This window comes from Temnothorax longispinosus, chromosome 11 (genome assembly GCF_030848805.1).
Source record: "Temnothorax longispinosus isolate EJ_2023e chromosome 11, Tlon_JGU_v1, whole genome shotgun sequence".
Lineage (NCBI taxonomy): Eukaryota > Metazoa > Arthropoda > Insecta > Hymenoptera > Formicidae > Temnothorax > Temnothorax longispinosus.
The window spans coordinates 6857104-7065745 of NC_092368.1; the positions used below are offsets into that span (position 1 = coordinate 6857104).

The window sequence follows — 208642 nt, forward strand, 5'->3', positions numbered from 1 at the left end:
CAGATAATGCGCTCCGTAGTTTTCGGTGTCTAGGTGTATTAATATTTTTAATTTGATGTCTACGTGTCCCAGGTTGCCGACGACGAGGTCCAGATAGTGCGCTCCGTAGTTTTCAGTGTCCAGGTGTATTCATACTTTGAATTCGATGTCTACGTGTCCCAGGTTGCCGATGACAACGTCCAGATAATGCGCTCCGTAGTTTTCGGGGTCTAGGTGTATTGATACCTTGAATTTGATGTCTATGTGTCCCAAGTTCCCGACGACGAGGTTCAGATAGTGCGCTCCGTAGTTTTCGGTGTCTATGTGGCACTATCTGGACCTCGTCGTCGGCAACCTGGGACACGTAGACATCGAATTCAAGGTATTAATACACCTAGACACTGAAAACTACGGAGCGCACTATCTGGATCTCGTCGTCGGCAACCTGGGACACGCAGACATCGAATTCAAGGTATTAATACACCTAGACACCGAAAACTACGGAGCGCATTATTTGGACGTCGTCATCGGAAACCTGGGACACGTAGGCATCGAATTCAAAGTATGAATACACCTAGACACCGAAAACTACGGAGCGCATTATCTGGACGTCGTCATCGGCAACCTGGGACACGTAGACATCGAATTCAAGGTATTAATACACCTAGACACCGAAAACTACGGAGCGCACTATCTGGACCTCGTCGTCGGCAACCTGGGACACGCAGACATCGAATTCCATGTATTAATACACCTAGATACCGAAAACTACGCAGCGCACTATCTGGACGTCGTCATCGCCGACCTGGGACACGTAGACATCGATTTCAAGCTGTAAGAAGCTGTAAGAAGCTGTTGGCGCTACTTACACAATGCTGCCAATATTGTGGGATGAAAATCACCAGCTCCGGAATTAAAATTATGTCGCGACATCATAAAAATTGAGACATCATAAAAATTGAGACATCATAAAAATTTAAACATCATAAAAATTTGGACACCATAAAAATTGAGACATCATAAAAATTGAGACATCATAAAAATTCAGACATCATAAAAATTCAGACATCATAAAAATTGAATGAATTAAAATTATGTCGAGACATCATAAAAATTGTATGAATTAAAATTATGTCGACATCATAAAAATTGTATGAATTAAAATGATGTCGACATCATAAAAATTGAATGAATTAAAATTATGTCGAGACATCATAAAAATTGAATGAATTAAAATTATGTCGAGATGTCATAAAAATTGAAACATCATAAAAATTGAATGAATTAAAATTATGTCGACACATCATAAAAATTCGGAATTATTTTTACGTATCGACATAATTTTAATTCATACAATTCTTATGATGTCGACATAATTTTAATTCATACAATTTTTATGATGTCTCGACATAATTTTAATTCATTCAATTTTTATTATGTCTCGACATAATTTTAATTCATCAAATTAAAATTATGTCAAACATAATAAAAATTGGATGTATTAAAATTATGTCGGGACGTGATAAAAATTTGAAATTAAATTATATTTTATATATGTCCAAACATAATTTTAATTCGTGAAATTAAAATTATGTTAGGACACAAAAATAATTCCGAATTTTTATTATGTCCTGACATAATTTTAATTTATCCAATTTTTATTATGTTTGACATAAATTTAATTCATTAGTACGAATAGCTATTTTTCTCAAGACATTATTTTTTGAAACTTTTATATTATGTAGAATATTATTTATGCTATTAAAAAGTAAAACGGCGTTCCATAGTTTTAAGGCATCGAAAAATCATCAATTTAATGTTATCCGAAAGTATCTTCATAAAAGTTGTCCAAAAGGTATCTATCGGTAGCGCTGTTTCTGCCTTTTGTTGTAGTTCAAAAGATGTCATCAGGTAGATATCCATGTTGTAGTGGCGTTATTGATGTCATTAAAACGATGTAGGAGAGTTATAATTTTTACGACATCTTCTTGATTATGGAAATATCTAGAAGTCGAGATTTTATTGCGCCGCACGTATTAGCACGTATTTTATTCCAAAGCGACAAATTGTTTGACAAAAAATGCGTAAATATATAAGTGTAATTAATACACGTGTAAGTATATACTTTCGCTTTTTCTATATTTTTAATATATATATATATATATATATATATATATATATATATATATATATATATATACATATGCATATATCATAAAGCGTAAATGACTATAATACACAGTGTACTTTTCAGGTTATACTAGAGCTCTAAAAAAGTAGGTATTCTCGTCCGCCATTTTTCTTCCAACCATATGTGAAAACATAACCTTTTCGTAAATGTCAATACACATTTCGGTCTCGTATTTTCTGCTTCCAAAATGCCTGGCTGCGTTGCAATTAACTGCACTAATAGACATGAAAAAGGGTTTCGACTTTTTTTCAATCCCAACAAATGTGGAGCGACGAAAAAAGTGGCTTCAAAATCTTGGCCGTGAACAGTGGATACCAACCAAGTCAGCTTGTGTCTGTGAAGTATGTACATACAATGCTGTAAAAGCGGAGCATTATTTGTGCGTCATTAAATTGAAAATTAATTGTTTTTCTTATTACAGGTACACTTTGAGAATTCATAGTTCGAAAGTAGACGTGTCGACGGTGTTAGGAAGTTGAAGCCAAATGCGGTTCCTACTTTATTTCATGTTCCTAATTTACCTCGCAGGATTGATTCACCTCCAAGGAAAGTCTCCATACGATGAATAGACTGATTATGACTGATTTTTAATTTTATTGTATAATATGTCAGCCAATACGATGCAAAGAATGCATTCTATTTGGCTGGAAGTACGACGAATGCAGTTGTAAAGCATATTTGCGAAGAATGTGTTGCATTTTCGTTGAAGAAAAATTTACCACAGAATGATTTTATAAAAAAGGCGAAACTATACACGACAGCATTGAATTTGGGTGGCTTGAAAGAGCCTTGTTTTGAAACGTTCAACTTAGTTTTATACATTCTGACCATTACTATAAAATCTACAAGGATTTCATTTTGAGAAATGGAAACTCCAGGCTCATCGAATGCATTCATAAAAATGTAGAAATAATTTTTCCCACGTGCTGTGATTTAAAGAAAAAAATTATTAAGCATTTTTTCACTGTTTGTTCGTTTTGTACCAAAAATTTTTCTGAGAACAGCAAACAACGGAAGAACGTTTTTGGGTCTGCATGCTTGAAAAAAGCTTAACCAAAAAGTGCTTAAACATATAAGTAAACCCTTTGAAACTGCTTGTTACTTTGTAATAAATATTATATATGGTCTATAAATATGTATTTTATGAAATAAAGTATCGTTTTTAAAAATTAATTCCTCTGGAGATATTGTGAGCATGAGTTTTTATTAGTCAATGTACATTATTATTATTATTATTATTATTATTATTATGCAGTTTCAGTGTTATTTATGGAGTAACAATCTTTTGGAAAATGAAATTTATTTCATACAGTTCAAAATCATTTTATTTGATACAAAGTATAATTTTTTATTTGTACACTAGTTTTATTTGATACAAAGTAATCAAAAAAGGCGAATAAATTATTTGACATTGTGCTGTTGTAAATATTCAGCAACTTTCGGATTATGAAAGAACATTTTCAAAATAAGATGTAACCGTTTCAGCTTACTCTTCAGGTAGAAATTTTCGACCAACAAGCTTTCAATTTTTTCATCTGTGTAATACTCTTGAAGCTTAGAGTCCTGAAATGAGTGGAAGTATATTAAATAAGATAAATGGAGCATTACATTAGTAAACGAAAGAAAAATTAGGAATTTATGCGGCAATTACCTCAACATTTGGTCCAGAATGCGACGTACTTGGATTTTTTTGATTGTCGTCAGTTGACATTTTAGGATGTAACCGTTTCAGCTGACTCTTCAGGTAGAGATTTTCGACCAACAAACTTTCAATTTTTTTATCTGTGTAATACTCTTGAAGCTTAGGGTCCTGAAATGAGTGGAAGTATATTAAATATGATAAATGAAGCATTAAATTAGTAAACGAAAGAAAAAATTAAGAATTTATGCGGCAATTACCTCAACATTTGGCCCAGGATGCGACGTACTTGGATTTTTTTCATTGTCCTCAGTTGACATTTTACAAACAGCCAAATACTTAATCTAAAAACACAAATATGTCAAAATGTGACAAAACTGCAACATGAAAACAATTTTTCGCGATGAGTATTATTTAAATAATATACCTTCTGCCCTTGAAATTACTGCTCCAAATACGTACAATGAAACAGAGTCACGATGTGTCGATTTACGATAAATACGACACTTATAAAACAAATTATACTGTCGCGCGTTTAAGAACACACGTCTAATCAATTAAGAATCAATTAATACTTATTTTCAATTTTACAGAATCGATATTTCAGCTAAATTTTTACATTAATCGCGAGACCGAAAAGCGTATTGACGTTTACGAAAAGGTTATGTTTTCACAGATGATTGGAAGAAAAATGGCGGACGAGAATACTCATATTTATAGAGCCTTAGTTATACCGAGTTATACACGCAGTAATAAATAATATAAATAAAGTATTTTCTCTACATCGGAAAAAGTTGAGAGTAGAAAAAGTAATATTACTGATCTATTCCGTGTTTTAATTCCATTTAATAGTTGAAGGGTTAATTGATACATTATTAGATTATGCCATGGGACCTTCGTTGAGACGGTGGAAACCGTTCCTTGAGCTCTCGCGAAGACAGCAAAGGCGACGAATCCGCACCCTTGTGCAAGCGGATCTCGATTATTTTGAAAATGCAGCGAATAATGCTGCGTCTAGTCCTTCATGCTCACCGCCAACAGCTCGTGCTTCTAATATTCCTAATGACGTTTGTCATCAAATTGATGATTTCTTTGATAATCTTGAACGCTTTGATGACGCAGATGATCTCAATTTACTAATCAATGAAAGACCGACACTGACTAATACAGATATCCAGATGGAGAATCAGTCTTAATCGATTATCACTTGTCCCACTAGTATAACTGATCTTCAAAATTTTCTTGCTCATTGGGCAATCCAAAACAAAATACCTAAATTCCTTGTAAACGATCTTTTGAGAGGATTAAAGAAATTTGGTCATCCTGAACTTCCGTTTGATGCCAGGACATTATGTGACACCCCAAACAGAATTGATATACAGGCTCTCGCTGGAAGTATGTACTTATATATGTTCATTATATGGCTTAGAGAGAGCACTGAAGGAGCAGTTGAGATACAGAAACTATAATGTATTGCTGCAGCGTAATGCTGACACGGAAATTTCTGTGATTCTCCAAATTAACATTAACATCGATGGACTACCTCTATCAAAGAGTTCTAAGAATCAGTTGTGGCCCATATTAGGTAAAGTTGTTGGAACTCAGTTTGTCGAACCATTCGTTATTGGAGCGTTTCATGGAAGTAAAAAGCCTTCATCCGCTGCTGAATTTCTACAAGCATTTCTCACAGAGTACATGAAATTGTACAATGAGGGTTTTATTTACGAAAATTGAAGCTATGTTTTCCGATGAGACATTAGGCACTTACTGACAGAAAATAAAAGCTGAAATGTTTAAAATAATATACAATAAGCACGTATTGAAATAATATGTATTTTTATTTCTGCACCATTTCTGAACGTTTTAATGTTTCAGCAATATGATATGTGAGCATATGTCGAGTGGGTATTAATTATATTATTTTTCAGATAATTGTAGAGAGGATCGAAAGCGTTTTAAGGATTTAATTCTACAAAAAGTAAATGAGTTGCTGGAAGTAGTGCAAAAAAATGATAACCCAGTGGAGCGTATAGATCGTCATTATGCACTTCTGCCCCATCAGATGCCATTCAATGATATTAACGAATTACAAAGATTCGATCGTGATCTCAAAGACAATGGACAAATGCGAGATCAATTTGTACATATGCGAGTACTGTGAAACTGGTGCTGATACATCAGATCATTTCGTCAATATTTTAATTAAGTTGTTTAAATTGTTGACATTTTCTAGATGAAAAAAATTCCAGACATCGGCGGAAAATCGGTTCAAAAAACCGTTAAATATGCAATGGAAATAGTTATGACGGATGATTTAACTCAACAAGTCGTTTGAACCCTCGGAGCTGAGAACAAACAAAAAATCTCCAAGTTTACGTTTCCATATGTCATAATTGGTATGTACATACATGGCATATAACACTTTTGTTAAGTTCTTCGCCGTGAAAAAGCTACCACGTCTCATAGTCTACTTTTTCAGATGTTGTACGTAACACATTTGAAGGGACAAAAATCAAAGCTGTCGAAGATCGAATTGCCGAGTGGCTTCACCGTGGGGGCGACCGGAAAAAAGCTGAGAATAAACGTCGAGAACGTCTAAATCTTCAGTAGTGATTCATCATTGTACTTGGTAGATATGTATATTACACTGTATCTGCGTCTGTATATGTATTACGCGTGCTTTTTTTTAATAAGATAAATATAGCTGTCAAGATATTGGTATAGGTATCATTTAATAAGATCAATATAGGTATAGGTGTTTTTTTTTTCAATAAGATAAATATTACAGGTATAAGTTCCTAATATATAAGTAGATTTTTGATAATGTTGTTTACATACAAGACTATGTTTTGCTTATGTAAGATCTACTGTTTCTTTATGTACAAGTCTTATGAATAATACTTTCATTATATTGTAAATAATGTGAAATATGGATTTATATTAATTATATTATATACTATATGATAAAAGTTTATTGTTATCTGAAATATGGATGTACACAATATAAATTTAATAATTGTATTATCTAAAATTATTTAGTACACGCAGGTAACAATCAACTAGTATATTTTATAATATAAAGTTGATATAATATATATTATATTAATTATAATTATGTCAACTTTATATTATAAAATATACTAGTTGATTGTTAACTGTGTACTCATAATTTTAGATAACACAATTAACTTTATATTGTGTACATACATATTTCAGATAACAATAAACTTTTATCATTTATTGTTCACCTATCCCTGTCCTATATATTCCATAAATAAGATATCTTTTGGACATCATTTATTCGTGCCATTTAGATGCCATTTTGTTAATCTTTTGGACATCTATAAGACATCTGTTGAATGACGGCCATTTCTGTAAAGCATTTTGGTATAGCAATTCGGTAACTTTACGTTGACCTATTGGCAGCTGATACAGGTTAACCATGTGTTGCCAATTTGGTAAACGCTATAAGTTGCCTTACAGTTAGCGTACGGACATCGACAGTTAGCGTATAGACATCCATACGTGCCGTTTATGTAGACATGAGACACAATTTTGTTGTCAAAGAGGAATCTTTTTAGCCAACTAAAAAATCATCCCAGTCCTTTTTTGGTTAGCTTTTCGATATCTTTGGCGTATCATTTTGCTACCTGGGTCAGGAGGGTGACCTTGACAACATGTGTCAAGATCAAGGTCATTAGCGAGTGGGGTCTTTTTGTAAATAATTACTGGAACCGCCGCGCCGCTTTCCATGCTTATATTATGGTTTAAGAACAAAACTAAGTACATACATCGGTTGCAATTATTTGTGCTACTGCTGTTTTGCATAATATATGTATTTACCATAGATTCAAGGAAATTGAACAAGAACATATGTACAGAATGAAGTATTCAAGGCTGTTTTCAATTGAGAAGAAGATGGCATTGGACTTACATATAGAAGAGCTTTTATACTAATTGTAAGGCATTTTTCTTAGAACATATGTGTGTGTTATTTTGAAAATGTAAATGCTGTAACTTTATACAGACAAAGAAATAATGTAATTTTTAATTGTATATGGGGAGGGGTGAAAGCCATAGTAGTGTGAGTCAAATATTTTAAAATATTGACTCGTGTATGTACATAGATGCAATTTATATATTGTATAGATTGCATCTATATTACTATAACTTTTACTTCTCCATATATATGTATATACCCAAATAGCCAAGTCTGTTCGAACAAATAATGCCAAATACTTGCTACAAATTTTGGTTTCAGAAATGGTACAAATGCATCAAAATTTGTTTTATCAAATGTTGTCGACAAACTGCTAGCAAATACGTAGCAAAACATGATGCGTACACAATTGACGCCAAATATCGAGCAAAGCTTAGTAGTACCTGATAACAAATTGGCATCAAATTGCCGCTAAAATTATTTGACAAAACCTAACACCAAATTAATGCCAAATATTGAGCAAATTTTGGTGACAAAGCTTGAGAACAAATTGACGCCAAATACCGAGCAAAGCTTAGCAACTACCTGATAACAAATTGGCACCAAATTGCTGTTAAAGTTTGTTGACTAAACCTAACACCAAATTGATGCCAAATATTGAGCAAATTTTGGTAACAAAACTTAAGAACAAATTGACGCGCTCGAATTCCTTCGCGTTTTGCAAACGCCCGATCGTTTCATTCAGATGGCGCGACGCATAAGTCGCCACTTTCAAAGCGCCCCCACCTCCTTCCTCGCTCTCGTTCAGTGTCATGGCCGCTCTTGCTGCGTTTCTTCGGATGAGAAGAGTACGTTTTCTTTCTTTCGTAACTGATTGAGCTAAGCGGCACGTATTTTGGAGACCAACCGAGCGAGATTCGACTTCCCAAGGAGAGCTCACCGCCAGGAAAAGGAGAGCTGCGGCAGCTTGCGTCCAAGAGGGAGGATTGAGGCAAGGAGTCCGGTCCAGCGAGCAGGGCTCTTCCGATATTCTCATTTGGGACGCCATATTGGAAGATCGACATTGATCGTAGTAGTACATACAAGGGGCGCTGTAAGGTTAATTCTCGTCTTGAGATCTTGGAATTGCTCTCATACTTGTGACTCTGGTTTATATTCTAGCCTTAATGTAATTTTGATATATGCATTACAATTTTACACTGTCAAATAATAAATAATATTGTTTAATAATAATAACAACAGTATAGATAATAGTAACAGTTTTATTACTTGACTTATTTTATTTTATTTTTGACAACTCGTATATACATTAATTGTGGCTAAGGTCTATACTATGTCATAGTGTAGATCTTAGCTACGTTTCTGGCAAGTTAGTCCAAAGTATGCGGCTTTATTCTTTATCCTTTTTATCTATAGCAATTTTATTTTATTTTTTATTTTTTTTAAATTATTTTTTATGTATTATCTCTTTATGTATCAGGTTTCTGAAGAAGACTAAGTATATAAAGTCAAAACGTAAAACGTTAATTGTATTTAAAATTTGTTTAATTAAACGAGATTTTGTTTTTAAAGAGTGAAAACAAGATCGGCTCCATTTTTTTCGCATTCGATTTTGGTCATGAAGTAGGTACCAAACGAAAGGTCTCGTCAATCTGATTACGGATATGTCAGTCTCAGAGTATACCTATTTACCGTTCCAGAGATATCGGGCTCCAAAAATTCCAAAACTAATAGATGATGCCTGTTATGAACGTTCTCGGTAATGTCAATCTCGGGGTAGGATATACGACTCGGGACTCGGGTCAGAGAGAATAATCTTTATTGTCTTTTTGAGGAGACCGATAGCTTTCGTGGTCTCTGCGCTACTGGTTTCGCCGGTTTTGGAATTTTTGGAGCCCGATATCTCTGAAACGGTAAATAGGTACGCTCTGAAACTGACATATCTGTAATCAGATTGACGAGACCTTTCGTTTGGTACTTATTTTATGACCAAAATCAAGTGCGAAAAAAATGGGGCCATATATGCCTATGAACACTTGTTCTCACTCTTTAAGTTGATGACCTTTTTATAACTCGAAAATCAGCTAGCCTTCTATCCTATAGTTTATTTTGTACTGTTAGTTTTTTTAATTTAGTTAATATTTTTTTCCATTAACACATTTGTTATAGTGCTCGAAACGTCGACGTTGTTTTTCATATTGCGAACACATTCGTTATTAAAGTGGTTTTAATAAACACCTATTAATAGCTCGTAATTTGGCCGTTTCTATTATTTAGCTTTTGTTATAGTGATTGTGCGGTAGAAAATCTGAAAAAATAAATGTTTTATAAAAACTCAATTCAACAGATTCTTTAATTGAATTCGATCAATAGCATATTCAGCAAGCACATGTTTCCGTTAAAAAAGCCAAAGTTCCGTATACCAGATTTTCTTCATAATCAAAAAGAATCTGAACTTTCTCATTATTCTTAACTTTTTCATCATTCTGAACTTCCTCACCATTCTGAATTTTCTAATAATTCTGATCATTTTGAGTAGGGGAAACCGGGGCTAACTCGACATCGGGGCAAACTTGACACTAGACTTTTTGCTAATTTAAATCTATCGCAGAAACTTCTTTTTTCTACTGTAAATGCGTCTTTATGTGCTGGTATTATCAACGGGATTTGATGACATTCTAAGTTATGGTGTAATTTTTAGCGCGACATAAGCGTTTTTGATGGTGAAAAGTAATTTTTCTGATCTCTCGAAAATTCCTACTCTTTCATCGAGCTTTACTCTTGCAAATCTATATGTAAGTGATGTTCATGGGAAATTTGATGCTCTATATGAATCCGATAATCGTTTTTTGATATTTTCAAAATTTTCATGTTTTTAAAGTGACAAAAGTGAAAAACGACATCCGGGGCAAAGTCAACACCACGCCGTTTCGTCGGCTCTCAGTAACAAACGATGCTTGTCATGCAGCCGTATGGCTCATGACAAATGTATGCGCGCACGTCCGATCGCGAGTTTATGTACTCACAATCAGTCCTATTACTCGTGCCCGAGCGTGGTGACTTCTCTTCATATACATACATGTGTTGCGCACGTGGATTATACACATTGTATATAGAACCTACAGTTTAACGCCGATTTCGAACGGCAATTTTTAGAGAAGTTTTCGTGGCAAGGACATACTCTCGGTGGTTTGCCATTGCCTTCCGAGAGGAGAACGAGCGAATAAAATTTTCTAGCTCTACCGGGAATCGAACCTGGGACCTTTGGCTCAATAGACCAGTGCGCTGTCTACTAAGCCACGCTCGTTTTAATCGCGAGTTTACCTGCATTAATTGTTTTTCAGACATGAGTTTAGATGAAGATAATTGAAAGTTCAACAATTTTTGATCTCATTATTTTAAATAATTGTTCTAGCTATTTATTCCGCATTTTTGTACTTTTTAAGTACACAATAAACAATGTATTTTCATTTTCAGACAGCAAAAAATAAGTTCCAGATCAAATTGTGTCGATCAGACAAAGTGTTGAGTTTGTCCCGGCGGGGTGTCGAGTTTACCCCGGCATTTTTCAATTCGAAAATTTGTCTTTGCGTCACTTTTCCTTTCCTAGCGGCAAAACAAAGCGACGTACAGCAAAACTTTCTGAATCAATTTTGTACCTGAAGGAACACTCTTTAAATATATACCATTGAATTTGCCTAAAAATTTTAATTAAATATTAAAAATTGCCTTTAAAAAAATAGTGTTGAGTTAACCCCGGTCTCCTCTACTCTGAACACTTTAATTTCGAGAATAACGATAATTATAGAGATATATTTAACATTAACAGACACACCGGCAAACGAGGCTCATTCAGATGACAACGATAATAACTCTGAAAGTTGCGAGAATAGTGATAAGAACAATAAGAACCAAAAGAACGATGAGGAAAAAAATTTCCCATAAAGATATAATATAAATTTATAAATTCACATTGTATATATATATATAACATTTACTGTAATTAATATATAATTAATTATTTTATTGCCACCGTTAGATTTTATAAATGTCTTATAATGTTTTATAAATATAAAGATTTCTTTTAACATATGTATAAAATAATTTATCAATATAAATCAATAAAATTGTAAATCAATAAAAAATTATAGGTATGTTTTTTATAATTTAATGCTTTTAATTTTCCCTAAAAAAATATACTTTAGTATTTATTAATGGCTACGTAACAAAGCTTGCTGCAATTTGGCGTCAACCTGTGTCATCAAGATTTGCTCTGTATTTGGTGCCAATTTGCTGTTAAGTATTGTTCTCAAATCTTGTTTGATATTTGATATCAATTTGGCGGGTTTTGTCAACAAACTTTAATAGCAATTTGTCAACAATTTGCTATTAAATTGCTGACAAGCTTTGTTCGGTATTTGGCGTCAAGTTCTTTCGTCAAGGTTTGCTCGCAATTTGGCACAAATTTGCTGTCGAGCTTTTGTTGGCAAGCCTTGTTCACAATATGGCGCAAAGGGTACCCCACGGTAAGACAGGCAAAATGCCACTGTTAATGAAACGGAAAAATGACTTTGGATCTGCATAAGTACACTAAAAAAAGAATTTTCTACGATTTTTCCGACTATCCATTCCCCCTCCTTTTCCTAGTGGCACAAAAAAAACCGCTTTTTTCAAAAATTATTTTTTTTCTTTGGTTCCTTCATGTTAAAAAATTTGAGAATATAGCTTATAAAAAGTACTTAGCACACAATTTTTTTGAGCTTTAGGCGCGTTAAATATCTAACCTAAAAAAATAAAATAAGTATTTAAATCAATTTTTTTCTAATTTCTTTGATAGTTGCAGGTCTAATTACTTTAGAAAATTGTATATTTTAGTGTTTTACATGTATTAGAATTTTTCAGATTTTTCGGAATGGTGGGCCGTACTCAAAAATGCGAAAAACCCTATTTTTAGCCACTTTTGGGCCACTTTTATGGTCCTCAAATGATTGATAGTGCATTAACTGACTCTAAAATTAACATAATATATTACTTTTGGATATATGTTGTCAAAATTTGATACATTCCGATACGTCTTATATGTTTTTGAGCATGAAATCAGTCATAACTCAACGAGAAAACCCTAATTTTTGTATAAAAGTGCCTATTTTTCGTCGATTTCTGGATTTTTGGTTATTTTATCTAAGTTTTTTTTGCATATGATTGGTAAATATACAAATTTTTGTACAATATTATGTTTATTTTAGAGTCAGTTAAGGCACTATCAATCATTTGAGGACCATAACAGGCTCAAAAGTGGCTAAAAATAGGGTTTTTCGCATTTTTGAGTACGGCCCACCATTCCGAAAAATCTGAAAAAATTCTAATACATCTAGAACACTAAAATATACAATTTTCTAGAGTAATTAGACCTGCAACTATCAAAGAAATTAGAAAAAAAATTGATTCAAATACTTATTTTATTTTTTTAGGTTAGATATTCAACGCGCCTAAAGCTCAAAAAAATTGTGTGCTAAGTACTTTTTATAAGCTATATTCTCAAATTTTTTCAAAATTTTTAACCCGAAGAAACCGGAGAAAAAAAATAATTTTTGAAAAAAGCGGTTTTGTGGTGCCACTAAGAAAAGGAGGGGGGATGGATAGTCGGAAAAATCGTAGAAAATTCTTTTTTTAGTGTACTTATGCAGATCCAAAGTCATTTTTTCGTTTCATTGACAGTGGCATTTTGCCTATCTTACCCCTTTGCCGTTGAACTTTTGGCTGCCCTGTTTTGCTCGATATTTGGCGTCAATTTGGTGTCAAGTCATGTACACAAGCTTTGCTAGCAAAACACAAGCGTATTGCAGACACAGATCGCACCGGATTTGTCGACAAGTTTTGCGCGTATTTGGTGTCAATTTGGTTACAATTTGCTGACAAATTGTTTACTGGGTATATATGTATATATGTATATAGGTATATAAACACATACGCTGTAAGAGTAATAAAACTGTTTGTATAATCTGTATAATAAAAAAATTTGTAAAACAAAAAAGGTTTTAAATATAATAAAAATAAAGTACATGCAATTAAGCAGTATTCATATTGTGTAAATTCTGCAAAAGCAATACTATGTACTTAACAGTCTTTACAAATTAAAAGTAATAAATAATATTGCATTGGAAGATAATTGTTTAAGTAAAAAAATCGAGTGTGTGTGTGTGTGCGTGCGTGTGTGTGTGTGTGTGTGTGTGTGTGTTGTGTGCGTGTGTGTGTGTGTGTGTGTGTGTGTGTGTGTGTGTGTGTGTGTGTGTGTGTGTGTGTGTGTGTGTGTGTGTGTGTGTGTGTGTGTGTGTGTGTGTGTGTAAACATTTGTAAATATTTCAAACAAAACATACATTCTTTCTCTAATTTGTGTTAAATAATATATCTTTATTAACAATAAGTAAGGGATCCTTAATGTAAAAAAAATTACGGTTTTCTTGATTGTTAAGCAAACAGTTTTAAGAGAAGAACTGATGCTTATTTATCGAAATCTCATCTGTCCCAATTAACGGCATAAGTACTCAGCGAATATAAAAATATATTTCTTACACTGGCAGTAGCAAAATTTTTGAGACATTTAACACTAATTAAGTAACATTATTTAACACTTTAATGACACACAATTACATATTACGTAAAAATACTGTTTATTATTGTAAAATGTAATACAACTGCGTACAAAATTACTGTTATTAACAAAAAGCCATTGAAAATAAAATAATAGGAGCAGTAAATCTAAAAGATAAGGCTGAAGCTTGAGAAAGGATTGCTGCAAAAAGTTTATAATAATGAATGCAGATAAAATGGCTAAGCTACCTGATTACCTTATTACTCTGTTGGCACATATTAATAAAACTATTTAATTCTATATCAACATATCTTTGAACACATTATGAAAGACAGATAGAAAAAGAACATCTATGTAGCACCAAACATATTCTTTGGTATAAATTTATATGACTTATACGATATACGTATAAAATCAATGTACATATATTTTAATAAAATAGAATATACGATCTTATAAGAAGCTTTCACAGCGGGAATTATCAACAAATATCTTAAATTATAGTGAGAATTCGGACTGCATTTGTACTTTCTCTTCAATCATTGAAAGCTTGAGCAATGCGATTTTGACTTCCGCTTCAGCAACTTTCATTTTTATCGAATGAAATTCCCGCTGCCCACCATTTTTTTAATTGCTTGCTAGTACGAGGTGGAAAGCCTTGGCTGCAGTATTTCGTAGTTACCCTCTCCCAAGCTTCAGCCTTATCTTTTAGATCCGCTGCTCCTGTTTTTTTTATTTTCGATTGCTTTTTCTTGCAATATAATTGAGCAAGGATCATCCGCTCCGTTTCAGTATAATGAACGTTTTTGGATTCGCAGTCCATAATTATGCTACTCTCGTCCGGATGGATAAAATGTAGTAGCATTCCTATGCGTTATCCACAACAGGTTACTTTAAAGCTGAAAATCAAGCGCTTTAGCGGCCCTTGCGCCGCAAGCTGTATCCCTCCGCCGCGCCTGCGCACTAAGGATTCACATTGGATTTCTGTTGCGATTCCACAGAGGTTACACCGGTGTAATACGCAACCTGTTTTAACAGTTTTTAACAGTTTTTACAGTATGGGAAGGTCCCATAAGAAGCACAAATCAAGGAAGAGGAGTGCCTCTCCCGAGATTGATCGTCTGGCGAGGATTGAAGCGAAGGTAGCTCTCCTAATGAACGTAATGCAAGGTAGGGTTAGGGCACCTCGTGCCGGCCAACCTTCACCGAGGGCCTCATCTCCAGAACACTACGAAAATAGCGGTAGCTCTAGCCCGCGTTCTGTCAAGAACTCGCAATCGGTGCCTTCGGGGCCGAACAACGACTCAGGTGTGTTTGTCCTGACCGGATCTGTGTTTGTAGAACACAGGCGGGAAGCACGACACGACCTTGTCCAGACCATTTAATGTTCTGTGTTTGCAGTGATGGTGAGTGACCTACCGGACAACGGGGGGGCATCCTCGATGCCTCCGCCTCCTAAGGCTGTGCAATTCGTCGAGACGAGCGGCTCGACACCGGTAGAAAGCGAGGTCCAGGAATTCGCAAGAGAGCTGTTTGGTCCCGAGATTGCGGAGGCGGACACCGTCCCGTGGAACGAATTAATTTCGCAGAGGTGGCTGGACATTACGCGAAAGGGCCTTCCTGCAGAGCGAAGAGATCAGCTGCTAAAAAGATACGTGCCGTCGGAGACACTGAGTTTCCTGCAATCGCCGAAATTAAATTCGGAGATTAAGTCTGCACTAAAAAGCAACTCGATCATTAAACGTGACGAGTTCTGCGCCAAGGACCAGGGCCAAGCAGGTATAGCGCTTTGTGCCTTTGGTGAGGCCCTATCGGACCTGTTGAAGCCGCAGGTACAACAGTCTCTAAGCCCCGAAATACGCCTGGCGATAGCAAAGGCGAGCGATGGCGCTAAGATCTTAGCGGACCTTTTCTACCGGCTGTCGTTGTCGAGAAGGGCTCAAATTCTACCAGCTCTTAACCTGGTGGCTAAGAACGTGGCTGAGGCCTGTCCGGCCGACCATCTGTTATTTGGCGCAACCTTCGGAGAGGAATTCAAGAAGGCGACCGCCATGGAAAAATCTGCTAAAGATATTGCCAGGTCATCTTTGACAATCGCGGGAAACGTGCAGCAACCTATCAAACAACCTGTTCGCAGAGCCCCCGCGAAAGCAGGAAACTACCGAGCCCCTGCCCCGAAGACGAGGCCGACGACGAGGACAGGGAGATCGAGCAGCAGCCGTCGGTCGACGTATCGCCCCAGATCGAGTTCGAGGAGACGGTAAATAAGGAGGTAAAGATCGCCGGCAGGCTTTCTTACTTTCTCGCTCAGTGGAGACAAGTTACCTCGGACGTAAAGATTTTACAAACAATTACCGGGTATAGACTGCCTTTTAGATCACGCCCTCCCAGTCAAATTAGAGAACCTTCGGTTCATCTCTCAGAGGAGGAGGAGCAGGTCTGCCATCACGAGATCACTAGACTCTGCGAAAAGGGCCCGATCGAGCCAGCCTCGGACTCCGAGGACCAATTTCTGTCATCCTATTTTGTGATCAAAAAATCTTCAGGCGGTTGGAGATTTATATTAAATTTAAAGCCATTTAACAAATTCATTGTAGCTCCTCACTTTAAAATGGAGAATTGGAAGACGGTTGTAGGACTTATTTCCCCAGGAGATTTTCTAGCCACGTTAGATTTGGAGGACGCCTATTTACTACTACCGGTCCATCAGGATGACAGAAAGTTCCTCCGGTTCCGCTTTCGAAATAAGCTCTTTCAATTTAAGGTCCTGCCTTTTGGATTAGCATCAGCGCCATTTATTTTTACAAAAATTTTAAAACCGGTAATTTCCACTCTTAGGGAAAAAGGATATTTGTCAGTAAACTATCTGGACGATTTTCTCCTTATTGCAAAGTCATACGACCAGTGCCTGGATAATGTCTCGACAACAATAAACTTATTATCATCTTTAGGTTTTGTCATCAATAAGAGAAAGAGCGTTGTCACACCGTCCAAATCCCGTCGTTTTTTAGGTTTCATCTTCGACACAGACTACTTCTCAATCTCAATCCCAGCGGACAAGAGGGAAAAGCTCCTTAGAATTACGCTTGATATTTTAAACAGAAGGAATTGTAAAATTCGAGTTTTGGCTAGTTATATTGGCTCACTAGTTTCGGTTTGCCCAGGAGTACAATACGGTATACTACACACTAAGGTACTAGAAAGAGAAAAGTTTTTGGCACTTACAGAAGCAGATAATAATTTTGAGGCAAATATGTCACTACCCTCTACAATTAGAGAGGACCTCCTATGGTGGAGATCGATATTTTCTGATGCAGATCAACGAAACGTGATTAGATCGGGGATCTTCAAACTCGAAATATTTACGGACGCCTCGTTGTCAGGTTGGGGGGCGGTCTGTGCCAATAATCGAACTCATGGGTTTTGGTCGCCAGAAGAGAAACGCAATCATATTAACTATTTGGAATTGTTAGCGGTTTTTCACGCTCTGAGATGTTTTGCAACACATTTGAAGAATTGCGACATTCTCCTAAGAGTAGATAATTCTACAGCTCTCGCATATATCAACCGCATGGGTTCGATTAAATTTCCACACTTGTCAAATCTGGCAAGAGAGATCTGGTCTTGGTGCGCGGATCGGGACATCTTTATTTATGCCTCTTATATTCCCTCAGCCCAGAACATAGAGGCCGACGCTGAATCTCGCGTCGTATCTATTGAGACAGAATGGTCTCTAGATCAATCATATTTCGAGATAATTAATACGGGACTCGGCCCTTTTGACATAGATCTATTCGCCTCGTCAATTAATTCGAAGTGCCCCTGTTTCGTTTCGTGGTTTCCGGACCCTTTAGCTGCTTTCGTGGATGCATTTTCTCTAGATTGGAGAAAATATTATTTTTATGCATTTCCACCGTTTGCACTGATCCTTAGAGTACTGCGTAAGATGATCTCAGACAGGGCAGAGGGAGTAGTTGTCGTTCCATGGTGGCCAGCTCAGCCTTGGTTCCCGTTATTTAATCGTCTCGTGGTCCAGGGACCCATCCATCTTGAACCAAATATTAAGATGTTGTCATCCCCTTTCAGAGAGGTACATCCGGCGTGGAACAGAATTTCCCTGGCAGCCGCGCACTTATCCGCCAGGCATTCTTAAGCAAGGGGACGCCACCAGCGGCATTGGAAGCAACGATTGCATCAATTTCGGAGGCCACAATCGCGCAATATAGCAAGCCGTTACGCCTGTGGTGGAGTTTTTGCAAGCAGAAAAACATAGATTGTTTCTCGCCACCAGTCACATCATTCTTGGAATTCTTATCGTCCCTGCTAGAACAGATGGGCTCCTACTCCACCCTAAATACGTACCGGTCGGCGATTTCTCTTCTCTCTCTCGATGAGGTTGGCTCGCACGCGCTAGTCAAGAGGTTCTTTAGAGGGGTAGCGGCACTAAAACCCCAACGTCCGAAATATGATTTTATTTGGGACCCATCGCCCGTACTCGCTCATCTAGCCTCTCTGTATCCTCATGAAAACCTTACGTTAGAGGCTATTTCATGTAAGTTAGTGACGCTTTTAGCTCTGACAACTGCTCAGAGAATGCAAACGTTGGCCGCCATATAGCTCTCAAATATGGTCGTTGCCGACACTTTACTTATTAAGATTACAGCTAGACTTAAGACTTCGGGTATCGGAAGACCTCAGCCTCTGCTCTCATTCCGACCCTTTGCAAACAAACCGGAGCTCTGCGTTTATTCTTTAATAAAACTCTATCTCGAAATCACACGTGAACTACGACAAGAAAACTGCGATGCCTTGTTTATTTCGTTTCGCTCTCCACACAGACCTGTGTCTGCTCAAACGTTAGGACGTTGGGTCAAGCTAAGCCTAAACGCTGCGGGGATAGATACATCTGTTTTTTCGGCTCACTCGACTCGCCACGCTTCCACCTCTCTCGCCGCGAGTAGAGGCGTTAACGTTGACGAGATTCGGCGTACAGCGGGCTGGAGCAGATCGTCTGAGGTCTTCGCCCGTTTTTACAACCGTCCGATAGTGCAGAGCAACTCATTTCAATCCGTTATTTTAAACGACGTTTAATGATATAAAGAATATAGAGAGATTTTATTTTGTCAAATTTATATTATATATGTAGATATATATAATAGACAAGCGTGTGATATTTTATATTATATCTAGAGACTGACTTCCGTATGCGGAAGAAACCTTTTGTTTGAGTCGAGCCACTGATAATATTGCTATGTGCCTTATATTGTACTATAAGCGTTTCCTGATTTATGCTAATACAAGTATCATAGTTGCACAAATCTGTGCGTTAAAAATCTACATTTTATCCATCCGGACGAGAGTAGCATAATTAACAAATTGAACGAACTTACCTTAAGTGAAGTTCGATTATAATTATGCATACTCGTCCGGATGGATCATCCCTCCCTCCCTTTCCGTTGAGGACAGATTTGTGTCTTTAAAGAAAAATGAGAATCCTTAGTGCGCAGGCGCGGCGGAGGGATACAGCTCGCGGCGCAAGGGCCGCTAAAGCGCTTGATTTTCAGCTTTAAAGTAACCTGTTGTGGATAACGCATAGGAATGCTACTACATTTTATCCATCCGGACGAGTATGCATAATTATAATCGAACTTCACTTAAGGTAAGTTCGTTCAATTTGTTAATTATACTAGCTAATATATTGTATTTATAACCTTGTATAAAAAAATGTTTTTAGGCAATGACAGTCAAAGTCAGTTCAAGGTTAGGTTATTTATTCGCGCTCTTGGTTTAAATTGTACTCTGAACAGTGGCATAAATCATAAAATACACAAAATTCCTAGAGAACAAGCTTTTTCTGGAAGGAGACATAAAGGTTTTATTATGAAACAAGGAGGTCTTGATAAAATAAGGAATCCTCCAATAAGGCTTCTTCAGTCGTTAAGATAAGAACTATCTATGAATACGGGCATATATTTATTATTTTGTCATATATCACCGGAAGGTTGTCAGTATCCTTCTGTAATTTGACAACAGACGGAAACAACGTCGAACCCTTTGTTTCTCAGGGTCTTACAAATGTTCTCGCTACAATCCTTATAATGTACGGGATGGTAATAGGATGTCTCACAATGTGTACTTTATCGTTTACCGAATCTCCGCGTTTTAAGAGCCTTAAGTCTTCATTTTATATGTTTGTTACATCCCGTACATTAAGGATTGTAGCAAGAACATTTGTAAGGCCCTGAGAAACAAAGCGTTCGACGTTGTTTATACGGTTCCTAAAAAACTCGACCGCATTATTAAAAGAGGAAAAGATAGGCTGGAAAATGTTAAACGTATGGAGCTTGTAATGCTTGTATATGAGATCGATTGCCTTAATTGTGACGCATGTTACATCGGACAGACCATGGTGTAAATAGACAGGTGAAGCATTCCCGATGCTGCGCACTCGTTCAGTTTTTGAACCAATCAGCGCGCGACCTTTTTTGCGAGAAAAGCAATATGGCTGCTTCCATCAATTCGTAGTCCGTCACGTCCGTTATCCGTCGCGTGCGTCTGTTGTGCGGGAAATATTTTGTGTTCAACTTTTGCGACTTTAATAAAACATACGCAGTAAGTAGTAAATATAATTAATGTTGAGAGGCATTTATATTGGTTGATATTTGCTAAATAACCCAAGTAGCAAAAAAATATTTTTCAACGTTTTTAAAAACATTTTTAGTAATAAAAAAAATATTTAAAAAACGTTTAAATTAATAGAACAGATCCTTTTTTTCTTATTAAAAAAGTATGTATTTTATTGATTTTTTCATTATTCACTGGCAATTTAAATTTTTATTTTTGCTGTATTTATTTTAACATTGTAAAAAAACGTTTTTTTAACATTCAAAAAAATGTGTTTTTAATTATTTTAAAAAATTAAAGAATTTATTGCGAAAAATATTACCTCAGACGCTCTTCACGAAATGAGGGAGGTTCCAGGTTCGAATCCTGGCTGAGGTAATATTTTTCGCAATAAATTCTTTACAGTTTTTTAAAATAATTAATTCGCGTCGTATTATGTATTATGTATTATGTATCAGTACAAAATTACCTTTTTCAAAAAAGGTAAAAAAAGGCGCCAAGTACACGCGCAATGTATGTTGTAAATCTAAAAATCTAAAATGGTAGTAGCTTTATTTCTTTCTAACAAAATAATTCACAAAATTTCGTTACCTAACTCAACCCAAGTGATGATATATGTATAGTAGCTTTATTTCTCCCTAACAAAATAATTCACAAAATTGCGTTACCTAATTCAACCTAAGTGATACGTATTTCAAAAAAAGATGTGAAATCTTTAAATTGCGCCAATTGCAAAGAGAATATATACACTTTGAAAAATAATTTTGCAACTACTTTTAAAAAATGAAACAAAATTGTGTTACCTAACTCAGCCCAAGTGGTATGTATCTTTGTATTCCTGAGAGTCTTTCTATCAACCCAAGTGGTAGTAGTTTTAATTCTCCTTGATAAAATTATAATATTACAAAGAATTATTTTAATCACAAAGAATTAAAGAGGTAACATTATAAAATAAAAATATTTAATTAAAATAAAATAAATAAATTTTTCTTGTAAAAAACTTGGCGCTGCTTTTTTAAGGTTTAGAACCTTTGCACAAGACTTTCGTATGGCAACGTAGTGTAACGAGACGTGGGTCAACGCACAAGAAACGTATCGGTTACGGCGTTAAGCGTCATCTACAATGGCAGCAGGAGTATGCAGTAAGACGTAAACAGTAAGCTATTCTATTGACCAATCACAGTCGATTATTCTTGAATTGTAAAAATCCCATTAGTCAATAACTTACTGCTTACGTCTTACTGTATACTCCTGCTGCCATTGTAGATGACGCTTTATACGTCAATACGTTTCTTGTGCGTTGATCTACGTTACGTTACCATACGAAAATTTTATGCGGAGGCTCTAACCGATACGTTTCTTGTGCGTTAATCCACGTTACGTTACGCTACGCTATCATACGAGAGTCTTGTGCGGAGGCTCTTATCCAGACAAATTTGCATAGCGCATAAACATAAGCGTAAGAAATTGATTGGTTTACATGTATATGTGCAAAAGGAAATAGACCAATCCATCTCTTTATGCATATGCTTATGCACCTATGCAAGTTTGTCTGGGTTGACCTTAAAAAAGCAGCGCCAAGTTTTTTACAAGAAAAATTTATTTATTTTATTTTAATTAAATATTTTTATTTTATAATGTTACCTCTTTAATTCTTTGTGATTAAAATAATTCTTTGTAATATTATAATTTTATCAAGGAGAATTAAAACTACTACCACTTGGGTTGATAGAAAGACTCTCAGGAATACAAAGATACATACCACTTGGGCTGAGTTAGGTAACACAATTTTGTTTCATTTTTTAAAAGTAGTTGCAAAATTATTTTTCAAAGTGTATATATTCTCTTTGCAATTGGCGCAATTTAAAGATTTCACATCTTTTTTTGAAATACGTATCACTTAGGTTGAATTAGGTAACGCAATTTTGTAAATTATTTTGTTAGGGAGAAATAAAGCTACTATACATATATCATCACTTGGGTTGAGTTAGGTAACGAAATTTTGTGAATTATTTTGTTAGAAAGAAATAAAGCTACTACCATTTTAGATTTTTAGATTTACAACATACATTGCGCGTGTACTTGGCGCCTTTTTTTACCTTTTTTGAAAAAGGTAATTTTGTACTGACATCATGCATTTTGTAGTGATAAGCAAGTATCGGCAAAAAATTTCCATTTTTTATTTTTTAATTATTTACAAATTGACAATAACTAATTAAATTTTTATTAAATTTATATATATATATATATATATATATATATAAAACCTCTTATTTTTTACAAATATACATATATGTGTATTTATATTCGTATTATATAGAGAATCGCTATAACATTAAATGTAATAATAGTTATAATATAGAACTATTGTCTCCTATTTTTGAAATTTATTAAATATGTATTGATTAAATACGTATTTATTATATTTAATGTTATTCTTGCAATTCTCTATGTTAAGTGGATATAAATACACATATATATCGTATATATACATATATATAACATTAACATGTTTTTTAAATCATGTTTATCTGCAATAATTAAATTATTTATATTAAACTAATTATTTTTTAAATAAAAAATTTACCTGACAATGTGATTATTCCTTATCCACTAATTATTAAATTTTCAAATAAGTAATTATTTATGTATTAAAAACACATGAAGAATATAAAACGGTGCAAAACTGGAAACTACTAGAACAGATTCGGGTCTGGACTAGTTATTTATTGGTTCGGATTCCTTGATTGCTTGAACAGATCGACTAAGAAAAAGTTTATTATAATGGACCATTTTCCCGAAAATATTACATACATGGATCCAACTTGTATCAAACCTATGAATATTAATACGTGATTATAATCGATATAATTGTATATATTTATTTTTGTACAGTTATGTTCAAGAAATGACAAGAGATGATACATCTAATATTTGTAAATAGATTTCTGTTAGAGGATCTGATCATGGATTAATATTTTAATACTGTTTCTGATTGTTATCGGAATGAATTAAAGTATGGTTTTGTATTTTCATATTGTAATTATTATATTCAAGTCATTAAACTATTCATGTATTTTTATTTTTCCTCCAAATGTTTGCGAAAACTTAACTATTTAGTAGAGCTACATAATCGAGTAAATGAATTAAATATTATCACATAACTGAATGAATTAAAATCACAGTCCTTAAAAATACAATGTAGCTAATATATATTAATTATAAAATAGATTATAATATATATATAATCAGCTGTTTTATAATGAATCAATTGTACGATGAAACAAAGTTATTTATCTGGTTATAATATTTACAGTCCTTGAATCTGAATCCTTTAAACAAAATTGGACAATTCGTTGAATCTAAGATCAGATTTTAGCTTTCTTCCTATTTTTATCCGACACTGTATACTTGTCGTAACTTTTCGTTGGATCAAAAGGTTCCCATCTACTCGCTGGAAAAATGTGTTTGTTCCTCTCGTACCATGATCTAATGAGAAAAACATAAAAGAGAATTATACAAAGTATTCTTTTAATAATAAATACCTAAGTAAAACTTTTCCGACATGTGATTCCTCGGTTTCGACAGAAGCATCGTGCTTAATACGAATATCATCGTGAACGTCAAATGTGAACAGAGGCCCGCTCTTTCCTCGTGCCTAATCGCAATATTACATACATTAAAATAACATGCCAACATTGTGATATTGCTTCATAAGTTTTATCATTTAGTATATTTACCTTAGTTACAATAAAATTAGTTATAGTTGCAGTAAAACGTATAATGGTGCGGTAATATAAGATTCTCCTTGACATACATTAACTGATTTGCCATTACTGTTTTAAGCTCGCTGAATTCACGCCTCAGAACTTCTAAACATCTCTGAAGAACCTAATAGATAGAATTACCTGTGTGTAAAAATTTAATTTATGCAGCAGAACATTATATATCATGCCAATGTTACTCCAAAAGTGGCACTGGAGTATTTTAATAACTTAAACGTTCTCTAAACCACTGAGACATTCACCTTTCTTCATTATAACACTCCGACGATGGTCAGATCCATCCCAATAACTGAATGTGATCTCAATTTCTTCTTCCTTCAACGCGTTCTGCTTTCTACCCCATTCTTGTCTCAATTCTTCCCTAAGTTTATTTTCCTCCTCGTCCCTTTCGATAATTCCTTCGCGTGTAAACGGGATTGATCTCCTCGGCATCAGCTCCCTGCCGTCAATATATACCTGTGAACAGGCTCCTTGATCTCCTCGGTATCAGCTCTCTGCTGTCAATATGTAATACCTCTACAAAGTAAAAATGTATTGTATAATCAGAATACTAGCAACGTGCACAACTTCATTTGACGTTATAATTGGGTACAACATTCATCGCACGATACTGTTATAATTGCAAATCGGAAACGTACCTCGAGTCCAGCTCTTCTGCGATCAACGAAGTCGGGATCGAACGTGTCAGTCGTCACTTTCTGCCAAGCGTAGAGAACCTTCTTTTCCGGCAGCGGTGATAACACGATGTAGGGATACGAAATCTCGGGATAAGCACGAAGCAATTCAATTTTCAATTCAGTATATCGCCGGCACGATTACGGTGTTACTGCCGTTTCGCGTACGCGCGTATGCGCGCGTTGTCGCACCTTATACCTCGCGACAGCGTGCGGCTCGTGCAAATGTTAACGCGCGGCCGCAATCGCGCGGCAGAAACGCCTCGTGTGAACAGGCTCCTTGATCTCAGTATCAGAGCTCCCTGCTGTCAATATAAAAAATAATATAATAGGTTATTAACCTGTATGTATAAACACTCACGTAAACGTAGTATAAACAGTAAATAAAATAGTACAAGTATAACAGTATATATAGAATAAGATAATTATAGGATAATTACATAAAACAATTACCTTGAATTAATCGTCGCGTCGCGTAAAGAGTCACGGTCGGTCTCGCTCCGCGCGTACTACCATGTCTCTCTCGAGATAGGTTATAACTGATGAACTGACTGACACTCTGACAGCGCGTTAAACGAACGCACTGTCTGCACTGCACTGCACTGCACTGCACTGCGATACTAACGCTGCTAGCCGCCAGTGTCGAAAAAGTGAAAGTGACGTTCTCTGTTTGTTACATGTATGTTATAATGAATGAGAGCGGTTGACGTAGAAAGTATCTTAAAAAAAATTTTTGACATTTGGACTTTGCGTTGCAATATCTCCGCTCGTAGGGCACGTAGCGGAATATTATAAAAGAAACTTCCCCCTAATTGGACCCCAAGCTATCGATCAAGCCTAATTAGAACTTGATCCGTTCACTCGTTATCGAGATCTCAACATCTCGTATACCCGCAACCCGTCGCGTCGCGTAAAAGAGTCACGGTGCGGTCTCGCTTCGCGTGTACTTGGCGCGAGACACTACCGTGTCTCTTGATTATGTATTATGCGTCGTATTATGTGCGTTGTATTATGATCATCTAGGAATCATGCCGACTTGTTGCGTGAGAAATTGCAAAAGTCGTTCCGGTGGAGCTACGAAAACGAAAGACATCAAGTTCTTTCCATTTCCGCAAAATCGCGAATTAAAAGAAAAATGGCTCGAAGCTTGCCACCGAGAAGAAGAAAATTTAAACATAAACAGCGGTAAATTTCAAGAATCATTTGAATTCGTATACAGTATAAAAACGTTACCTAATTTTATTCTGTTTGAATAAAATATTTATTTTTTTCGTTACATGTCTTTTTATTATTATTTAAGTAAATTGCGTTTCAACCGAGGTTTCAACCCTTCTTCCTCACACTATAATTCAGAATCTACACTGTGGACGTGCGGTTAATTGACTCTAATCAAATTACGTAACCAAACTAGAACAGAATTAAAACAGAAGTTTAATAAATAAACTAATAAATGTAAGTTTAATTGTCATTAGTTTATTTATTTATTTAAGGTTTTATCTAAAATTTTACATGATTCACACATTTTTATTTCTTATAAGCGAACTTCACCTTAAAGTGAGCGCAACAAAATGGGTCGCCTCCTGATTGGTTCAACCGCCAAAGCTGCCGCCATTATGCGCAATGCTTCACCTTGTTTTTTACACCATGGGACAGACTAAACGAAATTTGGAGACTAGAATCAAAGAACATAGTGCTGATATTAAAAAGCATCCAAGCAATCATTCTGTCGTTAGCAAGCATAAGACCTCTTGCAATCATGATTTTAATTGGTCTAGTCCCAAAGTTCTACACAGTGAGACACATTTCAAAAAGAGAGAGATCGCCAAAATAGTGTTTATAAAAAAAGATAACAACACTATTAATTTACAGAAGGACACTGACAACCTTCCGGTGATATATTAGGCCAGTCAAATTAGACATTTGAGGTCGAAAGTGATGCGAACTTTTTTATTCCTTTTTAGGCGTGTAAAGGGTGTTTAGAAAATCTTATTTCTGAGTTGTCGTGTTATTTGACCCAGAGCTTTTTGAGGGGGGAGGGAAAACCAAAATTTTCGCGGTTTTTTGCATTTATCTCGTTTCGATTAATAGATAGCACTTTTTCGCTCCTGAGAAAGTTGTAGGGCTTGAAAAAACGAAAAAAATGAGCGGTGACTCGTTCCGATTCGTCAAAAATTGAGCCCAGGGGAGCCTCCGGAAGTCGCGCGTGTCGAGCCGAGCGTTCGGAACTCGGCGCGTTTTTCGCTTCTGTCTCTTTTCTGATAAATGCAATCGAAAAATGACTAATATGCAATAATTAATGTAACTGAACAATTTCTTAAATTAAAATGACTTTCGTGCCGATCACATGACTTTCAGGCTCTCTACTGTATGCAATTTTCAATGAATTTCGATGTAATGTGCGGCTAATGGTAGGTATTTTTATCCTCTACAAGTTTCATATTAATCATTTTTCGATTGCATTTATCAGAAAAGAGACAAAAGCGAAAAACGCGCCGAGTTCCGGAGACTCCCCTAGGCTCAATTTTTGACAAATCGGAACGAGTCACCGCTCATTTTCTTCGTTTTTTCAAGCCCTATACAACTTTCTCACGAACGAAAAAGTGCTATCTATTAATCGAAACGAGATAAATGCAAAAAACCGCGAAAATTTTGGTTTTTCCTCCCCCCCCCCCTCAAAAAGCTCTGGGTCAAATAACACGACAACTCAGAAATAAGCTTTTCTAAACACCCCCAACACGCCTAAAAAGGAATAAAAAAGTTAGCATTACTTTCGAGCAAAAGCCTTTTTTTTTGTTTAATTTGACTGGCCTATATGATAAAATAATAAATTTAATGTAAGCGCTTTCGGTTACCTCTGCCTTTGTTTTTCACTCAGTCGTCCGTTGTCATCTGAGGTGATCGCACTACCGAACACCACACGATTATGACTCTTCAATCGTTTATTACCATTCGACACACAAAACACGTAAGCGGTGCTCTCTTTGCTCCTTTATTATAATTCTTTTTATCATTTCCTTTCCGTATTATACTTTAGTTCGTAAACTCTTTATTATACTCTTTTTGTCGTTTAGTTCGTAGACTCATTGCTGCCACACTGTGTACATACAATGAAGTGTTTTGCAAGCGCTTAAATGTAATATACGCACTTGATAAGGACCGGAATCTCGGTTGAAACGCGTTGTGCTTTTTAAATAAAGACTGCCAGTTTGGTTGAAGTAAAGGATTTTGTTCGATTTATTACTCACTGGCGAAGAAAAAGTATCTTATCTGATAAAAATAAGTAAAAATGCAATTAAAAAATAGAAAATATTCGAATTTCCTCTTTATCTATAGATCAAAATTTCAGGATTGCTGTCTATAAAATCAAATTTTTTGATAACCATCGGTAGAGTCTATCTTATTTAAAAAAGTTATTTTCGAAAAAATTAAAGAAAAAATCCCTTAAAAAATCGATCTTTATATCCTTGGCTATACAAGGACAGATATAGACCGGTAACATAGAAAACAATCGAAATTATCGACATCACGCGAGTTCAGCCTTTGGTGTATGGCAGCTCCATAAATCTTAAAAAAAAAAAACAATCATATTGTCTATTAAAAATTTTTTCGATATTTTCTTCGAAAAGTACAGTACAAAACGAAAAAAAAAATTACCTTATTTTTTACAATATTTTTTTATTTTACTTTTTTCTTCTTAGTTCCAAACATTTAAAATTTTAAACTGCATTTTTTTTTAATCCATAATTAAGTATGGGTAGAGATAAAAATCTAAAAAAAAAATCATGGAAGCTACTTTCATTTAGTATAAAAACACAAAGAAATTTCCGCCAAATCAAAAATGGTCGAGGAAAATCCTCGGTGATTTGGCATGGAATGCCCTATATATGTATATTGCTTAAAAAGATAATTACAGTACAACAATTTAAAAAAAATAAAACCCAAGTGATATATATCTTCGTGTTCCCATTCAAGCAGGGTCCTATTTCAACCCAAGTGGTAGTAGCATTACCCATACAGCACATGTAGATACTGTTCTCAGTATCTACTAGATACTGAGAACGTTCGAAAGATATCGCAGCAGTATATTGCATATATTCTCGAAACATTTGAGATACGTACTACGATTTACTGCGGACATACTGAGAAGATTTCTATGTTTGCTTTTTTCCAGTTCGTAGTATATACTGAGAATATTTTGCAGTAAATACCAAGAACATCACAAGTACTAATATAGAACTAAGGATAGAATGTACACGGTGTACTTATTATGTTAGATTAAATTAATAAAATTATAAACAAAATAATAAATTTCTTTCGCCAGTATAGAATAACAATTCAAGTAATTTCTTTAAATTGACCGTGACTGGCAATATATAACGTTTTTCCGATATGATAATAAAATTATGTTCGTTGCCTTCTGCACTGTGCTACGTGAGATATAAGGATCACTTATTGAAGTATTTCAAAGAGAAACGCGCGGTTTAAATTCAAAGAAACCTGCACCTGCCAATTTGCTATTTTCTGTTTTGTAGCTGATGAGTACGTACTTATGTACTTATTATGCTCAATAAAAGTAACAAAACCTGTCGGAAAATAATTATTTTTAATTTTTATTTCTGATGTTCTTCCAAAATGTCTGTATTTATAAAATTACATTTTCTACTTGTGATCCCTATCTGCGTAACTACGCCCAATTATATTATAATTAAAACAAACAAAATCTCATTAAACGAGTTAAATCTCATCGAGATATAAATTTACACGCCGACAATCGTCAGGGAAAGCGGATTGATAGAAGAGATCTGATCGGGCCGGACGTACAATAGACACCGCGACACAATAGCATGATCACGACTAAATTAGATCGGTCTATCGATTGGTTCGTTGACTCGCAACAAACTTGCCACAATGCTGGAGTTAGATACGGCCGTGACTTATTTCTGATAAAAGCGCGTGACGTCAGTATCTTTACGCGACAAAATCTGAGGAGTTCAACGCGAAAACGAGATGAGACGAAAGCAATCCGCAGAATCCGTTTTTGAGACCTGCAAGTCCCAGACTTGCGATATTTCTGCGTCTCTCTCCCTCTCTCTCTCTCTCTCTCTCTCTCTCTCTCTCTCTCTCTCTCTCTCTCTCTCTCTCTCTCTCTCTCTCTCCCTCTCTCTCCAGTCTTCGAATTATTCGTCCGTGAAAGCTTTGGTTGCACGAAACTCCAAATACAAATTTTATGCTATAAAATATTCTTATTCTATCCTAAGAAGATTCTACAAAATTTAAAAAAATGCTATTCTGAAATATATAAATTAATATATATTTTTGTATTATTGCTCCTTTTCTTTTAACTGCGTTTTAAAGTTATCTATTCGACAGTGACGAACACTGCTGGAGCAATAATGAGACCGAGAGATTTGAAACAATTAAGATGTTTCGTAAATCACATAAAGGAGCTTACGGAAGGTTACGACCTCGCAACGTGACGCCGAAAACGAAGAGCTCAATGGCTATTCAGCTAGTAGGTCAACCAGGCGCTCAACGAACAATCGCTCGTTGCTTCGTGACATCCCAGTCATTGCCAGAGGAACAGAGACGGTCGAACATATTGATACAGGGCAAGTTTTTTCGGCCCAGCTATACCGTGCCGAGCCGAGCCGAGAAGGAAAAACCCCCGTATCTTCCATTAATCCTCATCCTCTTCGTCTCTCTCGCTCATGTACATCCTCCGCGTATATCAAGCACCTACCTACCTACCTATCTACCTACCTACCTACCTACCTACCTATCTACCTATCTACCTATCTACCTACCTAGTACCTACCTACAAACCTACCAACCTACTTACCCTGCAACCCAGACCTATAATTTCCAGGCAACGCAGAGGCCTACACCCTGAGCCCGGAGCCGGGCGAGGACCTGCCAGGCGCCGGCGGAGAGTCAGGAGGCAGAGGGCGAGCGCGCACGCGCGTGTCCTTCGCCGCCGCCGCCGCCGTCGACGGCGACGTCGACGTCGACGTTGACGACGACGGTGATACGCCACCGCCGCTGGAGCGGGGAGAAGGGACCTGTTTACAGGATAACAGGATCCTCTTCTCCTACAGTCGCTCCAGTCCATCGTCGCGATACACCATCGGCGCATCCGTCACGGCACGGCGGCCGTACGACCGCGCACACATACACGTACGCACCCACATACACGCAACCCTCGGGCGCGTGCTACCCGCGCAAGAGCTCTATCCATATTGCTGTGCATCGCGCGCGCGCCACACGCCTATCACTATCCGCTTTATTCCGCTTCACTCGTATGAACCCGCGCGATTATTGCTCTCTTTTTCACAGCCGCCGCCGCCGCCGCCGCCGCCGCTGCTGCCGCTGCCGCCACCGCCGCCGCCGCAGCCGCAGCTGCAGCCGCAACAGCAGCCGTAGCCGCAGCCGCAGCCGCAGCCGCAGCCGCAGCTGCCGATATCACCGCCGCCGTAGTGTCTCTTCTTTTTATTTCCTCTTCCTCTTTTCGGCACAGAAAGAGAGTCTATGTGCGGTGGTGGTGCTATCGCGCGTTTCCCGATATCGTTCGGCAACAGGTGAGTCACGCACTCTCCGCGCTCCCTGTTCATCTATCCGCCCATACGGTCTATATTACCTTTCGTTCGTTCTCCCACGTCTCCGTAACGCGTTCCGTATGTTCATGTGATGCACGCGTGAATTGCGTGTGCTGTTTATCGCTACCTCGCGGCATCGCATTCTTCGTCCTCGGCGACGACTATATCCCGCGCGAAGAATATGGCCTCGTTCGCAATTTCACGGGGCGCGTAGTCGCGATAACTGCGTCTCCACCAACGAGTATTCTTTCCTGCGCTACTGTGGTGATTTTCTAATCGTATTTGCACGAGATGCGTTACATGAACGAACGACGAAGAAGGCGCGACGAAAGCGGCGCGCGAGAAAAAAAAATTATGGACGAAAATAGGAGCAAGATTGGAAATTTACCAAGAAATCCGGCGAGATAACATCGCCGCGGGACATCAAGCCGAAAATCGGGGATGCTATTAGAAGGTTGCGCTCGCGCGTACGCTACTAACGCTAACAGGTCGCGCGCTAATATCGATTTACTGGAGCGGATAACGCCCGTTAACGTCAATTTAACTAGAACTTATGGCGATTAAGATTTCATGGAGCGATATTAATTTTACGGGAGAACGTGGGCGAGAGAGGAATGTCTCTACCTCACAACGGGAGGAACAATTAGCTGACGGGAGGAAAGAAAGAAACAAACGCAGTTCAAAAAAGCGCTTATCAGAAATCATATTTCCTGCACGGGAAGTCCTTCAAGAAAGAAGCAAGAGTTCGAGGGATGAGAAATACCCCTTTCGCCCTTGTTTAACTTCCATTATTTGACTGTTTCTTGTGTCCTATCTCGCTCTTTCTCTCTTTCTCTTTCTAATCGCGACCTTTATACGCTATTACAAAAGCAGATGTTATCTTTATTGTTAATCACTATCTTTATTGTTAATCTTTTAACAAATAAAGGCATATTTGTGTAAGGTATACGTGTGTAAAGATCGTGTAGCTAACAATGAATGTGCACTCGCGCAACTAGTTACGTTTTCTAACGAACCAACTAAATAATTAACAACAATTCGGGTCAGTCGTGTATTGTGTTCGCCGAGCATCCGGAAAAAATTTCAGAGTCTTTCAGTAAGTTCATATTTTTGTATTAAGAATACGCAAAAACAATCTTTACTCCTGCATCTGGCTATAGGCCAGTCATATTAGACTAATTTAGGGGGTTAACCTTCCAATTATTCTTCCCAGGTTGCAACCACTATAAATCGCTTTGATTTGAGGTACTGTAAGTGGGATTTATTTTGCTTCGCAAAATTAATGCGCATTAAAAAGTTATTAACAATATTATCAACAAAAAACGCGATTTTTTTTATTTTTTCTCAAATATCTCAAAAACTGAGCAAAATAGGGTAACGGGTAACTAACTATACGTACCTTTTTTGTAGAGCGTAAAATTATCTACAATAATGATCTGAACAACATTTATCGTCAAGTCAGTCGTTTAGCTTGTATGCGCCGTCAAAGTCCGAGACTCGGATCCCGAAAACCCTCGATTTCATCGTTTTTTTGATGTTGCGTCGGTGATTTTTTTCCGTCATTTAAAATGGAATTAAAAATTCCCCAAAAATCACACATCATCTGAGAACTACAAAGAATACTTTTCAGGGTGTAACCGATTTTTTAGACCCTTTTTCTTTAGTTTGTAGCTATGTAAGCAAAAAATTTTGATTTTTTGGAATAGTCTTAGTTTTTCGCTGTTTTCAGGCCTTAGAATTTATTTGAGACGAATTTTATCGTATGCATCTTGTTGTGGATGAAATTTGCAACAAAAAAGGACCCTTGTATTTTTTTCGTACGACAAACGCTGATTTTTTTATTGACGCGCAAAGTTATCCAATATTGCGTACAGGTCGGGTAACGCTTGTTTTACACTAAAATAATTATTTTTTATTAAAATTTACGTAATTTTTTGCATTATTATTGAACCATATTGCAAAGCCGTTTTCAACACATTCTCTCATTTTTACTTATTTATTAACAAATTGTTTATTTAAAAATTATTATAAACAATTAGAAAAACATGTTATATTCGTGTACTCGTCGTCTTATTTCAACTCGAAAAATGTTTTTAAAAAATTTATTCATGTTATTTATAACATTTATTCAAACATACAATGCATCTTTTGAAAAAAATACAAGGGTCCTTTTTTGTTGCAAATTTCGTCCACAACAAGACGCATATGATAAAGTTCGTCTCAAATAAATTCTAAGGCCTGAAAACAGCGAAAAACTAAGACTATTCCAAAAAATCAAAATTTTTTGCTTACATAGCTACAAACTAAAGAAAAAGGGTCTAAAAAATCGGTTACACCCTGAAAAGTATTCTTTGTAGTTCTCAGATGATGTGTGATTTTTGGGGAATTTTTAATTCCATTTTAAATGACGGAAAAAAATCACCGACGCAACATCAAAAAAACGATGAAATCGAGGGTTTTCGGGATCCGAGTCTCGGACTTTGACGGCGCATACAAGCTAAACGACTGACTTGACGATAAATGTTGTTCAGATCATTATTGTAGATAATTTTACGCTCTACAAAAAAGGTACGCATAGTTAGTTACCATATCTTACTTAGTTTTTAAGATATTTGATAAAAAATAAAAAAAATTGCGTTTTTGTTGATAATGTTGTTAATAACTTTTTAATGCGCATTAATTTTGCGAAGCAAAATAAATCCCACTTACAGCACCTCGAATCAAAGTGATTCATGGTGGTTGCAACCTGGGAAGAGTAATTGGAAGGTTCGATGTCTAATATGACTGGCTTACTATGGAAGTGCGAAAAAACGATATCTTCCCTCATGAAGATTGGTACATTTCAAATGCCAAAGTATTTACAGAGAAAAACAAAATATTCTGATTTCTCTATAGTTTAAAAGAATTCATTTGTAAATGGTCGCTCATTGAAATGTTATGATACAAATACATATGATACAAATTGAGAGTGTTTTCTCTCTCTCTCTCTCTCTCTCTCTCTCTCTCTCTCTCTCTCTCTCTCTCTCTCTCTCTCTCCCCTTCTCTCCCTCTTTCTCCCTCTCTCCCTCTTTCTCCCTCTCCCTATCTCTCATTCTTTCGTATTTAGTTGCCCCTTTAAAAGAATCCTGTAGCGAAGGCCGAACTTTCTCGATGTTGATAATCTTAACATTTCTAATTCCGTTCAAATTAATTTTCTATGTTACTGGCCTATATCTGTCCTTGTCTAACGAGATATTTATACGATATATCTGTCCTTGTCTGATTGCTGCACCATCTCTCGCTACACGTAATACTGCTTATCCTATCAACCTGCATGTGCCTCTGCTTAATAAAACTTTATTAGAAAAAAATCTTTTTTTCTAGGCTTTGAATCTTAGTTTTATTTGCACGATATTGTTCCTACATGTTGTCCGTAGTGCAATTGGGTATTATTTTGTATATATAAACTGAAGTATTTTTGTTTAAGCAAAGAATATTGTCGTCAGGTGACAGCAGTAAATTTTTAATTTTTTTTTGTTTCTGATATGAAATCGTGTGTCCTGCACTAGATTTTTGTGCGTACTTTAATTCTGTAAAAGAGTTTTGCAATTCTGTAAAGCCAATTCAAAGATTTCTTTTAATAAAGAAATGTCGGTATAACTACTGCCACTATAGGATCCCCTTGATTATGTATACATTTGTATGTAAGGGAACTCATTTTACATACACATATATAGGATTTAGGAACACGATTTCATTTATTCTAGTCACAACATATCCGCAAATTTTAAACGAAACATTCAAAGATTTTCTCCTTCATAAAAATATTATTTGCTCCGTTTTTCACAAGCTCTTCTCCTGAATGTTTAACCCATGGTTGAAAACGGCAACTGTAAACAGTCAGTTTTTCTATTTTATAGCAAATCGATATCGATATCGAGAGAGAGAGAGAGAGAGAAAAAGAGAGAGAGAGGTTCAATATTTATACAGGATTACTTAACGTACTGGGATGAAAAAGCGAGTTTCCAAATTAAGCCGCAGATCAGCAAATCAGTAACGAAACCTCATTTCCGCTTAATTTCATCTTCCAATGTCGATAATCAAAAAGTTGCTGATGATAGCAATGCCTCAGAGAGACTCAATCTCCGATTCAAAGAATTTTATGATTTGGACATTTCGTACAACATAAAAGCACGGAGATAAAATTCAATTGATCATGAAATACGGGAATTTTAAATTAAATCTTTACAAAGAAAAAAGACCAATAGATCACATAGACATATAGAGCATCTTTTAAAAAATAAAATAAAATAAAATAAAATAAAATAAATTTTGTTTTTATGAAATAAAACACGAATGAAAGTGTTATTTATACTGTATCAAAAATAAGTTTATTAAAGCATATTACAGAACTTCAATTTTATAAAATCAAACAGTCTATATTGAAATTCAGGGATTATTTACAAAGGCCTATCTGCCTTTGTATTACTAATAAATTATACACTAATATTAAGCACGTTCAACATATTTGTTTCATTCTGCTTATTTGTAAGAACGGAAATGGATATGTAAAATTAAATCAAACAATTTAAAAATTACAAAAATTTGCCATAATATAATTGTGCAGTATAAATTTATATCTCTTTTTCTACTCTCTCTCTCTCTCTCTCTCTCTCTCTCTCTCTCTCTCTCTCTCTCTCTCTCTCTCTCTCTCTCTCTCTCTCTCTCCCTCTCCCTCTCCTTCTCTCTCTCTCTCTCTCTCTCCCTCTCCCTCTCCTTCTCCATTTCTTTAAATTTGCCGACCAATCCCTGTAATCCTTCAATTCTTAATAAAACTTATTTTAATTATCGTCATTTATCTTGTCAGAGAACAATATGAATAGAGGAAAGAACAAAATAAAAAACAATTTAAATTTCTGCTCTTGCGATGATCGGAGCAATTTCGCGGAGCGAATTTCTCTCAATTCGTCTATTTTTCGTATGGTCGCGCAAATTTACAAAAATTTGTGCGTAACAATGGCAGCGATAAAAGTGATGTTTAAAATCGATGTAATTTGGACAAATCCGATTTTCACGTGTTACACAGGTACGGGAAAACGAACCTCACATCGCAGTGTATTCCATTGTCACGAACGAATATAGAAATCGTTTTCCCGATATTACACTTATATTTCGCCATTCTCCTTCACATAACCCCTCTTTCCCTAAAACGATAGAATAACGTGGCCAACGTGATTTTGGTTTGGCAGATAATAAACGGGCGAGGTCAACGCTGATTCTCTGAAGGGCCTTTGGCTGGCTGGCCATCATCATGTTCGCGAAGTCCAGAGGCAGCAGCACGGCGCCGTGCGACTTGCTTCCCGATTCGATACGTAACACATATGAAATCGGAAAGCAGTCCGCTACGGCCGGACCAGAGAACGTCTGGCGCATATACGACGGCTATCGGAAAAAGGATGGGATGGTAAATTAGTCGCGGGAGAACTCCCTTTTGCCCCTTTTATTTTTTTATTTCCTTTTTCTTAGCGTTTCTTAAACGATATCAATAAACGGATTAGTTATCGCTAACGACCGATTCCTATCAACGTCGATATCTTTAACCGTGATTTATTATAGTTTCCTATTTTTTTAACGATACAATGCGACTCTAATAATATCCGGATAAAGAAATAGAAAGAGAAGTGGATCAAATCGCAGATTAGATTTGAATTAATTCGGATTCGGAAGTTTGGATTCTGAAAGATTCAAGTGCGAGAATGATTCGTTCGATCTCGAATCTAATATACTTGGCCGAGAGAAGATTGATTTTCGCGTTTGAATTTTCTAAACTCGCGATTCATAGAGCTCGACGACAGTGGATAGAAAAAGAGTGCAAGTGTTTGGCTCGGTTGCAGGAGGTCTCGATTTTTCTGTTCGACAAACGGTCCGTGGAGAAGCTGCACAAACCGAAACGCCGGGAAACAGTCACGGATATCCTGCGCAGGGGCGCTGCTCAGATGGAGCGGTACTCGCATCCGAAGCTTCTTCAGGTACGTGCATACGCAAGGTATTCGCGGCACGCGAATTCACTCGAGCTCTTTCAGCCGATAAACATATATTGCCGTTCGAGCGTTTTCGCGAGCCACTCCGTAAATCAATACGCGATATATTTGACCGGCGATTTAGGCGTATAAAGTGGAGGAGTGTGCGGACACCTTGGCCTTCGCGTCGGAGCCAGTCCTCGCAAGCCTGGCGAACGTCTTGGCGTACAAGGAACAATTGGCAAACGCGCTCACGGCGCAATCCTCGGGGCTGATGGGCAAGCAGAACCACCCGCCGACCACCAGCCACTACCGGTCGACCCTCGTCAAAGAGTACGAGCTGCACGAGTTGGAGGTCAAGTACGGGCTTCTACAGGTGAAAATATTTTAAAATATTTGAAAATGTTTTATAATTTTTATCTCTATAACCCATGGAATTTAAATTCATCTCCATAAAAATCATAAAATCTAAATTCTTCTCTCGACAAAAATTTGATATACGAAAAATGACGTTACAAGAAAAATATTTTTAAAAACCCCAAATTAAGAATTAAAATTGGATAAATACAATTGTTACTTTCTTCTTTGTAAAGTATACTCCGATAAACCAATTTTTAAAAGTCTCACTTCCCTTGTTTGTCTACTCTCGTGGACACCCTTTGGAGCTCCAGGGGCACCGATAATAGGATTCGTCCATTAGCAGTTAAGTCGCGTAAAACAAAATCACGGAAGAAAGTTACAGAGTGATGTGTTTTTAAACGCTTATACTCACGTTATTATAATATTGCTAGTACTTTTTCACACACACACACACACACACACAGACGCGAGCGAACGCGCGCACTGCGCAGCAACACAGAGAGAGAGAGAGAGAGAGAGAGAGAGAGACACGCGAGCGAGCGCGCGCAGCAACACACACACACACACACACACACATATCAGTGTTGTACATTAATCGAATAAAAATTTATTCGATTACAAATAACGAATAATTTTTTATTTATTACTTTTTATTTGTTGATTGAATTATTTATTATTAAAATTATTCGTTATATTCACAATAAAACATGTTTGTTCGTTATTTTTTATTCGAAAATAAAATAAAATAAAATATATGTATAAAAATTTTTGTCAACAAATGATAATATTTCGTGAACGTAAAGTTATAATTTATTAATTAGTATTTTTAATCTATATATATATATAAAAACAAATGTCCTAACTGACTGACTGACTGACTTATCAACTGATTGACTTATCAACGTCTAGCCCAAACCTAGAACCCCTGAAAACCTATAGAAACATAAAATTCGGGGAGTACATTTCTTTCACGTAAGCACCCATAAGAAATGATTTTTAGAAATTCGACCCTTAAGGAGATAAAAAGAGATAAATGTGTGTTACAGTAGCAAAGCATGGGTATCAAGCTAAGTGTTAAATAAATTAAAACAAGAAATTAAATACAATCAAAATAAAATTGGTTTTTATTTTGTTTTTTATTTTATTAATTAAAACTAATGACACAGGTTTTTAGTAAAATAAAAATAAAAAATTATTTTACTTAAAACCTGTGTCACTAGTTTTAATTAATAAAATAAAAAAAGAACAAAATAAAACCCAATTGTATTTATAAATAGAGAAAAAGAAATGTAATGAAAAAAGTACATGATCAACTTTAGTTCCCAAAAGTTTAGATTTCAGAATGTTATTAGTTGGTTTATAAAAAATTACTTAAAGATGTATGTCGCTTATGTCAAAATAAAGGGATAAAGCTGAAATTTACAGAGATTGTGCACTTACATATCCCAAAAATTTGTGTTAAATTTGCGATCGATTGTCCGACCTGTTTCTGAGATATTTGTTTTAAAAGTTACAGAAATTGTATGTATATATATATATATATATATATATATATATATATATATATATTCCCATGTAAATATCATAATATGTATCTCATCTGCTCATGTACGGTAAAAATGAATTAAATTTTTATGTTACACTTCTATGACATCGAGAATTGCAATTACGGTTTTTTAAGATTTTCTGTTTATATATATATTTTTTTTCAATTTTTTAATAATTTATTTAAACAATATCAAGTACAAAAATAGGACAAAATTGCTATTTTTACGCTTTTTCTGTTCCAATGATATATGAATAATTTCTGAGATTAACTCTACACTGTTTAATCAAGAAAACAAAATTATACTACATATAGCTATAGCGACATACATCTTTAAAAGTAATCAAAATTTATTTTTATTTGATACATTTTCATACGTTTTTCGAACATAATATCTGATATAATCGATGAGATTTGATTGTATTAAACAACCTACAAAATAAAATTATAAACTTAAAGTGATGCTGGAGCCGTCTGTATAACCGACAAAATTACCATTTTCTATGTTATCGACTATATCTGTCCTTGTATAGACAAAGATATAGACAAGGATAGCACGCTACATTGCACGCACATCGACATTATACTTTTATATTACGCTTCAAAATCTTGATTTCGAGGGTTTGTTTGATGTTTGTTTGATGTTTTTCTTGTTGTGCAATTCGGGGGAACTTGTTTTCGCGTTCGTACCAATGGTATATCTCTTATATGAAATACATCTTGTGACGAGCTGACAGCTCGCCGCAACTTGAGACGCCATATTGGGATAAAAGTAGGATAAGGAAATCTGTACTTCCGTAATTTTTTCTCGTTTTCTATATAAAATTGGAGTTCCCTCGAATTATTAATGTATGTACTGCAATTCTGGAGAAGGATTTTTAATTCTGTCAAATTAATACGACGCTACGTGCCGACAAAAAATGCCGGTAAAACAAACATAAACCAACTAACATTCTGAAATTTACACTTTTAAGAATCTAAAGTTGATTATGTACTTTTTTCATTATATTTATTTTTTTCTATTTATAAATAAAATTGATTTTTATTTTGTTTTTTATTTTATTAATTAAAACTAATGACACAATCAGTTTTTATTAAAATCAATTTTTATTTTTATTTTATTGATTGTAAATTTATTTTATTTCTTTGTTTTAATTTATTTAATATTAAAAATACTAATTAATAAATTATAACTTTACGTTCACGAGTAAAGTGAACTTTAAATTTCCATTGGTGCATCATTCTTCGTAATCAATTATTTTTTTTATTCATTACATTTTTGAATAAATATTATGAATTACGAATAAATTATTCATGATTCGTCTTGTTCGAATAATGAATAATCGAATTATTAGTTATTCATGAATAACGAATAAATTTATTTTATTCGTTATTCGGAATAAATTTTGCTCAACACTGACACTGACACACACACACACACACACACACACACACTCTCTCTCTCTCTCTCTCTCTCTCTCTCTCTCTCTCTCTCTCTCTTTCCTTCCTCTGATATAATATTCAATAGACGCACGATCGAAGGTTTCGATAAAAACTATCCCCTTGTGTTATATTACATTGTTACGATACAACGCGGATGTTAAGGTCGTTCTACATTAGTAGTCATCCATATTGTCGCAAGTCGCAAGAGACTTGCAATTAGAGCTTTTACATTGCAGTCGTAAGTCACAGCCAATCAAAAAAATAATTGTAAAAATGGGTTAGATTTCGATAACTCTGGCGCCTTAATTTGACGATGGTTTCTGGTAGTACTTTTAATGCTGAACAAAAAATTATATAGGTCTTATAGGGCTAACTGCTCTGGTTTTTGAGATATACAGTGTTAAACTGTATGTTACAGGTAAAGAATGTACACAAGAACACGCATACCTTTTCCACTCGAGACAAAAACGTAAACAACGTAAAATATTTCGAGATCTACCCTCTCTCGTCTGACTTGAATATAAGGCGAAACAAGATTTATCATTATCACGGTTCGTGTTTTCAATTTTTCACGCGAACCGAGGTTCACCCCCACCTCCCCCCTGCTTTCAGAGGAAGTACGGTAGCCCCTCCCTCGCTTACGTGTATACTGTTTATACACACACAATTAAAGTATTATTTAAAAATTCATATTAACTTTCCACGCATGAAAAGTTCACGCATACACTTTTCATGCGAACCGTGGTTCACCCCCACCTCCCCCCTGCTTTCGGGGGAAGTGCGGTAGCCCCTCCCTCGCTTACGTGTATACTGTTTATACACACACAATTAAAGTATTATTTAAAAATTCATATTAACTTTCCACGCATGAAAAGTTCACGCATATACTTTTTATGCAAACCGAGGTTCACCCCCACCTCCCCCCTGCTTTCGGGGAAAGTGCGGTAACCCCTCCCTCGCTTACGTGTGTACTGTTTATACACACACAATTGAAGTATTGGTAATTCTATAGAATAGGGCCTTTTCCAAATTTTGATATTTTCTTGCGGTTTTTTTGGTAAAAACCTTTGTTGTGATTCCGACAGTGATAATCAATCGGGGGAGCCCGAAAAATATGCACCCTATTTATTTTTTTACCTATTTTTATTTTATTTTTTTGTAATTGTATGAGAGGACCACCTTGGATGACCTTGATATTTTAGTACGTTGTAAGGTCACCCTCCTGAGTGACCTTCAGAAGGTTTCAGCCCGGTCCTGTAAACTTGGCACACCATACCTAAAAATCTAAAAGTTTTTTTAAAATTCTGACTTTCTTTTGAATAGTTCTAGAGTTCTAGATAAGCATTTTAAATAGTTCCGATGATTAATTACAAAAAAATCGAATTTGAAAATATGGTGCGCTAATTTCACGCAGCGCACCAAATCATGAAAATTAATTATTTCTTCGGAGTTTTAGTTTGTTTTTCAATAGTTCTACAGTTCTGTATCAAATATATCAATAGTTCTAGCAATTAGAGGCAAAAAATCGATTTCTGAAAATTTAGTGCCCAAACTGTAACACCTATCTAAGAAAGGTAACAGTTCCGATTGGATCGTATTTTTGCGATCTTTCCACATGGTTTTGCAAGAAATTTTAATCACTTTCCAGTAATGCAATTATTTTAAAAATAAAAACCATATTTAACACATAAGAAGAAATTTTTATTTGAGAATAATTTTTTTGACACGTGTTAGCCGATCTGATAAGAGTTCTGCGTAGCGTTCCCAAAATTCTACAAAAAAGTCATATAAGTTTTGTATGTGAAATAATTATTTTTTAAGTTTTCGCCGTTTTTAACATTTAAAAATTAACTTTTCGACAATTTTTGATAATTCTGTGTTTTATTATAATTTTCCTACAGTTCTAAACGTGTCTTAACGTTCCGAAGAGTTCTGGCAATAAGCATTATTTCTTTATTGTTTAAATAATTTTTTCTACCGGAAAAGCCGCATTTACGGGTATATGGGTGAGGCGCTGGCCGATTTTCGACAGTTCTGTGGGTTTTATTATAATTATCTTGTAGTTCTGAACGTGTTTAACGTTTTCCGAAGAGTTCTGGCGATAAGCATTATTTATTTGTTAAATAATTTTTTCTCCCGGGAAAACCGCTTTTACGGGTATATGGGTGAGGGCTGGCCGATTTTCGACAGTTTTGTGAATTTTATTATAATTATCTTGTAGTTTTTAACGTATTCTAACATTCCAAAGAGTTCTAGTGATAAAAATTATGTGATTATTTTTTTCTTTTAAGAAAGTTGCATTTACGGGTTTGTGGGTGAGGCACTGACCTATTTTTGACAGTTCTGTGAGTTCTATTATAATTATCCTGTAGTTCTGAACGTGTCTTAACGTTTTCCGAAGAGTTCTATCGATAAGCATTATTTATTCATTTTTTAAATATTTTTTTTTTAAGAAGGCCGCATTTACGGGTTTGTAGATAAGGCGCTGTCCAATTTTCGACAGTTCTGTGAGTGCTATTATAATTATCCTGTAGTTCTGAACGTGTTCTAACATTTTCCAAAAAGTTCCCGTAAAAGTATTTAAGTGTTTAAAGCGCGTCAACTAACCTATATATGCACCTATGCTATATTTTCTAATCTTTTTTTGTTAAGAAATAATTGGCTATGAGAGCCGACGCAGGATCGAATATGCGGAAAAATTATATTTGCAGTCAAAACATTAAAACATTAAGATCAATCAAACGTTTCGGCCCTAAATCGGGCCCTCTTCAGTGACTCATATAAAAGTTAATGTGAACGCAACGACGCGGTATCGCAATGGGCTGATTACAATATCGGATATGCACGCGTACAATGGTATCGCAATCGGTTAATGCGATACCATTGTACGCGTGCATATCCGATATTGTAATCAGCCCATTGCGATACCGCGTCGTTGCGTTCACATTAACTTTTATATGAGTCACTGAAGAGGGCCCGATTTAGGGCCGAAACGTTTGATTGATCTTAATGTTTTAATGTTTTGACTGCAAATATAATTTTTCCGCATATTCGATCCTGCGTCGGCTATCATAGCCAATTATTTCTTAACTTGTTTTACTCAGAGCCTACCATATACGTTTGTTTTTTTGTTAATAACTTTTTAAGAAACAATGACCGAGGGTAAAACCTTCTGAAGGTCACTCAGGAGAGTGACCTTCACAACATATGTCAAGGTCAAGGTCATGGTCACGGAAGGTATACTTGTGATTCCCGGGGCCTCCCCAAAAAAAGCGCCTTGAGGGACATTCGAGAAGGTTTTTAGTGAATTAAAGGGTAAAAGTTTACAATAACTTACACAGCTCGGATTACTTTGACCTTGACATATGTTGTCAAGGACATAATACTGAGTAACTTTTCCTTATAACTTAATCGGCGGTCGCTGCTTATTAAAAAGTTATAAACAAAAAAAGTTTGAAAAATATAGCAGCTATTTTGAGTATTGGAAGGCATAAATGACTAATATATATGTCGAAATAGTTCACGCATACACTTTTCACGCAAACCGAGGTTCACCCACACCCCCCTGCTTTCGGGGGAGGTGCGGTAGCTCCGAAATAGTTCACGCATACACTTTTCACGCGAACCGAGGTTCAACCACATCCCCCCTGCTTTCGGGGGAGGTGCGGTAGCCCCGAAATAGTTCACGCATATACTTTTCACGCGAACCGAGGTTCACCCACACCCCCCCTGCTTTCGGGGGAGGTGCGGTAACCCCGAAATAGTTTACGCATGGGTTAGTTGACGCGCTTTAAACAATTAAATACTGTTAAAGCGCGTCATCTAACCTATGTAGATTAGTGACGCGCTTTAAACAGTTAAATACTTGTAAAGCGCGTCATCTAACCTACGTATTTTCCAAACTTTTTTTGTTAATAACTTTTTAACAAATAACGAGCAACGCGGCTAAAACCTTCTGAAGGTCACTCGGGGTCATGACCTTGACAACATATATCAAGGTCATTGAAATCGGTGAGGTCGCCAAACTTTTTTTTGTTAATAACTTTTTAATAAACAACGACCGCCGATTAAGTTATAAGGAAAAGTTACTCAGTATTATGTCCTTAACAACATATGTCAAGGTCAAAGTAATCCGAGCTGTGTAAGTTATTGTAAACTTTTACCAAAAAAAAGGTCAAGGTCATGGGAGGGTGGTCCCCTATACTACATAATTACCAAAAATAAAGTAAAAATAGGTAAAAAAATAGGTAGGGTGCATATTTTTCGGGCGCCCCCGATTGATTATCACTGGCGGAGTCACAACAAAGGTTTTTACCAAGAAAACCGCAAGAAAATATCAAAATTCGGAAAAGGCCCTATTCTATAGAATTACCGAAGTATTATTTAAAAATTCATATTATTTATTTTTAACTTTAACACTGTACATATATCTCGAAAACCAGAGCAGTTAGCCCTATAAGACGTATATAATTTTTTGTTCAGCATTAAAAGTACTACCAGAAACCATCGTCAAATTAAGGCGCCAGAGTTATCGAAATCTTGCCAAAAAATGTCGTTATCACATATCTTAAGCAAGTAGAACTGCCAGTAATACAAGCAAGTAGTATTGCTTTCTTCGCAAGCAGTATTACTTCCGGTCGTAACATAGTGGCAAATAGCAATCACAAGGTTTGATCAAATCCAAAGTCTTTGCGATTTGTGACAGGCAATATGAGCGTCAAGGTCCGTTGTCATCGCATCGAGCTCCGTTGTCTATTTGGCTTGCTCGTTCGTAAATTAGAAAATTTTATTTTAATAATGAATGATTTAAAATGGAATAAAGATGAATTTCTGGACGCGAACGTTCATGAAGGTGATGGCAGAGACGCAAATTTTGGATTTGATGATCAAAACCTTACAATTGCTATTTGCGACCGGAAGTAGTACTGCTTGCGTTCATGCGATTGGCTGCTTGTGACTAATGCAGAGTGACTTTACAGCACGAAATTAGATATAGGGAGTAGTGGCAAATAGAGGAGAGGCAATTTCGATACACGGGTACGCATGTATGACCGTGACATTGTGCGTATGCACGGAATCGTAGCGTAGACGCGATAACAGGGTCGCGTTGCGGAAAATTAAGTCAAATTCGAGCGCATGCGTGCAGCAATGAGGAATGGAGAGAGAGAGAGAGAGAGAGAGAGAGAGAGAGAGAGAGAAGAGGAGAGGAGAGGAGAAAGGGTGGCCAAAGTGAATTTTCTCAAAAACGAGTTTCTGGTTGTAACCACGCGAAATCAACTCCATCATAACGGTGCCGCTCTTCGATGTAGCTCACATAATAGAATGTATTACGAGGGGCGTAATAGAATGCTTAATGCTGTCAACCCTTTCAAACCACGAGCCAGACTTGCGCCGCCGCGTCAAGTAACAGCGATCGCGTTCCGCAACGCAGTTTTTATGACTCAAATTCGAAATTATGATTTTCGCGAAAAGTAATATCTAAATCTATTAAATTTTAAACAAATCTATTTGCTTATCTATTACGCAAAATAAACAGAAATTATTAGGAGCGTTACAAAAAAAAACAAAATTATTAAAGTTGCGAGACATAACATCGAAACTGTATGAGACGTTGCTAAAAATAATATTGGCATGAAAATGCAGGGGTGCGGTCCGAATAATTGCTCCAGTTAACATTACAAATCCTTTATTACTCCTTGCAGATCACCGAAGCCCTATTATTTCTTCATGGCAACACTAAAGTTCTCCATAGAAACGTTTGCCCGACGAGCATTATTATCACAAAAAGGGGCACGTGGAAGTTGTCGGGGTTCGAGTTTATCGGTGAGTCTAATCTCATCATCCTTCGTTCTAAAGATAGGAACAGTAATCAAAGTTTATCCATTTTTAGTCAGTATTAGCCATTTTTCATCAACTAAAGTAGATATAATTATATTACGTTTCGCTTCAAATAGCCCAAAGCTAAGTACGACGAAGCGATTCGTCGATAAATAAATATACAATATGTCAAAACTATATTATAGCAAATTCGAAGTATATAAGAATCGTTAAATTAAAATTGAAATTATTTCGATGTATATTGCAACTGTATACTAATATATTATAAAATGTAAATATAAATATAAATATACCTAAATCGATTAAAGGTAAATGACGTATCGACTAAACGTGATATCGAAGGCTAAGAAAGACAGATGCGCGCGATGCTTTTACGCTGCGGTTTTAGTCAGAATGTGTTTCGCTTGTTAGAGAATGCTAAGGAGATACCGATAACCGTGCACTCATGGACGAAGCACGTGCCGAAAATGACTCAGCCAAATCTCGATTACATAGGTGAGACACCGCAAAAGTCCGTCGTCAGCACACGCCCACGCTGGGAAAGCTGCTTCCAGTAACGATGTGTTTTACGAGGCCATACAATTTTGATAGTAAATTCACCTTTCGTTAGCAATTAACATGGTTAAACACACACACTCACACACACACACACACACACACACACACACACACGCGCGCGCGCGCGCGCGCGCACGCACACGCACACGCACACGCACACGCACACGCACACGCACACGCACACGCACACGCACACACACATGTTCTCGATCCCTTACCAGAAGAGTAATAAATAGTAATAAATCTCGGTCCTATACATAAAAATAGCTTCTCTATAATAAACGAAAATCTCGTGTTATAGTACATCTTTATATAAATAGAGATTCTCTTTAGAGATAGAGATAAAAAATCAATCTCCGCACAATCGCGAGATGCAAACCTGTATTTAATATTTAACCCGACAATTTGTTTATCCTTCCGCGTTTTTCCGTTGCGATCCTCGTATTGAATAAAACAACCTTGTATTTAACACTATACACGCAACAAAAATAGAAATCTAATTATACAGTTGTCACAACAACGTAACACGAATTCTTTTTTATAATCGAAAACACTTGATCAACTCCGATCGAACATAAAATGGTTGCCAACCAGCTTGCCAACCAAGTTCTATGTGTAAAAAAAATAGACTCGCTCACAAGAAAAAAATTAATTCGGTAGCGTCAACGGGATCGGGTTTATGCGAAAAACTTTATTAACTCCCAACTATAGCGATAAAACGGACGGCTGCTTTGCATCCCGCGGTTTCAATTGAACCATATCGAACTCTACGAAAATTATCTGGAATAGCTTTCCGCACGTGGCCGTGCGAAACAATTTTCTATTTGCATTGTTGATGATCCTTCTCTCGCCCCGTCAACGAGGGATGATTTGTTTGTAACGCGGCCGCGCAACATGTTACAGCGCCAGAGATGCAGCAGAAAAAACTTGCAAGCTTCTCCAGCGACATGTACAGCCTAGGCATGACGATATGCGCGATTTATAATCAGGGCCGGCCGCTGATACTGGCGAATCACAGCTGCTCGGATTATTTCAAGCAACTCGAGACCGTAAGTTAATCCGGCCGCGAGACGCGGATGAGACAGTTCTCTTCGAAAGCGCGCGAAGAAATCACGAATGATTTTTAAAAACACTTAACTCTCGAGAGACACGGAATCTCTCTTCGATTTCTCATCCCTCTCATCTTGGAAAATAAACTCCGACCCTTTCAGTCGCACTTTCTCAAGTTACAACTTCCTTTTGCATCGCTGTGTATAGAACTTGGATCACAATTACGTCGAAATTGAATGTCTGATCGAAAAGTAAAAAAGCGCAACGCTGAAAAGATTGTCGCTTTTTTTACCAGCTTGACGATCAAGTCGCCGTTATTTTGCCGCTGATACCGATACCACTTCGGGAAGCTGTGACGCGACTCTTGCACAAGGACCCGAAGCAGAGGCCGACCGCGCAAGTTTTAACTATGATCAAGTTCTTTCAAGACCCGTTTGTGCACGCTCTGCAATTTCTCGATGTCAGTAAGATGAAGGACGTGCATCAGAAGGAGCACTTTTATACAACAACTTTGAGAGAACTCTTACCATATATGCCAAAGGTATGCGCGAACATAATGCGTCATGATATGCGCCGTATATGCTCAGAATTGAGCTTAGAGTGAATTAGAATCGAAGAATTAAAAGGAAAAAATATATCTAAATAATGCTAGCCTTAATTCTGATATAAATCATAATTGATTATAGATAGACATTCTTTCGAGATCGATATTATGCTTATTGAAGATGCCTATGAATCACAATTTTCCCCATTTTAATAACGGTAATCCGCTTTCTGCTGCTAATTATTCTACTATAATACTTCGTTTTCCGTGTTTTAATGCACTGAGAACACCGAATAAATCCAATTCCGAAAAAATCCAATAGATTTCTGATAGATCAAGAGACACGGTAGTGTCTCGCGCCAAGTATACGCGAAGCGAGACCGCACCGTGGATCTTTTACGCGACGCAACGAGTTGCGAGTACCCGAGATTTTCAGATCGCGATAATTATAGAGACGCGAAGAAGAAATGTTAGTATAAAACGTTAGTATAAATGTGAATGTAAATGAAATCTTTGGAGTGGAATAATGCAATGAATTTTCCAAGATAAGAAAAAGTTGATTAGCTGTGCTCTTTTTTTCAACACGTTTAATTCGTCGCATTATTTTATATTTATATTATACACATGTTACGATGTGTTCGCTCTGTGATTCGATTCACCCTAATCGTACGCAGCCGCGAAATGTCGCGTGTCACGCGAGCGTTTTCCGTTTGTGCAGAAACTGTGGTATCAGCACATCTGGACATATCTTCACGCGGAGCTACAGACGCAGGAAGTGCTGTCGGCCGTGCTGCAGCCCATGCTGTACATCGTCCAGAGCAGCACGAAGGAGGAATACGAACGGATCGTATTTCCCACGCTTAAGTACGTATTACACAGAACGACAGCGGAAATGAGCGCGAGACTGTGCGAAATAGATCATGTCTTATTTCACCCTTTCTTAGAAGATCTCTAGAGAGAGAGAGAGAGCGAGAGAGAGATGAGAGATTGGCGAGAGAGAGAGAGAGAGAGATAGAGAGAGAGAGAGAGAGAGAGCGAGATAGAGAGCGAGAGAGAGAGAGAGCGAGAGAGAGAGAGAGCGAGAGATCGAGGAGAGAGAGAGACAAAGAGAAGAGAGCGAGAGAGCAGAGAGAAAGAGAAGAGCCGAAAGAAAGAAAGAAGAAAGAAAGAGAACGCAGATAAGAGACAGAGAAAGAGTGAACAGATGCCCTGATAACAAGAACAGTCAAGAGGAATGATAAATATCAAGAGATAATATCCCGAAAGCGAAATATCACGATACGCATCTCCATCGATCGCTCTATATCTCGACTCTCCTCTCTCTAGCGTCTCTCTCCCTCGCCGCTCTCTCTCTCTATCTCTCTCTCTCTCTCTCTGCTCCCACAGACCTCTCTTCACCAATCGAAAGTCGATTCAGGGAACCGTGACCCTGCTGGAGAATCTGCACATCATCCTCGAGAAAACGCCTCAGGAATACGAGCGAGAAGTACTCTCAATGCTATACATGTCTTTCGAAAACTCGACCGTTCAAGTGCGAGTAAGTAAATGATCGATCTTAATGAGATATAGTAGATGATGACCATCGTGAATACACAGAGAGAAATATTTCTTTACATTCGTATTTCCATTTGTTTGGATTATATTTATTTCATAGAAACAAATTTACTTTAAGTAAAACATTATTTTGTTGAATAGAAATTTTGTAGTTTTATTACATTAAACCATATTGTTTAATAGAACAAACACGATTGTTTGAAAGAATATGTTTCGATGAAAAAACATTTTCTTTGGTTACAATAAATGTAATTAGCGTTTTCACCGCTAGGCGGCTGCTAAACTCGTAAGTCAAATTCGACCAGAGACCGTATATAAGGCCCCACAGTAAAAGCGTCTATCACTCGCAGTTGTACACATCAGTGTACAACTTGGAATCTAATATCACACCGGTCACTCGAGTGATGGAGATATGACAATTATTTATTATTTATTTATTTATTTATATACGTAGCAGTCAACCGACTACTACATATATCATATATAAATAAATAAATAATAAATAAATGTTTAAGACATTTTTTATAAAACATTGATATTTAAATAAAACAATAGTATTATTAAAGCAAAGAGAATATGTTTTTCGTTTCAAAACAATTTTTTATTTAAGACAAAGATATATATTCTTTGAAAAATCAAACAATTGCATTTTTTAGTTTAAACACTGATTCGGTTGGACTATTCCAATGCATAAATTTCTTTAGATTTAAGAAAATTTATTAAATCTAAAGAAACATTTCTCTCTGTGTATGCAAAATACCATAAATATGCAAAGCCATTAAAAAATTTTGTCGTACCAACAATTGATTCGTTTGTCCGCCAGACGGCCGCGTTTGTGGCCGTGGCGCATGTAACGAATTATCTCGAGGACGACGCCATACGTAACGTGGTGCTACCAAAACTGTTGGACGCCTTCGAGAACAATTCAGCAAATGCTCGGGTATTGATGGATGTGGTTCCGTGCATCCTGTGCCGTCTTGAGAAGCAGAAGATCATCGATTGCATTCTACCGCTGCTCTGTAAAGTCAAATTGCAAGAACCCGAAATCGTCGTGCGGGTTGTAAGTAAGTGAAGTAAGGCGGTTACACATGAATTCACGAACACACTTAACAGAATACGTTTGTTTATTTCGGCGTCAAATCGCGACCACCTGTTTGCTTTACCCAGCTGGAAAAAACGATTAAGTGTTTGCTATAATTTAAATATAAAATCATGTTTTTTCTGTAAAATAACGCGTTTTGACGTTTCAAAATGCAATTTTGTTCTTATATTTCTATCTGTAGAAGCAAGCAGTCAACTCTAGTCACTATAATTCAGACATTGCATGTCTCGGTCTAGAGACAAATGTATTTCGACAAATTTCAAGAACTTTTTAGTCGAATATTCTTATTGCCTGTCAGTAAGAGGATATAAATCGGCCAGGGACAATATATCTTTGTCGTTTTAATACGTAATGAAGCGCGAGATAATATTCTAGCCTCAAGACAGAAAAATAAAGAATATGAGAAAAGTGAAAAAGAAAGAAGAAAGAGGATTGCCCCATAGGAACAGATATGTATTCTAAGAAGAAAGAAAAGCGGCCGCTGCCAGACTCGCGCCTAATTATTCTTGCCCATTCGCGTATTTTAGATATTTACAGGCTGATGCTGACCGACAAGAAATATGGATTATCGGTTAATTGGATGGCGACGCATGCAATGCCTTCTCTATTACCGCAAACCGTGAACCCGAAGCTGAATCTCGAGCAATTCATACTACTCCTCGAGGTGCTGCAGGATATGCTAAACAATATTGAGAGGCAAGTGCAATTAGCACTAAGATCGGACGGAGTAATATATGCGTCAAGTACCTAAACAAACGAAACGGGAGTAGGTACAACGTAATGATTCCCTTGGCAGCCTAATTATTAATAATTGTTGTGAAACTAAACGAGTATTTGCGCGCGCTTAATGACGCGTAAAATCATTAAAGAGTTTTTCAACTGTCAAGTACTAATGGCTATTCGCTCGAATATATTCAAAAGTTTTCCAACGAAAAAGTATAACAATCTTTTATATTACAATTAATTCTTGTTATTGATAATCCTTGTTATCATTGTTCTGGCCGAACGAAGATCCTATTTGCGCGACTTAACGCAATTTTAAGTAGTGCACTCTATAATTAACGAATATTGCGGCTGCTAATTAATTAATCTCGTGATGCAAGTATCGTCCGACATGTAACGCATCTTGAAAATTTTCATAACGCTCATCGCGTGCGAGCTCTGTCCCATTTTTCAAATTGCAGAAATCAAAGGAACAAGCTGACGCTCGATAATCTTTCTTTACCGAGCCCCGACAAGTCTCGACCTCTGCGACATCAGTACAGCACTGACAACGTACACGTGCCGGCCTTTAACATCCCGAATTTGCGCATCGAGCAACGCAAGACTTCTTCTGCCGAGGATATGGCCAGAAAGAATAGCTTCGGTGCGAGCACTGATAGAAATATCAAACAGATCCTGGGGTCTTTTCCAATGTCATCATTTTCCAAACAATTTAACATTCTTTGCGTCATTCAGTTGAATTTTCTCAAGTTTTGTTACGGTCTCGAATTAATTTGCAATAGGTTCTAATGTTCCCTTTTTAACACACCCATAACAATTAAAAGGGTTACGACACTTTTCCTCTAGTCAAATAGCACTCTGATTGACGGTTCCCATAAATATTAACGAAACTAAGCGACGGTTTAATAAATATTCAGATTCCTTCGAGCGACACGACTGGAAGAGGAAAATAACGGTTCAATTAAGTTTATTCAATATTTATGGAAACGGTCCTTCCGGGAATTAAGTCCGAATTAAGATCCGAGTTTACGGATACTAAAACGATGTTTTCCTGCATGCAGGATCCTTATCGACGGCATCCGCGGAAAATATGGTGCGGAAGAGTTCGATGGCTGGTAAGTAGAGGATGACTTCCCTTTTCCCCTATATGAAATATAATATTTATGCGATCCTCGATAAAGGACGCAATGTTTCGTTTGTACGAAACCGATTTAATTGAACCGTGACACGTTTGTCGGTGTTTAGCGATGTTCGGCGGATGGTTCAACTCACCGTCGGCCAACGACAGTAATTTCCTGCGAGTTGCCAACACGTTCACCAGTAGACGACTATCGGACAATACCCTGATGACACCAAAGATACGGATAGCGCCGTCCTGCGCGAGTTCGCCGGGCGGGACGCCCGGTACCGGCGGCGGCGGCGGCCTGCCGATCCGTCGACACTCCAGCACCGGTCCCCAGGAACGACGCGGGTCCAATATTAATTTATCCCCGCCTACGGTATATATATATATATATATATATATATGCATAATATATATCTATATATATATGCATTATATATATATATACAGAATCATTGATGAACGGCTGCTCGCGACATTCGCAATCGTGAAACGCGGAAGTGCCATACTCTTCAAACGAGTCTCATCGGGAATTTGTAACGTCTCCGTTTCGAGAATTAAATATTCAACGAGAATTAAATATTCTATGCACAATATCAAGTAATGTTCGCGGGGCGCATCGAAGTTCAAACTAGCATGACCTACTGACATTCTTCGGAACAATCGGAAAACTACCTGCCATCTATAAAAGCGAATCCCTTCTATTGATCATACGGGTAAAACAGAAATAAATCGGAGTCGTTAATTGATCCGCCGTGCGGAGTATTAACAAAGCGCTAGTGAAATCGCAGATTCGTGATTTATGCGTGAAATCTTAATGGACGAGAAATTAGTTTTCCAAACATTTGTTCTCTGTTTCTCGCACGTAAATTTTGGCAGAATAGCGATTACCCGGTGAAACCCAACCAATCCGAATAAAATCGGATCTGTTCGCAGGGGGGCGGAATGCCGATCACGAGTAGCAGCGTGCCCTATCTGCTCAGTTCGAGCCTGAACAGTATTCGCGGCTCGAGACGGCCGTCCGTGTCCTCGACGTCGTCGCAGCAGGGACTCGGACTACTGCAGCAGGTTGGCTCCAGCATGGTAAGACAACTACCCCCCATCTGCCTGAACCTGAATGGACCATCACCACCACCAACACTCTCTCCATCACTCCAGCTACCGGGACAGCATTCCCACTGACCCTCCGTTACAGTGTAAGGATATTCACGTAAGCATAGACGGTAGCGCCGATGCGGTCTGAGCGCACCTAGACGCGCTAGTATCGCTGCTATCTCTAGACTATTGCGCAGATCGAGATCTCATCAGAGACGAGTCGAGCAGCTAGATAGAGAGAGCGAGAGAGCGAGCTGCGAGAGCGAGCGCAGAGTCGATCGAGCTGCTCGCCTCGACTAGCGACTCTCGAGATCATCTCTATCCCTCTACATCCACCTACCTCCCTACCCTCCACTCCACTCCCTCTCTCCCCCCTCCCTCCCTCCTTTCCTCCCTCCCTCTCCCCTACCCCTCTCGATTAATTCAGAGAGACCGTCGCGAAGGCGCAATATCGAAATATTGATCAGAGCGGTCCTCTTTTGACGTTCTGATGATAAATAGACGGAGAGCTGGCTACATAAAAATGCAAAGTATAAGGTACATGAAATATTTATAGCTAGAGAGGTTCCATTAGCACTCCCGAACACTGAGTGACCAGTCTGCCTGCGCGCTTAGGAAGATTAAGGCGGGGGTGGACGGTCAAAAATGACAAATTTTACAAGGAAAAAAATAATAAAGCTCAGGGATAAAAATTATAGGAATGTTAAGTATTTGTTGCTACGAAACGCGGAAAATTATTGGCAGACGATTTCGTGGAAGAGAAAGGGCCGGCAGACTGCAACAAAGCGGCGTTAACTTTTGTGAAAAAAAAATAATAAGGTACATGATTAAAAATTATTGGTAATAATTACTAAACTGTTAACGAAGCTATGTGCTAAATGGCAGACGAAAAACTGAAGACAACAATCGAGGCAGATTGTAATGAAGAGCGCAGTTTTGATCGCGCTTAATGAGGTAGTTTCGTACGATGCGCTACTATGATATGTTATTTTGTTATTTATATGAATATATTACGTGTTTCTTTTTTCCATTAATGGATTTAGTTTGTATTTATTCTTTTATTGTTAAAAATAAAATAATTAATATTTATTTATTATATTGAATCTAATAGCGAATTCGGGCGCTTGCACTGGTGCACACTGCGCACTAAAGCTTGTTTATAATCTATTCTTATATTTAAAGTTGCTTAAATACACATTTAAAAACTTTTTAGCCAATAAACAATCTGTAATATCTATGTGGATCCTGTACAAATCATTTTATAGGCTAAGAAGTATTTAAGATGATCTGTAATATAACAATTGATTAAGAATAAGCCTTAGTGCACACTCAGTGTGCACTAGTGCAAGTGCCTGAATTCGCTATAAATTGTTACTAATTAATCTCATAACATTTTTGATCTGCAGTTGAAAACTATATATAAACATTTTTCTACAAGTTTTAAAATAATATATTGAGGTTTTAATAGATTGAAAGATTCGAAAATTATATTCGAAAATTCAACGCAGGTATAAAAACCGTTTGAAACGGTTCAGAGGGACCAAGCGGCCGAGAAACAGCTGTATAGTAGAGGCTGGAGAAAGTCATTTATGATAATAAAGATAATAAATATAAGAGAGTTCAGTATACACGTATACACGTATACAGTATACGTATACGAAAACGCCAGTGAACAGATGTCCAACGTGTATTGTGCCAAATTTTATTTTTCTTTAGTGGCTTTTAGAATCTTTATTTATTGTTCATTTATTATTTATTTATTATTTATTATTTATATAATCTTTATTTATTATTTATATTTTGCAAATGTCAGTGAACTATTCGCAAAATGAGTTCGGAGCAAAAGTGTGTATTTTGTAACAACAGCAGTGAAACTAAAATCACACTTTTTAACGATAAAATTTTGGAAAAATGCAGGAAGATTTTAAAAATTTGCGTGACCTATAAGCTAAAGTATGATGAACTTATTTTACCCACAACTGCAGATAAAATCAATGGGTACCATGAAAATTGTTATAGTAATTTCACGGCTATTAAAAAAAAGTATGTTGACAATTATAGTGAATTGGTGAAATTACAGCAGTCTGGAAATACAATACCGGAGCCTGATCCTAGTAAGTACATAAATTCTTATATGACTTTTTCAATACATTGTTGATAAATAATAAAACTAATTTATTGTTTATTTATGTAACTAATAACGAATCGATTGCCTCATCTAATGTCGTTTTTCAGCAGATATCAACAAAATCGAATCTGAGGATAATATCGATTGCGAAAGCGAAGAAGATATGCAGTACGATGAATCCGATGCAAACAGCGAAATAGAATAAGTCTACAATTTTTAATAGTATTTTTTTGTTAATGGAAAAATTATTCTAATGTTAAACATATCTTTTAGCACTTATTATATATATAATATAGAAATTGTTATCTTATTGTCGACATAATATATATATAAACAAAATAACATATCGTAGTAACGCATCGTACGGAACTAACTCGTTAAGCGCAATCGAAACCGCGCTCTTCATTACAATCTGCCTCGATGTTGTCTTCAGTTTTTTCGTCTGCCATTTAGCATAATAGCTTCGTTAACAGTTTAGTAATTATTACCAATAATTTTTAATCATGTACCTTATCATTTTTTTTTCACAAAAGTTAACGCCGCTTTGTTGCAGTCTGCCGGCCCTTTCTCTTCCACGAAATCGTCTGCCAATAATTTTCCGCGTTTTGTAGCAATAAATACTTAACATTCCTATAATTTTTATCCCTGAGCTTTATCATTTTTTTCCTTGTAAAATTTGTCATTTTTGACCGTCCACCCCCGCCTTAATCTTCCTAAGCGCGCAGGCAGACTAGTCACTCAGTGTTCGGGAGTGATAATAGAACCTCTCTAGCTATAAATATTTCATGTACCTTATACCTTGCATTTTTATGTAGCCAGCTCTTAGACTAAATGAAACACGGTTATAAACAGAATGATAATTTCGAACAGGGCTTTATTTCTGAGCTGAGAACATTGCACAGATTGGAATGGATTTTAAATCGCGCGTTTTTTTTTATATAAATTAAATTTGATAGATAATCTAACATCTAAGGTTTGGATTCGATGAAGAATAAAAATTATGCAGTAACGCACTTTCTGATGTTACTAATACATCAGTAGGTAAAAATTATTTTTTCAACATGAACGTAACGAGAGACAGAACGCAAGGATATCTCCTCAAGTTCGAGAAAGATTCGGTTTTACAATCACAAAGGGGATATAAATTCAGAGATTTTAAATTATAACCTGTAAATTTTTCTCTCTAAATAAATCTCCTGTATTAAAAGAGTTCCCACCGAGATATTCGCGCTCTTCCAAGACCGATTGTTAGCGCGGTTCCTCTCTATTGTCGCGAGAAACGTCTCGCATACACCGCTCGAGAAAACGGCAAAGCATAAAAGATGACCCTTTCTTTCCCATGTTGCAGTATCAGTTCTTCAATAGACAACCCGAAGCGTGAAGTGCCAACGATCGTCATGGAACGAAGTTCGGACAAGATCGCGGTGATTCGAGTATTTAACTAGCGCGCACAGATCCCCTTTCACGCTCGGTCAATCGTAAAGAAACAAGAAGGAAGTGACGATGAATCGCGCGGAGGTTCTTATCCAAGAACACGGCGAACGAGACGTAATGCCGATTCTCCCTTAACTGGCCTCGGGATCCCGAGTAGACGTCAAAATCTTTCTCCGGAGATCGACGATTCGACCTATGCCCTGGTAATGGATCGCAAGTCGAAGGGAAATGGAAAGCAGCTCTCGCTGCAAATTATTCTGATCAGATCCGGACCAAGCGAGCAAACAAGCGTGAACTAGCGCAAACTTGCTTCGGTGAGTACTTCCGATTCCATTTGCGCTCGTCGAGGCATGTCGCTCATTCGCGGCATTCGCGCTCGTTCGCGCTTGCTGGCTCGGTCTGGACCCGACTTAACGCGAATACAATCTGACCTAATAATATAGACGTATACATATAGTTGTACACACAAGTATACTCTTCGCGGCCGACAGGATCGCGAATCTATGGCCGCAAATTAGCCCGGGAAAACGCCTCACCCCCTTCCAAGCCGGGCTAATACTCGCACCACGTGCATTTCCGCATATATCACCCTCGTCGCTATGTAGTGGCGAAGGATTCAGGGATAGATGGTCCGAAGTACGTGTATTACGGGCGTAAATAGCCGGGATGTATCAGAAGACGCCGACCGACTCCATAAATCCGACTGATCGTTACAACGGTTGATCACAAAGGCCGTAGCCGGATAAGAAGGATCAATGTGCTACCACACGAATCATGCTCATTTTTTTTGCTTTGATTGCTATCAGTGTCGCTTACAATTTAGTCAAATATTAGCCCTTAATATTGAATCGTTTTGATGTAACATAAAAAATAAAAATTTCAAAAATAATTCATATATTTTGATCGGCTTAACCGATTTTGATGAAATTTTAATATGTTGTAGATATCATTGAAACACATTTGTGGAAAATTTGTATAAGGTTTCTGATGACAGAAACATTGATAAAAAGTATATATAAATGTTCTTGCTTTTTTTTAGTCCCGATATTTTTCTGGCACAATTACGAAAAAATTTTTGTAAAACCTTGGAGTAGTTTTCTATCAGACATAATTTTTTGGAAGCAATAAAATGGGTAGGCCCAAAATTCTACATAAAATATATGACGATCGTACCAAAAGCATATCATATTTTTAAAAAATGAAAAAAATACTTTATTTTTTAAAAGTACCGCCTAGCAATTGCTTCCAAAAAATTATGTTTGATAGGAAACTACTCCATGGTTCTACAAAAATTTTTTCGTAATTGTGCCAGAAAGATATTGGAACTAAAAAAAAGCAAGAACATTTATTTATTTTTTTTATCAATGTTTCTGTCATCAGAAACCTTTCCCGAATTTTCCACAAATGTGTCTCAATGATATCTACAACATATTAAAATTTCATCAAAATTGGTTAAGCCGATCAAAAGATATGAATTATTTTCGAAATTTTTATTTTTATTTTTTACACTAAAACGGTTCAATATTAAGGGCTAATATTTGATTAAATTGTAATACTGATACCAATCAAAGAAAAAAAATAAGATGATCCGTGTGGGAGCACATTGATCCTTCTTATCCGGCTACGGCCTTTGTTAAAATGAAATTAATTACTGATATCGATTACCAGTCAGTGCAATCCGATTTGTCGCTTCCTTTCTTATGTCATTAGTAATTAGGAATAAAATTCGGCTCGCGTATCCTTGTCGCGCGTTTAAAACTACAACTACATCTATTGTAATGTTCACCGTAAGCGATCGTAACGCTCGTCGTAATAGCTATCGTAAGCTCATCGTATGAATTGATTCAGCTTGAACTCTTATGACCAGTCTACAATGAATCGTTAGTCGTTAGTCAGACGTCGGAAGAAAGTCGGAAAAAGTCATAAGCATATCATAAGGCGATCGGAAGTCTGTAATCCCGGTCTGCAATGAGTTGTATCGTAAGTCGTAAGTCATAAGTGAATTGACCAATCAACGTAGAGCGTTGGTAAGATGACAACTCAGCAGTCGTTCTACTGAACGCGTCCGTGGTCACAACCGCGTATCCCTGTCGTAAGTCGGTGTCATAAATGCCAATATTGTGCGGTTGTGACCACGGTCGCGTTCAGTAGAACGACTGCTGAGTTGTCATCTTACCAACACTCTACGTTGATTGGTCGATTCACTTATGATTTACGACTTACGATACAACTCATTGTAGGCCGGGCTTAACGCTCAATGTGACCGTCCAAACTTGACTTCTTTCAGCGATCGTTTGCTGTAAACTCGAGAACATCCGGGTTTCCGATTTTCGACAGTCAAACTGAAAATATTCGGAGGGTCACGATTTCTGATCTATCTCGTAAATCAAGCAAACAAGTCGTAAGAGTAAATACACGCAAATTCGGAAAAAGAAAAAGCAAAGTTAAAGGCTCGGGCACATAGAAAAACTCAAGCAGTAAGGAAATCAACAGTAGGGCCTTGGCACATAGAAAAACTTAAGCAGTAAAACTTAAGCAGTAAGACATCAACGGTATGGATTCGCTACCGCTTAGGGCCGTGCCTTAAGTTCTTGACTTTAATTGGCTGATTTACTTACTGCTTGAGTTTACTGGTTAAGTTTTTTTATGTGCCACGGCCTTTTGGATTCGCTACCTTACGTTATGTCTTAAGTGCTTAACTGTGATTGGCTGATTTGCTTACTGCTTAAGTCTTACTGCTTAAGTTTTTCTATGTGTCCGGGCCATACACACACACACACACACACACCTATATATATATACATACATATACACATCTCATTTAGCCACGTACGGACAAAGAATGAATATTTTTCTCGTCGATATATATTTGTCTATGTAATAATCTATAAATAAGTAATAACAGCGTGCGCGCATACACGTCCAGCATGTGTCATGTGTTTAGCCACGCCGCCAGTCGTCAATTGTTGCACTACACAATCACTAAATCTTAAGGTAGCTTTTATAAACTCAGGCGACGTCGCTGTGCGAAGGTGGGTAACGCACACTTCCTACACATACACGCTCGCATGCATACACGCGCGATCGTGGTTGAGTTTCCCCGCGGAGCACAGAGTACGGTATTGTCGTTCTCGCAAATAATGACATCGATAAAAACCAAGAAATAACTTATGAATCGTTCGATGTATTTTGTCCGTCTGCCCGCATACGTATAATTGTATGTACATCGAACATTTTTCGCGCAAGAAATTTGTACATATAGTTCCTGCTCTACGAGATATATTTCTCAATACAATCAATTATATAACAAATATTTAACAATTCATAAAATACTTTGTTTCTAAAATTCCTTATCAAAGAGATCTCGATATCGCGAACAGGCGTTTGAAAGATTTACAAATTATAATTATAGGCCTAGTTTCACAAACGTCGATTAACTTTTAACCTTAGCCCAGATAACATGCATGTTGCATAAGATATCTTAAAGATATCTTTACGACGTCTTATGCAACATGCATGTTATCTGGGAGGTTAACTCACTCTTCGTCTCTTTCTAAAGTTGAAATCACACGAAGCACGACTTCTTAAATGATTAACTTGAATGATGCTGCTCTGATGATACATGCATATAGACGCACGTTACGTTTATGCATTGAGCGAGACAGGCTGCGTGGAATGCATTATTGCATGCACTAATTAAAACATTGAAAGTAGTCACGATCGAGCAGACACTCGCGACAGCATCTTCAGCAGAAAAGAAATTTTAATTGTGCTAATTTCGTAGTACACGTCAAACGTCAGATTCGAAAATGTCGTGGCATAAAAAGAACAAATAACAATATTAATAGAGGCATATAAAAATGAACCTGCACTGTATGTTAAACACCCAAATTACCATAATAAACATTTACGTAATAAAGTTCTACAAAGAATAAATAATGAAGTGCAAAAAGTACGTCCAAATACAGAAATTAAAGAATGTATGAACAAATATTAACATGCAGTGTGGGTTCATTTTTATACGCCTCTATTAATATATTGTTATTTATTTCACTACATTTTAGAATCTGAGGTTTGACGTGTACTACAAAATTAGCACAATTAAAATTTCTTTTCCGAAGATGCTGTCGATCATCTGCTCGATCGTGACGACTATTTTCAATGTCTTAATTGGTGCATGCAATGATGCATGCCAAATGCCAAGTACCTCACTCAATGCATGAACGTGTCTATATGCATACATCAGAGCAGGCGTAGCAGCATGCTAATCATTCATCATCATCATACTCAATCATAATCAAGAAATCGGGCTTCGTGTGATTTCGGCTTAAGGAGAGAGTTAGAAAGAGACAAAGAGTGAGATAACTTGAGGTTAAAAATTAAGCGACATTTGTGGGACTGGGCCTAAAAGACACGATTACAATCGTGAGGCCAAACTGCGAATGTCCACATATACGTAAAAAATATATCAAATATAAAAATACGTAACGGAAAAACCGATAATTCTAAAGTTGTCACAAAAAAAGAAGCGGATTTTCGAATTGCCAGAGTATTTTCGTAAAATAATAATTAATTAGTAAAATAATTATAATTAATCAATTCCTTCGTACGTTTGAGGAAAGGAGAGAGACAGAGACAGAATATTCGGTACAAACGTTTAAAATTCAATTCATTTACCTTTTGTTTATCCTAAAGATAGACGTAATACATATATCAACCTGCTCAACGTATGGCGTCACGAAAACACGAAGTTTCCAAGGCAAGACAAATGCAAAACGTTTCTTTCATTGAGCTGTGCAACCATATTAATTCAATCCATACGTAATCCCCAGAATTCTCCTACTCTCGATCTCAATCGAGCCTTCTTAAATGCAGCTTCACGGGGTGCCTTCCTCGGATGCTTTTCTCCATTATTTGACGCACATCAATTTTTACGCGTATTTTTACGAGAAAGAAAAACGAAAGACAGAAAAATAATTTTTAAACGTTTTTCCGCCCGCGACGTTGATTGATTCTCGACGATGAGAAAATTCAACCCGCGGCGCGGATGTGCGTGTATGCGCGCGTGTATGTGCGCGTTGAAGAACAACGCAGTAATAATAAGGTTTTTGAACTTTCCGCATCGTAAACTCCGCGGATTTCCTCTCTCGGTATGACTGTTCCGATTTCCTCCGCAACATATGTGTCGCATACACGTACGCGTACATGCGACACACACACACATAAACACCCCCCCCTCTCTCTCTCTCTTTCTCTCTCTCCCTCTCCCCCCCACTCACCCACCTGCTCACTCACTTACTCACTCGCTCTTCCCTTTTCTTATTCTTAAAATATTCTTACCTACTCGCCCTTAAGTATCGGAAAGGACCCTGCACACATCGACATATGCTACTGGACTGCGCATACCACGTGAAAATTGGTCCGCGTCATAGAAAAGGATAGAACGCATGTGCGGCCAATATCTATCTCTTTCTATTCAACACTGTAATATTAGTTGAAAAGAGACAGAGACAGAAATGGTCGCACATGCGCTCTATCCTTTTCTATGACGCGGATCATTTTGGTACACTGTTACGGATTGCGCAGTCTAGTAGTATATGTCGATGCCTGCACACATCTTATGGAAAAATAGCCACCCGTCGAATTTGCTGAAACTGTAGTATGATGTAGTTAATGGCTAGGTTTACACCCTGAATTTAGGCCGCGGCCTATACCTCAAATCCGACCTAAATTATTTAGGCCGCCTGCTGTAAACATTTGATAGACGGCCGAAACTAGCTTCAGATCAGACTTTAGGTTGAATTTGAGGTATAGGCCGCGGCCTAAATGTTTCGGTGTACCCGTGTTCATTAACGTCTTGATCAAAAGTCCCAATGAACCCGAGGTCAAAAAATGGACAGTTTCCGAGATACGGGGGGTCAAAGGTCGATAATAGTGGCTACGTTTACACCCTGAAATTAGGCCGCGGCCTGTACCTCAAATTCGACCTAAATTATTTAGCCCGCCTGCTGTAAACAGTTGATAGGCGGCCGGACCTGGCTTCAGGTCAGGCCGCGTATTTTAGTGACCCAACCTGAAATAGGCCGTTATCATTTGCGATGTAAACGCGCGATCAAGCGCGACGCGTCCTAAAAGCTTCATTTGCTTATTCGGATTCGCTGCAATTCAGGGCGATCCCAAATACGATCCCGTCAATTTTTAGGTTTCTTTCGGTGTAAACGAATGATGACTAGACCTATTTCGGGTCACAATATAGGTCAGGCCGCGATCAGGTCGCTGGGTGTAAACGTAGCCATTGTCTCATTCGAAAATTCTACTTTTGTGTAGAGTCCTAAATAACAGAGAAGACATTGAAATCGATAGGTGCGATATCGTGCAATACATCGAAAAGTCGTCATCTTATTTCTCCACATCTGACAGCAGAATCTGGGTAGAAGACGTGAAAACAGGTTAGAGCAAGATAACGTGTGAAGCATATTTTCGGTGTTCACAGCCATATATTGAAATTATATAGCAGAGCTTGTGTCTATTTCTAATGTATGTACGTGTTTGCAAGAAACACACACCATCTATATCTGTATATTTATAAACACTAAATTTTATTTATTTTACTATAGTAAGAAACAATATGTCGCTGAACCACGTGATTTTTGGTTAGCCAATCAGACCATGTGTGTAAGCATAGCCTTGGTGTGATAACATAGCAATAAATATGGTCAGGTTCGCAATGTGGCCACCTACGAAACTAGTGCACGGATCGAGATAAAACTTGGCCCGATCCAGCCAATGAAAGTAAGATCGGTTGATGATCCAGCCAATGAAGGCAAGATCGGTTAATGATCCAGCCAATGAAAGCAAGATCGGTTGGTGATCCAGTCAATGAAAATTAAACACTTTTTCGACGGTGAACACACTGGCCAAGTTTTATCTCGATCAGTGCACTAGTTTCGCGGCCATATTGCGCGAACCTGGTCATATTACTATTGCTATATTATCACACCAAGGTTATGCTCACACACAAAAATACACACATACGCAGAATCGCACACAAAAGCACTGCTCACATACGAATATACACAAAGGGTAGAATTTTCGAATGAGACACTATTATTGACCTTTAACCCCCCATATCTCGGAAACTGTCTATTTTTTACCTTGGGCCTATTGGACTTTTGATCAGGACGTCATGAACTACATCATACTACAGCTTCAACAAATTTGACGGATGGCCATTTTTTTCCATAAGATGTGTGCGGGGTCCTTTTTGTATTCATTCTCCAAACTCTCCAAAGAAACGTGTGGCATTCGCTGATACGTTCCTCCAAAAGCTTTGGATCTAGCGCGCTCCATTGACACGGAACAATCACGTACGAAATACACACGTATAAAGAGCGCACATTCGAGTGGACCGATTGTGTCGCTGAGCAATGTCGATGACCAAGTGATTATTGGATCAATACGGGTTGATGTGAATTTCGGCGGAGTGAGCTCGCGCCTGCCGCGTTTACATACCCTCACATACACACACACACACACACACACACACACACACACACACACACACACACACACACACTAGTGCGCCCTACGCCGAATTTCTAACAAAATTTTATTTCTTTCGTAGTCGTATTTACGTTACTTTGAACGTTGGATGACTTGCGGGACGATGTATCAGGCCGTCGGGAAAACGAAGAAAAAGAAATGAAAAGTGCAGAAAATTCGACCACGGAAAACAATCGCGAATCACAGATGCATATGTGTCAGATCGCGTTGAAAGTTTGAAACTGAAGCCCAGGTGTCAATCCGATCTTTCCGCGATCGTAAATGATCGACAAGACTGAATCGCGTTATTGTTCTCGTCCGAATTGGAAACGTTTGCAATTCGAGGAATACTTACGACGCGCTGCCGTAATTTCATCGAAGTTCGGGATATCAGGAGCCCAAACTCGCACGATTCTTCGTTTCATAAATTCGAATCGTAAGCATTTATGTAAAAATTTTCGCTTGACTTTCGCGCCGCGTGCGTGCGTGCGTGCGTGCATGTGTGTGTGTGTGTGTGTGTGTGTGTGTGTGTGTGTGTGTGTGTGTGTGTGTGTGTGTGTGTGTGTGTTGTATATACATACCATAGACCTTATCCTAGGTCTAGGTCTATGATACATACATGTATGTAGTGTCTTCACGTCGCTATCTTCATGTCGCAGACCAGATAAGCGCAACGGCCGTCGTCTACACGCGGTAATATAGGAAAAAAGGGACTCGCTTTTCAAATCGTCGAACACATTGATTTCAACAGGTTAGAGCCTAGCCGAACATACAAGGGCAGATTCGATGGAGGACTCGCACGGTTCTGCGATAAGAATTTTCGTCCGACTACGCGCCGCATAGCATTATCGTCGCATAAAACGCGAATACGCGAATAAAGCCGCGATTCATTGTCAGATCTTATATTTAAGATCATCTTAAGTTTATTTTTATATGCGTACCTCTCGTTTCATTGAGTATCTAAAGATATTTTTAAATAAAAAGGATTCTCTATCAATTAGCAAACTGCAGTACCTAGGACTCAGCCAAACATATAGCTTGCACATATAACATCTGATTTAATTCTACTAATAACATGACATAAAGCGTATTGGAAAGAGATTTAGTTTCAGAATGATAAATATGGGAAAAACTTGCAAAAACCCATTTTACATGACAATGTAGAATCATTCAAAAGAGATGCAAATATGCACTCAAATTTTAATCAATATCCACTCCTTAATCGGGGGATCCTTCTTTATTGTAATCTCGAGTTTTTAGAACTCTTAGAATTCTTCTTTCTTTTTCCCTTAAACAGGGATACCTTCTCTTAAAAGAAGATTTTATGGGATAATCCGGGATCGAACTCATGACCCTTAGAATACTAATCTATATCGCACTCATATTGAGCTACGAGATATCCCCTAGTATCTAAAGATAAACTTAAGATGATCTTATATATAAGATCTGATGTATGAATACCAGCCTACGAAAAAGATGGCCATCGTTTACATAGCGCTCCATGTATGAAAGAAAGTATGTTTCTTAGACATTCCCCGATTCGACGACACGACAACTAGTCGTTTAATTTCTTCACCCTTCGCTATCCGCGGGACCGTGGATCGGAAAATCGGACTCGCGCGCCGAACTCACGTCGATTACGGGGTCCCCGCCTACAATTCTACAACTAAAAAGAAAAAAGCGAAAAAAACCTTTGTGTATAATTATTATTATTCTAATGGCGTGAGATTATACAAAGTTAAGTGTCCTTAACGTTAAGCACTCCCCGACACACACACACATACACACACACACGCACACACACACACACATCATACTTGAAAGTATGACAAGGCGGTTTTAGGAGACATCGAGGCCTCCACATGCCTCTCTCTCTTCCCCCCCCCCTCCAACTCCTTTTTCTCGCGTAAGATAAGCATACGGAAAGATTCGCGGAGGAGAGATGTCAAAGTGTGATTATTCTACGTACAATTACGGACAATCACAGACAATCATTTACACGTATCAAGAAATATCGAAAGTAGATTGTATTACGCACGACACGCATTTCGTTTAAGAGCTGCGTTGGACGAGCTGCATTTGGACTTTTTCGCAACACGATAGTCAGAGGTGAGAGGAATGATCGATCGCGATAATGATTCGGCAATATCTGCCGAATGATCGTCAAACCAAGCGAGCATTCGAGGAGAGAAGGCAATTATTATTTATTATAGTATTTTATATTATTACACGCGCGCGCGCGCGCGCACGCACGCGCGCACACACAAGCACACACACACGCACGCGCACACACACACACACACACACACACACACACACACACACACACACACACACACACACACATATATATATACATGGTGAGGAAAAAGTATGGAAACCCCAAAAATTTTGTAGTAATCACATTGTAGTGAAACCCTCCACATTGCAGTATATTGTTTGAAAGGGCATAAAATAAAAAAAATTTTGACGCAAACTTTCAAACTAGAGGTCGATCCGTTCGGGAGTTATTTAAAGTCTCAAACTTTGAAAAACCCAATTTTATATAACTCCCAAACTGGTAACGACCTCTGGTTTGCGCCAAAATGTTTCTTATTTTATGTCCTTTCAAACGATATTACTACAATATAAGGGGTCCATTTCAAAAATTCGAGATGACCTTGTCCTTATCTTGACGACGCCATCCAAATATAAACTGATAAAATCAGTAAATCGGTAAATATATCTTTTTAAACCGCACAACTTTTATCCGAAACAATTTTCTGTAAAACTTATATTTTTCGAAATTTTAAATAATGAATACATATGTATATATACATATATACATATATATATATATATATATATATATATATATATATTTATTTATTCATTTATTTATTATTACTTAAGATATAAAATATAAATTTATAATATTTTTTACAATAAGTTATTATATATTTCGAGTATTTGTGGTAATTTTACCTCATAAATATACATATAATATATGTGTGCTATATATTTATGGTATAATGTAAAGTATAATATTATATATTTATATCAATTATATCATTGTATGTACATTGTACATATCTTTTTATTGCTACCGTTGCTTCGTCATTATTTTCACGTTGCATTGTTATTCAAATCAGATTCGTACAATTGAGATGATTTATTTGAAGAAAATAAGAAATTGATGCCAGAGAGATGGTATATATATATCCTTCTTCTAACCGCACGATCAGGGGCTCTATTCTTGAATCGTTTTCATGAAACTCGCATGCGAAATTCAATGCTTTTCAAATAAAAAGTCGCATACGAAAATCATTAGGGCAGGCTCGAGAATACGGTCCCAGGATAGCACCCAGATTGTTTTCACTTCTAAACTTTTAATAAATTACATATTTGATTGAGTTAATTCTATTTTATAGTTTTATTTTCCGTTTCTCGACTCGACTGCTCCATCCGTCTTGCTCCACATTACCGGGAATATATAAATGCCGGAGTCGGTCAACATTGCACCAGGCGACATACAATCAAATTAGTACACATTCTGATGTTGATCGGCGTTTATAGCTCGTCCAAACGCGCGCATTTCGACTAGAGAGGCAGCCACGTACCTATCGATTTTATCGATCACAAGTATCACAACGCACAAACTGCTCCCGTACCGTGTAGGAGCGCGTTTATTTATCTAATCGTATAAAACGGCCAAGTCGATCCAGATGAATATTCAGGAGTGATAGAACATGCGATTCAAAATGCTATTTTAAGAAAACGAAAATCAATCCTCACAAGGCCTAAAAGAGCGACCTAAAAATTGGATGACGCTTCTCATGCACGTAAATTCCGTATATATACGATTCTCATTCATGGATTCCAAAAAACTTAATTCGCTTCTGCCGTGGCAGACAGACTTCTCATCTGTCAAAGCTCATTAAATCTTCTCTCGATCCGCGTCTCCTCATGCTTGCGAGGCAAAAAGTTTCTCTTCTATCTATTATTTCAATTACTTTAATTATACAATGCTACGCGAGTCAATGATCGAGTAATTTTGAGCGTGTTGATTAAATCGATGATAGAAAAGACACTTTCAAGACAGATTTTGAAATTTTTAATTTTAATCGAATTTAAGTTGATTCTCCCTTTTTTCTCTATATGTATATTAGTAGGCAAGATTCCGATAACTTTGGCGCCTTAATTTGACAATGGTTTCTATTGACTCGTCTCGAAGTCAATATTTTTTTTACTTAGCGCACAAAATTGTAAATTGAAAAACCCCGGAAAATATTCTGTAGGTAATAATTACGCAACTTAAGGGAAAGTATTTCTAAATCACGAACGACGAACACGAACTCTTTGAGATCGGTCGTAGAATCGAGCATGTTCTGGATTGTAATTTCGTAATTAGTGAACGTAGATAAAAAAAAAGAGTAAAGAACCATACCTTAAAAAAGCAATGCACTGAATATCCAGCACCTCCAGAATAAATCAATAAGATGTATAGAAATTAATGTAAATGTGTTAAATGAAAATATTTTTCAACGTAATTTATCAGATTTTGGATGTATGTTACGCTCGAGAACACTTCGCACAGATCAACCGATCCTAAAGAGTATAACTTTCGCTGTGTACTTCTGTTTTGTACCAATTCGATCGGCTATTTTCCCCCTTCCCCTTCACTTCTCTGTTTGAAATTGGTCGCACGGATATTAATATTTATCACCATTTATTGTCAGTATAGAGAGTCTCTCGCGTAATAAAAGTATTCGTCACCGGCGAGTAAAGTGCTCAACCAAATAATCCCCGTCAAGATTATGTGTTCAGAAAGGATACGTTATACTCTCTGTGACGTCGTTAGCGGTAAGATAGCATTCAGAGATCTATTCAGAGAATAATATAATCCTTCTACCAATTATACATACATATAATTATAAATGTATATTTCATGTATTTGTTTTTAAAAATACAGTAAAACTACCGTTGTATCGACATAATATTAGAATTTTGCACCCAACATTACCGTTGAATCTTTTTCGTATAGTAGCCAAACTGGTGTCCTGGAATCACGGCAATTACCGATATTTCAGTTGGACCAATTTTCTTCGAATTGGCTTAAAACATGGAGAATGGAAAACCCATTTACACGTTTAAAGTATGTACAGAAATCATGTGCAGGATGGTAAAGACTAAAAACCTAAGAAAAATATATTTAATACTAGTTGGTGTAGCACCTTTTGTACCTAGAGCTGCCACTTCAAGAAAACGTTCACTTATATACAAAATATATCGCAAATATCTCGTTAGAAAAGGACAGATATAGGCCGGAACATAGAAAACGGTCAAAATTATCGACCCCGTCGGAGTTCGGTGAGTTGACGTCCCGCTGCGGGGCAGGCGGCGCGGCAGAGGAAAAGCATATAGGTTAGATTATCATCGCGTGAAATAAACGAATTTTAGCTAATAAATATGTGGAATGCATTCAATTGCTGTTTCTTAAGGTTTAAAAAGAGTTGTTTGTACAATTGAAACCCAAATACGTTATTTATCCACGTTAAAATGTGGAAAAAATAAATGTAGTCCTGTTTTATTTTTACAATTTCTTGATAACTATGTAGATAAATAATTTCAGTCTTCGAAAAAGTTTTTCCTAAATATGTAAAGAATTATTTGCACCTATTTTCATTAAATTCTTATCATTTTTAATATGCTTTCGAGAGTTACATTACAGGTTAGGTAAAATTTTTGCTATGTCGCCCATATATAAAAGAGAGACAAGAGTATAATTTCATTGTCGACGGTTAATTTTCAAAATAACCAATTTCTATTCGCTATTCTGAAAAGTTAACCGTCTGTTAACGTCGGTTAACCATGCAGACAATTGTCTTCAACTTTGGCATGGACGACAGATTCCCATAGACAAATATCTTCCATAAATTTCAACCAATTCTTATCATATTGATTTGAGCAACCAATCTCCTTAATTCAATATACGCAGAGGAAGATTCTATCTAAAGCATTTTTTATTATCTAAAAAAATAAAAGTTAAATAATATCTTGTGTATACAACAGAAATTGCAGTAATATATATGTATATACAGTTAGTATAATTAGTATTTTTTTTTTTAAATAATGATTATAATTAGAGATAATACATGATACCGTATGAGAGCGAAAATTATCTTGTTGTGAAGATACAACATTATTTTACATTACTATTTTACATTATTTTACATTATTATTTTACATTGTTATACATTATTATTATGATATTATTATGATAAAACTTGTGCATTGTTAATATGCACTTATTATGATGAAATTAACTCTTTCTTGCCAATTTAAGTAACACGATTGGCTTCTTATTATGATATTCCAAAAATAGAAGACAATAAGTTTCGCGTTGTGATTTTTTATTCTCAACTTTGAGACTTACGATAAATTAGATTTCATAACTGACCAAGGGCCCTCCTTTTTGCAATATCGTGATACACTCTTACATATATCTTTGGGGAATATCTTGACTTTCGTATTTTGGTTTTAATAGAAGCAATTTCAGTAGACGTGAGACAAGATAATAGCTTTTGTATCGTAGGTGTCTTTTCGTATTGTTTGGCTTGTTGCTTACATCGAAATAGAGATAAGTGCACCGTGGTTAATTTTATTTGTTTTTTTCTTGATATCTTTTCTCTATGTTCTAATTTAAATGTTTCTGCCGTTGAATTAGTTAGGTCAGTATGTTTGCCCGGTAAAGTTTGTGGCTGATTGAATAAGTAGGAATCATCTTCTTCCGGAGTATCTTGGAACAACGCAATTTGAGTCATTTCTGGTACACTGGTCATTCTTTGACTTTCCGTCATCGCTATCACGTCTTTCACAGCGAACATGCTCGTGCTGGCAGTCGATCTTTGCGATTCTATTTCAATCACATTAGATATGCTAGAAGTTGGATTGTTTGGCAAGTTTAAAGAAGGTGCAATACCGCGTTTCAACTTCCTTACTCGGAAGGTTACTAGATAGTCATCGTCGGCAAAATGCCGATAGCATACGGCACATTTGCTTATCTGCTCGTCGGTAAGATGTTGAATTTTCTCAGAGTAAATCATGCTTTTCCACTTCTGGAAGAGAGCAGGGTTCTTGGGAATCTGATGAGACGGGGCGTCTCCTCCCGAGGGACATCCCAAGACACAGCATGCCCTGCCCATAGCCTAACGACAAGATATACATTCTTATCATTTAATTTTTGTACTATATTTATAATCCCAAACAGCCAAGTCTATTGAAAGCAGACTTTGCTAAGTATCTGCTACAAATTTTGTCGGCAGAAACATTACAGATTTAAAGGTCACTATTTCCAATATCTGTTAACCTCTAACCAACGGTTAACTTTTCAGAATAACGAATAGAAATTGGCTATTTCGATAAATAATTGTCATAAGTCACTATTTCCAACGTCTGTTAACCTCTAACTGACGGTTAATTTTCAAAATAACCAATTTCTATTCGCTATTCTGAAAAGTTAACCGTCTGTTAACGTCGGTTAACATCGGTAGAGGTTAACAGACGTTGGAAATAGTGACCCTTAATACTAGTTCTGATATATCACATGATGTCAGCAGAACGCTAACAGAAGCATAAAAAAATCTGTTAATATAATCAAACAGCAGATTGCAGCTGTAGAAATCGAGCAGACCCTGCTAAAACCGTTCAGTAGTGCGATTTTTCTTCTTCTTATATTATGGCCTACAAGCAATATACTGCTCAAAAGATGGCCAGGGCGAACCTCTTGTCGTAGTAGCCGTAATCGGCGTGTCTCGGCAAAGTCGTAAGCCACGAATGGCGCTGTTACAAAAATGCGATTTAATTATTCTTCAAACTCGGGGATGTGTATATGTATGTGCGTATGCGTAATTGTATGTGTATATCCGCAGTGTCTTGAACTCGGGTTGATGCCGTAGATTCGTTAGGCCCAAGGAACTGCGCGGATCACTTCCCCCTGCTGCCACAGTAGTGCGATTCTGTAACTCGTTATGCGTCATTGTGCTCATAATGACAGTTGCGCAGCTTTTTTTCCATATAGTATACTTGCGTAAAGGTGCCTTTTCACGTTGACGCTCGACGCTCATTTTCAGCAAGCAAAAATCTTCAGAAATAATATATTTTATTTATATATATGTATCTATAAAATATTATTACTTGAAAATATTACTTCAAGAAAATAATTAATATTTTACGTATTTCGAAATTTAATGTTTGATTGTACTCTGGGACGATTAACGACGATTCATCGACGACGATGAATATTACACAAATTCAACTTTCATTTCTTTGACGCCCAAAGCAAAACCACCACGTTCACCTTGTTGACGCTCATTTTCGGCGTCTCATGAATTGGCACCTTAAAAGGTGCGATTTCATTGACGCTAGAAACCAGCGGCAGCGTTAAGAAAATGTAGTGGGGGAAGAAGTTCAGACCGTCTCAACTTTTTAGCGTAAAGCAAAATTCAACGGAACTTCTACCCCCACTACATTTTCTTGACGCTGCCGCTGGTTTCTAGCGTCAATGAAATCGCACCTTAAGAGTTACAGAATTAGAGGTACAGGCTCTGCGCGGTTTCTGCCGCCAATCTGCTGTCTGATTATGGGTGCATTCCATTTCATACATGATGCGCATTATGCGTGAAACAGAATGCGCCCTGTTAGCAGATTCTGCTGGCAGAACATGAATACGAACGCAATTGATGTCAGTCTGCTGAGTGCTGACATGTCTGATCAAATCTATTATACCAATCTGCCGACAAACTGCTATCATTTTGCTTACTGGGATATTAACGATCGCTTATCGACATCTCTTTAAACACTCACCTACAATAATCTCCAAACAACCTCAAATTACCATCACGCTTATGGTTTCTCCGACGGTTTCTCTGGTTCGAAACAGTGAACTATATAGGCGTTCGGAAACTTCACTCAGGGAGTCGATTCTGGGGGTCGATTACGGTTCTTGAAACGAAGTGAAAATTACAAAAGTGAACAGATTTACTAGATTTTGACCAATAAAATCATAGATACCCTAGTGAATTTCCTCACTTTTGTAACTTTCACCTCGTTTCAAGAACCGTAATAAGCCCCCTGAAGTGAAATCGTCCGCCACGATGTTGAGTGTGGAAATCGTATGTGTCTCCTTCTCCATCGCTCGCGGAGAAGGACAGACATACGATGATACGATCTTTCTCCTTTTCCATCTTATTGTTGAGTGTGCAAACCATTTCACGGGTTTTGGCCTGAGTGAACATATTGTATCTATTTATAAGTGACCGGTATTCATAGTCGGTTCTTATTTTAAGACCATCTTAAGGGGATCCTGCAGCCGTATGATTTACCGACATTATCGTTAATCAATGGATCTTTTAATTGGCTTTACAGAATTGCAAGTTCTTGGTCTAGAATTAAAGTCCGCACAAAAATCTAGGGTGGAAAACGCGATTTTATATCAAAAGCACCAAAAAATTAAAAATATTACTTATTGGGGGCACATACACAGCTGTCACCTGACGACAATATTTGCTTAAAACAAAAATTCTACAGTTTATACGTACATAATGTTTATCATCCACCCTTGGAAAAACATTAGGAATAATTTAATATCGTGTAAGTAGAAGTAAGATTCAATGCGTACAAAAAAAGATCCATCTAATAATTATTTTAGTAATGTAAATACGGATGCAGGATGACAAGAAGAGCAGCAACAGTAGTTGCCGGATCTTGCGTAAGATGGCGAGCAATCGAAAAAAGGACAGATGTCATTTCGTTAGACAAAGACAGATATAGGGAAAACAAAATTAGAAAGGTTGACATTATCGACATTGAGGAAGTTCGCCAGTCACTGCAGGATCCCCTTAATGTCGTAAGTAATGTCTTAGGGCCAAAGCACATAACATGGCGTAGCGATATGCGACGGTCGTAGTCCCCGACCTGACAGATCAGGATACGCCAAAGCTTGTGCGTTACTTACGTCCACGACTACGACTGTCATATGTGCTTTAGCCCTTAAGATGCTAATACGGCTTTATGATTGGTTAATGACATCTTAAAATTGTACTTAAGCCGGTTCATAATCAGATCTTATTTCAAAACCGTCTTAAGAAAATCTTATACCCGTCTGTAATACTGACTTCTTAATTGTTTTAACCTCAACTTGCGAAAACATTCGCTTTATATAAAAATTCTACAATGTATTGTTACAAAAAGACTGTGGCGTGAGAGAGCATAGTAAAGAAGCTAGCTTTCGAGAATTTGAACGCATAATACTTTGTTATAATACTATGAGCGAATTAGTTTACGTCACTCTGTCAAGTTTTAATATTAAATTACTAATAATATATCGATATCGGTAGTTTAATAATAATACATTTAAAAGCGTTCAATTTAAAAGTAGGGCAATCCTAATAAACGACTGTAAAAAAAATTCAAGGTGGAACGCAATGGACAATCCGGTTGCTCTGACATGCTAACTTAAATGGCAAGAAGTACTTCTCAGCGGTAATGACATTTGAGTCTCTTTTAATTGGGTTTTGGCAGGGCGTTTGAGATAACCTGCTCTTCACCCTGCACAGCTGGTACATCTTTACAAACTTAATTAGCAACTATCGCTTATAGCTACAGGCTCATTAGCCTGTATATATATTTATTTATTTCAGTATAAAATAATTTTTAAAACGTTCATATTAATTCTGATTGCAGACGGACCTTCGGGAACACTAGCGCCTTCTTCTTTTAACATGAATAACTAAAAATCTATATTTCGGCTAATTTTACCGAGTTTATAAATATTTAATTAAAATTATCTGGGTGACTCACAAACCTTTCTAATCACACTTCATAACTCTTCATACAAAATACAAACGATTCCGTATAAAAACTTTTATTAATTTATCTATTTCGGCTAAATGCATGGTGTAAAAATAATTAATTAATTACAATTAAACGAATGACTCACAAACCTTTTCAATTGCACTTCAAAAGTCTTCATACAAAATACAAACGATTTCATATGGTAGATTTTTTTCCGGACATTCATTTCCGGTCAAGTACATACAAATCCGTTTCGCTAATTCCTTCTCCATCGGGATGCACCCTAAAAAGTCAACTTGCCGTCGACTTTCCGTCAACTGTGCTGTTATGCTAAAGGTGAAATTTCATGGGCAGTAAAAAGTAGCAGCAGATCGTACTGATTGGCTACAAAATAGAGAAGTTCTAGGAACTCGAGAACTTCTCTATTTTATAGCCAATCAGTACAATCTGCTGCTACTTTTCACTGCCCATGAAATTTCACAGACTCCATAGACGCGGAAACGCCGTGCGGTAGAGTGCGTTGACCAATCAGAAGGCTGCCGCAAGTCACCTGCGGCAAAATCAAAATTTGTGATTGGTCAACGCACTCTGCCGCATGGCGTTTCCGCGTCTATGGAATCTTAGCATTAGGGTAGACTCACATTAAAAATGAGGCTATCGTATTGTTGTGCGATAGCTTTGTTACCAAAATAAGCAGGTAAGTGCAAAATGACATATCTTACCTGAGTATAAAATATTCACATAAGTGACTCAGATCACTTGAGAGTAAATGGAAAGCAACTTGATCCTGCAGTGACTGGCGAACTTCCTCGATGTCGATAATGTCAGCCTTTCTAATTTTGTTTTCCCTATATCTGTTTTTGTCTAACGAAATGACATCTGTCCTTTTTTCGATTGCTCGCCATCTCTCGCAAGATCCGACAACTACTGTTGTTGCTCTTCTTGTCATTCTGCATCCGTATTTGCATTACTAAAATAATTTTTCGATGGATCTTTTTTTGTACGCATTGAATCTTACTTCTACTTGCACGATATTATTCCTACATGTTTTCCCAAGGGCAGATGATAAACATTATGTATGTATAAACTGCAGAATTTTTGTTTTAAGCAAATATTGTCGTCAGGTGACAGCTGTGTATGTACCCAAATAAGTAATATTTTTAATTTTTTGACGTTTTTGATATAAAATCGCGTTTGTTACCCTAGATTTTTGTGCGTACTTTAATTCTGTAAAAGATTTTTGCAATTCTATAAAGCCAATTAAAAGATCCATCGAAAAACAATAATGTCGGTAAATCATACGGCTGCAGGATCTCCCCTGCAGTGACTGGCAAACTTCCTCGATGTCGATAATGTCAACCTTTCTAATTTTGTTTTCTCTATATCTGTCTTTGTCTAACGAAATGACATCTGTCCTTTTTTCGATTGCTCGCCATCTCTCGTAAGATCCAACAACTACTGTTGCTGCTCTTCTTGTCATTCTGCATCCGTATCTGCATAAAATAATTTTTCGATGGATCTTTTTTTGTACGCATTGAATCTTACTTCTACTTGCACGATATTATTTCTACATGTTTTCTCAAGGGCAGATGATAAACATTATGTATGTATAAACTGCAGAATTTTTGTTTTAAGCAAATATTGTCGTCAGGTGACAGCTGTGTATGTATGTGCCCAAATAAGTAATATTTTTAATTTTTTGGTGTTTTTGATATAAAATCGCGTTTGTTACCCTAGATTTTTGTGCGGACTTTAATTCTGTAAAAGATTTTTGCAATTCTATAAAGCCAATTAAAAGATCCATCGAAAAACGATAATATCGGTAAATTATACGGTTGCAGGATCCCCTTAAAGGGTCATCTACAATGAGTCGCAGTCGTAAGAGTTGTAAGAAATTGACCAATCACAGTCTATTATTCTCCTTGCGGTCAAAGCATAATGATTGTGATTGGTCAATTTCTTACGACTCTTGCGACTGCGACTCATTGTAGATGGCCCTTAATGCTAGGTCTACAATGCGAGTCGTAAAGTCGTGAGTCGTAAGAATTGACCAATCACAGTCGATTATTCTCCTCAAATTCGATTGTGATTGGTCAATTCTTACGACTCGCGACTTTACGATTCGCATTGTAGATCTAGCATAACACTTTTCAACTAGCAGTTGCCATCGTTTGCGACGTATTATAGATGCTTTCACTAGATGTTGAAAAGAGACAGAATGACGCTTGTGTCGACTTGAGTCGCTAAATGAAAAGCACACATCAGCACACATTGTAGAACCGGCTTAAAGTGGGGAGCACACACTTCTGCACAACGCATAATGTGTAAACATAAGAAAACTGATTGGTCTATTTCCTTATGCACATGTGTATGGACCAATCAATTTTCTTATGCTTACGCATTATGCGTTGTGCAGAAGTGTGTGCTCCCCGCTTAAGTGCTGTGGCATCACACCGACTATGCACTACCACACATACAAAAATCCTCTGATTGGTTCCGCCCAAAATAATAATGATGCGCAGTACGGATCGGCGCAAACCACAAAAAGAGGTTGAGCGAACATATTGGTTTACACCCACACACCTCAAATCGTCGTGCGAGAGATTGGCCACGCGAATATTTGAAAAGTGTGGTTGTATCGCGTGCCGGAGCGGAGCGTCTGCATTCTCGCGCTCGCGTCGCGTCCGATTCGATCGCCTGGTAGCCGCGTCTCGTTGTATCTCGTTGCCTTGCATTGCTTCGCGTTGTCGCGTCTCGCGAGTGTGTAGTATGTGAGGAAACGCACTGGTGACTGATGGCTGTTTATCCGCATCATCCACGAACGAAGGATTATGCTCGATGAGTCGCTGTAACGCTCCAGCCGAACGACGATGCAGCGAAGTGGTAAGTGAGAAGCAAGAGGCGTCATTCTCTATAAAGTTTTTTTTCTCTCTTTCTCTCACTATCTCTCTGTGTCTCTCCTCACTATCTCTCCTTCCCGCCGTCTTCCTCTTACCTGTCGGGAGACGGTAGTGACCATTTTGGGAGCCGCCTTTCAATACGACACGACCGGTCGATACGACACGGACCGACCTAACCTACCAATTAAATAATAGTATCATAAAGGCCGGAACACAAAACGGTAATTCTTCAGTTTAGCTACTCCAGCAAAGAAATCGATGAAATTATGCTTATTCACAAAACAAAGGTAATAGGAACAGGGAATAGCAACAGAATGCATTTGATATACGACTTCTGATTGGTTGAAAATCTATATTCTGTTGCTCTTCCCTATTCCTGTTGCCTGTACCTTCGTATTGTGTTGCAGCCTTAAGGGGACTTCCTGCAGTGACTGGCGAACTTCCTCGATGTCGATAATGTCAACCTTTCTAATTTTGTTTTCCCTATATCTGTCTTTGTCTAACGAAATGACATCTGTCCTTTTTTCGATTGCTCGCCATCTTACGCAAGATCCGGCAACTACTGTTGCTGCTCTTCTTGTCATCCTGCATCCGTATTTACATTACTACAAAATAATTATTAGATGGATCTTTTTTTGTACGCATTGAATCTTACTTCTACTTACACGATATTATTCCTACATGTTTTCCCAAGGGTGGATGATAAACATTATGTACGTATAAACTGTAGAATTTTTGTTTTAAGCAAATATTGTCGTCAGGTGACAGCTGTGTATGTGCCCCAATAAGTAATATTTTTAATTTTTTGGTGCTTTTGATATAAAATCGCGTTTTCCACCCTAGATTTTTGTGCGGACTTTAATTCTAGACCAAGAACTTGCAATTCTGTAAAGCCAATTAAAAGATCCATTGATTAACGATAATGTCGGTAAATCATACGGCTGCAGGATCCCCTTAAGGGGATTCTATAGTGGCAGTAATTACCGACTAGTTAAAAGCAAACCACTTAAGGGGTTAAGGGGATTGCACATATAAAAGTTAAAAGCATGACACTTTTTTTCTAGACTTCTATTGTAGTTGTAATTGCACGATATTGTTTTTCAATGTTTTCCCTAGAGGGCTAGTATCTCATTTTGTATATATAAACTGCAGTATTTTTGTATAAGAAAATATTGTCGTCAGTGACAGCTCTATGTGCCCAAATTTTTAATTTTTTTTTGTTTTTGATGTAAAACCGACACTAGCCCTCTACATTTTTGTACGTACTTTAATTCTGCACAAGAATTTTGCAATTCCGTAAAGCCAATTAAAAGTGGTTTGCTTTTAACTAAATGTCGGGATTACTGCTACTATATAGGATCCCCTTAATGGTCACTCGCTCTTCTTCCTTCCTCTCTTGACAGCTCGGATTAATTAGATCTTGTCAACGCTATTTTATTTTTTCGTCCCCTTTTTGCATGTGGGCTGCAAGCTGTAACTTCACGAATTAAGGAGAAAGGTTGGGCAATTTGGAGTTTAATCTGGTGCCGTCAGTCCGCCCGTGTATCTTTCGTCCCTGTTGCAAAGAACCGATAGAAACTGATAAAAAAAATATATTCTATCTGAAAATAGTGTGTTTTTGTTTTTGGAATCTCTTATAACTTCTGATAGAATTGATGATTTATGGGATTTTTTTATTCAATTAGATTTTATACGTATCTATCACAACTTAAGCAAACAGATAGAACTCCAAAGAGACTCGGCGCAGGTCAATCTGAGATTGCAGATATTCTCCAAACATCGGTCGTCTTTTATCTGCAATTGCAAATAATTTTAATGACTCGATCGTCTTTAATCAGCAATTGCACATACCTTATTTGAATTTTTTATGAGACTCAATCAGAATAAACTTGCACTTGCAAGCTAGGATTTTATCAGGACTTACAACACGATCAATATATAGAGATTATAGAGGAACGTATATGTTTTAATCAGATTTCGGCAGCAATTATTCTGTATATGGACTGTCAAATTCAAAAAGTATCTTTGTTTCGAAGAGCGTGAATCCGTATCTGCAAAGTACTTTTTATATGCACATATTCGTATTGCGAAAAGTTCGACCTCAATACAAGGCTTCGGTTCTTATCAGTAAATACGGGTTAAATAAGTATCTGTTTACTATAGGATTTTTCCAATGCAGCCACTTTTCTAGATGAGACTGTCTTCAATCGGTCGCTATATGGATTCTCGGGTCGAAAATTAGTCATTCGACGATTTATCCGTATTTACAAACAATTTTTTATCTGCACCTATCGGTATGCATTTGTGCTTTGTGAAAACCTCACTCTAGTTTGTATCAGTAAATACGAGTTAAATAAGTATTAGTTTACATTGAATTTTCAAATGTAGCCACTTTTCTAGATGAGACTGCCTTCAATCGGTTGCTACATGGATTCTCGGGTCGAAAATTAGTTATTCGACGATTTATCCGTACTTGCAAACAATTTTTTATCTGCACCTATTGGTATGCATTTGTGTTTTGTTAAAACCTCACTCTAGTTTGTATCAGTAACCGGTATCTCAATAACCGGTGGATATCCAGTGGATATTTAATATCCGGTGGATATCCAGCGGATGCACAAATGTCCTTCAAAATATCCTGTGCGGTGTGGGTACGGGTTAAATAAGTATCAATAAACACAAGACAAGATATTTTTTCACTCAATCGGAATTATCTCATAGATTCCAATAAAAAGAAATTATTGGATCATCCTATTGAATACAATGAATAGTATACTTAGAGAATGCATATAAAATCTAATAAGAACAATTTGTTACAAAATGATATGTTAAAGTCAAAATTTGTATCAGCAAATGCTTTTAATAACACCTAAAGGTACATCATAAACTTATCAGAAATGACCGATATATCCAACGTCATACTTAAAAATCTCATTTGAAAATCCCGATAAAATCTTATAAATATTTTATATTGTATCTGCAATGCCACATTAAATATCAATTAGTAAATGCCAATTGCTGTAGACCTATCTGGAAAATCTGCTTAATTCATATTAAAAGAATAAATTTCTATCAGAAAACTGTGTTTTTATCCTAGGATTGCCAGATTCACTTTTATAAAAAATTAGTCCTTACAGATCTGTATTTACTCATAAAACGATATAAATTGACTTTCATCATGGATAAGCTTTTGCCACTAAGATCTGATAGAAACAAATTGTGGACTTTTCGTATTAATGCGCATTTGCTTCCAAACAGTCAAGTATGTTCAAAACCTATCAATTTACAACATGTGTAAATACGTATAGAAAAATATTCAAATAAAATTGATAACTGCATATAAGTATACACAGCCGTCGATCAGTGTGTCGATGCTGTTTGGATCCAATAAATCGCACATTCATAAATCTTAATATAATCCATCATGCACATGAAAACAATAGAATCGGATACATTCCGTAACAGATTATCCTCATAGTGATTATCATCACAGATTATCCGCGTGCTCATAGATTCCGATAAATCCAAATCAATTGTCAAAGTCTCAATTTTGTTGTACTGATAAACCAGATGGAATCAGATGACTTTCTATCGTTGTCTAGAAGTTTCTATCGGTCTTTTGCAACAGGGGTGTTTCTTTACAAAAAGAAAGGGGGTGTGGGTGAGTGAGAGAGAGAATGTGTGTGTGTGTGTGTGTGTGTGTGTGCGTGTGCGTGTGCGTGTGCGTGTGCGTGTGTGTGTGTGTGTGTGTGTGTGTGTGTGTGTGAGAGAGAGAGAGCTAATTTCCATTAACTGTTAGCATTTATTAATATATAGTAATGACTTAAATCTAACGAGGTTGCATATGATAAACAAATTTTAGTAGGCGTTCTAACTTTTTTAAAAGGTGTACGTGAAGCTAGCATCTCATTTTGCGAAAACTCACAAACTATTGAGAGTTCTTCCTTTTCAATAGTTTTAGAGTTCCTGATATGTAGGTTAAACAAATGGTTCTGGCCATTAAAGCCAAAAAACGCGTCAGGTTCACGCAGCGTCTCACTTTGTTCTACACGAGTTCCGCCACTATATCTTATCAGATTTTGCGAGATCTATAATTCCATAACAGTTCTATAAAGAGTTCTGCCATATAAATGCAAAAAAATTAATTACACAGGACTACAAAAAAAATTTTTCGGAGAGCAACTGGGACCGCAGTAGACGATTTTTATAGATTTTGGGTAGCTAAAATCGAAACAAGGCCCCATTTTGCTCTAACACGTCAGGATTTTCAAGAAAGTAAGGTTATGTAGGTAAAAAACAGCGATTTTTGACGGTGTAATAGCAATGTTGTATGATTATTAAATAAATTAATACTACCCAAGAGCCGAGTACTTAGAGAGAATAGAGTAAGACGCTATGCGAAATCTTGGAGTTCCGGTTTATGTAAAATATTTTTTGAATAGTTCTGAGCATACTGAAACATTTTCTAAAGAGTTCCGAGTATTAGCACCATTGTATAATTTAAAAAAAATTAATATTGCCCGAAAAATGATGATTATGACGGAAGAAGATGAGATGCTGATTGAAATATCGGAGTTTTGGCTCTTCTAAAATTATTCTCGTATAGTTCTTAACATATTTATGCATTTTCTAAAGAATTCCAAACGTTAGCACTATTGTATAGATACATTTAGAAGAATCAGAACTCCGATATTTCGATCAGCGTCTCATCTTATTCCGTCATAATGATTACTTTTCGGATGATATTAAGGCTCCTGGTCCATGAGCCGAGAACTCTGCGTTGACGGTGGCGACGTACCGTCGCGGCAGAAATAAGGACTCTCTCCAATGGAGAATTCTGTCCTTTGCGACATGTTGACAACCTATTTTGCGTTGCGTTATATTTCTTTATTATTCGTTCTGTACTTGTGCTATAACGTTTAACGTATTCGTGAAACTCGTGAAATTTAACGTATGGTAAGATTTGCAAGAAATACATATGCGGAAGGAACATTCTCCACTCCTTTCGATAGTCGTCAAATGGCTTGTTTTTCCGTATGTTTAGGCTTTGTTTTATGGTTGTTTGTTTATTGTCGAGGGAAAAGGATAGTATCCGTTAAATTTTAGAAGTGTGCTGAAACGATCTATAGTGATTTTTTATTGAAATGTCTTTTTATTTCGAAAAATACCGTAACATAAAATAGGGTAATTTCTCGCCTCGATAGCAAGAAATTCAATATGGCCGTGGTGACTACCCAGGAGGCTTAATTTTTTAAAATATAACACAAAGGTTCTAACGCTCTTCAGAAAATGTTTCAATATGCTCACCATCAGAACTATATAAAAAATATTTTATATAAGCCGGAACTCCGAGATTTCAACTGATGTCTCAACTCGGTATGCTTGTTACATTATAATTTTATCTATATTGCCTTATAATTAATTTTTTGCTTTTATATGGCAGAATTCTTTATAGAACTCTTATAAAACTATAGATCTCGCAAAATCTGACAAGATATAGTGACGGAACTCGTGTAGGACAAAGTGAGACGCTGTGTGAACCTGGCGTGTTTGTCAGTTTGTCCGGACCCATTGTTTGTGCTTTAATGGACATAACTATTTGTTTAACTTATCGAGAACTCTCTAGAACTATTGAAAAAAAAGCCAGAACTATCAATAGTTTGTAAGTTTTCGCAAAATGAAACGCCAGCTTTACACGCACACGCGCTATGCAGAAGTCTGTGTTCCTCGCTTAAAACATACAATAATACATGGACGATATCGGCGCATGCATATTGCAGACGAATAAAGACTCTGTTACCTTGCGTGCGTGCGTGCGAGCGTTGTACGTGTTTGTACGTGTGTGCGTGTTTGTGCGCGCGTGGATAGTAACAATTGGTGTTTAAAATGTGTATATTTTTGACAAAGATATATATGAATGCATTTACATATGATGAGTGCACATATGAGCAATTGTGAACGCGCTCGTATTATATGTACAGCATTCCTATACAATTTCGTGGTGTAGAATTCATTAAATGGAAATGTTGTGCTTGTTTTAAAACTTTTCATCTTTTATTAAATCGCTCAAACGCAGCTATTTTGACAGACGTTTTAAAAATATTCATTACAGCTTCTAAAATATTTCCCGCAGTTTCCTGGTTAAATAAACATTGTTTCCTTCTTATTTCAACCTCAAATAAGATGGCAAAACATGTTTTACACTATTTTACAGGTATGTTTTTTTTAGGAAAAATGATGGCTCTTACACTCCCTCCTTTCGGGAACCATCTTTGTTCACTCGCGTGCTCGCGCGTTGCCGATAATTATTTTATTATATTATCTATTGTGAACGTATTATCTATATTGTTTTCTATCGAGAACGTCAATGATTTAGCATAGAAATATTGTATTTCTAATCGCAGTGTAAGATGGATATTTATTTAGTTATTTCGTTATTTTTAGTTATTATATTTAATAATTTTTATTTACCGAAGAATGTCTAAAAATCTCAGAATTGATTCCAAAAGTGCTTCTGAAGATTTGGAAAAAACACTACGGGAATAATAAATATCTAAATCCGTAAAATTCTTAAATCCTAGTATAACATATATCAAAGTTTGTCTTTTAATTGAAAGTAGCCAGGTTATTTTAAGTATCTAAATATCTCAACATTGTCTTGAAATTGAGCTTTGTAGGTCGTTTTGCAGGTTCTGTCCTCGCTCGATGGTGTTCGTAGTTATTCATATTACTTGCATACTACGTCACCCGATTAGTTTCCTATTAAGATAAGATTGTATAGTCATTGTCATGTCTGTGAAGTTGGCCCCCCTTTTTCAAAATTCGGAACATTTTATTAGAGTTCTGGATTCCCCAGAAAGAGTTCTAGAGTTCTCTGTAGTTTTTAGAAAGAGTTCCGTCATTTAAAGTGGTGAAAACACCATTTTAAAAATAAGGGGGCTAACTTCACGGCGCCCCCCATTTTTGAAAAAATGAATTTTTTATGGTAGTTTCGGATAGATTTCGATGATGAGTTCTAGAGTTTCCTATAGGTTTTAAAAAGAGTTCCGTTCAAATAAGCCCAAAAATCGATGTCAAAGTTGAACAAAAAATGTCGACTTTTTTTTAAATCAATTTTTTATAGTAGATTCAGAAAGATTTCGACGAGTTCTAGAGTTCTCTATAGGTTTTATAACGCTACGACCAATATTTCAAAAGTTACAGCCCTTCGAAGTGCCACACCTTGAAAATTTTCTAAGTCCTGAAGGGTAATTTTTTTTCGGAAATCGGGAATATTCTCTTTCTCTTTTTGGGAATAAGCAATTATTCTAGAGGTATAAAATGTATGGTAAAAATACACATTAGGTCAGCCAGCTCCGATGATCTTGATCTTGACATATGTTGTCAAGGACATGACCCTGAGTAACTTTTTCTTATGTCTTATTCGTTACTCATTGCTTTTTTAAAAGTTATAAAGAAAAGAAGTTTGAGAATTTTGCAAGTTTGTGTCAATGCTACGGGAAGTAATTTGCTGGTTCAAAAAAGATAAAAAAAGGCGCCAAGTACACGCAATGTATTTTGCAAATTCAAAAATCCAACCTGAGTGGTAGCCGTCATTTTGGAAAAAATATTAACTTGAAAAATTTTTTATATACTTTGAAATATGTATAATAAAGTGTATAAATTGGATTTTGCAGTTATTTCATGGTTTCTCCAAAAAAAATTTCTAACAACCACGCGATTTTTGAAGCCTTAAGGTGGCCTAACCCCTTAAAACATTAGCAATTACAGTATGAGAAAATATCAATGTAAATGCGTACACGCAACTGGTGAGTTATTTTCATTTTATTGATACATTGAAAATATTTAATCGGAATAAATTGTAATAAAATATATGCCTTCAAAATAATAGCGACAAACATGTCCTGATAAAAAGAGACAGAATATATATTTTAGTACGGAAATAGATAATTCTAACAACACGTTTCTCTTCCTCTCCTTCCTCGCGTCCCGAACAATCCTTGCTCCTTATCGTTCTTACTTCTTATCATTATCCTTATCGCTTAAAACCCTGCCTCTCCCTGTATCCTACGTTCTATCCACTTCTCTGGTTTATTTCCGATGCTGTACGTATGCTGGACGACCGCATGGGCGACTCCGACGACGATGACAACTGCAACGACGTCACCCGCGTCACGATCACCACGGACACTACGGCAGCGGTGAGTCTCTGTCTCTCTTTTTTTTATAAGACTAGTCACATTCCGATCATTGAGGTCGACTTCGTGTCCGCAATATTAATATCGCGTTATCTAACTCAGCGATTGCAATTGGCGGTCAGTTAAAAGAGTTGTCGGCGCGAGAAAGAGATTTTACGTTAATTTTCACGAGGACACGGAACTAGGGTATTAATTCACAGTATTGGTGAAAGCATTTGTAGAAAGATCATATGTGTATGTATTATATATATGTATATGTATGTATATATATGTATGTATTATATATACTGGGCAACAAAATTATCGCAACAAAAATTTACGTAAAAAATTTGCCCAACTTCAAATAAGCATAACTCCTCGAAAAATTGTCATATCTGAAAGATTTTTTTTTTTTTTTTTTTTATTTTAAAGGGTGAAGTCTGTACTTTAAGGAACCATTGTTATTATAGATTTTGAATTTAGTCTCCCCAACTCCCGCCGTTCTTCCAAAAGTAAGGACGTGTTACGTCTCTAAAAAATTGCATACTTTGACACATTCTACGGAGTAGAATGAATTTTTTTCGTAACTATCATGGCAACCATCGTAAAATATGGACTTTTCCCTGCAAATTAAAAAAAAATTAAGTCTGTACGATTTTTTTCGCCGAGTTATGGCTTATCAAAGTTACCTATGCATTTTTATATATGTATATATGTCGTAGGCTTATAGAAAAATGAGCCCGTAAGCTAAAATCCTAGGAACTTAGCTAAACGCCGGCCAATAGAGTAATGAACCGTGAATTAGTGTAATAGCCTAGTAAATTCAGCTTCTTAGGCTAATAGCCGGCTGTTAGCCTAACGGCCTGACACGCTTTGGGCAGTTAGAAAAATGATTATTGGACAGCATTGCGAATGTGAACAAAACATTTTAAAAGATACGGAGAGTTCAAACATAATATACAACAAGGTCATAACATAACGGCTATACCTATATGTAATTATAATTTTAATATTTGTTATGACTTACATGTCCTTGTTTTTAATATCGACTCTTTAGATCAGTTCACTTTGAATTCAAGTGGCAGAAGGAGCTCGCTTCTCATTCTTAATTATTTCTCGAATTTCTGCATGACTACCAATTATTATTTTATATCACCATTGACGAACATGTAAGCATACTAAATCAATTTCATTTAATTTACTTATTAATTTGTTATTTATCTGCCTTTTTATGTAACAAAAATGTATCTAGCTTTTAGATCACTGAATGTCTAGGATTTATTTCACTTTTTTTTGACAAAACATTTAACTAGGAATCAGAAATATTGAGTGCAAGTTGTTAGTTTCGTAGCAGTCGCAACCATGGCAAGTTACACGCCAGTAGTGGTAATGGATTTTAAGAATGACGTGTACCAAATTGGTACAAAAGATGGTTTGCTGAGAGGTTGGTTTTCTCGTTCTGATATAGCTAAATCAGGCACCAGCTCTACTTGCATTAATAAATAATAACGTATGTAATAATGTGTAATTAAATGTTTTGTTTACATTTGCAATGATATCCAATAGTCATTTTTTTAACTGCCCAAAGCGTGTCAGGCCGTTAGGCTAACAGCTGGCTTTTAGCCTAAGAGGCTGAATTTACTAGGCTATTACACTAATTCACGGTTCATTACTCTATTGGCCGGCGTTTAGCTAAGTTCCTAGGATTTTAGCTAACGGGCTGATTTTTCTATAAGCCTACGACATATATATATATATATATATATATATATATACATATATATATATATAATATTATTGCTTAGTCAACAATTTAACTTCGGAGAAAAATTTTCAAAGATGCATTTGTGAAAATGTATGATCTATGCTTTGTCTCTTAGAACTTCTACTCAATGCTGCGTGATATTTTTGTTTTTAAATACAAAATATCTGCTTAAAGCAGGGCATACACACGTGTGTGTACCCTGTTTTAACGAAAATCACAACTCCTATTTCGCTGCGCGTGCGGCCACGGAGCATGCGCATGTGGCCGCGGGGCATATTCAGTGTTGCTACATCTTGTCAGTATGATAGGAATCATAACCTGATTCCAGTTAACTTTAACGCTTAATATCTCGCGTCGCGGGGCAGAGCGACGCTTTTTCTGCCAGATTCGGTCGTTTTGAGCAAAAACGCATCAATTGAGCCTAATTTCATCGAAATCGGAGTCCCTTCAGATTTACCAAATATCTACTATAGCATGACACACGCCAGAAACGAATTAATCAAAATGTCTTGTCGATGATTTACTTAAGTTTATTTCTACTTATGAAATACAGTTTGGAAGAAATTTATTACATCAGAAAGATAAAAAATGAAACTTACCTCATAGTTTCAATGCTGTTCAACTGTCATTACATATGACGCCACTCAGTCATATAAATTAACTTTAGTATCGCCAACCTAACTTACACGAAATAGTATATTGTGCACCAAGGGGAGAAAGTAGCGTAAAATTGGCCACTCTCGCCCCTCTCTAGGCATGGAAGTCGAACATTTCCGTAAAGGTATTGTGAAAAATATCGTGTGCATCTTGGGTTGAAAGCTTTTTCAGACTCGTGTGATTTGCCGCCCGAGCCTTCGGCTGGGGCGGCCAACTTCACACTCGTCTGAAAAACGCTACTTTCTTCCCTTGGTGCACAATATACTATTTACTCTAATTTGATTGTATATCGTAACGGTCTTATTTCTCTTATTATTAAATATTCTTGTTTGAAGTACTATAGACTTGCTAAGATCCAGAATGTTTTGAGTAAAATAGTAAATTATTCTTGTGATGACTTTATGGTAGATTTGCGGATATATAAACTTAAATACTTGGAACAAGTAGTATTTACTTGCAGGTAGTACCTTTCTGTGGAATTGATCAATTTAATCACTTTTTAGAGAGGCTCGAATAACATCTAGAAAAATTAAATTGCACTGTTATTTTATAACAATTATATGTGGATTTTGGCATTCTACAACAATAGAAAATTATAAATCTCTATGCGTTAATAGTGTTGTGACGATTTGATTAATGTAAGAGTTAATGCCGGATGCATGACTCGAAGAGATTGTCGAAGGAATTATTCTCAAGAAGTAGAGTTTCCATATCCGACTCCGCGAACCGACGACGCATTGTCGCGAGTTGCATTCCGTTCGAAACGTTCTTTTATTCTCGTTTCGTTCTTTTACGCAGGCACGCGCGGCGCAATGTCTCGACAGTTCGATGCTCTTATTAACTCACTATCCAATTAAGGCCGCAAAACGAGTACGATTGCCGTTATACTTCCTAGTGGACACGCTCGAATAACAAGCACTGCGTTATTCGAGGCGAAGACAATTATGATTGCAAGAGCATTGACATCATGAAATCGAGAATGCGCCGCATGTACGTGCTCGAATCACTTAAGGTCTATCCAGACAAACTTGGAGACTGCATGAACATAAGCATAAGAAAATTGATTGGTCCATGTATACATGTGTATAAGGAAATAGACCAATCCATATTTCTTTATGAATATGCTTATGCAAGTTTGTCTGGATTGACTTTAGGACTGGTGGTTGTTTAAAAATATCCGTTATCGCGATATGTTGACACGTAAAATCTTCGGTCGCTAGAAAAATCGACTCTATCACTATAATCTTTCCACGTACAGCATCTAACGAGGGGTACGGAATTACAGTATACGGGGCTGCCGCATATTTTCGAAACTATATGGGATAAATATAATAGGTATTCAATTATTATCTACGCACATTCTTCTTCTGATTAACCAATTATTTAATCTGTTGAAAAATTGCGAACGTCTCATTTCTGAAAATGTTGTTACAAATCCTCTCGTAATTAGTAATACCTATATTATCCATAGCATGATTGATTCTTTACATTCAAGCTACGCGTTTAATCTATGAAAAAAGTAACATTGCTATAATTTGCCAGACATTTATTGCAAAGTCGATTTTTCTATATCTTTTTACACCTTCCATTTTCTATTACTGCTGTATTGAACATCATACTTATAAAACTGATATTTTTTTAATAACAAATAAGGAGCTCTGAGAGCCAACGCAAGATTTTCGTGCTTATCTCTATTTCATAATTGTCTTATATTTATACATTCCAAATGTTTTGATCCTAACATTGGATCATCTTCAGTGTTACAGCAAGTCAGTATTCTCCGTTAATTTCCATCCATATTATCGTCAGTATTTGAGATGTATTTCGTACTTCAACTAGTGTCGTCTCGTGTCGCTATTTTACGTTAATTCGACAAATTAGTACAATGATTAAGATCATACATTTAACTTACAAAACTTATTATTTGAGATGTTTTATGTATTATAACTCGTGTTATATCGTGGTTCGAATTTCTGATATTTTTCTGCTTTTTGAAAGTAGAATGAAAATCATTAAGTATTCAGTAAATTTAAATTTGTGCGTATAGGTACTACATGTATTCTCATGTGAAATTAGTAATTAAACTTAATGCGCAATAAGTAATTACTTTACGAGCTTGTTAAATAAATACGTTTCCTGCGATTTTTCGATGATAATTGCATCGCATACAATATGCATTAACATCTCGTGATAGACCAGTAGAAATAGACATTATAATTCCAAAAATTAACAATAATTTTAAATGTATTTAAACATTTTTTATCGCTTAGTTTTGTTACCAACATAATATATCTCATTTTGCTAACCTCCTCGAGGTCCGCAAAATGTTTAAAAAAACGATTGCAAAATTTGTTGCCATTTTACGTAGAAAATTGTAAATATTTAGCAAACTTGGGGAAATGTTTAATCGATGGTTTTCTGCTGTTTATTAAATTTGGTAACCTTTCCAGGGTCGGCAACATTGAAAATTGTTAAAAATTAACATTTTTGTTAGTAAATATTCCGCAAAAATATCTAATGTTTTGCAAAAGTGTTAGAATTTTCTTAAAAATATGCGAAAAGACTTGTGAAAATTTGCGAATTTATAAGTTGCACGCAACACGTATATATATATATATATTAGGGTCCGAAACGATCCGACCGATATTTCAAAAGTTACAGTCCTTCAAATGGTCACCCCTAAAATTAAAAAATGGTTTGACCGGAGTTCTGGCGGGAGTTCTGGTCGCCCCCCGAAGAGTTCTATCGAAAAACGACCAAAACTTCCGCGAGAACTGCCGATTTCTGAAAAAAAATTACCCCTCGGGACTTAGAAAATTTTCAAGGTGTAGCACTTCGAAGGGCTGTAACTTTTGAAATATTAGTCGTAGCGTTATAAAACCTATAGGGAACTCTAGAACTCGTCGAAATCTTTCTGAATCTACCATAAAAAATTGATTTTAAAAAAGTCGATATTTTTTGTTCAACTTTGACATCGATTTTTGGGCTTATTTGAACGGAACTCTTTTTAAAACCTATAGGGAACTCTAGAACTCATCGAAATCTATCCGAAACTACCATAAAAAATTCATTTTTTCAAAAATGGAGGGCGCCCCATTTTGAAAATGAAGTTAGCCCCCCCATTTTTAAAATGGTGTTTTCACCACTTTAAGTGACGGAACTCTCTTTAAAAACTACAGAGAACTCTAGAACTCTTTCTAGGGAATCCAGAACTCTAATAAAAATTTCCGAATTTTGAAAAAGGGAGGCCAACTTTACAGACATTAATGCAATTAAGTTAGAGTGAGACAAGTATATTTTGTTTCACTTTAACTTATTGCACGAATGTGCACCAGTTCAGGAATTTCTTCGAAAAAGAATAGACGTCATAGATGGTATATGCATAAAGCTTCTAGAACATTCTCCACGCATGTCTCAAAGACGTCATAAACACGTTTAAAAGACGTGAAAAGTAGAAATTTAAAATGTTTTTATCTAAAATGTCTTTATCATTAAAACAAAACGTTTCTATAATAGTTTTTTAAACGTTATTTTATTGGAAAAGAAACAAACGTTCTATCAAACGTTTTTCGAATGGGCATTTTTACTCATGAGAAACGTTTCTAGAAATCGGTTATAAAACGTTTCGGAAAACCGCTTATAAAACATTTCTGAAATGTGTATGTGCTACCTGGGTTTAATTTGAGTTAACTGTCGCACAGCAAATTTTTCGACCGTCGAAAAATGTGAATAATTGTTTTCGCTTTTCTTTTAACGTATATAGCGTCTGCGAGAGACATCACAAGAAAACAAACAACATTTAAATCTCTTACGTAGGGCATTTTTCAACTACTTGTTACAATGATAGAGACATCTATCTCTTAAAACTTGAGATAGCAATGCTGATGTGGATACAGCCCCCGTAGACAGATAGGCTCAGTCTCCCCTATCTATTAACAAAAATGTTAATTTTTAATCATCTTCACCGTTGCAGATTTCTCAATGGTTAACAAGTTTAATAAATTACAAAAAACCATTGATTAAACATTTCTTCGAGTTTGCTAAATGTTTGCAATTATACCGATGAATTTTGCAATCGTGCATCGGAAAAGTTGGCAAATGCAAATTCCTTGTTAGAATGTCATTTCCAACCAAATGTCGAATTTGCAAAATGTTTGTAGCTTTTGGCAAGTACAAAAAAAACCCAATTATTTTATATTGTTAATTTAATAATGTTGTCGGACTCGAAGAAGTTAGCAAATTTAAAAATACAAGACATAAAATGCTTTAAGCATTTGCTATACTGATATTCATAACGTTTGCAATTTTTTGGCGGAAAACAGTCAAATAAACAATTTAAATAACGTTTATATACATATATATATATATATATATATATATATATATATAAGACGCATTTACAGTAGGAAAGGCAAGTTTATTATATATATATATATTAGGGGAGACCGGGGTTAACTCGACATCGGGGCAAACTTGACACTAGACTTTTTGCTAATTTAAATCTATCGTAGAAACTTGCCTTTCCTACTGTAAATGCGTCTTTATGTGCTATATTATCAACGGGATTTGATGACATTTTAAGTTATTGTGTTGTGTAATTTTTAGCGCGACATAAGCGTTTTTGATGATGAAAAGTAATTTTTCTGATCTCTCGAAAATTTCTACTCTTTAATCGAGCTTTTACTCTTGCTAACCTATATGTAAGTGATTTTCATGGGAAATTTGATGCTCTATACGAATCCGATAATCGTTTTTGGATATTTTCAAAGTTTTCATGTTTTTGAGGTGACAAAAGTGAAAAACGACGTCCGGGGCAAAGTCAACACCACGCCGTTTCGTCGGCTCCCAGTAACAAACGATGCTTGTCATGCAGCCGTACGGCTCATGACAAATGTATGCGCACGTCGCGAGTTTACCTGTATTAATTGTTTTTCAGACATGAGTTTAGATGAAGATAATTAAAAGTTTAACAATTTTTGTTCTCATTATTTTAAATGATTGTTCTAGCTACTTTATTCCGAATTTTTGTATTTTTTAAGTACACAATAAACAATGTATTTTTATTTTCAGACAGTAAAAAATAAGTTCCAGATCAAATTGTGTCGATCAGACAAAGTGTTGAGTTTGCCCCGGCGGGGTGTCGAGTTTACCCTGGCATTTTTCAATTCGAAAATTTGTCTTCGCGTCACTTTTCCTTTCCTGGCGGCAAAACAAAGCGACGTACAGCAAAACTTTTTGAATCAATTTTGTACCTGAAGGAACACTCTTTAAATATATACTATTAAATTTGCCTAAAAATTTTAATCAAATATTAAAAATTGCCTTTGAAAAAATAGTGTCGAGTTAGCCCCGGTCTCCCCTACGTGTTGCGTGCAACTTATGAGTTCGCAAATTTTCACAAGTCTTTTCGCATATTTTTAAGAAAATTCTAACACTTTTGCAAAACATTAGATATTTTTGCGGAATATTTATTAACAAAAATGTTCGAATAGTTTAAGAGTGTATAAAGAACATACATACATACATACATACACTGAGAAAAAAATTTATTAAGATTAAAAAAATTGTGTTTGAGACAAAAAAGTTATTTCCTTGAATACTCCTAACTAAACATTTATTTAAAGGAAGTTAATGAATTTTATTATTCTAAAGAAATGATTTTTACTTGGAAAAAAATAAATATTTAAAAAAGAAACTCAGCAATTACAATCAAAAAAACAAATGTTACAAGTAAAGAAATAGTTAATTTACGTAAAATTTTTATTATTAAACTTGAAGAATGGATATCTAAAATAAAGGAATTATTTACTCAACTTAAATAAATATTTCTTTTAAATCGAACAAGTTGTTTGTGAAAATATTGTATACAAAAAATTAATTTTTTTAACTGAAGAAAATAATTTAATGTAAATAAATTAATCTTTAACGTAACAAAAGGAGGTATTAAGGGAAGTAAATATTTCATAATATAAAAAAAATAATTTATTTGGAACTAGTTTCATATTTATGGGAAGTATTTGAAGTAAGAAAATATTTTTCTACAACAAACAATTACGAATATCATATATGTGGTAGTCGGTTGACTGCTACATATACATATAAATAAATAAATAATAAATAATTGTCATATCTCCATCACTCGAGTGACCGGTGTGATGGATTCCAATGATGTACAACTGCAAGTGATAGACGCTTTCGCCGGGGGTCCTTATATGTATACGGTCTCTGGTCGAATTTGACTTACGAGTTTAGCAGCCGCCTAGCGGTGAAAACGCTTATTACATTTATTGTAACCAAATAATATATTATTTGTTTGGGAGATATTACTTCAAATAAATAAATGATTTGTTCCAATTTACAAAATAATTTTTTGTATCTTGCTTATTTTTAAAAGAAACAAATATTATTTTAAATATAATTTTTATATTTAAAAAAATGCAGTTTTTATTTAACAAATTTTTTTATTTTAAATAAACAAATAAATACTTTTAATAAATAAATAATTTGTTCCAATTTACAAAATAGTTTTTTTGTATTTTATTTGCTTATTTTTAAAAGAAACAAATATTATTTTAAATAGAATTTTTACATTTAAAAAAATGCACTTTTTTTTTTTTAAACAAATCACTTATTAGTTTCTATGTTACAACCTATTAAATCAAATAAATCTTTTTTTGAATAACAAAAATGCTTGATTTAATAAATCACTTTATGTATTTTAAAAAATGTGTCTTTGAATTTAAAACCATCTTTTTAATCATAATAAATATTTCTTAGAATTAAATCAACCACATTTAAAGAAATGTATCTCTTTTGTGTTTAATAAATTTTTTTCTCAGTGTACAGACATTCTGTTTTATATATATAGATAGATTATATATAAAAAGAACTGTTTAACTTCGATAATAAAGCATTGATAAATTAAGTGTATATTTTTTCAAAAACTACCCGGGAAAAAAAGATTATATATAATTATATATAATCAACAACTTGCGCTCTGATTGGTCGACGCACGACATCAACAGCAACAGCGACCGCAACCGCCAACAGCAATCGCTAGTGTGATACGGCCTTCACGACAGGGCTACGACGCGATTGTGACCACGGTCGCGTTCAGTAGAACGACTGCTGAGTTGTCATCTTACCAACACTACGTTGATTTGTCGATTCACTTATAACTTACAATTAGAGCCACTGCACAAGACTCGTACAATCACGTAGCGCAACGTAACGTGAGCCAACGCACAAGAAACGTATTGGTTACGGCCGTTACGGCGTTATACATTTCTTGTGCCTTGATCTACGTTACGTTACCATGCGAGAGCTTGATATGCGGAGGCTCTAACCGATACGTTTCTTGTGCGTTGACTCACGTTACGTTACGCTACGTGACCATATGAGAGTCTTGTGCGGTGGCTCTTACGACTTAGAGCCACCGCACAAGACTCTCGTATGGTCACGTAGCGTAACGTAACGTGAATCAACGCACAAGAAACGTATCGGTTAGAGCCTCCGCACAAGCTCTCGTATGGTAACGTAACGTAGATCAACGCACAAGAAACGTATAACGCCGTAACGGCCGTAACCAATACGTTTCTTGTGCGTTGGCTCACGTTATGTTACGCTACGTGACCATACGAGAGTCTTGTGCGGTGGCTCTTACGATACAACTCATTGTAGGCCGGGCTTGAAGCACATCTTGTGATGAGCTGACAGCAATCGCTGTAACTTGAGACGCCATATTAAGATAAAAGTAGGTAAGGAAATCTGTAATTCCGTAATTTTTTCTCGTTTTCTATATCAAATCGGAGTTTCCCTGAATCATTGATGTATGTACTGCAATTCTGGAAAACTATTTTTAATTCTGTCAAATTAATACGACGCTACATGACGACAAAGAAATGTCGGTAAACCAGACGACTCCAGCATCACAGCTCTTTTGCAAAGGGTTGAAGGTATAAGCGGTAGTCCGGCACGGCGTTGCAGTATCGACGCTTGATACCATTTGGTTTCGTGTTGCCGTGGCGGACGCTCCGATTAGTTCACGCGATTAGTCGACGGCGCTCGCGTCGTAGCGATCGACGATTGTGATTGGCGTCCGTACGAAGTTTATCTCCTTCTCTCGGTCTCTCTCTTTCTCGCACCCCCCTTGCGTCTGCGGCAGGCGGCAGCTGCATCAGGCCATCAGGCGTGGTCGTCGGCGTCGTCGCAGTTTATCCGAGTCGGGCGCGGTGATAGTTTCGCTCGTCTATTGTGGCTCATCTCGAGAACCCGATACTGTGAACTGTGGCGTCTTGTTCGGTGCGTTGTGGACAGGTATACGCGCGTTCGCGCAGCGCGTTCTCCTCTCTCTTCTCTCTCTCTCTCTCTCTCTCTCTCTCTCTCTCTCTCTCTCTCTCTCTCTCTCTCTCTCTCTCTCTCTCTCTCTCTCTCTCTCTTTTTCTCTCTCTCTTTTTCTTCATTCTCGCGTCAATAGCGCGCAATGAACCACGTCAAATGAGAGTGAAAACGCGGTCACGCTCGACCGGCTCAGCGATGGTGTGAATCATCTACAACGCCGGCTTCTCAGGTCTCAAGAAGCCCACGCAGTTCGACGCGTCCCCGTTTTCCTTCTCGCTCTATCTCGCGCGCGCGTACTCCCGTTCATTCTCTGATCTATTCCGTTTCGTTCCTCGTCTTTTTCATCTTTCTCTCTCCCCTGAAGAACAACCCTCGGATTCCGCGCGCGCACCACCTACGCAGTGAGCGTTGACAGTGTGGAAGGACGGTTAGTATCATGCCGCGATATCACGATCTTATTGTTAGAGACGAACGAATGCGACGTTCGACAGTGTTCTCGCTAGAACACATTCTGGAGCGATGCTCGAGGCACGCTCTTGAGCGAGTCTGAATGGGAAGCCCTCGCTCCGGACGCTACGATCGTTTGGAAGCTCCACTGTCACTCCCTTGGGGGCGAGATACGCTCGGGCGGACGCGCAAACCCAACGACTCCGGTTAACGAAATACTCGTCTCTTTTTACACGAGGATGATGAAACCGGTATGATTTCGGCGAGCGGAAAGTGACCTCTATGTTTATTCGCGACGATCGTTTCGGGATGCTTACTGCTTTTCCCTCCTTATTTACACGCGTCGAAAATTTTATTCAAGGAGAAAGTACCGGTTCGAATCCCTTCTTATACCCAGCGAGAATAATATAAGTAATCCTGCTTGCAGGACACAGAAAGGAATTCGAGTTTTGTTACATCGACATGCACAAATCCGAATGAAATAATTATATTTATTTATTTATGTTTATACGGATTGATGTTTCGGAGAAAGAATTTCCTTAATTGTTCAGCTGGGAAAATTGCATTGCGATTTTCGTTAACCGGAAAAAGGATATGATCGGCGTGATTTAAGGGCAGCTCGGATCTCTCGTCGAACGCTCCTTCCGCATCCTCCACCGATCGCGAAGTTACGCGGAAGTGAAGCGAGCTAGCTTTTCACGGGATTTGCTTTACGCGCAATTATACTTTTACTACGATGCATACCCCGATATCGAAATCATACGCGAGTCGAAACGCAGACTGCCGCTAGTGAGTCAACGCCAAGTGATCATGCGTAAACAATTCGTAACGTTGTATATCAGATGTCTACAAGTGAAACTGACATTCCTCAATCTCCTCCGACATCGAGTTAGAAAGAGCGATCGTATTCTGCATAAAATATGTATATAACAATTCAGTTTGAATTGTATATAACAATTGCAATACTTGAAAAAAAATCGTGTCTCCACTGCAATAAATGTCATTTTTGAATGTATTATCCCGTTGCCGAACTTTTTATTGGCTTTTTGTTAATATTTTACTAGCTTTTCATTACTAAAGAAGAAATAGTAGATAAAATATGAAATGATGAATTAGATAGGGCTAAAGGATAGTTGTTATCGAAATAAATATGGAAAGAAAAAAGGGCTAGAATTATAGGAAAAGTAGATAGGGTTAAGTAGTATGGTTACATGGAAGGTATGAGTGAATTAAGTTACTTTGTAAACTTCTTGCTGCTAAACCATAAGCTAAAATTAATAAAGATTGATTGATATTAGCTTTTATTGACATTCTTTTCAATTATCCAGAGGCGGCAGAATAGAAAATCCTCACGTATAGTGAGGTAAGCAGGCGAGTTTCAATTTTTTGCCGTAAACACGGTAAAAATAACAATTTTATTTATGCAAACTTTTCAAATATATAATATATATTTAAATGCATTTTTATATATTATTATATATTATATATTTATATATATATTTATTTAACGTTTCAAATTAATAAACTTTAGTTAAAGACGAGGTGAAATACTTAAAGATTTAATATTTGGAATTAGTACAAAAGTGCAAACGTTGCAGTACGTTCTGAATTCTTCGAAATTCACCAACCAACTGATCTAAATCCAGTTTTTTTGTCATAACATGATGAAGATGTAGAATTGCAATGTTATTAAGATGATCTTGCAACATTGTAGAACGTAGATAATTCTTCAGTCGTCTTAAACTGGAAAAACTTTGTTCATTAGTGCAAGTGGAACCTGGTACAGTCAGGAAAAGCTGAAATATTCTAGAACGAGCACACCAGGCATTTTTCTCGAAGAATGTTACTACATCTTTCACATGTCTCAGTTAAACATTTTTCGCTGTTAAATTTCTTACTAAAAAAAATGTCAAGCTAAAATTCACACTAAAAAATGTCACGTATGGTATGTACCATACTGACCATACTGGTGCTGCTACCTCTGCAATTATCTGCGTTTCACATATAAATCGTGATACATGGAATTTATTTGACATTTAATTCATTATTAATAAATGTAATAGGTGTAACCTTTATAATTATGAAGCTTTTTTAATTTTAACATCGAATTTTCTGAAATATAGATTAATATAGATTATCGTCCAAAGTGACTATTTAAATGCAGGACAACGCTGCATTTTTATCCGAATATTGGAAGAGAGATCGCAGAGTGCGAATATTGATTTTACAGTCCTCACATTTAAATTCGCTTCCCTGGTTTGCCGATCGATCCCGAGAAATGCTACCGGTCCATACGTTCGTGAGATACGAAAGATACTGAAGCGAGAACACTGTCTTTTGTCGACGTCGTCGTTCGGTTATCCTCGTGACGCGTAAGACGAGTCGGGTGACTCTTATCTCGTAGAGCACCACTCTCGCGACGATAAACAAAATCCACGCCATCGCGTATCGGCTTTCGACATGTTTCCACCAGCGCCCCGATCGAGAGGCTTCTTCTTTTATCTCTCCCCGCGACTATTTTGCCAACGTCAACTGTCGATCGCCATCGCGCGTATTGAAACCCTTGATGCACAAAAATATCACCGGGAATGTTGGAAATTGTCATAACGGCTAGTATTTTTATTTAAAAAACTTGATAAAATATTACATTTGCTGTTTTTACTAGATTTATTACTTGTATTGTCTGTATTAATCTAATTTCAGTTTAAAAGTAAACTAAGCGTGTCCGTTTGATTACAACGAAAATTGTTTCTTTCGTTATCGGACAGACGAGGATAAAAACGTTATGTGTTAAGCTTGCTTAATGAGTGAGATGGTACTGTCGAACGAGTTCCAAATAAAGTTTCGCGGGGTCAATCAGCCTTATGTCGGTGAAGTTGGCATATCAATTTCCAGCAAATCAAAAATAAAAGGGAATTTTTGTCGCATGCAGTCAAGTTCTATAGTTCCTGATATTTTTTAGTAATAATTCTGGTGATTTTATCCAAAAGCAGTCGATTGAAAAAATGATCTGCTAACTTTTCGTAGCAGATCATTTTCTAGCAAATCAAAAATAAAATGGAATTTTCGCGCACAGTCGAGTTCTATAGTTCCTGATACTTTTTAGTGATAGTTCTGGTAATTTTGCCAAAAAAAGTTCATTGAAAAAATGATCTGCTAGTTTTTCGTAGCAAATGTCTACTATACGATTGTGATATGCTGGTGCTCTTTTCGAGGTCTACGTTATAGTTCTAGTACTTCTCCATGTATTTCAGAATTCTTCTGGAATACTTACATGAAGGAGTACTAGATCTATAATGTAGAATTCAAAAAAAGAGTCCCGAACTTAAGTAATGTACTATCACGATTATATGGGTGAAGTATTGATAAAAATTGTTAATAATTATTCGAAAATTGCTAAAACTTTTCTGAAATACATGGAAGAGCACTTGAACTACAACGTAGGCCTCGAAAAGGGCCCAGAACTCACATTGATGCATCAGCATGTTACAATCGTATAGTAGAGACGTTGATAAAAATTGTTAATAATTATTCAAAAATTGCTAGAAACTAGAACTTTTCTGAAATACATGGAGGAATACTAGATCTATAACGCAGGACTCGAAAATAGCCCCCAACTTACAGTAATGTATTAGCATATCACGATTATATGGATGAAGTATTGATAAAAATTGTTAACAATTATTCGAAAATTGCTAGAAGTTGAAACTCTTCTGAACTACATGGAGGCACTAGAATTGTAACGTAAGCCTCGAAAAGAACTCACGTCAATGCATTAGTATATTGCAATCGTATAATAGACGTTTGCTACAGAAAACTAACAGATCATTTTTTCAATGGACTTTTTTGGCATAATTACCAGAACTATTACTAAAAAGTATCAGGAACTATAGAACTTGACTGTATGCGAGAAGAACTCCCTTTTATTTTTGATCTGCTAGAAAATGATCTGCTACGGAAAGTATTAACAGATCATTTTTTCGACTGTTTTTTGTATAAAATTACCAGAACTATTACTGAAAAGCATCAGGAACTATAGAACTCGACTGCATGCAACAAGAACTCCCTTTTATTTTTGATCTGCTGGAAAATTATATGCCAACTTCACGGACACGTCAGTCTTTCGATCGGTCGCTTCGAGATACATACACAGTCGATGTACAGTTACGCGCACTGCGTGCGTTTTGCATATCGTTTTACCATATTCACGATTTTTTTCACAGCTCTAGACTCTATTTCATAAAACTGCATAGGTACTGGTAATAAGAGACGGACGATATTGCAGGTGATAATACTAGGCAATTACGTCTAGAAATTGATGTTGCTTTACCAAATTCTAAGAGTCGCAGTTTTATAAAACAAAAATCCAGTAGGTGTCATATTCTATAATTTTAACACTTAAATCGAAGTCGATTCCTGAGATTCATTGTCAGTGACAATAAATCTTGCTCTTTCTTATTTATACTATCCTTCGTATGTGTTTTAATAGACTATAAATTAATAAAATCAATTTTTTATTATATATTTTAAAGTGCAACCAGAATATCTCAAATCCCAATCAGTCTCAAAGACACGTTTTTGTTTAACACGTCTCGTTTCGCTCCGAGTCATTACCGTGGACAATCATAATGATCTTTATATATATATATATATATATATATATATATATATACACACACATATATATATATATATATGCATATGTATATGTATATATACATATGCGACACGAATACATGATCCTAGCGTGTCGAATGACATGAGAAACATGAGCGAACTCGTTAAGCGTCTGTCAGTTTTCGGTTTAAGGGTTAAATCCCCTGTCGAATTCCCGCGGTGATCTGCGGGAGGAGCGAGCGAGAGAAAGAGAGGCTGTTTCGTGTAGTGAGAACATGTCGACGACGGAGAACGGTACCACTGGCGGCGCGCAGAGCAACGGCATCAAGACTCTATCGTCGTCATCGTCCTCGTCATCCACGGTGTCGTCCACGACATCGTCGGGCATTTCTCCATCATCTGGCGGACGTGTCGGCCTATCCAACAACAGCAACTCGTCCTTCCTCTACAGCAGTAGCACGCTGCTGAACCGGGAGAAGGCGCGGCAAGTGCCGCCGCCGACTCTGCCCAGGTCGAGCTTTAACGCCGGCTCGAACGGCGGCAGCTACAAATTCAGCCTGGAGAAACTCGCCCTGAGGCAGAAGATACTGGATGGGGAAAAGGCGAACGGCGAGTCTAGCTCGGTAAGCGAGACAACGTGACGATCATTGCGACATAAAATCCCGCGAGTCGATACTACTTCGCCGCGCCATAGGTCTTCGACAATCATTACACATTTCTCTTTATGAAGCTACTCTTCTGTGTCTTATTTGTTCTTTTTTTTTTGTTCCCCGTTACGCTGGGCGAATATTGTATGAAGTAACTCTGCGTTAACGCCATTCAAAGGATGGTGGGTAAAATAGGCTGATTTCTGCCTAAAAAGTATAACGTTAGTTATACATGTAATCTTATGTTTTTTGGGTCGTTGAATACAATGGTAGCATTTTTATCTATTTAAGAGTCAAAATAAGTCAAAAGTTTTAATAGTACAATAATTTACTTACAATTAGTGACGATTTTGTTCCAATTATTTAATTACTTGTATTATAGTTTAGTTTTATAACTTTTTTTTACTGAAGACTAAGAAAATACTTCAAAATAAAACACTTCAGAAATGCTAAAATACTTAAAAAGATAGTTTTTATCCTATTTTTATATATCTTGTTATCTCAGCCCAATTTTTTCGCGATTTCCACCATTTATAATTTAAGAAACTGATCTTTATTGTACATAAAATTAAAAATTAGCTTCCGAATTTGGTTCTAGAAAATATCGATTAATTTTTACATGTTCTGATCTGGAATTTGCACACGTGTATATTTATACAGGGTGTTCGGAAATTTAACCGACAAACCTTCAGAGATTGTCAGAGGCACTATAAGGATCATTCTTTGCAAATGAACCTGGGGTCGGAAACGTGTCGTTACATCGCTACTGTTTATGAGCGATGTCATGCAGGAGGGTGTCTTAGAGCAAGTGCTCGAAGTGTCGTCCCCCATGATCTTTGCACAGACGATAGCTCCGAACTATGGACCGGCGGACTCTGGCGAACACGCTAGGATCGTCTTTGATTTTACCTTGCTCAGAGCATTTGCCGCTGACATTTCCGACGTCGTAGAGATGTAATAACGCGTCCTCAGGTTTATTTGCAAAAAAATGATTCTTATGGTGCCTCCGACAATCTCTGAAAATTTGAATTTCCGAACACCCTGTATTCTAGCGCTCTGTGTGGATTGACATTTATAATAGTTTAATTACTATAGTAGTTTACTATAAGAAACGTATTCTCATAGAACATAACACCAAAGAATACTACGAGTTAAAGCTAATTTAAATATAAATAGTGTCCGTACCTATCTAAATCATTTGCGAGGGAAAGACGCAAGTTTTTATCGCCCAAGCTTTAATCCTTGATCCATATAAAATTGTGTGTTAAGTTCATTGAACTTATGTTGTGACTTTTATGCACTGCATCTCGCTTCAATTGATGATGGCAGATTCTTCAAAGTTTAATTTGTAAAAAGACGGAATAGATTTTTACTGTTTAAAACTTATAGATGCAAATCAAATTTGTTAAAATAGTGGGAATATCTTTCAGAAGTTTAGATAAATATTCATAGTGAGTCACGATATAGTTTTATTCTAGAAAACAAAGCTCGTGAAATAGTTACTTAACGAGCATTATCCTAATTTATGACCTTTAGTACCAACTTTTCGTTTTAAAAGTTTTCAAGAGGACTGATTTCCGCCAGAAAATTTCCATTTTCAAGGAAATATATATTGACGAATTTTAAACTATTTTATCGGAATTTTGCTGTCAAATTCTTATCGAATACTTCGAATGTTATATTATGACTGCGACATTCTTGAATAAAGTAGCAAATTAGAACTTATTAGTTTTATAATAAACCAAAGTTAAAACCGAAATCTTATGAATTATAATTTCCTACAATATGGTAATAATTGAAGACTCACTTTTTTCAAATACTTATCGCGCACGTGAGATAATCTCGATTTGAGAAATTACTCACTGTCGAGCACCACATGACCAAAGGTCTCTCTTGCTTTTCGGGCCGAGGGATAGTTCAGGTTCAGGGATGCTAAATCGAGGATTTCACCCTCAATGAAAATACACTGTAATTCATGAGTCATACAAAGCGCAGACCGTGTGCACTCCGTATTCAAATCGCGAGAAAGAGTATTTCTTTGCTCTTATTGCGTTTGTTGATGTCGCCATTCAAAGTGTTAAAATTTTAAAGATTATTTTTTGAATTTAACCTGGAGCTTAGACAAAAAAGATATACAACTGAAATTAATTTGTATGTGTAGTTGAAATTGGTTGAAAATTTAAAAGATACAAGTCACATATATAATAGAAGTCAGATAAACAGTCAACGACAACTTGTTTCGATATTAAAATATATACAATCATGTAAACAAGTATATAATACTTGAATACTTTCAAGAGTTCATGAGAATTATCAGTCACGAAAATGGCTCGTTGTAAAAAGGAAGTAGGCAGGAAGAATAGAGAAAAGGGGAAATGTAATAAGGCGCGAGGGCACGCACGATAGTAAAATGATAAAAGTATCGTTCAATCGTCTCAGCCCTGAAGAGAAGGGTCGACGAGCTCTCGCCAAGTCTAATCGATCTGACACATTTTTACGAATGAAAGAACGGCGATATCCTCTGGCGATAAACTGTCAGTCTGTGCCAAAAGAGAGAGAAACTTGCGGAGAGAGCTCGAACAATTCTGCCATTCAAGCCTGCCGGAGATATCCAGAGAAGTTATAAATTTTTTTTCTTTCTATTGCGACACAATTCGACTTTGTTCTCCGCGGTGAAACGATGTTTTCTCGTTCGACATCAAATACATTTCACGTCAATATATTTCGTGCTGCGATTTTTCGTCTTGCACACGTACGAAACATTAATTTAATTACTATATAATTTATGATATAAATAACTTATTATTCGAGATTAAAGGAACTGAGTTTTATTAGCGAGAAACTCTCTTTTCTACTTGTTCTTAAATAGACTTTTTTTACATTAATATATAACATTAAGTTTTCACAATTTTATTTAGCCAAATCGTAAAGCTTTTTAATTTTAAATATTAGAGGTAGAACGAAAACTAGGACATACATTTCAAAATGACATTTGTTATTTACGAGCGCTTCTTGTACACGTAATTTTTGTTCTCCGGACGTGGTAGCTAATTACGAAGCAACGCAATTAAAAGTTGATACGACGCAATTAAGAGATAATTCAATGACATTTATAAAACGATCCAGCAATTCTCGTTACTACCGAAATAACGCAAAATAATGTCGCGGTTAAAAAATAGTGAAATTAGACGGAATTACATCGACAGCACGTGGGCGGCAAAGTCGATAATAAATTCGCGTCATGCGCCATCCTTTTTCGAAAGGGCGCGCTAATTAAGGAAAAGTTCGTCCCCTCGATGTCCAGGTCGAGGACACGTGCACGGCGTACGACGCATTAACGACTGTCTTAAAGGCCAACAAACGCGCGAACTAGTGCGTTATTGCGAGCTGCGTTGCGCAATTGGTATTGTATGTCATTCACCGAAGCGGCATTGTCGCAGCGCATTGTCCGGCGATTCGCAAACTACTTTCAGCCTCAAGCGCATTCCGCGCGGCTCACCCAACTCTGAATCTTATAAAAGCGAACTCGTCTGAAATTCGGACGCTCGTCTTCTTGATAATTAGCCGATTTGATGTATTTATATCGAGCCCGTGCCGGGTTTTTTATTCCAGTCACCCTCGAGCTGCCTTTTACTCCTTTCTGTATTTCTTTTATTCCTAGTTTTTATATGTCATTTTTCCTATCTATTATTTCGTCACTTTGATTGTCTTAAAATAGCAAGATGCTTTCTACGTTCTTTTCTTGATGCAATATTGCTTACCATAATTAAGGTATCCTTTTGACATGCATGTAATCGAATCGTCGCGATTCGATAAGGACTGTCGTCGGCTGCTTTTATTGTGGGATACGCGCTCCCTCGTCCGTCAACGGTGTCGCATAATGAATCGAATCACGACTATTGGTCGCGGTAACCCAGATTTACGGCATTGAGCATTTATTCTCGTACGGAACTGGGCGTTGAATTTTTCATGAGCGCCATCGCGCTGCATCTCCGATAGATAAAGAGAGGAATAGACGGAGACGATAATTGATGCAAATGAACTCTTAGGTGTAATGGGGACTAAGTTGCCGCCAATGAGGACGTAAATCTATCTCTTCCGCTTCCGCATCGTCGCGCGTTCTCTCGTGTCTCGCGAACCGGAAGATTCAAATGAGATGTTTTTGCGAACGGACTCGCGCGGATCTGATCACGTTGCAATTTGTACGCTATCGCTTAGGTATCCGAATATGTCTGATCGCTAATCATAAATTATAATACTTTCAAGATTGTCTATAAAACCATGAACTTTAACAAACATTATTGACGCAAAATACGACAGTCCGAATAAGTTCTTTTTTTAATTCTAGAGATCCCCTTTTACGAAAAACAATCTGTTTTTCGCGAAAAAGATACTGTTTGCTCTGGATAGCGACTATTAAGTTTGTTGAGAACTTTTGGGACAAATTTGTCTAATTTTGAAGAATACGCGACTCTCCAAATGCCACACGATCGCAAAACCAAAACGGCTTTCTTTATAAAGGTTGCAAGATTGATTTACAACCCTAGGAGTCCGATCGATACCGCGAAAGTCGACGCAATAATTCTGCGGTTAATAAAAGGGCGTTTGAAAAAGAGACTCCTCGTGATCGAATCATCAGCTTGCCTCATTAATATTAAAATGAGCGGCGAACTCGGCAGATAGAGAGAAGAAAGAAGTCGTTCGCTGAAATTTTATGAGTGCGCTTATTATGCAAGCGTTGGACGGACCTACATTAATTTCACCGCGTTGCAGTAATCTCTGTAACGCGGTGTTTAAAAAGCTTTTTTAACACGCACCAACATGTTATTCGAGAAGAGGATTATACGAGGGTTGTTTGATAGGTTTGGTAAAAAAGCAAGTAAAACACTTTTTTTTTTAATTGCGTTTACTTCTCAACATACTCTCCATCGAAGACTATACACTTGGTCTAGCGAGTTTTCAATTTTTTAATACCGTCAGAAAAGATGGCTTTCTCAAAGCCTGCAAAATACTCATTGACGGCGACGATGAGTTCCTCATTTAACGAGAATTTTTTCCCAGATTTTGGGATCAAAAAGAAGTCGCACGGGGTCAGAAGAATAGGGTGGATGAGGAATCAATTTGAAGCTCAATTCGTGTAATTTTGCCATTGCGACGGTCGACTTGTTGACCGGCGCGTTGTCTTGGTGAAAGAGCACTTTTTTGCGCACCAATCTTGGCCGTTTTTCTTTAGTTCTTCTTTCAAACGGTCCAATAATGTTGCATAGTACTCTCTTGTTATTGTCTTATTCTTCTGCAAGTAGTCAATCAGAATAATTCCTTGGGAATCTCAAAAAACAGTGGTCATCACCTTTTCAACCGACAAAACAGTTTTCGCCTTTTTCGGTGCACTTTCACCAGGTATTATCTACTGCTTTGACTGCTCCTTTGACTCAGGAGTGTATATTTTGATAATTTCCATTCAGTTAATGTATTTCTAATGAATTCTCGATCGTCAGTATCGTCACTCATTTTTGGGTCGATTTCACAATCTCCGATTAACTTAACCCTTCGATTAAACTCACTCTTTGTCTCTTTCTAAGGGGGACAGAAAGATGGTTAGAAAGAGATGCAGAGTGAGTTTAATCGGAGGATCAAATTAATCGGAAACTGTGAAATCGGCTCAAAGCACTAATTTACAAGAAAAGCAATCACTTGGCTAACACTTGTCGTTTCCGTAAGAAAAATGTGCGTCGAAAGTGGAAGCCTGCCCGCTGCTGTGCGAAGAAAAAAAGAGAGAATTTTGCGCACACGACACACCACACACACGCGTGCGCGCGCGCTCCGGCTACGTAAATTTGTTCAACGAATTTTTATTCTTCAATTTTCTACGCGGAAACCCGAACTATTGACGCAGGACGCTGCGTATATCGAGCACCGACTTGCACGCGGACTAGATGAGTTGCCACTGTTGCCAGCCGGGCTTATACGTAAACAACTGAGAATCGCGCGGTAGCTGTGTCGTCCCGGTCGTCCGTTTCGCGGGAAACGCCATCCGCCGTAAACAGTAATTCACTCTGCGTAGACGAGTGAATTATCATAAGATAAAAGTATTCTATTACTATACAGAAGTAACGCTTAATTTCAGAGAGCATTTCGCTTCAAGTAAACATATTTCTCTTAATACAAGAGGAAAACCGTTAGAATAATATGTAATAGATTTTTGATGAATAGTCTACTTATTGACAGAGGAATACTCTTTCTGTAAAACTTTCCGCTTAGAATATGAGATTACAGGATATTTCACTTTGTAGATAGAATACTTTTTTTTTGGTGTATAGCTGGTGGATCCAAGTTTTGTCCACAGTCACGAATTGACGCCAAAAATCCTATGGATTGCACTTCAACATCGCCAAACACTGAATTGAAACGTCCTTTCGAGTGCGTTTTTTATCAAGAGTTAGCAATCGCGGCACCCATCGTGCACACAGTTTTTTCACATGCAGTTTTTCATGCGGGATGTTTATGCACTCGTTCCGTGGAAATGCCTACGGCCTTAGCGATCTCACGCACCTTCATCGGCGATCTTCCATAACCATACCATTTTTTCCACGATGCCCAACGTGGTGACCTCAACTGGACGCGCTTCGTCTTCAGTGCAGGTTCGACCACGTTTGAATTCATTTATCCAGAAATAAATTATTCTCAACGCAGGAGCAGAGTCCCTATGAACTTCATCTAACTCGGCTTTGATCTCTGTGCTGCTTTCCACTTCTTTAAATAAAAGTGTTTTATTACTGCACAAATTTTTTTTGCAACTGCTAAACCACTCGCTTTAAACGACTACCAAATGTGAATAACGCGTCACTACTGGCTGAAATTTGTCTTGGGGAAGTTGAGTGGAACTTTCCAGGCATCACGTCACCAAATAGGTTGTGACGCTATCTCATACAAATTTACCAAACTTATCAAACAACCCTCGTATATAAGCGAAATTGCAAAAATTTCGCTTGTTTGTCGAATATTTTAACATATCGTTACCTATCAAAACATATTGTTTTATATAGTTATTTATTTGTCATGCCATGGGATAAATGGCGAATTCGAGATTATAATATTGGGACTACGACTTGGTTGCGATATAATTTAGCCTGACGATCTCGCGTATCAGTATAGGCGTTAAATATAGGTGTTATCATTTATCAACCTCGCTCGAGTACGCTCACGTTTGTTCTCGTTTAACAATTAACATGACTTACGTGTTCTCGTGCGTATAATAGCAACCTCGCTATTAAGAAAATAGCTTAGCGAATATCCGTCGTAGGATGTTGTCATAATTCCCTTTTCTCCCGACGATTAATTAACTCCAAATGATGTTGAGCGTTTAATGAAAGCGTAATTACTTGAAATATACAAATGGTACTTAATGAATGATTCACTAGACTCGTGTCGTAAAATACGGTAAATCGCATAAATACATTTTATATTTGTATCAACTTATTGAAAATTGTAACGAGTGTACTTATTAGATCCCCCGCTGCAACTTTCATCAAAAGAAATTCGTTAATAAAAGCCTTGCTCATTGCCGTGCCTGCTTTCTTTTCCATAGCGCTTTGCGCGAAAAAAATCTTGATTTGGATCTCACCCCGTCGTCCCTTTCGTCCGTCGAAAACGGAACGAGCACGTGCCGCAGTGCAAACGCGGTCTTTAAGGTGAAAGTTCATTCGCCGGCGGACATCATCGAAAGCGACGGCGCCGGCGCGGCGCGGCAATCCAGCCAACAGAGACTTGGAAGAAGATGAAAGGCGGCAGCAGACTCCGTTCCGTACGAGGGGGCTCGATTGCTCGCACTCGAGAAGAACTTTGTTGAGACAAAAGCATCGTCCGTACGCGCTCGCAATGCATTTTCCACGGAATCGATTTAATCGAGTCACCACGACGACGATGACTCGCGCCACCCGGTGGTGGTGCCTAGTAGTGGTAGCGAACCTTGCCGAGAGAGAGTATTGACCTACGGCAGGGGTTCCCAAGCCTGGGAACCAAAGTTAGTCCTTGAAAGGAGAGGGGGGAGACGCTCTGTAGGTCGTGAGTTCGAAGATAATAAGGCCGAGGATAATGACGATCGAAAATGTAGCGCTGAAAAGCCGGAGAAAGTACATATATTTTTATGTGAGACGTGCACGTATATTTTTTTTTTTATAGAGAAGATAGATATCTCTCATTTGATAGAATTAACAAATTAACCCCTTGACTGTCAATGATAAAAATATCCAAAAATTTTGTTTCTCTAAATATATTTGGATTGATATATATCTAACAATAAGTGTTTATTATAGAGGTGGACCTCTCTTTTTGTTCAAAGTATGTTTAAAGCTTCCGTCTTGCTTTGTGGAGTATGTGAAGAAACTAAAATTCCTCAGCGGTTGCCTTTACTTACATTATTCTGTACACAGAAAAAAAAGAAGTTTTAAATCAACTCTGATATATTTGTATATATACAGGAATATATAATCTTATAAAAATTTCAAAATTTTTTTTTGATTGAACTATATAAAACTTCGTTTAACTATATAAATGACTTTATTCAAGCAAATTTTCTTTGTTTAACGTAATACAATCTCATTTCAAGATATATTTTTGCATACAAGTATATATAATCTTGAAATGAGATTAGACGTTGTTGATTTGACACTTTTTTTCTGTGTAAGGTTTTTATATTTACTCGTTGAATTATATTTACTCTTTGTGTGCTCTTATAACTTCCTCAATTTTAGAAATATTGATTTATCAAGACTTTTATTTCACTCTATGCACCTCGTACGTGTGAAGCTGGCGTCTTATTTTGCGGAAACTCAAACTATTAAGAATTCTGGCTTTTTTTAAATAGTTCTAGAGTTCCTGATAGGTTAAACAAATAGTTTAATAAGTAATTCTGGCCATTAAAGCCAAAAAACGCGTTAGTACAAACTGAAATGCTAGGTTAGGTTAGGTTAGGTCTCACTTTGTCCTGCAAAAGTCCTGCGAAAGGTACAGTATTTGTCAGATTTTAAAAGATCTATAGTTCTATATGAGTTCTAGGAAGAGTTCTGGCGATAAACATTAGTCGAGCGAGATCATATTGTTGTTTGATAAACTTTTTTTTTTTTTTTTTCCCAATATAATTTTCATCGCCCGAGAATATATAGTTTTTTTATTATTATTTATTATGCTTACCGTCAGAACTCTTTGGAAAACGATTTAATAGAACTACACGAGAATTATAATAGAACTAACACAATTGTCGAGAATTGGCCAGCATCTCATCCATATACTCGTAAATGCGGCTTTCTCGGAAGAAAAAATTCTTTAAAAAATAATCAAATATTTTTTTATCGTTAAAATTCTGGTGTCTTTGGAAAGACACGTTAAAAACTGCATGAGAATTATAATAAAACTAACACAATTGTCGAAAATCGGCCAGCGTCTCACTCATATACCCGTAAATGGCGGCTTTCTCGGGCGATACAAATTATTTAAAAATAAATGTATCGCCAGAACTCTTCGGCCGGTTCTACAATCAGTCATATGTCGAAGTCGGATGTCGGAACGTAATCCATGGTCCAATGAGGAAAATACGTTTTTGAAAAAGAAATTCTCATTGGACCATCGGCTGCGTTCCGACATACGACTACGATATACGACTGATTGTAGAACCGGCCTTTAAAACTCATATAGAACTGTAGATCTTTTAAAATCTGACAAATATACCGGACTTTCACAGGACAAAGTGAGACGCTGATGCGTGAAATTTCTGATAACGATTTCCAAAAAGATCGGTAACGAAAAATTATACACTTTATACACTCACTCCCCGGAAAATTCTACCCCTGTTTCATATATAATACTTTGAGATTCGGTAAATTATTTCCCGTAAGAATTAAAAAATTAGAAAAACCGGTTTCCAGAAGATCGGTAACGAAAAACTATACACTCTATAGCACTCCACGGAAAATTCTACCTCTATTTTATATGGTTTAAATACAAATTCGATCCAATAGTTTTTAAGTTAAAAACGTCCAAACATACACCACCCGTAAGAATTAAAGAAATTAAAAAAATCGGTTTCCAGAAAATAGATAACGAAAAACTATACACTCTATAGCACTCCCCGGAAAATTCTACCTCTATTTTATATGGTTTTAATACAAATTCGATCCAATAGTTTTTAAGTTAAAACGCGTCGAATAAGCCTAATTTCATTGATTTCTGTGCTGGGGTAGCTAAACTGAAGAATTACCTTCAGCCCGATTTTGCAATTTTGCTCTTAAAAATTTATAATAAATAAAATACGAGTTAAAGTGCAGTTTAACGTGCACTTAGTGCATACCACTATAGGACGCCTTTAACGGTTTGACAGGTTATGTCGGGTTAAAGTCGAGTAAAAAATTAATTAATTAACTTTGGGCGCGCTATTCTTTAAGGTTATGCAAAATACATAAGTGACTCATTAACCTATCACATTAATCTTTGGGTTAAAAGTTTAAAAATTAACTTTTTACCCGACTTTAACCCGACATAACCTGTCAAACCGTTAAACTCTAACTTATTTGAATATCCCTATTGAGGTCTACTAACATTATTACTTAATTTAAATAAAATACCGTAAAAAATGTCATTTTGTTTTCTCATAGAGGAAGCTTTGTTTTCGTAAAAAAAAATTTTTTTTTTGTTTTTCTGAATGTGTTCAGAATGTTCTAAAACGTCGAAAAATTGCAATTTTTAAAAATGTCTATGTGTATGTGTGTATGTGTGTGTGTATGTGCCAAATTTACCGAAATTTCTATAACTCCAGAACTAATCAACCAAATCTTAACGAATTATATGAAATGGGGGTAGAAAAAACTGAAAAATATAATAGAATTAATAAAAATTGCTAATAATAAAGGGGTAACCGATTTCTCTTTAAAAAACAGCCAAATTTACCAAAATTTCTATAAATCAAGAACTGATTAACTAAATTTTAAAGAATTATATATGAAATAGGGATAGAAAAAGCTGAAAAATATAATAGAATTAATAAAAATTGCTAATAATCAAGGGGTTCTTTTTTAATAAAATTTTGAATTTTTGCAGAAATGTTTGTTTATGCTTTAACTTTCGCAAATTTGGAGATATTGATCTATTTCTAATTTTATTATATTTTTCAGTCTTTTCTACCCCTATTTCATATATAATTTTTTAAGATTTAGTTGATTAGACCCAGCTTTATACGCGATCAAAGGACCATAATTTTGATCGCATATAAAGCTAAGTCTAATTAACCGAATTTAAAAGAATTATATTTTTTAATCGATAGAGTATCATGTAAGGAAGGTTGGGATTGAATTTGGCAATGATCGGTAAAGCGGTTCTTTTTTAATAAAATTTTGAGTTTTTATAGAAATGTTCGTTTATGCTTTAACTTCCGCAAATTTGGAGATATCGATCTATTTCTAATTTTATTATATTTCTCAATTTTTTCTACTCCTATTTTATATATAATTTTTTAAGATTTAGTTGATTAGACCCAGCTTTATACGCGATCAAAGGTCCATAATTTTGATCGCATATAAAGCTATAAGTCTAATTAACCGAATTTAAAAGAATTATATATGAAATAGGGGTAGAAAAGACTGAAAAATATAATAAAATTAGAAATAGAACGATATCTCCAAATTTGCGAAAGTTAAAGCTTCCTCTATGAGGAAGCCATGTGCAAATTTCTAATTTGCACAATTTTACATTTATAATAATTGTATGATTTTTAATAATTGCAAGTAGACATCTATATGATGGAACAAGTTGCAACTTTTATGAAGGAGCAAAATTACCTAATCTTTTTAACTAATACCTGATTTCTCGAGAATCGATAAACCGCTTAAAACCTGCAGAAAATTTAGGTTATATCTCAAGATAAACTTTATTTGATCTCCTCAGTTAAATCTCGATTGCAAATATGACATGGTGAATATCAAATTGATTGTCAAGTTCTATTTATTAGATCACAAATAAGTCACGATTAATATGGAAAAAAATATATTCGCCAACGTGCATGATTAATTTTCTCGATGCTGGTTCTGGAACAGTTCTTCAGCAGAAACACGACTATAAATACGGGCCTAAGTGTTCTTTTCTGTTCTCGCGTGATAGAGTTGATCATTTTCGCAAGCAGCTCGCCGAGTCTTATAATTCTTCGTATATAAGATAAACGAACATTTTATAGACGTGGTAATTTTCATACGAGAACTGTGTAGAGAGCCGAAGACCGTGCAGCCAAGTTTAACAACCGCGCTCGTAAAATAACAACGCCTACGTGTAATGCAAATTCAATGAAATTATATATATATATATATATATATATAATAATGAGATAATGAAATAACAAGTAATGGATAGAATTTTAATAGAAATGCGAATGTAATTCCAGCTGTTGTGTTTGCCGAGATTAATTTGTAATTTGATTGCGCGAACCGCGCATATTTTTATCAATATCTGTCAACGAACTACAACGGTAGTGACGCTAGTTGCATTGTTTCCCAAATAATAAATATGGAAAAAAACATATTCGCCCACGCGCGTGATTAATTTTCCGGGCGGCGCGGCGCAACGCGCAACACGGCAGCTGTACCATTTTCGCGATACGAAGCTCGCAGCGGAACAATAAACTAGTTTACATGATTTGCGAGACGATACTGCAATAACAGGAAAAACTCGACATGTTTTGAAAAATTAGTATATGATGCTCCATAAAAATAGAAATAATATGCAATTAAGTGTCAATACCCTTGCGGTACTCTTTTTCGAGAAATACTTGTGTAAAGTACGCGATTTGATGAATTTTTCGCTCAGTTCAGAGTGACAGAAGAGGAGAGGCGTCAATTACTTGGCAACGCCGCATGAGTTCTCAAGCGTGAAGTTAACTTCTTATTTTTTAGATGTTTATTATATGTATTTTTTACTCGTTTAAGCAGAAAATAATAATAACTTTCTAGTCACTTGATGACCATCATCTGGTATCTATCCCACGGTCACAACAATCCATTTACAATTCCTGCTGAAAATCTGTCTAATATTGCTATCGATCTTAATAATTAGTTAATAAAGACGTGATTTGTTGCTTATTTCCCGCATAATTTTCAATTGACTAGCCAGTGGCATTATTTATTGGTTTTGGAATTTTTGGAGCCCGATATCTCTGGAACGGTAAATAGGTACACTCTGAGACTGACATATCTGTAATCAGATTGACAAGACCTTTCGTTTGGTACCTACTTTATGACCAAAATCGAATGCAAAAAAATGGGGCCATTTGCCTATGGACACTTGTGATTACTCTTTAAGATTTATTTTCCTTGTATCGTTAAGTGGCCAGTTATTGATACATTTACATTGCGTTTTTGGAAATATCAGAATCAGATATTGCTGTTTTGAAATGTTTGCAACGCTTTTTATATTGATAAATAGCTTTATAATTAGAATAACAACGATTACAATCCTTGAAATTACAAGTATATTTTACACAAGCAATACTTGTACTATGCTCAAAACGTGTATGTAGTTTTAAATACTTGTTCAGAAAAGTTTTATTTTCAGACAATATTCGCATTTTATCATCTTTTGGAATGCTTATTACACTTCCATAAACGAGTTAGCACTGCTATAAATTATTATTGACATGACTTACCTACGAGTAAGCACAAGTTGTTCTGCTTCGTGCCAAGTGGCATCAACAGAAGTAAAATTTTGATGATATTTTTTGTTAGTAATGCCATAAACATATTGTTGTCAAAAATACCACACTATTTCAGAATTTGTTGCATCTAGCGCAAAGAAGATTTGCAAGCATAAATTGATTGCATTCATCAAACTTGTTGTATACTTAACATCGTTAATAATAACGTAAAAAGATGTAAAGTTTAAAATGGAACCACCTGCAACTATTGGCTGAAGTGTCAATCTATAAGCTTCAAGTTTTTGTTTTTGTTTATGGAGTTTAGGTTCCAAGTCTGCTATATTCTGCTATAATCTGAAAAAATAATCTAATTATAAATATGTTTTGCGAATGACTTGATTTTCCAAAGACATGTAAAAAATTGCTTACAGAAACTCGAAAAATAAAACTTAGCAATTTCTATTTTGGACGGTTTCCACCTCTTCTTATTGCCTGTTTTCACATTACTTGATGTTAATAAATAAGGTAATATGAGAAGGCTTAATGTTTCAACAGGTAGGGTATGGTGGGACAGGTTTGAGACGGATTTTTTGTTTGGACTCATATTTCCTGAACTAAGAGAGGTAAATTAAAGATCGGGGTATCTATAGATAGAGAGACCCTTTGTGTACATGAAAGTAATTTTTAATTTTTAATAAGTTAAACCATTCGAGTGTGATTAATTATCTTCCAAACTCCTGCATTTGTCTCAATGTGCCTTAACCTATAATAATGACTTAAACACCATTTTTTGAACATATAACTATCTTTATTCAGAACAAAAAAAATTATACAAAGAAGCCAACCTAAATATTCATAAAAAATAATAAAATATCATTAAAAAAATATTGTTTTTACTTCTCTTATTTTATAGCACCGCCATAACTTTATGCATTAATATGCACCTAAACTAGATAGACAGTGATGTAATAGTTATTTGACACGTTTACGAGACAATGACTTACTTATAATGTGCTAAAAAGGAAACTTACACGGAAGTGTCCCTCCAGATTTTGATGAGTTTTTAGTATGTTCTTCTCTAGTCTAGATGAAAATAAGAGACACGTATTTTTTTATACGTGCCCATACGTGTGTTTGGGGGATGAAATGAAACACTCCTTTGAAGAAAATTGGTTTTTCTTTTTCGAGCCGAATACCTCCAAAACTATAAAAGATAGAAAAAAATTTTTAAACAAAAATTAAATGGTTTAAAGAACACTTTAGAATAATGACAAGATTATTTTTTTTTTTTAATTTTAATTTTTTTTATTTTTATTAAAAAATAAAAATTTAAAAAAAATTTTTTTGTCATTGTTTTAAAGTACTCTTTAAATCATTCAACTTTTGTTTAAAAATTTTTTTTCCATTTTTTATAATTTCGGAAATATTCAGCCCGAAAGAGAAAAGCCGATTTTTTCAAAGGAGTGTTTCACCTCCTAAACACGCGTATAGGCGCGTATAAAAAAATATGTGTCCCTTATTTTCATCTAGAAAACAACATTCTAGGAGCTCATCAAAATCTGAGGGGGACACCCGTGGATTTTCTTGTTAAGTTATGTTTCCTTGACTTTGACATTGACTATAGCAAACAGTAAGGCTGATGGCATGATTCCTATAAGAGGATGTAATGATTACATTAATAACCTTAAACCATAAAAAAACAATGTTAAATTACTTAATATATGACAGGAAAAAAATTACGGTGTCGCAACCTGCCCCACGAAAATTCGTCTCAACCCATTATACAAAAATTTATAAAATTATTCAATACCGCTGTAACCTGTACTTAAGTGCGGATCTCCAAGGCCTAAAATATGCAGAAATATCCTGCCTTTTAAATAAAATTTAAATTTTCACCGAAATGATAAGAATTATGACCAATGTTAAAGGCATGACATGCAAGACATAAATTTTACTTATCTTTTAATGGTTTTAAAAATTGAAAGATTTTTCGCGCCGCTATGCCCGGTCACGAACGTCAATGTGAGTATGAAAAGTATTGCGGACAATAGCCCCTATCTATCAGCATTGATGTCGATCCGCTGGCAATCACCCTTTTCGAGATATCGATAGATATCTTAACCTGCCCCATGTCTCAACCTACCCCACTCTACCCTACATCTGCAAATAATATATGTATAAATAATGCCGAGTTTCTTCTCCTATTTTCATATACTCTCAGATTGAGACGCGACTTCGAGAATGTTGTAATAGGATGTTTTGTACAAAAAAAGTTAACTATGACATTCAAAAAATTATTTATGTATAGACCATTTGCCACTTTACACAATGATGGACATACTTCTGTTTTCTCAACGAGAAGTAGTATGTACGAAGCGATTTCAGGTTACTTTTTTTGGAAAATAAACGTATCTGGTCCTGTTTTTATTTGAAAATCAATCTCTCTGTGTGTGTGTGTGTGTGTGTGTGTGTGTGTGTGTGTGTGTGTGTGCGCGCGCGTGTGTGTGCGTGTGTGTGCGTGTGCGTGTGTGCGTGCGCGTGTGCGTGCGTGCGTGCGTGCGTGCGTGCGTGTGCGTGCGTGCGCGCGCGCGCGTGTGTGTGTGTGTGTGTGTGTGTGTGTGTGTGCGTGTGTGTGTGTGTAAAACTGTAACCATTGACATTTACATTATAACGCATTTTTAACCTGAGTTTATAGAACGTTAAAATGTCATGTACTATTACAACATTACAAGTTAAGCACCGATCGCAGTTTTTAATATGGAATCTTTATAATAATTTGTAAACGAAGTTCCTCTGTTTCTTCCAGTAAATGTTTCTTTCCACAAATTTTCAAGATTTTTATCTTCCGGTTGAATGGCACGTAATGTAATCTGCTTCTCTACAGGCATTGTCATTGTTCTCAGGATTTCAATATTTTCTTTTTTACACACTTCTTTGTGTTTTCTAAACTAACTTCTTAAAATTATTATACTTGTGCCAAAGTTTTCCGTTAGCAAGACGTTTCAATTGAGTTTCATTTTTTGGAACGAAATATAGATATAGATGCTTTTTCGTATTTAAAAAGGCTAACAATTTCTGAGCCCATTTTTGAAATTTTTTAGTCTTTATTTTATAATAAAAAATAGAATGAAATAAATAAGTACAAAGCACTTTAAATTTCGAAGCTGTAGGGGATACCGGGGCGAAGTCGTCATTATTTTTTCGGTGTCGATTTTTAACAACAAAACAAATAATTTTAGTAAAACGTGATAGTATATCGTAATAAAGAGTGAACCCTTGGCTACAAAATTTATACGGACATTTTTGGTCTACTTGGTCGCTTTGTTCAACTGGTATAGAGTGAAAACGACAAAGGTGCAAAAATTGAAATGTCAAAATTGCCGAGGCGGAGTCGTCACTTCATTCTCGGACTGAATTTTAAATGAAAATTCATAATTCCGATCATGAAAAATTATAGGATACATTTTATTAATTATTTTTTAATAAAAAAATGGTAACATTAATTAAAAACACGATGGCGGAAATTACAAAAAAAACGCACACACTTATGTGCCCTACGCTCGCACGTTTTTCGTCAGCTCTATTCTGTCATCTCTGAGCACACACAGCACATATTATCCAAGTTCTTGCCGGAATCCGACCACTGCTGCTTCTTTGACTTTTATTTTCACCGGAAGCCTCCATGATATGGCTTGGTGACGACTTCGCCCCAGACACAAGTTTCAAGTTTGGTCGCTCATAAAATATTAGAAATTAATGAAAATAAAAAAACTTCACTGGATTTTCGTGTTCAGCATGCATTACTCTTTAGAATCACTTTGAGATTCGGAGACACAATAATATTTAAAATATTAAAAATTTTCGACGCGCAAAAAATTTTACTTTCGACCTCCGCAAACACGTTTGCTTCGATAAGAATCACAACATGGCACATAACCTCAGTAAACTCCGTTGGTCACGTGGGGCCGCAGGGGGAATTGATCCGCGCAATTCCTTGGGCCCAACGCACCCACGGCATACCGAGTTCAGTACACCGCGGACATACACACACAGTTACACATACGCACAGTCATATACATAATCAAGAGAGGGTCCTTGCCCAATCCTCCCCTCTCTTGATTGTCTCAAGAGTGTCTTCCAGTGTGCGAGATGATAAGGGATTTTACATAAGGGATCATAGTCCAAAGAGAAAAAATTGTACGAGGAAAAAAAGGAATATTTAAAAGTGCGAGATAAAAAAGAAATTTATAAGGTGGAAGAAAGCATAGGGGATCATCGTAGACCAAGGAGAAAAGATTGTACGAGGAAAAAAAGGGATTATACAGGGTTGAAGAAAATCACGGATCAAGACCAAACTACGCTATATAGCCCAAAGGCGGGGCTGAAGGCGTTAATAACCCCAACCGGGGTTAACAACTACAAAAAAAAAAAGTTGGTCACGTGGCCGCGTGGGCACCATAAGCCGCGTTTATAGTATTAATAATGGCGAGTTCACACAACGTACAGATTTCGAGATAATTGCAATGATGACTCCGCCCCGGTGACGACTTTGCCCTGGTCTTTCCTATAACTAAATACATTTATACATACTTCATAGATTTGCTAAGAAGCTTTTGAATAATTATCTGACATAATTTATTGTGATCTGATGGAGTTAATCGTGTTTGTGTCAATAATTTTTTACCGGCGACTAATTCTGAGAGTAATTCTCTTAGATTCTAAAAAATATGAAATGAAACGGAACTGTATAATTGCTTAGTACTATCATATTTAATGGTGCAGGTTTGTATTATTATTATTAAACGGGCAATTACAATTTCAACAAAGTAAGTAAATTGTGTGTGATTTGTTCTTTTCTACATTTTATAAGAGAGAGTTATGATTTAAAAAATCAAACAAAAACTACGAAAAGAAAATAGTTCTGAGAGGGACATAAACTTAATTAGTCAAGAAAGTAAGCATGAAAAGGTATACATGCCATTACGAAATTATAATATAGATAATGCATACCTTCCCACGATAAAAACATGTGTCTATCGACGAACTACTAGCTATACTAGTATTATCAGGTTCACTTGTATATGATAACACTATGCTATGTCCTCGGATTCACTTCAATGTGGTAACACTACGCTAAGATTATCGTCTGATTCACTTATATTCATAATATCCTAAGGCAGTAATATTCACATTAAATGAACTTTACAATTTGAATAGAAAAGAAGTTAAGAATAACAGATATTTCAATTTTATATGCCATTCTAAACAAAAAAAGATGAAAATTATACTTTACTTCTAAATATTAAATATACTTTTTATTAAAATAAAATATTGTAATTGTTTCACTGTGGAATTTTAAAATATACACTTGTATATATAATTTCTTAATTTTTATTGCACATAAAACACATAGTAATTAAAACAAATAAAATTATAAATCACGTTAGCTTACCAATATTGAGTTGTTAGCAACCGATGTCTGATTTCTACTTTGAAGCAATATTTTTCGATATTGCTGATATAAGGAAAGAAAAATGTCTAACTAAGGGTATCATTTCCTTTATCATAGAATCAGGTATGTCTAGAAATGCTTGCTCATTAATTTGCTCATATAAACAAATAAAACTAAAATACAATTGTTCTACATCAAGAGACACGGTAGTGTCTCGCGCCAAGTACACGCGATTCGTTCTACATTAATATTTTTAAAATATGATAATAACCTTTGAATTTTTTAATATATTGACACATTTTAAAGAGCTTTTTGACACTTTCCCCGTGAGGTCTAGCCCCGCTTATACACTGTCGGTCCGCCTCGTGTCGTGTAAACGCCTACACTCGCCTAACTTTACACATCCATATAGTTATACACAAATTGTTTAATAGAGATAGTTGTGTCATTAATTATTTCCTTTGTTATTATTACATGTGTATAGTAAAGCACTCTATGAGCCTATACCAATATTTGTTAAATATTCTAATTGTATTGACTATATAAAATGGTTCATTTTTCTTATCATTCCATATTTGCAACCTCACTATGTTTCTACTTCAAATGATTATAATTTTTGGTAAAAATTTTACATGGGTCAGTTATACTATCCCTATATTGTAATTATCAACAACATTATGGTAACACTTACTATAAAAATAATATTCCTATAACCATAATTATTATACTATATCTTTATAGTTTCAAATATTATACATTTTTCTCTCAGCGTACAGTTAAAGCTCTCTTCTCTGCGAGTTCTTTACATCTTTCGCCGATGAATATCTTCGAGTGTACTCGACGCGGAATTGGGTCATCGTTATATTTCTCCTTTTTCTTTTTTTTCCGTGTTCTTTCCGAAAGACACGGTTGTTCTGCGGAAGAAGGCTCGTAACAGCCGCGAGCTTTACGGAATGATGCTACATCGCGCGCGGTGGACCGGTTTTCTGGTGTTGCACACAGTCCCTCATCGGTTCCCAGAGTCGCTTTAGATACGCGAGAGAGGTAACGCCAAGCAATATAAACTGGTCGTTACACCCTCCCAGAAGGGGAGTTACAGTGCACTATGTCATCGTTTCTCGATGACGGCGAAAAAATAATAACTACGAGCGACGTATGCATAGAGCGGCTCTTGGAATCCAGCCTGTGAGTCCAACACCCGCAAATCGACGGTTGACTCTGGACGAAAGCGAGCTCGAGAGCAAATAACAATTAATAATACTGTTGGTGAGGCTCTTCGAAAGAGACGGATGTAACGAAATTGTTTCTTTCCGGAGCCTGTTAAGTACACTCGGTGTAATTTTTAATGGAGACGCACGAAACTGACGAAACTGACGGATCTCCCAGATTCCGTTCCTATGTTAGACCAGTCTAAAGATAGTGATCGATTTTGTTTTGTTATCTTATCGATTAACAACCAAAGCACTCATATTGCAATTTATAATATGAGTTTATTTTTATTTATTATACATTTAACGGGTAAAAGTTACCGAAGGATTCACCAGAGATATCATTCGCTTTAAATTCGCGACGGATAAATCTCCAGCCGCCGGCGAGATTCATACAACTGCAACAAAGCTGCAGCGCTTTAAATTACAGCACGCTGCACTCCATTTGCTTGCCCCCTTTTTCTCTCTGCACGCGTGAAATGCTTTTAAAGCGCAATCGTTCGTACGTTGACTCGGCGGAACGATTACGTCGGTTGAGGCGTCTCAATAAGTAAGAGGACGAGAATCTTTTCTCAAATGTATTTCATATCAGGATTACGTTTCTCATATTCGGCGCGATAATCCTGTTAAACCCAGGTTTCTTAAAGAAGAAGAAACATATAAGCAACATGTTTTCGTCCGGAAGGAAAACCCCTTTCTGCAAAATTCATTTCTGTCGCTACCTGTCTTGAGGTGATAGTTATAAAGCTCTATATTTAGGTGAAAACAAAGCGTTTGTTTTATTTTATGATCCACATCCGCGCGAAATAAATAAGAGTAGGTATGTTTTGAGTGGAGGTAACCGTGCAGAATATAATTTTTTATCCCAGTTAACGAAAGCTCGGTAAAAATTCAAATAAAGTGGAGCAAAGCAGAGGAACTGTTAAACTGGTGATTTAGAATCATTAGCGAAAACGCCGCGAACTTAATGACGCGACGGAGGCGGTCGACGGTCTTTTCTCTGCCTTGACCTTACGCACGCTGTGTTTACGAGTCGCCGCGCATGCACTCGGATTATCTGATTCATTCGTATTCCACGGTCGGCGTCCAAGTGTAACGGAACGCGTGGCATACCGTGGTTTCCTGTAGCGTTCCCTTACATCTCGAAACGCTAAGCGATCGTTAGTTAGGCGGCCAATCGCCTTTCCTAATTGCGTAAGGCAACTAAAATATTTAATGACACTCGACAGAGATATTTGACAAGGACATATTTGCCTAATTCAATGCTTCTGTTTTAAAATTCTTGATTATAATCTGCAATTAATTCTTTTTTTTTAGCATATAAATATTATATATTAATATTAAAATTTACTTATTTACGCATTTGTTATCCATTTACCTAAATATGTATATTAAATAATAATATGTAGATATATAAGTTTGCCAAAGTGATATTTTAACCCTTTATTGCATAAAGTTTTCTGTTGAATATATCTTGCTGAATCAAGAGACACAGTAGTGTCTCGCGCCAAGTACGCGCGGAGCGAGACCGACTGTGACTCTTTTACGCGACGCAACGAGTTGCGATGAGGACCCGAGATTTTGAGTCTCAATAAATGACTGAACGGATCAAGTTCAATCTAATCTCAATCGATAGCTTGGGGTCGAATTATATGACAAAAGTGTTTTTATTTTTCCTCTACGTACTCTACGAGCGGAGATTTTGTGATGCAAAGTCCGAAGTGTGTAAATTTTTATTAAGATACGTCATTGTCGTCAGAACGTCACTTAACTTTTGCACCACAGCGCTAATTGCGCGTCTTTTTCACTTTTTCGACGCTAGCGGTGCTATTAGGCTGAGTTTCGTATTTTAAGAAACGTCGTCGTCGTCGTCGTCGGACAAAAATGGCGTCTGTACCTGTCCATTTTTTGACACGAGAGGGCAGTGATACTCGTGCAGGCCGTGCACTGCGTGCAGTGCCACGCAGTGCACTGTCGCAGTGCGTGACAGCGTGTAACGTAGTACGTGTGCGTTCTGCGCTCAGTGCAGATAAGACGTTCAGCCGGTTCAGCGCGCTGTCATTACTATGTTTACGCAAGCATTATTTTTGTAGTACCTAACTTACGATAATTCCTCCGCGTAAACGGGGTTTGTGATAACTTACGATAATTCATTTTGTGTAAACGAGTGAATTATTGTAAGTTACTACAGAAGTAACGCTCGCGTAAACGTAAGTCAGTTATAACCTAGAAACGGAGTGTGACAGTCATGACCGTCGCCGCGTCGTGACAAATAGTGAAATATATAAGTATTGGTATTTATTTAGAATACGGGCCTGAACGCGAATATAGATGAAATTATGTTCAATCGACGCGTTTTTGCACAAAATGAAAGAATCTGACAGATAAACGCGGCGGTCTTTGCCTCGCGAAGCGAGATATTAATCGTTACAGTTGTCGACTATTCAGATTAGAAAATCTGATATATCAACGAAAATATTTTATTAAAATAAAATAAATAAATTTTTCTCGTAAAAAAATTTGACGCTGCTTTTTTACTCCCGTCACATTCTTCCTTAAATTATGTTTATTATTTTTTTATTAAATCAAAAATTTTAGTAATAATGTTTAAATTTTAATGTTTAAATTTCGAAGTCTAGCAGCGCTGTTTTTTTACAAAAAAATTTATTTATTTTATTTTAATTAAATATTTTTATTTTGTACTGTTACCTTTAATTCTTTGTTATTAAAGTGATTCTTTGGAGTATTATAATTTTGTTAAGGAGAATTAAGAAGCTATTACCACTTGGGTTAGGATAGGACCCTTGAATGGAAACACAAAGATATGTACCACTTGGGTTTTATTTGTTAAAAGTAGTTGCACAACAATTATTTTTCAAAGCAATAGGTATATATATTCTCTTTGCAATTGGCGCAATTTAAAGATTTCACATCTTTTTTTGAAATACATGTCACTTGAGTTGAGTTAGGTAACATAATTTTGTGATATAATAATTTTGTTAAGGGAGAAATTAAAGCTACTACCACTTAGGTTAGATTTTTGGATTTATACATATTACTTAGGTTAAGCTATAGGTAATGTAATTTTGTAATGATATAATTTTGTTAAGGAGAAAAAGCTACTGCTTAGGTTGGATTTTTGAATTTACAAAATACATTGCGTGTACTTGGCGCTTTTTTTATCTTTTTTGAAAAAGGTTATTAGTATACGGAGATTTTTGGGATTGCTAATTGCAAATCTGAAATTGAAATTTAATAAATCAAAATGGCAGATTCAATATGGCAGCCAAATTGAAAAAGGATAAACTGTGGCTTATTTACCTACGTATAAAATTTTATATGTATGAGTTTTTTAGACTTTTATTATAAATCTGTTGCTAAAATTTAATAATACAAAATAGCGAATCTAATATTGAAGAAATTTTTGCTACTTTTTAACGAAAAAGTCTAATATAAATAAATAAAAAATACCTACATATATAGGTAGGGGAGACCAGGGACTAGAAGTCACACGGGTAAGTTGTCACAAACCTTATATCTCACCTAATAGATTGAGTGGAATATTCTTCTTTATAGTGTAAGTTGCTCTTATCGTGTTAGTCAGGTGTACGAAATAGCTCGTTTCAAAAACATCGCATGTGATATTTACAAGCACTTTTTAAAAATTGGAGGTCGTGAGTAAATTTTTCTTGCCTCTATTTTTATTGTTCTGTTGGTTTTTGAAATTACTAGTCGTAATTTCTTTTTGGTCATAAGAAATATTATAGTTTTAGATAATTTTTCCTGTATTTAGTTAACCGTCATTGCAACATAGTTTATAAATATAATGTTTATGAGAATTACACAGCCTCACAAAAAAAAAAGAAATTTTTGTCCGGCGGACCGGACTAGTCATTTCTTACGTATTTTGGGTCGCTGAATCCGAATCCGAGGTCAGAATTCAAAAGTTGGTTCGTTTTTTTTTTCTAATCTCAAAAAAACATACTTTTTTAGTACATTTTGAGCCGTAATGAAAAAGCGCGAGCTAGCTTCGAAATTCTGACCGTGGATTCGGATTTAAAAGCTTGAATTACATAACAATTGACTAGATTTTTTAATAAAAAAAATGGCAGATCTAATATGGCGGATGTTTCTTTAAATTGATCCGATTTGCTTGAAACTTAGTACTCGGGGGTTTTTGTGGTCGCTGAGTACGAATCTGATGTCAGTTTTTCAAAATTCAAAATGGCAGATCCAGTATATCCGATGAGTTTTTGAAAATTGACCAGATTCACCTAAAATTTGTTACTCGAGGGTTTTCGGGGTCGCTGAATACGAATCTGACGTCAGATCATAACATAATCACACTGAAAATGCAGTTTTTCCCACATGACTCTGAGAAAGTACAAATCTATTATATATATATTTGATGTCCAAGACCACAATAGAGTCAAAGTATATCCATGACTTGATCCTTCTGCAACTAGGGTACCTCCACGTGGTGACGGTGGGCAACGGATTTATTCCGGCGTTATAGATACGTATCTCACCCAGAAATTTCGCCTTTTTAGGGTTTTCAACCTAATACCTGCGATTGGTCTGATTACGTCACTCACACACACACTGAACTTGACGCAGCTTCATTTGAATGTTTTTTGAGATTAGAAAAAAAAACGAACCAACTTTTGAATTCTGACCTCGGATTTGGATTCAGCGACCCAAAATACGTAAGAATTGACTAGTCCGGTCCGCCGGACAGAAATTTCATTTTTTTTGTGGGGCTGTGTTATTATTCTTTTATTTACTCAAAGTTTATGAAAATATCACAAAGTTTATATGAGAATTATTATTCTTTCATTTACTCTAAGTTTATAAGAATTATATTACAAAGTTTATGAAAATTATTAAGTTTTTGTTTAATTCATGCTGCAATATATTATTAAGTTAAATTTACCAAAAACTGACACTAACTTTAATAAAATATTAAAACAAGAACTATTGTTGTATGTTTCTTTTACATGAAAGATACATGACAATCAATCCAGAGTTATGTGACAACCAACCCCGGGTATGGGGTAAGTTGTCACATTTGCGCGGTTTTGCTTACAATTAAATAACTTTTTTGTGTATAAATATATACATCTAATTTTTTTTTCTTACACCTAAAGGATGTAGGTACATTATAAAGTAGTATACGATATTATAAAATATTGCTAACATTTTTTTAAAATTAGTATTTGAAAAGTGTGACAACTAGCCCCGGTCTCCCCTACCGCAAATATAAATTTAATATAAATATGGCATGTATGGAACGAGATCACAAAACACCATAGTTCTCCCTTTATGAATTTTCAACATAGATTACACTTATCCAACAAAAAGAAATTTGAGTGGCTACTAGATATAACCTTTCGAAACAAATATAAGAAAATCAATCCAATTAAATATTGTTGTATCCTTGATAACTCTAACCCAGGGAATATACGGTTCACAAATAACATTACAGCCATAAAATTGAATGAGTCCATTATTGAAACGTATGTCGATCCGAATAAATTTATAATCTATAATAATCTGTTAGATAACACGAACGACAAATGGTTCACTAATTTGTCTAACAAGGAAATTCTTTCTGAGGTCACAAACCTATTACAACTTGGAGGCAAGTTCTGCCTGCCGTTGAACCATAATAAAAAGAAAGCTATCCATGAATTTATCAAGGACATCGAAGGCAATACTAGACACCACAACATAAAAAATCTTTCTAAAATACGCAATCTTGTCATCCCGCAATTCCATAATTTCTTACATACGAATCCGAGTAGCGATACAATCAGCAATAAATTATTTTCAATGCAAAAAACGACTCAACGGAAATGTTGTTCTGTACTGAAAATGACGATATCATTTTCACAAGGAGTGACAAAGGTAATGTTACAGTAGCTTTAAATAAAAACATTTATGTACAGGAAATTGAAAACATATTAAATGATACCAATACGTACACGGTGGTCACCAAGAATCCGGCCAAACAAATAGAAAATAAACTGAACAACTTATTAAAGATATGGCATTAGAAGGATTACATTTCTAAACAAGATTTGTATAAACTCCGGTCTAGCGATTCCCTCCTACCTAAAGTCTATGGTCTCCCGAAGATTCATAAAGAGAATCACCCTTTTAGAATTATAGTCTCATCTGTAAACACAGTCTTATAGGCCTTCGCAAGATATCTGCATGGTATAATCTCGGAAGGCATTCCCCATGCAATTGGTCACGTAGATAACAGTTTCGATCTGTACAGGGAACTTTCCAACAAAAAAATCTCTAATTTGGATGTCCTGGTCTCATTAGATGTAACGTCTTTGTTCACCAACATTCCTCTGGATCTTGCAATCAAAGGGGTTAGCAACCGTTGGCATCACATAAGTAAAATAAAAAAAATACCGAAAAAAGAATTTTTACTAGCTCTCGAGTTTGTTTTAACGTCCACATTTTTCACTTTTAATAACGTGATATGCAGGCAAACCTATGGTGCACCAATGGGCTCGCCATTATCTCCGATCGTTGCTGACGTTGTGATGCAAGATCTAGAGAAAACGTCACTGAGATTGATTGGATTAACATTGACTTTTTATCGTCGCTATGTTGATGACATAATAATGGCAGCACCCTCTGATAAAATACAGGATATCGTAAACATTTTTAATAGTTATCACGAAAGACTAAAGTTTACTGTGGAATATGAGGTCGATCGCAGCTTGAACTTCTTAGATCTCTCTCCGCACGTTATTGAGAATACTTTATATATAGATTGGTATCAAAAGAAAATGTCCTTTGGTAGATACCTTTCTTACTACTCGGGTCACCCGGATTGTCACAAGATAGGTACTATATTCAGCTTACAATTAGTGGACAGAGCTATCCTACTGTCTCACCCCATGTACCACACAAAAAATTTAGTAATAATCATCAACATTTTACTTAATAATGGGTACCCTCTTGAACTAATCTTTAGGAAGGTCAGGCTGAGATTAAAATATCTGCATAACAATAAACTTGGACACACAGATGAAATTGAATCAGTAAGTCAACATAGCGACGACGCACTACAGAGTAAAAAATTCATTGCCATCCCGTTTATAAAAAACATATCCAACAAAGTCGCCCATTTACTTAGCAACGATGAACTTATGGTAGGATATAGAGTGTTAAATAATCTTGGCAGGTTCGTTAAGGCACAAAAAGACAAAAATCCCGGAAGTCGAACAATAATGTAATTTACAAAATATCGTGTAAAGATTGCAGTGCTTCCTATGTAGGACAGACAAAGCGACAATTTAAAACTAGATTAAACGAACACAAAAATAACATAAAAACGGTTCCATCGAGGCATTCTGTGATTTCCGAGCACATTACAAAATTCAACCACACTTTCGATTGGGACAATACAGCGATACTCGATTCTGAACCAAATTATAAGAGACTTATATCAGAGATGCTACACATCAAAGAACAAAAAAACGGGATCAATTCTAATACAGACACAGATTATCTGGATGACTCATATTTTAGTGTTGTACTTGACGAGCTAGCCAATAACAAGAATTTCAACTAATTTTTGGTTTATGTATACACTGTTTTGTTTATAACTCTGTTCGTCCCGACAAACCGCGCAGTCATTCGACATCCGTAACACGAGAAAGAGCATTACATCGCAAATTATACGTCCTGACAGATACATGTAAGTTTTAACGGATTTCATACTTAAGACAATTAATTCATTTACACACGATCTCCTTTCAGACAATCCTTTTATACTTTGACCATACAACCTGACAAAAACAACACTTCTTATGGACTGGACCTGATTTATTCTCGCCTCCGAACGAGGAATTAATTATGTAATTTCGCTGACTACAATTTATCTCCGGTTTTGACTGCATAGATGCAACGACAAAAACTCAATATGTATTCGTTAGGCTCTCGAACGGTGAAGTGGCTCTATAGGTTTAAGAATTTTATATTTTTGTAACTACGACGAATATGATATTTTATACTACGGCTGAAGAAGACTCGGTGAAGTCGAAACGTTCCGTTCTTTGTACATATGTTAATTAATTACATGGTTTAACATCTACGAATGCTCGATCATTGGCCTTTTTCTTTTTAATTTTTATATGAGCTTTTATACGAGCGTGATTATTATTTTTATTTTTAAATATAAATAATTTTTCAAAATTCTTACGGAATAAGTGTCAAATTCCGCTTGTAATAAAATTGTATTTGAAAAGTGAAAAGTAATAGAAATTATCAGTGGCAAAAGCAAAAAGACGGAAAAATAATTACATATTTATGTTACGTTCAGGTACACATACAAGTCTTAGAAACATAACGATACGACAAATATGTTACACAAGTCAATTATGAAATACGTAAAAATATTATTATTATATAATTAAAATAATATTATTATAAAATACGAAAAATTGCGAAAAAATAGGTCTTCAAGTAGGGACACTATGCAACAAAGAGTTAATAACAAAACGTAAGCTGTAATTCAGTGGATGAGTAAATTTCTTTTCTCATATTCTCGAGAACACAATCTTCCTCAAAGGCAGTCCATGAAGGAAAGATCGTTCTCTTCCTGGTCGCCGCTGGTCAACGAAATTTTGCTGTCCTTCGAATAACGGTCGATGTTTAACACTCCGGTCACTTCCGGCCGGAAGTGTATAAGACTGCGGTAGCGGAAGCCACTATCGTCGTTGGCGGGCATACAATATCGATCGCTTCTCCACGGCGCGGCGGCGTGGCGATGCGATGTTATCGCCTCACAGTGCTCTTTCGCGCATTTACGAAGTACGAAGCACTTTACAGTCAAAGTAACACGCGGAATAGCCGATGGATTTGCTGGCAGCCGTATCACGGAACAATGTCGGCCTTTTCCGCGAAGCAGCGAGTCTTGAAATCGTGAAACGCAAATGCGTCTCATCTTCGTTCGCCTTCAATCGAATCGGAAATGAAAACTAGGATAACACACGGAGCCATAATTTCACTTCTTAATTTAAGTTAATTGAACGGAAAACGCACATTATTATTATTATTATTATTACTATATTATTAAATTATTATTATTATTACTATTACACTGTTTAACAAAAAAAATGCACAAAAAACTAGTTGTTTCTGGTAGTTTTGCTTTCTCATAGAGGATGCTTTGTTTTCGTAAATCTCGTGTATGAACCTTCGATCGCGTATAAAGCTAGGTCTAATCAACCAAATCTTAAAGAATTACATATGAAATAGGAATAGAAAAGGTCGAAAAAAAATATTTTTTTAGTTTTTGATGCCAATCCCTTACAGAAATTTAATACTGTAAGTGATTATTTGGCTAGTGATTATAATTACTTATTTCGAGTATTAAAAGTACTGTTTTTAATGATTTTAATACTCAAAATAAGTAATTAATTACTAGCCAAATAATCACTTACAGTATTAAATTTCTATAAGGGATGTGTTCTGAATGTTCTAAAACGTTGAAAAAATGCATTTAAAAAATGTCCGTGTGTGTGTGTGCGGCGTGTGCGCGTGCGTGCGTGCGCGTGCGTGCGTGCGCGTGCGTGCGTGCGTGCGTGCATGCGTGTGTGTGCGCGCGCGTGTATGTGTGTACACATTTATCTATAACTCAAAAACTAATCAACCAAATGTTAAAGAACTATATATGAAATAGGAGTAGAAAAGACTAAAGAATATAGTCGCATCCGCATGCGCATCTATGCCTATAACTATATATAATAGATATTTGAGTTGTTACTTTCGCCCCGCGTTACTTTTGACCCCACTCTACCCTATATTAGTTTTTTAGCAAAATACATAACCACACACACAATTTCTGCCGTAATAAATTATAATATCCCTTAAAACACGCACTTTGCCTATACCTTACATATATAAAATTCGTAACTTCGATATTGAATATCTCGACTTTGGTATCGGCACGGTTCTTACAATTGAGGAGGTGTATAGATAACACTATTACGAGCATATAGTCCAAAGTTCAAGCAAATACATAGAAAATCGATTAACCGATGAACGTTCTTAAAGGAAAGTTAGTATTGATTTTGACGATGATCGGTAAAAGGGTTCTTTCTTTAGGTATAAAATTTTAAATTTTTTGAAAAATACCGGACAGCCACATTGACAACAGTTTTGTACTTGCTAATAAATTAAAAGGAACCTTTGTGGATACAGATTACGTACTAGTTTCTCTGGATGTGATCTCACTTTTTACGAACATCCCCACTAACTTAGTCTTAGAAAGTATTGCTAAGAGATGGTCACACATTGCGAGAAACTGTAACATTACAAAGAAGGACTTTATCAAAGCCGTTGAACTCATTTTAGATTCAACATATTTTCGTTTCAACAATAAGATTTATAAACAGAAATTTGGTTCTCCAATGGGTTCGCCGTTCTCTCCCATCGCTGCTGACATGGTTATGGAAGATCTGGAGATCTGGGTGTTGCAACAACTCACTTTCGCTATACCTTTTTATTTTAGATACGTAGATGATATAGCTTTTGCAGTACCTTTTTATTTTCTTGACAACATTTTACAATTATTTAATGCTTACCATCCGAGACTTCAATTTACTATGGAAGTTGGTGGTGATAGACTTAATTTTTTAGACTTGACTATTATTAAGAATGAGAACATTTTAGAATTTGACTGGTTTCACAAACCTTCTTTTTCAGGCAGGTATCTTAATTTTTTGTCGCAGCACCCAATCTCACAAAAAAGAGGCACGATTATAGGCATGGTTGATAGGGCCTTCTTACTTTCCCACCCTAAATATCATTGTAAGAACGTTAAGTTTATAATTGATACTCTCCTGAAGAACGACTATCCTTTGACATTTATTTTTGATACTATCAACATGAGAATTAAAGCGTTACTTAACAGACGCACTCGCAGACAGGATGAATCTCTAACCATTTGCGATGAAGAACGGCGTAAATGGTTTACGGTTCCATACGTTGAGGGGATCTCCGATGATTTTACAAGAGTTGTCAGGGATCTTAATGTCAGATTGTCTTTCTTCAGCCTAAACAAACTTAAAAAATTTATTAAAGTACAAAAGGATGTCCTCCCAGCTCAATCGAATAAAAATGTGGTTTACAAAATTTCCTGTAGAGAATGTGACGCGTCATACGTAGGCCAAACTAAAAGGCAATTAAAAACTCGAATTTCTGAACATCGGAGCCACATTAATAGAATTACCTCGACACAATCTGTCTTCACTGAACACAGGCAGAATCTAGATCACGATTTTGACTGGGAGAATGTGGAAATCCTAGACAAAGAGAAATATTTATCCAGGAGACTAATTTCTGAAATGATTCACATAAAACTACAGGAAAATAGTATTAATTTGCAAAATGACACCGATTTTTTACATCACGCATACATGACTATTTTAAATAAATTGTAAACCATGCCTACGATTGATGTCCTTATTGGCTGTACAATTGTTATGACGCGTCGAGCTCTCGTGCTCTCATTGGTATTTTGAATTTTATCACAATAATACTTTTATCATCGACACAACTATCTATGTATACATTCGAATTCTGACTACGTTACGTTAAATGTTTTTATTCCGTCCGTCGTTTTTAAAATGTCGATGCTACCGACAAGTCACTTCGATTATTTATTAATTCCCACGTTCTCTTTGGCCATTTGGTAAGTTAATCACTGTCTCGGGTTAATTAAGTTTTGATTTTATACATCAAAATCTTATAGATAAGGATCATTTGGTACAAATAACACGAGTCGACGAGCTTGCTATTTAGTTTGGAGAACGTGGGCTAACCATTGTTATCGCTGAGGATGGCTCGAAATTGAGCCGAAACGTTTGAAGTTATATCCAAGAAGATGAATAAATGAGACATTACGCAAGAAGAACCGCGTTTGACCCTTATAGCCTCTTTTCTTCCCGTTTTTTTGAAAAATGTCCGTGGTTGTTCTAACTTCCGCCAATTTTGAGATATCGGGCTATTTATAATTCTATTATTTATATTCTTCAGTCTTTTCTACCCCTATTTCATACCTATGTGAACTTAGCACCCGACTTTCATATATATTATGACTATTTTATATACATATAATTCTTTCAGATTTGGTTGATTAAACCCAGCTTTATATACGCAATCAAAGGTCCGTATGCGAAGTCCATATATGGACCATACAGCTTGAACTCCCAAAGTCAACATCGATTTGACATTGCATCGATTGTAAAACCCCACTTGGACTAAGCTGACTCTCTATCAATTCATAAAAAGGTTAAATTTAAAATTTAAAAAAATGTGCAAATTAGGAACTTGTTTCCTCATCATTACAGATCGCTACCATTGCTTCTATTTTATTTTGCTCATAAAGCTCCCTCTATGAGGAAGCCAAACTAATATAAATACTAATAATTATGCATCAAATAAAATACAAGCTTCCTCATAAGAGGAGCTTTGTGAGCGAAATAAAATAAGAGCAATGGTAGCGATCTGTAATGATGAAGAAGCAATGTGCAAGTTTCTAATTTACACACTTTTTTAAAATTATGCTCCTGTTTTGGAATGCGCTGAATACGATCCCGTTTACAAAATTACTCTATCACGTCACAATTTTAAGAAAAAACTTTGCCAAAATAGGCCATTGGCGCACAACATTGAATTATATGCCATTTTGTAGGTATTGTTGTGTACCTACATCATTAGAAAAATAAGTTTAGGTGGGCGTTACCGGTTCAATTACCAGTCTTAATACCTATTTATTACTCACCGTCATAACTGTCACAAAATGATATTTTTATATCTTTCACATGCACTGATGGCAGCTTGATTCTTGCGTTTGAGTGTCCTTTTTTTCCCCGAACTGGCCGCAAGCAGTCGACTTATTTAGCCGAACAAACCAATAAGTTTGTTTACCGCCATCACTACGGGAAAGTACCCTGGGCGCAAAGAGAAGTCTGGGTAATATTATAAAATACATTATTTTATGTAAATCTACTAATCTAGTGATATTATAATATTTAAGTTAAATAGTGTAAAGTTTTCAGTGCCAATTAGCTAATATTACAATATGCGAAATTTACGCCCCAGAAAGTATCTTTTTCACGTTTTTGAGACTTGAGACTATATTATTGTTATTTCTATCAACATCTTCTATAAATGCATATAGAAGTCAAATGTGTGTGTTTATGGCCCTTTAATAAAGGTTCTTTGCAGTTAAAATTGCAAAAATGGGCTATTATGTCAATATGGCGGGTATCAAAAGTAAAAATTTGAACATTAATTTTGATATTTGCCATATTGGCTCTGCCATTTTTTATTTATCATCTTTGACATCAGATTAATTTTCAACGACCTGAAAAATTCTTAAGATTGAATAACATAATTTAAAAATATTTTGTAGATTCTTAATGGTCGCAACTTTGACGCAATAGACTCTATGTTAATCATCAACATCTTTTTAACCATAATCGACACAACAAATTCGTGTTAAGGTGGTTCTCTTGTCCTTATACTAGAGAAAATCGATTTTCTATAGATTTTCTTGAAACTGTGAATATATGTTAATTTAGGTGTGGCTTATGCGTGGTATAAATTTCAGTACCTCCTCCGGTATAAAAAATCGAGATACTGAGCCTCAAAGTCTCAATTTTTACCAAAAAAAATTTTTAAATTTAATTTTTTTAATTTTGACATTTTTTCCTTATAGAACTCGACGAGAGGAGCAACTTTGGTCCTTTTGGTTAACCTCGTACCTCTTACCGTTTGGCCTGGAAAACCTTTTCATTAGTAAAAGTTGAAACTTTGAGGCTCAGTATCTTGATTTTAATACCGGAAGAGGTACTGAAATTTATACCACGCATAAAGCACACCTAAATTAACGTATATTCACAGTTTTAAGAAAATCTATAGAAAGTCGATTTTCTCTAGTATAAGGACAAAAGAACTACCTTAAGAGCTGAAAATCCCAACAACATATTTAATTTTAATTACAATTAAACTTCTCCAACACGTCACATATTGTATAGTTATAAGATAGCCCATTTTTGCAATTTTAACTGCCTCAATATTGTGATGTAATAGAGCAATTTGGCAAGAACGTGACATATTGATCCCGTGAGGGATTGGGAATCATCTTAACCAAAAAGAAGAAGGAGAAGCAATTTGACAAACAGGATCGTATTCAGCATCCAAGAAACTACCGGAAACGACTAGTTTCGTTCTTGTGCTCGAAAAAAAGTAATTTTTTGTTGTGTTGTAAATAACAATAACAATGTTATTGTTATTAATATTAGATTGTTAAAATATGAGACCTACCTTTGGTTTCAAGCCGAATAAAATAGGAATAAGTGAATAAAAATCCCGATTAAAGCGATCGAAATGTATAGTGCCATAAACATTAATATAGCTTGTATTATACTCTTAAAAAAAATACGTATATCTCTCTCTCGAAATTATGTAAAACAGTTAATTCTTTCGGCAGCGACCGGAACGCGAACGGCTCTCCAGTGGCCGAAGCGTCGATCAGGTCGATCTGCCGATATACGTGATTCGGCCGAGAGAGCTAGGCACTCGACATTCAACGCTTTCAATTATTACGTAATAACACTCAATAACAAAAACATTTAAAAAATTTATCAACAGAAACATTTCAAGTTAACATTTCAAGTTGCTCGGCCGCAGTGAGCAGCATGTGGACAGTGACTATAATCACTGCTCGGCCGCACCGAGCAATATAATGGACAGTGACTATAGTCACTCTCCGTACTGAAAGAGTTAATAGCTAACAGCTAATGCCATTCAGATTCTCGAGGAATCCAAGCGCCCGATAAATGCAATAAGGAAATATCGATTATTCTCTTATTCTTCGCAGATCCAAACGAAACGTGAGTTATTCTTCAAGGGCGACAGCACGGGGATAATCTCATCGCCGTCAGTGCCGTCGGTGCCGCCACCGCAGCCGCCGACACAAATCCCCGGCTCTCAGGTGAACAATTTGTCGTCGGTGGCGAACGCCACGACAGCTAGCAGCAGCCTCACGTCTCCGAACACGGCGCCGGTATATTCGAGCGGGGCCCTGACTGGGCTCAACGCAAAATCGCGGCTGCCGGCCGCAGCAACGACAATCCCGAACGACGCCTCGGAGGACAGCAACAGGCGCGAATCGGCACGTACCGCGATCTCCTCCAAAGAAGACAGCAACAAGGAGACTAGTCTGCTGCACCATGCGCGACCCACTCCGCCCACCAAACCCAAGGAGCTCGACGGCTACGTCGGCTTCGCGAATCTCCCCAACCAGGTCTATAGGAAGGCCGTAAAGAAGGGCTTTGAATTCACCCTCATGGTCGTAGGTCAGTGATAGTTCGTAATAAAAATTCCGATAAGTTGTTCGCACGATTAAATCATTTTGACACGAATTGTACCTACAAGTTATTAATGACATAGTTGTATTAATATGGATTTGATAATTTGTGGTTTAATTGTAACCGGGAATTATTACTCTCGAGAGTAATGAATCAACCGATATTTATGCTTTGTAAAATATGCAAACGCGTACACGAGAATTTTTTTTAAAGCAACGTTTGTTCGAATGGATCGATAAGACATAATCGCGGTGGCCGTGGAAGCACTGCGGAGTACTATCGAGGTCGAATCTCTGTTCGCGGCGGGAAACGCGATCCCACTTCACGGGAGCTGGGCATTAAAATGTCTATTATGCGGCAACGGAAGAACAACGGCCATCTGTCTCGCGAGAGCTAGAGCTAGACCTGAAAAAGGACAAAGGAATCCGTTTCTTCGGTAGTTGCAGCGGTATTCCCATTTCGGGAATATCATCTCGCGATGCAACCTCCCATCTGCCGAGCACGTGCGAGTTTTTCTCTGTCTCTCTCGTTTAGTTCTCTCCTCGTTCGTCAGATCAAGGTTGTCGCCGAGGTTCAGCGGTTCTCACGCACATGCTCGTCCGCGGAACACACTCAATTCCGACCTTCGTCGACGAATCCTCCTGTCGAATCCTTCCTCTACGTCGATCTCGTCGTTATTTATTGCAAATTATCAGTGGTCAATTTGCGGTAATAAGGCATCGCGTAGCGACTTTGCGACTTCGCCGATTGAAAAAAGCCATAAATCGTTAATTGCAGCCTGTGTTTCCTTCTCTCTGCCGCTCTTAAATTTATCACTTGGCTCCGATTTCCTCAACGGGTAGAGCGGTGTAATTGAAGGCCGTTAACATGAGAATATGACGTATTTGTCCAGTTATCTATATTTCTTATGACAAATGATAAAGAGGCTTTTATGAAATAAAATTAGTGTGTGCCTGAAAATATATTATATGCAATAATGACACGGAAAACATTTTAAGAATCGGCCGGGAATTCGAGAAGGAGGCAGTGACAAAAGTGCTGACTAAACAGTCGATCTTGAACAAAGCGCATGCACGCGGGTGTGAAAGAGTGTCATTGGGTCTGGAGAAATTTGAAACCGTGGTCTGCTACGTGCAGGGGCTATTATTAGCCAGCAAGCGGAGCCATTTCTCCGTAAATAGAGCAATTCAAGAGCTTATCCTTGGCTGAAGGTGTAGGCGCGGCACTTCGCCTGGTTCAAGGTTTGCGCATTAAGAGGTCATGGCATTCGTTTCATCTCATTTCATTTCGGTCACCGTTACCGAATTTATTTGACCGCGGATCCATTAGATCCCCGTGGGACATCTTATTGTTAAAAATGTCCATTGTAAATACTTGGACTGAGATTAATGATCGTTGTCTCGATGACGTTTAATAACTAGGAAGTTCTTGAAGTTGTTCTTGAAGATTGCAACTTTTAGATGCATTAACTTACAGAAAATATTTATGAAACAATATCCTTGCAGAAGGATATATTTTTTGAAAGAAATTAATTGATATATTTTAGTTAATATATTTCAATTGATTTATTTCAATTGATATATATATCTTAATTGATATATTTAAAATTTTTTAATATTGCACGATTAATTAATAAATATCTTTTAGAATATTTCTATAATTAGAACTATAGAGTGTACATTTCTGTAAATGTTTAATCACATTATGTGAGTCATTAAGATATGTATTTTGCTACGCTGTAATTATATATAATTTGCGTCATCTCTTATTCAATTTTTTTAATTTAAAAAATCTCGCACAGATTAAATTATCCCAAGATTACATATATCTATCAAAGCGTGCTAAAGAGTCTTTTAAATTTTTTATAGGGGAATCGGGTCTCGGAAAATCCACCTTGATTAATTCCATGTTCCTGGCGGACATATACAGTGCCGAATATCCCGGACCTAGTCTCAGGATAAAGAAGACAGTTGCCGTGGAAACTAGCAAAGTGTTACTGAAGGAGAATGGCGTCAATCTTACTCTCACGGTCGTTGATACCCCTGGTTTCGGTGACGCTGTGGACAACAGCAACTGGTACTACATCCACTGACAAAGCGATAAAAAAAGCTCGCGATTAAATTCCATCAAATCCATCCGTCTTTGGACAGCTTACTTAACATCATCTATTTTTGTCCAGTTGGATGCCAGTAATCGACTACATCGAGTCGAAATATGAGGAGTTTCTCAACGCGGAATCCCGCGTGACGAGACGGCAGATCCCAGACAGTCGAGTGCATTGCTGTCTCTACTTCGTCGCGCCCTCTGGTCACGGATTGAAGCCACTTGATGTGGAGTTCATGCAGCGTCTCCACGACAAAGTTAATATTATACCTGTTATTGCTAAGGCAGACACCATGACGCCGGATGAGTGCGCACACTTCAAGAAACAGGTATAATTCATTTACAATACATTATAATTAAAAAAAAAAAAAAATCTCGTTTGTCTGAAAAGTATAGGAGATATAAAAGTAATACATCACAATCAGAAGTTATTGTAAAAATCTTTAAGACTTTCTTAATTTAATAGATAAATCTGTAAATAAAATATATTTAAAAGCAGTCCAATAAGTCTAAACTTCTTTTTATGTATTTTTCTTTGTAAATTATTAATTAATTATTGTCTCACTTTCCAGATCTTGAATGAGATTGCGCAACACAAAATAAAAATCTACGAGTTTCCGGAGGTCGAAGAGGAAGAGGACAACAAATTCCATAAATTATTAAGGGACAGAGTGCCATTCGCAGTCGTGGGAGCGAATACAGTCGTCGAACACGATGGGAAGAAAGTGCGAGGAAGAAAATATCCATGGGGAATTGCAGAAGGTACATACATATTTTTGAATCGAAATAATTGGACGATAATTTATATTGCTGGATAAAAATAATCATTTAGATAACTACAGAATAGCTCGTCCAGCTAGTTTTTATATCTTCAAATTTTCCATTTAAACGTTTAACTACACTTTATTTCACTTCTGTTATATCTAGTTTAAGAGTTTCTTTGCGCGCTCTTACACTATCTATATTAATATAAAATAAATAGTATGTAGAAAATAAAATTAAATAGATAAATAAACATCTAAGGGTCATTCGAATCTTAGAAATATGATCGGTATATTCTTTCTTTATATGTATAAACTGTATATATCGTTTTTTTATCATTTGTTTCTATTTCATTTCCGTGCGAAGTTGAGAATCTAGAACATTGCGACTTCATTGCGCTCCGAAACATGGTAGTAAGAACGCACGTGCAGGATTTGAAGGACGTGACGAATAACGTGCACTACGAGAACTTCAGGTGTCGCACCTTGGCCGGTCTAGGCGTAGACGGCAAACCAACAAAGGCCTCAAATAAGTAAGTAACAATTCATGGGATTTCTCATTATTCGTTTGATTACTGTATTAGAATAGTTTTGTCGAAAAGTAGATGTGTCTTGTTCTCTGTCGAAATAGATAAATCGAGCGTCATATAGTTAAATGAAGAAAAAAAATAAAATGTGCTAATTATTCATGTAAATATCTAGAGTGAATCTGATCAATCGTTGCTAGAGTCAAGTGATAAAAACTACAGCCCCAAAAACAAGTGTCTATGACAGCCGTTTAGTCTCATATCGGCGTAATGCGGTCTAATTTATTAATTCACCTGTCCCTAAGTGGCGAAATATTAATGTTATTGCCGGACGTGATAAAGACGACGGGGACGACTACTTATCTCCTTTAGTAGGGCTCGCTCGCTGTTACGACGCTCACTTTTTCTATTCGAAACATAAGCAAAGTTGTTTCGTTGAGTTTGATTTGAGCACGCAGTGTGTATCTCGGCGAAGCACTCGACTGTGTATGCGTGATGAGATGATCGTTTATCTCGAGCTTCAGTATTACCAATAATACGACGCTGTGATTTTTGCGAGTCGATTGCGTGTAACCGTTCGAAACATGCTTGTATCACACGGTATATTTCTGTCTTTCCATTTTTTCTTATCGTCCTGAAGAGAATTCAGAGAAAGGTTGTGCATGCAAACTATTGAAGTCCCCAGTGACTCTCGCGTTTGAACTATCTTAGCGTATCTCGATCGCGAGCGAGATCTATATCCGTAGATTAGACACGAGAACGCTGCCGAGGGAGCGGAAGGGACCAACGAACCAACCAACCCTTCGACAGCGTGTCGCCCGTGCGAATTTTAATGGTGAATTTCTTATTGGTCAGTTTGTGCCCTCCAGGAGTGATGAACAGTTTCATGACGGTGTGGTAAGTCCTTTAATAAGGCTCAAAAGGATATATTATGGTTTTGTGTGCACAAGCCTTGTCGAGTTTCGAGACTTTTCCCGTGATCTTCCAATCTAGGAGGACTCACTGCGCTGAGTACATCATAAGATTAAAAGCAAAAAAATGTAATAAAAGAATATTAAAGAAAATTAATGAAACAGACATCGTACGCTCTAAATCCGCTGACCGTAATTTTAATTGATTTTCATATCAGGATAAATAATTAAATTGGAATAGTAATTCAATTATTTCAGTTTATAACTTATACATATAAGAGCCGTGCATTTTCTCTCAACTCTGTATTTGTGTAATGACTGTAATGCATTCTATAAATATAAAATTAAAATGCATCTGATTTATATATTGCGAGAGATCGATCTAGCGCTTACATTTGATACGTCCAGTGAGCTCTCCGAAGTAATACTTGATACAAATTATTGTATGTTATTTAAAAAGAGAGCAACTAGTACATTAGATTTTCCACATTGAACGTAACACTATTTAGGTTTGCTTGACACCCTTATATTTATGTGCGTTTATTTTTGCATTAGTATTTATAACACAACATGTAACAAGTAGTCCCCTTACATAACGAGGAAGCATATTTAGCTACTTTTACAATATCTTTTATAACACCTGTAAATATATTGTGGCTTTGAATATTTCACTATGGTAATCTTCCCTAATTTGTATCGCAATAAAAATATAAGAAAGAATTAATATTGTTAATGATGAATCGGTGATACATAGAATATTCTCATACTATTTAATAAACGCTGAACGCAATATAAATATATAAAATTATATATTTCTATATATGTAGTAATGATATGCGCTGCATGAATTTTGTAACAAACCTCCGGAATGTAATCGGATCTCATGTATTTGGAGCATTGTTTTAATTACCATGATACAATAATGAACCAAATATTATCTGTAATTTGCGTGACATCAATTCGACGCAAATCCAGGCTCCAGCATTTAGCCCTTAACTGATTACAATCCCAAAACACTTACAAGCTTATCGCCGATGGATTGTCTATTCTATCGCGCTATTACCGAGAATAGTTATTCTATTGTTATTTTTTATCTCTCACGGTAAAGAATACATTTATAGAAAATATGTGTCTCTATTTCTCGGAATATTCGTAGCCTCGTCATACCGGACGTGTGACTTTTCCATGATGATGCCACGTCGGTTAATATGATTTACCTACTGTTATCTCTTTGCAGCATCACATGTAATCATTATTCAATAATTCGCTCATATATAAAAATTATTTCTATATTAATACAATTGTAGTAAATTAATTGTGTAGTTAATTAAAGTTTTTATAGTCTCTTTTAAAGGACCGAAAGTTTATCTCACCAGAATTTAAAGGATGAAATTCCGGTACTGCAAAGAGCTAACGAGATTTTTCATGTGAGATTAAGTATAGTAGTAGCGCTCATTAACAATTAGCTATGTGCCGAACGCTCCTAAATGTCACACACGTTATTCTATATCCGTATTCCGTATTCCGACGGTACGGTATCCAGTATTTCATTAGTTCATACATTTTCGTTTGAATCTACTTGAATCTTTTTAGGAACCCGTTGGCGCAGCTGGAAGAGGAGAAGCGTGAGCACGATAACAAGATGAAGAAAATGGAAACGGAGATGGAGCAAGTTTTCGAGATGAAAGTTCGCGAGAAGAAGCAAAAGTTGAAGGATTCCGAGGCGGATGTAAGTGAAACATACCACCGATATTACTTTTTTTTATCCTAGGATTATATAAGTCAAGATTAGTGAAAATTCGCTCAAATTGTACGACTATTATCATTTAATTAATTAAAAACTAATTTAGAATTTTAGAAGATAATTTTATTTGATCAATGTTCTCGTTTGCTCCAATACGAAATTATTCCCAACTGGCGCGAATTTTTGTCCTATCTCTAGTGGTGTTTGTTATTATGCATTATTTGGCGAAACGTAATTGTTCGAGTAACACTAATATCGAGTAACACTAATATACGGGAAATTCGGAAAATAGTTACAGAGAAGGCACGAACAAATGCGACGCTCGTTGGAGCAGCAAGTGCGCGAACTCGAGGAAAAGAGACGAGCGTTTGAGGTGGAGAAAACTGCCTGGGAGCAACAGACCGGCCACAGTATTGAAGAATTACGTAGACGCAGCTTAGAAGCGAATTCGAAAGAGTAAGTAGCCTATACCGACGAATACGAGAAAAGTTGTTGTGTTTTTTGCACTCTTACACGTTTATTTCTCCATAATATCAAGGAAGGTATATCGTTGTTTCTCGCACGAAATTTTTTGTTGGAAATGTCTTTATATTCAGCTTTATTCTGATTTTTTTATCGCTAATACGAACGATCAACGAAGTTATACATATATATCGCTTGATGCTTAGCCGCTGGTGATTTAGTATGGTTCTCGGAGTTTAGATAACCGGTTTGATTGACGCAAAAAGCATACAGCGCAATTAGAGTCTGACGCAGCTTGATAGCTTTCTTGTACACTATGTTCTGCCACCGTATCTTCTTCCGGCTGCGGAATCGTTTATCAAAAATGAAGTCGAATTTGCCGTAACGAAGTTATAGCGAGATCTCATTACGGAAGCTATTTAATATCATTAAACAAAGCTCGATGAATTGAAATTGTAAAACAAATCTACGATACTTAACGCTTTATATAACTTCAAATGCTTTAATAACTTCAATTAAAAAAATGTTTTTTGTAAAATATCGCAATATTCTTATCAAAAAGTTCTCGAAGAAAAATTCATAGGTAAAAGAAAGATACGATAGTAAGTACACATTGTATGTACAATATAGACTTCGTTCTTGCTATTTCGTAGTCGCTAATAGTGTCTAGATTTTGATGTGCAATTTAATAGTTGTCGCACTGCAATACATTCCATTCACGCTTGATATTTATGACCCTTCACATCCCAATCACTTTCACGAAGCTTGCACTAATAATGGAATAATAATCGATCGTTATCGATTCGACCCTAAGATTATCGTCGCCGAATGAATTTTATTTTACAATTTATATTCACGCGATATTAACCGCACATGTATATATTATGACTTTTACTCGCATAATTTTCATGCATTTAGCGCTGAATGAGGCTATTTCCTGTAATTTTAACTTATAGTAAGATATTGGATTATTATTAAATGTGCAATATTAGATAGATATTAAACGTTTTTTCTTTGAATCCAAGCAACGCGATTGTTGTTTAAAAGACGTCGAAAGGCGTCCGAGAAATATCTTTCTTTAAATTAAATAATTGGGTCGAGATCCGATGAGCACATTCAGCACTAAATCGCCGCTGACGTTGCTGCACCGTTCCCGCGGAATCAGAAAGGAACAGAAAACTCGTCGCACAAAGAACGTCAGCGGCGTTCTCCAGAGGACCATTCAATGTCCCGTTGCTAATCGCGCGGGTCATATAGGCTTAATTCCGCGCATATTTTTTACATCCGGATGTACGTAGCTTGCTACCGGATATACGTTCGCCAAAAAAGTCCGATTTGTTTGTCTCTCTTGTGTGTATACCGTATCGGGGTATCCTCCTGATCTAGGACGGGATCGATGTCCTCCGAGGGATCTGGAGGCGGCGGGGGTACGTTGAGGGGGCCCCGAGGGATAAGCAGCCTCCTTCGCCGTCACACCAGTTTCAAATCACCTCAAGACAGCCCCGCACAGATACAGCTTGTCATACAGCATCCTGAGCACCCTTAATAGAGACCGTCTCCTAGACCGCTCTCGCTCGCTTGCGAGACCCGTTCCGAGATCACCGCGCAAACTCCTCGCGCTCGACCCTTATCAACCCTTATCCAGTCGAGATTGTCCTCTCTTTTGAACAGCGACAGGATCACTCGAAACTTCTCTTAGATCAACAAGAGTGAAAATCAAAATAATTTAGATTAGTCGGTGGCTCAAATCAAAATAGTAAAATTGAAGTCTTTTGTTTTCGCTATACACACGCGACATCGATCGCCTGAATAAGGGTTGAGAAAAATCTTATCATCCTCGAGAAGAGTAAGTGTTGCCTATCTGAACGATTCGTCGACGTTACTTCAGCAGTGATTAAAGACAGAAATAAAAAATCCCTTTCTTTTGAATATTATTATCTTTGATTTGTTACCAGTTTACCTTCATCTTTTCAAGACTGCAAATTTTTAACAGAGACATCGAATTAATTCTTTTATGTTCCAGATATATAATTTTTTATTTTTAAGCTTAGTGATTGAATCAATTTTTTTTTATTTATGGTCTTTCTCAATCAATTTCGAACTTTTGCGTTAAATGGATCTAAAAATTGTAAATATACCCTGTATATTACAGGGTATAAGCTGCACTTACTCGCCCTGAGGCGCGTGTGCGTGCGCTCTTTAACCCATTCGAGACCTATCGTAATCCAAAGCGATTGTATGTTTCTAACAGTCCATGAGCCCGTCATACAGCCATCGTACGACATGAGACGTGTGTTTACAAGCGCGATGCAGTAAATCTTTCCGCTATTTTATATTCGATCGTATCGCGTTTACTTCACTCGCTGTCGCGTCTCATTCGCGCATTAATTAATGGAATAATAATCGTTATCGATTCGAATTAATTATTATGTCGACGACCCTTGTTGGAAGACATTGCGTACAACTTCAACGTACATTTAACGCTAATTAAAGCCGAGAAAAGTAGGTTTGGAATGTCTTGGAAAACATGGAAATCGCACGGCAAGCAGTTGCATTCTTGGACGAAGTTAAAGTCAGTTTCTTACGTTGTGCGAATATCTAATTAGCGAGTATCTCTGTAATCGAGCGGCTATTTAGTATGTATTTGCCAAATTAAGCTTTAAGGAAGGTCTTAGCATGTTTCTAGAAACATGCTAAAATTTCAAATTATGATGCGAATCTTGCTTTGATAAAAGTTGAAATCGATACCTGGCAACATTTGATTAACAGTAAATTAATTGAAAGAGCAGGAATTGGCGCAAGTCGAAAGAAGCTTGTCGTCGGAGATTAAAATTGAGAGTCTTGGCTTGGAAAGTTAAGAAAGTTTCGTTGCCAAAATAAATTCTGTCCTAAATTTCTTACACGACGCTCATCCCAGCTGGTTTTCTCGTTTTCCCGGACACCTCGTTCTCGAATCTAGATTCCTTCGTTGTGTCATTACGCGTCTCGTGTTACACGATGTACGTCTCAAGCGCGACTCGTTACACGTATATTTTATTCGCGAAATCTTACTTACTTTCGTCACCGCATCGCGTACACAAATGCGAACTTTCAGTAAATCGTGGTCTGGGCGATACGCACACAACTTATAAGGTATATACATATATATTCAGGGGGTATTATTTTAAGTGATTCAGCTGAATATCTCTTAAAGTAAAAGAGATTGGAAAAATTGTTTCAGACAAAAGTTGTTTGGTTCAAAGGGGGACATAAGGTGGTGTCATTGGTTTGACCATGGATGGTCGTTTAAAGCTCACGTGAACGACACCTTTAATTTCTTAAATGGAAACCCTTATTTTTCAATATATATTCTTGTAGCTAATCCCGAGAGCTTTTCAAAACACTATAATAAAGTATTTTTTCCTTAAGAACTTTTGGAATTATAAGGCTTGAAAGTTCTAGTATTTTGACATAAAATACAAAATATCTTGTAAAACATTAATTTTTCGGTAATGTTACCTTAAAACTTTTATGCACAGAATAATGAGACGAATCAATTGATATGAAAAAAAGACATAGTTTCTTTAAGAAAAAATATGTAATTTGCAACACGCATCTGCATACTTTTTCTTAAAAGCAACTATGTCTTTTTTTCATACCAATTGATTTGTCTCATTATTTTGCGCATAAAAGTATTAAGGTAACATTACCGAAAACTGTTTTACAAGATATTTTGTATTTTATGTCAAAATACTAGAACTTTCAAGCCTTACAATTCCAAAAGTTCTTAACGAAAAAATACTTTATTATAGTGTTTTGAAAAGCTCTCGAGATTAGCTACAAGAATATGTATTGGAAAATATGGGTTTCCATTTAAGAAATTAAAGGTGTCGTTCACGTGAGCTTTAAACGACCATTCATGGTCAAACCAATGACACCACCTTATGTCCCCCTTCGAACCAAACAACTTTTGTCTGAAACAATTTTTCCAATCTCTTTTACTTTAAGAGATATTCAGCTAAATCACTTAAAATGATACACCCTGTATATATATATATATATATATATATATATATATATATATATATATATATATACAATATATATATATATATATATATATATATATATATACACAATATATATATATATATATATATATATATATATATATATATATATATATATATATATATATACAGGGTGAATTTTAATGGATGTCCCATCCTTTTACCATCAATACTTCATCGAGCATCCTTTTTTTGATAAAGAGCACTTCACTTATATAGAATAATTGTTAAACTTTACGTCTTCGTTACAAAATGGAAAATTTTTTTATATATATAGAAAGAAAATTGAGACAAATTGGCAGATGACAATTGTGAATGGGACATCCATTAAAATTCACCCTGTATATATATATATATATATATATATATATATATATATATATATATATATATATATATATATATTAGCAATGTATATGTATATGTATATTTAGCAACGTATTTTTGGCACTTTGAGACTTTGATAAACCTTGAGATTGTACGTAAGAAGGCGCAAAATTATGTATCACTCGTCCTCAAACAGGAGCATCGTTTTTTGTACTCATCCAACACGTTTTACATAGCAATACGCATCGCGCGTGCGCGCACACAAACATGCACACTTTAACCCTTTACCGCGTCGTGATAATCAACCCTCCTTTTCTCCTCGCTGACAGTGTGACGCGTCACGTTCGTTTCCGATCATTGTTAGTGCCGCTATTTGTTTGTATGTCCTCGAGCGTTGATGTTCGCAAAGACACGGCTTTATCGTTCCTTGGTATATCCGATTTTCGCGTGGCGTGGCAAAGGTAAGTTGATCTGTCAGTCGAAAGCGCGGGAAAACATATGAAAATTACAAGTGAAACTCCTGACTGCTAATCCAAATGTGTTATTTTTACATACGCATAAACGTCTAGAATGACAATCGCTGAAAAAAATGTCCCGGTCGCGAGAGAAGACGTGCGATAAAGGGTTGACACAAACGGTTCATAAACTCGCGCGATTCGTCAAGTTTCAAGTCGATTGTAAACTCTAAGCAAGCTGTCGGTCTCATCCGTTCGATTTACTCTTACATCATCGTTCGTTCATCACTCTGCGAATAACGATTGCTCAAAAGTACATGCTCGTAATTTAGATCGCTCGCACAACTATCTAACGTTGTGTTTCTCGACGTGGAGGCTCGACCCCAAAGAGAGGAAGCGGAGACAGCTTGGTAGAGGATGTAACCGCCTATTACTAATAATCACACGCAAATTGTATATTGTTAATTTCTCGTAATTGATAATCTTTTTTTTACCTATCGCAAATAAACGCAATGCTTACCTAAAACTAGTTACTAACCGTTTTCAGTCCTCTTGCGATTATTTAATTTATCGGAATGTTTGCGACGCAACAAGGGAAAATTGTAACTGCGAGAGAGAGAGAGAGAGAGAGAGAGAGAGAGAGAGAGAGAAATTCTCGCGGTGGGGATTTGAGGGAGAAAATAAATGTATAAATGCGTTCTTAAAGCGCGAAAATCCGCGAAGAATGAATGCCCAATTTTCCCTCATCGCCTTTTATTATGTACCATAATCTGCCAAATGCGCATAATGTTTTTACCGTTTCATATTGCATATCATCATTTTAAACCCGACTTTTTGTATAGGTAGTTAACTTTTTAATAAGAAAGTAGATGTTTCACACACGACAAATTGAGCAGCGCAAGTAAATAAACAATGTGCAAACGGATTTTCAAGCAAAACTTTCCCAGTAAGTAAAATGATAGCAGTCTGTCGGCAGATTGGTAACAGATTTGATCAGACATGTCAGCAGATTGACATCAACTGCGTCCGCATTCAGTTTATGTTCTGCCAGCAGTCTGCTAACATAATCAAACAGCAGATTGGCAGCAGAAATCGCGCAGACAGAGCCTACTGACAGACAATGTGAGCAAATTAGCAGCAGAAACCACGCAGAGCCTGAACGGTTCCAGCAGAATCTGCTCGATTTCTGCTGCCAATTTACTGTCTGGTTATATTAACAGATTTTGTTACACTTCTGTTGGCGTTCTGCCGACATCATGTGATATATCAGAATCTGTATCAAATCTGTAGTCTTTCTGCCGACAAAATTTGTAGCAGATACTTGGCAAGATCTGCTTTCGACAGATTTAGCTGTATGGATTCTTTTAAATTATACTCGCGTTTTTGTCCCTCCTTTGAAAGATTTTTATTAAAGTGACGATGTGTTGTTAACGTGCTCTCGGTGTGCATATGTATCCGTAGTTTTACATAAAATGTGCAAATATCACGAGGCACGTACGACTTCGTATCTTTGTATTCGCGGAAAGACGAACGTTAATATCTGCCGCGGGGAGGGTTAAACAAAAGTCGGAGGCAACGAAGCACGGAAGCGGAAACGCGGGACTTGATTTCTGGACACACGTGAGATTAGCATGTCGCTCCCTGATCGCGAGCAGAGGATGGGTTCGAGCATGGTTTTCGCATGAATAGATTTTTTATTCGCAAGATATTTATTTTGCATTACGGCCGATAACAATAAGCATAACAATTTTGCATAACGGTACATGACGAGTCGTGTCTCGTCTCAGGCATTTTTCGTTGAAACTGTCGACGTTTTCAGATCTGGACTTATTGTATTTTTCTAGGACATGCAGCGCAATGTAAGTTAAATAAACTGACATTTTTCCCGCGACATCTAAAGTAGATGTAAAGAGTAAAGAATAATGAATTTTCTTTTGGTGCAATACAAACAGAAATGTATTATATATATATATATATATATATATATATATATATATATATATATATAGTATGTACAAGGCGTGTTTAAAAAAAACCGAATTTTTTAAATAGCGCACCAACTGGCACAGAGAGTAACACTGCGGCTATGGAGGACACCTAGCAGCTAGCAGCAGGTTTTGACAACAAACTGCCATTTGCCTCGTTCCTCTATAAATTAATATTAGTCGTCAAGCTAGACCCGCTGAACTGATCTCGTGCACAAGCTGTTCGTTGGATTAGTGACAAAGTGACAATGAAACCTGCTGCTAGGTCGCTAGGTGTCCTCCATAGCCGCAGTGCACTCTCTATGCTGCTTGGTGCGCTATTTAAAAAGTTCGGTCTTTTTTTTTTAAACACGTCTTGTATTGCATATATTGTATTATAATCGCATTATTTTGAAACACTTTAATGTCCATAATAACATAAATTTCTCTTGTAATTGTAAAAAAAACGCGAAAATATTTGATAAAAATTGATATAATTGTAATGCATACATCAATAACATTACCATATTGATTTAAAATTCTAAATTATTTTAATTGAATTTAACTTTTTGATATCACAAAAGGAGATAGTCGAAGGCGAAAGTTCAAAGTTTATTGCTGCAGACTTCATCAAGATCACTTCCGCTTTCGTCCTCTCTCTTCACCGAACATACCGTGTCATGCATATGCTGATTATCAGAAAGCATCGATCGGTGTGCAACTAAGATTCGCGCGACACAGACAATAATCTTGATATGAAAATTCTTCTTTCAGGGCTGTCGATGGTAAAGATAAGAAGAACAAGAAGAAGGGTCTCTTCTAATTGCATCGATCGGCAAGAAAAACAGACAGCGAGAAATAGGGCAGGCAGGAACGACTCCGGCGTGGCTATCGCACTTTCAGCCACGCTGTTTACTGATGACATATCGACAACAAACACGAATTAGGTAGTTTCGATCAACAACAGGTTTGATTCACGTGCGATCTCGATTCCGTGAAAGAACCGACGATCTCATCACATACTTGAACGTTAATCGGAAGAATATTCGCTTAAGATCTCAAAATCCGTGGGTTTGAAGATCTATGGAAGCGAAGAGCTAAGACGCTCTGAAACATGCAGGATTCGTGATAATCCGCTCTCTGAGATCACTCCGCGCTGTTGATCCATTAATCTACAGAACCGAGAATCCATGTGTGTACACATCCTAGTTTCTAGTACAAAAACTCTCTGATTAGAGGATCTTGAACGTAAGATTGATTAGTAGCGACTTAGCTGCGATATCCTCGTCGATATGCATCGTCCTGGACCATGTCGAGATTCACATGAGTGGCCTGCATTTCGTTTGTTGTTCGCGACACTTGATTCGTGCGAAGCTACAGATAGAAAAAAGAACGAGAACGTTTTCTTACGATGAGAGGCGTCCGCCTGCGCTTTTTCGCGTTATTTGCTATCCGGCATCAAAGAGGAAAGGAGAAGAAGAGAGAATACACAATCATCTTATCACGCTCATCAGCATTCAACCGCGATCGCCATTTACTTCACGATAACAACTGTACAAAAAGAAACCCATATAGCATAATTTTTTGGAGAACGTAACTTTCGTACTTTCCTTGTCGCGAGTTAGTTCCGTTTAAGCTTATGTATCTTTCTGCATAAGAAAGCATCATGTTCGTCACCCTCCGCTGATCGCGATTACACATACGTTAGTTTATGACTGGACAGAATTCGAGGGTATTCGTCATATCAATGTCATGCAACTATAACAATAGAACGTCTCAGTTCGTGTTTTTGAAATAGAAAAACGATAGCAATATACTCTCGCCGAATACAATGAGTTCAATTGATCACTCTAGTGTTCTTAAATTATGATCTTGATATTGCAAGTATGTAATTGGAATGCGTATTTTTGAATTATCCGTTTATCTTAAAAAACGGGTCGTAAAATTATAATTTTATTTGATATGTAATATACAAAGTGTCTTGGGTATCTTTGTTCTATCATTGTCTTGAAATTCTTTACAGAAATATCGAGGTATTAATGCACAAATTAACAATAAACTAAAAAATTTCTAATGGATCAATCGTAAATAAATCAAGGAAAATTAGCTTGTAAGGAAAAAAATTATTGAAATAATTGTACTTTGTATTACATTAATAGGTAATATCGAATATTATCTCCTGTCGCAGAGGGAGGCTGAACATGATATCGCACAAAAACAGCGGCCATATATTATATAAATAAAAATATATATATACATATATGTATGCGCGCGCGTGTGTGTGTGCGTGTGCGTGTGTGCGTGTGCGTGTGTGTGTGTGTGTGTGTGTGTGTGTGTGTGTGTGTGTGTGTGTGTGTGTGTGTGTGTGTGTGTGTGTGTGTGTGTGTGTGTAAATAAAAAGCGGAAGAAAACGTAAATGTCCTAATTCATGTATATGTAGACGTAAATCACGCCTTGCGACAGGCGCAGGAGATCGATTACAATAAGAACGGATCATTGTATAAATGATAAGTCTAGATTGGATCACTGCGATTCGAGACGGTGCGATTTTTTCCTTTTTTATCTTGCAACAAGATCGCTTACGGCCTCTTTACCGTGGCCGAAGTGCCAAACTTTACTTCTGAAACAATAATTTTTATACAGAATGTTACCTAAGTAAGTACACAAACTTGAAGGAAATATTCCTTAGCTTATTTTAAGAAGAAAAGGTCCTATAAATATGTGTCCTAAACAGCTTCGTTTTCAAAATACAGGGTGTCAAAGATGCACGCTTCTGATGGATCCAAAAATGTTTTATCGGTACTAGAAAATGGTTCTTAATACCATATATACGCCTACCAAATTTGAATAAAATATCTTTAACCGTTTTCCAGATTTTCGAATTTTATTCATTTATTTTTTCCACAACTTTGACACGCTGTATTTTGAAAACGAAACAGTTTAGGATACATGTTTATAGGACTTTTTCTTCTTAAAATAAGCTAAGGAATATCCCCTTCAAGTTTGTGCTTACTTAGGTAACAAGTAGTGTATAATTACAGCATCGCTTCGATTTCGGGCGGTATCATGTCGATAACGCAAACGAAAAGCATTGTAACTGCGACATTCTAAAATTATTTGTATTGTAGTCTTCTTCGAAATATTATATCTTTATTTCTTAATTACGGCAAGTTATCGAATAAATATAAAACTACGCGGATTGAAGTTATGATGTCTCTTTGGAGCATGCTACTGATAAAGTAGCGTTGATAAATGCTCGGAAATACCCACAAAATGCAGTTGCAATTTATCGGTGTGCCGTCGACGTTTACACGAACAAACGTTTACATTCGCGCCGTCTGGGATCCGCCCCATACGTCGATATGTTTAGAAGATAAGCTAATTAAGTTACTTCTGTGCCAAGACGAGCGAGGAAGCGAGCATTTTATAATGCTGTAGCGGTCCCTTTGGTTACCGCGAGATGAAGCACACGGTATTCTTTTCGGGAAGACGCACTTAAAGGATTTTCAGGAGTAACGTGTTCATTTATTAATTAATACTCTCGACGGGATTTCAAAAACTCCGAAAGTAGTCAATCTTGTTTCCTTAATGACCAGATTTAGTAATTTGACATATTGTTTGAAGACATGTAATTTATATTATTCGATCTCATTAAAGATCTGTTCTTTTTAGTTACGCTTCCTACTACTTATTGTTTCTTCCTCTTCCTCTTCCTCTTCTTCTTCTTCTTCTTCTTCTTCTTCTTCTTCTCCATGGAATGCGTATATACATATTTGTTTCACATCGTATACTGGAAGTATAAAAAAAAGGAACAGATCTACGAAACGATGCGGAGGCCAGTAAAAATTGTCATTCGACGATTATATTATCTATTAGTTTCTCAATTATGTTTTCTATTTACCGTGCTGTGTTTCCTTCATCTCATGGACGGTAGGGATGAGAAATGAGCGTACGCCACATTCCTATTTTGTACGCATTTTTCTAATTAGGCTCGCCGGCTCGAGCGCGTTTAGCTCTTTCGCCAAGATACAACTACCCAATCTCCCGTTCGCATCTGTGACACGCGTGATCGAATGATCGAAAGAAAACAGTCGCGTTTATTGCCAACGGGAATTCAAGGATACAAGTCTGAAAGACGCGAGAATGCCCTGAGACACGCCCTAAAAACTGGGAAGACAATGTCACCTTCTGGATTACGTCCTTGCTCGTCTCTTGAAGATTCGCGCTGTTGACCACGATCATCAGGCATAGAATCGCCAGGATACTCTCGGAATTTGGAAAAAGCCTGAGAACTCTAGCAACCGGTCTATCTGAACATTCTAAGCGTAGAATCCGAGGATCTGGAACGAGATTGAAAGACCCCGAGGCTGCAAAGGCCCAAGAGGAGCACAGGGGATTTGAAGAAACCAGGAAACTAGATTCTCACGTCTCAGATATTTCGTGTCGCCAAGGCGCAAAGCGTAAAGAATCGAAAAGATCAAACAGTTCTACAATATTATACAGGGTATTCCAGGTTAAACTCAATGGATGTACGCTATCCGATTATAATAGGAAAAACTACACATACGCACGCGCACGAGTCCGCTTTGAAAAGTTTTTAGAAAGTCGATCGGAATTAAAATTGTTAAGAGAACCTCGTTGTGCCATCGTAATGATAAGATCGCAATTAAATATCCGTGTTACAGCGATTAATTTTTAATTCCATAAAATCTCAATGAATTAAGCTCTGTTAATTACTGTGTGAGCTTCCAAATCGGGGCAGTTTTGGCATTTTCTACTCGCTGATATCGGTGGCGTGTTCTCCAGTAAGTTTCTCCTGGAAGATCCGTCGTCGCTTTGTAGGTCTTGGCGAGGATCGGCAGATCGATTGTACTTAATTGTCGCACAAAGCTGCCTGATTCGCGCTTCTTTTTGCAACCGCACCAAGGACGACGTCGAGTCAGGACGAAGGACCTCGCTTAGGGCCGCGGGAGGCCAGTTGGGTGTTATCGATAGACTATGTGTATTTCTACGATACTTGTAATACTTGTTTTAAATAGTTACTCGTAAGATCATCGCGATTGCATTCGCTCCGGGACGAGTCGAGGGACGAGAAGGGGGAGAGGTGACGAGAGCAAAGGGTGACGAGAGGGACGTAGATAGATGAAACAAATTTATATATTTTGCCGTGCCAGACGAAAACGAAAGCTGCCGCCGCTAATCGTAGACCAGTTGTAATAACGATTCACTATTGTATCGCGACGAACACCTTAGAGTATATATCCACAAGTAAATTATATATAAAAATCATATAAAACAGCCAAGATGGTCGTCCGTTTCGCTCTTTCCCGCGAGCCTTCCCACTGATCCCACACGATAGTCCGATCGATTGATTTCTTATAGAAGTCGTGAAGATATTGATGAGGTCGAGAGGTCTGGAACTTGGAGCTGCCCACCGAATAGATACGAAGAGGACGCACGATCACAAGATAGGAATTTCCCGACGGTATTTCCTAATTGTCGAACGCATTATCGCGAGCAAAGTCCAATTACTTGAACTAAAATTATTCTCTTATCTGATACAATTTCACGTTACTTAATTTCTGTTATTCGATATTTTCTCCAATCCTATAACTTAATTTTCTAAATGACAATAACAACGATATAATCAGCGGATATTAAAGTAAAATATGGATCATTTAGTTGCTTATCGATGAACGAAATTTAAGAAAATACGAAGAGGTCTAGACTTTCAATAATTCCCTTTGGTTTAGTATTATAGTCTTTTTACAAAATAATAATAATAATAATAATAATGCTTTCATAATAATTTTTCAAATTGTTATAACGATGTGATTAGCAGATATTAAAGTAAGATTAACTGTCAAATCGCGAGATTTAAGAAAATACGAAGAAGCAAATAATTCCGTTCGGTTTGATATTATAATTTTTTTTTATAAAATAATACTAATGCATCCGTAAAAATTTTCTAGATTGTTATATCTGTACAGCACAAAATATTTTTAAAATACTTTAATAAATTAATTAAAAGACGGCGATACGAGTCAAGCGCGGTACGTGGTGCGCAAATAGAGAATTAATAGTTACAGAAGTAACGAATTACAATGTATATACGTATATACATGTATTCCAACTTAATAAACTGCGCGCCGATTATTTGTCGGACTTGAAACACAGCTATCGTTGGAACATTATTACCCTTTCCTCCCCGGAATTAAATTTATACGATTTACTTAATTATTTAAAAAACTGTAAAGAAATTATTGCGAAAAATATTACCTCAGCCAGGATTCGAACCTGGAACCTCCCTCATTCCGTGAAGGGCGTCGTACCAATTCGACTACCGAAGCATGTGGTAATATTTATCGCAATAACCGCGTTGATAAGTTTAACAAGCGCATGTTTCAGCCTGCGTAAATTCAAATATATCATTAGACTCGTGAAATGTCAATAAATTAACAATGTATATATACATTGTAATTCGTTACTTCTGCAACTATTAATTCTCTATTTGCGCACCACGTACCGCGCTTTGACTTGTATCGCCGTCTTTTAATTAATTTATTGACATTTCACGAGTCTAATGATATATATTTAAAATACTTTGGAAATATTTTTTAGGAAGTTTGAAATAATTTACTATACTACAAACAAAATCTAGTCGTAAAATATGGATAACTAACATTTTTTGCACCGAGAACAAAAGGTTTTGCTACTATTGTTAAATTACAACAAAAAAAAGCACAAGAACGAACCTTGCGGCATTCGATAGTTATTTGGACGCAGAAAACGATCCCGTTTGCCAAATTGCTCTATCATGTCACACAATTTCGAGACATTTAAAGTAAAAAGGTATTGATGTCAGATGAACGATAGTCTATTGCGTCAAAATTGCAACTTACATAGCTATTAATAAGGATCGATGAAGTATTTTTTAATTAATGTTATTTAAATTTAAAGGTTTTTCAGGTCGCTGCAAAAACTAATCTGATGTCAAAGTTGATAAATTAAAAATGGCAGAGTTAATATAGCGGATATTAAAGGTAAAGCGTTTTAAGGGCCAGAAAGAGAGTCCTAACAACTTAATTCTGATTGCGATTAAACTTCTCCGATACGTCATATATCGTATTATAGTTATAATATATGCCATAAGACACTAAAATAGTCCATTTTTGCAACTTTTACTGAAAATATCTCAAAATTGTGACGTGTTATATATAGCTCTCACTGCAAAAAATGTTAATTATCCATATTTTACGACTAGATTAGATAATTTTTTTTCGTGCAGAATTGCTTAAACTTTATTATAAATTGTTTTTTTTTAATTCAGTATACATTCAGTATAAAGAATAGGGCAAGGAAAGCCGTAACAAAATGTTCGTGTTTTATTATTTTTTAATAGACAATTATTATTCCAACCATAGTAAACTGCGCGCTGACAATTAAATCGTCAGACTCGAGGTCAGACTTGAAACACAATTCTGGTTGAAGTAGTAAATCCCCCCCCCCCCCCAATTAAATCGTTACGATTTAATTTATGATGCTAAGCATCTAAAAACTGTAAAGAAATTATTGCGAAAAATATTACCTCAACCAGAATTCGAACCTGGAACTTCCTTTTATTCCGTGAAGGGTGTCGTACGAATTCGACCACTGAGGCATGTGGTAATATAATATTTATCGCAATACGGAAAAAATGATATGGTTGCCACAGCCAAATAAATAGTAACATTTGGCGCAGCCATATCTGGTGGTTGTCACACCCACATTGATGTGGTATCTTAACTATATTATATAGTTGCCGCACCACCGCGCCAGCGCTGGTATCAATTCTCTATATGGTTGTCCCAACCATATTAGGTGTATAGTGATCCATGAATGTGGGTGTGACAACCACAGATATGGCTGCGCTAAATGTTAATATTTTCTGGCTGTGGCAACCATATCGTTTTTTCTGTGTACCTATATTATTAAATGAAGAACACGCATTATCATACCCGCGTAAATAAATAATATTCAAATGGCTCCGCGGATTAAAATTCAGTATGAAGAATAGGGCAAGGAAAACCGTAACAGGATGTTCACGTTTTATTATTTTTTAATATTTTTCTCATAATTTCTTTACAGTTTTTAGATGCTTAATATCATAAATTAAATCGTAACGATTTAATTGGAGGGGGGGATTTACTACTTTAACCAGAATTGTGTTTCAAGGCTGACGATTTGTCAGCGCGCAGTTTACTATATGGTTGGAATAATAATTGTCTATTAAAAAATAATAAAACACGAACATCCTGTTACGGCTTTCCTTGCCCTATTGTTCATACTGAATTTTAATCTGCGGAGCCATTTGAATATTATGTCTTTTTAAATCCAACCCCGGAATTATATATATATATATATATATATATATATATATATATATATAAACAAATTTTACATCTAAGTTTATAATAAACAGATATTCGAAAGAAATGTTTATTGACACAAATACAAGCTTCAAAAATACTTTTTTTCTATGTTTAATATTTGTAAAACAAATGTAATATTTTCAAAATGTTGTTCAAAATTTTGTCATCAATTGTTTGAAAAATGTCGAAAAATTCGACAGAAGAACATGAAGAAAAAATATTTTTAAAACCGCTCAGAAAGATTTTTACAAATCTTTGTATTATGATAAATAGCTTTTTTGCTGCAATATTTTTATAGAAATATTTTTTGAAAACATGTACCAATATTTTATGCTGTATAGGTAACGATGTGATATTAAAGATTGACTATCAGATCGCTCATCAATAAACGATATTTACGAAAATGCGAAGAGGCAGACATTTAAATAATCCATTATTTTTGCTTTGATATTATAGCTAGTTTATTGTTTTCGTATTATAAATAATTCTTTGTAAAAGTAATAATGTATCAATGACATCTGTAATAAACATCTCGAATAGCTACGCATATTAATATTTATCGCATCTTTGTTGGACTTTCTCTTGAGCAGGATAAGGTGGATTGTGCCTGGAATATTTTCATTGACAGCGAGAATCGGCAAGGAGGGGAAGGAGCCGAGACCTCTGAGCTGATCTCACGTCGTCGGAGAAGGCCTGCATTCTAGGAATTCCTTCTTCCGGCCTGCTTTTACTATTTCTCAACGTCGGCTTGCGGTGGAAACGGCCAAGGAACGGAGTGTGTAACGGAAAATAGAGAACACCTGGGCATTAAATATTTATTTATACGCGTGTGTGATTCATACACACATACACACGTGCGCGCGCGTGCCTCCTGTCGACAGGCGAAATTCTTTGCCTTCGTGATTAGCTTCGTTTTTACGCCGCGTTTTTCACGTCCGGCCTCGCGCGTGTCTCTCGCGGCAAATCTACATCTATACTATCGGGTGATATAAAAACGAATAAACTCACATAAACATAGCGAGTCACGCACCGCAAAGTCACAAATGCAGAGAGACGGACCTTTTTGGGTGTTGCCAGTTGCCTTTCTGCATTAGTATCCGTATAAAGCGGATATGAATACGATAAACATTCTGGAAGTAAATTAAACCCAAGAGGATCGTAATTTTAATTAAAAATAAAAATTCCAGGCAAAATTGCCAGGATCGAGGCAATATTCGAAAAAACTTCAACAAACTCGATCGTATTCACATTCAACAGCAAAATTACGCAGACATGTCCAAAATCGGAATATAAGACGTCTTTTATGCCCTGTCTAAACCAGAGGATGATCCTACTTGTGGCTCATCTTAGAATGCATTCCGTTTCACGCATGCATCATTTATCCATGTTTAACATTCGGTGAACTACAAGGATAAATGATGCATTATGCACATCGTGCGTGAAACGAAATGTACTCCTAGTAGTAGTGTACACTACTCACTAGGATAAGCCACAAGTAGGATCATCCTCTGGTCTAGACAGGGCATTGGGCATTAGACATATCATAAGATGTCTAAAAGATGTCTTAAAGATGTCCCGATTTTAGACATGCGTACTCTCTGGGTAAAAGCTCACTAAATTTCTGCACAAAAATTGTCGATCTATGAACTGTTAAAACTGTAAAAAAAATTATAACAATCTTTCTGGGGATATTTTAAAGGGCAAAGCCTTTATTTTCACCTTCATAAATTGATTATCGAATATGCTTTTACATTAGGAAGTAAAGTGGGAAATTCAAGAATTAAACCTCGAAAATTTTGATGTATTAACATCTGTTTTGTTGACACAGATTGAAATTGTTTATTTCTTATTATTTCGCATACACAAAGAAGAAGAGACTCAGAACTTTAGATCGAGGACGATGGATCATGTAATTAGAATTTTTTACTTTAAGCGATTCTGCAATTCTTAAATTAACCAGGTTAATTATTAGTAATAGTTTGAAGTCTAATTCGGATATTGATTTTCGCTGATTCTCGATCTCTGCGATTCTCGATAGGAAAAGATTTATAACATTATAAGACGAAATCTGGATGAAATTGGGAATACTGCAATTATGTCTCAATATTTGCAACAATACTAGTAGAAAGGAGGAGAGTCCCTAGGGCCGGTTTTTGGTTTTAGCACCCTCTGAAATTAATCCGAAAATATCAGAAACGTTATATTTTTGTAAGAACTTGAAATGAAAAGTGATTTTAGTTTAAATGGACATACTTTCGTGCATGTTTATACTATAATTTTAATTAATCCCATTTTTACCACTAACGCGCTCTTATGTCACCTACATAGCATCTCCTTACATTTGTGTGTGGTGTGTGTGCGTATGCGTGTGTGCGCGCTTGAAACTACGAAACACTATAAAAAAAATGATCTCGTAGAGAGCAGTGATTTTTTTTTAAAAAACGTATATTGCCGAATATCTACACAAATATAGTGTTTTCGTAGTTTTGAGCGTGCACGCACGCGCGGACGCACGCACGCACGCACGCGCGCACACACACACACACACACACACACACACACACACACACACACACACACACACATATACACACACACAAATGTAAGGAGATGCTATGTAGGTGACATAAGAGCGCGTTAGTGGTAAAAATGGGATTAATTAGAATTATAATATAAACATGCACGAAAGTATGTCCGTTTAGACTAAAATCACTTTATTTCAATAGTTCTTACAAAAATATAACGTTTTTGATATTTTTGGATCAATTTCAGAGGGTGTCAAAAACCGGCCTTAGAGACCCTCTTCCTTTAGACCTTTGTGCAAATATTGATAAATATTTGCACAATTTATTTCTAAACAATATTTCAGCAAGACAATAGCGTTATAAGGATTCATATATCTTAACGGAATATTTGCAAAATTAAATTTGAGAAAAAATTGTGAAATAATTGTGAAATAATTGAAAAATATAGGTATTTGAGTTTTATTATGTTACTTCGTGTTACGTAGCATATCTCTGTGTTTGCCTGATCGTCGATAGTATCCTTCCTCGTACGTAAAATGTGATGAACGGTGTTATATATGTACATACATAACTGTTATGTATATCGACGATGCTGGAGTGATTTTGCTTCTAAATGTCGAAATAACTGTGACAATCCTCTTAATTGAACGATGCAATTATATATTGTACAATTATTTGCCCAATTTTCCTATCGGGGATTTGAAACGCTCTGCGAGTAAGTAGGGGAGACCGGGGCGAAATCGTCGTCACTATTTTTTCGGTGCTGATTTTTAACAACAAAACAAATAATTTTAGTAAAATGTGGTGTACCGTTGTAAAGAGTGAACCGTTGGCTACAAAATTTATACGGGCATTTTTGGTCTACGTTGCTTTGTTCAACCGGTATAGAGTAAAAACGACAAAGGTGCAATTGAAATGTCAAAATTGCCGGGGCGGAGTTGTCACACCCCCGAGACGGAGTCGTCACTCCATTTTTGAACTGGATTTTAAATGAAAATACATAATTCCGATGATGAAAAACAATAGGATACATTTTATTAATTCTTTTTTAATAGAAAAATGGAAACATTTATTAATTAAAAACACGATGGCGGAAAATAATTACAAGAAAAGCGCACGCACTTGTGTGCTCTATGCTCGCACGAAATGCACTGTTTCTCGTCAACTCTGTTCTTTGTCATCTCTAAGCACACGCAGCACATATTATCCAAGTCCTCGTCGGAATTCGACCACTGCTGCTTCCTTGACTTTGATTTTTGAAGCTTTCATGATATCTTACGGGCACGTCATCCAAGTGTGCTATTTCATCATTATTCTTCTTCAGCCAGTCGTTCAACGTAGTTCTCGGGACTCCAAATTGTTTTGCGGTTACTTTTGTATTAATTTAATCTTTTTTTACCGCAAGAACTGCCTTCCTAAGTTGCTCCTTGTCGATGGGAGTCGTTTTATGATGGTACGTACGTACCGTTTTCTTGCAATTGAGAAATACAATGACGCATTTGCAACGAAAAATAAAGTAAAACCATCGGGATAAAGTCGTCGCAGTGACGAGTCTGCCCCGGTGGCTTAGTGACGACTTCGCCCCGGACACAGATTTTAAGTTTGATCGCTCATAAAATATTAGAAATCAACGAAAAAAAAAAAAAACTCACTGGATTCGTGTTCATCATGCATTACTCTTCAGAATCACTTATCTCGAGATTCGGAGAGAAAATAATATTTAAAATATTAAAAATTTTCGATGCGCAAAAATTTTCACTTTTGATCTCCAAAAACACGTTTGCCTTAATAAAAATCACAACATGGCACATAATCTCACTAAAACTCCATTAGTCATATGGACACCATAAGTAGCGTTTACTATATTAATATGGCGAGTTCACACAACATACAGGTTTCGAGATAACTGTAGTGACGACTTCGCCCCGGTCTCCCCTATATCATCTTCTTTTTAGTGAATATGAATGGAAAAGAAAAGGAATTCGGAGGTCACACAAGTTACTTGTAAGATAAAAAGTAGTCGGATACGATCGGAATTCGGAAAATTTCAGGCGCAGGCAATCAGAGATTAGACGAACATATCTAATTTCGAAGTCCGAGGTCTGTTGTCGATCATCCTGTCGGTTTTGTGCGGCCTTCTTTTCTTTCGATTTCGCGAACGTGTTGTCGAGCAGCTAGATTTGCTTATCGCGAGATTTGCTTAGAAGCTCATGCCGCATTCGAATATGCATTCGTTCGCATATGTATCATTTCATTATTAATTCATGCATTCACATACGCTATTCTGTTTGTTTTGTTACACGCGATTCATCAGTAAATGCAATGTAATAGATCGTTATATAGGCAAGTAATCAATTGTCAGTCCGAGAGAGGATGAAGAAGAAAGACGACGCTGAAGAAAGTTCACTAGCAAGGAATAAACTCGAGAAACGCGCAAACTCGGGACTGCTTAAATAAATTAAAAAAGAAAAGAATGAAAATAATACATAGAATTAAAATAATACGCCTAACACGTCGATAATCGAGTAATTATGCCACTTGGACGTCGTACGTAACTTTTAATCTTTGTGCTTGCGACATAGACGGTCGTTATCTCGGCGACGTGGTAGGAGCAAAAGTAATTTAACGCACGTGCAAAACTCATTTCTTTCTTTTTTTTTCCTTTTATATCCCCTTCTCCCCGATTTATTACAAGAAAAAAAAACAGTTATGAAAGGAAGATCATCGAGAAAAGGGGAAAAGTCTTACATTTCGCCCGTCGATAAATTCGTCGCTAAAAAATAAAAATATAGTTTTTTTCAACGCTAGGGATTGCATCACCAGAGACGCGATTCTTACATCGTCGAGGGCGACGTTCACGGCCGTTCCTCGGTGGCCGCGCGCGTGTATGTACATACAAGCAAGAGATCCTTACTCGCCGCGAATACCCCCGTCCCAAGGATCGCGTTACAAAAAAAAAGAAAGAAATCAATATATTTCGAGCAACACTTCGTGTCATACTCATCCGAGGCATGCTTGTGGGGGTCGCTTGAACAAAACGACGCTTCGTCGTATATATTATTCATCGCGACCCCGTGACCCGCTGATCCAGTCTAATCGGTCCATCGCGAGAGCGGGACTGATCCAGATAACACGCGTGTCTAAAAGATGTCTTTAAAAAACATCTTTTTAAAAATATCTTTAAGACTTTACCAAAAATTAAAATGTCTTAAAAGACTTCGAGACTTTCTGAAAAGACATCTGAAAGTCTCCTTTTATAAGATATTTTTTAATGTATATATATGTACACACAACAGTTAGTTCACATTATCAACTGTAATATGTATTTATCGATTAAGATTCATGATATATTATTAATCTGGATATAACATATATAGCCCATCAAAATATTTCCTATCAATTATACTTAATTTCTAGCAGCCTGATGTTTTTACATTATTCAATGTCTCAACGATATAAAATTAAGAAGGCGAAAGTTCAGAAATTTGTCAACCAATTAACACAGGCTATTTTTTTTCTTTTTGTTAACTTTAGTTTCCATATTATTAATTTATTCATATTTTATTTACGATTATTACATTTATATATTCATGACTTTTATATATGGTAAATTTTTTTCATTCTTAAACTTCAATTTCGTAAAAAAAACAATGCAAAAATTATTCTTTTAATTATTTTTTAATTCTTTTGCTTGTATATACAAGAGAATAAAGAAAACACATACCATGCGTACCAAAAGTTCCAAAACGGCCAATTGTTTCAGAAAGTATTGGTTTATTCAAAAAATGTTTTAGATAAAGGTTAGAAGGTTCAAAGAGGGCCAAAATAGACGATCTTATTAGATTTTGAGTCCGGGGCTCATATGCTGAGCTCAGTAGCGCCCAAGTCAAATTTTTTAAATGAAAACCCTCGTTTTTTATTGCATTATCTCTTTCTATAAATAAAAAAATGTTTCATACAAAAAGTTATTCAAATTAATTAATAGAAAAAGATGATATAATAAAAAATGGGGATTTCTGTTCAAAAAATTTAACTTGGACCCTACTAGGCCCAACACGGACTCAAAATCTAATAAGATCGTCTATTGGCCTTTAAACCATCCAACTTTTATCTGAAACATTTTTCCAATAAACTAATACTTTCTAAGATAATTGGCCGTTCCAGAACTTTTACGCACGGTATATACGTAGACATATTTTATATATAGTGTTTGTCGGTATTTAGATAAAGTTATCTAGATGATCATCCAAATAAAGAAATAGAATCATTTTTATCTTATTTGGACACTCGAAAACAAATCGACTTCTAGTAGTCTAGCGGAAAGGAACATTTCTTCTGTAATATTGAGAAAAAAAGAGAATAAATAAGTAAACAATTATATAGTAGTAACATCGAAGCACTTTTTTGTATTTGGAATCTAAATCGAAGAAACTCCAATCTCTTATAAATTTTTCAAATGTTAAAAATATATTTTTTTTAATATAATACATTCCTGCATGCCATATTGTCGGTGTCAATTAGAGCGTCTTTTTAGTTTAGCACCAGTGTTGGGCAAAATTTATTGTGAATAACGAATAAAAAATAACGAATAAAATAAATGTATTCGTTATTCGAATAAAATAATCACGAATAATTTATTCGTAATTCATCATTTTTATTCGAAGAATGTAACGAATAAAAAAAATCGATAACGAAAAATGATGCACAGAGTAAAAATTAAAGTCCTCACTCGTGAATGTAAAGTTGTAGTATAATTTATTAATTAGTTAATTTATTAGTTAATCTATTAATTAGTATTTTTAACATTAAATAAATTAAAACAAAGAAATTAAATAAATTTACAATCAATAAAATAAAAATTTAATTTAATAAAAACCTGTATCATTATTTTTAATTAATAAAATAAAAAACAACATAAAAACTAATCTTATTTATAAATAGAAAAAGAGAAATTTAATAAAAAAAGTACATAATCAACTTTAGTTTCCCAAAAGTGTAGATTTCAGAATGTTCTTCTTTCAGTTGGTTAAAAAAAATTACTTAAAAGTAATTATTATCAAAGTTTATTTTTTATTTGATACATTTTTATTTAAGAATGCTTTCAGAAGCACACGTTTTTCAAACATACTGTCTGATAATCGATGATATTTGGCTGTATTAATCATCGTAGCAAATGAAAATAATATCTCCACCGGAGCCGAAGAAGAAATGAATGTATTGTATTTTATAAAAACTTTCTTTATTGTAGGATATTTTTCTAGATAAGATATCTTAGAGTCTGGATCTCCTAGATAATGAAAGATCTAACGAAAATAAGGATCATAAAGCAAATATTTTCGTTTTTGTTTCTAGATCTTTCATTATCTAGGAGATCCAGACTCTCAGATATCTTATCTAGAAAAATATCCTACAATAAAGAAAGTTTTTATAAAATACAATACATTCATTCCTTCTTCGGCTCCGGTGGAGAGATTATTTTCATTTGCTACGATGATTAATACAGCCAAATATCATCGATTATCAGACAGTATGTTTGAAAAACGTGTGCTTCTGAAAGCATTTTTAAATAAAAATGTATCAAATAAAAAATAAATTTTGATAATAATTACTTTTAAGTGATTTTTTTTAAACTTGTTAAACTAAAAGAAAAACATTCTGAAATCTACACTTTTGGAAAACTAAAGTTGAGTATGTACTTTTTTCATTAAATTTATCTTTTTCTATTTATAAATAAGATTAGTTTTTATGTTGTTTTTTATTTTATTAATTAAAACTAATGACACAGGTTTTTATTAAATTAAATTTTTATTTTATTAATTGTAAATTTATTTAATTTCTTTAGTTTTAATTATTTATTTGACATTAAAAATATACTAATTAATAAATTATAACTTTACATTTACAAAATATTATCATTTGTTAACAAAATTTTTTATATTTTGTTTTATTTTCGAATAAAAAATAACGAATAAACATATTTAACTGTGAATAACAAATAATTTTAATGATGAATAATTCTATCAACGAATAAAAAATAACGAATAAAAAAATTATTCGTTATTCGTAATCGAATAAAAATTTATTCGAATAATGTACAACACTGTTTAGCACCATAAGTATACCCTGTCGAAAACGTTTATTAAATGAAGCATTCGCAAAACTTCCATTTTTGGAGAAATAAATACTTAAAATAAAAATATTGTATTTTATATATATAAAGATACTAAGAATATTATATTAAATATACCTATAAAATAAAATTGTTTTAATATTTCTTTTATTTTTCTGCGTAATTCTTTTTATAAATTTTTATAAATTATAGTCTCATAAACACAAAATTATCTAGATAAATCGCGATAACCACCTGATCTTTTATCTAGGTTAATTAAAAACAAAATAATCTTTATCTCATCTAATTGTAAGATGAATTTACGAATTTTCATTTTATCTTCATCTCAAATTTTTTGAAACATCATCTACGGCAAACACTATTTATATAATATACATATAATTATATATGAAAAATTTCTTCAGTTTTAATGTTCTCTGAGAAGTATTCGCACGCGTGGGTATTTGGACGCGCGTTACGGTCGCGCAAATTCGCGTTTTCCGCGTATTGTCTCCAAGCCTGATGTCGTAATGACCCCGGGAGATTGTCATGCAAAACTCACGAGACTCCAAGGTCCGCCAAGTTCGCGAGTTCCGCCGTTCCACCAGCAGTAAACCGTAAACCTTTGTCCTTCTCCCCCTTCCCCGCTCCTCCGGCATAGTCCCGATTATACCATTTATACCGCGCGCGCAAGCGCTGCGTGCGCATTCGCCTGCGAAAGTTCGGCCACGGCTGACGGCAGTGAACCTCTTCATCGGCGACCGGTGTCGCGAGCGACCACGTGAGGAGCAGACGAGTTAAGCGAGTGAACGAGCGAGCGAACCGCTGACCGGCCGACTTTAACCGGGACGGAGGTGCGTCACTCGCGGGCTTCGAAGCACGCAATCGAAAGCGACGCGACGACCGGGATTTTCACTGAGCCAAGCAGAGTTTCACTTCTAACCTGAATTTGGTGAGGACGAGCGAGCGGGTGTGTATATGTATATATATATATATATTATCGGCAAACGTTACACGGAAGTCATTACATCTACCAGGAATATCGGAAGTACGTCGCGTGCGGCTACGCAGTTGCCTGTACTGTAGTGAATTCAATAGGGTCAGGTACTCGCGTATCACGCGAGAATAGCACAGCGATTAATCAAAATCAATCAACAGGCTCAACCGTCGCCAGGGTGATTACATCTGACCTCGCGGGAAAGAAAAGAGAGATAAGGAGCATCGTTTCTGAGAATACTTGCTACCTGACTCAACAAGATGTCAAGGCCAAAGGACGTCGGTATCCTGGCCCTGGAGGTCTACTTCCCAGCACAGTACGTGGAGCAGAAGGAGTTGGAGGCATTTGACGGCGTGTCAGCAGGCAAGTACACGATTGGCCTGGGCCAGTCGCGAATGGGATTTTGTAATGACCGGGAGGACATCAACTCGTTGTGCCTAACTGTTACCCACCGGTTGCTGGAACGTTATAATGTCAAGCCACGGGACATCGGTAGATTGGAGGTTGGCACCGAAACCATCCTCGACAAGAGCAAGTCGGTTAAGACCGTGCTGATGCAGCTGTTTGAGCCACACGATTGCACCGACATCGAGGGCGCGGATATCACCAACGCGTGCTACGGCGGCACCGCCGCGCTCTTCAACGCGATCAATTGGGTGGACAGCAGCGCCTGGGATGGTAGACTCGCCCTAGTCGTTGCAGCCGATAACGCGGTGTACTCTACGGGTAGCGCCAGGCCCACCGGCGGCGCAGGTGCGATAGCCATCTTGGTAGGTCCAGACGCGCCTCTCGTGTCCGATGGTCTCCGGGCTAACTGCATGAAGCACGCTTACGACTTCTACAAGCCGGACCTACGCTCCGAGTATCCTGTCGTAGACGGCAAGCTGTCGATCCAGTGCTATCTCAGCGCTCTGGACAGCTGTTATCAGCTGTACCGCAAAAAAGTCAGGAGCAAGAGCCCTGGCGAGAGCCCTGTGACGTTGACCAACTTCGACGCGATGCTCTTCCACTCGCCATATTGTAAACTCGTACGAAAATCGTTCGCCAGGTTGGCCTTCATCGACTTCAAAAACATGTCGGAGAATCAGATCCCCGACGGTTATAAGGACGCGATGAAATTCCATGCCACCAAGCTCGAGGACACCTACTTCAACCAGGACATCGAGAAGACCTTCATGCAATTGAGCAAAGTGGACTTCGAGCAAAAGACCCAACCCAGCCTGCTGATAGCAAACCAAGTTGGAAACATGTACACGCCATCGGTGTACTCTGGTTTAGTATCGTTGCTCATATCAAAGCCGATAAATGAATTGGCAGGTAACAAGATCGGCATATTTTCCTACGGCTCGGGCCTATGCTCCAGCATGTACTCGTTGACGGTAGCAAGGGACACGCGAGAAGGTTCTGGCTTGTCGAAGATCGTCACCGCTCTTTCTTACGTCAAGTCGCAATTAGAGGGACGTCACTGCATTTCTCCGGAGGACTACACCAAAGTGCTGGCATCGAGGGAACGAAATTGCCACGTTGTGCCATTTATTCCAGAGAGTAGTATAGACGACATGTTCCCGGACACATATTACTTAATGCAGGTGGATGAAAAGTACAGGAGGACTTATAAGAGAGTATGAGATGAAGTGTTAGACTTCAAGATTTATAGAATCATTTATAGTTAATTTTATTCAATAAAGATATATACATATATATATATATATATATATATGTGTGTGTGTGTGTGTGTGTGTGTGTGTGTGTGTGTGTGTGTGTGTGTGTGTGTGTGTGTGCGTGTGTGCGCGTGTGTGTGTGTGTGTGTGTAGGTAGAATAAAATTATCTATAAATAATTCTATAAATAAATAAATAAATATGTATATATATATATATATATATATATATATATATATACACACACACACACACACACACACACACACACACACACATATTTATGTATGTATGTATGTATATGTAAAATAAAAGGTTCGAGGTTTTTCTTGATTATAAATTTTTGTTGACAATTATATATAATTATATTATATTAATAACACATGCAACACACACTATTTATCATGTCTAAGTGTTAGATGAGGTGTCTTCATACCAAAAATTTATCCCATAAATTAAGGATGTTCTGGAGGAAATTTGTCAAAATGCTACGAATTGATGAAAATTTAATATCATATTCTGTATTCTCTTTTAAAGTTTGGGGCTAAATTTCAGATCGATTTACAATTTAGATAAAAAGTTATTAATTTATAAATATCGAGTTTTAACACACGTAATCTTATAGCGTTACAGAGTGTAACCATTAAAAAATGCTACCAATATAATGATATTTTACACATAAGTAGATCATCAACAAACAAAAATATAGCAACAAAACAATTTGAAACAATTTACAAAAATTTTTTTTCAAGATTTAAAAAAAAAATGGTAGTAACAGTTATTTAGTCACTAAATCTACAGTCTTTTACATTCTATTAGATTTGTCGTAACTATATATATATATATATATATATATATATATATATATGTTTTTTGTCTTTGAATCCCCCTGCATGACTTTTGGTTGGATCTGTACCCCTAGAATATCCTTAAGTCTTCCTTGATAATTTATCATCTTACTATACATTAATATATTATTTTTTAAGACGTAAGCTTTTTTTAATAAGATTCTGAAATGTAACGTTGATAACAGCAATTAATTGATAATCATGTAATTTAAAAAATATAATTAACAAAGAATCCATACATTACATTGCGTAGCAATCAGGCATAGATAAGAATCTCAGGTACTTGTGTGATTTCAACAGAAAATATTTTGATAGAACAGAAAGAAACAATTTGCGCTAATAGCTTCTTCGTTGATTTACGAAATAAAATATAACTATTTTGCAACGTTGTTCTCTCCTTACATCGTCAATTACAAATGTTTTCAAATATACCTATGATTCGCCGGAGTTTAACTATTATCGTTGTAGCTCGTTGATATTTATATAAATTTAATGATGATGATATTTGTTGCGATGTAGAAACAACATTAAAAAGTACCTTAAATACGTAAGACTGTTTTCATACAACAGGAACTAAGATCAGAAAATTTTTATACATTTATGCTAATGCTGTCTATCCAAATCCTTTAATATGCGATGAGTATAAATTAAATAACGTACAAGCAACAGATATATGCTTGATGTTGAATATTTAATTTCAAATTAATCTTTACAAGGTCAATTTAGACATCTGTAATATATTTGAATTACGTTGAGATACATCAACTGGAATTGTCTTCTCTACCTCGCTTTATCTTTTTTTAATATATCTGAAATCTGCAATATTAATTTAATGCAACGAGTGAATGTCATTAGCCAGCGTTTTATAACCCTTACATGTATATGTATACCATATACAGCATATTTATACCGAAATAAACAATTGTCTGAATTATCATAGAAATTCCGCGTAAACCAAATGATGATACTGACATATGAATGAATATTTATAAATCGACTCTCTGGTCACAAACAACTTTTGGCATGAAAAGACGATTAGCTTTTTACAGTCACTGTGATAAATTTTGTTCACCTTGTCCACATGCAATTTATCGGATTATTTATAATGTGATATGAACCATCTTTGGAGTTATAATCTACATGCAAAGCTGAAGCGATTTTGTATGTCGCGTGTGTTAAAATTTGTAATAAATAAACAAATTTTTTTATTATTTGGTATTTCAAATGTACCCAAACGCAAACGTACATTTCGTCATTAAACTAACAAAACTATATTATGCCACGTATTTTAGAGAAAAATATATTTTTCAACTGTCTCTACATATATAATATATAGTATACAATAAATATTTTTTATTACTTTGTATGGTATAATTAATCACAAAATTAATCGAGTGTTTCAAAAATTTTATAGCTTTTTATATTACAAGGAGGTAAAATCAATAAAACATCAATTTTTTTATAACACGTATATATTTTTTCAGTAAGAAAATTTATTTAATAATAAGCTTCTAAATATTTAATTTTGAAACATTTGATCAATCTTGTGAGATAGTATTACCTTGTGTATTATTTCAGCACATAATTGCAATACTCGAAGTGCAATATTTTATGTTTTATATAATATCCTTTTTTGCAATTCAGATAGATCATATATATATATATATATATACAGGGTGAATTTTAATGGATGTCCCATTCACAATTGTCATCTGCCAATTTGTCTCAATTTTCTTTCTATATATATAAAAAAATTTTCCATTTTGTAACGAAGACGTAAAGTTTAACAATTATTCTATATAAGTGAAGTGCTCTTTATCAAAAAAAGGATGCTCGATGAAGTATTGATGGTAAAAGGATGGGACATCCATTAAAATTCACCCTTATATATATATATATATATCCCTTCGTCCGCATAGGTATTTTTGGCACCTTTACGCCGCATAGATGGGTCGTTTTCGTCCTGACGTTTTACAAAAAATTTGAAAAAATTCATGGAGGTAATTCAAACCTTCAATTTGAAGTATCAATCATAAAATTATAAACAATTTAATTTTTTCACATAATTTGTATTTAAAAAATGGAGCAACTACAACTACAACTTGTAAAATCATCTTTTACTCAAAAAATCATAACTTTAAGACAAATAAGGTATCGAAATGAATAAAAAAAAATTGAAGAGAAAAAACGTATCTTTCATAAAAAAAATATTGCATGCAATTATTTTGAAATGAAGTGCTTAAGTGTTCGCCGCCAACCTCGTTTTTTCAAAAATTACGTGTCTCCTGTGACGACCGGAGGGGGACTGGCGCCTTGAACTCGGTAGGCGCGTTCTCGGGGAGCATAACTTTTTTTACGGATGCGCAGTGGCGCCCTCTCTACCCGTTTTCAAAAGTTACAACTACATTTGATTTTCGCCCGGACAAAAACGACCCACCTATGCGGGCGAAGGGATATATATATATATATATATATATATATATATGTATATATGTATATATATAATTAATAACAGAATTGACAACGACAGCCATATGTCTATTTTCCATATTTTTTACTCGAAAATATTTTATTCGAAAAATGCACCGAGATTTGTAAATTAACAAAGATCTTGATTTGCGATGAACACTTTAATTGATAATGTATGCGCAAGGCTTTACGTATCGATGCTCTTATCAAAACTATAATTTGCATTCGCATTGGAGTATTTCAAGGACAATACACGCTCTTACGTGCAACATAAGTATCAAAAAAATATATTACGATTGACATGTAAGCAGTAATAGAGATTCGTTATACCTATTTGTTCATAAATAACAAGAGCATTTATTTAAACAAAACGCGCTCTACATATCTGCCCATTCCCATTGCGCTTTTAACGCTGACGTTGAACGCGGTTGTCTGAATTATATTCTTCCCAGCAAACACAATGCAACATGTACATTACATGTTTAAATTTAAGAAAGACTGAGAATCAGACGCTCGCTTTTAGCGTAAAATTCACACTGAGAATCCAACTGTGGATTAATATTTACAGCTTCTAGATCGGTGTTCGGCGATCGCGAGACAAAACATTTCACATTCGCCGTAATAATATTCGTACGTAGAAATAAATAAAATAAATAAATAAAAAAAAACATTAAGTTACTACTCGCAATTTGAATCCCTTGTAAAACTAGATTACACTTCGCGAATGTCTGTGCGTTTAGCACATGACGTATAACAATTTTAAGGCACTAGAATACCATAAGATCTCTTTAGATTGCCGCGGTATTCGTGGAGTGTCAATACATGTACGCATGCGTAAGTGTATATAAGTATTTGTACGTTTTAAATCGCATATAAAAATATACATATGTACTCTTCCCAGAACAGCGAACTTTCGGAGCAGAAATGAGCCGTCTTGGTCTAAAAATGAGATCTTTATCGCGAGATTCGTATTTCTCGAAATTCGAACATTTTTCATCCTGTGCGGATAGAGAAATAATATCTTGAATTTGTAACCTAAATATCTTTCTGCTGTACTGATAGAATCACGCCGACCGCACGTGTTCTACTTTGAAGGTATTAACTTGTATCACGCTACGTTAAGATAAAAGGCAGTGAAATTTTTGTAAAAAGATTATAAGATTTATGCGATATTTTAGACAAATCCTTTGCACCGCATACCAATTTCTAACTTTTCAATCATTGTTTTAAGAACAGTAACATTAAGAAACTTGCAGAAGGCATCGATATCACACTCGTTGAATGCCTTTTATCTTATCACTGGACACTCGTTGAAAATTTCGGTCATGCAGAAATAGCGTACCGAAAAAAAATCAAACAATTTAAAATATCTTGTACGAGCAGCCCGAACAAGAAGACAAATCTCGACCGACGCCGAGCCTCACTACTTCGTCCTCGCTCACACTAATCTGGCGATTATCGTGTCGTCTCTAAAAACAAGTGCGTTTTTCAATTTTTAAAATTATATTTAAAAAATATTTTGCGCGATGTAAGAGACAGGTTTACCTTAAGTTCCGATGCTAGATAGAAAAAGACGGAGTCTATGTTTGTGTTATCTTTGGCTGAGGTTTCCACTACGTGCAAAACTTCAGGCAGATATTGGCATAAGGCTTCAGCCTCCGCTTTCTTCACCTCGCGCAGATCCTCCAAGTCGCATTTATTACCTGCGAAGCGAAAAACATACAGAAACTGAGTAACAATTGCGCAACGTAATTACGTTATGATATTGTTACAACGTATATATGTATATAGAATATTATAGAATGATCGTACCAACTAATACTAGTAACACATGAGACGACGTGTATTTCCGGACTTCCTCCACCCAACGTTGTAAACTCAAAAACGTCGAACGCTTCGTAATATCGTAAACTAAAATAATCGTGTATTACCTATTAGAACGATACCGTATTTAATTTTTCAGGCAACAGAAAGTCGTACAAAGAGAACAAAAGCTACAATTCAGTCTCCCTGTCAAGAAAAACAATATAATATATATATATATATATATATATATAATCACTTGTGCCTTTCAAGATTATAATAGAATTCCTATCAATTTTTTTTATTAAACTAATTCTTAAATAGTAAATTATTCTTTAAATTAATAATACAAAATAATACAAATAATACAATACATGTTAATCGAAAAATGATCTATTATGCGGCTAATGTACTTATATACGTACCTACGATTACTCCATTTGCAGATCTATAGTAACTCTGAGTTATCGTTCGAAATCTTTCCTGTCCCGCAGTATCCCATATTTGTAGCTGTCAATGATAGAAATATATGATAAAAATTTCAATAATCATTATAAATTTAAGTATTAGTCATTATAGGAAAGGCAGGATAGCGGCTAACAGGACGTGGGGGCTAGGGGAAAGAATTTGTAGGAATGATTTTATTAGAAGAGGGATGTTATTTAGATATTTAGTTAGGAGCGTGATTTCATATGGGGTGGAATTATGGGGTTGGGAAGAAAAGAAAAATTTAGAAAAGATATTGTTGGATTACGCTAGATGGGTTTTCAAATTAAAGTTTTGCACGCCGAGATATATAATGTCTAGAGAATTAGATTTGAGCAAATTAAGGATAGGATGGGGAATTAGGGCTATGAAATTTGAGGATAAGGTCAGGGAAACAAATGAGGAAAGGTGGATTAAAAAGTGTTGGCTGGAGAAAGAAAGTAATAATTGGAACGATAGGTATGGTAAGGAAAGAGAGAAATATTTTAATAGGAACGGTTGGAGTGTTGTGGCGGTGGAAACCTTGAGAAGTGAGGGGAGAAATTTAGGTAAAGAAATGTGGAAGAGGGATGAGGATGTACAGAGGCAGTTAGAGGAAAACAGGATTTTAGATGCAAGGTATAACAAGAAATATAAGGAGCTAAGTATGGATTTGGAAGGCCCAAGTTATTTAAAGTTGGATAATTTAGACAGGCAGGATCTCGGGGATAGTATCAGAGCGTTGTTAAATTTAAGATGCGGGAACTTAGAATCAGGTAACAGGTATTGGCTAGATGAAGAGAAACAAATGTGTATTTTTTGTAATAAAGGCAAGGATAATATGAACCACTATGTTGAAGATTGCGTTAAGACAAAGGAACGGTTTACAGTTTTAGGAAAGGATAGTAAGGAAAGGTTGGAAAAACTTTGGAATGATAAATTGGACACCACCAAAGCGGAGGTATTGCTAAAAGTTGTTAGGGAAAGGGATGCGAAAGAAAAAGAAGATAGATATAGGAAGTCAATAGGTTGTGAGAGAGGCTGTGAGATAAGTAGTTTAGTGCAATAAGATTCAATAAGAATCGAGGCTCGTGCGTGCTTTGTTAAATAGGTTTAATAAATAAATAGGTAAAATATCAAATATTAATGTGCCATAATTTGTAATCTTTAATTTTGTAAAGTTGTAATTTTAAAAGGTTATTAGGTATTTAGGAGCATGAGGAGGAGTGTGTGTGTGAGTGAATAAGGAAATGATTGTAAACCAAGTCCACTTTCTGGCTGTTATGCTAAAGTTAATAAACTATATAAGTATTAGTCATTACTACCGATTAAGTATCTCAAGTAGATTCGAATCTGTTGGCTAGTTTGTTAATTTCGAACTCTCTATGAAATTATTTAAAAAAATAACAGCACTTTCAAATCGATTCGAACCCTCTATGAGTACCTCGAAAAACCAAAATGTTACTTTCAAATATGTTACAATCTTTTATGAGTATTTTACTAGAAATTTTACATTCCTTCGAATCAAAACGTTTGTATAAAGCGACAATTATTTTTTTGATGATTACAAATGTCAGATATTATTATATAAATATTAGATTAATCGTTGAAATTAAATATAATAAAAATTTAATTAAAAATATGGAATAAAAAATTTACTTAAGATCATTACACATTACATTCTTTAAAGTTTAAAATGAACAACTTCATTCTTAGAATTCAAATGCGCCTTGTAAAAGATTCGATTTTTTACGATAGAAACTATATTTACAAATACACTTCGAATCCTGCAGATACTCATTCTAAAATTCAGAATTAGTCAAGATCAATTATTTCGCAGTACAACACGTGTGAAATATTATTTTTTATGACTATTAATCGAATCCTAGAAACAATAAAACTTCATTAGATTTAACTCTGGTCTTCAAGTAGATATTGAATTTGCTCCCATCCCTAGTCTACTATGAATTTAAACAGATCAAGCTATGCTTTTCGCCTGTATAAAAATTTATGAATGCTTCGTAAGGATTAACTCTACAACTTCTATTTTGTAGAAAATTGTAAGTTAAAAATACAAATGAGCTTCTTCGTTAAGAGAAAGGTCAATTTCAGACTGAACTATGAATCTACAGACAAAACAGTCCTTGTTTACATTAAATAATGAACAATGAAGTCAATTCGAATCGATGAGTACCTCGACAAACAATAGCATTACTTTCAAATGGACTCGGACCAGGATCAAAAATCTTCAAATCTTTTATGAGTATTTTACTAGAAATTTTACGTTTCTTTTGAATCAAAACGTTTGCATAAAGCGACAATCATTTATCTTATAGACATGATTTTTTTATAAATTAAGAATTAATTTCTTTGCTAGCTTTCGGTTCTACTTTCTTCCTCTTCTTCTCACACTGAAAAGCATAGCTAATGAAACGAACGCAGCAGAGGTTAAGCTTGGCGATCGACGCAAATGTATCTCCGGAGCGCGGCGCACCTTGACCCTCTTGCCGTCGATGAGGACGGTCTTCATGGTGAAGTCGACGCCGATGGTGTTGCCGTGGCGCTCGACGAACGTGCCGGATCTAAAGCGTTGCACCACGCAAGTCTTGCCCGTGCCGCAGTCGCCAATCAGCACGATTTTAAACAGATAATCGAAGCTCTCGTCGTCACTAATCATCAGGTTGTCGGGGTCGCGACACGACATCCTCTCACTGGGACTCGCGCCGTCGCGCGAGGACGATGGTGACTTGATCGCAATGGACTTTGCCACTTCGCGGATGACTATCTACGCCATCGCCGTATCTAGCTATCCACGAGTCTTCCTTCATCCAATTGCGTCCATTTTGGTCCAGCAGCCAGCTTACCGCCCCGCTGCGATTCGTATCAGCGGCGAATCGCGGCATCGTTGATCCCTCTCTTTCCTTCCTGTCTTCAGTCTTTCTACTTTTCTTTTCTTTTCAGTAATTTCTTTTCCATAATCGTGGTACACTGACTCGCATGAGTCGAAAATCCATTGGGTTGAAAGAAGAATTCCTTTTCCGTCACGCGGTTACATTTATCACTAATAATAAGAATCTATCTTCTTTTCTCGTTGTTTCAGTGTATCTTATTTGAGACAAACGTGCGAGCAAGCGAGAGTGTGAATGAATATATGAAAAGTAGAATAAAAAAGAAAAAAAATGTAAGAGAATGAGAATAACGAAGCATTATTTATATCTCCAGTAACCAAAATGATAGCAGTTAGCAGTCTGTCGGCAGATTTGTAATGGCCAGTCTACAGTCTACAATGAGTCGTTAGTCGTTAGTCAGATGTCGGAAGAAATAGTTATAAGCGTATCGTAAGGCAATCAGAGGCCTGTAATCGGTGATCGTAAGAGATGGAATTTGGCCAATCGCTGATGTGATTGCCGATTACAGACTTCCGATCGCCTTATGACACGTTTATGACTTTTTCCGACTCTCTTCCGACATTTGACTAACGACTAACGACTTATTGTAGACTGGCCATAACAGATTTGATTAGACATGTCAGCAGACTGACATCAACTGCGTCCGCATTCAACTTAATTGTTCTATTAGCAGCCAGCAGAGTCTGCTAATATATAATCAGACTGTAGATTGGCAACAGAAGTCGCGCAGAAACTGAAGTTTCGGCAGGATCTGCTCGATTTCTGTCGCCAATCTGCTGTCTGATTCTGTTAGACTTCTGTGTTAGCGTTCTACCGACATCATGTAATATATCAGAACCGTCATCAAATCTGTAGTTTTTCTGCTAACAAAATTTGTAGCAGATACTTTGCTTTTGACAGACTTGACCGTCTGAGTATTACTTTATAAGAATTAAAATAATGTAAGAACGAATAAGCATGAATGTAAGTGCGAAAGCAATGTAATCATTTTGTAATTTTTAAAAATTTAATGAAGTCTATGCAACACAAAATACTTGTCTTATGAATAAGCATGCTTTTTTCTAAAGTAGTTCTAAAGTAGTCAAGAAAACATAATCGGCAAGGAAGTTACACTATTCAAAATTTCAAGAATTTTAAATCTAATGTTGGCAAAAATTTAAATTCCTTAAAGTGAATAAAGTATCAGAAGAATTTAAACGAGATATAGGAGATGATATAGAGAAAAACTTCAGTAATATATTAATTTTCTTTCTTTTTCTACATTATAAGCAAAATTAAAAGAGCAGTACAAGTTGATTTATGCTATAACTCTCACTCATTCATTATAATCACTAGACAACTTATAATACAATACAGACGGCATCATTAATGCCTTCCACCTGAAGCATAGTAACGTGCACTATAGAAATCCCCAGAACGCTGCTAGGAAGGCATTAATGACGCCGTCTGTATGTCATAAGTTACATTCTGTCTTCTAAAAAACATAAAGAAAAAGCATTCTACATGTATTTTTTATGTAACATATCAAACATGTAACATGTTAGATATATATATATATATATATATATATATATATATATATATATATAAACGTATTTACATAATGTATGTTTTAAATGACGTAACAATATTCCTATTCTAGCCTATTAAAATAAGCAATAAAAGAATAGAAAAACAACAGCATTATTTAACGTGTGTGTAACCACTTTTTTTAAATATTAATTTTAGTTCTAATTTAATTTAGTTTTAGTTTATTCAACAGGAAATTATATTTTCTCTTCACATAATGAGACAAACAAAAATGAAATCATCGTTCATTCTAATTTTCTATTTCCATTTTGTTTGAGTATTTTGGAAATTAATCAGTAAAAATACGCGTCAGCACATCTTTTTATTAACAATTCTTACAAACTACAGTATCATGAATCGCATAAACTTAATGTTAGATCCTAGAATTACTTTCCGGATGTGAATTTCGATAAGCCCTCCAGTAGGCTAACATAAGCTGTATGCTCGTAGCATGTGCTCAAATCGATCAGTTTCTCTGCAAATTCATTTGAAATGCCTTTCTCCTCGAGGTAGTTCATCAGTAGGTCGTACAGATACTGTAAAATAAATAGTGCTTTATTTAATATAATAAAGAAGCTTAATTAACACTTATATGGGATTGTCTTGTTTGTGCCTATGACTGGTTATAGAAATATTAAATATTGTAGAAAAAAGAGAATTAAGGAAACATATTAGTAACAACTGAAGATTTAAAATAAAATATGTCACAATCTTAATTCAACGCACACATGAAAGAAGATCATGAGTTAGCTTTATAAGACTGTTTATAATTTTATAATTTCCCAAAGATCAATAATCAAAGTAACCATACATAATGTAGCCACTTTGTACTCAACACTTTGGGGAGATAGTTAATCTTCACAAATTGAATGGATTTTGACTCCATTAATTTTTTACTTTAAAATTTTTAAGTATCAAAGCGATATTCTAGAAAAGCGCAAAGTACCGGTAATTAAGTTTCTGAAGATTAACGATATTTATCACTATATAAAACTAATTAATAACGTATTTAATTATTAATTACATTAATTTTTGTTAAATAATTATCATGCTAGAAAAAATAGAGATAAAATATAAATACTTACACCATCGATAATCTCACCAGCTACAGAGTATACCTTATCGCTGTGTTCTCCTTCATACAGCGTAATTTCATCGATGCCAAATATGTCATCTGCAAAAAGAAAGTTAAATTACAATTTGAAAGAACATTAAAGAAACAAATAATATAAACTAATAATATAACAAATTAAATCGCATATCGATTTTATCTGTAGCATTTAATTATAATATACGGAAGAGTGATTTCACAATACTGAGAAATAATCAAGATAAAATTAAGAGGTCTTTTTGTATTCAATATTTTAAAAGAGAAGATATAACAAGTGTACATACTATAATTATCATCTGCACCCGATGCACCAGATTGATTATTAAAAGAACACGTGAAGCCTAGAGTCTGATTACCCCTCACTATATCTACTGTAAAATTGGGTTTGCTCTTCATTTCGCCAATTTCTACATTATCACTAGTAGGATTCATTTCCTCTTCGGCATCCGCATCCACTGTATGGTTCACGTTAAACGAAATATGAATACTAGAAAAAAATAGCATAGAGTTAATATTAATATATCAAAAATCTACAGAATAATCCATAAGTCGATATGGCAAAATTTTCTTACGTATCAGTGCCATCTTTCTTTTCAAGATTGACTTCAGCCCCATTGAGAGACACTGAAAAGCCCTCTAATGTCGTTGGTATCATTTTTAATTTCTGCGCCTTCTTCTCAGCTACTATCTCCTCAGCCAAAAATTCCACTAATTCTTTTTCCGCTACAAAAAATGAATACAATTAATAGAAAATAAACAAGTAGGATATGAAGGATTATATAAAATTATATATTTCTGCTTGACAAAAAAAGCATGCTTACTGGTATAATTTTAAAAGAAAAATTGTATAATGTATAAGTAAAATTAAACCGAACAATGCAAGATGACTCTAAGAATGATACAACATATCCACATATGCATCCAGAGAACTAATAGAGATTTACAAATTAGAAGACCTTAGATTCATTCTCTGTAATTACGCTATATTATAATCCCTGTAATTAAACTAAAATAGACATTAAAGAAAAAGAAAGAAAAGAGATGAAAAGTATAAATTCAGCTACAAAGAATATATGTAATAAACTCGTCAAATATTACAACTTACAATCGTCAGATTTAGGCTACAGTCAACGTGACGCTACAAATGCTTTGGAGTGTTCTTCCTCTCTTTCTTTCTTCATTGAAAGAAAAGAGAAGAGGAATGTTTCGAAGCATTTGTAGTGTCACGTTGACCATAGCCTTAATTTGAAGAAAAACCGCTAAAAATATCACTCTAAAAGTAGGAAGAAAAAAGAACGTTTCAAGTCACAATTAAATTCTACGTTTCCGTTTGCGAGTAGCATGGCTTTCTTCACGAACATGGACGACTCCCGGCACCGTGATCGTGGTCCCAGTTACGGAAACGATTAATGCGCGATCCATCTGATACGACATCCTGGTTTGCGGGTTAATACCTTTGGTATGCGATCTGCTGTAACATCTGCGGGCACGGAGATCGTGTAGCTCGAGCGAGGAGACGAGAGGCACGATTTCGGCAGCTTGCCGGCGGCCACAAACGTTCCACAAGGCCCTAACGGATTGACCGCCGCTGTTGCTGCTGCACGAGGACGACAGCACACCGCGGAGCGCCGTGGCACGTAACGCGCTCCTAACAATTCCGTTCATGCTGGAGGAGAGTCGACGACGAACAACTATGTAGTGAACCGAGATCAAAAGCGAAGAACAACGAAGAACAGCGAAGAACGCCGGGAACTGCGAAGTGCGAGCAATGTGGATTGATGTGGATTGTGGCGTCCGGCACGAGGGAAATGATTGCATCACGGCAGTTCGTGCCCGGCTTCCGGTCCGCGGCAGGTCAGTCGTGTAGAGTCCTATTGGGGTGCGTTCCGATTCCCCACCTGAGTGCTGAAAATCTATAGTGCACGTGACATATACTATAGGGTTTTTAGCACTCGGGTGGGGAATCCGAACGCAGCCTTGGGTGTGTTCCGATATTCACTGCCAATACTGAAAATCTATAGTATGTAAAAATCCCATTAAAGCCATTGCACGTAACAAAGTTTTAGTCATAATTGTAAAGCCGTAAGAAAATAGACCAATCACAGTCGATTATTCTCCTCGAGCTCGAAGAATAATCGAGTGTAAATGGTCTATTTTCTTACGACCTTACGGTTATGACTAAAACAGCTCCGGTAACTTAGCCGGTCAACTTCGACTTTATTAATTTTCATATTTTTTTATCGTTTGTTGGTCGTTTGTTGGTGATTGTTGGCCTAATTACAACGTTTGTTGGTTCTTAATTTTTTTTTAAATTTGAAAAAAAAAATTAGCATTAAGTTAGCCGGAAAAATTTTATTTTTAATTTCAAAAAAGCCTAATCGATGCGTAATCGTTTGCTGATGATTGTTGGTTTAATTTTAGCGTTTGTTGGTTTATTATTAGTCTTAAAAACGAAAAAAAACGAAAAATTATCTCACATATTAAAGTAATCGAAGATTGGCAGATAATTTGTAAGAATAGTTTTTGCTAAGAAGTGGAATATATAGACCTGAGATACATATAGTACTTATTTATTGTAAAAGACATGAACATTAGGATCTATATGAAAATTGTATGAAATAATAAGGTTCTTAAAAAAAAATGACGTTTTGTTACTTCAAACAAATCTATAATTTTTACAGTAAAACACTTTCCACAAGTGAGAAACGGAAACATACATTGGAGAAGTAGGTTTTTTTTCAAGAAAATTCTACTAGGAAACGTATATTCACGTATGAATACGAGAATTCTCTTCAATTTTATGTAAATTCAATCAGGTTGAAGCTTATATTCTTATAAAATAATATATATTCTTAATGATCACATAAATAATCTTTATTTATAAAAATACAACTTATTTAAATTTCAGTTCTTTAAACGCAAACATAATGCGCATATCATGAAACACTGTATCATGTTTTTAAGTGATCACATTTAGGTATGTATGATATACTTTATTCTATCATTTTTTTTAGCACATATGGTAAGTTTGACATTTATTTTATACGTACTTTGACAATTAAGGGGATGCTAAAGTGACTCAATTACCGACAATTACAGTCAAAGGTCTAATTTTGAAACGGCTTTATAGATCGCAAAATCCTTTTACAGGAGTAAAGTATAGGTACTAATGAAGGGTGGGAATGTAAAATAATTAGTAATAATTGAAAAAAATTAAAAATGTTGTTACCTCATTTTCTAATATAAACAGTTGTATAAGTAATATGTACGAAATGAAATGTTCCCACCCTTCAGAAGACGTGCACAAACAATAACGTACCTTTGAAATTGAGATTGAAAGCCTGGAATAAAAATGAGAGCTTTGAAGAAATTATAACCTATAACCATGTCTATCCTTGTCTATCATCATTGTCTATACAAGGACAGATATAGAATTCGGTCGGTAATACAAACGTCTTTAGGATCCCCTTAAGCCCCTTGCACAATGCTAGGCAACAGGCAATAGGAACAGGGAATAGAAATCAGAAATCATGTATAAATGCAGAATAAACAGTGACACAGGCAATAGACACAGAGTTTCCATCACGTTGGAAATTCTGTGCCTATTGCCTGTTGCCAACCAATCATAGCACTCGAATTTTTTAGGTTGTAATTAACGATTTTTTGGTTCCTGTTCCTATTGCCTGTTGCCTGGCATTGTGCAAGGGGCTTTAGGCGTCTTGAATGAAGAGTTCATGGGAAGAAAATGATAAATTCATAATTAATCCATTTTAAGCACAATTTTATGTTTAAAAGTAGAACTTATAAACTTATACACCATGTTTCTTGATCTTTTCGCGATTTTCTGCCGATGTTAAGGTCCGTATTCATATGGCAGTTTTATAGATGTTAGCCTTAAATTGATAGAAATAAAGCTTAAGTCGTAGGCAAATAAACCAATCTTCGATTACTTTAATATTTGAGATAATTTTTCGTTTTTTTTCGTTTTTAAGACTAATAATAAACCAACAAACGCTAAAATTAGACCAACAATCATCAGCATACGATTACGCATCGATTAGGCTTTTTTGAAATTAAAAATAAAATTTTTCCGGCTAACTTAATGCTAATTTTTCTTTTTAAATTTAAAAAAAAATTAAGAACCAACAAACGTTGTAATTAAGCCAACAATCACCAACAAACGACCAACAAACGATAAAAAAATATGAAAATTAATAAAGTCGAAGTTGACCGGCTAAGTTACCGGAGCTGACTAAAACTGCGTTACGTGCAATGGCCTTTAAAGGCTGCATCCTCATGGAGAGAGAAATAGCGGAACGGAATGAGGTTCGGGAGGTTCCTCACAAACTTTTGCTCCCGCACAGGGGAGCCACTGTGCCTGACAGCTAACGGCGCAAATTTCAAAGCAGCGAAAGAATAAAAAAGAATTGTGATAATAATAGAGTGGCAAAAAATACGCAAAGTGGTCTGTAGAAAAATTAAAAAAAGAGCTCCGTTCTCGGGGAGCAAAAGTAACGGGGAAAAAGAAGGATTTTACAAGATCGGTAAAATAGATCGTCAATATCGGTTATTATGTCTAATATATACTCTTTACCCGGCGAACCAAATTGTAACAGAGTTATTTCAGTTAATGAATGCGAACTAACATTATCGATTGACATACAGTCATAATATTTTTATTACAATACTGATTTTTCCCATATGTTAACAATTGGTGTTTGAAACTCGCGCGGAATACTACCAATTTTGATATGGTGCTGCACTCTATGCTAGCTTTCACTGAGAAACCTCATTAAAACGGAATTACTCTGAATGACTCTGATAGGCTAATCTCTAGGTGGGGACTCTCAAGATGGGATATTAGCCAATCAAAGGAATTCCGTTTTAATTCCGTTCCGCTATTTCTTTCTCCATGGGGATGCACCCTAAGTCAACAGCTTACTGCTTACGTATACTGTTGCGCGGCTATTGTAGACGAGCCATAATTGATTACGCGGTTACGCGTTAAGCGGGGAGTACACACCGTACGCACTTTTGCATAACGCATAATGCGTAAGCATAAGAAAATTGATTGGTCTATTTCCTTATGCACATGTGTATGGACCAATCAATTTTCTTATGCTTACGCTTTATGCGTTGTACAGAAGTGTGTGCTCCCCGTTATATCCACACAAACTTGCATCCCATAAACATAAGCATAAGAGAATTCAATCCGTTTCTTTATGCATATGGTTATGCACCTATGCAAGTTTGTCTGAATAGACCTTAAAGGCTGATTTATAGAGGCCGTAACCGTTGATTTAATATGTAATCTTTAAGAAATTGACCAATTACAGTCGATTATTCTTCTCACATTCGACTGTAATTGGTCAATTTCTTAAGCCTTGTGTATGTACATATGCTCCTCGCTTTAAGGCCATCGCACACAAAATGCATAGCTTAGCATAAGCGTAGCATAAGACCGCTAAACCAATGAGCATCCAGCATAAAGTCGCCATATTAATTTACATTAAAAGTCTATCCAGACAAACTTGCATAGGTGCATAACCCATATGCATAAAGAAACGGATTGGTCTATTTCCTTATGCACATGCATATGGACCAATCAATTTTCTTATGCTTATGTTCATGCGCTATGCAAGTTTGTCTGGATTAACCTTAAAGCGGGGAGCACACACTTCTGCACAACGCATAAGGGCCTTGGCACATAGAAAAACTTAAGCAGTAAAACTTTAAGCAGTAAGAAATCAACAGTATGGATTCGCTACCGCTTAGGGCCGTGCCTTAAGTTCTTGACTGTGATTGGCTGATTTGCTTACTGGTTGAGTTTTACTGCTTAATAGCGTTTTTTCTTGGCTGCACTATCGCCTACTAGTGCAACACTAGTGCAACACTAGTGCAACGCTATTGGGTAGTGCAGGGCAGTGCAGGGCGGTAGTGCAGCCAAGAAAAAACGCTATAAGTTTTTCTATGTGCCAAGGCCTTAATACGTAAGCATAAGAAAACTGATTGGTCTATTTCCTTATGCACATGTGTATGGACCAATCAATTTTCTTAAGGTGAAATTTCATGGGCAGTGAAAAGTAGCAGCAGATCGTACTGATTGGCTACAAAATAGAGAAGTTCTAGGAACTCGAGAACTTCTCTATTTTGCAGCCAATCAGTACGATCTGCTGCTGCTTTTTACTGCCCATGAAATTTCACCTTTATGCTTACGCATTATGCATTGTGCAGAAGTGTGTGCTCCCCGCTTAAGATGCTCATTGGTTTAGCGGTCTTAGAGCCACCGCACAAGACTCTCGTATGGTCACGTAGCGTAACGTAACGTGAATCAACGCACAAGAAACGTATCGGTTAGAGCCTCCGCACAAGCTCTCGTATGGTAACGTAACGTAGATCAACGCACAAGAAACGTATAACGCCGTAACGGCCGTAACCAATACGTTTCTTGTGCGTTGGCTCACGTTATGTTACGCTACGTGACCATACGAGAGTCTTGTGCGGTGGCTCTTAGGAAGCACATATGCGCGTGCGCTGTGGTATCTGTAGAGCTCTACAAATACCATAGCGCATGCGCATATGGCTTCTGCATTCTGCTCAAGGCTCCTGCAATTTTATGTGCTTCCACCTTTATGCTATGCATATGCAGCCTATGCAATTTTGTGTGCGAGGCTCTATACGCAGAAAATATCAGTCCATGTGACCGCACCCTTAAAGCCCGTATCAGACTACGGATTGGGATTGAGATTGGATTGAAATTTAATAAATCAGAATAGAGAAAACTGATCTCAAGTTTAGTAAACTTTGCTCTGATAAGTCAAATTTCAATCCAATCTCAATCCCAATCCGTAGTCTGATACGGGCATAAGGCTCAGTCACAATGAGAGGAATAAGAAATAAGATAAAGGAATTAGGAATAAGGCATGTTGCATCTCACTTTAAAGGCTGATTTATAGAGGCCGTATCCGTTGATTTAAGCCGTCTTTAAGAAATTGACCAATCACAGTCGAATGTGAGAAGAACAGTCGACTGTGATATGTCAATTTCTTAAAGATTACGACTTAAATTAACAGTTACGGCCTCTATAAATCAGCCTTAATATTCCTTATTTTTGTCATTGTCTGAGCCCTCACTTCGCTTCGCACATGGAATCCTGGGGTTCGATTCTGTATCTTGGGACAAGGTAAAAATTACAAAAGTGAGGAAATTCACTAGAGAATCTACAATTTCATTTGTCGAAATCTGGGGACCCCCAGGAGGTCGATTCTGTATTTTGAGACGAGGTGAAAATTACAAAAGTGAACAGATTTACTAGATTTCGACAAATGAAATTGTAGATTCTCTAGTGAATTTCCTCACTTTTGTAATTTTCACCTCGTCCCAAGATACAGAATCGATTCCCTGGTAAATCTGTTCACTTTTGTAATTTTCACCTCGTCCCAAGATACAGAATTGACCCCCAGCTGCGGGACCATTACTCTTGGTTTTGATTGGTGGTCGCGGTCAGCCAATCAGCAAGCGAGCCATTATTTAGGACTCTACTTCCACTGGTCTATATCACAGCTATACCACAGTATATACTGTGGCTATACCTCTATACTCTATAGGTGACTTATATCACAGTATATACAGTAGCGCAACTCTCCCGATTTCAGTGTGGATGAAAATGAACTGCACATACGCGTGCGAGGTATGTAACCAATCAGAGCACCGATAATCTGTCTCACTTCCTTTCGCTGTTATAAGTCTCTCTCTCTTTCTAATTTATCGTTGCGTGTCAGACGCGCGCGTTTTGATTGGGATAATGTATGGAGACGCATGTTTGACGTGCGTTATAACGCGCAGAAACGCATGCATAAACAACAAGGGTTACATTTGAGATAGAAATAAAACATAATGTACAACCAGACGCGCGCTATATATTTATTTATTGGCACTATATATTTTTTAATTATATATATATATAGGTTAGGTATGTACAAAATACAGATAAATTTTAATAATTTGTATAGCAATTGTACAAATGTGCCATATTACTTCTTCGTGTTATACACGAGTTGTATAACACAAATCAATAAATTATTTATGCTATCAATATTTAAACGGTCACAAAAGGAAATATCAAGGAAATATTAAGAAAATTATATAATACAACTTGTAACTTAATTTTATCTAAAATATAAGTAGAAAGGGCTGTAAGGGTCACAACGCGGATCACGGTGCGTTCAGATATAAATTTATTCCTCGATTTACAAAAATCCAAACGTTTCGGCTCCTGTCTGAGCATCCTCAGTGGTATAATATTAACATCAAAAATATATATTCTCCCTTAACATATGGTGAGTTTACTGTTTCAATTTGACAGAAACTTAGTGAGACTAAAAGGTCCAAATCAGTTAGTCTGGAGAAAAAATACATCGCAGTCAAACCGAATAATAAGAAAATAAGGCAAAGAAAATGATCTGTGCAGAGCGATCTGTAAGACGAGATCCCATCGACACGACGCACAACGAAAGACATTCTGAATGATCTCGTCTTACAGATCGCTCTGCACAGATCATTTTCTTTGCCTTATTTTCTTATTATTCGGTTTGACTGCGATGTATTTTTTCTCCAGACTAACTGATTTGGACCTTTTAGTCTCACTAAGTTTCTGTCAAATTGAAACAGTAAACTCACCATATGTTAAGGGAGAATATATATTTTTGATGTTAATATTATACCACTGAGGATGGCTCAGACAGGAGCCGAAACGTTTGGATTTTTGTAAATCGAGGAATAAATTTATATCTGAACGCACCGTGATCCGCGTTGTGACCCTTACAGCCCTTTCTACTTATATTTTAGATAAAATTAAGTTACAAGTTGTATTATATAATTTTCTTAATATTTCCTTGATATTTCCTTTTGTGACCGTTTAAATATTGATAGCATAAATAATTTATTGATTTGTGTTATACAACTCGTGTATAACACGAAGAAGTAATATGGCACATTTGTACAATTGCTATACAAATTATTAAAATTTATCTGTATTTTGTACATACCTAACCTATATATATATATAATTAAAAAATATATAGTGCCAATAAATAAATATATAGCGCGCGTCTGGTTGTACATTATGTTTTATTTCTATCTCAAATGTAACCCTTGTTGTTTATGCATGCGTTTCTGCGCGTTATAACGCACGTCAAACATGCGTCTCCATACATTATCCCAATCAAAACGCGCGCGTCTGACACGCAACGATAAATTAGAAAGAGAGAGAGACTTATAACAGCGAGAGGAAGTGAGACAGATTATCGGTGCTCTGATTGGTTACATACCTCGCACGCGCATGTGCAGTTCATTTTTATCCACGCTAACATCAAAAGTGCCGACAGAGAGTTGCGCTACTGTATATACTGTGCTTATATGTCGATGGATAATGGATGGATTGATGGATAGGCTTTACCACAGTATATACTGTGGCTTTATCATGGGTTTACATTACATTACCGTTCGCTATGCCATCGCATTGCACTGCATGCAACTGTTCAAACAACAGTAATCAAGGCTATGCACTGGTCAGGTATCCGCACGATGAGTCATTAAAACAAAAATGGATTGCTGCGGTTGGAAGAGGCAAGAACTGGTCACCTAGTAGTTCTCAAAAACTTTGCGAGGTTAGAAACAATGTGCAGTACGTTTTAATTCTGCACTTTGGAAGATGAATAGATATAACAATGTAATTTATTGTTAGACTCAAACATGTTGTGGTTTTCTTTCTGTAGGTACATTTTGAGCCATCGCAAATTGAATTTGTTGCTGGGCGTAAACGAGTAAAACTAGGTTCAGTTCCTTCTCGTTTTTGTACGTGTCTTTTACAGGATCGAAAGAACTGTCCGAGGAATAGTTTCATTGCACAATTACCTCTAAACGAGCAACCATCAAGAAGAAGTAAGCAATTTAAAAATGTGCCTAGAAATCATTGTGATCACACATATAGTAAGTCAAACCAGCGAAAGCTACTAACACCATTAACTATTAATAATATATCCAATGGAAAGACATATCTAAGAAAAAAAAGGGGATACTTGATTCAACATCAATGTGATTGTGTACAGACTGTAAAACCATTAACCAAAGAAGATATACAAACTATTGCAAAATCTCAAGAAATTGTAGAACAAATAGACGAAATGCAGTCAATGGATGAGAATAAGGATTTACTGAAGAGCATTATACATGAAAATAAACAGTTGCAGAATAAGATGAAAGGAACTATGGAAGTAATAGTAAAAATAGACAAGACTGAAGAAATTGATATAAAAGATGAGAATAAGGATTTACTGAGGAGCATCATAGATGAAAATAAACAGTTGCAGAATAGTATAAAAGAGACTGTGGAAGACGTAGTAAAAGTAAAGAAGACTGAAGAGATTGATATAAAAGATGAGAATAATGATATACTGAGGAGCATTATCGATGAAAATGGACAGTTGCAGAATAAGATAAAAGGAACTGTGGAACAAGTAATAAAAGTAGATAAGAAGACTGAAGAGATTGATGTAAAAAATAGAAAGTTATACGAAGAAAATTATGAACTAAAAAATTAAAATATTAAATAAACGTGTGCAACTTATGCAAGAAATGTTGGCTCAGAATGGACAGCTTTAAAAACTGGGTTGAAAGAAACTATTAGAAATTTATAGAATGTTTCAAAATAAACATTTCTAAAAGCATTGGGCATGCGTTTTACTTGGGATTAAAACTCTTAGCTGATAAGTTTAATTCAGTAAAACAAACAGTCGCAATCGTAATAAACTATTAATTGATTTGAAATGATGAAACTGTGTGCAATGCATATGCCTTTAGAGCAAATAATTTGTTTTATAAACTATTATAAAACAATGTATAAAAAATTATTATCAAAGTCCTTAATTCATTGCAGTATATATACAGGGTGTCCTAAAAAAAGGAAGCCAAAATTTAGGGAGATATTTCTCACACCTAAAGGATGAAAAAATGTTATATGAACATGGGTGCGGAAACCCATTTTATTTCTGCCTGGCTTCTTTTCTGAGTATGTGACGTTACGGCTAAATGAGGTAGTGACCTTATTTTCCAGACAACTCAAGGTCACTTTAAAAACAAATGTAAATAAACCTACTGATTAAACGATTATCGTCCACAATGATTAATCTTAAATTGTTTCTTGTGTAAGTAATACAGTCAACAGTATTTTCAACACAACTCCTGAATAAAGCGTTTCCGCACATGTTCATATAACATTTTTTCATCCTTTAGGTGTGAGGAATATCTCCCTAAATTTTGGCCCCCCTTTTTTAGAACACCCTGTGTTATATATATATATATATATATATATATATATATATATATATATATAGACTAATTAATAATAATAAAGTAATAAGTTCTCTTACAGTAACATGTTTACAATATGACACTTGTACGCGTTTAATTTATGTTTTATAGATAGTTTTATAGTGCAATAATAATTTATTAGCAATTAAGATTTAAGAATAGGGTAATTATCTAGTTTAGTGGAGCAGACTCCGATAAGCTTGACCTTGACATATATTGTCAAGGTCACCCTCCTGAGTGATCTTTAGAAAGTTTTAGCCGACGGTTGTTTTTTATTAAAAAGTTATTAACAAAATGTTTAATAAAATAATAATAATACAGTACTAGAGAAATAATTTGCTGATATGTGTGTATAGACACTAGTGTGTATAGTACTAAAGAGTCTCTAGGGTCATGTTTCAAAACTCACTCTGGGTAACTAAAATCTATAGTTTACGTCACGTACACTAGCATTTTAGTTAACTAGAGTGAGTTTTGGAACATGACCTAGGAGAGAGGCGCTAATGGGTTATGTGACCAGCTCTCCGTGATTGGCTGGCAACAGTAGGTGCTTTCCAGTTAACGGTACAAGTCGACACAAACGTCATTCTATCTTTGTTGCTCACTAGATGTTGAAAAGAGACAGAATGACGTTTGTGTCGACTTGAGTCGCTAAATGAAAAGCACACATTTATGTAGTAAGGTGGACATTGCGAGATTGCGATGCCAATGCAGAAGAGGACAGGAGAGGTTATTATGATGTAGGGATCCTTTTGTTAATAAGAGATAGAACACCGAGGCTGCAGGATGCGGATTGGTCGTCCACCATTAATGGGATATTTCCGCTTTGAGTATATTTTACAATTAGTAAAGATAGTGTATAGTATATGTCAATTTATGACATATAACCACAATATTAAGGGGATCCTAAAGCCGTTTGTAATACCGGCTTTTTTTCTTAGCACTAATCTTTTAATTGGCTTTATAGAAATGCAAAATTCTTGTCTAGAATTAAAGTACGGATCAAAATCTAGGTCATGGTGGTCGAATTTATATTGAAAACGAGAAAAAATTAATATTTTTGTTAATTTTTGCTTCCTCATAAAGGAAGCTTTGTTTTCGTGAAAAAAATTTTTTTTAAGTATTTTTGGCAAAGTGTTTAGAATGTTTTAAAACGTCGAAAAATCACTTTTATACAAAATGTCCGTGTGTATGTATGTGTGTATGTATGTATGCTTTTGTTGTCCGTATATGCTCTAACTTCCGTAATTTTTTAGATATCGGGATGTTTTTTTTTTAATCGATAGAGTATCATTCAAGGAAGGTTGGTATTGAATTTGGCGATGATCGGTAAAGGGGTTCTTTTTTAAAAAAAATTTTGAATTTTTTTAGAAATGTCCGTGGTTGCTCTAACTTCCGCAAATTTGGAGATATCGATTTATTTCTAATTTTATTATATTTTTCAGTCTTTTCTACCCTTATTTCATATATAATTTTTTAAGATTTGGTTGATTAGATCCAGCTTTATACGCGATCAAAGGTCCATAATTTTGCTCGCATATAAAGCTAAGTCTAATCAACCAAATTTAAAAGAATTATATATGAAATAGGGGTAGAAAAGACTAAAGTAAAAATTGTTTTTTGAGTTTTTGATGCCAATGTGTTGCTTATGTTCGAAAACGTCGAAAAATCATCAAAGGTAGGTTGGTGTTGACTTATCTTTTTTTTTGTTTATGGTATAACTTCCGTAATTTTTTAGATATTGGGATGGTTTTTTTTTAATCGATAGAATATCATTCAAGGAAGGTTGGTATTGAATTTAGCGATGATCGGTAAAGGGGTTCTTTTTTAAAAAATTTTTGAATTTTTTTAGAAATGTCCGTGGTTGCTCTAACTTCCGCAAATTTGGAGATATCGATTTATTTTTAATTTTATTATATTTTTTAGTCTTTTCTACCCCTATTTCATATATAATGTTTTAAAATTTGGTTGATTAACCCCAGCTTTATACGCGATTAAAGGTCCATAATTTTGCTCGCATATAAAGCTAAGTCTAATCAACCGAATTTAAAAGAATTATATATGAAATAGGGATAGAAAAGACCGAAGTAAAAATTGTTTTTTGAGTTTTCAATGCCAATGTGTTGCCAATCAGAGGGCCGTATTAGGATCTTAAGACATCACTTCCTCTATGAGGAAGCCAAGTGCAAATTTCTAATTTGCACCATTTTTAATATTTTAATTATTGACGGACAGCATCGTATTAACAAAACACAGAAACACGTTCGTCTGTAAAATAATTAGCACCGTTACATTTTATTTTTTGTTTTAAGGGGATCCTGCAGCCGTATGATTTACCGACATTATCGTTAATCAATGGATCTTTTAATTGGCTTTACAGAATTGCAAGTTCTTGGTCTAGAATTAAAGTCCGCACAAAAATCTAGGGTGGAAAACGCGATTTTATATCAAAAGCACCAAAAAATTAAAAATATTATTTATTGGGGCACATACACAGCTGTCACCTGACGACAATATTTGCTTAAAACAAAAATTCTACAGTTTATACGTACATAATGTTTATCATCCACCCTTGGGAAAACATGTAGGAATAATATCGTGTAAGTAGAAGTAAGATTCAATGCGTACAAAAAAAGATCCATCTAATAATTATTTTAGTAATGTAAATACGGATGCAGGATGACAAGAAGAGCAGCAACAGTAGTTGCCGGATCTTGCGTAAGATGGCGAGCAATCGAAAAAAGGACAGATGTCATTTCGTTAGACAAAGACAGATATAGGGAAAACAAAATTAGAAAGGTTGACATTATCGACATCGAGGAAGTTCGCCAGTCACTGCAGGATCCCCTTAACCGGTTTATTTCGTTGTTTTAAATAACATATTAAAAATAGAGAACAATATCGGCAGGGCTAAAAAAGTTATTCAAGATCAAGTCACGAAAATCAGTTTTTTGCGAAAATCTCGTTTTGTATGGCTCGGAGGTCAATTAAGGTAGTTACAAAAAAGAAAGATCATAAAATTCTCTACAAAAATGGTTCTATTTATTTTTCACGTAGTTTATATGCAACATTACTTACCCATGTATAATATATATTTTACTCAAGGTGATCATCGCGGTATAACATGGTTAAAAACACAACATGGTTAAAAACACAACATGGTAAAAAATACAAAAAATAAAAAATATCCTTTCTTTTACACTTGAGTTACAATAAGTTAGGTCCTTTGATTTTTCTTTTTGATTTAATGTTACTATTTTTTTATTTAATTTAGATTTTACGATACTTTTAAAATTGTAGGTGGCACTCACTTTTGGTATACGTAATGATAATATTTGCTTTGTACAAAAATTCCATAATAAATATCCACAAAATTAGACCGGCATGACCTAAGGACAACATTTAAGAACAATATCGTGCAATTAGATCTAACAAGATTGAAAGCCTAGAAAACAAGATTAGTGTATATAACTTTTATATGTGCAAAGCATGGCACATTCAGGTTGACAAGATAAGCAGTATTGCTTCCCTCATTAAAGGATCCCTATTATGGTGCGATCCCATGGCACAGAACATATACGGCTATAGGCAATGCGGAATTGGCGGAACGGTCGTGATTGGTTCGATCTTTTTTACGTTCGTTCCGCCGACTTTTATCCGCAAGTTTATATTTTTATTTTTATCCACAATCCACATCTCTGATCGTGCGGAAACTGCGGAAATATACTTTTGTGAACTTGTGTGCGAGTATGAGAAGACGAAATGTCAGAAATTTAACAGAAATTCATAAGAATATTATTAATTTCGTAGGTTATTATGAATGCCATGGAATTCATAAATGTGTTGTAATCTAAAATTACAACGGGTAATTATTAAATTATTTATAATAAAATTATAGAATAGCCTTTCGAAAGACTTCGAGAAAATTGTCTTTCGAAAGACTCCTCAATTTACGCTGACGCGGACGCGGAAGTTCATCAAGCTTCCGCGTCAATCGAACTATTGCGATATGCATAAGAATGTGCGACAACGCATTTCGACACAATATTGCGAGATGCATAGGAATGTGCGACAACGCATTTCGACAATCGCGGAACCGCGGGAGTACAGCGAGATTGCGAATGCGCTCGGTCACTGACCGACCTCATTCGTGGGACCGTCGAACCCGGCGGAAAAGTGCCGACAGGGCATAACTCAAAGCAATATAAGGGACTGTCGAAGAAGCCGCGACGGAGAGTAATACACCGGAGACTCTGCCCGTGACCGTTCTCGTAAGTCGTGTCGCGAAGTTCTACATTATAACAAAGCGCGTGCGAGTTATAGTAATTGTGAAAGGCAATTACAAGTGTAAGTTAGTGAGTGTAACAGGAGCGCTGAAATAAAGCTCCAATATAAAGTAAAACGAAGTGAAGTTCATTTAACGACGCCTACACCCCCGTTCCACCTGCAAACCCGACCGCTTCCTAGTCTGCCCGCCTGTGCCTACCGAGTCCCAACTCGTAAGGTCAAGAGATCCCGAAAATAATAAACGTTTTGCCGTAAGCCGTCACCAACCGGCGACGCGGCATAACAAATGTGACAGATGTATTGCATGTATATGTATGATTCCAATCCGCATAAATTTGTTTTATAATTGTCCCATGCAGCGGAAAATGCGGAAGCGTAGTCTGTGCGTGCTAATAATTACACTGTTCCGATAGATATAATGAAAGAATCTATGGGAAACAATCTTGTGATTGGCAAGCGTCAATTGAGCTTCCGCGAGTTCCACTCCTTGAGATATTAGAGGCCTAGTTTACACTGATCTCTTTGATACGCGTATCGAATAGTATATTTGAACTGATCAGCCAATAATCAAACTAATTTATTAGTTATTTACCATTTAGGGCCAATTTCACCAACCACAGTTAGCGTTAACCGACGGTTAAAGTTAGCAGAATTGACCAATAGAAAGCAGGGTGGATTCATTTCTATTGGTCAATTCTGCTAACTTTAATCATCGGTTAAGCTAACTGTGGTTGGTGAAATTGGCCCTTAATACACGTATCAAGTGATCGGTGTAAACTAGGCCAGAATACATTTCACCTCTATGAAGCTAGCCGACAGAAATTACTAACTTTGATAGTTTTTTATTTTTCTAAGTGTATTTCGTTTGTAAATCGTTTGTGATTAATTGTGAGTCAGTTTTTAATGTTTGTGACCAATTAGTTTATTTGTAATTAATTTTATTTTGGCCATAATGTCAGCCGTCACTTTTTAGTAACAAACAGATTTTTGATCACTGATAACTGTAATTAATAGGAAATCGTTTGTGATTTACAAATATACCAGTGTTATGGCTTCTGCCCACAGGACGCGAAAACGCTTGCCGCGCGGCAAGAAGCGACGCGGTAGCCAATCAACATGTCGCTTTTGAGAACCAAAAGTTTATTGGTTACCGCGTTGCTTCTTGCCGCGCGGTAAGCGTTTCCGCTTCCTGTGAGTAGAAGCCATAACGTTTGTGAATTAATAAATTTCTGAGTTTATTTGCAAAATAAGTTCAGTTAATAAGGTTAATGTACAGCTGCGCGAAATGTACTCAAGCTTTTGCGCACAAAGAGCTCATCGACGCGTTTTGCATGGCGGAAGTTGATGCGGTGGCCAATCACTTCTCACGTTTCTCTAACTAGCGGGAAATTATTGGCCACGCATCACCTCTATAAAGCAACAGAAATTACTAAATTTGATTATTTTTAATTTTTCCAAGTGTATTTTGTTTGTAAATCGTTTGTGATTGATTGTAGGTCAATATTTAACGTTTGTGGCCAATTAGTTTTTTTGTAATTAATAATTTTATTTTGGTCATCAAAGAGCGCGTCGACGTATGTATGTACATATGTATATACATACCTACTGTTCTTAAGCGGGGAGCACACACTTCTGCACAACGCATAATGCGTAAGCATAAGAAAATTGATTGGTCCATACACATGTGCATAAGAAAATACACCAATCAGTTTTCTTATGCGTACGTATTATGCGTTATGCAAAAGTGTGTGTTCCCCGCTTTAAAGCAGAATGTTTATATATTATTGATGGTCTAGCATACATTTCTAGCCTAACATACATATACAATATGGTTATAGTAGTTTCAATTTGTTAAAGACAGTATATAATAAAAATAGTACATTATATTTTGTTTATGTTTTATTTTATAGAAATGAAAAAATGAAAGCAAAAACAGCAAAATTATGTCTTATGATAATGGAGTGGCTGGAGCCATAGAAGAATATAAACAAAATATAATGTACTTTTTTTATTATAATATATATACTGTTTTTAACAAATATTGAATACTACTAATACTACTAATAACCATATTGTATATGTATGTTAGGCTAGAAATGTATGCTAGACCATCAATATATAAACATTATAACCTAATATAACATAACTTAGCATACGTATCTCATAATTACAATACTTACAGCAGATGACATTATATTCCCCTTTTTCAATCAAAACAGATATATAAATACAACAGCAACTTATCACAACACTCTTTAAACGCCAGTAACTGCCAGATATTTGAATTATTATACGCACATGCATGAATTCCGTTCCGAAAAATGATCGCCATGGGGAACCAGGGGATCTATTAGGGTGCCTCCCCATGCAAGACGGAATCTCGGAAAACGGAATCTCGGAATCATTCTGATTGGTTAGTCCCATGAGGCTAACCAATAGCCTCAAGGGACTAACCAATCAAAATGATTCCGAGATTCCGTTTTCCGAGATTTCGTCCTGCATGGGGAGGCACCCTTATGGACTTGTTCGGAATGGATTCCGATCGGAATTGTTCAGTTATTTCCTAGATTTCTATTGTCTTTTCTAGGGAAAACGGAATAATTCCGATCAGAATCCATTCCGAACAAGTCCGTAATACGTGCCCAGATGTAAAAACACGCAACGGAATCATTCTGTCTGATTGGTTAGCTCCCCACTATCTCACCTTTTCGATTCCGTTTTCCGATAATTCCGATGTCCATGAGACAGCACCCTTAGGCTGAGTTTCCACTGAGCGCGTCACGCGTCGCGTCGTCACAAGTTAACCAATCAAAACATCCCATTTTATTACATTCTTGTGACGGGATCGAAATGGGATGTTTTGATTGGTTCAACTCGGACGACGCGATGCGTGACGCGCTCAGTGGAAACTCAGCCTTAGGCTGAGTTTCCACTGAGCGCGTCACGCGTCGCGTCATCCAATCAAAACATCCCATTTCGATCCCGTCACAAGAATGTAATGAAATGGGATGTTTTGATTGGTTAACTTGTGACGACGCGACGCGTGACGCGCTCAGTGGAAACTCAGCCTTAGGCTATGTTTCCACTGAGCGCGTCACGCGTCGCGTCTTCTGTCGTTAACCAATCTAAACATCCCGTCACAAATAATGTAATAAAATAAGATGTTTTGATTGGTTGCGATGGATGACGCGGCGCGTGAAGCTGGATTCAGACAGGACGCGCCAAGCGTCAAGCAGCGAGCAGTAACCAATCACCGAAGCAATATTTTCTACGCCACTGCTGATATCACGTCGCTGATTGGGGCTAAGGTCAACGTGACGCTACAAATGCTTCGAAGCATTCCTCTTCTACTCTTCTCCTTTCTTTCTATGAATATGAATAAAGGCTACGGTCAAGAAGACTAGAGACCAGGAGACCGAACTCCTTAAAATTTCAGTGGTGGGGGTGAGTCAAAATGTGGTCCGGCGCTGTTCGCAGTATGGTCGCCGGCCAATTCATGAACTACGGCGTGCTGGATTTCCGGTGCAAGATGGTGCAAGAGCTTCGTGCAACATAACCAAGAACATCAGCTTGGCATCTTGGCAGATGTAAACACTGAATTTAATTTTGATGTCGTAAGTTTTAATAAATAATATATGATACTTAGGAACGACGAAGTTCACATAGGAAACTTTTTTTGGATAAAACAAGTGATAAAAAAAATACGATATTCTGTGTTGTGAAATATAATCAATTGAATTTTTTTGCATAGGGCACTGAGTCTGGAAAAGTAATTGATGCAACCATGGGCGAATATCGAGAAGAAATTGAGGAAAGATTCGTAAAAGCAGGTTGCGAAATACACGGCGACTACAGGATTGCAAAGACATGCAAAAATTGTCTATTTCAATATCTACGAAAGAATGCAAAACTCATTCAGTTGCCACATGAAAGTTGGGGATTTGTTGTGCAAGATTACCGCATAATATTTGCTAAAGCAGAGAATGATTATACTATAAAATTAAATATGATCATTGATTCGAACATGAACGGAGAGATATATTTTAAACAAAACCATATAAAGTGGCTAATACCTGAGCCAGAATCAGTGAGAGATATTGTTGAAAGTTTGAATTGTATTGATAAACTCTTGGTTTTTCAAAGCATATAAATTTTTGTAATGAAATTGATAATAGCTTCCTCGGAACAGCTAAATTGTACATAAAAATGTTTATTGATATTGGATGTGTAACTCTTGGTTTTTCAAAGCATATAAATTTTTGTAATGAAATTGATAATAGCTTCCTCGGAACAGCTAAATTGTACATAAAAATGTTTATTGATATTGGATGTGTAAAATGCAATGTAATTTTTTTAAATAAAATTATGGTTTTTCCTTTATATTTATCTCCTTATATTTTTACATAACTTTAAATATATATTATAACTTTAATAACATAACTTTTATTCAGTCTTTTTTTATCAAACACTTGTTTTTATTTTTTTGCAGATTTTCCACCAAGTTTCGATTGTTTTCGATGTTTTTGCATCTCCACTTTCTTCTCATCATATATTTTATTGTAAGTTTTACTGAGAATATGTGCTCTGCTTAATGTATAATAATGAATCACCCGTTTTGTCAACGCTCCCTTATGTTCTTGACATCCAATGAACGGGAATATATTTTCAAAGCATAATTTATAACGATTTTCAACTTACACATAAACTTTCGTCTCCTGCATCCATGGACTCTTCTTCAAAATTATCTTGATGTACATCGAAAATACATGGTACACTACCTTGATTCAATTTAAATTTTTCACGTGGTATTTCGTTTATTGTTCCATCTTTCAAGACAGTTCGAAAAGTCCGCTCAACATCGTTGTCCTTGAAATGTTTATCGCAAATACGTAAATATTTTCGAGTAGCGTTTCCCTTACTCAAAAACGGAGAAATCTTATCTATCCAGATTTGATTTTCATGAGAATCCTGAAAAGTGAAAAAATCAAACTGATTGTATGTTCTTGAGAAAATGATTGTTATTCATTTTTATTTCAATCAAATACACTTACCTTCGGAAATCCAAATAGTGTCCTTTTATTCGAATCCAAATTGGGACATTTACTCTCACAATTCACAATGCAACACACTTTAGACATGATTTCACTTTGTTTTAAACGGTTTGCAACAAACAAGAAGACTAGAGAACAAACGACGTAAAGATTCGAACTTATCCAGCACGTAGCGTAGTTCATGAATTGGCCGGCGACCATACTGCGAACAGCGCCGGACCACATTTTGACTCACCCCCACCACTGGAGTTCGGTCTCCTGGTCTCTAGTCTTCTTGGCTACGGTCAACGTGACGCTACAAATGCTTCGAAGCATTCCTCTTCTCTTTTCTTTCAATGAAAGAAGAAGGAGAAGAAGAACGCTCCAAAGCATTTTGTAGCGTCACGTTGACCGTAGCCAAAGAAGGAGAAGAAGATTAGAAGAACGCTCCAAAGCATTTGTAGCGTCACGTTGATCGTAGCCTAGGTTGCTGTTCGCTACTTGATGCTTGATGGTGCGATCCCATGATACGGAACGTATGCGCAATGCGGAATTGGCGGAATAAAGTCCGTCCAATCGCAGACATTCCGTCAGTTGTGTTCCGCTGAAATATCTTTTCTAATGTTCCATGAAGCGGAATTCGCGGAAGCGCAATTGACGCTTGCCAATCACAAGATTGTCTCCCATAGATCTTTTCATATGTATCTATCGGAACAGAGTGAGACGCTAGGTGCGTACCGCAGGAGGGGCGACGAAAGCGCTATCTGGGCGGCACAATTTTACAGTTTTTGGGTCTTTTCGCCCTAGATACGTACCGCAGCGGGGGTAGAGGGGGCGATGAAAGCGCTATCTGGGCGGCACAATTCTACAACTTTTGGGTCTTTTCGTCGCCCCCCTGGACGGTTCTATTATAAAAAAGGAGGGCGGGGACTCTGCTGGTTTCTCCGTTGTCCTAGATTCAGGTACCATACTCTTTAGGTCGTCTGCTCTTGGTTTCTTGTCCTCCTTTACAGTGGAATCAATGGCCATATTAAAAGCTCTTCAGATCTGTGAGGAGCAGGAGTGGTCTGAAGCTTATATTTTCTCCGACTCGCTGTCCAACCTACAGCTCTGGTAACTTAGCCGGTCAACTTCGACTTTATTAATTTTCATATTTTTTAATCGTTTGTTGGTCGTTTGTTGGTGATTGTTGGCCTAATTACAACGTTTGTTGGTTCTTAATTTTTTTTTTAATTTAAAAAGAAAAATTAGCATTAAGTTAGCCGGAAAAATTTTATTTTTAATTTCAAAAAAGCCTAATTGATGCGTAATCGTTTGCTGATGATTGTTGGTCTAATTTTAGCGTTTGTTGGTTTATTATTAGTCTTAAAAACGAAAAAAAACGAAAAATTATCTCACATATTAAAGTAATCGAAGATTGGTTTATTTGCCTACGACTTAAGCTTTATTTCTATCAATTTAAGGCTAACATCTATAAAACTGCCATATGAATACGGGCCTTAACATCGGCAGAAAATCGCGAAAAGATAAAAAAACATGGTGGTTCGTGGGAAGCACACACACACACACACACACACACACACACACACACACACACACAACGGGGGGGTGCGAGGGGGGCCTTCGGCCCCCCCCTCCCCCGCACCCTCCCCGCCGGTAAGCTGCGTGGACCTCGCTTTACAACATAAAGTACATGCTAAGTTGTAAAACGAAATTATAAAGCACATGCATGGAGGGGTGCAAGGGGGCTTACATGCGTGAGCGCACGTGAACAGAAAGGCTTTTCTCCTCTGCACCCTCCCCCATGCATGTACTTTATGTTGTAAAGCGAGGTCCACGCATCCTACCTCCTACCGGCGGGGTGGGTGCGGGGGAGGGGGGGACCGAAGGCCCCCCCCTCGCACCACCCCGTTGTGTGTGTGTGTGTGTGTGTGTGCTTCCCACGAACCACCATGTTTCTTTATCTTTTCGCGATTTTCTGCCGATGTTAAGGCCCGTATTCATATGGCAGTTTTATAAATGTTAGCCTTAAATTGATAGAAATAAAGCTTAAGTCGTAGGCAAATAAACCAATCTTCGATTACTTTAATATGTGAGATAATTTTTCGTTTTTTTTTCGTTTTTAAGACTAATAATAAACCAACAAACGCTAAAATTAGACCAACAATCATCAGCAAACGATTACGCTTCGATTAGGCTTTTTTGAAATTAAAAATAAAATTTTTCCGGCTAACTTAATGCTAATTTTTCTTTTTAAATTAAAAAAAAAATTAAGAACCAACAAACGTTGTAATTAGGCCAGCAATCACCAACAAACGACCAACAAACGATAAAAAAATATGAAAATTAATAAAGTCGAAGTTGACCGGCTAAGTTACCGGAGCTCCAACCTACTTGCTATCTCTTCTAGTTATAAACCCTCTCGGGCCTCTTTTTTGATCTTAGAAATAAGAAATCTTCTGGTTGAATTCAAAAGAAAGAATTGGAATATAAATTTTAGTCTGGATTCCCTCGCATAGAGGTATAAAGGGAAACGAGCTTGCAGATAGGATTGCCCAGGGCGGCCTGTGACGATCCCCGGGATGACTTTAGTGAAATCCCTCATAGAGAATTAGCGGTTATGGAAAAACGAAACCTTCAAAGAGTCAATCGAGGTATATTATTGGCACGCACAGACTACGCTTCCGTATTTTTCGCTGCATGGGACATTAGAAAACAAATTTATGCGGATCGGGAATCACATGTATGTATACATGCAATACATCTGTCACATTCGACAACGAATTCCATTCATAACCTACAAAATTGTCACCAATTGCTAAAATTATTAATTCAAAATTACATTATTTAAAATTACATTATTTAAATAGTTTTTAATAATATTCTTACGGATCCTCTGTTGAGGTTCTGACATTTTGTCTTTTCACACTCGCACATAAGTATGCTTCCGCAGTTTCCGCACGATCAATGCTGTTCAAGTTGGTCATATTTTAATATCCATTTGCAATACCCACACTTATATTGTTCCTAAAAAATTAAAATATATAAATATATTAGTTATTGTTATACATACATCTTGTTGATAGATAAAATACATATATAATGAATACTTTACCATCTGTTGCACTAATGCAATTATCACAAATATTATATATCTTTTTTTTTTATAAATTACGTACCCTCCTAAGTAATAACTGGAGTTGACGAGGAATTGATCAGAAGATTTTCCACAATATTACAAACGATTAATTGTGGTGAAGAAATAAATTCAGAAAAATTCGGTCTTATGCGTACAAGGCAGCGGAAATATATTTATTGAAAAATATTCTTGGTACTTTATGCCAATTACCGTTCATAAAATTCTTCTTCACGGTAAGGAAATTATAGAAAATGCCTCGGAAAATGCAGCGTTACCTGTTGGGACATTATCGGAAGAAGCTCAAGAGGCAAGAAATAAAGACTATAAACGATATATCGACTTAATCATAGTAGAAAATGTAGCCGTCTGTTTACAAATGAAGATGTTATGCATATGATGCTCGTACGTGTCATCCGATCCGTTAATAACTAGTTTAAGAAGTAAACCACATAAAAAAAATTT

General features: G+C 36.1%; 8 protein-coding genes, 1 long non-coding RNA gene and 1 pseudogene across 47 annotated transcripts; 6 read left to right on the plus strand and 4 right to left on the minus strand.

The window, feature by feature from the left end:
- Window positions 1-3430: 3430 nt before the first annotated feature.
- LOC139821999 (uncharacterized) lies at window positions 3431-76314 on the minus strand. Of its 18 annotated transcripts, none has more exons than XR_011734413.1 (6): window positions 28277-28291; window positions 25878-27096; window positions 25389-25729; window positions 24993-25266; window positions 24706-24873; window positions 23726-24623 (listed from the first exon to the last, which is right to left on the minus strand). XR_011734413.1 is itself a non-coding variant. In XM_071793501.1 (4 exons), exons 1-4 carry the CDS (start codon window positions 31555-31557, stop codon window positions 3572-3574), a joined length of 699 nt encoding a protein of 232 aa, XP_071649602.1. In that variant the 3' UTR covers window positions 3431-3571. The 18 variants fall into 18 exon arrangements, 9 of the variants coding, with proteins under 9 accessions (XP_071649602.1, XP_071649603.1, XP_071649605.1 ...); XR_011734414.1 differs by lacking the exon at window positions 28277-28291 and having other exon boundaries at window positions 25878-26831; window positions 26973-27095; XR_011734420.1 differs by lacking the exon at window positions 28277-28291 and having other exon boundaries at window positions 23726-24454; window positions 24531-24623; window positions 24715-24873; window positions 25878-26032.
- LOC139821988 (uncharacterized) lies at window positions 14168-17613 on the plus strand. The gene has a single exon (XM_071793468.1). It carries the CDS (start codon window positions 15745-15747, stop codon window positions 16603-16605), a length of 861 nt encoding a protein of 286 aa, XP_071649569.1. The 5' UTR covers window positions 14168-15744; the 3' UTR covers window positions 16606-17613.
- Bma (SCY1-like protein bma) lies at window positions 31471-68415 on the plus strand. Of its 5 annotated transcripts, XM_071793476.1 has the most exons (18): window positions 31888-31999; window positions 32961-33113; window positions 37246-37460; window positions 37891-38025; window positions 38162-38392; window positions 47068-47188; window positions 47615-47698; window positions 48665-48810; window positions 49107-49352; window positions 50074-50219; window positions 50742-50892; window positions 51733-51973; window positions 52539-52707; window positions 53196-53377; window positions 53796-53849; window positions 53980-54233; window positions 54794-55053; window positions 58429-68415. In XM_071793476.1, exons 3-17 carry the CDS (start codon window positions 37308-37310, stop codon window positions 55037-55039), a joined length of 2559 nt encoding a protein of 852 aa, XP_071649577.1. In that variant the 5' UTR covers window positions 31888-31999; window positions 32961-33113; window positions 37246-37307; the 3' UTR covers window positions 55040-55053; window positions 58429-68415. The 5 variants fall into 5 exon arrangements, with proteins under 5 accessions (XP_071649579.1, XP_071649576.1, XP_071649580.1 ...); XM_071793478.1 differs by lacking the exons at window positions 31888-31999; window positions 32961-33113 and adding an exon at window positions 31471-31598; XM_071793475.1 differs by lacking the exon at window positions 32961-33113 and having other exon boundaries at window positions 31862-31999.
- A 3110-nt stretch (window positions 76315-79424) lies between the features above and the next one.
- Pnut (septin 7-like protein pnut) lies at window positions 79425-158781 on the plus strand. 15 transcript variants are annotated; one of them, XM_071793483.1, is made up of 12 exons: window positions 98256-98704; window positions 99093-99155; window positions 103972-104415; window positions 139686-140163; window positions 142044-142251; window positions 142355-142607; window positions 142851-143040; window positions 143407-143572; window positions 144422-144463; window positions 146071-146206; window positions 146514-146677; window positions 148070-148612. In XM_071793483.1, the coding sequence occupies exons 3-12, from the start codon at window positions 104068-104070 to the stop codon at window positions 148227-148229; spliced, it is 2145 nt and encodes a 714-aa protein (XP_071649584.1). In that variant the 5' UTR covers window positions 98256-98704; window positions 99093-99155; window positions 103972-104067; the 3' UTR covers window positions 148230-148612. The 15 variants fall into 15 exon arrangements, with proteins under 15 accessions (XP_071649595.1, XP_071649596.1, XP_071649597.1 ...); XM_071793482.1 differs by having other exon boundaries at window positions 98256-98689; window positions 98958-99155; XM_071793484.1 differs by having other exon boundaries at window positions 98256-98689.
- LOC139822000 (uncharacterized) lies at window positions 109102-113561 on the minus strand (annotated as a pseudogene).
- Window positions 158782-171204: 12423 nt separating the features above from the next.
- Hmgs (hydroxymethylglutaryl-CoA synthase) lies at window positions 171205-175387 on the plus strand. 3 transcript variants are annotated; one of them, XM_071792181.1, is made up of 2 exons: window positions 171205-171571; window positions 171682-175387. In XM_071792181.1, the coding sequence occupies exon 2, from the start codon at window positions 171781-171783 to the stop codon at window positions 173146-173148; it is 1368 nt and encodes a 455-aa protein (XP_071648282.1). In that variant the 5' UTR covers window positions 171205-171571; window positions 171682-171780; the 3' UTR covers window positions 173149-175387. The 3 variants fall into 3 exon arrangements, with proteins under 3 accessions (XP_071648282.1, XP_071648281.1, XP_071648283.1); XM_071792180.1 differs by having other exon boundaries at window positions 171205-171493; XM_071792182.1 differs by having other exon boundaries at window positions 171205-171475.
- A 307-nt stretch (window positions 175388-175694) lies between these two features.
- On the minus strand, window positions 175695-181729 carry Rab19 (RAS oncogene family member Rab19). Its single transcript, XM_071792196.1, has 5 exons — window positions 181260-181729; window positions 178726-178810; window positions 178310-178408; window positions 178043-178200; window positions 175695-177966 (listed from the first exon to the last, which is right to left on the minus strand). The coding sequence occupies exons 1-5, from the start codon at window positions 181467-181469 to the stop codon at window positions 177859-177861; spliced, it is 660 nt and encodes a 219-aa protein (XP_071648297.1). The 5' UTR covers window positions 181470-181729; the 3' UTR covers window positions 175695-177858.
- Window positions 181730-183546: 1817 nt separating this feature from the next.
- On the minus strand, window positions 183547-186206 carry P32 (complement C1q binding protein P32). 2 transcript variants are annotated; one of them, XM_071792185.1, is made up of 5 exons: window positions 185809-186206; window positions 184927-185077; window positions 184639-184841; window positions 184329-184417; window positions 183547-183796 (listed from the first exon to the last, which is right to left on the minus strand). In XM_071792185.1, exons 1-5 carry the CDS (start codon window positions 186170-186172, stop codon window positions 183761-183763), a joined length of 843 nt encoding a protein of 280 aa, XP_071648286.1. In that variant the 5' UTR covers window positions 186173-186206; the 3' UTR covers window positions 183547-183760. The 2 variants fall into 2 exon arrangements, with proteins under 2 accessions (XP_071648286.1, XP_071648285.1); XM_071792184.1 differs by having other exon boundaries at window positions 183547-183779; window positions 185809-186202.
- Window positions 186207-193708: 7502 nt separating this feature from the next.
- On the plus strand, window positions 193709-198744 carry LOC139821271 (uncharacterized). Its single transcript, XM_071792183.1, has 2 exons — window positions 193709-194022; window positions 194131-198744. The coding sequence occupies exons 1-2, from the start codon at window positions 193864-193866 to the stop codon at window positions 194953-194955; spliced, it is 984 nt and encodes a 327-aa protein (XP_071648284.1). The 5' UTR covers window positions 193709-193863; the 3' UTR covers window positions 194956-198744.
- A 4670-nt stretch (window positions 198745-203414) lies between these two features.
- LOC139821279 (uncharacterized) lies at window positions 203415-205077 on the plus strand. The gene is made up of 3 exons (XR_011734225.1): window positions 203415-203625; window positions 203763-204355; window positions 204501-205077. It is a non-coding gene; the product is annotated as an uncharacterized lncRNA (long non-coding RNA).
- Window positions 205078-208642: the final 3565 nt, after the last annotated feature.

Coding starts and splice junctions, on each gene's coding strand:
- LOC139821988 (XM_071793468.1), top strand. CDS start 15,745: ATGGTGAGTGACCTACCGGACAACGGGGGGGCATCCTCGATGCCTCCG.
- Bma (XM_071793478.1), top strand. CDS start 37,308: ATGTTCGCGAAGTCCAGAGGCAGCAGCACGGCGCCGTGCGACTTGCTT. Junction 37,461..37,890: donor ATCGGAAAAAGGATGGGATG/GTAAATTAGTCG, acceptor GCTCGGTTGCAG/GAGGTCTCGATTTTTCTGTT. Junction 50,893..51,732: donor ACTCGACCGTTCAAGTGCGA/GTAAGTAAATGA, acceptor TTTGTCCGCCAG/ACGGCCGCGTTTGTGGCCGT.
- LOC139821999 (XM_071793497.1), bottom strand. CDS start 73,240: ATGGGCAGGGCATGCTGTGTCTTGGGATGTCCCTCGGGAGGAGACGCC.
- Pnut (XM_071793487.1), top strand. CDS start 104,068: ATGTCGACGACGGAGAACGGTACCACTGGCGGCGCGCAGAGCAACGGC. Junction 142,252..142,354: donor GCTGTGGACAACAGCAACTG/GTACTACATCCA, acceptor ATTTTTGTCCAG/TTGGATGCCAGTAATCGACT. Junction 146,678..148,069: donor TTAGAAGCGAATTCGAAAGA/GTAAGTAGCCTA, acceptor CTCCTGATCTAG/GACGGGATCGATGTCCTCCG.
- Hmgs (XM_071792181.1), top strand. CDS start 171,781: ATGTCAAGGCCAAAGGACGTCGGTATCCTGGCCCTGGAGGTCTACTTC.
- Rab19 (XM_071792196.1), bottom strand. CDS start 181,469: ATGTCGTGTCGCGACCCCGACAACCTGATGATTAGTGACGACGAGAGC. Junction 178,811..181,259: donor TCGACGGCAAGAGGGTCAAG/GTGCGCCGCGCT, acceptor TATCATTGACAG/CTACAAATATGGGATACTGC. Junction 178,409..178,725: donor TGCAAATGGAGTAATCGTAG/GTACGTATATAA, acceptor CGATTATTTTAG/TTTACGATATTACGAAGCGT.
- P32 (XM_071792184.1), bottom strand. CDS start 186,172: ATGCAATCATTTCCCTCGTGCCGGACGCCACAATCCACATCAATCCAC. Junction 184,418..184,638: donor GGGTGCAGATGATAATTATA/GTATGTACACTT, acceptor TTCTTTTTGCAG/ATGACATATTTGGCATCGAT. Junction 183,780..184,328: donor CTGGTGAGATTATCGATGGT/GTAAGTATTTAT, acceptor TTTATTTTACAG/TATCTGTACGACCTACTGAT.
- LOC139821271 (XM_071792183.1), top strand. CDS start 193,864: ATGCCATCGCATTGCACTGCATGCAACTGTTCAAACAACAGTAATCAA. Junction 194,023..194,130: donor GTTCTCAAAAACTTTGCGAG/GTTAGAAACAAT, acceptor TTCTTTCTGTAG/GTACATTTTGAGCCATCGCA.